The sequence below is a fragment of the Perca fluviatilis genome, chromosome 5 (assembly GCF_010015445.1).
Source record: "Perca fluviatilis chromosome 5, GENO_Pfluv_1.0, whole genome shotgun sequence".
In the NCBI taxonomy this organism is placed as follows: Eukaryota; Metazoa; Chordata; class Actinopteri; order Perciformes; family Percidae; genus Perca; species Perca fluviatilis.
The window spans coordinates 11,486,212-11,769,703 of record NC_053116.1 but is presented as its reverse complement, the minus strand read 5'-3'; the positions used below and the strand labels follow the sequence as shown (position 1 = coordinate 11,769,703).

At 40.2% G+C, this 283,492-nt stretch overlaps 20 protein-coding genes, 1 long non-coding RNA gene and 1 pseudogene across 36 annotated transcripts in view; 8 read left to right on the top strand and 14 right to left on the bottom strand.

The window, feature by feature from the left end:
* The window catches only part of pan2 (poly(A) specific ribonuclease subunit PAN2), a 17,012-nt gene extending 8,132 nt beyond the window's left edge, over positions 1 to 8,880 (bottom strand). For both annotated transcript variants that reach the window (XM_039801589.1, XM_039801590.1), the window contains exons 1-16: positions 8,766 to 8,880; positions 8,007 to 8,312; positions 7,735 to 7,904; positions 7,460 to 7,580; positions 7,232 to 7,309; positions 6,874 to 7,144; positions 5,951 to 6,296; positions 4,320 to 4,416; positions 2,883 to 3,002; positions 2,661 to 2,780; positions 2,433 to 2,561; positions 2,108 to 2,307; positions 1,462 to 1,610; positions 1,223 to 1,329; positions 1,014 to 1,112; positions 176 to 264 (exon numbers count right to left, since the gene is read on the bottom strand). In XM_039801589.1, coding sequence (XP_039657523.1) covers positions 176 to 264; positions 1,014 to 1,112; positions 1,223 to 1,329; positions 1,462 to 1,610; positions 2,108 to 2,307; positions 2,433 to 2,561; positions 2,661 to 2,780; positions 2,883 to 3,002; positions 4,320 to 4,416; positions 5,951 to 6,296; positions 6,874 to 7,144; positions 7,232 to 7,309; positions 7,460 to 7,580; positions 7,735 to 7,904; positions 8,007 to 8,294 — 2,384 coding nt within the window. In that variant the 5' untranslated portion in view covers positions 8,295 to 8,312; positions 8,766 to 8,880. The remainder of the gene's footprint in view (positions 1 to 175; positions 265 to 1,013; positions 1,113 to 1,222; positions 1,330 to 1,461; positions 1,611 to 2,107; positions 2,308 to 2,432; positions 2,562 to 2,660; positions 2,781 to 2,882; positions 3,003 to 4,319; positions 4,417 to 5,950; positions 6,297 to 6,873; positions 7,145 to 7,231; positions 7,310 to 7,459; positions 7,581 to 7,734; positions 7,905 to 8,006; positions 8,313 to 8,765) is intronic.
* A 10,214-nt stretch (positions 8,881 to 19,094) lies between these two features.
* On the top strand, positions 19,095 to 23,397 carry ormdl2 (ORMDL sphingolipid biosynthesis regulator 2). Of its 3 annotated transcripts, none has more exons than XM_039801332.1 (4): positions 19,095 to 19,160; positions 20,465 to 20,638; positions 21,837 to 21,988; positions 22,609 to 23,397. In XM_039801332.1, the coding sequence occupies exons 2-4, from the start codon at positions 20,465 to 20,467 to the stop codon at positions 22,742 to 22,744; spliced, it is 462 nt and encodes a 153-aa protein (XP_039657266.1). In that variant the 5' UTR covers positions 19,095 to 19,160; the 3' UTR covers positions 22,745 to 23,397. The 3 variants fall into 3 exon arrangements, with proteins under 3 accessions (XP_039657266.1, XP_039657265.1, XP_039657264.1); XM_039801331.1 differs by lacking the exon at positions 22,609 to 23,397 and adding an exon at positions 20,019 to 20,085 and having other exon boundaries at positions 19,145 to 19,160; positions 21,837 to 21,992; XM_039801330.1 differs by lacking the exon at positions 19,095 to 19,160 and adding an exon at positions 20,019 to 20,085.
* A 564-nt stretch (positions 23,398 to 23,961) lies between these two features.
* On the bottom strand, positions 23,962 to 32,418 carry nemp1 (nuclear envelope integral membrane protein 1). Of its 2 annotated transcripts, XM_039801329.1 has the most exons (10): positions 32,214 to 32,368; positions 31,091 to 31,212; positions 30,585 to 30,801; positions 30,427 to 30,499; positions 30,251 to 30,344; positions 30,034 to 30,148; positions 29,439 to 29,664; positions 28,209 to 28,385; positions 26,376 to 26,426; positions 26,066 to 26,195 (listed from the first exon to the last, which is right to left on the bottom strand). In XM_039801329.1, exons 1-9 carry the CDS (start codon positions 32,323 to 32,325, stop codon positions 26,420 to 26,422), a joined length of 1,143 nt encoding a protein of 380 aa, XP_039657263.1. In that variant the 5' UTR covers positions 32,326 to 32,368; the 3' UTR covers positions 26,066 to 26,195; positions 26,376 to 26,419. The 2 variants fall into 2 exon arrangements, with proteins under 2 accessions (XP_039657262.1, XP_039657263.1); XM_039801328.1 differs by lacking the exon at positions 26,376 to 26,426 and having other exon boundaries at positions 23,962 to 26,195; positions 32,214 to 32,418.
* A 6,204-nt stretch (positions 32,419 to 38,622) lies between these two features.
* Positions 38,623 to 53,085, top strand: cd63 (CD63 molecule). The gene is made up of 8 exons (XM_039801218.1): positions 38,623 to 38,827; positions 40,240 to 40,326; positions 47,612 to 47,800; positions 49,211 to 49,285; positions 49,378 to 49,476; positions 49,687 to 49,830; positions 50,728 to 50,811; positions 52,690 to 53,085. Exons 2-8 carry the CDS (start codon positions 40,261 to 40,263, stop codon positions 52,753 to 52,755), a joined length of 723 nt encoding a protein of 240 aa, XP_039657152.1. The 5' UTR covers positions 38,623 to 38,827; positions 40,240 to 40,260; the 3' UTR covers positions 52,756 to 53,085.
* A 42-nt stretch (positions 53,086 to 53,127) lies between these two features.
* On the bottom strand, positions 53,128 to 56,900 carry LOC120559500. Its single transcript, XR_005639299.1, has 2 exons — positions 56,861 to 56,900; positions 53,128 to 54,508 (listed from the first exon to the last, which is right to left on the bottom strand). It is a non-coding gene; the product is annotated as an uncharacterized LOC120559500 (long non-coding RNA).
* Positions 56,901 to 57,016: 116 nt separating this feature from the next.
* Positions 57,017 to 63,461, bottom strand: letmd1 (LETM1 domain containing 1). The gene is made up of 7 exons (XM_039800419.1): positions 63,263 to 63,461; positions 61,569 to 61,723; positions 60,691 to 60,806; positions 59,860 to 59,942; positions 59,441 to 59,627; positions 57,713 to 57,814; positions 57,017 to 57,268 (listed from the first exon to the last, which is right to left on the bottom strand). The coding sequence occupies exons 1-7, from the start codon at positions 63,376 to 63,378 to the stop codon at positions 57,017 to 57,019; spliced, it is 1,011 nt and encodes a 336-aa protein (XP_039656353.1). The 5' UTR covers positions 63,379 to 63,461.
* Positions 63,462 to 69,751: 6,290 nt separating this feature from the next.
* zgc:56699 (uncharacterized protein LOC405758 homolog) lies at positions 69,752 to 72,748 on the top strand. 5 transcript variants are annotated; one of them, XM_039799388.1, is made up of 8 exons: positions 69,770 to 69,863; positions 70,154 to 70,200; positions 70,556 to 70,677; positions 70,784 to 70,890; positions 71,064 to 71,190; positions 71,280 to 71,363; positions 72,180 to 72,237; positions 72,324 to 72,748. In XM_039799388.1, exons 1-8 carry the CDS (start codon positions 69,789 to 69,791, stop codon positions 72,403 to 72,405), a joined length of 702 nt encoding a protein of 233 aa, XP_039655322.1. In that variant the 5' UTR covers positions 69,770 to 69,788; the 3' UTR covers positions 72,406 to 72,748. The 5 variants fall into 5 exon arrangements, with proteins under 5 accessions (XP_039655327.1, XP_039655322.1, XP_039655323.1 ...); XM_039799389.1 differs by lacking the exon at positions 70,154 to 70,200 and adding an exon at positions 70,263 to 70,299 and having other exon boundaries at positions 69,777 to 69,863; XM_039799390.1 differs by lacking the exon at positions 69,770 to 69,863 and adding an exon at positions 69,940 to 69,958.
* A 5,682-nt stretch (positions 72,749 to 78,430) lies between these two features.
* On the bottom strand, positions 78,431 to 83,417 carry nr4a1 (nuclear receptor subfamily 4, group A, member 1). Its single transcript, XM_039801852.1, has 7 exons — positions 83,293 to 83,417; positions 81,139 to 81,937; positions 80,885 to 81,014; positions 80,631 to 80,794; positions 80,317 to 80,519; positions 80,013 to 80,191; positions 78,431 to 79,143 (listed from the first exon to the last, which is right to left on the bottom strand). Exons 2-7 carry the CDS (start codon positions 81,925 to 81,927, stop codon positions 78,887 to 78,889), a joined length of 1,722 nt encoding a protein of 573 aa, XP_039657786.1. The 5' UTR covers positions 81,928 to 81,937; positions 83,293 to 83,417; the 3' UTR covers positions 78,431 to 78,886.
* Positions 83,418 to 89,193: 5,776 nt separating this feature from the next.
* LOC120558790 lies at positions 89,194 to 90,091 on the bottom strand (annotated as a pseudogene).
* An 18,934-nt stretch (positions 90,092 to 109,025) lies between these two features.
* On the bottom strand, positions 109,026 to 121,117 carry tamalin (trafficking regulator and scaffold protein tamalin). Its single transcript, XM_039800326.1, has 8 exons — positions 120,750 to 121,117; positions 118,298 to 118,350; positions 117,125 to 117,179; positions 115,071 to 115,173; positions 113,613 to 113,706; positions 111,311 to 111,377; positions 110,247 to 110,313; positions 109,026 to 109,985 (listed from the first exon to the last, which is right to left on the bottom strand). The coding sequence occupies exons 1-8, from the start codon at positions 120,945 to 120,947 to the stop codon at positions 109,492 to 109,494; spliced, it is 1,131 nt and encodes a 376-aa protein (XP_039656260.1). The 5' UTR covers positions 120,948 to 121,117; the 3' UTR covers positions 109,026 to 109,491.
* A 1,305-nt stretch (positions 121,118 to 122,422) lies between these two features.
* On the bottom strand, positions 122,423 to 144,812 carry dgkaa (diacylglycerol kinase, alpha a). Of its 2 annotated transcripts, XM_039800324.1 has the most exons (24): positions 144,606 to 144,806; positions 136,240 to 136,343; positions 135,221 to 135,297; positions 133,954 to 134,083; positions 133,695 to 133,769; positions 133,553 to 133,602; positions 133,190 to 133,264; positions 132,743 to 132,859; positions 130,964 to 131,081; positions 130,709 to 130,797; positions 130,473 to 130,592; positions 128,725 to 128,823; positions 128,422 to 128,508; positions 128,244 to 128,317; positions 128,089 to 128,163; positions 127,868 to 127,953; positions 127,627 to 127,716; positions 126,888 to 127,048; positions 126,736 to 126,800; positions 126,241 to 126,331; positions 125,895 to 126,081; positions 123,794 to 123,911; positions 123,525 to 123,585; positions 122,423 to 123,383 (listed from the first exon to the last, which is right to left on the bottom strand). In XM_039800324.1, exons 2-24 carry the CDS (start codon positions 136,313 to 136,315, stop codon positions 123,303 to 123,305), a joined length of 2,202 nt encoding a protein of 733 aa, XP_039656258.1. In that variant the 5' UTR covers positions 136,316 to 136,343; positions 144,606 to 144,806; the 3' UTR covers positions 122,423 to 123,302. The 2 variants fall into 2 exon arrangements, with proteins under 2 accessions (XP_039656258.1, XP_039656259.1); XM_039800325.1 differs by lacking the exons at positions 122,423 to 123,383; positions 123,525 to 123,585; positions 123,794 to 123,911 and adding an exon at positions 124,469 to 125,328 and having other exon boundaries at positions 144,606 to 144,812.
* A 2,050-nt stretch (positions 144,813 to 146,862) lies between these two features.
* rnf41 (ring finger protein 41) lies at positions 146,863 to 152,829 on the bottom strand. 3 transcript variants are annotated; one of them, XM_039801765.1, is made up of 7 exons: positions 152,697 to 152,829; positions 151,677 to 151,766; positions 151,458 to 151,573; positions 151,096 to 151,367; positions 150,408 to 150,543; positions 148,563 to 148,666; positions 146,863 to 148,446 (listed from the first exon to the last, which is right to left on the bottom strand). In XM_039801765.1, exons 3-7 carry the CDS (start codon positions 151,545 to 151,547, stop codon positions 148,092 to 148,094), a joined length of 957 nt encoding a protein of 318 aa, XP_039657699.1. In that variant the 5' UTR covers positions 151,548 to 151,573; positions 151,677 to 151,766; positions 152,697 to 152,829; the 3' UTR covers positions 146,863 to 148,091. The 3 variants fall into 3 exon arrangements, with proteins under 3 accessions (XP_039657699.1, XP_039657702.1, XP_039657700.1); XM_039801768.1 differs by having other exon boundaries at positions 151,686 to 151,766; XM_039801766.1 differs by lacking the exon at positions 152,697 to 152,829 and adding an exon at positions 151,902 to 151,920.
* Positions 152,830 to 160,616: 7,787 nt separating this feature from the next.
* ankrd52a (ankyrin repeat domain 52a) lies at positions 160,617 to 182,826 on the bottom strand. The gene is made up of 28 exons (XM_039800165.1): positions 182,653 to 182,826; positions 182,017 to 182,103; positions 181,797 to 181,875; positions 181,521 to 181,591; positions 181,102 to 181,302; positions 180,878 to 180,965; positions 180,435 to 180,577; positions 179,994 to 180,206; positions 179,487 to 179,565; positions 179,275 to 179,389; positions 178,979 to 179,061; positions 178,779 to 178,896; positions 178,591 to 178,659; positions 178,315 to 178,455; positions 176,995 to 177,057; positions 176,704 to 176,815; positions 172,093 to 172,164; positions 171,785 to 171,986; positions 171,526 to 171,613; positions 171,309 to 171,426; positions 169,193 to 169,412; positions 169,005 to 169,092; positions 168,799 to 168,882; positions 167,856 to 168,001; positions 167,183 to 167,265; positions 166,964 to 167,046; positions 166,634 to 166,725; positions 160,617 to 163,971 (listed from the first exon to the last, which is right to left on the bottom strand). The coding sequence occupies exons 1-28, from the start codon at positions 182,677 to 182,679 to the stop codon at positions 163,700 to 163,702; spliced, it is 3,237 nt and encodes a 1,078-aa protein (XP_039656099.1). The 5' UTR covers positions 182,680 to 182,826; the 3' UTR covers positions 160,617 to 163,699.
* Positions 182,827 to 183,733: 907 nt separating this feature from the next.
* Positions 183,734 to 189,411, top strand: si:dkey-190g6.2 (coenzyme Q-binding protein COQ10 homolog A, mitochondrial). The gene is made up of 5 exons (XM_039799512.1): positions 183,734 to 184,392; positions 185,949 to 186,098; positions 186,195 to 186,387; positions 186,651 to 186,752; positions 187,023 to 189,411. The coding sequence occupies exons 1-5, from the start codon at positions 184,256 to 184,258 to the stop codon at positions 187,188 to 187,190; spliced, it is 750 nt and encodes a 249-aa protein (XP_039655446.1). The 5' UTR covers positions 183,734 to 184,255; the 3' UTR covers positions 187,191 to 189,411.
* A 1,288-nt stretch (positions 189,412 to 190,699) lies between these two features.
* Positions 190,700 to 205,589, bottom strand: cs (citrate synthase). Its single transcript, XM_039799511.1, has 11 exons — positions 205,416 to 205,589; positions 200,224 to 200,274; positions 199,628 to 199,735; positions 198,557 to 198,622; positions 198,127 to 198,258; positions 197,121 to 197,309; positions 196,780 to 196,979; positions 195,854 to 195,983; positions 194,696 to 194,797; positions 192,872 to 193,081; positions 190,700 to 192,779 (listed from the first exon to the last, which is right to left on the bottom strand). The coding sequence occupies exons 1-11, from the start codon at positions 205,464 to 205,466 to the stop codon at positions 192,609 to 192,611; spliced, it is 1,410 nt and encodes a 469-aa protein (XP_039655445.1). The 5' UTR covers positions 205,467 to 205,589; the 3' UTR covers positions 190,700 to 192,608.
* Positions 205,590 to 206,388: 799 nt separating this feature from the next.
* LOC120558490 (inactive dipeptidyl peptidase 10) lies at positions 206,389 to 237,505 on the bottom strand. The gene is made up of 25 exons (XM_039799510.1): positions 237,352 to 237,505; positions 231,151 to 231,265; positions 230,110 to 230,205; positions 229,842 to 229,936; positions 228,377 to 228,448; positions 222,162 to 222,214; positions 221,472 to 221,553; positions 220,876 to 220,996; positions 220,598 to 220,752; positions 218,343 to 218,440; positions 218,049 to 218,172; positions 217,625 to 217,666; positions 217,431 to 217,535; positions 216,782 to 216,796; positions 215,795 to 215,916; positions 212,326 to 212,444; positions 212,177 to 212,224; positions 211,797 to 211,895; positions 211,293 to 211,359; positions 208,770 to 208,964; positions 208,616 to 208,670; positions 208,404 to 208,503; positions 208,236 to 208,294; positions 207,958 to 208,030; positions 206,389 to 207,869 (listed from the first exon to the last, which is right to left on the bottom strand). The coding sequence occupies exons 1-25, from the start codon at positions 237,388 to 237,390 to the stop codon at positions 207,652 to 207,654; spliced, it is 2,367 nt and encodes a 788-aa protein (XP_039655444.1). The 5' UTR covers positions 237,391 to 237,505; the 3' UTR covers positions 206,389 to 207,651.
* A 1,120-nt stretch (positions 237,506 to 238,625) lies between these two features.
* On the top strand, positions 238,626 to 248,383 carry racgap1 (Rac GTPase activating protein 1). The gene is made up of 17 exons (XM_039801982.1): positions 238,626 to 238,791; positions 239,028 to 239,133; positions 239,250 to 239,452; positions 240,251 to 240,393; positions 240,772 to 240,841; positions 240,951 to 241,004; positions 241,102 to 241,179; positions 241,373 to 241,490; positions 242,098 to 242,240; positions 242,525 to 242,689; positions 242,815 to 242,910; positions 243,442 to 243,640; positions 244,061 to 244,166; positions 244,542 to 244,674; positions 246,502 to 246,628; positions 246,737 to 246,836; positions 247,118 to 248,383. The coding sequence occupies exons 2-17, from the start codon at positions 239,049 to 239,051 to the stop codon at positions 247,191 to 247,193; spliced, it is 1,896 nt and encodes a 631-aa protein (XP_039657916.1). The 5' UTR covers positions 238,626 to 238,791; positions 239,028 to 239,048; the 3' UTR covers positions 247,194 to 248,383.
* A 1,189-nt stretch (positions 248,384 to 249,572) lies between these two features.
* On the bottom strand, positions 249,573 to 253,060 carry si:ch211-210c8.6. Its single transcript, XM_039801862.1, has 5 exons — positions 252,788 to 253,060; positions 251,064 to 251,169; positions 250,520 to 250,626; positions 250,105 to 250,277; positions 249,573 to 250,010 (listed from the first exon to the last, which is right to left on the bottom strand). The coding sequence occupies exons 1-5, from the start codon at positions 252,891 to 252,893 to the stop codon at positions 249,732 to 249,734; spliced, it is 771 nt and encodes a 256-aa protein (XP_039657796.1). The 5' UTR covers positions 252,894 to 253,060; the 3' UTR covers positions 249,573 to 249,731.
* On the top strand, positions 251,216 to 258,971 carry bin2a (bridging integrator 2a). Its single transcript, XM_039801861.1, has 12 exons — positions 251,216 to 251,442; positions 253,519 to 253,626; positions 253,710 to 253,790; positions 254,061 to 254,115; positions 254,205 to 254,299; positions 255,309 to 255,404; positions 256,119 to 256,226; positions 256,805 to 256,890; positions 256,984 to 257,059; positions 257,142 to 257,224; positions 258,210 to 258,810; positions 258,917 to 258,971. Exons 2-12 carry the CDS (start codon positions 253,543 to 253,545, stop codon positions 258,968 to 258,970), a joined length of 1,419 nt encoding a protein of 472 aa, XP_039657795.1. The 5' UTR covers positions 251,216 to 251,442; positions 253,519 to 253,542; the 3' UTR covers position 258,971.
* Positions 258,972 to 261,366: 2,395 nt separating this feature from the next.
* On the top strand, positions 261,367 to 265,336 carry LOC120558961 (cell adhesion molecule 2-like). The gene is made up of 5 exons (XM_039800359.1): positions 261,367 to 261,571; positions 263,300 to 263,359; positions 263,503 to 263,562; positions 263,767 to 263,814; positions 264,419 to 265,336. Exons 2-5 carry the CDS (start codon positions 263,308 to 263,310, stop codon positions 264,589 to 264,591), a joined length of 333 nt encoding a protein of 110 aa, XP_039656293.1. The 5' UTR covers positions 261,367 to 261,571; positions 263,300 to 263,307; the 3' UTR covers positions 264,592 to 265,336.
* An 813-nt stretch (positions 265,337 to 266,149) lies between these two features.
* Positions 266,150 to 270,832, bottom strand: dazap2 (DAZ associated protein 2). The gene is made up of 4 exons (XM_039800358.1): positions 270,671 to 270,832; positions 269,444 to 269,562; positions 269,119 to 269,364; positions 266,150 to 268,994 (listed from the first exon to the last, which is right to left on the bottom strand). Exons 1-4 carry the CDS (start codon positions 270,681 to 270,683, stop codon positions 268,866 to 268,868), a joined length of 507 nt encoding a protein of 168 aa, XP_039656292.1. The 5' UTR covers positions 270,684 to 270,832; the 3' UTR covers positions 266,150 to 268,865.
* An 807-nt stretch (positions 270,833 to 271,639) lies between these two features.
* On the top strand, positions 271,640 to 282,639 carry pou6f1 (POU class 6 homeobox 1). 5 transcript variants are annotated; one of them, XM_039801530.1, is made up of 12 exons: positions 271,640 to 272,022; positions 272,734 to 273,394; positions 273,798 to 273,978; positions 274,127 to 274,263; positions 274,729 to 274,954; positions 276,292 to 276,536; positions 276,642 to 276,770; positions 278,085 to 278,381; positions 278,850 to 278,985; positions 279,069 to 279,237; positions 279,629 to 279,642; positions 280,188 to 280,368. In XM_039801530.1, exons 2-12 carry the CDS (start codon positions 273,287 to 273,289, stop codon positions 280,229 to 280,231), a joined length of 1,686 nt encoding a protein of 561 aa, XP_039657464.1. In that variant the 5' UTR covers positions 271,640 to 272,022; positions 272,734 to 273,286; the 3' UTR covers positions 280,232 to 280,368. The 5 variants fall into 5 exon arrangements, with proteins under 5 accessions (XP_039657464.1, XP_039657462.1, XP_039657461.1 ...); XM_039801528.1 differs by lacking the exon at positions 279,629 to 279,642 and having other exon boundaries at positions 272,734 to 272,826; positions 280,188 to 282,639; XM_039801527.1 differs by lacking the exon at positions 279,629 to 279,642 and having other exon boundaries at positions 280,188 to 282,639.
* The last annotated feature ends 853 nt before the right edge of the window (positions 282,640 to 283,492 follow it).

Genomic DNA, 283,492 nt, shown 5'->3' with positions numbered 1-283,492 from the left:
CTCTTGTTTGGACCAAACAAGATATTCAAAGGGAAATTACAATGGGGCTTTTCTTTACCGTTTTCGGATGTTTTATTGACTGAACAAATCATTGATTAATCAAAAACCTTAATCCACAATAGAAATGACCAATGATGCAACCCTATTTATTTGATATTATAAAAAGGGATCTTACTCCAAGCACCACTCGGTGGGCATGGGTGGGGGCTCTTTGGGTTTTGCAGGTTCCTGCGCCTCTTTCTGCATGGCCTTATTGAAGGCGTACTGTGGAGAAAGAAGAAAAAAACAATCACATAATTAATTTAACTAACGGCAGGAAAGTCATTAATTAATCTTAAAATAGCATTTGAAACTTGCAAGGGTGGAAATGAAATAGAGATGCACCGATAGACCGGCCGGTGACCGTAATTGGCCGGTTTTCACGTGCTCGGCCATGACCGGCATTGTGACATATGCCACAATGCTACAATTAACTGACAACATAAGTTATACGAGTTACAGTTCTCAAGGACGGACGCACGCACGGATGCGACAGCACGTCTCTTTTTCCTTTCTCTCAACTTTTCCGCCGTGTGTTGGAAATTCTTCAGCGTGTGTGCAGAAGATAACAAGTTTGCAATATGCAACACCTGCAAGGAAAAAGTAGGGCATGGAGGGATGACACCAAAAACCAAAATCTAATTTTTTTAGTTGGATATTTGATGTGAAAAGGAAATGGTTCTAACATTGCACTTGTGTGTGAATTTACCACACCAGGAATAATTTATATAGTTCTATTTTATAGTGATCCATTATCTGTTCAAAAAATTTTCTATGTTCTGTGCAAAATGTTCTATTAAAGAAAAGATAGAAAATAAATATTTGCGTGTGCTGTAAAGTGGTTAGAAAAAATGAAATCGGAATCGGCTAGAATAGGTATCAGCTGGCCTAACTCAATGAAAATCGGAATCGGCCTAGAAAGTTGTAATTGGTGCATCTCTAAAATGAAACCAAAATGACATTTATTCATTTACCTCCGCCTGAACCTTCCAGAATTCAGCCTCTTTAGCACTGTTCACCTCGCAGTTGATGACCAGCACATCTGGAAGACATCGGATGTTGCGTGTCTGCACCTACAGTAGCACACAGAAGCATGATGCAGAACAGGGTGGAAATCAGACTGTCAGATGTACGGTCTGTTAATATGAGCTGCTGATGGGTCCGAGTGGGAGCTGTAACTCACTGTGGGTTGATACTTCTCACAGTTTTCACACCATGCCTGAGTGCTCTGCTCCAGACAGATGCTTTTCTTCAAGATCTCAGCAAAGTCGTATTCCTTTACGGTTTTCTCTGAAAAGTCAAAGAGAAATGAATATATTGTCTTTTATCTGCCCCAGGTTCCCTATACACTGGTGTCTCAGGGCAAGACAGCTACACAAGACTATCCTTGCCCAGCAGTGTGAAAGAGTACTTTAAACGCACCTTGAGAGTTCTGTTCAGGGTAATGCATGGTGAAGAGCAGCGTGAGAGAGGAGCGGACCGTCTCCTTGCCACAGCGACACAGGCTGCTGTTCTCAACTTCACATCCAAACAGTTTCCCGATGGCGGACTCCCCAGAGGAACCCAGAGAACTGTATAAATGGACCATCGACACAACACAAACAAATTACATCTGCCCTTAACTTGTTTTTGCAAAAGCTCTGTGCCTAGTATCCTGGTATCGTTCAAAAATATTCAATACCAATACCGTGACCTCGATACCATACTTTTTTACAATATCAATTTTATAAAACAAAAAGAATTTACAACATTACACGTTCCGGCACAACTCTTTTTATTTATTTACTACGTGAGCCCTGTCTCTGTGTGCAACGTAGAGTTTTTCCTGCGTGTCTCTACGACGTGTAACGCTAAACAGCCAATCTCAGACATTATTAGATCTTGGTAAAAGCATGTTCCTTAGGTATTGAAACTGGGTATTGAATGATGAGGCATTTTTAGATACTCAATACTTTAGAGGCAGTTCGGTCGGTGCCTAAAATGTATTGAATTCGGTACCCAGCCCTAGTAGAATACTTTCAGTCTCTGTCCTGGACGTGTCAGAAGCTTTTAATTTGACTGCTCTGACCTGCTGCTGGCTCCCCTGTAGGCCTGTGGGCCCTCCTGTTCCTGTGTCTCCTGGTGGAGCTGGGTGAGGATGAAGCGGTTCCAGCTCTGGATTAAGCGGCCGAGTCTGGCCTTCCCCGTTTGCTCATCCGAGTCAGCGAGGATCAGACCCAGCGCTGAGGCTTCTGGGATGGTACGAAACGCTCGGAGGAAGTTACTGGCCTTGAGAGGAAGAGATAGAAGAGGTTGGATTGGGAAATCTACATGGGAGACAATGTGCAGTTGCAACACAATGTGGATTAGGAATCGAACTTCTGTTATTCAGAGAAACAATAACAAATATGTACCTGACATGGATCTCCTCGTGACAAATCCAACATGTGGAAGAGGAAGCCGAGCTCACAGGCCAAGCAAAACTCCTTCTGGCACAAATGATTCTGCACTAGACACCGGATTGGCTCCAGGAAATATAATACCTAACGTGCCAACACAGAAACAGGAGAAAAACAACTCTGCATGGGTCACAAAACAACAATCTTTATTTAATATCACTAAAACTCTTCCTTGTTTCTTACCTGGATCATGCAGTTGCAGTAGGCGTTGGGGATGTGAGGCTCCAGGCCAGCAAACAAGGTTCTGTTGTAATGTTTGAAGTCAAAGTCCTCCAGTCCAAGTTTGGAGTATTTAATTGTGACCTGAATGACAATATTTTTCATTTTTATACAAAGCAACAGTAAAAAATAAAAAATGATTTTAAGATAAAAATCAGCTAAAAACCATAATGAAATGCATCCAACCTTTCTGTATTTTTTGGGCACCATGTAGAGGTGTGGCTCTTCATCACGCCCAATTGGTGATTCAGGGACTTGGTTGTAATTATCATAATCGAGCTCCACATCTTTAACTTTGTAAGGAACCTGAAACCAACACAGAAAATAGATACTAGATTGAAATTAGGACTGTGCAATTAATCGAAATTTAATCGTGATTATGATTTCGGCTCCCAATGATCACAAAAACAGAATAATCGAGAAAAACAATTATTTAGCTCATTATGTTTTGCAAGTAAACTCTTATTTTCTCTCGTGTTCTGAATGAAAAAATAAAGTTTAAATAGGAAAAGTATTAAAGCGCCCATATTATGCTCATTTTCAAGTTCATAACTGTATTTTAAGGTTGTACCAGAATAGGTTTACATGGTTTAATTTTCAAAAAACACCATATTTTTGTTGTACTGCACAGCTCTCTCTCACTGCTGCAGATCCTCTTTTCACCTGGTTTCTGTTTTAGCTACAGAGTGAGACCTCTTTTCATCTTCTTCTTCTGTACTATCTTTGATTGCACTCGCACATGCTCAGTAGTTCAGATGTAGATCATGTCAGCTAGCTAACTCTAGAGACAGTAAAAGAAAGCCTGTTTCTCCAACTTTGGTCAGTTACAAGGCAGGATTAGCTGGGAGACTTCTAAATGAGGGCGCACATGTAAGTAGTTCTTATGTGGATTATGGTGAACTTGTGTGTGTTGTAGCAGTGCTTTGCTATTGAGAACAACGTAGCATGCTAGCGTTAGCATTAGCGTTAGCATTAGCGTTAGCATGCTAATGCTAACGGTTAGCATGCTAACGAGCTAACGGTTGTGGTTAGCCAGCTCATTTCGGACTGTGACGTCACAGTCCGAGCCGATTTTGAACAGCTCACTAGGAGACTGAAAGCAGGACACATTCAGAAACCGTATCTCACTCAAAACAGCATGGATGGATTTTTTTCAAAGTTTGTATGTGTGTTGAAGCACCAGAGACACAAAAGAACACCCCAAATCCCAGAAAAAGTGATTTTTTCATAATATGGGCACTTTAAGGCAAATTTCACAGTTGTATAAGTTTTTTTTTACTGTTGATTTATTTAACTTTTTCCAGTTTTTTAAGTTCAATAATTGCAATATCTTTCCAGAAGTCAACGAGTAATTGTGTTAAATTATCGTGATTTCAATATTGACCGAAATATTTTTTTCCAGAATCGAGCAGCCCTAAATTGAAATCCATGTACAAACGTGACATTGCTAATTAGTTTGTTTAATTAGTTTGTTTTCCAAATCTGAATGTAGTGGAAATGAAACAACACTAAGGGTATTAACAAAATATGTGTTTTGTTGTTTATGTTTTTAACCATTTCATGTTTTTTGACGGCTTCCACAACATGTAAAGTAAAGATCTACATTGTATGTTTTCGACATGCCTGGTTCCGCGGGCGGGTACGAGGATTTGCTGCGTAACCAATGAAGCCAACAGTTTTCATTGTGCGCAGGATTTCTGGGTCCACAGGGGGAGCTCGTCTGTTGAAAAGAATAGTATTTTTAGAGGAAAACCTTTAATAAAATGGGAGAAGTTAAAAAAATAAACAAACAGGGAGCGCTCACCACTAGCCAAATGCTGTAAGTGATACACTCAAGATGCCAATTTATTAGGTACACCTAGCTTTAACTTATGCAGTCTAAACAACAGCTACATGTACATCAATAAGGGTAGACTCATATATATTAGAAAAACCTTGAAGGTAAGATTTATTACAGGATTGTGGTACCTAATAAACTGGCAACTGAGTGGGGCTACCTTTGAAGGCTCTCAAAAATGAATAAGCATCATCTGATTGTGCTGTTACATATGAACTAATCTCCCTGGCATGGGAAAGTGTTTGTTCTTCAGTGTTTCGCCTGAGCAATGAGAACCATTTTTTAGACTGAAAATGTGTCATGTTTTATTCAAAATTGGGCCACATTTGCTAAATCACTTTTATGAAATCTGGACTGAATTTTTTTTTTTTAATACAGATTTTATACCAATTAAAACTGGTTATATACAAATGTAATGTGGCCCTCAAATTGTTCCATTTGGGACTCACAACATGACCAACACTGTCCAACACTGACATAACTTCAAGAGAATTATTTGGTCATAACTGCAGAAAAGAGAAATGAATAAGTTCCACACTGTGACTAAATATTTTCATGGTATGTGCAGGGAGATCATACATCCCAGTGTGATGCTGGCATGTAAAATTTCACCACAAGTTAAAAGAAAAGGCTGTCAAGGTTCTTTATTACTGCTGTTGTCGGCAAATCCCACGAAGAGACTTAAACCAACAATGCTTTTGTCTGTCTCTCAATACTTTCCAACTTCCCTATCTTGTCTATTGCACTCAGTCCCAAGCCCAAAAATATAGTTTCACGTTTAATAAAGGCCCAAACTTATTTGACATATATGAAGCGTTGTAAATTTAATGGCTAAGAAATAAGAACTACGTATGGTGACTGAGAGCTGGAAACCAAGTGGATGTGTGGGTGTGTGTGTGTGTGTGTGTGTGGGCGCGGGTGGGTGGATGTGGGTGGATTTGTGTAAAAATGGGTGTGTTTGGGTTTGTGTGTCAAAAATGTGGAGTAGAAGAATACTGATACTGGTATGAAATGTATCCTGTTTGGAGTGTGAAATTACACAGTATGCTGATATATGTATTGCTTCTTGATGGAAATAATAAAAATAATTATAAAAAAAAAGGTGTGGCTGCAGATTTGGTGCACTGGTGATTATTTCCAGCAGCAGGATGGTGTATTTGAGGTTGACTTGAGATTAACTATAGTGCCCATTAATTACATATTAAAAGGGACATTTCAACTAGTGCACAGTGTGGCTTGCTGGTGTTTTTAAAAGTGTGTGGACAATTATGGAGCTCTAAGATGCAGAGGAATAACTTACATAATCTCTGGATACACCGAGAATACATATTAGTGTCGTTGCTTTCATTTAGCGTTTCTAATTACCAGTCATAAACAAACAGCTGAGGTAAAGACATATACAGTAGTATACTCCTACCTGGGGCTGGGTGTAGCCACTGCAGTGGACCATTCCGACAGCAGCTGCTCTGTGCTGGTCAGTGGCATGGGGATAAGCGAAAGGGGCAGCAGGTCATGGTTCCAGTCCAGCTGAGGTAGCGTGTCCACAAGGCAAGGCAGAGCAAACTCTGTCTCCCGGGAGTAGTCATTAAATGAAACCTCTGGAGCATCCGACCACAGGTGCACACATCCCCCGGAGTCCCCGAAGGCCAAGGCTTGTTTGCTGGACGATACATCAAAACTCATGAGCACCTGGCCCACAGTGTTGACGTGAAAAATGTCTGCCACATTGGCGAGTCCAGTGGGCTCACAGAACTGGCACTGACCTGGAAGAATAAACAGGAGGTGGAACATTACTTCCAAGCTACATTCAAGATTCCTTTTATTGTCATTCAGCAAAAAATGTAAAGCATGAACGAAATTACGAGTATCGCTCCTTTTAAAAACACAGATAAAAACAGCGTAATCAATAGCGCTCTATGTATATAAAAAATAGAATAAATAATTTCCAGAAGAATATTTGTCCCTACGACTATGTGATGTATTGCACTTGTAAATTAATAAATAGTATTGCATTTTGCATAGTAAAACACAGTTTAGTGGTGTTATGTGACAGTATTCAGGAAACATTTTCACTCAATGACCTGAGTTACTAAGGTGGTAACTGTAACTAAATACTGGTACATGTAGCCTGGACAATCATTTGCAAGTACCACTACTCAGGAAACACTTCCACTGTAGTTACTTAGGTATTAGAGTGTGATGCTAAAATACTAAAATGATGTTATTATAATGTAAAGCATGTGTCACATGTATTGACCATACTCTCCAAGAGAAATAAGTCTACAAAGACACTGACTACAGAACTTGCATGAAGGTAACCCAACTTTGCCTGACTGATACCTGTCTGGGAGATGATCGCCAGGCGTGACGTGTAGGTCGGAATGAAGCGCAAGAAGACGGGGTCCACATGCACCTGAAGGGGCGTTACAGCTCGCATCATACGGAGGTCGTACACCATGAGGAATCGGTCGCACGCCAGCCCATTCATCCCTCGGCTGGAGAACCCGCACGCAGCCAGAAGGTTTCCATGAACGTCGAAGTCTGAGAGGCTGCCAGAGAACGCATCAAACTCATGCTCCGTCTTGAAGCTACGCAAGTCCCGAAGGGTTATCTGTTTTTAAAAGACAGGGTGAATGTGAGTGCTCTGTAAACCAGAAAAAATATCGTTCCCAAACTGATTTGATTAAGTCGTCCTTACCTTGCCAGAGGTGTGTCCACAGAAAAAGAAACGGCCGGTTTGACGCATTATTGCCACTCCAGGTACCTCAACAGTGAACTGTCAAGTGCACATGACAAGACAGTAAACAGTCAATGACTTGCTTTTAAGTATGTTATTCTTACATTAAATGGCAAATTATGTCATGTTGCCTTGTGATGCATGCATAGATGGTTGTGGATGTTGATAAACATTATCCCAATCTCTCACCTTTTGAGTTTCTTGAACGGTATTCAAGTCGAATTCAACCGCATAGTTTTGTAATCCACCTATGAGCATGGTGTTGTTATCGGTCATGAGAAGACTGTGCATATCGGCTCCTTCCTCCATCCTGGAATGCACGCATACATTAGCAATAATCATAAACTTGAATCAATGAATTCTGTGAGAGAATACATAAGTTTAAGGCTGCAGTTTGTCTAAAATAAATCTCAATCAAAGAACAAGGACATTTTTTTTTCCAGTCAATAGTTTGTGACACTTACGGGTAATCAAACATAACAAGGCCCCCACGAGTGTGGCATTTAAGGTTACACTTGGAAAGGAACAGGACGCCTGTTTCCAAACTCTGAATGTGTCTGATGTCATCTGCTGCATGTGCTTGAAAAGAGGAGTGGCGGCCCATTGTAGGGCCAAAGAACGAGGTCACATGACCCTAAAGAGAATAATTGAAGGAATAAGTATTTGTGCATCTTAATTTAGCAGCCGGCATGTTTTAGAAAGTCTATATTCCATCATAATAAAATCATGATCTTACTCTGTGGTTTCCCATCCAGAGCATTTCCTCCTGGAGATCAAAATGTGTTGCAGTGACTGGGATGCCAACTTCTGAAACTGCACTGTGTAGCTCTGAGAACATCCCCTCCATGAGGTGCACAGGCTCGGGGCCTGTCACGGCAAGCCCCTCTGGGTCAAGCTCCACACCCTGCAGTAAACTGGGGTTAAGGTGGGGGTCCATGGAGGGCTCCATCCCCGTGTCCAGAGTCCCGTGAAGGCTGGGTGGGTACTCACCCATCCCAGCGTCAAGACCGTCAAAGTTCATCATGGGTACAGCTAAATCAATCTGCAGAGGAAAGACACCTTCTGTAAACAATAATACCACCCCTCACTAATAAACTTTTTTTTTTCTTGATTGTTTTTAATAAACCAAACTCAAGTATCGACCCATAAGGTTATCTTTAAGCTAACTTTAATGTTAGCTTTGGCTTGGCTAACAGTAGCCTCAGAAGCTAACGATGTAGTGAACTTCTAGAAAAAGCCTTCAAAGCCAATTCATTACTGGAATGTGTAAAAAAAAAAGCTAAGCTAATGTTTCATCACTTAGCTACAACAGTTGTGGCTCATTATTGGTCAGCTAGCTGCCGTTAACGGTTAGCTTATTTAGCAAACGTTAGCGTGAGCCAGACACACAGCAGTTGTTGGATAGCTAGCAGTTGCTAGTACTATACCCACATTACTGGAGAGTGTTTCAAAAATAATGAACGATTTGAAATATCAATATAAAGTTTACACCGACCTCCTATTGTGATACGATTTACCGTAGAGGAACCCATGCTCACTTCATTCACAACAATAACATGCATACACAAAAAAAATAAAAATGTAAACACTTCCGGAGCAGACAGGGTGCGTTCAAGACCCGCAGTGTCCCCGCAATAATATTACTCCTCGCATTTATCTGACAGCTATAGTAACTGGTTAATTTTTAGTTCAAGATTTATACATAAAACAACAGTTTATAGAATATAAATTGTGATAGATTAACTACCCAACAGTAGGCTATACCAGGTTGTTAAAATCAACTCAACTCTACATAAATATATCAACTCTACATGTATATTCCAATATCTGTGTATGATGAATATAACTCTGAACGGGATTGTTTTTTACATGAGTACTTTTGAGATTCAAGTAGCCTACATTTTTGCTGTCACTACTTATTTAGGCATACATAAGAATTTGAATGGAGTATTTTTACTTACTTACGTACTTTGATACTGTGGTATTTCTATTTTCACTCAGGTAAAATATCTGAGTACTTCTTACACCACTGGCTAGTCGTTTGAGATAATTTAATGAATTGCAAATTTGCAGAGCTATGAATCCATAGAATCGACCAGTAACTACTTTAATAATTGATAAATCATTGAAGTCATTTTTCATACAAAAATGCCAAACAATCTCTTGGTTCAACTTTCTAAAAATGAGAGAACATTTTTCTGTTTTATATCATATTATACTAAATATCTTTTGGGGTTTGGACTGTTGGTTGGACAAAACAAGACATTTGATAAGTTAAGCTACCATTAGTTGCAGCCCTACAAATTTGTTTTGAGAGTTTGCACCATAGAAGCACTAAAAAAACTGAAATGATAAAGGCTTTATGTCGGGTCCCTGTGTCAAATTCTTGTTTTAAAAGAGTGGGACTGGGATGACAAGGTGGTTAAAATGGGCCCACGGCATAAGTTTGCCCCAGGACCCCTTACTGAATGATTCCATCCCTGGTCTAAACAGTACAAATATATTACCTTTAGTATAAACACTGTCCATGTAGTAAAAGTCAACAAATTGAGCAGCAAATATATTGTTTTCTGTACATTTAAATTGGTAGTAGTCTATCAGTACTCTTTCCACATTTCCTAATGTTTGAAATGAATGAATAAATAAATCAATGACAAAAAAGTCTGCTTTGTTTGATCATTGTTTGGTGCGCTAAGTGAGTCAGTTGCAGGCATATCTATTATTATCTATTACCCATGGATATAACTACTACCATAGACCATAAATGGGAAAGATTAGGGAAGCACAAAAATATTGCATGCCTTCCCTTATCATTTCCTTTTCTTTAAAAAAAAAAATTCAGTTGAAAGGCAAAGGTTTTTCTCTGGTAGAGCAGAGGGGCAGATCACAGACACAGATGGAAAGTTTATCCAATCGGTGAGGAGAATTCATTCATTCTCACACTGTAATGTAAAGGTTAATCTCACTTCCTCGACACAACCATAGATGTGAAACTTGATTAGGACACACTTAGGTTAATTGGTGTGTCACACTTACCAGTATTGTCTATCACACACACAAAGTTGTATTATATTATAAGTGTAAATCATTTCAGATAATAATATTGAGTATTTGGCATTAACCCATATTGATGACTGGAGATCTGGAAATACATTAAATATGAAAAATAGAGGGATATTTAATTTAATATTAGAATTGAAAAAAAAAACCTTGTTCATACTTGCCCAGGGTAAGTTTACCTTGCCTTTTTCAGTGGTGGAAAGTAACTAAGTACATCTACTCAAGTACTGTACTTAAGTACAGTTTTGACATACCTGTACTTGTCTTGAGTATTTCCATTTTATGCTACTTTATAGTCTACTTCTACTCTACTACTACGACACTTAGGCCTATAGTAGTTTTTTACATATAAAAACATGATACACTTACATGCAGTACTACTAATCTTCCCAGTAGTATACGAAGCATCTCAAATTATTAAAATGTTCTTATTCATTAGTGATAAAAAACAACAACGGAACTTTTACTACCCGTTTCTGATAATACAGGACTTTCACCTGTAATAAAGTAATTTTTGTAGTATTCCCTTCTCTTATTTCTTATTTATTTTACTAAGTAAATCTGAGTCTACTTCTTCCACCACTCGTCTTTATCTTCCCTTTTTGTGTGAATGACAATTACATAATATGGTGTAATTATTCTGACCTCATATTGCTCATTTGTCCTGACTGTGCGTTACGTCATTATTGATTTGCACTCAACATTAACTTACCTGAGGGATGGGGGAAAGCCCTGTGAAGTCATAGTGTGCCACTTAAAAGTAGCGGCGGCTCAACACAACACTCACATAACTCACGGCAGGAGACACTGACCGAACACAGCTCACTAAGAAAAAAGAGAGACGAGAAGAAAAAAAAAAAGCACAATGGATTCTTGTTTCGCGACTCTTGCTGCTCTTCTCTCGCTTCTCGCGGCTGCGTCCTGCGCTCCGGCCGTGCACTCTCTGCAGGATGCATGTGCGGATGTGCGGAGCAGCTCTCTGGAACTCAATCACATTGCCCAAAATGTATCAATAGAGGTAAGTGCTTTTATTTTATTATTAATGCAAAATACACTCAAAATATTGGAAATAACATTTCCATACAGCCTCCGGAAAAATTTTTGTTTCACTCAAATTATGTTATGTATGTTTTTTTTTTTGTTTTTTTTCACTAATATATTTTCATGTGGAAGTATGTCTTTTATCTAACTAAGTGTCTGTTACCAGCAATATGAGCGATTAGCGATTAGCGATTTTATTGTCAATTTTTAAATGAAGAAGTGCTGACTGGGCAGATTTTTCTCACTTGAATCTATCATTAGTGTTAAATTGGCTCCACTTATTTAGGTATATTGACTTTAAATTAGCAGAATATACCAGCATTCATTGCTTGATAACTCTATTTTTTTTTTTTTTTATATAATGCAACATTGTTACTGAGCATGTTTGTCTCAAATCTATCTGTAAAGGCAAGAAATGGATCCAAGCATGAGACAAATTTCGACACTGATCTTGTTTGGATGGAGGCCAAAGACATGTGTGACCCCGAGAGCCTCAAACAGAAGTCTACGGTAAGCAACAAAATCACATGAATGTCAGTATATGCAATCATATCAGTGACAGCAAGCAAAAAAACAACAATGAATTACTGATTGTGATGTGACGTCTTTCTCTTCTTCAGACATGTCTTGGGAAGATACTCGACGTCCTGATGAGATACAACTCTGCAGTGGAGAGGGTTGCTGGATTTCAAAGCTGCTCAGAGTTTGTCAGCAAAGTGAAGCCGGCGATACACAAATTGCACAAAGACATGAGAAATTGTGTGATGTCAAAGGCAGGGATGGATGACCAGAAGGTAAGCTCGGTCGCCTGAAATTAAATGTAAAAAAAGACAGGTTTATCAGAAGTCTGTGCAGCATTTATCAGATCAAAATTGGTAATAAAGTTTTTTTTTCTGGTTATACAGGAGTCCCACATCAGTAAAGGAGATGCTCAGCCCATTGGTCTCTGGCAGGAGGCTCTGCTGTGCCACTACACCATGGACAGGCTCTTCTCCTTCTCCATCCTCACCGCTCGAGTCTTTGCTGTTGGTGATCCGGCTCATCACAGAGGCTCCGCTCATAAGTGCATGTAGAGCATTTAATGTTTGCTGACATGCAGCTGTGAATTGTACAAGCATCCCTTCTGTGATCACATTGATCAAAGTTTCCAGTACAGCCTTCAGTCGCTGATAATAGTGTTTCCACTCTTGTTTCTCCCATGTATACATGGCATGTATTTCCAATGGAATTATTATCTAACATATTTATTCTAATCATATTTATTGCATTTATTTATTGATATTTGTTGAAACCAGTTCTGTCCTATTTATGCAAAATAAAGACAATATTCATAACCAACAATATGACTTTCATCATCATGTGTGTTATGGTTCATAAATGATGTCATTATGCTGATTATTCCTGGCATTTAAAGCATCATGAGAAGCAATTCCTCACTCAGGTGAGTTAGGAAGTTACCTGCACTTTTCTGTGAATGAATTTACAAAACAACACTCAGACAAATATGCTGAGACAAGGAGGAAGCTGTGCTTTCCTTAAACACTCCTGCAGCGCTTTTGAGAGCTACAACTTCCTGCATACTTCCTCCCAGTCAGTGTCTCTATTATAATGCTCACTTCTTTTCACTCACACACTCGATGATGCAATTATTAGTGTGTTGGTAGTACATTTCAATACAAAAAAGGAAGGTGTGACGTTGGGGAAGAGGAAGTAGCAGTGAGCTAAAGGTACCGGATTGCTCAACACGGAAGTTTGTTCTCTGAGTGACTTAATATCCAGAATTTATTCAACCTCTCATCCTGTTTTTGAGGGTAGAAACTCCCAACGTTGCTGTTTACATGGTGGAGTGTCTGCATATCTGCCATATCCCAAATGATTTATTTAGCACCTGTCTAAAAAGAGACTTTCCAAAGTGCTTCCCGAGAAAGGTGAGCTCATCATGATATGGTCAAATAAGGTGCGCAAACAAAAGGAAATAAATGCATGCATAAAATAACACAACAATAATAAAGTAAGCATATAACAAGACGCACTAGCGCTTCTGTGGAGCTGCAGTGCTCATTATAAAGAAAAGCCAACTGTTGAGGTCCTCCATTTGTTTTTGATGAAGTAAATGTAGTGTAGTAATGGACCAGAGGGTATTGTCAGAATTAAGATCTTTGGCAACCTATGTGAAAAGGGTTTATTATGCTGTGCGCATGAAAAGTGCTGTGCAGGGCTGTAACTGTACATAGCTTTTGATTGTGTGAGGATGATGCATGCAGGAAGCTCAAGTGTTACAGTAAGTCAGTGTCAAGAAAAATAATCGCGAACACTTTGGAATTTGGAAATAGCATGTGAAACCCTTCACAAATGGCCTCTGTAAAAGCTACAAGTCAGGTTTTTCCCTTCAATGAACTGTTCATTGAAGGGAAAAACCTGACTTGTAGCAGTTCAACTGCAATATTGTGCTTACAGTATTAGTTACTGACACTCATCTCTTCAAGCCGAAAGCAATCATGATAAAGAATTCCTCTCTCAGAAGAGTTACCTGTACTTTTCTGTGAATTAATTTACAAAACAACATCCAGACTAGGGCTGGGCAATATATCAATAATATATAGATATTGTGATATTAGACTAGATATCGTCTTAGATTTTGGATATCGTAATATGGCATAATTGTTGTCTTTTCCTGGTTTTAAAGGCTGCATTACAGTAAAGTGATGTACTTTTCTGAACTTACCAGACTGCTCTGGCTGCCACCTTGTTATTAAATCCACATTACTGATGACTATTTATCTAAAATCTCATTGTGAAAATATTTTGTCAAAGCACCAATTGTCAACCCTACAATATCTTCAAAATATCCTATTTGAGGTACTCTGTCAAGAATATTGTGATATTTGATTTTCTCCATATGGCCCAGCCCTAATCCAGACAAATATGCTTAAACACTCCTGCAGCTCTTCCTGCATACTTTCTCCTTTTTTTCACATGTGCTTTTAGAGTACTTCAGATGAAGTAAGATGGCAAAGAAAGGTATAAAAAGGTGGAGGAGAACAATTGGGTTACAGTTAAGGACCTGTCGAAATATCTAAAAGTCACTGAGGTAGTGATTTATGTTGCAGCAATAAGAAAAATATAGGACGACGAAAGCATGGTTCTCCCTTAAAATAAAATTGATGACATTGTCTGAAATTGGCAACCTGAATGTTCTATTATGTTACTGGGACGATGTTCTGTGAAAACCTGAGACAAAAGACAAATAGACTACCATAGTATCATCCTTAAAGTGAAGCATTGAGTAGGGATCACCATGATTTGTAGTCGTTTTGCTGCCTCTGAGCCTTAACAAACATTACTCATTGAGAAAACAATGCACTGAAGCGTATGGAAATCATTTTTACATGTTTAAGTTTCAGGGCAGCTGTCAGTTATCTGATGCTTAATAGAAGTTTGGGAGATGTAACACAGTAATGACCCTAAATATAGTGAAAAATGAAAAACAAAATGGCTTAGACATAGAAGAAGAAAAGTAATGTTTCAGAATCATTAAGGTCTATCCTGGCCTCAAATCAATTGAGATTATGTGACATGAAGAAAGCCATTCATGAAAGACATTCCTGAAATATCAATATAATTAACAGTTTTGTATGGGGAACTGGTCTAAAATTCCTCGTGGCCAATGTGGAGATGTGATTAACACAATGCAGGACAGGTCGCTACTGTAAAATTTCACTAGTTACTAAAATCAAGGGTTCACTTTTTTATTCCAACCTGACTTTTTACATGTTTAAGCAAATAGTTTTTAAAAAAATACACCAAAACATGCAATTGTTAAGTTACTATTTTAGGCAGATGCATATCCATTATTGTGACTTTGAGGAATATCAGACCACAATTTATGACTAAATTATGCAAAAATGCAAGGAAATCCACTTACTATTTCTTGACACTTTATTTCTCATAATCACTTTGACTTGAATTTATTACAATATGAAAATATACTGGTTGTAAGTTGTGTACAGTTTAGACATCATCAATGTTTTTATAAATGTATGCATACAAATATAAAATGCCCATGTAAAATGTGTTTCAATAAATTACTTGACTCAGCAACCATAAGTTCCTCAGGACGTCCCGCACATGTATGTGTCATTTGTGATGTCACTTCCTTATATAATTTCTCTACACACCGCTTATGCTACTGGGAAGCAATCCGATGAGTAACAGCTGGTAACAGACTGTGTGTTTTTGTTGTGAGCTCCACAACAATGACGTAATTGAGCAAGATATTGCTGCATGCTCTTTCTCTATATTGACTACGAACTATGACGTTCACTGGTGCACAAACATAACATTTAACCTAAGGGGTGGGGTGTTAATAGTATACTGTAAACGTTGGGTTACTGGTTTAACAGGCTTGGTTTATCAACTTGATCTTGATTTGTCAGGTACTTATTTCGCTAGATAAGCCAACAACAACGAACATTCCCATCTGGTTACTTCCTCAATTAAGTTCTCAAGAAAAAGAGATACATCATGATATTAATATCCATATGAAATGAAATTATTATACAGATTTGATCCATATCGCCCACCCCTAGTTCAGTCAAGTAATTTAATATATTAAAATAAAAGTGAAATTTGAGCATCACTGTACAAATTAATGTCACATTTCCTTACTAGTCCTTTTGCATGGACAGTTATCCTGATGATATTTATGTGTAAAAAAAAACATGGTATCAATCATTATAGGCTGTGAGATCACAACCAGTAGTGGAAGTATTCAAATAGACTTAAGTAAACATAAAAATGCCAAGTCTTGCATTTAAAATTGCACTTATGTAAAGGTGCAGAAGTAATATCAGCTAAATGTATTAAACTCAAAAGTAAAAGTACTCATTGTGCAGAATGCATCTAATTTTATATAATTATACACTGTATGTTATATTATTAGATGATTTTTTACTGATTATTACTGTATTAATGTGTAAGCACAACCTTTACATGTTGTAGGCAGTTGATGGGGGGCTCATTTTAATTACTACTGTATCTGAATATGCAAAGGAGTATCTATGCAGTAGAGGAGAGGGATGGCCAGTATAAGCTATTCACACACATGCTCAGTACCTATACATGCACTAATGGAGAGATGTCAGAGTGAGGGAGCTGCCCATGGAAAGGCGCTCCGAGCAATTGGGGGTTCGGTGCCTTGCTCAAGGGCACCTTGGCAGTGCCCTGAATGTGAACTGGCACCTCTCCAGCAACCAGTCCACCACCATACTTTGATCCGATGGGGACTTGAACCTGTGACCCTCCGGTTCCCAACCCAACTCCCTACAGACTGAGCTCCTGCCACCCCACTGCCACTAGCAAGTGATTCGCTGAAAATGGCAAGTTTTGAAGAAAATTTGGATCGTGCAACAAGACAGGCCTGCTTGGTTCTTTCGGGGAATGATTGTAAAGATTTACAAAGAATATGTTTACCGCGTTTACTCTCTAACTGGGACTTTTCTGGGACCGATTGGTGGGATTGCTGTTAACAAAGTACACACGGCAATACACTGGTAAGAGCTAATGAGGTTTAACCATGTATCTAATTTAAATAGCTCACGTTACTGTATTGTGTGAACAGTTAACTTAATTTAATATTGTATGTGGCGTTTTCTTTTGTGGGATGCAAATGTTCCACCAAAACAAGTTCCTTCCCGAAAACCAATTTGCAGATACATCGCCGAAGCTTAGTGTCGCCCAAGACGATTGTGATTGGTTTAAAGAAATGCAAACAACCCAGAGCTTTTTTTCCTCCTATCCAGGAGTGTATGTGTGGAGGGGCCCAACCTTACACCGCAGCGCTGTGGAGGGAGGTCTGGCAATGAGACTAAGTCCAGTGCAACCAGTCCTCCTATGGAAAGATTCTTAATTTGTGGTAGTTTGTGGTAGTTTCATTGGACAAAACTAGATTTTGACACAGGTAACTAAGCTAGCAAAGTGAGCCAATGGTGCAAGATTCTCCTTAGCTTATATCATATTTTAGTGGTGCAAAAATAATGTATTAAGTGGCATAAAATGGAAATACTCAAGTAAAACATGAGTACCTTAAAACCAGCCATTCAGTCGCAAACGATTCCTACTGACGACGTAAGTCTTTAAAAAGGGATCACGTATATTATTTAGTTTCCTTTTTAAGAAGAGTGCTCAGTAATTTCCTAAAACACTTGGGCACTGTTTAGCAAAGGCTCTAAAGCTGGAGTAAAATGACCGAGACTATTTTCACATGTGGATTTGGTGCTTTTTTTCTGCCCATTTTGAGATAACATGTCATCCAGTGTAGTCTCGCATTGCCAGATCTGGCGAGTCCATACAGCATTCCTGGATGGGAGAAAAGCGTGCTCTGGTTTATTGGCATTTCTTTAAACCAATCACAATCGTCTTGGGCGGCGCTAACTCCATACGGAGCAATGGTGCCTCTGCAAAATAGCCTCGGGAAGGAACTTGTTTTGGTGGAACGTGTGTACGTTCAAAAGTTGTTTTTGTCATGCAACAGAAAACTCAGATTGGACAGATAGTCTAGCTAGCTGTCTGGATTTACCCTGCAGAGATCTGAGGAGCAGTTAACCATAGTCCTCAGAAATCAACCGGAATTTCCGGCGGCACCTGAACAATCCCGGAAATGAAATGTTGTCGATGTAGACTAAATCCAGTGCAACATGACAACAGTTGAGCTCTGTGGCACAGAGGGAAGCTATATCAGGCTTTGACAATGCTTGTTATTAGGATATATGAAAATAAAAACTACAGAATGTCACCAGATGTGTCCTTTAAGTACTTTCCACCACTGGTGTCAAACCACTTTTGTACCAACTACTATATGCAATTCAGTTTACTGACCTCTGGGTTTTTTTCTGGTACTTTTAAAAAAATATATTAAATGGTGTCATTTATAAAGGTTTAAAGTTCCATTTCAGAAAATTTGTAAAACATAATTTTGTTGTTTTTTGTCTTTTTAGGTTTTGTTTATTTTAACTGTACATGAGAAGCAACTAAAACCAGTGGAGGAAGAAGTATTCACACCATTTACTTAAGTAAAATGCACCTAAAATATCAAAATTGTGCAGAAAATTGGTCTCTGTCAGTGTTTAACTATCATGATTTTTTGATTAATATTACTGCTGCATTCATGTGTATGTTGCATTTATTCTGTCCATGTTTAAGTACAAATTTTAACTCCTTTATAGACTGGTGGGTAGTTTAATCTATAGCAATGCATCATATCTTAAATAGCTTTTGCTGTCCTGTGAGAACCACATATCTCTAAAAACTTATTTAGCTTAAGAAGTATAGGAGAAATCTCTCCTACCATAAAGGAACACTTCATCCTTCAGTTTATCAGAAAAATTCAAAATCACCAAATTTGGAGATACGTGGTTTTCACTAGACAGGAAAGGTTTTAAAATTGATAATCTGAAAAATAATTCATCCCTATATGTATCCTGCTGTTGTGCTGACATCAAGCCTAGTTACATGGGGAAGTAACCGCGCAATAAAACTATTGCTCACATTTTCTGGGAGATCCAGGGAATTTCTTGGAGGTCAATTACTCTTTGCTAAAACGTATGCAGTCGCCCCCCCCGATGCTGCGTGCAGGGCACCGGCTGGAGTTTTGACAGATGTCGGCTGCTGCAGAAAAACCTCTTAATACATCCATGAGAAAAACCAGCCCAAAACTAACGAAGGCGGGGTTAAAGAAAAAAAAAAAAAAAAAAAAAAGGAATTTCCTGGTGAGCTACGACAACACAGGAAGGTAAAGTTGGCTCCGTTGAAATGTAAAGTTTAAAACCTAGAATTGCCCCGTGGGCGAGGCCAGTGTATCACTGTTTAACATGATATTTGACCCTTTCGGTATTGACTTGCAGTCCGCAGCCGTTACATCCTGAATAACGTAACTTTTGAACTAACGTTAGCATGTCGACCTGTAGATAGCAGCTCAACTGGTAACGTTAGCTAGCATGCGAACGTTATGTCATTTTAGCTACGTCAACTGTTAAGCTGAAAGTTAAACAATCTGGGCTTTGTGTGAACGGCTTACTGTTATGTTCTCGTGTCATATTTAAGAATTAAACGTTGTTGCTGCTTCATTGTCGTTTTCAGCGCTGGTTAACGTTAGTGTCTGGATGTTATGGCTAGATGTAGCTGAGTGATGTAGACGTGGGGGGGGGGGGCATGTTTATACACTGAGAACAATTCAGTCAGGCGGAGTCTTTTCCCAGAGTTAATATAACGCCAAAGATGCGATATTTTTTTCTTCCGATTAATCGTTTAACGTTACACCATTAAACAGTGAAACATGTATCATACAAGGTCCCAAACACCAGAATATTAAATGTACAGTGATATACCAGTACCAGTAAGCACATTTTCACATTTGAAAAGCTGAACAAGTAAATGTTTGACCAATTAAATGAATTTAGAAATTGTTCAGTTTTCTGTTGATCGACTTATGGATCGACTGAAATTCATATAGATAATAATCGGTGGATAATTCGATGATAATTAGTTGCAGCATTGTCTGGTTTCCCCTTCTCCAACGTGATAAATTGCTGCTTTTCCTTCTTTTATGTCATTGTAAAAATTGAACATCTTTGACTGTTGTTTGGACTAGCTACTGCTTGGAAAAAGCAAGAACTTTAAAGAAGAACAATCATCACATCAATCAAATCAAAATAAGTGTAAGTTGCAGCTCTTGTTGGTTCCTTTTGATGGATGTGACCGTTAGCTTTTAAGGAGTTAGTGCATAGACTTTACTTCTAAACACTGAAAAGCACAAACATGAAATTAAGTTGCAGTGTGATGATTGTGTGCTTGCTTATCAAGTTTGAGAAGCTGGATATTAGGAGCAGGGGCATACCACAAAAGTGTGGACCCTTAACATAAGCATTCTGTATGGGCCTCTCCTCACATCCACGGCTACATGGCTATTTATTCTAGTATTTTTGTGGGCCCTTCTCACACTAACGATACCCAGCCCTATCTGTGGGTGCCTCTTGAAACAACCGACTCTTGTTTTCAGCCTCCTGAACTCTTGCATTTTGTCTCTCTGTATTGAAGATGAATGTGGGCGTAGCTCACAGTGAGGTGAACCCCAACACGAGGGTGATGAACAGCAGAGGAATATGGCTCACCTACCTGCTGCTGACCGTCGTGTTGCACATCGTCCTGCTCAGCATTCCTTTCTTCACTGTGCCGCTCGTCTGGACTCTTACAAACGTCCTCCACAACCTGGTCAGTTAAAGATAGAGCTATATAGCAACGATACAGCATTCATGACATATCTAAAGTATATTTATTTTTAGGGATGGGCAATATGATATTTACCATGCCACGATCCCACAGATATTTTGCCATACAGTTTATATCATGTTATTTATCCTATATAGCAGGGGTCTTTTTTTAGGCCAAGGACCCCTAAGCTAAAAGAGAGACCAACTAGGGACCCCCTACTAGTTTGTACATATATTGTATACAATTGAGTTGCATATTAAACTGGGCCAGATGGATGTACATGAATAGATATGGATTATGTAAACATTATGTTTTATTGTTAAATATACATGTGGAAGGCACAGTGAATCCCTAAGCTGGACTGTATGGCTACCATAGTGGCCAATTTAACTTTGCTATCAACATGTTGGATTCATATTGATTTATATTTTCAGACATTTTCATTTTGGAAAAAGGAAACTTTCAAAAAAATATTTTTTAAACATAATTTGGCAAGTTAATTAACGTGTGATATATCTCATTTGTTTAATCTGCACAAAAACTAAAATATTTAAAAACGATTGTTGTTTTAAATATGGGCGGTTATGTGCCGGATTATTTCTTGGCCGGGAGCTGTAACTTCCTGGAGTACTTGGCTAAAGAGGTGCTGGTACACAGATTTTGTTATTATACCTCTGGACAGAGCGATGCTAAGCTAACCAAACCAAACCAAGTCCAGCTTAATTTTTAATGAACAGTTATGGGAGTGGATATTGATCCTCTCAACTTCTCAAATTGATCTTCTCAGCAAAAAAGCGTAGTTCCCAAAATGTCAAACTATTTCTTAAATGTTAGATTTTTACGTGATTTATGCATCAATGTAATTTGTCAATTCATTGGATTTGCCAAAAAACAAACAGACATTGATGTCTTGTTTGATTCTCCAGAAAATCTTCTATATAAAAGCATCCAAAGAGCAGCATGTCATGGGACCTTTAAAATAATTGGAATTGCAACATCTATAAATTATTAAATATGTGGCAAGCCTGCATGTATATGAGGCATCTTTTCAGTTGCTGAAAATGAGAGTTTGGGTGAATATCCTCCTCGAGACAGCTAACGTTTCAGTTGTACTCCTGAACTTCGGAGCATTACAGTACTTGGAGGCAAAGCCATCTGTCTTTGTGGCTGATAGTAGTTTTGCGTCTTGTCTCTGCAGGTGATGTACCTGTTTCTACACACAGTGAAGGGCACTCCCTTTGAGACACCAGACCAAGGCAAAGCTCGTCTGCTCACACACTGGGAACAGATGGACTACGGTGTCCAGTTCACATCTTCACGCAAATTCCTCACTATCTCACCAATTGTTCTGTAAGTATGTTTGAAAAGTCTATTACAGAGCTGGACATTTGGTTTGCACTTTCTCTTTCAATATGATGGCTAAATCAGCATGTAGTTAAATATGTTTTTGACTAAGCTCTTCAGGCTTCTGGGCCCTCTTCTGGCCCATCGTTTTTGGCCCATCCGGGAACAATTGTAGGGTCATTTACCTGTCAAGCTTTCCATTCTCACGCGACTCATTTATTATGATAACGATTAATTAAGCTATTGACTATTTAATGCTTCCAGCTGACTCATTTTAAAACAAGAATCAAAGGGGTCTTAAACATGCATTTGATGGTAGGGCTGCATGATAGGAAACGGCTTTTCACGCTGCACTTAGCCCCAGGGGGGTTATCCCATAGTGCCGAAATCTACAGTCTAAATGTTCATTTCCCACACCGGTTCTAGCAGACATTTAACACACGGCTAGTGGAAGTGCAGTGTTAATCATATAGCCCTGGGCTTACTTCATCATGCAGGCCAAAAGCACTGCAGAATAAAATATCAACCTGTGAGGTGTCGTGGAGTGTATTTCTTTTACTTTTTGATTACGGATTTGAAACTCATCGTTTGTCATGTACATTGACACTATTCTTCTCTCTCTTCAGGTATATTCTTGCCAGTTTCTACACAAAATACGATCCCACACATTTCCTAATCAACACGAGCTCCCTCCTTAGTGTCCTCCTCCCAAAGTTGCCTCAATTTCACGGAGTACGGATATTTGGGATCAACAAATACTGATAGAACTGACTGAACTTTGGATTTTAACCACCAAACACTGGACTTCTAGTTTTCCGTTTCTGCTGAACTATTTTATGACTAGAGGTTGAGGAGAAGAGAACCACTTGGATTTGTCTTAACTGTACAGACTGTGTGGAGTAATATATGAAAGTTGCAGTTTGTGCTGCCTCTTGCAGCATGCATGAAAAAATAGTAAATGCACTGCTGCTGTTTTATGACAGTCATTTTTTTTCTTTGCTGACATTCCTTTGGTAAGTTTGTCAAAAGGCCAGACACTTTGGCTTCAAGAAAGAGCAAATTTTGAACTGAATTTGACGTTTATTCATTACTTGTCTGTCTCAGATGATTTCTGTCGTCTGTCTCAGATGATTTCTGTCGCAAACTGCACTGGCTGCACGTCTGTAAAACTGTCTCGGCTGTTGCCATAAATGTGAATGAATTCATTGCGACAGTGTGGTTCCTGTTCCGAATGAAGCTTGCAAGTTTCCTTCATGCTTTTTTTTTCTTGATTCACTATGAAGGATTTACCTGCATCATGCATTTACACGCCTACAATAAACACTGCCGTCTTGCTGTCAGACACATAATCGTGTAATTTACTGTTTTCTTAAAAATCTGTGTTTTCCCACTTATAAAATGAGCAGTGAGAGCTACACGGTGTGCACACGTGGTCGTCTTATCTCTATTCCACATGGTCGAGTAGAAAAACTGCTAATTCCTTTAGTGTGTAGGTTTGTAAGTATCAGTTGATCGACTGTGAGCCAGTTTGTAAGCTGTGGGGAAGTACAGACACTTTACATGAAGCCACCATGTCTGCAATATGCTCATATATCAAAGGGATCCCCCCCCCCTCCCCTTCCGCAATTTGTATTGCACTGAGGTTTCTCTGTTGATGATGCGTTGTTTTGGGGAAGTAAGCCATAGGAAATGCAACGCCATGTGAATTTGATTACTGTTATATGCCTACCTGATCCTGGGAAACACATGCAAATAATGCCCGCTGTGTCAGCTGTCATACGTTTAATAATTTGCAACAGTAGATGGGGTGTTTCCTGCCTTCAAATGCTGTGAGGACATTCAGAGAAGCCAGTAGTGGAATGCAGAGGGCAGTAGGGCTAAATTGCATCCGATATGGCTCACTGAAATTGTTGAGTGAGAGAGGATGAATACAAAGTTTTTTCCTGCAACATAGACAAAAAAAAACCCACCTATTTCAGTTAAAGAGCTAATTATGGTGATCTACTGCAGATCTGCTGTTTATTGTACATGTAGTTCAAGTGTATGCCAGTAATCACTTTGCTTGATTTTAACATTTTTGAAACAGTTACATGGAAACATATGCCAAAGGAGATTTCAGAGGTAAAGTGCAGATATAAGAAAGGTCAGAAATTTCTACTTGGCTACAGATGAACTTCTTAGAAAATAGTGTTAAAAGTTAAATGCAGTTTCATTTGGGAATCTAGATAAGTGAAAGGCAAACAACAGATGTCATTCATATGGCTGGATTTGAATGATTCATTTTTCAAACCCACAGATTCAAACTGTTTGGTGTGTCACTTCTAATCAAATGCAGCATCTGCAAGTGCAGTGTTTAATACAGGACAGCCTTCTGTTTGTAAAATGGAAATTCCAAAGATGCATTTCTATCTTCCTCCCACTGGTCATTAAATTAATAAGCTGTCTGTAAGTGTATCTACTATCTAGACTAGTTGATCAGATGATAGGACATTGATCCAAGACAATATTGACCATTGATGAAGTCAATTAAACAAATGAGCCCCAGCTTCTAAAATGCAAGGATGATCTGTTTTATACCATTGTACATTAAATATCCAATGTCCTGTTTTTTTGACATTGTTTGGACAAAAACTATTTGAAGACAGCTTCTGGTGGGCATTTTGTTTAACACTTTGACAGTTTATAGACTGAATGATTAATAGAAAATTCAGTTTGAGTTGCAGCCATAGATGCAAAGAGTAACACAGTAAAACTCCAAAATCCATATGGAAAATCCATTAAAAAATGTTATAGTGGAAAAGTAATATTCAGATCTTTTACTAAATTAAATATAGCAGAGTACCTCAAGGTAAAATTACAGAAGTACTAGCAGGAAATGTACTTAAATTATCAAAAGTAAAAGCAGTCATTATGTAGCGGAATGGTCCTCGTCAGTGGGACTTTTTGGATCAATATAGAGCAGATTTATCACTGTGTAGAATTTTATGTTGTAGCTGATTGAAGAAAAGCTACTTTAAGCACTGTTGGGTAGTTTAAAAAAAATGCATCATTTTATAAATTGATCGTATATTTTGTACGTAAAACCTTAATCTGCAAAGTAACTACAGCTGTCAAATGTAATGGAGTAAAAAGTACAATATTTCCCTCTAAAGTAGAGTAGAAGTAGAAAATGAAGCATAAAATGGAAATACTCAAGTAAAGAACTTAAAGTTACTTTCCACCACTGAAGAAATTGTATATGCACCCACTATGAAAAATAAAACCTCAGCTTTTTAGTTTCAAATGCATTACATCATTAACCAAAGTCATAACATCTTGCCACCTTTTAGTCCTAAGAATATTTTACAATGATCAGAGCTCAAATGTTTTTTTATTCAAAATACTTTGGGGACACTTCCTCTGATGCATGTCCATTAAAATGAAAACACATTGACATACAAACTTGACCAAACGTTTCCTCCCTCAGCAGAAAGATAGAATAATAATGACTGCCTCATCATGCTGCGGTTCAGAGAAGTGAGAACGTTAACACGTGGTGTAGGATACATGCCATCTGGATGGCCTCGTTACAGTTTGCTGGAGTGAGCCCATTTAGAGGCTAACAGCGCGAACACTAGGTTTTGAAAACTAAAATGTAAAAACCTTTTTTCTAAGCTTAAGACAACACAAACTACCATCACACAGTAAAAAGTTCAATTGCTTTGACCTCCCAAAAAAAAAAAAAGGTCCCAATCACAGAGTATCACCGTATTTGTAACCTCAATTTTAACAGAAGCCTTTGTTCCCTTTAAAAAAAGAAGAAAAAAAAAAGTTCTGGCTTTAGTGCACATTCGTGGAAACTACATTACTTTGCCGCATTGTTCTGCCTGTTGACTGTCAGTGATTTTTTTTTTTTTGTGTGTGGTGCCTCTTGTGACTGAAATCCCAATCCAGTAATCACTCAGAAGTCAGTCGGGACGTTTGCACACAAGCCACGGAGAGCCGTTCTCCGGCCACTTTTCTGAAAGGCAATAATATAATCGTCTCTATTTTCAAACGTCTTAACACAGCGGCGTCTCACTCGGGTCTCATCATAGGCTTAATGTCGTCTTCCTCGTCGTCTGTGTCAAAAAAATCATCCTCAAAAAAAGATCCCCCGAAGCCGTATTCCTGCGCGTGGACAGACACCTCATTTGACATCAAGTGAGGAGACCCTTCAATGAAATCAGCAAACCTGTGGGTTAAAGTGACAACATCAGCAACAATATCAGTGTTACACAGTATATAAACCATGTACTGGTATTTAAATACCTATATACTAACACATACACTTATATTTACAACTTAAAAGGCGACATTTGGCCACACTTCAGTGAAAGACAACGTTATTTTGGATAGATTCATATTCATATACCTCAAATCTTAAATGTGCAGACACCGCTTGCAAGAGATAGTTAATCAATCACTGTTAAAAAATAAAAACACCAAATATTACCTCTTTATTAACTCAAAAAAGGTAAAATCCCCATATCAAATCAGTATCAATACAAATTCTGCATTCAGACTTTCATGATTAAGCCATTCTTAACCAATGCATCATATCATTAGTTTTCAGTAACAGATTAAAACTTAAAAAGGTAACTACAGTAAACTAGTCTACAAGCATACTGATGTTACCAGAAATTTAAATGTGGGATCAACAGGATGATATTGGGATAATTATTAGAAATTATTCCTATAATAATAATAATAATAATTCGTAATGTACAAACGTGCAAAATTACAAGAGTAATAACACATTCACAGCACTGATGCTCTTTATAAAACGGCAAAGTAATATAAAAGCATGATAAAAAAAGATTGTGACATCTGAATGGACTTATATAAAGTATATACACTCACCTAAAGGATTATTAGGAACACCATACTAATACCGTGTTTGACCCTATCCTATCAATATGGGCCAACATTTCTAAAGAATGCTTCCAGCACCTTGTTGAATCAATGACACAAAGAATTAAGGCAGTTCTGAAGGCGAAAGGGATCCCCCCACACCATTACAACCCCACCACCACCACCAGCCTGCCCAGTGGTAACAAGGCATGACGGATCCATGTTCTTATTCTGTTTACGCCAAATTCTGACTCTACCATCTGAATGTCAGGACAGGAGAGCAAAGCAATAACCTGTGTCTGTGTTGTCGTGTAGAGAGCTACATTGTGGCTTCACAAATGCTTTGCTGCATACCTCGGTTGTAACGAGTGGTTATTTGAGTCAAAGTTGATCTTCTATCAGCTGGAATCAGTCGGCCCATTCTCCTCTGACCTCTAGCATCAACGAGGCATTTTCGCCCCCCCCCCCAGGACTGCAGCATACTGGAAGTTTTTCCCTTTTTCAGACCATTCTTTGTAAACCCCAGGAATGGTTGTGCGTGATAATCCCAGTAACTGAGCAGATTGTGAAATACTCAGACCAGCCCGTCTGGCACCAACAACCATGCCACGCTCAAAGTTGCTTAGATCACCTTTCTTCCCCATTCTGACATTCAGTTTGGAGTTCAGGAGATTGTCTTGACCAGGACCACATCCCCCCCCCCATGTATTGAAGCAGCTGCCATGTGATTGGTTGATTAGATAATTGCATTAACGAGACATTTAACAGGTGTTCCTAACAATCCTTTAGGTGAGTGACACACACAAAATAAAGTGAATTATAAAAAGTATGCAACCCCCTTGGAAGTTTTCATGTTTTACTGATATGATTTTTACAACATTTAGATTTGAGATGTAAACAGATTGCTACAAAGTGATTTAAATGAATCACAAATAGAAATTACACACCTAAATCATCACTTGTGCAGTCCTTCAGAAGTCACATTCAATGGAGATAGGGGGGGATTGGGATTTCAATTGATTGTAGCATAAATACACCTGTACTGTTTTCAGAAGGTCCAACATCTGGTGAATCAGTATTTTGGCATAATCTACACCATCTCATCTCTTTCTCAGTTGATAATTGTAAAAAACAACATGAAATATACTTTGACTCCATTTCGTAAGATGATACAACATTAAAACTTCCAAGGTAAAACATTATTAGCTAAGCCTAAATGTAAGTTAACATGTATATCAAGAGTCTCTTTTGTTTTTGTTAAACCAAGGCCGTTACTGAGCTTTAATCATACCTTAAAAGACGTCATGTGTTTTAACAGATGATATGCTAAGGAACAGAATATCACGATAGGCACCTTTTCGGGGACTGAAGCCTGGACACCGTCTTCCATGGCCTGAACTCTGGGCTGTTGCAGTGCTTCCTCAGCTCCTCCAGAGCACGCAAAGTCTCTTCCTCTCCCTGCTTCTGAAACTCCTCCTCAGTCAACAGGCGACGTGGCTCCGGCTTCCAGTGAATGTACCTTCTGATTTTCCTGCACAACACAGCAAAATCCAAAATTCTAAAAATGCAATATACCATAGGCTATTATCACTGCTTTAAGCTTCAGTAGTTCAAGCAACTTACTCACTGTTATATACTGTGTTACATTGCTACACTATACTATACACGTTATATTGTTGTACTATACTATATTAGGGCTGCACAATATATTGTTTTTTTTTAAATCGTCATCGCAATATCAACTGGTCAAACACACATATCGCAAAAGGCTACAACATTTCGCAAACAGATTTTTTTTGTTAGTTGAAAGAAACTATCAGCAGAAACTGGACTTTAAAAACGGTCCCTTTTTTAGTGATGTCTTTTATATTTAATTCAATGTTAAATTTGTTCAATAAAAATGTTAGCAATGATTTCCTTTTATTTGTTTTAAATTCAACAAGCAATTTGTTGAGTACAGAACTGAGTACATTTAAATATGTGTTCATTTATCGCAAGTAATATCGTTATCGCAATATTCAACATTATCGCATATTTTCCTCATATCGTGCAGCCCTACTATAGATTGTTATTCTATATTATTACACTACTGCACCTTATACTTATTTCTCTATTTCATTATGTACCATATTTTACTATATGATGTCAACGTTAGATTTCCCTTTGCAATATATTTTATTATATTAAGACTCTGCTGCTATTAATCAAACCACTGTTACTTTATCAGCACCACTCACTTTATTATGTCATCTGTCTCAAAATGCTCTGTATAGTTTATATTTTTTAATCTATCAATAAAAGGTGTATCTTTTCTTATCTTGGATTTAAAAAGGCAGAAATAAGCAGACATAATGCAAAACTTTCCAAAGACAAATGACTCTTAAAATATAGTAGAGATCATCAAATCAAAAACTCCTGTGTGCTCTTGGTAATAAATGTGTGACACTATTGTTTACTACCACAGAGCTGCATTACACTGCATGACATAACAGGAACCCCATATGAGCTGTTTTGAAAGTGGATTTTCTGTTTAATATATTACTGTACTTTTGCGCCACCTTCTGTCAGCTTTGTGAACACCCACCTCCATGCAGCAACTGTCAGAGAGACTGGGTACTCCAGATGTTTGGAGAACACAGCTGCCACGATGATGGAGAAGGCAACTTGCTGGATTTGAATCCCGAAATAAATCAGGAGCAGACCAAATAGCTGCAGCGTCCACGACAAGATGTTAATGCTCTTCTCATCCACCAGAGGACCGTAACGGTAACACACAGCAAAAGTGATGAATCCCACCACTGCTACATAACCTGACAAAAACATAAAAACATACATATTGACCTAGAGTGTTTTATTTACAGTGTACATTATTTACATTTCAATTTTACAAGGTTTTTTTTTGGCCTAGAGCTTATCATACATATTGTATTTTGGCCCCTGGTGATTTGAATCACAAGGCTTGAAGTGCGGCAGATGGCAGGAGACTAATCTGTGTTGGGAACTTTAACAGACGCCCGTTCATTTAAAAAGGTGATGCTCAAGTTATCAAATATAGGGGATGCTTAACTTAACTCAACTCACTGGTCTGAAAAAATAGTCATTTAAAATGCTATATTAGGATTATTGCTTTGGTCTGATGTGTCAAACACCAGAAGTTTTTGTTGACCAAGGGTATGTACCTAATGCGACGTTCCAGTGTTCTCGCAGAATTACGCCAAGGTTCCTGCAGACAAATTGGATGGCGTACACAGAAAACGACCAGCCACCAACAATCAAGACATAAAAAGGGCTTTTCTGTGGTAACAGCAAACACAAAAGGGTACAATAATTAGGCATGAGGCCAAATTGATTTAACCTATAAAAGCATGGATATTTAAGAGTAATGAAATTCCTTACCTTTGGCAATAAGCGTGCCAAAATAAAAAAGAGGATGATGAGAGAGGCAATCATGCCTGTGCTCATACCAGCAGAGTAGAAGAAAGCTTGACTCCTTCATTAAAGGGAGGAAAAATTAGTTAATAGCATATAATCCTATTGAATCCTAAGAATGTAACATGAGCAAGAAAAATGACCTGCTGAGTGATCCTGCAAAGACGAACAACAATGCTCCGGCGAGGAATACCAAAAACAGATAGATATCAAACTCTGCAAGGGAAAAGAACATGTGTTGACCATGTAATATCTGTCAAAAACCAGAACAATGAATTGTGCTAATTTGTTTTCCACTTACTACGAAGGGGGTGGACAGTGAACTTTGTCTTGTCAGCAGGATCGATCTTGAAGCACGTCTTCTTGCTGAACAGATTGATGTTAATAGTGGTCTCATTGTGCCGCTCACGTAACAAGCTCTGAAACCAGCTCCAGACACTGAATCGTTCCAGCTCCTGCAACTCCTCCTCCCCCTCCACAGTTTCCACCTTAAACACGTTTGAACTCCACACTTTGACCTGTCAGAAATCTTCAGTTATTATGGACCCAATCAACTTTCGCCATAAGGAATTGTTCAAATAAAGTGCTGTAACATTTAACCCTTGTTAACAATAATTGTTGACACTATATCCCTGACAAATTTAACACAGAGGCTTCTACTTTTTCTTGATGTTACGGATCATATCTATGCTTTAAACCAAATTTTGCAGATTTGGTCAAGATACCCAGACTTTATGATTGAGAAAGTGCATTCAATGTAAACTTAAACAGTTCTGGATTTGGCTGAGTGCCATTCGTGTAACTTACCTGAATTCTTGTCCATGTTTGCCTCCAAGTTGGCACCACAGAGTTTTTGTAACAGAACCTGTTGGACCCTGACATGACGTACTCCTCTCCATCCTTGAGATCAGTTACTGGATGTTTGTTACCTGCGTTTGAAAAGCAGAGACATGCATGTAATACTAAGATTGCATCACATTACTTGTTTACTTTAATGTACTCTTTACTGTAACAGAAACCTGTGACATGAACAACTAATTTAAAAGGTCTGTTGTCTTAAGATAAGTAATTAAAGAAGAACACTGGCATTAGTGTATGTTTTTAAGACCTCACAGCAAAACAGCTGTGCACTGTAGTTTTTAGCAAACATTACTCAACCATGAGTTAATAATGCTTTTGTTGGGGACTATTTTCAGCTGCAAATGAATACACGACATATGGTGCGTTAGAGAGTAATTACACAAACATTGTCTTATTGTTTTGTATTGTTTTATATTTCCTTGCATCATATTCCATATTATTTTACATCTCTATATTACAGACGAACACTAGTTAGGCTACCATTACTTAATCATATCATCAGTTTGGTGAACACTGTTAACATAGACTCTGCTATTAATTACACTACTGTCACTTTAACTTGTCAATTTACATTGTAGTTTTTGTCTCCATATGCTCTTGTGTAGTTTCTATTTTGTATTGTATTCTTATTTTAGTTGTATACCTATTGTTATGTATGTATCTGTACTATTACTGTCCGTGTGTTGCTGCAATAAACGGATTTTTATTTCGTTTGTGCATTTAGTGACGCACAGGTTTTATAATAGCATGATTAGAATAACCTGAGGGCGGGGCGGGCTTGTAAGCTCGAGCAAAGTTTCACAGATTTGTTCTCAGCAAATCTATAATAGCTAAATAAATACTTAAAATAAATGTCTCCCCTCCCCTATACAGAGACAGAATAGGAGAACAGCCAGCAGTGACCGGACTAAAAGAAAGGCTTAGCATAACTTCTTCAACGTTACAGTTTCACTTCATCAAAAAAAAGCCCAACACAAGCTAACATGAGTTAGCCCGGGCAAAGACTTGTTTAAAATACGTATCATACTAATTAAGGTATCGGTTATTGCTGCCTAATACTGCTTCTTACCCGTATCCTGGTATCCTGAGGTGTGAGGTAAACATATAAGCAGCACCGTGAAAACCATTAATGTAGCACTTATAGAGGTGTAATTGTTTATCATTTTCATGCATCCCGCCATGATGATAGCACCATTTCCCTCCCTCCTCTTATCTTTTGCCCGCCCCTTCCGCCTTCTTCTTCTTCTTCTTTTGGGTTTTACGGCAGTTGGCATCCCATACGTCGCATTACTGCCTCCTACTGTTATTACTCGTCATCCATTATTTCATTCCGTTACAATTTTCTAATTAGTCCGGTGCTTTTCAAATATGTAAATATATGTTTCCTCCCATTTACGGTGACCCCACTTTCAAGGACATCTTTGATAACTTATGTAGCCCTGCAAACATGAAATCAGGACTCCGCCGTCTCCTTTTCCTCACACAGACAGTTTTCCTATTATAAAAAGTGTACGTTTCAATCTGCTATGACGAATTCTTAATTTATTATGTAAGTGTCTCCCTTTTCTGCACTATCCCAATAATGTTGCCATTGTTTTTGATATTTCCCTCCATGCTATGATTTTCCCTTCTGATTTTGACAGTTTAATATTCAGTTCTACATTTCCTTTCTTGAGCGCCTTCCGCCAATCACAGAGTCACACTGGATGTCGTCATTCTCGGTGTGCGTTCAACGCATTGATGTATTATAGGCTAGACATAAAGCTTATTTTACAGTCTAATGTTATAAGGTATAATACAATCGGTCTTCTCTTATTCTTATTGGCAGTTACCAACTAGCGTTTAAGGTGCATTACCGCCATTTATTACACTAGAGTGTTAACCAGAGTTACCTATCCCAAACAAAACAAAACAAAACTGTCAAAGTAGGAAAGGCTTTTAAAAACATTTAAATGTAGTTTTGTGATTTCTTAATTGCATATGGTTGGGGTTGTCACAGTCCCGGTCTGTGACCTCTGGACTTCCCCTGTGTTTCCTGTTTGTTTCCCTGTCTTTCCCTGTGTCTCCTCCCCTGTGTGTGTGTGTGTGTGTGTGTGTGTGTGTGTGTGTGTGTGTGTGTGTGTGTGTGTGTGTGTGTGTGTGTGTGTGTGTGTGTGTGTGTGTGTGTGTGTGTGTGCTCATCAGCAGGGGCGTGGCTCTACAATCGTTACCAGGCACACCTGACTTCCATTAACCATCTAGCTCAGTATAAGAAACCCGGCTCTCCACTCACTTGTTGCCAGGTTGTTTCCGCTCTCTATGTGGTAACTCTCCAGGCCTTAAACTCCAGTGAAGAAACTCATTTTGACCTCTTGTTGTGACTCTGCTGAAAATAACCTCATCTGTGTCTCTTCCATCTCCAGCACCTGCCTAAGCTGAGAGCCTTCCCCTGCTGATCCTCTGCCACTGCCTGCCATAAATTCCCCCACCACCAGTTACCATCTGCTTCCACCACATCGTTTCACTCACTTCATTTGCAAGTACTTTGACAAAATAAAACTATATACTCCAATCCATTGTGCCTGAGTCTGAATCTGCTTTTGGGGTCCAAACTCAGTGTGAACTGTAACAGGGGTGGCATTTCTACAATCGTGATTACAGCCCTGTGATATAGTATGAAAATGTGTATTGTTTACCTAAACCACAAATAAAACATATTAGTAAAGCTTTACAGACACATAACTGAAACATTGTCCACCCCTAACGGAGGTAGAACTAAACCCAACAATGTTTTTCCTCATCTCTAAGGTCTCCCATATATGAAATGGATTCTTGGCTAAAAATATTTTACTGCTAAGATTGTTAAATTAACAGATATTGTTATACACCCCAAAACCAAAAAAAAGGGCTAAAATATAGCCTGTCCGTATGGAAGTTAAGGCATAGAAACTAATGCAGATCAATCACACAAGCTCTGAGAGCTTTGAAACTTGGCATGTTTGTAGTCAGGAAGTTGCTTTACCTACTAGAAAAGACTAGATGTAAATATCTTGATGTATGGAATAAATAGAGACCTATAAACACATACCTAAAATAGGCGAACATGCAAAAAAAATGAATATCTATGCAGAATGTTTTAATTTACTTTGTGGTTATTTTGCCAGGGATTATCATAGAAACACATATGATGGCTTGTTGGAAAGGTGGGGTTGTGCTGAATCCAGCAATATCAAATGTGTAAATATAGCATGACAAATCAGGGTGTTCTTTCACTCAATGTATAAGGTGTCCAAAATGAAAGAAAATGGAACACTGACATAATTTTGTCTCAATTCCAAAGCCCATTATCAGTGGTGAGAAGAATGTTGAGAAATTCAAATATAAGATACATTTAATAATGATACATTTCATATGGCACCTTGTACTATACAGTCCATATGGAAACAAAGATTGAAATCGAAAGATAACACCTTACCATAGCAAAAACAGGAGACCAGGAGTCAGGATTGCAGTTTGACCTTAATGAGCCTTTTAATAAAACTATAACTTAACACAATATAAATTAAATGACTAAATGTCTTAAATCAAACAAATGGCAATCTAACAAAACAAACACTGTGAGGGGGAATGAGCCCACTCCTCACTGAATCTCCAGCTCTTCTCAGGCTGTTTTCTTCTAGTAGCAACCATTTGGAACATGAACATGGTCAAAAACAAAAAAAAAACTAAAATAATTTAGTGTTACTGTAATTAGTTTATGTGAGGGCCCAGGTAGAAACTCTTTTACCAACTGGTGTACCTTTAGTATAAACAAGAACACCTGTTTGACATTGGTGGAGTAAGTAAATACAAGTAGAAATATGGAGGCTGCTTAAGGATAAGCTTATGAAGGTTTACGATTGGAGTAGTCCTATACACACAAACACTGATGACTGTAAGCATGCTGTGACTAATAGGCGGAATAGAATAGGCTGTCTGCACATTGCAACATCCAAACCACATACAGCAACGGTGGATTGACAAGGCATTTTGTACATACATTGGTCTCCAGAGGATGAATTCCGCTGACTTTTGTGACGCTGGCACGCTTAACTAAGATAGTGAAAATGTTGGTCATAATAACTGCTTAACATCAATATTTTGAGCATGTACCACTGTGCCTACTGTAAGTACAGCCTCACAGAGCTTCTAGCATGACTGTACACTCTCATTCTAAACTTTACCGTGGTGTACAAATGGCTTAACTACATGATGCTGCATGTTAGTTGCCTTATCATTGTGGTCCCGCAGTTCACAGGGAGGTTTAAACTGAACCCTTCTGCTTTATACAGTACTGTGCAAAAGTCTTAGGCAGGTGTGAAAAAAATGCTGTTAACTAAGAATGCTCTCAAAAACATAAATAATGATTGTTTATTTTTATCAATTTACAAAATGCAAAGTGAGCGACCAAAAAAACATCTAAATCACATCAATATTTGGTGTTACTACCCTTTGCCTTCAAACCAGCATCAATTCTTATAGGTGCACTTGCAAAAAGTCAGGGAACGTTGAGGATCGTAGACGCTTATTTCCCTTCCAACTCGGAAGATGTCCAGCAGTGCCATCAGCTCAGAACTGGCAGAAACCAGTGGGACCCAGGTACACCCATCTACTGTCCAGAGAAGTCTGGCCAGAAGTGGTCTTCATGGAAGAGTTGCAGCCTAAAAGCCATACCTCCGACATAGAAACAAGGCCAAGCAACTCAACTATACACGAAAACATAGGAACTGGGGTGCAGAAAAATGGCAGCAGGTGCTCTGGACTGATGAGTCAAAATATTGAAATATTTGGCTGTAGCATAAGGCAGGTTGTTCGCCAAAGGGCTCTAGAGCGGTACAATAATGAGTTCCTGCAGGAAACAGTGAAGCATGGTGGAGGTTCCTTGCAAGTTTAGGGCTGCATTTCTGCAAATGGAGTTGAAGATTGGGTCAGGATTAATGGTGCCCTCAATGCAGAGAAATAATACATCATGCAATACCATCAGGGAGGCATATGATTGGCCCCAAATTTATTCTGCTGCAGGACAACGACCCCAAACACACAGCCAAGGTCTTTAAGAACTATCTTCAGTGTAAAGAAGAACAAGAAGTCCTGGAAGTGATGGCATGGCCCCCACAGAGCCCTGATCTCAGCATCATCGTGTCTGTCTGGGATACCATGAAGAGACAGAAGGATTTGAGGAAGCCTACATCCACAGAAGATCTGTGGTTAGTTCTCCAAGATGTTTGGAATAACCTACCTGCTGAGTTCCTTCAAAAACCTTGTGCAAGTGTACCTAGAAGAATTGATGCTGTCTTGAAGGCAAAGGGTGGTCACACCAAATATTGATTTGATTTACATTTATCTTCTGTTCATTCACTGCATTTTGTTAATTGATGAAAATAAACTATTAACACTTCCAATTTTGAAAGCATTCTTAGTTTACAGCATTTTTTCATACCTGCCTAAAACTTTTGCACAGTACTGTATATGTCAATGTAACCAACCACAACACTCATACGTGTTCCAGTCAAATGAAAATGTTATTGTAAATTCAGTTCCTGAGCATGAGTTAAAGTTTAAGCTGATATTATAGGCCCATTATTTGCTCAGAGATGTAGGTCACTCAGTTGTTTGATTTTTGATAAGCTTATGGCCAGTAAGTGGATAGGTAGCTATAGTGAGACCAAATTGTTTACCTCCATTGGTCTCATTCATCTTATCAGCATTAATGTGAGAATAAATGCAGCATGATTCAGAGGTCCCCACTTAGCATAATCAAGAGTTAGAAGGGAAACACTGCTAAAAAAAAAGAAATCCCATCTTAATGAATTGGTTGAAAATGGAAGAGTTAGCACAACAAAAATGTGAGATTTAAATACTGAATTCATAGTATTCACAAAGACTTAAGACTTTCACCACATGGCCATAAATTTGAGCAACATGTTCACTTTGTTCACTCTTCTTAACATAACATGGTTATGAGAGTAATGATGGTTAAATGATTTCTGGTTTGAAAGTTGGTTCCTGCATTTTGACAAAAAGTTGAGTGTCATTTGAATTCTTCAAACATATTGCTCAAGAAGGCAGTTATTGAGCAGCCTGAGGATGTTACTCAGTCAATGTGTGAAAGAGGAAATGCTGGGGGTATTTTTTTATTATTATTATTTTTTATTTTGCACAATAAAATCAAGACAACAATAACACAAAAAGTTAAATAATGAAAAATAAAGATTGTGCAGGTGATATTAAGAAAACTCCTAGGGGCTTATAGAAGGAGTCTCACCTAAGGAAGAGAAGGATTACAGCTATATAGATAATGAACAATTACAATTACAAGTGTTCTAAACAAAAACAACAAATTGAACACAAGTAAGCACTGAATAAAAAAAATAAAAAAGCATAAGGTTGGCTACATAAACATCAAAGGCATGAAATAAATTACAATAATATAGATAAAATAAATACATGATTTACAGTGTTTCATTTCAATTTGAATCACCCTTAATAATGTCTCTGTTTTAGGAGATGAGAGACTTGGAATATGTGGGGATAACAATCTGATTCATATATTTCACACTGCCTTTCTTCCTTTGTGTATTTCACTATTATGAGCAGCATGTGGCTTTAAGATTTATTTATTTAATGTATTTATTATTTTATTTATAAGGACAATGCACAACATTACTGTAAATGTGCCAGTGTTAGCCAGCTGGCTAATCTTCAGCTGTTGTGCTTTGGTGAGGTGTTTTGAGACCAGAGCAACACGAAAGAAAGTTAAGAAAGGTGTGTTAGCCATTTTTCATTTTTAGCCATTAATAGGAACAACTGCTTTTGACTGATTGGACCATATGGCCACGTACTTCTGGAAAAATGCTGCAGGGGGCGTCTGAACCATAACCTATTTATTAATAACTTTTTAAGCATCTATTAATGATTAACAGCATTACCCTTATTATTCAGATTATTAAAGAATATGATGGTGTATTATTAAGCTGCCCAGTAGTATATAAAGTATTTGGAATTAGCCCCACCTTTACCAGCTGCAACATTAAAGGGATGTATACATGAATACATCAATAGTTATATACACTAATAGGCCTATAATGTAGTCTACTTTTTTGTAAAATGGACCATTCTGCTTAATGAGTACTTTTACTTCTGGTAGTCCTAGTTATTATACTGCTGGGTTATTTAATCTATAATACATCATATTTACAAACACCCATTTGTAAATTGTTTTGATAATCTGAATCTGCAAAGAAACTAGTAACTAAAGATTAGAACTAGGCTAGATGTAGGCCTAGTGGAGAAAAATGTAGCACAATGACAGAACATGGAATTACTCAAAGTAACGATCCACCACTGTTGCTACTTTTACTTATGTAAAATATCTGAATACTTCTTCTACCATTTTTTTTTCTTAATTTTACCAGCGAGAAGACCCAGTGGCTACGTGTTTTAATGGAGTTGTGTGTTAAACGAGAAGACTCTGAATGCAGCAAGTAGCTAAGTAAGTTATGGTCAATAAATGGAGAAGTCTGAAGGAGGAGTTGTAAACTAAAGAAGCCGAGTGAGGAAGGAGGAGGGACGGGACGGGACTATAAACAGAAGTTAGACTAAAATTTCAACACATCGTCGTCTGTGCCTCTCATCGTAGGATTGTTAAGACTTCTTCACACAAAGGTAACGTTAGACCTCAAAAGACTACCGAAATAACGGACTTTTATTCGTTATGCTAGCTAACCATTTTTCCGTTAACAATTTTGGAACGGTTAAGGATCTTCCCCAAAAAAAGGAGTTATCGTTAGTTAGCTAGTTAAAAAGAGGAAGTAAAGTCGTGGAGGAAAAGTGTCTAGCTGTTTGTGTTTATGTAAGACTAACTTAGTTGTCTAAACTTAACAAATTCAATAATAGAAAGTGGTTGATGTAATTATTTGGCCTGTGGCAAAGCTGGTATTGTTGCTAACCTAGCGGCGATTTACGGTCAGAGGGAGGACGGGCTCTGCTTCTTCTTCAAAATGGAACTTTTGATGTTATCAGGGGCCCAGACAATGTGTTGTTGGGCCTGAACATTATTTAATATATTTAAAGTACAGACCTGTCTCCTTTTTTATTTACTGTTTACACAAAGTAGCGTTGGCTCTAAACTTTGATTTGTCTTTTTAATTTAATTAACGTTATGGATAGCTAATACGTTTAGGTTATTTAATACAGCACCTTTTACAGAACAAAGTAGGCCTACATAAGACCAAAAAAAACAGTAAAAAAAACAAGCCACCACAATAAAACTTAAAAATAAACTAAATTACAAACATGAGACAAAGGCCAGGTGAGTCTTGAGCTGCTTTTTTAAATCGTCAACAGAGACCACAGAACGTAAGACAATATGAAGGGCGTTTCACGGTGTCGCAGCTACTATTTAACTCAGTATTATTTTTGGGGGATATTTAGGCCTTTATTTGATAGGACACCTTAGACATAAAATGGGGAGAGAGAGGGGGGAATGACATGCATAAAGGGCCACAGGTCGGAGTCGAACCCGCTCTACCAGATGAGCTACACAGGCGCCCCGCAGCCCCTATTAAGGCATGGTCCACGGAGAGCTCGAGGGACACCCAGTAAGCCCTGGTCATCTGATGGTGATCTAAGGATGGAACAGATTAGAGATGTACACCCATAGTGTACACCGCTACCTGGCCATGCTGGGCTCTATATGTCAGAACAAGAACTTTAGAATGAGTATTGAACTTGATAGGAAGACAATTTGAGGAGGATAAAAATGGGAGTCATGTTGCTGCTGGACCTGTTCAACAGCCTTGCAGCAGCCTTACATGCTGAGGCAGTTGAAAATTGGTTGTAATTAAATTCAGTCCAACAATCAGGCCATGTGTGGTCCACTGACCTACGTATGTAATGGAAACTAAAATGTGCGGTTTGTCATAGCTGTTCAGTTAATGTTGAAGGCCTTTTTACTCAAATATCAATCAGAAATCAAATGACTCATGTCTTCCATGCGGCTGCCTGTATTACAGCTGAGGTAATGTTCATATAATTCTGCCATGAAAAAGTGTGTTTTTATTTTTTTCTTCTTCCAGGAAACCATATCCTCGTCAGCCATGGGTGTAGTGGGGGGAATGAAATGTGTCAAGTTCCTGCTCTTCTTTTTCAACTTCCTTTTCTGGGTGAGTAACTGCTTACTTTCTCTTTAAATGTTAACGATCAAAAGGCAGCAGAGTGGATGCAGATGGCCCCCAAACATAATACATAATAATAATGTTACCGCAAAGTTGATGGAGCTTGTGGTTGCCAAAATGAAAGCAACAAAAGAGCTAACGGGAAATAATGCCTTGTGATGTTCTCCAATGTGATTTATGTTATCAAAATACATCAGTGTATCTTTTTGGCAGGCTGAAATACGGACTAGTTAATGTAACCTTTCTGTTTTTTACCTGCCCCCTGACTTGAAGCAGGAATCTGGTCTTGTTTTGCTATTTTTACACATGTAATTTATCTGTAAAATCAGCTGATGGGCAAGCAACCTTTGACCATCCCCTTTTGACTTATTTTTTATTCCTGAACACTTACTCCCTGGGTCACATGTTTGTTTATTACCAATTTTTTATGAAAGCATGACAGGAACATGAACACGAGGACATTCGTCTCAAATATCCTGGATTAAGCTGAGCATTTCCTGGATGTAACCTGCCCGTTCATTGTGTGTTTGAGCAAGAGGTGGTGATGATGGAATGTGAATCTTATGACTAGATTTTTGTCACAGCATCATGTGATTCATACAGATTCCAGATCAACACTTTTTTTTTGTCCCCTCCTTTACTGACACAATGCCACTGAAAGCTTCACACGGTGATTTGAACTCTGTTGCACTGAGTGAAACTCTCATAATCATCTCACACAGGACAGGAGGAAGTAGAGAATGACAAAGGTTTATTTATTCCATCTACTCAGTGCACATTTAGGACTGTAACTAACAATTATTTGATTTGTATTATATTATTGATGGTAACCACATTTAATATTTTTGTTCTGTTGTAATAAACGGAATATCAAACATGACATTTGAAGACATCACTCTGGCATTTTTTACTTTCCAACATTTTATAAACTAATGTAATTGAGAGAATAACCGGAAAATGAATCTGGTGGCTGGTGTGTAAACAGATAATAAATAATTTGGTCCAGCTGAATAATTTTCAGGGCTGAGTATCGTTCAAAAATGTTGATACTGCTACCAATACCGTGACTTTGATAAGAGTTCCTGAGCGATACTTTTTTCGATACCAATTTATAAAATCCATTTAAACAAAAATATTATAAAAAAATAATAATATAACACACAAATCTTTTCATTTATTTGTCAGCTCCTGCTACATGCGTTTTTCCAGCATTCCTCTACGACGTGTAATGTTAGACAGCCAATTGGCAGCATTATTAGATCTAGGTAGAAGCATGCTGCGTGCTTATTGGCTCGCTGACGCTGATGAGATTTACTCCTTAGGTATTGAAATCTGGTATTGAATGACGAGGCATTTTTTCGATACTGGATACTAAGGAGGCAATTCGGTCGTTACCTAAAAAAATATTGAATTCTGTTCCCAGCCCTAATTATATAATAAAACACGGTTGTAATAATGCAAAAAAAAATATTTCATGGTGGGCGCTGTGGCTCAGGTGGTGGAGCAGTCGTCTACCAATTGGTTCAAAGGTTCAATCCCTGACTCTGCAGTCCCATGTCGAAGTGTCCTTGGGCAAGACACTGAATGCCACTGCACCATCGGTATGTCAATGTTTATCTGATGAGCAGCTTGTATGGCAGCCTCTGCCACCAGTGTATGAACTGGTGTGAATGGGGCCTGCACTATGTAAAAGCCCTTTGAGTCGTCGTTAAGACTAGAAAAGCACTATATAAATGCATCCATTTACATGAGAACGTATAATTGTTAGCAAATACTGTACAGTGTTTCCTTTCAGATTTATTTTTTGGAAGTGGGGGCAGGTCTGTCCTCCCCCCCCCCCCCGCATCCCGCTGCCAAATGTTTTGGATTGAAGTGTATTTTTTGAGGAACTATAGGGCACTTAACATCTACAACAGGTCTACACTTAGAACGCACCCACCGCAGTGACGTTTGTGGCGGAGCTGTTCGTCGACTAGGAAGAAAGCGAACGTTTTGACAGTAAACTACATCAACACAGCAGTATGTGGAGTTAAACTGGACGAGCCCATAACCTCTGAGTAGTTCTACTTGTTGTTAAATTGCAATGTGAGCAGCAGGATAATTTAAAAGGCAACCGCGACTACATTTTTTGTACAGCCCTATTTCTGATACCGTGGTGGCAGAAATATGCTGTACATAAATAAACATTATAGTGTGTTATAAACATTTATTAAATGATTATATTCTGCTTATAAATGCTAAATAGGAGGGGCTAAAGCATCATGGAAAACAGTAAGAAATTCCAGAGGGATATCTTCAAATGTTTTGCTTTGTCCAACAGTCCACTTTAATACAATATAACAAAAAAAACAGCAGTTTATAGTAATCAAATACAAGTTTGTAACACACTATAATGTAGTTGTATAAACAGATAATGAATAATAATATAGCAGAACACAATTGTAATGATAAAAAGACTGAATAGGAGAAGTTATAATTGCTGACTAATACTGTACATTAATGCTAAATGGGATGGGTTAAAGCAACATATTACCTTATCAATTCATTCATTTTCTCAATGATATAAGTTAGTAAAATGTTGGAAAACAGTAAAAAAAAGGGACTTCTTCAAATGTCTTGTTTTGTTCAAACAACAGTCCAAATGTTACTCAGTGCGTCCAATAAAACAAAAATAATTTTAGCATTGCTTGACTAAAACAGTTAATTGAGTATCAGAATGGTTGCTGATTAATAATTAACTAAACTAAGGTTTCATATTTTCATCAAGAAAATAAGCTCAAGCTAAAGCAAAAAAACATAACCTGGCTAAACCCGTATTTGTTTTGATTTATTTCATTACTATTGTATTCTCTTTTATTCTATTCTATTGTGGGACTGATGTGACCGTCTTTGCCCTGTTTGCCTTTTCTGTTCACTCCATTAGGTTTTCCTACGTCAACCATTAGCCACCTTTTTGACTGAAGCTCAAATATTTACATTGGTGTAGCCAACAAAGTGGCAGCAAGGGCAAACATGGATAATACACAACATTAAGGCTAGAGACTTCCAGTGTACATATGTATGCTTTTTATTCTGACAGACATAGGCATTTCTGTTAATCTTACGTGAGAGCAGTAGTAAGAGGCCTGTACTATGAATCAAGACCAACATGCCCTGGATTTCTTTCAGTTCCCTGGCTTCACCTAACCTAACAACCGCGGTCCAGCATTAACTGTGTCACGATGGTGGTTAACAACTAATTCAATCACCCAATCCAGCGACGCGCGCGTTCACATAAAAGAGGCGGTGTTTGCACAGCGCGACCATGTCGCAATCATCTACCAGAGGTGCCTATTTTACATAAGAAGAGCAAACTATAATCCTACGTAAATATGAAGAACACAGACACGGTTTTACAGGCAAAACGCAATACAGTCGCTGCTTCCTAAAACAGGAAGGAAAGCTAGCAAAAAAAAATAGCCGATGCTTTAAATGTGTAAATCACAACGCATATCAATATCACTTCCCCATCAGGCACAATATCTTGACCATAATTACACTTGTGCTTTCCATAAACTGTCGTTGCTTTAGCCTATTATGTTATCAGTTGCACTTGCAACCCTGGCAGTGGTAAGTGATCGTGAGAGCAAATAAAAAATGTAATTCAAACCGATGTGTGGCATTAGCAACACACGGCTCAACAAGCTGATAAATATATATGTAAATAAATGCCTATATGTAATTCACTCCGCTGAAAATCTATATATGTCATAAAAATACCCATCAGGGAATGTAACGGGGTTGTCGGTCTCTAAATGTTTTAACTTTTATGAGCGCACCCCTCTCTCTCTCTCTCTCTCTCTCTCTCTCTCTCTCTCTCTCTCTCTCCGCGCACCAAGCTCCGCCTGATCTTCTAACCAGGGATTTCCACTAGATGCGTAATGGCTGCGGACCGGCTCCGCTGCGTGCCGGCTGCGTGCCGGCTGCGTGCTCCGCCGTCCGTCAATACCCACAGGGATTTGTTGCGGAACGGCTGCGGCCATGACTGACAGCTGTAGTTGCGAATTCAGGTAGAATAGAACCACAAAACCACCACCAGTTAGTTTCCATCCAGAGGAGATGAGGGGAGACAACTATGTGCTGTGCTTTCAAGGTGTAGTGCAGGGAAATATGATCCGCCGTGAGCACGGTGTATTTTATTTTGAAAATTAACCGGATATTTATTTTGTTTCTGTGCTCGACTTCCTGTCCCGCACTATCTGCCGTGTGCTGAATTGCTGCGGAGCTCTCCGTCGTCCGTCAAAAATAGAATCTCTGCGTATCTGCTGCGGACTGACTGAACTGGGACGGAGTAGGGACGCAGACGTTCCGCAGTCTGTGGAAATGCACACACTGACTTTAATGGAAACCTAATGACTCCGTCGACGTTCCGGAGACGTTCCGCATCCAGTGGAAATTGCCGGTTACAATGGTGACGCCGTTATCAATCGAGTATTGATTGGTCAGTAGGCGGTGCTTTTACACCGGTTGATCTCTAATCTCCAACTTAACCTGCTCCCGACCAGGTTAGGTGTTCAGCATAAGTTACCATGGCGATTTAACCCGGTAACAAGTGATCCACCGTCGTGATACAGAAAACCCTGGGTTGAACCTGAAGTTACCTCGTTAACGCCAAATCTTGCTTTGTAGTTTGGCTGGGAGTTGTTGATCTTGGGGCTTCTGTTAATTTGTTGACGGTGACTTGGCTATACTGAATAACATTTTTTTTATTTTTTATTTTTTTTTTTATAAAAACAGCTTGAGAGAATTGACTTAAATTAAATACAGAAAGAAAGAGTTATATAACAACCCTATAGGCCAAATGGATGTCTCTTTCCTGTTCTAGCTACTTCCTGCCAGGATGTGTTTGTTTTTGCCTGATGACGTATGTAACGGTAGTAAGACTGATCAAGAGGTCAATAAATTAGCAGGCTGAGCAAAGCACGTTTACCCACTCTTCCTTGGGAACCTTGAGGCGTTCCCCAGACCAGACACAATATTTTAAATGATTTCTTTATACCGGAAAGGCCCAAATATCACAGTTTCCATCTACTCAAATGTGAATATTTGCAGTCTGTCTTCATTTCCTTTTTTGGATTTTGGACTGTTGGTTTAGAAAAAAAAAAAAAATAAGCAAGTTGAAGAAGTCCACTTGGGCTCAAATTGTAAAGGGTATTTTTTTTGACCATTTTCCAACATTTTGTAGACTAAACGATTCATTGAGTAATAAAGAAAATAACAATAAAATAACTTTAAGCTCTAGTTATCAGTATGTTATACTCATTGCAACATTAGGATGTCGTCGTCACAAACAATGAGACACATCCAAAGTCAGAGTCATTTAATTTTCCAAACCGGTTAATATGTCGACAGTACTTCACGCCTTGCGGGCAGTTTTTTCCACTCCTTATTCTGTCCTCATGTATCACTTGACCAGTGACGTCCTTACTCAAACATCCTCATTGATGTGTCATTACATAAGATGCAATTTAAGACATAGCCTGTCAGCATTTATGTACAAAATATGGCAGTAATAAGTCTTTTTGCTCTTTTTTACAGTTCTGCCTGCAAAGGAGTTTTTAAACTCTTAAGTTTGTGGTTTAGTTTTTCTGCTACAGTTAGAGTTAGTACTTGAAGGTCTGTTTAATGTCCAATAAAAATAAATGAAGACGCGGTAGAGTTGAGTGGCTGCACCTGATGATTATTTTCCTTATCGATTAATCTGCTATTATTGTCTTGGCACATATAAATATATTTAATACATACGTTTTTAATACATATTTTTCTGCTGCTGGACTAATCTTTCATCTGACTATTCTCAGCTCGTGGTTAAATCCCTTCCTGTTCCCTAATTGAATTCCACCCACCACTGTTGTATCCACCCTGAGGGGACAGGCAGCCTGCTGTCAAAGTGAAGAACATGCCGTTCAGTGTGATGTTTGCTTTAGAGCCAGTTGATACCATCTGATTATGGTCAAACAGTCCGACCACACACAATGTTTGTAGAAGATCTAATGGTCTGCTCTCAGTACCCCACCCAAAGCAGTGACACATGTATATCACATTCTATCACCTGATCATTTCACATCTGCATACGGGAACTGAAGACCGTTGCAACTTCCTTCCATCTATTTAGCATTAGTGCTTAATAGAGCTGGAGAAAATTAAATATCCCAATATTTTTAACCAAATACCTCTATCGATATTGTGGCGATATTGTAGGGTTGACAATTGGTGCTTTCACAAAATATGCACACAATGAGATTTTTGATAAATAATCATCAGTTATTATGTTGATATAATAACTAAGTGGGTAAATGCAGATAATAGAACAGCTACAACAGTCTGGTGTGTTCAGAAAATTACATCACTCTACTGTAATGCAGTCTTTAAAACCACAAAAAGACAACACTCGTGTCACATCAGGATATTACGATATCCAAAATTGAAGACGATATCTAGCCTCATATATCGATATAATATCGATGTATTGCCCAGCCCTAGTGCTTAATCATTTAGTTTGAGTGAGTTGTTCATATGGAAGCAAGTTGAAGTTAAATATGGAACATATGGAAGTTTGAATCTTATAAGCAAGTGGAAATCTAACAGTAGTTAATACTTTGAGAATCATCCACTGTATGTATGTGGTTTTATTTCCCACCGGTAAAATCTCCACTAGGTATTTTAAGCAGCTTGGCTCTGTGGATGGCAATGGCGATCATTGGTTCCCCGCACTTTGGTCCAGACTGAAATATCTCAACAACCTTCGGACGGATTGTCGTGAAATTATGTACAGACATTCATGGTTCCCTTTTTTATTTAGCGCCACCATCGGGTCCAAATGCCAATTTATTCAAAACTTTGTTTTTGCAAAGCTAATGACATTCCGTCAGCCTACTTCAGTTTCAATTAGCAAATGTTAGCTTGCTAATTTAAGATGGTAAACCATTTATGGTGGCTAAAATTACCGTCTGGAAATTTTAAAGAGAATTCAAACCACATGAATTCAGATCAATGGTTGTCAGACACAATATTTAATTGTGATAAATAAAATGTATTTAGTAGTGGTTAAATAAAAAAATTAGGCATTCAGTTCCGTTATAAAATGATTACAGCCTTTCTTTACCTCCATTGTGTTATCAAATAATCTGTTGTCTCAAACCAAAGAAACATGCTTGTATTACATGAAAATGAGCAGACGTTGTCCAACGAATTCCACCTTAAACTAACCCCCCCCCCTCTCTCTTTCCTGCAGTTATGTGGTTTAGCACTGGTTGTGGTGGGAGTCCTGGTTCAATTGGGTCTGCACAAAACCTTGATGATGAAGGATGCCACAGCCTCAGGAGCCCCGATTGTTCTGATTGCCGTCGGCGTGGTGATTTTCTTCATCGCCTTCTTCGGCTGCTGTGGTGCCTGGAAAGAGAACCACTGCATGGTCGCCACGGTAATTCACATAGTTAAACCACACAACAACAACAAAGGTTGAATTCTATGGGGTTAGATTTAACGCTACATTTACATTGCTATGTGTTTTTTTTTAAGATTATTTTTTGTAGACTGGGTAAACCCAGCCCAATCTGCCGGCGATTTGATTTTGCCCTACAGCTCAGGCTGGAAACCTGTACGTTTATCTATCCTGCTTCCGTTACAAATTTGCGGGGACCAATCACAAACTGGCTTATCTACCTGGCGCGCTATTGGCTATATGACGACAGAGAAGCAAAGGCAAGCAGCTTTTTGTTTACATTCAACATGATGGCCACCTGATGGCCATGGAAACTTGCCCTGGAACAATTCCTACAAAAGAAGGATGTGTTTGCCTTACTACCGACTGGCTTTTTAAAAATAATTTTTACTACAATCGTGGTGCCTCGCTCTGCAAAGTACGTCACCCGGATTGTTGGTCTGATTTGTTGAAGGACTATCCAATTGCGTACAGAGTCATTTGAACTATGCCCGTTGATCACGCATAGTAATACATAATACAGAGCAGACCCCCCCCAGACTAATTGAGAGATTGAAAGATTGAGCTTAGTCTGGTGATAGCCAGACTATATTTTTGGGACATTTCTGGGCCTTTATTCGACAGGACAGCTGAAGACATGAAAGGGGAGAGAGAGAGGGGGGAATGACATGCAGCAAAGGGCCGCAGGTCAGAGTCTAACCCGGGCCCGCTGCGTCGAGGAGTAAACCTCTATATATGGGCGCCCGCTCTACCAACTGAGCTATCCGGGCGCCCGCGTTTTGGTTTTTAAGGGGAGTTTTGAGCCAAAAGCAAAATCCGTGCACACAAATGTTTTAGCTCCAGTAAAAGAACTCTCTCCGTTTAAACTAACATGGCCAAACCGCGTATCTCATGAACATTCTCATATACTGGACACGCGTCTGCCGAGGTAAACAGGAGGCCGCATGTATACTCGGCCCGTTGTTGGTAGTTGCCATGGTAACGTTCGTAGCTTAGTAGTCTCAGAGAACGAGACATCATCACCCAATCAGGCGACGAAACATTGGCGTCACTGTCTGTGTTGCCAAAGGTCTCGTTTGCGAGGCTGCAACACAAACCCCCCCCTGAGATTCCAAACCAAAACGGGCTCAGAAGCGTTTTTAAATTTCTCTCAGGTTTAGGGGCTCTGAAACGCCAGAGCAGTGTGAACACGAGGTGTAAACGTAGTAAAAGATATTTGTTTTCATACCAAAACGTAGCAATGTAAATGTAGCCTAAATATGTTTAAAAAGAATTTAATTTTGCAGTAGGATGAATGAATGTGTGGAAAACATGTGTCATGTAGCTTAGAATAGTAATTGCGTTCATGTAAGTCACTTAACTATCTTTTATTTCTTTTTTTTCCGCCAGTTTGCTGTCCTCCTCGTTCTGGTCATTCTTGTTGAGATTGCAGCAGTAATTGCCGGATACATCTTCAGAAACAAAGTAAGTTTAGAACTACACTGTTTTTATGTGTTGCAGTACATAATACCCTGCAGAAGGTGTGGTTTGACTTCCATGTCGTGTCTCCCATGTAGCTCTCAGATGTCGTCCAGGATAGCCTTGAAGACATGATTTCTGATTACAAGAACGGCACAGCTGAATTCAAAAAGTCTTTGGATAAGCTGCAGAAGGATGTGAGTTCAGTGTAAATTCTCCTACTCATTGTTTACTCAGTCTGCCAACACCTTCACATAACACCGCTGCATCCTGTTGGTCTGCGCTGCATGACTTGACATTGTTTTTCTTTGCACCTACATCTGTTGACACAAGGTCTAATTTATTTTATTTTTTTTTACGGTACATTGCTGGCATGTCTGTCCATATTAAATGTTTTTCATTTGCAGTTGAAATGCTGTGGCGTGAATGGTTCTTCTGACTGGACAGACTTTGGACCTGACAAGAACTCTGTGCCTGACTCATGCTGTGTGAAAGTCACTCCCAGGTGTGGAGTCAATGCCATGAAAGACGCTGCCAAAGTTCACCAGGAGGTAAACTGTGATGGCTTCACAGCTGAACAACTTAAATGTGAAGCAACAGTAGGGGGAAATGTAGTGTTTGCATTAGCAGTAACTTTATACAGCTGTCATTCGGCTGAAGGAGCGTGAACAGGAACAGGAACTCTGGATTGTTTACCGTTGGCTATTCAATAAAGGCAATTAAAGTAATTACTGTGTGAAGTGGAGCCCAGTAGATATCGATATGTGAGTTTTAAAAAATGAGCATCTCTTACATAAATGCAACAATTATGACCCAACTACACAGATAGTTTTTGCTTTTTATCCTGATTTAGCTCAACACTGTCTCCAGCAGCAGCAAAAACATCTCGGTGGTATAACTGACCCCAAACTATGTTGGATGACTTTTTGGCAAACAAAATAAAAAATATTTGTTTATGCATAGCCTATGTAACAAATAAAAGATCAAATATGGCCTTATTTGGTGTAATAACAATGCCTGTATTACATGAAAATGAGCAGAAATGATCCCACAAATTCCACCTTAAACTACCCCCCCCCCTCTCTTTCCTGCAGTTATGTGGCATAGCATTGATTGTCATGGGAATCCTGGTTCAAGTTGGTTTGCACAACACCTCCATTATCTGTGGTGCATATATCAAATGTGCAAGCACAGTTTGTGGCTAATTGAAGGGTTACCACTTCAATACATTCTACATACTGAGTTTTATGAGGTCAAAAGAAATTGTATTTTATACATACAGCATTGGGGTGTGTGGGACTTGATGAGGAAGTCAAGCCAAAGTTAATAAAACACAACCGTTATAAAAAGAAGTCAAAGTTTTACCACAAAACAACTGGTCTCTCCAATAAGTAAAGTAGTTCAAATGTCCATGTTGAATCTAAAAGTACTTTTTTCTTTTGTTGTAGGGTTGTCATGATGCTGTGGTGACTTTTCTGAAGAAAAATCTCCTGTGGGTGATAATTGCAGCTATTGTTATTGCCGTCCTGCAGGTACGTAACATCAATGAAAAAAAAAAGACAAGACAGTACTTAGTAACTACTACATTTTACTTACCACAACAATTTCATTTGAAAGAGATTTTTTTTTATTTATTCATTTCAATTCATTACTTTTTAAAGGGGAACTATGCAGTTTTTTTTTTAGCTTATTTTACCTTAACTGAACAGCTTCGGAGTCATTGGACTGGTTATATGACTTTTTTTTCGAGTTGAAAGGTTGTCTTCTCGCTCCCCGCTAGCGCCTGTGAGCGGAAAAACCACCCTTGCAACTTTTGGCCGGCGAGCTGTCGGGAAGTATCACGCGATATCAGGTCTCGCGATGTAACAAATTGCTTCACGGCACTGAACACATACACGGCCCCATCCAGGAACGGCTAACGGTAGCGATGGAGTTTTTCACACTATCGTCATGGCTGAGCCGGCAAAAAAGAAGCAGAAAGCTAGGAAAGCTTTGTCGGAGGAACAGAGAAAGAGGAAACGGCAGACTGACCGAGCAAGTTTTTACCATAGACAGTATATAAGAATGGACCAACAGATCCCGTTGGTCTGGACGGAGACCAGTGAAGGATATTAGAAGCATTTTTCCCGGTGAGCGCTGAGCGTTACTGAGCAGCCTCCAACTGAGAGAGACGACGTAGATGTGACGTGAGCAACCTGTCTGAAAGTTGGAAGTCTTCTGGTAGCTGTGCCAAGAGAAATCTCAATCATTCCCAATCTTGCAGAGACGGAGGGCATAGGTATATGTAAGGAGATAACATAGGCACAGGCTAATTATTAGAGATGGTCCGATACCACTTTTTTGCTTCCCGATACCGATTCCGATACCTGAACTTATCGGCCGATCATACCTCCTACCAGTTTTATTTTAGTTTTAACATTGTAACTACTACTGTATGGATGTAATATGTTATTTTTTGTTGTCGGTCTGGCTCAGGTTAAACTCTTTGTGAAACATAACAAACGCAAACAAGGAATGCCCCAGAACTTTCTTTTATAGTTTTAATGAAAAAACATAAATAAACTACTTTACTAGATTTTCTTTAGGGTTCTTACGTGGTATCGGATGGTGCATAAACTCCAGTATTCCGATACCGATACAGCGTTTTAGGATATGACGATACATACGTATCGTATAACATCACTAGCTAACTAAAATGCTAGTTAACATTAGTAATTAAACCTAAACAGCTCATGTAAGTCTAAACTGCCTGCGAGCTTCTCCTGTACTATACGGTAATTCCTCTACTATGCGACAGTAAGTCACTTGGTTATGACACAATCGTTAGCCTATTTTTACAAAAGCGTCTGCTACGGAGCCATAACGTGAGATACAAGGTAATGGAGCCTTTTATACATTGGCGTGTTTCTTTAGAAATAAACAATGGATAAATAGTCTTTAAACGCTTCAGATGTAAAGTTATTCGCTGTCAAAGTGACGTCAAAATGAATGGCAGTCAATGGAATGCTAACGGGAGGTGATCGTTTTGTAGCATCAAAATGGCGCTATAGGAGGTTCAAGTTCTGAAGCAAAGCTTACCCCCTTGGTTCTTACACAGTGCTGCCAAATATCTATTCCGACGCTGTAGGGGAGCTCTATAGAGAAACCTGCGAGCAAAAAGCGAGAAAAGAAGAGAAAAAGAAGAAATTGCCAAACCTGCATAGCGCCCCTTTAAGTTTGTCTTATTGCATTTGTATTGTCACGTCTGGTAGTTTTGTCCTGCTTTTCAAAGTGCTACAGGATATAAACAAATATTGTGATTTACAAGTCTGTCAAACTAAATCTAATTAAAAAAAATAAAAAATAAACATATCTGTTAATAGCATATGTCAATGTCCTCTCTGTCTTGTATGTAATTGTTTTCCTTCCAGATAATGGGCATCGTGTTCGCCTGCTTGTTGATGAGAGGAATCCGCAGCGGCTACGAAGTCATGTAGTAGGACTTGTCTGTTCAGAACGCGCTTATTGGGAGCTGTGGTAAACTTTAATATGTTCGTACTTAAGATATAATGCACAGCACAATATATTTTCTCTTGTATTGAGTTTGGATTATATTTACATAGAATAACCATATCTCTGCTTTGATACTGTATGTGCATGTATGTGTATGAAATAGAAATGTTCACTTCGTCAGCATGTGTTCTTGTTGCTTGTGAGGAATTTTAACTTTAGAGTCACATTACTTGTTCTGTTTAGAGAGTTAAGATCTTGTTTTATATGTTCTGCTGGTTCCCAGTTTGTTTTTATTAAAGACTCTTTAAATTACATCTGAATTTGCTTTAAGTGTAAATACAAACAGGGAAAATAAATGCACCCAAAAGGTATTTATTTCAGACACAGTTCCATTACAGTACCATGTATATAATATTGACTCGGCAACATAACATTCAAAACCTGTTGAGTAAATAATATATATTTAAAAAATTAAAAAACTTGAACAGAAAAGAACTTTTGCAACTCATATTTCAGAGGAATTGCGCCACTTCTTGCAAAATAGCACAGGAAGGAGATGACCTGTCATTTTTCACACTTTACAACAGCGCAGGGGATGTGCAGTTCCACTTTGTACTGCCTCCCTGAAATAGTAAAAAAAACAAAAAAAAAACTCTGTGCACAAGTGTGGTAAGTAAAGTGCCATCACATCTCTTTTCAGACCGCTTGTAAATGCAGGCTTGAATGTCTTTGCAATTGCAAATATAACAATTGGGCTTTTTTTTCAATCTCTATATAGGATCCTTAAACTTAGTCTTTGCTTGTAGAAGGTGCCTTGTGTAATTTACTGATTTTTCATATCGACCATTTCTTCCATATTTGTCGTTTCTCCCCTCAAGACAGTTGCAACAAAATTCCCCTTTGGCCAGCTTTATTCATTGTAAAGAAGTACGAACAGAGCATAAAGTGAGGTAAATGTATGAGAAGCTACAGCACGTGTTTGATGTGTACATGTAAAAACATTTAACACGCCCACATAAAAGCGATTATATTTTTATAAGTGGAATGAGTCCAAACTATTTTACCATTCCACAAGTAAAATATGAACAGCACACAAAGTGCTGCTGAACTTTTACTTAATAATATCCTCTTTGTTTCCCTGCTTGTCTTTATAGGTGTGTAATGGTGCATTAGCTCAGAAGTAAACAAATGCTCAGGCTTGCCTGAGCTTAACAGTGGTAACAAGCTTAAAATACAGCAACAGGTATTCATATTACATCAACATCACTAGATATACAGCATCAAAATCAATTTAAGTCCCTCTTTAGGGTCTGAATTACATGAGAACTTCACTAAGCAAGACTTTTTAGTCTTACTGTGCATTCATTAAGAGGAATCCCATACCACTCCCCAGATAAAGACACTAGATTCATCCTATTTTTCCCCCAAAAAATCCTGTTACCTTGGTGTGTACTTGGAAAACAGAACAGTTCCAAAGGTGTATATAATTAACAGCTTCTTTTTCTTAACTGCAAACCAGCTCAAAATCATGCCAAGAACAGTTTAAAATGTTTTCATTTGCGGGGGGGGAAGGGAGATGTTGACAACTCTTAGGAAGTTGTGCTGCCCAGTGCGGCGAAGAAGAGCATAATCGCAAAAGCAGATGGCTTCAGGCTTCCTGTCAGTGTCGGCTGGCACCTTTCGGGTAGTTGGCAGAGAGAAATACAATGCTGTGCAAAAGCAGTGACACCTCTGAGTCTGCAGAAAATTAAACAAAAGAAGCATACAAATAGCATTACATTTCCAACTAGAAAAGACATGTTTATAGGAAGGGTTAAAGGAATAGTTCAACAAGAGAGTTAAATAAGAAGACTAATACCACTTTACTATTTGTGCATTAAAGAAGAACTGTTGCATATGTGAAAAAAAAACTGTATAAAGCTATTGTGGCTCCAAAGAGAGCTGCACAGTCTGATAAATTGACACAGAGTTGGATGGGTCTGCAGGGCATTGTGGGTAATGTAGGTGCAAAGTTTTGACAAGGAAAAAAGAATGCATGGAATAAAAAACACAATATCTCTATATATATTTTGTCCATCTCCTTGGCGGACTTTACACACACACACTACTGTGCAAAAGTTTTAGACAGGCATTAAAAAATGCTGTAAACTAAGAATGCTTTCAAAAATGGAAGTGTTAATAGTTTATTTTCAGCGATTAACAAAATGCAGTGAATGAACAGAAGAGAAATGTAAATCAAATCAATATTTGGTGTGACCACCCTTTGCCTTCAAGACAGCATCAATTCTTCTAGGTACACTTGCCCAAGGTTTTTGAAGGAACTCAGCAGGTAGGTTATTCCAAACATCTTGGAGAACTAACCACAGATCTTTTGTGGATGTAGGCTTCCTCAAATCCTTCTGTCTCTTCATGGTATCCCAGACAGACACGATGATGCTGAGATCAGGGCTCTGTGGGGGCCATGCCATCACTTCCAGGACTTCTTGTTCTTCTTTACACTGAAGACAGTTCTTAAAGACCTTGTCTGTATGTTTGGGGTCGTTGTCCTGCTGCAGAATAAATTTGGGGCCAATCATACGCCTCCCTGATGGTATTGCATGATGTATTAGTATCTGCCTGTATTTCTCTGCATTGAGGGCACCATTAGTCCTGACCAACTCCATTTGCAGAAATGCAGCCCTAAACTTGCAAGGAACCTCCACCATGCTTCACTGTTGCCTGCAGGAACTCATTATTGTACCGCTCTAGAGCCCTTTGGCGAACAACCTGCCTTATGCTACAGCCAAATATTTCAATATTTTGACTCATCAGTCCAGAGCACCTGCTGCCATTTTTCTGCACCCCAGTTCCTATGTTTTCATGTATAGTTGAGTTGCTTGGCCTTGTTTCTATGTCGGAGGTATGGCTTTTAGGCTGCAACTCTTCCATGAAGACCACTTCTGGCCAGACGTCTCTGGACAGTAGATGGGTGTACCTGGGTCCCACTGGTTTCTGCCAGTTCTGAGCTGATGGCACTGCTGGACATCTTCCGATTTGGAAGGGAAATAAGCTTGATTTGTTTTTCATCGGCTGCACTAAGTTTCCTTGGCCGACCACTGCGTCTATGATCCTCAACGTTCCCTGACTTTTTGCAAGTGTACCTATAAGAATTGATGCTGGTTTGGAGGCAAAGGGTAGTAACACCAAATATTGATGTGATTTAGATGTTTTTTTTGGTCGCTCACTTTGCATTTTGTAAATTGATAAAAATAAACAATCATTATTTATATTTTTGAAAGCATTCTTAATTTACAGCATTTTGTCCACACATATATACACCTATATATACATACAGACGTGTGTGTGTGTGTGTGTGTGTGTGTGTGTGTGTGTGTGTGTGTGTGTGTGTGTGTGTGTGTGTGTATATATATATATATATATATATATATATATATATATATATAGAGATAGAGATATAGATAGATAGAAGTGTAATATTTAGGAACAATTCCACTCCTCCATCAACACGTGATTCCTCCCTTCCTCGATGCGCCATTGCAGTCACATAACCTTGCGGTAATACCTTTTTTTCAGGCTTCTGATTGGCCAACATTGTGTGACTGGCTTACATGGCTTTAGGGTTAAGGTTAAATTAGAGAGACATTTTTTTTCAAAACATTGTTTGTGTGGACAGGATTGTTTTTTGAGAACGAAGGAGGAAAACCCAAGTTTTCAAAAATACCTGTGTACGTGTGAAAAGGCCTTAGCTTAGCTTAGCTAGCAGATTAAACACATAAGATGTAAAGTGCTAATTAGTGAGCTTTAGGCTGCGTCTCATTTCTCTGTCTTACCCCTTAGGTGCTGTTGGCTGAATTTGTTACCTATGGACAGAACCAGGCCAGCGGTTATCTGGTTCCTTTATGCTAAGCTAACCAGACGCTTCATATTTACAGTACAGCCATGAGTGGTATCAATCTTCTCATCTAACTCTTTGAAAGAAAGCAAATCATTTTATACCATTTATTTATATATTAGACAAAACAGACATGTCAACAGGATAATGCTGAAGTACAAACATTATAAGAATACTGCACATCCAAATGAAAATACCTTTCAGTGAGGAGGACACCTGAAGCCACTGGGATAAATCTCAACGGTACTGATTATTGACAAGGCTTTTTGAGTGGCGTCATTTAGATATGGAGGCCCCTCTACAACAAGCCTGCAAGGAGGAAAAAAGTATGTATTTATATACGCGTACTTACGTTACTGCCGGATGCACATCCGTAAACCATGTTCATCATGTAAACCATTTTGGTTTGGCCAGTGAATATGAACTATGTGAAGTCGTGTAGAGTGACTGACCTTTCGGAGTTCAGAGTCACTCAGCTGGTGAGGGCCCAGCCTGCTGAGGGCCCGGTCCAGCTGGAGCAGCACCAGGCCATGGTTGTTCAGCCGGCGGCCAATCAGGAAACCCGGGAGGTAAGGCGTCAGGAAGAGCAGGGGGCTGACAAGTCTCTGATTGGCCATGAAGACAGACAGGAGAGATATTCTTGTGGTGTTCAGGTTCACCGAGCCGTTTGCATTTCATGTAAACTGAATGAGTGTTTGTTGGTGATACCAGTGCTAAAACGATCCTTTTAAAAACGGTGCCTGAACCGATACTTGAAATATAAAAAAAAGAGCACGAAACCGCAGTCAAGGACATGAAAGAACGGCTTGTTTAGTGCTAAGACCATTTAGCTTTAAGCATTTTAACCGTGTTTAGGCCAGCTAGTAGCTAACGGTAGGCTAATGTTACCTGCTGCCAAGTGTAGTGTTAACTAGCATTACGTGCAGTGATGCTTCTGTTGCCTGTAACGTCTGTTTCGAAGCACCAGAGGAACAGGCTTCTAAGTGCAAGCACCAAAATGAGGCCATATTGGCATCAGGTTTCAGTTCCCAACCCTAGGTGTTACTAACCATTTGATCCACGCTCATCCTCTTTATACCCAGAGGAGGTCCAGAAAACAGGCTTCGGACGGCAAGGATTTCAGACACTTTAGGGATTGCTCCACTTTGCACCTGAAAATGCACAGAAAATCAGTTTATCCCACTCTATCAGATTACCTAACCAACGATATTTGGCCATTGAGTCTTTTGTAATTTCATTTTTGTACTTGATGATAGTCTATACCTAAACTGAACTACATTTCATAGGCAAATATTGTACTATTTTACTCCACTATAGTTAACAGACAGCTGTAGTTCTTAGTTACTTTTCAGATAAGGATTTTAACATAGAAAAACATATGATGAGTTTATAAAAAAGTGTCTGGTTGTTCTCCTTGTCTTGTTTCTGATGTCTATGAGTTGGTAGCAGTTCCAACAAAGACAAATTTATCCTATAAACTTTACAGTTGGTTTTATCTTAGTAACTGTGAGGCCAAAATAGGTCAAAATAATATCTTTTTTTTGTTTTAATTTTTTAATTTATTCAATATTACAAAAACAAAAGCAAATATTAGAGAAATGTGAGAAATGGAACTTAGTTTTTTCTTTGTTGCTCTCCCATCAGTCATTTCACAACGACCTCAGATTTAAGTTGTGGTCCTCTGGATGGGCAGACCCCTACCATGGGAACCACTCTATTTACCTGCCTCACTGTATATAAAGTAGTTGAAACTACCTCAACCAGCTACAACAGTTAAATGCTAAAAATGTCAATTATAAGTTATTATATTGTCTTGAATGTTATCTTATTATGTCATCTTTTCTTAACCCTTGTGTTGTCTTCCCATCGACCATGAACTTAATGTCCTCCTGTGTCAAAGTGGAGGAAAAAGATTAGAAAACTTTTTTTTTTGTTGCTTTTTCCCCCTGACGTTTGGGTCTCTTTTTGAGAAGCTTTTAACACTTGTTTAAAAATGTTTTTGTCACTTTTTTCAACGCTTTTTTAAATTCATAATAGTTAAGATCAGAGTGGATCACAGACAGGTTTATGTCAAAGTTAAGTCAGGAGACTGTTTTGAAACCATTTAAACCTTTTTCAAATGCTATGAAATTGAATAAAACACCCAAAATTCAATAAAAGTAATCATTGATTTTACCTGCGAAGATCTTTCATCCATGCATCCATGTTATTTTTGGGTAATTTGGTGAAATAAACCTATATTTCTGCTATCAAAAGCTTTGAAAACGGTTCAAATTTGACCCGAGGACAACACAAGGGTTCGTTTTTGTCTAAGTGAGTGGTGAAGGCGAGGGGGGGGGGGGAGAAAGAATATGTTCATGTTGTAAAGTGTATGTTTGTTTTTTTAAACAAATAAAAATGGTAAATTGTAAAATAACAAATCAAATAATGTAATATATAATAATATAATATTTTACTTATGTAGGGTTTGAATGCTTGTAATTACTTGTAAGGAGTGTGTGCGTTGTTTAAGCACTAGACAGTTCATATCCACAGTTGATAAATAAGCCCCTGGTGTTTGTCAGGTAGTTCTTACATTTTAGTTATTTTTAGCTGCTCAGTCACTTTATGGACAGCGAATGCGTCAATGTATGCTCTAAAATTATGCTTGTGCATATTTTCAACAGCTATACGCTGGTGGTACTAGAACAGATGGTTGGTAAAGGTTTGATCTATTCTGCATCTATTCTTCTGTACCCTGTCATCATAACGCTGTATTTCTACCACCAAACACTTACTGTGGCACACAGGTCTTTAAGGCGTCTCTGTAGCTGGCCGTCTTTGACCTGTTGGCTCGTGCTCTCGAGCCCTTTGAGCACTGGCCAGTGGTGCTGGGCCCTCAGGGAATGGTACAATCCCTGAAACTCTTCCTTCTGCTGAGGAGTCCAGAAATGTGGGATCAGGAGCTGGCGGGGGAAAAAGTACCTGGCAGTGAACAGGAGAGGATGGTAGCAGAGAGAGGAGGGACACATGGAGGGATGGTAAAATATATATATATATACACATCAACAGGGACAAGATAGCAAGGAGGATCCAACACTGATATTAAGAGGGACATAAAGGAACATTACTATCAATCATTTCAGAATGCTCTGCTGAATATGAATCAAAAGGGTGCCGACTGGAAAGAAAAGATGGTTATTTTAAAGTAGCTCACATCAAGACAAAAACCAGGTAGTTGGCGAAGGGAGGGATCGATATCACCACCAGCGGCACGGCCTTGACCACGTCTCTGCGAAACTGCAAAACAAATGTAAAGTAAGTAAAGCTGCTGTGAGATAATGCACTTTACAGAGCTGAAATTATACAATAAAGTCAAAGCGTTAAATGAAAGTACTGCTCACTTATAACGAAATAACTTACAGAATATAATTCTTGAATTCTGAAATCTGCTGCTGAACTTCAGACATCTGACTTAATCTGATTATTTTGCTTTGTCATTTCAATATCCAACTCCTTTCTTCTGTCTCATTTTTCTTTCTAATATTTCATTATAGCCTGCTAGAATGGGTCAACAAATTTGGCGCCCCTTAATATACCCGGGCAGCCTGCCCAGGTAAAGTCTATATGTGGGAAACACTGGTATAGGTCTTTTACTGGAATCTCTATCTTCCACTATAAAAAAAACTTTTATTAAACCTTTTTTTCTCCTAGGTCTGTAATACAACACAGCACTAAAATCTTCTTTTATTTTTTAGGACAGTTTCAGGTTTATTCAAGTCCATCTTACTCACTATTAACATTAACTGCAGTGCACACAATAGAAGATACTGCCGGCCTCCTTTGAAGTAATGTTGTTTGATCATTTTATTGTATCTTCTACTTAGTGTTTGGGAAACGTGTAAAAACATGATCAATAATCTACAGCATTTCTAACCAGCCAATCATCTCACGGTGTCTTAAAAAATAGCAAATATAAAAGAAAATTAACTATAAATTAAATGTGACAGTGTTTTGGATATGACTAATGGTGGTGGAGAGGACCCACCTGTCTGAGCTTCTCCATCTCCCTGTAGGGCAAATCCTTGAACTGCACTCCATCAGAGAACATCTTAGCTTTTATCCTCTGCACATCTTTGGCATCTTGGAACAGCAGCTTGAATCCTGGAATAATAAAAATCACGTTGATGAGAATACAAATATGGATGAAAGTGATGGCGGCGTAGCTGCCATTCTAGGTGCTGGCCTTGCCATCGGGGGAGCAAATGGGGTTCAGTGTCTTGCTCAAAGACACTGGTGTCATGTGAACAGGAGGAGGTGGGCATTGAACTACCAACCCCCTCTTAAACCACAGCCGCCCTGTACTGTGGCTCTGCAGTCCCATTAAAAGATTTGGACATGTGCGGTGCCACAAATACAGTTTTACATTAAACAATTCCTGCCATTACCATTACTTGCCATAAAAAAAAACGTATTTTGTCTTTGAAACTTGGACTCTGATCTCTATATATGAGATAAGATAGACTTTATTGTCATCCCTCTGCACAGTGTGGTACATCCAGCAAAAAAAAAATTGTATTTCTCCTGTTCCCCGGCGCAAAACAAAAAGAAAGAATGATGCAACATTCAGACTAAATACAAGGTGCAAATAAAACACGGTACAATGCATGGGACAAATATACAACAGTTGTAAAAATAGAAAAGTATAAACATAAGAAGCATGCATAAGAAAGTGAACTTCAAATTTGGGATGACATGGTACTCATGTTTTTAAACTTAAATTAATTATACTGCTACTTGTAGATTGAATGCTGCTACTGATACCATTTGTTTTTTTCCACTTTTGAACTTTAATCTTAAAAAATTGCAATTATACAACCATACAGTACTAAAGATGCCAGAGAAGTGAGTTACAGGCTATCTTACCTTCCGTAAAAGTGTGATAGAGTTGATAAAAGCGGGGAAATCGCCTTTTAAGGAAACCTTCATATTTGGTATTTACCCTCTGGAGGCTGGAGGCCACATAGCGACCAATACCTCGTCTAACTTTGGAAGATGAGTAGTGTCGGCACAGGGGCAACCTGTAGAGTAGAAGAGGTAAACACAAATAAGTTAACGCCTACTAAAAATTTATAAATATTTAATAATTAAAATGCAAGTGTTTTTTTTCTCGATATGTGCTCCCTATCGAGGTGTGCTTCGGTTCTCCATGTGTAGGAGCATTATTTAAGAAGGTCTCATGGCATGAAAATTTCACTTTGAGGTTTTTTAACATTAATATGCGTTCCAGGAACAAGGTTACCTCCCCTTTCTCTGCTTTGCCCACCCAGAGAATTTGGCCCACCCATGAGAGAGAGACATCATGGCTTTCAAACAAGCAAAGTGGCAGTTGGTCAAGGCCACACACCCCACCCCCCACCCTCCACCCTCCACCCTCCACCTTGCCCCCCGCACTTTCCTCCTCAATAGCTACAGACACAGAAATGGCACATATTAAGGAAAGCTCATTGTCGGACTGGCTCTAGTGGCTGTAATTCTGCACCAAAGCTAAATTTCGGGAAAGAGACTTCAGATTCAGTATTTGGGGACCACTAAGGTCTATATAAAAGCATCCAAAGAGCACCATGTCATGGGACCTTTGATGCCGCCTGCTAAGCTTTGACTGGTCAATTGTTTCTCCAACCAGGGGATTAAAGTCATCATTGAAGTACAACACCAGACCCATCTGAATTACTGTAAACAAAAACTAAAATGTGGAGAGCATTTCAAAAGGACTGGAACTAGACATACAGCATGTCATGGGACCTTTAATAGGGAATTTTAAAATCTTAAATAAATACATTAATGCAGTATCATAATATGCTCCCCATATTCTTCCTAGAACTTCAACAATTAGTCGACTAATCGATTAGCAGATCATCAGAAAAATAAATCGGCAACTATTTTTTAAGTAAATCTTCATGCAAAAATGTGTTTTTTTGTTTATTAAAGACATCACCTTGGACTTTGAAAAACTGGGATTAACATTTTTCCCTATTAATTATTACTAATCTGCAGATGAATCGATAATGAAAATAATTGTTAGTTGCAGCCCTAATTCTTACACTATACATAGAGTCAGTAGTGGTGTAATCTAACACAATTAGCTATGTAGTGGGAGCAATATTTGTTAAGGGATTGGGTCTATCGAAATACGCTAGTACACACAGTACACTAACACCTGTTTTGTAATCAAAAACACAAATGAGGTGTCATAATATTGACGGAAATACACAAACACACATAAGGTAGCTAGCATTTTCAACAAGGCAGCATAAATCGTCAGAACACCAGAAATCATCTCTAACGTTACACCTCCATGCTCAGTGGTTTGGACAAAAATCAAAGGTGGTTGTATGCTGGTCGTGTTCAATGACACAGCAAAGTAGCATGATTTAAATATAAAATTGACAACGGATGTTACATTTTAACATATCTTTATATCAAACACAAACGGTTGAGCATGTAGCCTAACGTTACTGATTTGCAGCTAGCTTAATTTAGCAAGGGTTCAAGGGAGATCCTAGTAAAACAAAGAGACAAATCTTGAACGAATGAAGCATAAAGATGTTTAAACATACCTGGACTGACAGGACACATAAGGAAAGTATAGGCCATTTGATATCCTGTTTGTCCTGAGACCACACAGACGGGTCAAAGACAAATGGCTACACAGGTTGGAGCAGGACAGCGCCATGTTTCATACATGTATACAGTAAAGTTCCGCGTACGTTACCGTAATGACGCTCATGTACGACAAAGCCAAAAGCCGTTCAGTTACCGTAAAGTCTGCCATGTACACGGATTCAACGATGTATTATTGGCAATAACCATGTCCATGGCAATAACACACACACACACACACACAGTCTGGCTTTCCTCTACCTAATACTTTCAGCTAGAAACTTCATTCAAACCTTATAATGTTCCACACCTTTCATACATTATTGTTATTATTCAAGTTTTAAGGTCAGCAATTTAGTTTAGCGACAGCTTTTTAAAAAAAATGTTCCACAACTTTATTGGTATTATTCAACTTTTAATCGCAATCATACAAATAACCTATTCCCAACCTATTTCCAACTATTCCTACATTCCTGCATAGCCTACTTACACATTTAAAGCCACATTTTGCCTATAAGACAGATTCAGACATTAGGGAAAATCATTCTATACTATGGTTTTACTCTACATCGGTTTACCTAGATCTGCTCAAAAAGCTTCCGACAAACCAGTACCTGTAAAACAAGACAAGACATTCAGAAAACACAGCCTATCTAATACAATCCCCATGACTGAAATGGAAAGTTCCCAGACAGAGGAGATATCGAAGATCAGAGTGGAAGATGTTCGTCCAGTGGTTGAGTCCTTTTTCAAAAGGATGACATTGGAACAGCAGAGATTATTGAAGCAAGGTCCACCTGATGATGCCACATCAACATTGATGGCAGAGATGATTTTGGACCTAATATCACTAGTGTCTAAATCCATTTTGGCAACTCTGCAGAATAAATGCAGCCAAATAATCTCTGAGGAGCGTGTTTGGTCCAGTCTGGGCGACACACTTCCTCTGACTTTTGCTGAGGTTCTGCAAGTAAAGGAACCTGTCCACTGTGACAGCTCAAATATATTAAACAACATGTTTGTTATAGAGGTTGCACAAAGCATTTACTCTGCTATCAGCAATAGTGCGGACACTTTGGAACCTGTATTTAATGAGCGTGTGACTCCCCCTCACAGACTTAATGTGATGGTACGACATGCCTTTAATATGTTGAAAGCATTTATGGGCAAGATGAAAGACGTTTTGTGCTCATGTCGACCACGTAAACCACGAACAAGACAGGACATCTCCATACAGAAGGCTGCTGATGGACAACAAGAAATGGAAGATCAAGAGGAGGCAGATACTGATTGCTGCCAGTCAGCAGCCAGATCTGTGGAATCAAAAACCCCAGACAAGTTCTCCAGAGCATCAGAGCACTTTGTGAGTGCAACAACCACAGCTGTGAAGGACATAATTACAAATGAGGTCAGTGGACTCACAGAACCTCTACTGCAAGAAATTACAGACTCCGAGTATGATCAGCTGCACCTACGTATACGCCCAAACCTACACCTACGCATTCGCCTACACCCAAGTCTACACCTACTTCCAAACCTACACCTACAGTGGCAGTATCTGAGGAGGCAGCTGCCAGACCTGTGCAGAATTCAACAGCACAGGCAGAGAAAAACAAAATTTCCGTCAGGTTACTTGTGCAGAAGTTGGTTTTGCGGACCTTTAACAAAGCGAAGGTGAACACAACAATAGGAAATTCAAAAACCATCATTGAGCGCCTGTTCAAAGAGATATGGGCTGAAGTCGAGGGAGAAGATTTTCAAATCACCAATGACACTTATAAACACCTCAGCAAGGCCATTTTAAAGGACATGTGCAAGAAGTGGGGCTGTGCACAGGACGTGCTGGTTTCAATGAATCTAGACGAACCAGCAGTTGACAAATGTATTGTCTCCTTCTTCAAAGAACACCTGATGAAACCAAGGAAGCAAAGTGCCATCAAAAGAGTCTTCTCCTCCATTCCAAAGTTTGGCCAGAGACTCTTTAAAAACTCTTGTTTAAAAACAAGAGGTGATCGTGCATTTTCGGTGGTGGCCCCAGGGCTCTGGAACTCTCTCCCTTTAGCCTTGAGAGCTTTGGATTCTCTGGAAACCTTTAAAAAACACCTGAAGACTCATCTTTTTAGACAAGCATTTTATTAGCCATATAGCTTTGTATGTGTTGTCTTTGCTCTGTTTTTGTTTTACTGTAAAGCACTTTGTGACCCCTTTTGTCTGTGAAAGGTGCTATATAAATAAAGTTTACTTACTTACTTACTTACTTACTTTATTGTTTGGACTATGGCAGTGATTGGCCTCTGTTGTGAGGATTGCCTTTGTAGAACAGAGGACCAGTGAATGACCTTTGTAGGACAGAGGACCAGTGAATGGCCTCTGTAGGATGGAGACCAGTGAATGGCCTTTGTAGGACAGAGGACCAGTGAATGGCCTCTGTAGGACAGCGGACCAGTGAATGGCCTCTGTTGGACAGAGACCAGTGAATGGCCTCTGTAGGATGGAGACCAGTGAATGGCCTTTGTAGGACAGAGGACCAGTGAATGGCCTCTGTAGGACAGAGACCAGTGAATGGCCTTTGTAGGACAGAGGACCAGTGAATGGCCTCTGTAGTATGGAGACCAGTGAATGGCCTTTGTAGGACAGAGGACCAGTGAATGGCCTCTGTAGGACAGCGGACCAGTGAATGGCCTCTGTAGGACAGAGACCAGTGAATGGCCTCTGTAGGATGGAGACCAGTGAATGGCCTCTGTAGGACAGAGACCAGTGAATGGCCTCTGTAGGATGGAGACCAGTGAATGGCCTTTGTAGGACAGAGGACCAGTGAATGGCCTCTGTAGGACAGAGACCAGTGAATAGCCTCTGTAGGACGGAGACCAGTGAATGGCCTCTGTAGGATGGAGACCAGTGAATGGCCTCTGTAGGACAGAGACCAGTGAATAGCCTCTGTAGGATGGAAACCAGTGATTGGCCTCTGTAGGATGGAGACCAGTGAATGGCCTCTGTAGGACGGAGACCAGTGATTGGCCTCTGTAGAACGGAGACCAGTGATTGGCCTACGTGGGTTTTACTCCGGGTGCTCCGGTTTCTTCCCACTTTCCTTTAAACCATGCAGCAATTGGGCATTTTTAATATCTCCCTACAGCTTGGTTTCATGTTTAACAATAAACAACACAATTTAAAAATAAATAAAAATCTGCTTATCTCTCTTATCATTTGCTGTAAATCTTCAACTTGTGTAGAAGTTCTGCCGATTGAGTTTCACCCAGGTCAAATGTTTGTGAAGAAAATACAAAAAAAAACAACGTGGTCTTTTGCAACAGTGTTTTTTTCATGTGAAAACCAACTGTTCTGGCATCAAAGTTATGGTCATGACCAAAAATAGTTAGTAGATAGAATAGGGTTAGGGCTGTTAAGATAAGATATGATTACAATACTCAGCTGCATTACTAAATTCATTTTAACCTATCCAATTTACCATCTAGAGCTCCCTTTCTCCAATATTATGATTTTGTTGTGAGAAAGTGACTTTGACAATAACATTCAAACAAAAATTCTGTATATATTTGACAGTTTTATACACCAGTTTCAAAATATAACATTCTATAAAATCTTTGCAGTGTCAGTGTTCACCAAGGTTCCCTACTGTATGTGCACCCTACTAAATCAAAGCTGTTATAGCATTATACAATATATATGGGACCATTTTGTATAGTGACTACTTTTAATTTGATACTTAATTTTTTTCTGATAATACTAAACATTTTCTTAAGTTTGAATCAAGGACTTTATCAATTGGGGTATTACCAAATTTACTAACACTGTTATCCATTATGGTATAAGGAACCCGTATGGCAGCTTTACAAAATGAATGAATGAATAAACGTGCTATGCTGTACAATAATAATATCTAAGTTGTGGCACGGCTGCAACCATGACTAGACTTTCCTGCAGATTTTTTCAAATGACTTTTACCTGATAAATGATAAATTCTCAAATATTACTGACATTTAGATGAACTAAATTACGTCCACCAACAAAAACCTACACAGATTATATATGATATGCTGATATCAATGTGTATGTCAATGTAGTATCCTGCATCAAGGGATGTCGGTCCTAAACAGGATTACAAAACAGACTATCCATTTCCATTAGGTGTGAGACCAAATACATAAATTATAGGAAAACATGAAGTATATTCTGTATGCCTAACTTGTATGCATCAAATTAGATGATCTCATATGCATGTTATTATTTAATCCTGTTTGCTTAATTTTTCAAACTTTAAAAATGAAACTATAGCCCATAGACTACTTCTCATTTTCATCAACACAAAATAATTCAGGATTTTTGTTCTGCACTCAGCACGGGCTGAGATGGTCACTGCTACATCCTGCAAATGGCGCCCATCCAGATAAAATTCCCAGTTTTTAGGGAGTCCTATTTCTGCTGCTGCATCTATTTTGAAACTTTCTTTTTGTAACCTTTTCGTCGTGATTCTGACACAGACGATTTGATGCATTTTAGAGGCATAAAGTCAGCCCAATTGTATGAGGATATTTGATACAATCTTGGTGTTGAGTGTAAATGTGAATTGTCCATATCCAGATGTTATCTGGGTGCAAGAGCCATTGTAATGTAAGGTGTAAAGAGGACACTATGTTTGTCAGTTTAGTTGGTTATTATTCTTCATCTGAATCATTTATAATATATACTCTTTATCATGCTCCTCTTATGAATTTATTTTACCAGGCAGTTGCATAATTAAAGCCTCAAATTTCAACTAGCACACATATTATGGTAATGAAAGGGTTTGGTAAAATAAGTCTTAATTGGTGAATTGGTGTTTTGAAAATTCAGAAAACCAACTTGTATGACAGTTTGTCATTTGGCCAGCCATTCTACAATGTCCAGGCCCTTTATAATTAGAGCGATCCAGCAATAATAGTGTTAGTAGCCAGAGGTGTCAAGTAACTTAAGTAGAAATGTTGGGTAGCTATACTTTACTGGAGTAATTATTTTACAGCAGACTTTTTACTACTCCTTACATTTTAAAAATAACCTTGTTACTCCTATTTCAGTTCGGCTTGTTTTCAGAGAGCAATGTTGGTCATGTTGTCCTGATATCCAAACCAAGAGTAAATAAAATGTTATTTAAAAAGTTAAAATAACTGTCCCATTTTTGAGCGGATTTGTCACTAGTTTACACGAGAAACAGATTGGACATACATTAGATTACATACATACACATATTTATAGGACATAGCCTACATTAGATTACATAGGCTACATACACACATTAATAGGACATTGCATTACATACATACACACACACATTTATCATGGATCAAGACATATACAAAGGTATTCTCCGATACTTATTAAGTGGTGAGTATACTCCAGGAACAAAAAAACTAATTTTCGTCGGAAAGCCAACACTTTTGATGTGCAAGGTAAGAAGACATCGCACGCATTTATTAATTTATAGATAGATAAGTTTACAGGGTTCATACGTTTTGAAAAATTCCAGGCCTGGAAAGGTTGTGGAAAAAAAATTCCAACCAATAACAGACAAGAAGGAGCTGGTTGAGCCATCACTGCAGCAGCATTAGCACGTAGGCTACTTCCACAATGCGTATTCATGACTCAACCAGCTCCTTCTTGTCGGTTATTGGCTGGAACACTGTTTGTTATGGTTCGTGGGGCAGGTTGGCACAGTTTGTTTTTGTTGCCGTTTGTGGAGCCTGAGCTGTCTACAGAGACCGCATTTTTTTTACAGTGTGTTCAGGGGACAGGCAGCTAGCAGTGAGGAGATGTTTGCTGTATGTGACAAAAAATGTTGTAGCCTAAAAAATGTGTCACATCACTTAGAACACCTTTAATTAACAGACGCCTGCCGAAATACGACTGCACCCTACAGGCACAGTCACCATATTGTAATGTTAGTTATAGTGCACCAATATCACATAGATTATTGTGATTTTACGGTACAGTTTCATATTTTGTAAGGGCAACTTTAAAATCCTGAGTTATGGGGGTGCAGTCCTTTTTTGGCAGGAGTATATGAGACCTGCCGAAAAGTGACTGTCCCCCCCCTAACTCAGGACAGCAAAGTCTGACAGTCACCCAATTTGCTATACTTGCATGGTATGAGGTCTACTAAAAGTCCTGAAAAGTTTTCAAGCAGGGGTGGGAGTGGAAGCAGGGATGGATGTGGAGTCAGAGGTGGAGGTTGAAAAATCATGCCACAATTTCTTCAGATATTGCGTTCTCAACAATTGTGTTTATTAATTTTTCAGAAAACAATCACACTACAACAAATAATACAGGTGCAAATCAGAACTGTCACAGTAAGGCGATATACCTTCAGATATTTTTAAAAAGTATATTTTTTAAGAAATGTTTTATCAAAAGTAACGACTCTTGGGTTAATGGATGCAGATGATTTTAGGAATGAAGTCATGTGACTTCGAGATGTTCGCTAGCTAAATGGGGGCGGAGCGACGAAATTTTCAAAAGCTTTCGCCGGTCGCAAGCACGCCGACAAGAAAAGAAAAAGAAAAGGTCCATAAAATGTTATTTTCCGTGGCAATACTCTCAATTTTGTAACCGACTGTATTTCAAACACTTGTTAAAAAACTTAGTAAACGTTCTTTCAGGTAATATGAATTATACTCTTTATTGGCCATTTACAATTAAAGTTGGGCGACTTGCCAAGTTTTTTGCTAGCAAACATGGCCACTGACATTAGCCAACATTTTACGGTTGCGCGGTTTAAGGGCAATGTTTGATAATTAATAAGCTAATTATAGTTCAACGACTGCTTCTAGATAATGCGTCTTATTACCATCCAGGTGAAACTTAACTGCACTAAACGGCTGGTTGGAAACTGCAAACCTGGGTACGTTTTGACCGTGTAAACATAATATAAAATCTGGTGCTAATGCGTTCTCTTTCCCCCAGGCGACTGCTTCACTCAAGTGTAGATAGCACAGACACTGTAAGTAACGCCAGGACGTGGTATATTATTCCAAACAACTCTACACCTCGAATCAGGTGGTAGATAATTCGGCACACCTGTAGCTTAGCTACACTACACAGAATTCTGCATATTAACGATGCCATTGTCATGGTTCTGCCACTTTTGAATGCTGCATGTGCATCTAGAAACCTGTCATTATTTGTTTTGACATTTTTATATCTTTGTTTTTATTTGTATTCAATGTTAACTTGAATAGTATCTATGACCCTACCAGTTTGCCAGTTGGTGTCTTCAGTAAATCCCAGCTAGCGATGGCGGCCACCATCACATTTGGAACCACCTGCGCTCCATGCAAAACTGCTGCTGAGCAGAGTGCACAGTTGGAAGAAGAAACCGGTAAAACTAAAAATATTTCCTCACATTTTAACATCTTAAGTTGTCTTCGGTTTTAATAAATATTAAAGGGTTAAACGTATGAATTTGTTCTTCTCTGACTTTAAAGATGAAAAAGGAAACTGTGACCCGGAAAAACTTCTGCAGTGCCCTTTTGATAAGAACCACCAAATCCGAGCTTGCCGCTTCCCTTACCATCTGATAAAGTGCAGGAAGGTGAGTCAAACTCATTATAGCAAGTAACACCAGCAGACATGGCAAAATATTGTAGATTTACATGGACGTAGAGTTCAGGGCCATGTGTATTATGTATATTTGAACCAGAAATGTCCTTTCCTTCATAGATATACAATCTATGCTTTCCTTTGCCTCGTTTCTCATTTATGTAGAATCATCCGAAACTGGCCATGGAGCTAAAAACCTGCCCTTTCAATGCTCGCCACCTGGTCCCCAAGCATGAGCTGACATACCACACTGAAACCTGTGAAGACCGAATATCTGTGGACACTGAAGATGGTGAGTCATCACTTTTTGGCTCTTTTTTTTTACTTTGCAGAGTTAACATGCTCTCGCAGTGTTTGAGTTGAATTATGCTCTGTTTACAGGTGGAAGTACAAATGGACTTAGTAAATGGCAGGTCCCAGTCAGCACTTGGGTAAACCAGAACATGACTGAGGATTGGGACAAAGGTATTGCTAATAACCACAACTTGTTTTTAACACTTCGATTTTTGTGTCATTGATAGGGATGTAACGATACACTCAACTCACGATTCGATACGATTCACGATTTTAAGTTCACGATACCATTTTCTTATGATTTTTTTTTAACAGAATGAACTGCAGACAAATGACTCAGAAATATTACTTCATATAAACTGTGCAAAACAACACGTGTCCTTATCAAAGGTTAAACTAAAATTGTATTTTATCTTAAATAAAAAATATTAAATTAAAAGAAATGGATTTTTAAGTGGCCGGGTCGGTTCAGTGGGTAGAGCAGGCGCACATAAACACACACACACACATACATACATACATATATATATATATATATATAGATAGATAGATAGATAGATAGATAGATAGATAGATAGATAGATAGATAGATAGATAGATAGATAATAGATAGATCGATCGATCTCTATATATCACATCAAAATAACTCGAGGAATAAATTAAAATCTCTTCAAATAAATAAAGTAAGAAGACGTAGTAATGTCTGAAGTCAAAGTAGATTACACCCTAGGTCGTTTCAAAATTGCATCGCAATTCATTTTTGATCTCAACCGGTGGTAATCTTTACACATTTAGATCGATTTTTAACCAATTCACGATGCATCCTTACATCCCTAGTCATTGAACATTGAAGCTGGTGCTTGAGTTTGAAATATTCAGTGCATAGTTTCTAAAGCAATATTCTTTTTCTCCCCTTCCATGCTCGGAACCAGACTTTGAAAACACAGATTTTTGTCTGTAAAAGTAACTGAGCATTTTGTCTTGCAGAGGCTGATGATGATGCTGCTCCGTTTGTGTGGGGTGTAAACACAGTCCTGAATCAGAAGTAAGTGTTACGCTTCATCCAGTCTGCTTCAGATCTTAGCAAGTGCATGTTTTATGACCTTACTGTTTTGTCTTGTTTCTCTGCAGGCAGCTGCAGGAAACGATGCCCACCAACAACCTTGGTCCAAGTTTTAGAACGCCCAATACCCTTCCCTGGACCCCGATATAAAGTATAATGCATGCTTAACTTATTTTATATTTGATATACTGTAGGTTCAAGTTGCAGCAGTCTCATTTTAGTCACCTGATGTGGTACCGTAACTGCAGAAAAGCCTCCTTTGTTTTAGTTTTTTCTGTATTTATGTGCGTTCCCAACTGTTAACAGTTACAAATTGCAGTGGTTGAATATTGTGGGCTTGTTATATTAAAGGTGTTTTTATTTCAAATAATTGTGTGAAGTTAGCATGGTAGGTGTTCTATTTCAAATTTTTGTGGTGACTTTTGAAAATGTTTACTAAACCGAATCGCATGTTGTAATGTGCATGGATTTCAAATACAGTTTGGCAATGGGATGGGTGTGTTTTCCTATTTTGTTTTTCTATTTTGGAAAGCCTCAGTGGCAGTATTACAAAATGAAAGAGAAAATAAATTAGAAAAAACATTAAACGGTTACAGAAAATGCACATATGGACAACGTATATACACACAGGCCTATTTCACAATATCAATTGGGTCGTAAACTCACTATTGTATTTTATAATAACTATAGTCAATCGTTGAGGTACTCTTCCCAAGCAAAGGAAGCAGCTGTTCAGACTTTGTGTCACTTCATGGCCACAGGATGGCAGTACTCATCAACCCAAGCACTGACATCACTATCTGCCTGCTTCCCAGTCTATTTAATACTTTATCTACATACTAGAATACATTCCCTTGATTTGATTATCCCCTTTTTGTTTCAAGTAGCTCCTCTGGTAAGCAAACATGTTTACTAAAGGCACTTTTCGTGCATAAAGTACATCATTGGTCGTTGCAGTGGTGGAGGGATTATTTAGGTAATTTATACAAGTAAAAGTCCTATGTTAATGTTCAGTAAAAATATGTAAGTATAATCAGGAAAATTACTTGATGCAGAAAAATGGCTCCTGTGACTGTTAAACTATTATACATTAAATTATCAGACTTTGTAATCAAGCATAAATGTAAAAGCAGGAATTTACTGTTTTGGTTAATTGGGGTGGCACTAATTTTGAACTATTTTGTATAAAACTGCAACTAATGATTTTTTTCATTATGGATTAATCTGACAATTATTTTCTCCATCAATCAATTGATTGTTTGGTTTGTAAAAAGAAAAAAAGGGGGGGGATAAATTATGTCACAATTACCCACGACCCAAAGTGACACCTTCCCAATGTTTGTTTCACTGTAGTGACTTCAGTGTGATGAGTCTCAAAATAATCCCAGCGTGAGACCGGCCAGCCTGAGCACTCTGTCATATCTAAGTGGCATTATTGATTTCATGTGATGACTGTCTATTTTAGTTGTGGCTATTAATAGAAGTGTTCAGACGGGCCTCTGTGCTGCCCTGTCACCATCTGTAAGGATGATATGAGGAGATATGACTCTTCAGAGAAAAGTACATGCACGTCTTGTGCTCTGCACCGGCCCCTATGTCTATCGAGGAACCGCTGCCTCCTCTTAAACGTAAAGTTGTTACTACCTGCACACTGAGTGATATGAAGAAGCTCATGTTAGTTCTGAACTCTTCAACTTGTCATTGACGAGGCTTAAATGTCATGTTGTCCCCTCTGATCCCAAGTCAGTGATGTTAATTTGAGCTCAGCAGAGCCCACCGCACCACATTGCGAGCCGTATACCTTCAAGAAACTGCCAGCAGGAACTGATTCAGTGCCAATTAAAAATGATTTACAAAAAACAAAACTGCACTTAGCAAGATATATAAATAGTTCTTAAGATGTTCTCCAATTTATAAATACTGTGGATATTTATCGCTATTATTTCCTATAAAAATTATTAGCAATCTAAATGAATGTCCTCGTGGCTATTGATCAGTAATAAATTATCGATTAAAACCATTTCCCCTTTTTGGCTAGAAATCTAATGCCAAATCCATGTTTAAACTCCTGCTGAGCAGCAGCATAAAATGAAACTAAATAGCCTGGGTACATCCTGTTCCAAACAGAGTGCCCAGTACAAGACACTGGCAGTGGGGAGAAGCAGTGTAAGTCTACTGGAGAAAAGACAAACTGTATGGTTGCCAGTCGCAAGAGAGACTTCCTCCCCCTCCTTCCTGCTGTTTCAATGGCTTGATTAAAGTGCATTTCTAAACATGGCATTATTAGGGTGGCATCAACCTTTAAGACAGCAACATATTTTGTCTACTTGTTCTGAGTTTCTCTGCTCCTTCAGAGTATTTTTCAAGGTCGGTGCACAACTTTGATCCAAACAGAAACATCTCGACAACTATCCGATCAATTGCCATGACATTTTCTACAGACCTTCATGGTCCCCAGAGGATGAATCCTACTGGTTTTCGTTATCCCCTGACTTTTTCTTCTCTTCGGCCCCATGAGGTTTACATTTGTGGTTTTGAGTAAAATGTCTCGACGGATAGCCACAAAATTTGGTTCAGCCATTCACTAATCACTTTGTTGATCCCTTAACTTTTCATCTAGCACCATAACAAGGTCAACATTTATTTATGAACTTATTGTCCAGTAGTTTGGTTTATGACTAAATGACATGTCCAGCAGCCTCAGCTGCACTTTGTGTTTAGTGCTATGAACACGCAAAACTGAGATGGTAAACATAGTAAACATACCTGCTAAACATCAGCATGTTAGCGTTGCCACTGTGAGCATGTTAGCATGTTGATGTTAGCATTTGGCTCAAAGCACCTCTGTGCCCTTAGCTTAGTAAGCCTACAGCCTCACAGAGCTGTAAACCCTTAGTCTTGTTCAAATTAATACAACCAAAATACCAGATACACATCACAATAATTATAATAATGACATACGATAAATAAAAAGAAATAATAGATAGGTAAATCAGAAAGCTACAGGTATGCTGACACTTTTTTTTCTGTTTTCTAAGAACGTATGCAATGTGATAATTCCAACATTCAACCTCTGTATGTACAATATCCCTAAAAATCTAATTAAAGTAATGATTTTTTTTTATAAAGTGACATCTTTGGGGACACATTTGACCCCAGCTAGTCATCTGAGGGTTTAAGAGAAGTAAAAGCCACTGAGCATGCTGCTTTACTTTTTAACTATAAAATTCAACCTGCTGCTTGTTTGGCTATATTTCACAGTACACTCTTCCGGTCCACACTGAGCTATGACCCTTATGAGACTCATCACACTCACCCGGCAGCTGGACACTCTGCTAACAAGTTTCAGGCATGCAGTGAAACCCAAGCCTCTTTGTTGATCTTATTTTATAAATGTGACATTCTCATATTCTCACAGACATTAAGAGTCCTGCACAATGTGGAGTGGACACTTTAGTCTCTGGAACTGGCCTCTAATCCTGTAACTCTGTCTGAAGCTTGTGATCCTCTATTATCACTGGTATTTCATACTCAACTCAAACAAGCTGCAGTCAAGTTGCTCTCCCTTTTCCCAGTTTCCACTAAGGCATGATGGGTAGATCATAAGAGAGCTACCCTACCCCCCTTTAACGCTATCAGTGTACCATTACCCACATACGATCCGTAATAGGAGTGATCTATCCTACTTCTCTTGATGCATAAGTCCAACATTTGCAATGTTATCAAGTCCTCCAACTTATATTAAGTTACGTAACAACACCAGACGGAGAATTTTAAAAGCTGTAACTCAAGAGAAGCAGGAGACCAGCTGGTTGCTACTTCAGATAATTTAGCTGTAGGTTACCTCTGTAACCATGAACAAGGTCTATTCTCAGTGTTTGATATGACATTGGACCAAGTGCAATAAATCTACAGGAATTCATCTCAGTGACACTGAAGCATATTGATAGACCCACATGCCCTGTCAACCTACACCCCAGTGTGACTGCAGCTAAACATGGATGTGCACTGAGCAACTCATGATGGTTCGGTGTGCTGTTAAATAAACACCAGAGAACATAATTAGCACAATGCACTGAATACTGGATGTCTTCTTTGTAGGAACTTTCTTATTGAGCTGTCATCTGGTTCCAGTCCTTTTGACATTTTTTTTACAGTTATTCAGATGGGTCTGGTGTTGTGCTTCAATGACGACTTTAATCCCCTGGTTGGAGAAACAATTGACCAATCAGAGCTTAGCAGGCGGCATTAAGAATTGAGACGTCATCTTCCTGCATAGATAGCTAGATACCTAGCTACATTAATGTAAAATACCAAGAGAAAAACGTTGAGAACCACGTCACTCACTACTGACTGTCAACAAAACTAACAAAGAATAGTCTAACATTAAAGGGGTGATAGAATGCAAATACGATTTTACCTTGTCATAGTTGAATAACGACAGTTTGGTGGGTAAATTGGACATACATAGAACCTCAAAATCCCATTGACACCTCTTTCCTCTGCAAATCTCACAATTTGAAACTGCTGCTGAAAACGGGCGAATCTCAACAAAGCTAAAAGTTGATGTCAACTCCTCAACTCCTACCTTATTTGGCTCTAGTCTCTACCTTTGTCACGCCCTAACATTTACATAGGTTACACCACTGATCTGAGACACTGAGCTCCTGAAGTCCGACATGTCTTACCAAATTTGCAATTAGCCATACATTTTCCTAAAAAGGCCCATATTTGAGCTTTATATAGTTGATTTCTCGCATAAAAATGTCTCAGAAGTATAAAGAATTTTAATAACGAAATTGCAGACAAACAATGTATAACGTCCAGTGTCTGAAATATGAGATCTGCTGTCTCGTCTCCAATGTATGTGTATGTGGTTCGCTCAACCAATCAGCGTGCAGCTCATCTAAATATTCATGAGCATACTATATTTGGAAGAAAAGCTCTTGTTCCAAATAGGTGATACTTGCGTCTTGCATATCGGTGATTGCCACGCAAAACTTTCAGCACGCTTTGGCAGGTACTTTGGTGATCTTCTGACTATTACTTCATGATCCTGAGCCTCTGTAATCATGCTGACTTTGCATGTTTTGGACCATTATGGTGGATCATAGAGGCCCATGGGCTGTCAACAGGTGCACCAGAGTAATCTATAAATAATATTGTTTTATTGGCTGGCTTGCAGCACTTCTTCCATAACATTTACTTCAAGCAGTACAAGGTGTTCATTTATGTTTTGACACACACACACACACGCGTGAGAATGTGACATTATACAATGATGAAGTAGTCTGAGTCACTTGAGACCGGACTGGGAATTCCACTGGTTTCTAAAAAAAGACCAGCACATAACTGGGAGGGAGATGGATTCTTATCTGTTGCCAAAAGAAGAGGTTACACTTGACTCAGGCTTAGAGGCTGCTGGCATAGCAACATACAATGGCTAAGCACAATGGAAGAATAAACTGTATACTAATTTACTTAACAAAGTAAGACTTATTGTTAAATCAATATGTATAATGTTTGCAATTCACAAGCACAAGTAGGGCAACTTTAAATAAAAAGATTTTTTTTACAATAACTCAACCTCAACTACAAGTACAACCTAACTCAATATACTTCTCTAAATATGTAAAGAAGACAAAAAGCAGTTGGAATATGCTGTTTTAAATTTTTATTTCATGTTTAGCTGCAGTAAAATATAACTTCTTAGTATGTAAAAATAACCCAAAACAAAATTACATTTCCCCCCCAAACAAGACATTGATGTCGCAACAACACCAGCAGGTTTAAAACTCATTCAAAAAAATCTACATACAAGGCCAGTGTATAAGACTGAACTGGATGATACACAGTATATTAGCTGCTCAATGTATATTCATGATACATGAATGATACCACTGAATGATTCTGTAGGTTTAACCTACTTTATTACCACCAAATACATATGGTGGCATTAGATATAACACAAACTGGAGCTCTGAGGGACTCATGCTTTGGATATTGTTGTGTGTGGACTCACCAAACATCAGTTTGGGGGCTGGAAAGTGTATTCAAGTGGTTCTGTGAAATCATTTGCTTGTTTTGAAAACATCCTGGTGCACCTGAAGTATTTAAACTAAACAGAAATATAATGCCCATTTTAATTTCTTGAGCCTGAATCATCATCATGTATCATAATAATGCTTTGTAGGATACTTTATGTGCAATTTACAGTCCAAAGCAAAAAAAAAAGCTAAATGATTGTGCTTATTATATTCTTCAAATGATGGGGGCTGATATTGTTTGTATTTAATTTGTAACTGTTTGGAAAGTGCAATAATCTTCCCTCCATCAAAAATGTTTCCATTCATGGCACCTAGTTGTATGTAAACAGTCACCTTTTGGTCCATGAGCTGGCCCGTCTGCAGAGTACACAATTTCCTGGAAAAAACAACCAGGAAGAGCATTTTGTGCAGCTCATACATGTTGCTTCTGCAAGTGTTATAAATCATTCACTTTATAATTCAGAAGTAGCCCTTTTCCTCTGGAGCTGCAAAATCTTCTACCTGAAGTATGAGTCAGTCTGTTTGTTTTTTTGGCTCTCATATACACTCCAGATTTTATATATCACAGATCTTCCATCTCACACTCAAAACGGAAGCGTATCCATGAAGATTTTGTCCACAATCGGTGGTGGAGGAACAAGATCTTCTAATTTAAGGTAAAAGATACGCTGGAGGCCTTGAGTGCACAGAGTCCTGAGGTCAGGCAGCTTCCCAAGAAGTTTGGACAAATAATTGGGCCGCAGCGAGTCGGAGCCGCAGCCAGAGATGTGATCTTTGAGGCAGGTGATGAGCTGGTTCTGCAAGTCCTCCACACGTCTTGGCTCCTTAAGACCATGTCGGTCTGCAGCAGAAAATAAGATACATGTTTGAGTTGGTGTCAGTGTGAGCTTTATGCTCACAAATATCAAACACTGATAGAAAAGACTGTAAACTTTGAAAGCATGACGTGACAAATCTGATCAAGTTTTGGTTACACTTTACTTGAAGGTATCTACATAAGAGTGACATGACACTGACACGTGTTATAAACAAGTCATAGACGTTTATGACATAACGCTTCTTTTAGTAAGTGTCATTCAGTTTTTGTCAAGTTATGGTTATGGTTAGGGTTCATGTGTCATGACAGTGTAATGTTTTCATGACAGTGTCATGTCACTCTTATGTAGATACCTTCAAGTAAAGTGTTACCCAAGTTTTTAATCAAATAATTTCCTCTTTTCTCATTTGATTTTACTCAACTTTAAAAAGACCACAACTCTGAGTTGAATTTGGAAAGTCTTTATACAAACCATTAACTAACTTTAAGTGGGATAATGCACTGCTAAAGTGGACACACGCTGGTGCAGAAACGTTAATGCTGCTACAATTCCTTGGCTTTAAATGTATCAGAATCCTTTATTGATCCCATCACGGAAATGAACCCTGCATTGTGGTTATATTCAGTCTGCTGTGATATCTTAGATCTTCTCTGTGCTATACGTGAGGTTGTGTTACATTCTGTCCAACACCTGTTATGCCAATCATGTGTTGTGTAACTGCCTAGTATTGTTCGCACCAATGAAACCAGATTCCTTGTGCAAACAGTTGTCCTTGCTTAATAAAAATAACTCATATTTAAATTGGGGGGACAGTGGGTTAAAGCCTGATACCTCTACTTGTAAACGTTGATGTGTTAAATAGTGTTAAAGGATGAAAAGCTGCAGCTCTTACCAGCGATTATTACCAGGGCTGTGAGACAGGAGAAGGAGGAAACATCTAGCCTCATGCGATGGAGGCTTTGAGAAAACTCCAAGATGGAGTCGATCCAGTCCCCAAAGCCTCGGACGCACTGCGCTTTGTGAAGCACGGCCCCGTTGCAGAAGATCAGCTTGTCCACATCAGGATTGGAACTTCAAAAGAAAAGAAAAAAAAAAAACAAGATAGTGTGATGATTTTATTCAAGGCATCAGCAATATTACATGTAAGCTTTATGATAAGCGTGCTGAAAGTTTTGCGTGCGCCGCGCCGCACTCACCGATATGCAAGACGCAAGATGAAGAGTTCGACAAAGGCAGATTCCAGCAGCAGTTCCTGGTCTTCTGAGCAGAACTCAGAGAAACCTGGGATGCTCTTCGCCCACTTCCTGATGACCTCCATGGAGGATGTGAGCAACTCGTAAAACTGTTTGATATCGCTAGCGTCCTCTTTCTGGTTTGGACTGACTTTTGTCTCGTCATACTGAAATTGCAAACAGCAGAGAAGTTCAAACAGATGCATGAGTGGGTAATTAAATATTAAGGGGAAAAAAAATTGGGATTTTGCATGTTATTTGTTTTGTTTTGCTTTTACCTTGGAGTAATCCAGTTTCCCAATGCTGGGGTTTGAGTCGATGTGGGCTCTCACAAGTGAAGCGATCATACTCACTGGAGACACGGTGGCTGTCACGTTTTGGGCCACTTTAGGCTTTGAAGGCAGGCGGCCTCTTCGTCCTTTCAGGCTGTCTGTTCTCACAACTGGAAAAATTGGTGACCTCAAATGTTACTTTCACTTCAGCATTACCGTCCTAATTCTAAACCAATCATTTGGATATGTACTGAACTCACCTTCCCTCACCATGCCTACAACAAGACACTTCTGGTAACGGCAGAACTGGCATCGATTCCGCCTCCTCTTGTCCACAGGACAGTCTTTGTTGGCAAGGCAAACATACTTGGAATTCTTTTGTACTGTACGCTGTGAAATAAAAAGAAGAATTGCTCCAAACCTGTCTCAAACATTCATTCAACATTCAAACAGTCATCTTTGCATGGAAATACAGTAGATGAATGGGATGCATAGACAAGTCAGATCCTATTACCTTGAAAAACCCTTTGCATCCCTCACAGGTGCGAACCCCATAGTGCTGACAGGAGGCGTTGTCCCCACACACGGCACAGCAGCCCTCATTTCCACCGGGACTTTTTAACTTGGGTGATAAGCTCCCATCCAGCTGTTCAGTGCCATCCAGGCTACACGCTTGCTCCATAACCAAGGTGGGGAAGCTCAGTGCAGAGGGGTTAGGGTGGATCGAAGTGAAAGGATTCTGCTCTCGTAAGTGTGGTTGACCCAAATGGGACATATCCTCCACAGAACCAAAGGTGAAGAAAGAGGGCTCTTGTGGCACTGAGTTGTCCTCTGCTGCCCAGTACCCTGGACTGGGTGAGTATGGCCCAAAGGCTGAATCCCAGTTGGAATTGGACGCATGCTGACTCTGGAACCGGGGGGTTGAAGGAGACGAGGTGGATGCGGAGCTGCCAAAATAGTCGGACCCACCAGGGGACACTGCCTCGTCAGGGTAACTCAGCGTGAACGCTCCAGGGTAGCAGCCGTAAACCTGTAGGTCATCCAGCTTGAAGGGGGTCTCCTGGCCCGGCGACGGAGTGATGTGGGCAGGGGCTGCAGTGAACTGACATGAATAAGCGTCAAAGTCACCCACGCGAGTGTCCACCAGGGAGCTGATGCTTGGCAGCGATGGAGCAGAGAGCTGGTCCCCTGGGCTGCTCATATCCACAGTTAGCCTGGAGAGAGAGTCTGTGCTCTGAAGCTCCGAGCTGCCAAGGCTGTTCTCGTAGAGCTGAGATCCATGCTGAGGGTGTATGCAAGTCATGGTTGCAAGACTGAAAAAGACATAATCGACAATATATATACATATATATATATTTTTTTATTTTTATTTATTTATATATTTTTGGCATTTTATTTGTATAGGACAGCTTAGACTTGAAAGGGGAGAGAGAGGGGGAATGACATGCAGCAAAGGGCTTCAGATCGGAGTTGAACCCGCGGCTATAATCGACAATATTAAAGCCAAACTGATTTTTAAGTTTATTTGGAACACTTAAGCCATGGCCAGTTAACCTGTTAGGGGTCCCTGGGGCAGGAATGAGCGTCTGGGCCCTCTTTTACTACCTGTGCACTATATTCATGTGCTGGAATTTACATTTTTACATTTTAAAAGTTATATAAAATGTTATATAACCTAAGTTAGGTTTCCCTACAATTGCCAAAAGGTGAACTATAGACTTCGGGGGTCCCCTGGCGTTGTGGGGGCCCTGGTGCAGTTGCCTACTTGGTAATCTAGCCTTGCCTTAAGAAAGACATACTGCATATACTTCATGAGAAAACCTAGAAGGTGCTCTGCTCTGCATAGCAACAGTCGTAAACCATTGTATCATGTATTACTATGTAGTAAATATGGTCAGCTGCTCATGCCGGAAAGTACAGTATGTGGGCATTGACTTTCAGACAGGGGCTCAATGACAACACATGAGGCACATGTTAACACTAACAATATATTTTGCGTATTGATATCACACTATTCATACTGTTCATACTGTTTACATCTTGACACATTCATACCTTCTACTTTATTGTATTCTATTTTCATTCTAGATATCACGATTTATTCTGTATATTACTTTGCACTTTACTGCTTTTGACATTTCTGGTTAGATGCTAATACTGCATTTCGTTGTCTCTGTCCTTGTACTGTGTGTAATGACAGTTGACTCCAATTAGCTCAGGAATAGAATCAGAAAAAGGTTTTCACATACAAGGAATTTGCCTTGGTGTTTTGATGCATAACAATAGGCTATACACAGTAAGTGAAAATAAAAATATAAAGCAAGTCCTACAAACGTCAACACACATAAATATAGAACAGAAAGTTTTACTATAAAAATGTGAAAAAAAATACAATATATTTGTTTTAAAATGAAACAACTGTACAGTTTTGTGCAAGAATGAGTAAAATATTGAGTAGGCTTATATAGTCACCTACATAGACACCTGTAGCGTTAATACAACTTCACTTTGCTTTCTGCTTATAAATGGGAACGGGGCGGCTGCTTTCTCTTCCATTTAAACTCATTTTAAAGCCCATGTGTCGGTTGTGACATTTAAAAAAAAATCGAGTTTCCGTATTCAAGTGTAGGCCTACTATATCACAAAAATAAAAATAAATATTTCTTACCTGTTGGGCCCGTTTACAAGTGTTTTGAACTGTCTGTATTCCACAAACAACCGTCAGTCATCTTCAGTGTTTCCCAGCTGAGAAGCAAGTCCCTGCGCGTTTACATCTCTGCAACACTTTTATACTATCCGAGTTATAGTACCCATGACGCCAGAGAAAGAGTTCCATACATGGGCGGTGGGCGGGGAGATTTCCAGCCTTCGGCCAATCACAGCGCGCGTTCGAGAGAATAGACGTTCGATGACGCACTCCAGGATTCCGTTGACGCGCGAATGGTGAAGAACCGCAGCATTGTCCTCCCCACACGTTCTCTTTATGCATCCACGCCCCACACACACACACACACACACACACACACACACACACACGCGCGCACACACACACACACACACACGCGCGCACACACACACACACACACACACACACACACACACACACACACACACACACACAGAGCTAAATACAACTCAATAAAGCGGAATATAATATTATATTTTTGAACAGACTGACACACCGCCAATACGTTTTGCTGATAAACTGGAAAATGATTTTATGATTTATAAACAGGAAGTCACAGTAGCTTAGACGTTTTTAGATTTATAGGTGAGAAAACTATTTTTAATTCATGTTGTGTTGTAAAAGTGATGATAAAAGAGGCTAAAAACTGCATTTACAGTAAAAAATCTTATCTGGTGGGTGTGCGTTGTATAGAAAAAGTGTAGACCACATATTGCACAGAGAGTGTGAAGAACAATAGGTTAATGGGGCAGGAACTACTACTACTACTACTACTAATAATAATAATAATAATAATAATAATAATAATAATAATAATAATAATATTTCTAAAACTTGTACTATTAAATTATTTTAGACAGTCAGACGTCCTAATTGAAGGTCTTTCTAAAGGTAATAGTTGTGGTGTATTGCAGCATTGTATGCTAAGATAGATAAGTATTTTATTGTCATTATATACTACTGCTGTGCAAGACAAACAATGCAACAAAACTTGAGTAGGCACTCCCTAATATTAAAAGAAATATAAAAGAAAATCAAAATAAGAGCAGTAGCCTACTTATTGTGCAAATAAACAACAAACAAACAATAAACAATAGCAGCGTAAAAGTGTGAGAAAGGAACATAAAAAGTATGGCATAAGGACATATTCCACAAGTGTCAGTGTTGGCTGATACTTGTGGTGTTCCTATTATTTTGTCTACCTCCTAAATGTTCCTAAGTAGAGGAGGGCCTCTTTGCAGGCCTGCTGAAGATCCTCAGACTGTTACTTCTCCTTCTACCTGGAGTTTTTTTTTCTTCTTTTTTTTCTCAAATTACAGAGGCTTACTAATGATCACTGCTCCAGAATGTCAATTATAACAGAAAGAGCTTCTCACAATCTGGTGCAACAGAGAAAGCAGGCCACAAACACATCAAGCTGAAATTGTGATGGCAAAAATGCTAAATATTATAATAAAGGGACTCAGCTGTTTGTTTGCATTGTGATCCTTGTTGTTGCTGTCTGTTCAAGGTCATTCTTGCAAGAAAATTAAGAGTTGTGCGTCTGCCATCAGCTTCGAGACAAAATTCTTGGATGGTACACATTTTTGGCTCGTGGTTGCAGACTCCAGTGGAAACTAATCACCCTCCCATTGAAGACTTTTTTTTTCTTCTTCCTGTGAATGACTGGGCATCTGTGATGTCATGCCAGCATTGACTGTGCCTCCCTGCTACACAGAAACTGATTTCACTGGTTATCTGATCTGGGTTAGCAGACACAGGGCACATTTTGTGACATCAACAACATCCTTTGAGCGCAGATTCGAGAACTACTTCCAAGTTATTTGCTGGAAGGAGAAAGTTGTACATGTTTTGTTGTTGGGCAGTTGTAATGTAGATTTTACTGTGTATCTGTGTGTGTGTGTGTGTGTGTGTGTGTGTGTGTGTGTGTGTGTGTGTGTGTGTGTGTGTGTGTGTGTGTGTGTGTGTGTGTGTGTGTGTGTGTGTGTGTGTGTGTGTAAAGGCTGATGTGAGGGTTTTGACATTATGTGTTGTGCAAGAAATGTGGCCTTATGTGCAACTGTTCTCTCTCTCTCTCACACACACACACACACACACACACACACACAACCACACTGTACTTATTATGTATTATCACATGTACATAGCCAGAGCTCCACCCACCACCTGTTGCTCCTCCAGAGTGCTTTTTCTGAGTTGAGAAGATGTTTGTCATAGTGGAGAAATCCTCTAGTTCTTCAGTACAATCTTGTCTGTCACGTCTGTGTTTGTTTCTGGTGAGATTTCACCAGCTTAACATCACATTCAAGCGACCAGGACCAGGGATCCATGAGGAAGAACAGCATTGTAATGGCACTGATAAAATAGACTGACTGAAGCTCCAACTGTTACGGCCGGAAAAAAGCTACAGCTGTTGAAGTCAGTTGTGCATTAGATCCCAGGTAGTTTGCATACAGATGTAAATAAGGCACATATGACGCTATCAGTGGTGCTTTGCATCTTTTTCCAAACTTTAGAGGATTCCTCTGCTTGTGCACAGTTAGGAAGTTATGTAGATTAAGGTTTGTTTGCGTCTACATAAAGTGGTATCAGTCATTCCTTACCAGTTGTACACAGCAGATCAGTGTTTGAATTGGCATATCTCCTGTTATATTCAGATTGTATAATAATAAGTGTCATCACATAAACTCTGACAATCATGCCATTTAATATGCAGATATACCTGATATAAGACAATCTGTCAGTGGACCAGTCTGAAGAAAAGAGATTTGTGAAATGGTACAATGACAATGACCTTATCTTGAATGTAAAAAGGATAAAAACAAACCTGTGGTTAACCAAACACGTCCATTACTCTGCTTTCTTTTCACACGTTCCTCAGCTTTACACTGACTGAAAGCACACGGTGTGAACATGACGTATGAACACCTGCATCTTCACTCCATCTGTGTGTGTTTAGGACTTGCAGATACAATTTGCATCTGACACAGCTCATATTCTGCACCAAAAATAGTTGGCCCATTTAATTGCTCTCGAGACATTTCACTAAAGCCCAAAAGTGGCAACCTCATGGTGGCGCCGGTCATTGGCGCGATGAAAACTCAGGGGCTCACCAAAGTCCTCCACAAGGCTTATATCACCACTGTCCTTATCAAGTTCCACTTTCCAGTCTCAAATGAAAAGAGGATGAGACATCACGCATAAGAGATATCTCATATTTAACATACAGATCCCATAAATTATGACCTCCTCGACCACTTATTCTCTCATCCTCTGTGGACAACAAATACAACAAGTACAACATTTCATGCCACTTTTTGTTTTAATGTTGGTTGTGGAGAGAATAGCGCTGTCTAACACATCACTCCACAATCTCCCATAGGTTTTCAATTGGGTTGAGGTCTGGTGATTGTCTATAATTACAGCATTTTTATATTTTTCATGGCCACTTGTGCCCTGTGTGGAAGCATCTGCATTCTTTATATTTCTCCAATGATAAATTCATGTTTTTCCTTTTAATTTGTCACTGGTTTATATTTCCCCATTGGAGTCAATTAACTATATTATATCTGTGACATTATTACTGATGTATCTTGGACAGTTTGATACATGGTTTGATGTGGTCTAAATGCAGGAATAACAAGGTGTTTTCACATTATGGTGGCACCAAATGGAAAGTCTACAAGACAGACACTACATCATAAAACACAATTAAATCCACCCATTAGTTTCTTCTGTAAAACAGACATGTGAAAAAGAACGTTTGCTAGAACTGTCAGGGATAATCCATACGCCTCATTCAATACCACAATATGGAAAATGTTTTACAGACGGATATAGAGACCATGAAATTCACATATTTGGAGAAGCTGCTGCACACATGACGAAAACATGAGTAGGCCTCCTTGTGACTCTTCCTCTTTTTTTGACCAAACACGTGAGGAAGTTTTCTATAGCACTCACATTCCTCCATGAGGCTTATATCACCACTGTCCTTATCGAGTTCCACTTTCCAAGATGAGACATCACACATAAGAGATATCTTATATTTTACATACAGATCACATTCATTATGACCTCCTCTTCCACTTCTCTCCACAGCTTTGAATGTGCTTTTGGTTAACTCTTTTCTGTCAGTAATATTGTACTTTCTATGTTTGAATTAGATATGACAACTTACATAAGTGTGTACTGGGAGACAATTTATTATCAGGCACTCCAGGAGCAAGTGACATCTTAAACTATCTGTTGGCACAGTTCTCAACAAGCTGACATTTGCACTAACGGGAGGATGATTTTACATGGTGTTCATGCTCTATCTGGTGGTGCCACGTGGGAGCATGAAATTCAAGTCTCTCGAAAGGTTAATGTAGTTTTTGGTCTTGACTGCAAACATGATGCAAAAATGTAAGCTGATTTAACAAGAAATCCCACTTGGAATAAGTGAAAGTTAGACCAGAGAGAGAGAAAGATAGAGAGAGAGAGAGAGAGAGAGAGAGAGAGAGAGAGAGAGAATTTTTGTTGTTGATATATTGGAGCTCAATCATACAATCGAAAGCTCCAGAACAACTACTAATCGACTTTGTGGAAAGACTATTTTCTTTCAAGTGCACTGTAAACCCGAATTAGTTGACTTTACTCGCAAATCGCGTGGAAACCCGTTGCCCTATCCCACTTTAGTTTTTACACAAGCTAAAACTAAACATGTTGAGTTGTATTAACATGGAACCTTAAGTTTTTACACAAGCAAAAACTAAATATGTCGAGTTGTATTAACATGGAATGTTAAGTTTTTACCCAAGCTGAAACTAAACATGTCGAGTTGTATTAACATGGAACCTTAAGTTTAGTATTTATATTTATTAGTAGTGTGTACTCAAACACTGTAATAAATGTCATGTTAGTTTAACTTGGAAATGCAAGTTCCCCTGCTGCCTTGAAAATCGAAGTTCACTCAACTTGAAGACTGCCTTTGTTTCAACTTAGAAATTAAAGTTAATGATGTGGATGTAACTACAGTGTTCTAGTTTTGTTAAAGTTGTTCTTTTAATTGATTTAACTTTGTATTACTTGGTTTAACTTCATACTTTAAGTTAAAACAAATCATTTAATTCAATTCAATTCAATTCAATTTTATTTATAGTATCAAATCATAACATAAGTTATCTCGAGACACTTTACAGATAGAGTAGGTCTAGACCACACTCTATAATTTACAAAGCCCCAACAATTCCAACAATTCCAGTAATTCCCTCAAGAGCAAGCAGTGCGACAGTGGCGAGGAAAAACTCCCTCTTGGGAAGAAACCTCGGACAGACCCAGGCTCTTGGTAGGCGGTGTCTGACGAGCCGGTTGGGGGTGTGATGAACAGTGGCGATAGTAGTCACATTAATAATGGAACAGTGACTGGATGTAGCGGGAAGCTGCAGGGTTCAGCAGGACGCAGCATGACATTGCAGGGCATCGCTGAGCTCAGCAGTTCTCCAAGGAAATACGCTGGGGGAAAAAAGCATAAGGACTCCGGGGAGTAAACTCCCCAGAAGCTAGGATTAGTAACAAGCATTTCTGGGACGGGCTGCACACAAATAGTGATAGTAATAGTAATAGTAATAGTAACAGTAATAGAAAGGGAGAGGAGAGAGCAGCTCAGTGTGTCAAAGGAAGGAAGTCCCCGGCAGTCTAGGACTATAACAGCGTAACTATAACAGGTAACTAAGAGAGACAGGTCATAAGGAGAGGTAGCTTTTTCGGGCTTAGGAACTCTTCCCCTGCCGGATCTGGCTTGGCTGGCCTGCCTCCCTCTACTTTGTTATGTATTATTAATCTAACAATTATGAAGAGAAGCAGTTGGGCCAGTTAGGTGAACACTGCAACTCCTCCTCCCTAACTATAAGCTTTATCAAATAGGAGAGTTTTAAGTTCATTCTTGAATGAGGTGACAGTTTCTGCCCCCAAACCCAGATCGGGAGCTGGTTCCATAGGAGAGGAGCCTGATAACTGAAGGCTCTAGCTCCCATTCTACTTTTAGAGACTCTAGGTACCACCAGTAACTCTGCATTCTGGGAGCGCGAGTGCTCTAGTAGGACAATAGGGTATTAGGAGCTCTTCTAGATATGATGGTGCTAGACCATTTAGAGCTTTGTAGGTCAAGAGAAGGACTTTAAACTCAATCCTGGATTCAACAGGAAGCCAATGCAGAGAAGCTAATACAGGAGAAATATGATCTCTTTTCTTAGTTCTTGTGAGAACACGCGCTGCAGCATTCTGGATCAGCTGGAGAGTCTTAAGAGACTTATTTGAGCAACCTGACAGTAGGGAATTACAATAGTCCAGCCTGGAAGTAACAAATGCATGGACTAGTTTTTTCAGCGTCGTTTTGAGACACGATATTCCTAATTTTGGCAATGTTACGAAGATGAAAAAAGGCTGTTCTTGAGGTTTGTTTTAGATTGGCATTAAAGGATATATCCTGATCAAAGATAACTCCTAAATTTCTAACAGTGGTGCTGGAGGCCAGGGCAACACCATCCAGAGTAGCTATATCTCTAGATAATGAAGTTCGGAGGTGTTTAGGGCCCAGCACAATAACTTCAGTTTTGTTAGGGTTTAACATCAGAAAATTATAGGTCATCCAGGATTTTATATCCTTAATGCACTCTTGAAATTTTGCTGGCTGACTGGTTTCGTCTGGTTTGATTGACAAGTATAATTGGGTGTCATCCGCATAACAGTGAAAGTTAATTGAGTGTTTTCTAATAATATTGCCTAGAGGAAGCATATATAAGGAGAATAGAATTGGTCCAAGCACTGAGCCTTGAGGAACGCCATGGCTAACTTTAGCGTACTTGGAGGATTTATCATTAACATTCACAAATTGAGATCGATCAGAGAAATAGGACCTAAACCAACTCAGAGCAATTCCTTTAATGCCAACCAAGTGTTCCAATCTCTGTAACAGGATTGAATGGTCAATTGTGTCAAATGCAGCACTAAGATCTAGTAAAACAAGAATGGAGACAAGACCTTTGTCTGCAGCAGTTAAAAGGTTGTTAGTAATTTTCACCAGTGCCGTCTCTGTGCTATGATTCTTTCTAAATCCTGATTGAAAGTCATCAAATAAACTGTTGCTATGTAGAAAATCACATAACTGATTAGCAACCACCTTCTCAAGGATCTTGGATAGAAAAGGAAGGTTAGATATAGGTCTATAGTTTGCTAAGACCTCAGGATCCAGGGTGGGTTTTTTCAGAAGAGGTTCTATCACAGCTACTTTAAATGACTGTGGTACATAACCTGTTAATAGAGACATATTGATCATATCTAGTAATGAGGTGTTAACCACAGGTAATGCTTCTTTGAGTAGTCTCGTTGGGATGGGGTCCAAGAGACAGGTAGATGGCTTAGCTGAGGATATCTTTAACAATAATTGTTGAAGATCTATAGGATAAAAGCAGTCTAAGTATATGTCGAGACTAGTCTTTATTTCTAACGCACTCTGCGTTTAAAGGTGAACCGTTAGAAGTTGAGTGTAAAAGGTGATGAATTTTATCTCTAATTGTTGTAATTTTATCATTGAAGAAGCTCATGAAGTCATCACTACTCAGAGCTAGAGGAATAGATGGCTCAGTAGAGCTGTGGCTATCTGTCAGCCTGGCGACAGTGCTGAAAAGAAAAACCTTGGGTTGTTCTTGTTTTCTTCTAGTGATGAGTAATAGTCTGATCTGGCCTTTCTTAGGGCCTTCCTATAGGTTTTGAGACTTTCTTGCCAATCCAAACGAGATTCTTCCACCTTGGTGGAACGCCACTTAATTCGGAGGTTTCGCGAGATTTGTTTTAATTTGCGAGTTTGGGAGTTATACCAAGGTGCTAGTTTCCTTTGCTTCATCATCTTCTTTTTCAGGGGGGCCGGAGTCTAAGGTCGTCCGTAGGCATGTCGTAACACCGTCTACAAATGCATCAATTTGAGAGGGACTGAGGTTAACATACAGGTCCTCTGTTATGTTAAGGCATGACATAGAGTCGAATGCTGTTGGAATATCTTCTTTAAATTTAGCTATAGCACTGTCAGATAAGCATCTGGTGTAGGAGCTTTTATCTAATTTAATATAATCAGGTAGTAAGAATTCGAAAGTGATTAAAGAATGATCTGATAATACCGAATTCTGCGAAAATATTATTAAATCCTCAATTTCAATACCATATGCCAGCACAAGGTCGAGGGTGTGGTTAAAACAGTGCGTCGCCTTGTGCACACTCTGACTGAAACCGATTGAATCCAGTAATGAGTTGAAAGCAGTACTAAGGCTGTCATTGTCAACGTCCACATGGATATTAAAATCACCTACAAGAAGTACTTGGTCTGATTTAAGGACTAAACATGATAAAAACTCTGAGAATTCAGATAAAAATTCAGAATAATGGACCGGAGCCCTGTAAATAACAACGAATATAATTGGCTGTAATGTTTTCCATTTTGGATGTTGAAGATTAAGAACAAGACTTTCAAATGAGTTATAATGTAATTTAGGTTTAGGAGTAATTAGCAGGCTTGCATCAAAGATGGCTGCAACTCCCCCTCCTCGGCCTGAGCCTCTAGGAATTTGAGTATTAATATGGCTGGGAGGAGTGGCTTCATTAAGACTAACATAGTCTTCATGGCCCAGCCAGGTTTCAATAAGACAAAATAAATCAATTTTATTGTCTGATATCAACTCGTTTACCAGTACTGCTTTAGAAGACAGAGATCTAATATTTAATAGTCCACATCTAATTTTCCTATTTTGTTCTATTGCAGTAGTTTTAATTCCAATTAGGTTGTTAAGTATAGCGCATCTTTTGTTTACCTTTGATTTAACTGATCTGAGCCGGGGGACAGACACCGTGCTTATTAGACTATGAGTGGGCGACTGCTCCAACGGAAGCACAGAGGGGCGCGTAGCACTGCACCTCTGATTACTAATATCAAACTTGGGTTGTCATGGTTTATGTCTGATAAACTCGTTCAGATTTTTTGATATGAGAGCGGCACCGTCCCAGGTGGGATGAATGCCGTCTCTCTCAATCAGACCAGGCTTTCCCCAGAACGCCCTCCAGTTATTCACATAGCCCACATCATTAGCTGGGCACCACCCCGACAACCAGCGGTGGAAGGATGACGTACGGCTGTACATTTCATCATTTATTTCCTTTAATAATGCAAGAAACCTTCCTTGCCTAGTATAACAGACATACATTTCTGCTTTATTTCAACTCACAGTTTCAAGTTGAAACAGCATAACCACATTTATAGCGAATAGCATGGGTGCTTGGGTGGGGACGCCCCAGGGCCCCGTGCAAAACATGGCCCTCTCTGCTGATCTTGCGTCACTAAACTTAAAATGGCCACTAGTGAAGTGACATGCCACAGATTGACAGCTGAAGGAATCCTATTACTGCTCAAAGTATAATGCTGTAAGACTCCAGCTCTTCTTATCAAACGTAAGAGTCACTTAACTCATGGTTACAAATGTAAACCAGCACAACAATGACAATTACCAGGCAACAAAACACTACATTCTAAACACACATTTAATAAACGGAATTCATAAAGTTACATTTGTATTTCGAAAAAACTGCAAACTTTTCAGCAAATTTTCACACAACTCTATTTACCGCTTTGCATCATGGGAATTGGCCAGCCAATGAACCAATTGCACCTGACTGCAGTACGCAGATCTGGGTTGGGCTAAATGTGGGCGGAGCTAAACGTTTGACTTTTGAAAAGAACTTTCCATTTTAATTTGAGAAGAGTGAAATTCACAAGTTGTTGACAGGTAGGCTACTCCCTCTGCCGGGCACCAGTGCTTTCTTGTTTGCCACAACACGTGTTATATTTTAGTAGAAATTTGAATAGGCTACATCACTTATCGGCGGTGTATAATTAATTTATTGTGGCCATGCTTTAACTTTGCTGTGGAAGAAGACAGGTTATTTTAAACTCGAAAGGCAACTCTTTTTTGTTGCAACACACACACATGCTTTTTTTTCAACTGATAACTTAACTTACAACATACCCAAGTTCAATCAACACATACATGTTTTTAAATAGTCAACCCAATGAATAAATTCAAGTTTAACTTTCAAAAACTCATAAAGTTGAGTTCAAAATCCACAACTTGCATAAGCTCGTTCAATTAAAAATAAGAAATAAGTGGACATAACTAAATGGGTCTGTAATATTTTACAGTGAATCATTAGATAAAACTAGCTATTATGACTTGTTATTGCTACTCATCATTTATTACAATTACTATATTTTCCTCTAATTTAATTTAATTAAATATCGTATAAAACATTGTTTCAAATAAATTGGAAGGAAAAAAAGAAACACCTCTAAATGCTCCAATGCATTTTATTTTTAAGAAAAATGGCAAAACAGGTCAACATCAACACGTCTAACCTAAAATGATTAATCTCAAAAAAGACATTTCAAATCATTGAAACAATTATGTGTGTGGGTGTTGTGTGTGTCTTGTCCGTGTCTGTGTTGTACGTGTGTGGTGTGTCCGTGTGTGTTGTGTGTGTGGGTGTTGTCTGTGTCTGTGTTGTACGTGTGTCGTGTGTCCGTGTGGGTGTTGTCCGTGTGTGTCCGTGTGGGTGTTGTCCGTGTGTGTTGTGTGTGGGTGTTGTCTGTGTGTGTATTGTCCGTGGGTATTGTCCGTGTGTGTTGTTTGTGTGTGGGTGTTGTCCGTGTATGTTGTTTGTGTGTGGGTGTTGTCCTTGTGTTGTGTGCGTGTGGGTGTTGTACGTGTGTCCAGGTGTTGTCCATGTCTGTGTTGTTTGTGGGTGTTGCATGTGTTTGTGTGTGTTGTGTGTGTGTGTGTGTGTGTGTGTGTGTGTGTGTGTGTGTGTGTGTGTGTGTGTGTGTGTGTGTGTGTGTGTGTGTGTGTGTTGTCCGTGTCTGTGTTGTTCTTGTGTGGGTGTTGAATGTATCACAAATTTACAAGAAAAAAACATGGATGTCCCCTGAGATTAAAGTGGTAAATCCATATACAAAACAAAATTAACAAGAAACCCCCACTCAAATGTACATTGCGAGCTGGTTTTTCAAAGTCTGTAGCTTCGGATTTAGGTCAGTGTGGCCTAACAAGAGCAATACCTGTTGGATGACCTGAAATGTGAGCTTCATAGTCTTGGGGTTGTTAAGATGGAGTGCATATGTGAGTCCAAACAGAATGCACATTGCTTTTGGCAGATCTTGAATGTTGTCCATCACGACTTCTCCCTCAATGATGATTTTCAACGAGGCTGGACTGAGATGCTGGGAAGATGTGAGCCCAGCACCTTCACGCTCAATGAGAATTATCCCAACGTCAAGGTCACGAAAAGAACCATCATCATCCGATTCCTAAATATAGAATAACAGAAGAGCACAATCATTACATTAGATTTCTCATTTGAAAAACAACTTTAATCAATATGAGAGTGTCATGGTGAAAAATAAATAACGGTGAAAATTATAAGAAAGCAAGTGCTTACTTACAAAGCGTGCTTTTATTTGAAGAAGTTTGTGGGGTTGTCCCCCACGGACGATAGGAAGCCCTCTGAGCACTGGTGTCCAGATCACAGTTGGCTCTGTAGTCTTTTGGGAATTAAACATAGTACTACAAGTTAGATAGCTAAAATGAAAAACAAATAATGATCTATAAGAAAGCTTAAACAAACCAAGCAATATTTGGATTGAATTATACAACTAGAGTGGCATTGTGATATGATGTTTTTACAAAACCTGTTAAAAACAATGCCAAGTACATACTGTGTATGGACCTACATTGGTCTGTTGTGAAATATGTGTCAACAACTGTCCAACATTACCTCTCTTGGATCGAAATAACTCAAGGAGACGAGGACTGTGCTGATCGATACTCTTATAGAATTCCTGCTTGAGGTTCTTGCCCACAATCCTGCTGAACTCCATGAACACCTGAAAAATACAGAGAACAAAAAACAAAGTGAACTTAGATCAAATGAACTATTTATGAGCATAAAAAAATGCAATCCAAAACGCAAAGAAAGTCTGTTTCTAGATTCTCAAATGTGAGGATTTTTCTGCATTGGGTACTTTTACTTTTAAGACTTTCAGTACATCGACATGATCACTTACATACTTTTACTTGTTCTAAACCCTAAGAGTCATGCACCCTCCAACGGGTCACAAGATAAATCTGAGGGGTCGTGGGTTGTTAAAGAAGAAAACTAATGTTCTGATTCACATATTTGGATTTTGGTCATCAAACAAATCCAAGAGAGGGGCATGATAGGTCAAAACACCGGAAAAGGCAACAAAAATAGCAGGAAATGAGTGGGAAATGGCCAGTTATATACAAGGGGGTAAGCTTCGCTTCAGAACTCGAAACTCGTATGGCGCCATTTTGATGCTACAAAACGATCACCTCCCGTTAGCATTCCATTGACTGCCATTCATTTTGACGTCACTTTAACAGTGAATAACTTTACATCTGAAGCGTTTAAAGACTATTTATCCATTGTTTATTTCTAAAGAAACACGCCAATGTATAAAAGGCTCCATTACCTTGTATCTCACGTTATGGCTCCGTACCAGACGTTTTTGTAAAAATAGGCTAACGATTGTGTCATAACCAAGTGACTTACTGTCGCATAGTAGAGGAATTACCGTATAGTACAGGAGAAGCTCGCAGGCAGTTTCGACTTCCATGAGCTGTTTAGGTTTAATTACTAATGTTAACTAGCATTTTAGTTAGCAATAATTAGCCGGTGCCTATGTTATCTCCTTACATATACCTATGCCCTCCGTACGAAAGAGGATTAGGGCCACTGGTGAAAAATGTATTTGAGTTCAGAATTCTGACTTTATTCTCAGAATTCTGACTTTAAACTCAGAATTCTGACTTTAAACTCAGAATTCTGAGAATAAAGTCAGAATTCTGAGAATAAAGTCAGAATTCTGAGAATAAAGTCAGAATTCTGAGTTTAAAGTCAGAATTCTGAGATTAAAGTCAGAATTCTAAAGTCAGAATTCTGAGAATAAAAGTCAGAATTCTGAGATTAAAGTCAGAATTCTAAGTTTAAAGTCAGAATTCTAAGTTTAAAGTCAGAATTCTGAGAATAAAGTCAGAATTCTGAGTTTAAAGTCAGAATTCTGAGAATAAAGTCAGAATTCTGAGAATAAAGTCAGAATTCTGAGATTAAAGTCAGAATTCTAAGTTTAAAGTCAGAATTCTGAGTTTAAAGTCAGAATTCTGAGTTTAAAGTCAGAATTCTGAGAATAAAGTCAGAACTCAAATACATTTTTCAACAGTGGCCCTAATCCTCTTCCGTACCTCCGTCTCTGCAAGATTCGGAATGATTGAGATTTCTCTTGGCACAGCTACCAGAAGACTTACAACTTTCAGACAGGTTGCTCACATCACATTTACGTTGTCTCTCTCAGTTGGAGGCTGCTCAGTAACGCTCAGCGCTCACCAGAAAAGTGCTTCTGTTGGTCCAGTTTATATACTGTCTATGGTTATATACTGCAAGGCCAATGTGGGAAAGTGGAAACAGGTGAGCAGGTGAATGAGAGAGCATGACTGGGACAGGGGGGTCTGATGGCATCTGGTGGATGGAAGAGGAAATGCAGGGGGCTGGGGAAGTGACAATGTGGCTGAAGGGAGGGACAGGACTGAGGCCGACTGAGTGATATCTCTGAAGTGTGGAAATGAAAAGTAGCATGCAATAAAAATACTCAAATAGAGTACTAGTACCTCAAAATTGTTCTTGAGTAGGCCTGCTTAAACTTTCAATTTTATGTTGTCCCTGGAGGGCAATTGGTTTTACATCAAGGCATTTTACAATACACTAAAGAGCACAGACGTCAGCAATAACATCTAAAAAAAATGTCAAGGCAGAATATAATATAACCATACAAATACAAATAAACAGGAGGAGTATAGTGACCAGACATGTTGTATACATGATCAACATCTCTGCTGTCATAACACAATCGTCATCAGCTCTAACAGAGGGTGTTCAAACACTGAGCACAATGACGTACTTCTTATCTATACAGATGGTAGGTTTCTCAGAATAAACTTATTATTATTATTAACTTATTAAAAAAATTAGTCACTTTCATTTTGTAATTCTGGCTTGTTGCTCTGATACCGAAGTCACACCAGTAAAGAGCCACTATAACCTTTCTCTGTCGTTTTGGATAGCATGCTCATTAACTAGCTCGACTTGTGTTGACTCTCAGGTTAGGGTTGAAATTCAGCTCAAGGGCCGTGAGGATCTGTTGAAGGTCATTTACATGTTACTGAATCACTGGGGTCAATGCTGCTGGCCAAAGGTCTTCTCTGACAGTTCACAGCTTTATGTTTGTTCGAGCTGTATAAAAGTGGGGCGCCTGGTTGAGCGTGCGTCCCATGTACAGAGGTTTAGTGCTTGTCACAGCGGCCGCGGGTTTGGTTCCGACCTGCTGCATGTCATTCCCCCTTTCCTTTCCACTTTCCTGTCTTAATCTATAAGCCTAGCAATAAAAGCCCCAAAAATGATCTTAAACTGTATAAAAGTGAGCTTGAAAATGTATTGGATTTTAAAATAGAGACGTTACAAGGAGGCAGACCTGACTAATAACCCTTTTATCATGAAGATATTTTGACTTGTCAAAACAAAAGAAAAGCACAGGTGTAAATAATCAAACTGATTAATAAATTCCATTTAGCTGCTCCAGCGTCCTGGTATTGTGCATGCTGACTGAGTCACTCACACTGGAACACACCTATATTTTGCTTGTATCTTAAAATACATAACTGTTAAGCTGATCCTTCAAAGAAAGAACAATAGTTTATTATTGTTCGAGAAATGTACCGAGTGGAAAAATGACCTGCGTCTTAAGAGTCACAGAAAGTTTCTTTGACAGAAATTAGGAAAACCATTTAGGACAATTTACACAAATCAAGATGCTAAATATTGATTGCAGATCTGTAAATAAGAAAAGTCTAGGGTGTTTCATGAAATTTTGCATAGAAACCATTGTACTGGGCACTGATTTACCACTGGAGGGCAGCATCCTGACGTGACTGAGCAACCTCATCTCAGTAAATTCCATATTTACTGTACTTAAATGTCCGTGCTGCTCTATCTAGTTGTTTAATGAGGGAAAATAGTAAATGGTTGTCAACACATGTCAAACATCAGCAATTGTAACAGTATTTTAAGCAATACTACTTTTGGTTAGTTATCGGTTTACCTATTTGCACCGATAAGACAACACAAACAGAACAATACATTAAAAGAAGGAGATGTGGGCTTATAAAGACATAACAAAAAATGAAAAATAAAGTGTCAGATAAGATTAGGATTAATGAATGAAAAGGGGAAAAAAACTATAAAATAACACAACACAGCACAAAATACAGAAGATTATAATGATATATATATTTGCCAACAATAAAAAAATAACCTACATGTATGTATATTGCTGCTAATAGGCCAAGTACAGAGAGAGAGAGAGAGAGAGAGAGAGAGAGAGAGAGAGAGAGAGAGAGAGAGATGGCCATAATCTACAAAATTAGTTTATGTGACAGGATGAATACATTTCAGTATGGTATTTATTCCACAGATGAGAATTGAAAGACAGTTGTTTAAAATATAAGAAAATGTAAATGATTTACACATCTGATGTTATTTATGTGGATGTTATTACTTTAAATCTATTAATCGTTACAGGTAGGCTACACACCATACAGATACTTATGTGAGAGACTCTAGTCAATGGGCCTACATGGGCCGTGGCAGTTGTCAGTGTTGAACAATAACTTTCCATCCAGATTTCATTAAGTGAAAATGACGCAAGGGCCGCTGTGCTGTCAACAGAGACATTTCATCACAGCACGGTTTGAATAATGAGCTCTGTCTTCATGCGTGTCTTTGTCACCCGGGAGGACAAAATCTTTTCTGTCATCTGTTTGTAGGTCACAAGAATGTCCCCCTTTGAGCCTTCCCACTCTCACATTCCTCCCTCATCGACTGCCCACATACACTGGGCCACACACTCTGGGCTGGACCGTACAGCACTGGGTTAATTTTCAGGGATAGCCCTGAGGATGTCACTGGGGCAGTCCTTGACAGTCTCAGGGCACATTATATTGTTGTACTGTAGGCTAGGTGTTGATTATTGAGCTACAGTTGATCGCATAGGAAAACAGTGGTGAAAGAAGTACTCACATGCAACAAAAAAAACACTAACCTGACACGTCAGATGGTTTGTTAACACAGAACCATCTGAGAAGCCGTCATTGGAAACTCTTTGGAAAAGGGCAGGCATATTCAAAAAATACCTAGCAGATGATTGGATGAACCATTTATCTATATGACATTTGCCATTGTTGTTTTAAACAAACAGTCGCAGCCGCCACACACACCTAAACCACGCCTGTAGCTGCCAGAAGTTCAGCTTGATTGGTTCGATCAACTGCTGTTCGGACACATAGGCAATAGTTGAAGGCTGACAATATGGATGTTCGTGTGATATACAGTATTGCATGTGATTTATGCTCATCATATTCTTCTCGCGGGATGTCATGATATCCCAAAAATCTAGCTGCTGTGCAAGGTTAAAACAATTTGAAAATACAGCCCTGCAGCCTCTCTTTTTTTCTTAGGCCCTCCCACCAGACGAGCAACGGCATATGCACATGCTTCGTACAGTAGCCTGATCAACGGAGGTACATTTTAAAGATAATTGCCTGATTTCCTGCACATGGCTCACGCGCCGGATGTCCCTCACTTTCTGCTCTGTGTGTGTTGCCGTTCTCAAACTCACAAACTTCAAGCAACACGGTGAAAATAGCAATTTTTGAACAAAATTTGGATCATACAATTAGACAGGCCTGCTTGGTTCTTTCGGTGAATGATTGTAAAGATTTACAAAGAATATGTTTACGGCATTTACTCTCTGACTGGGACGTTTTAGGACCGATTGGTGCGATTGCTGTGGACAAAATACACACGGCGATACACTGGTAAGAACAAATTAGGTTTAACCATGTATCCAGCTAAATTAAATAGCTCACATTACTGTATTGTATAGGTTTAGCGAGGAAAGATCTCTAAATGGATCTGCTTAATTCATAGACATCTGAAACCAAGTATGGACCAAACACTTGTCCAAGTACTGCTTTCATTAATGGAGCCACAAGTCAAATACTTTTGGAATCACTGGTCTTATCTTTACCAATAGTCTATTTTATAAGCTTATTATATACTTTTTTTTGAGAAGTATCTAGTAACTATAGCTGTAGGGGAGTAAAAAGTAAAATATTTACCAATAAAATAGCACATTTGAACTACTAAAGTATTTAAAATTATACGCCTAAGTACAGTATTTGAATGCACCACTGTAAAAAACACGTTTGAAATACTACACATTTAAGAAAACAACAAGTTCACAGGAAGCTCCTCTGCTTTTATTCACACCTCGGCTTTGTGGCATTTTCCTTTTGGTTTTTCAGGTTGTCGTCATGGTCATTGCTGCTGTCTCTGAGCAAGAGGTGTGGACGAGGGTTGGGAATGTTTTCTTCGCTTCCTAGGAAAACCCTCAGGAAGCATTACACGAGGCCCCAAAACACTTGGTCAAGCCAGAAAGTCCGGAGGCAGCGCTGAACACCCCCTGGAAGTCCCTATCTCCTCACAGGCCTGCACGGCCGCTGCGCTGGGCTGCTGGTGCTTTTGTTTTGATTCCTTTCCAGGCCTGGGACAGTCGCCATCACTGACTCACACATATTGGCTCACTTTGGCCCCTTTTCATTTTTTCTTCAATGAGTTTCCTCTTGTTTTTTTCCAGATACAGTACAGTCCATGGATGAAATAGCAGTGTTATTGTCTCAAAGTTTCCTGGACCTGTTCAAGGCCAGGAGGCTGTTGTTTAAGAGTAAGCAGGGGGACTTTATAAAGAGTTTGTGTGTGTGCGCACAAGGGGTTGATTGCACTGATGCAAGTGGAATCCCCCAAACAATACAAAGTCTAGCTTGTCAGTATAAGACAGGGATTGAAGAAGCTTGTGTAGGGTGGAAGAGAAATGTCAGCTGTTACAACCACAGCTGCCATTCAGATGGAAATGGATAATAGCTTTGCCCCAACATGCTTATGTTTGGTCTCTTTTCAAATCACAGTGAATTCCCCAGTCTCATCAGCATGCTGAATACGGTCGCTGAATTCAGCCAAACAAACTGCTCTCACACTAAACCAGAGAGACCAAATGATAAGACAGTGAGTCCTGTGAAATATACAGGTATATGGGTGTTAAAGATTAAGCACAAAAGAGATTGTTTTGGATGTAATACGGAAATGACCTCTGCTCTAAAATGATGGGAAAAACTAAGAAATGTGCTGTGAGATGTAATCTAGTAATCTAAAACCAAATGGAAAAAAAGATAGAAGAAGCAGCGGCTGACAAACCACATACTGACTAGACAGATGGGTAAACTTCCCCCTTTCCCAATATGTAAAAAAAGAAAGAAAAAAAAGTGATCAGTTAGCGTAGTTTTAGCAACATGATATCACAAGCAGAGTGTCTCCTTTCATGATCGTCATTTGTGTGTCAAATCACCTAAAATACAAATCTTTCAATATGAAGTGTGTGTGTGTGGGTCATCATCACCGCAGATGAGTCAGTTCTACCTTCTTGGATTGAGAATGAAGGCCTTTGAGGGGGAGTGTGTGTGGGCCAAAAGTGAGAATGTGTTGAACTGCGTCAGATAAAAGCAACTCTGTATACTATGTACCCACACACTATATGAATATGGTGTATTACTGAGCTTTATTAGGACTCAAAGTCATTTCAGACCACACCCTGTATCAGTATTAGGTGGTTTTATTGACAGAAGTGGGGCTGTTTCGGTAGGTCATCGTCAAACAAAAAGCACAGTGTGATCTTCCTAAGAACGGAGAATTTCAGCTGTTTTCTGGGAACATGGTACAGTATCTCTGGGCTCCATCCTTTCTGTATTCCTGGAGCTGGCTTTTGAAAAAAACCCGGTGAGTCAACATCCTCTCTCCTCTTGGACAAACACCACAGCTTACAGCATTCCTGAAGCTCCTGCTCTGCAGCCTGAGCTTTCAGGCGGGCATGCTGATTTCATTTGTCCTGACGTGTTGGGAGATGAGGACAATATGCTGTCCTCTCTTGTCGGCTGTACTGTTCAGTCAGTACGGATGTGGTGGTTGTATTTTTTTTAGCATCCCTTAGAGAGAAAAAAAAAGACGTTCAGAACAGGGTGATCCCCACCACTTCCTGTCTTTGGAGACAGGAAGAAGTTACTGTCGCTGTTCTCTTTCTTTCGACCCACGTGAGGACGTCTAGACCAGTAGACAGCCTCACGTGGGCATGTTGCTCTAGACACTCGTGCTTACACACATACTATAGCTTCAGGGCTTTGGCAAATAATCTAACTAAAATATTTAGCTGTTACAATTTCAGGCAAAAGCTTTCAAAATGAGGCTAAAGCTATAACCCCATGACACTTCCTGCCATTGTATTGAGGACTTTCTCCTTCTCCCTCACACTCACGGCTGTCAGAGGTTTTATGTAAATGCATTTCAGTCCTACATGCATGGGTCAGAAAGGACCCAGCAGCATTTCATATTCCTGTTATTCCTCAAAAATTGTGTTTTTGATTTCCCCCATTCATTTTTTTAGGCTATTATTATTATCTCAACTTTTCATATGTGGGTCAAAACATATCTATATGCATTTCCTATAGAAATTAATAGGAAATCATTATCAGTTATCTTCATTTTCAGTTATGGTGAGGGTGTGGGTCAGGGTTAAGGTTATGCATTCAGTTGTGATGGTTAGGGTAAGGGGCTAGGGAATGCATTATGTCAATGACGGGTCCCCACAAAGATAGTGCCACAAACCTGTGTGTGTGTGTGTGTGTGTGTGTGTGTGTGTGTGTGTGTGTGTGTGTGTGTGTGTGTGTGTGTGTGTGTGTGTTTTTTGTGTGTGTGTGTGTGTGTGTGTGTGTGTGTGTGTGTGTGTGTGTGTGTGTGTGTGTGTGTGTGTGTGGATCAGAGAGTGAAATAGACTGAACATTGGCAGGTGGTTCTTTATCCGACTTTGTATTCTCAAACATCATAAAACAATCATGAAAAAGAGGAACCTGTTATAATTAAACGTTCTAAATGGGGCCTATCGTACACCATCTGTACACCCACTGTGCACCCACTGTGAAGGCTACATGTTTCACATCCTGAGAAAAACCACCCCTTCAAATCCAAGAAAATAACCAGCAAATGATTAGGTTTAATCCCGATTACTGATGCTTTTGTAAGCAGGACATAAAAGACAGAGCGATGCAGCGTTTAAGTCCAACACAATCTCATATATATTGTATTGTATTATTTGGGCCTATGACTATGACTACTAATATACAAATGATTCATTAATTAATTCACCCATGCAGCTGTTGTGTTTCCTGTGTTAGCATTAAAGCTAAATGGTCATGACTGTCTGACATATGAGCAGCAAAGGGAAATAAAAGCACATGTAATAACACCAGACATTCACACCTGTTGCTCCCCTAAACAGGAAATAGTATACAAGTGTGTGTGTGTGTGTGTGTGTGTGTGTGTGTGTGTGTGTGTGTGTGCGTGCGTGCGTGCGTGCGTGCATGCGTGTGTGTGTGGGTGGGTGGGTGTGTGGGTGGGTGGGTGGGTGGGTGTACGGGTGGGAAGTGGGAGTCATTTAAGGTCTACTTTCTGACTGGAGATGCTATATTATTATGAAGAGAAACAATGAACAGAAAGTGCTGCTAACTAAACACATTTATTTTTATGGACAGTTGTCTTTGCAGAAAGCTTCATGTTATCTTCATACTCATACACCAACTTTGTCAACCCTTGAGATGTTGGAGTGCAATCTACCAGATGCTGTAGTGATTTTCCTTTGCCCCTAAAACAATTAAAAGCAGCTCTGAAAGATCTATTTAGTAAAACACAATTTGAATTGATTTTCCCAAGTAATCCTTTAAAGAGGCTATAGCTGATTGCAGCTACTTAGCATTGAACTTTCATCAGGTTGTGGGACTCACAAAAGACAGAAAAGAAGAAATAGCTGAAATTGGTCCTAATTTTAGTCCAAAATACTATCCTACAATTCCTATAATGCAACTCATTATGCAGCGTCTGTCATTAGACCCTTCCCTGTCTGGTAAACGTCCACGTTTTCAAACTCCACCCTGAAGTTTGTAACGTCAGCTTTCTGTTAAATATGTGCAGCAGAGTAGGGATTTCGGGCACAAAGAACAATTTTATCGTGAGGCCTTCTTCATGGTCACCATACAACACTATTGAGTTGTTGCTGGAGTTTTGACCACTGTTAAAAATGGATAACCATGACGACATCATGGGTTATTTTCTCAGACTTTAAAATGCAGCCTCCAGAGCCACAAAAAAAACAATACACAACTGTTTTAACAAGCGGAGTAGTAGCCTACTATTCATGACGAGTAAGGTGTTCCTAATGTGTAAAATTAGTGGAGTGTACCCTTTTAACTGGTCCAAAAATCTGTTGATTTCTTCCTAGAGCTAAATAAAAAATAATAGTTGAAAATCAAAGGCTGGTGTAACTCTACCTCTAGTTACAGGAGTAGCATTGTGGTATTGTGTTTGAATGACAGCCTTAATGTTCCTCAGCTGCAAGAAATAGAAAAACAAACATTTTCCAATTAAAGTCCAAACGATCAAATAACATATTGCAATTGGTTTTAATTTTGCAAATTGGTGCATGTTACAAGTTAACATTGAATTTGACTGACTAAATAAGCAACTATGGAAGTTTTAGTTTGGGAGAAAAAAATAAACCTCAGCTAATCTGCTTCATCAGGACTGTGGAGGTGTTTGTTTGATCAGATTTCGTCGGTAGAGCCTGGCAACATTTGAAAAACAAACCACAGAACTGCAATCAGATTTTAGTTTTGAAGGTTGCTAAACCTTTAACCGTGCATGGAAATATGTTAATATTTCCAACTTGGCTCTTCCTACTTCAAATCAGCAAAACAAAAAGAAAGAAATCTTTCATTTGCACCTTGTACTGGTATTTATTTGTCCTTGCACTGTTACTGTTACGGTTGTGTTCCAGTTGGACTGTGTGTAGAACTTGTGTGTATTTATGTGTCTTGCATGTGTTTATACTTGCTGCACACCTAATCGCCATTCGGGGACACAAATAAAGTTGAAGTTGAAGTTGATTTACTGTAAAATAATCAATTAGCTTTGGCAGAAACATTTTCATGTCGGACCCCATATCTCATAATAAGAAGCTGATTATCAAAATATGTTTTCACAGCCTTCGAGATAATCTTTCATGTGTAAGCTGCTATTTTTTATACCACTTTTATTAGCACTAATGCATGTTGTGTGTATTTGGACCTATAGACTCACGCAGCTACTGGAATTTGATGGACTGTATCTAGGGGGGGGTTGATAGAATACATAGCTGTCCAGCTTTTAAATAAGAGGTTTTGCCTGTATAACTGATCTGTCCATTAACAAGCTGCTGGGTGGAAATTATGAGCAGCAGCTTCAGGAAAGAGGTAGTTAAAGCCACAAAGAGACAATTCAACCTGTAAGGTATCAGCTCACTGCTGCTGCTGGGAAACCAAATGCACAATCGTTATCTCAGATGCAGATTATGAAGACTTTTCTTCAATTTGCATTTATTAAAAAATACTGTAGAGGGGGGCGGCTAAAGCGGATTCATCCAAGTCATGCTGGACAGTTTTGTTTACTCTTGTTGGTGCTGGACTCGCTCTTTTATGGACAATTTTAAAAGTAAAGGATATTGTTTATATGTAACTTTTGACCCTGAACGTGTCTTTAGTCCAGACCTGTTGTCTCTTGAAGCAGGTGTCCAGTCTGGCGTTGTGCTTTCTTGTTTTACTGCACGTTACCTGTCCTCTCTGTTTGTTAAACACACACACAGTGATAGACAAACATGGAGATAATCACATGCATATGATGCTGTCTTTTTTAACCGTTCTCTTATCTTTACAGTGGTTTTCCGGCACATTTGTCACCCAACATCCTGTGCCTTGACAGCCCACTCCAGCTCTTATCCCTCTATCAAACGGGTATATTTTATCTTTTGCGTGAGAATAGCATTTATGGTTTTGTCTGGTGTCTTTTCTGTGCACGTGTGTTTAAAAATGTAATCCGCTTCCTTATTTTTAACCAATAAGAACATCTGCATCCATAATCCTAATTTGACCAGAGAGGCACTAACGGCCATTAGAAGCTGTGACGCACACCACGCTTGAGAAAGAGCACTCTGGTCTGAGCGATTTCACCACAGACACTCAACTGTGTCCTGCAGGCCCTTCTGCTTCCTCTTCTCAAAGCTTCTCATTTCACATCGCTGACCGGCGCTAACAGGCCCAGACCAGTAAGAACAGTTATTATAGAGATCAAAACTTCCCATTGAAAGCATTGTTTGCAGAGCATTGAATACATGTGCAGACATAAATAGATAAAACGGTTTCGGTTGCGTCGGCTTGTTCATTGAGGTACACTTTTGACTCTATAACCAGTACCCAGCCAAAACAAAAACGAGGGAGACCCCAGGTTGGTACCAGGTGTTTGTCAAAACAAAAATGTGAGGAAAAAAAAAGAGTAAGAGATGCAGTTAGAATTGCCCCCTGGGCCTGCAGTTGCACAGGCGCAGGGGGCAATTGTAACTGCATCTCTTAATCTTTTTTTTTTCCTCACAGAGGTGGTCAAGGGGCTCTACAGTGCCAAACTCACGATTGGACAGTTTACAAAAAAGGATGAAAATCAAGATATGGTCTTTTATATTTCACACATTATTGATCCTCATCAAAAACGAGGAAGAATATTTTCGATTTTGTTCATCTCCACTAGATGTCCAATGATTAATAAATCAATTAGTGAATGAATCAAGCAAAGGTTTTGATTGTTGTAAGTTCTTGGTCTTACCTTATTGTAAATTGCATATTTGGAGTCTTTGGACGAGACATTTGATATATTTTAGATTTTCTAATGTTTTATAGACAGAATTATCGATCAATTAGTCTAGAAAATAATCTGCAGATTAATCCATAAAAAAGTGACTATCTGCAGCCCTGATCTCCATCTCCACTAAATAAAAGGTGCTCTCATGCTGTCATGTTTGTGAGTTTTTTTTGTTTCAGAATATTTTGTTTTTAGATACTAGTACAGTATGCTACTGTGTTGATTCTATGAAGAGTTTTAAGAACACAATACCAAAAACTGTAATCCAGCCTTCCTCAACATGACAATTTCTAATACATTCTGGTCACAATGTAGAGTTACAGTAGACATGTAGAGTCTGTGAAACAACAGTGGTGTTTTAGCAGTAGGGCGACGTCCAAACATTTGCAACAGTGTTATTGACTAGCCACCCCCCTATACTAACCGCCCGCTAGGTTAATTGCTGAGCACCCTGGTTGTTTGGGCCCTCTGTCTCCGCTAAATGGCCCTTTCACACATTCTTTTTAGTGTACCATCATCTTGAATAATTATCCCCTCGTTATGCATCCAGCCCATTTGCTCTAATCCCACGTTTCAAGCACCGGCAAGCTTGCATAACAATCCCTTAAGTCACCCCCCTCCTGCTTCTCCTTAATGTGCCCACAACAGTCAGAGGGCTCAGCTCAAAACACATGGCCACATACCATCGCTCACCATCATCAACACTCCCGACGCATCTGTGAAAGAGCGGCAGAGGACAAAAGGGATCAACGCTGAAGAGAGAGTGACCACCATGACCTCATGGGTCAGCTGGGAGCCAGGAATGAAAAGACTCCAAGCAACCCCCCCAACACACACACACACACACACACACACACACACACACACACACACACACACACACACACACACACACACACACACACACACACACACACACACACACACACACACACACACACACACACACACACACACACACACACACAGAGTGCGTCTCAGTATCTTTGTGGAGACCCATCATTGACATAATGCATTCCCTTGCCCCCCTTACCCTAGCCTTAACCATCACAACTAAATGCCTAACCTTAACCCTTACCCTCACCCTAACCATAACCTAATTCTAACCCTAATCCTAAAACCAAGTCTTAACCCACAAAGCTGTCCGGACCCCACAAGTATACTGTATTCCCGGTTTTTGGACCCCACGGATGTAGTTAAACGTTGGACAACTGAAGCCGCCATGAGAATATGGGAGCGTGGAAGAGGAGGAATCAGCATTCGTCTGCAGGAGCTGAAAGAAAGCATTTGTGTTTGGAATTTTGGGTCATGCCTTTCTCCGCACATTCCTCACTATCCTCGCAACAATAAACTGTGTCATAGCCGATACAACAGCCTCCATTCTGGATACCTCACACCACAAAAAGCCTCAAACCATCCGAAAACCAGACATTAACCTCGAGAACTCGAGTGATAACATTCTTAAAAACGGAGGAAGAGTTGTGGAACTATGAAGGCTTGCTATATTTAAAAGTATCACATGGAGTAGGACCCATCTCCACTGGGGAAATTACAAACAGATTGTGTGTATACTTGAGGTCTGAGCGCTAATTTAAGTTTGGCAGCTACGATTCCCACAAACAGTTGTGGCTTGTGGAACAAAATAGCTTTTCTTGCAAGTTCTGCACAAAATAATGAGCGTGAAATTTGAAAATGACACATATTTTATTTTTAGGAACAGTCACTTAGGTGGAAGGAAAAAAAATAAATCAGCATCAATCTGACTCATTTAAAGTAGATATCAAACGTGTCTCTTACAAAAGGTCGTGTTGAACAATCACAAATTTACTCAGCTGTCAAAATAAAAGTCGGTGCATGCAGTAAAAACGGAAAAATCCTTCATTCTGTACATTCTGTACACAAAAGCAGACATGTTAAAATAAATAAATAACTTAAAAGAACAAAAAAGGAAACAAAAGTTATGTACAGCTGTGAAACACTGACGGCTACAGAGGTGCAACTGTCGAGCGATCACACTTTGGTCTCAGTCTCTTCGCTTTTTGGGGCTGCTTTTACTTTTTTTTTCCTTTGGCGGTTCGGTTTGACAGTCAGTGGTGCTTTAAAGTCTTTGGACCTGTGAAGTTTAGGCAAACAGCTCGGTTACTTTGCTGCTCACAGTTTGCTCTCCTCCTCCTCCAGCGGTCGGTTCAAGCCCGGGATGAATTTGAGGAGGCGCCTGCGGAAGCTTTTCTGTTTGGGCTTCCTCTGCAGCGAGTTGAATCCTCCCTGCTTCTCCCCCGAGGTGGCCGAGGATGACGAAGATCCCCTCATGTAGCTGCGTGTGCTGGCGCTGCGGCTCAGCTGCTTCTTGGCCGTCGGGAAGAGCTCGCTGGTTGGTCGGAGGCGCTGCTGCCTCTGCGCCGGCTGTTGCTCTCTCTTTTTGTCTGCGCTGGTGTTGTCCGAGTCCACGCTGCCGTCCGCCTGGTACAGGCAGGTCTGGTACAGAGGGTCGTCCTCGGTGGCCGTGCTGAGGAAGCTGGCGCTGCTGCTGGTGCTGCCGCTGCAGTGGAGGGCTCTCTGAGCGGCGGGGCTGGGAGTGCCGAGGCTGCCGTACACGCCTGCTGACTCCAGGGACTCGTACACCGCAGCATCACTCAGCACTATGCCTACCAGGAGAGAAGGGCAGAGTTAGGGATTTCATTTAGGATTGAACTAAGTATCCCTAAACATGCATGGCATGCATGAAGGAAGCTATTGAAACTGGAGCATTTTTTAGTATGAAAACGTGGATTTAAAATAAAAAAAATAGTTTGTCATATTTCCTCAACCGTTTGTATTTTGTACTTTTCTTGTTTTTTTATGTATGTACATGCACTGAGTGGATTATCCTGGTGAAATAAAGTTACATTACAAACAATACGACCTACCATGAACAAGCCTCTGCTCCTGCACCATCAACGACCGATATTCATCCCATTTCTCATGAAGAGTTTGCTACAAAAAGGAAGACAGAGATATGTTAAATGACTGTGACAAGAAAACCACAACACAGGCTGTAAAAACAACTCACAACTCAAATGACTTAATAATACTGAAATAACTTGTACAATGTGTACAATTAAAAGCAATGCTACAAGGTAGGACATATTAATTTAAACCGGAATGGGTTAACAGTTGCCAGCTCATGTATAACAGACTTTTCAAAGCAACAAAAGGACTAAAAAGCCAAATTATCTGTGTCTAAACTGTAGGTGCAAAAGTTGCCAAAGTTAGTTATTGTGTCAAGGGGACAGTATGTGTGAAACAGAAAAACTGCATTGACAAATAACAGGAGTTACAGGCTAAAACTTACAGAGGATTACACATAAGGGGGCATTTCCCGAATACCACTAACTGACACGCAAATTAGTATGAATATGATTGTAGCAGTTTTTGTTGTTAAGCTTTAGGTAGTACTTCATTCAGTCAGTGTTTTTGTTTTTACTCTATAGCAACATAAATAAGTTGACAATGATGTCGCATTTAGTGAGAAATCAACATGTATCAACATTGCACACATGCAGTGTGTTGAGCAGCAGGTTAATCTTTAAAACGTTGGATTAGGATCTCAGAAAGCGGCTGTGTTGCAGCTCTCACACTCGTGGATTAGAGCGGGACAGCTGCTGTAATCTTTGGGGGGGGGGGGAAGCTGGCAGCTTTTTAACGGCCACGAGTTTGAGAATGTCTGCAGCGATCAGTGGACTGCTGATGCAACAGGTGGTGCTGTGCTGGGGAGACAGGTGTGGAGGGAGGGGGGAACTGGTGTCTATATCAGGCACATAACATAATGTGTGTGTGTGTGTGTGTGTGTGTGTGTGTGTGTGTGTGTGTTGTGTGGCTGGTGGACACACACAGACACAAACAGGCGGACTCACTGCTGACAAACCGTGAAAATCTGCTGTAGCAACAGTAAAAAAATAAAATTTAAAAAAAAAAAAAGGAAAAAACTCACCTTCAGATACTGCAGCCGGGCCTCCAGCTCTGCTTTTCGGATTGAGTCACTGTAAACCGTCTCCAGCCTTTAAGCGTAAAACCAGAAGGCGATACAGTTAATAAGCGTAACAGGAAGCTAACACTTATAATAAAAACTACAAGGGCAGAAAACAGCGATTTAAAAAAAAATATATGAAAGGCTCTTTTAATAAGACGGTGGTGGGAATGAGTCCGGTGGCAAACAGTTTACAAGAGAGGTGGAAGGATAAGGAACATCAACAACTTCCACTCACTTCAGTGTGGCAATAACTTTGAATTACAAGAGTGGGTGACTCAAAGAGCTCGTTTTCACTTTAACTGTTTATACAGACTCCAGTTGTAAGTATAATTTGATGATGTCAGTCCATAAAATCTGTGCCACTCTGATGCGGTTCACCTCACGTTTTTAGCAGCAGCTCTCCAAGCGTACAGGCGAGGACCTCGCTAATTGTCCTTTTAATCTTTTACAAGTAGAGGAGGAGGAGGAGGAGGAGGAGGAAGAGAGTGTGGTTCAGATTAAACCCCCACATATTAAATCCTAACGGCAATGTTTGAGATACTCAAGCTTTGGTTGACAAATCTATTTTAACTCAATAAATTAAGTAAAAAATGTAAATGTATTCCCTCGATTATTTTTAAACTTCTAAGCTGCCGGTATGCTTCATCAGAACTGCGTGACCTATGGTTGAACATCTTCTGAAACCACACCTTCCCCCCCCCCATTCTTGACATAATTATTTCTGGCACTTTTTATGTGAACAACAGTATGAATGTCTTTCACGAGAGACAGTCTGAAAATATGCGCCATATTTTAAACAATATAGTGTCTCACCCCTCTCTGTGATGAATGGCTTTGTCAACACGCCTGTGGCCGTTAAATACTTTTGCCTTCCTTGTTTCCAAGCATATGAAATGTCAACTTCTCACAGCCTGAGCTGTTCTCACAGCCTGTCCTACCAACAGCCCAAAACACAAACATATGCAATTGACAGATATAAAAGCAAGTCCTCACATTACAAAAGCTGGAGCCAGAAAATGTTTGCGGTTTTATTGTTTTTAAGTTATTAACTTAAGCCAGTGGTTTTTCAAACTCTTTCATTTTTCCCCCCCCCTTTGGAGGTCGAAAGAATCCACGCTGTCCCATGTAAACTGAATTTTCACTGACCATTAAAGCTTTAGTGCGTAACTTTTTATATTAATGGATGTCCGTTAATTAAGACTATCAGCTCCCACACAACTCTCTCTGGATTTCTCAGTATGGCTCAGAAAACTGTGTCGTCCGGCGCCTTTCCCGCGCAGAAACTCGAGTGAAGATAATTCCCTTTTCTGAAGAGACCATCATGTTTTTTTAATCCTCCTTGGCTAAAAGCAACTGCGGGGGAGGGGTGGGGGAGGGGCAGGGGTGGTGCGCAATCACGGAAGGCTTGTATCATGTAGATGCGCCGACAGTTTTGTTGTCATTACTTAGAATTCCTCACAGGGGCGGCAGAGAGTATGCACTATAGCTTAAATAGATTTTGGGAAACGTGTAACAAACTAAAATTTGATTGAATTAACAATGTCTAGAACATTAAATTCGTTTTACATGTGAGTTACTGTTGATGAAAAATGCAAGGTAAAACCTGCCCAAACTGCCAGACACAATAAGACTCATTACATTAAATGTCATTTAGCTGACGCTTTTTATCCAAAGCGACTTACAATTGCTATATATGTCAGAGGCCTCACACCTCTGGAGAAACTAGGGGTTAAGTGTCTTGGTCAGGGACACATTGGTTGATGCATCGCAGTGGGAATTGAACCCGGATCTCCCACACCAATGGAACGCGTCATATCCACTGCGTCATCACCACTCTCGATTTAGAATTTGAGTGATGTGTTTGCACAATGAGCGTAACCTTTTTTCTTCTCTTTCCTGTTAAGAAATTTCCCTCTTGTAATCCACATGGTAATGTTTCACTCTGATGAAATATTTTTACCTTGAGTTCTGACAGCCTGGTTAGCAACAAAAAGCTCATTTGGTTTTTGCTTCTACACGAATCAGATTATTTCAACTGTCAGATAAACCATTATCACAATAGCCTCCAACTTTCTAACTTTCTGTCAAATCGACTCATCGTTTCAGCACTATAATAACTGGAATATGTTTATTACCTAAAAAAAAAAATATATATATATATATATATATATATACACTGAGAAGCATTACTAAAAAGATTTTGATTGAAATGATACTTTTCTAAACATCCACGGTGTTTGTCGTTTTCTGGGAGTCTGTGTACCTGATTGTGTTGCCACAGGCCCTGATGAGCTGAACGATCTCCTTGTGCCGAAATCCCTCCACGGTGGCCTCGTTCACACTTGCGATGGTGTCCCCTGCACACACACACACACACACACACACACACACACACACACACACACACACACACACACACACACACACACACACACACACACACACACACACACACACACACACACACACACACACACACACACACACACACACACACACACACACACACACACACACAAACACACACACACACACACACACACACACACACACACACACACACACAATGTGTGTTAACCAGCAGCCATCAGGTCAGGATGCACTTCAATCCACTGTGGCTTCAATTACTTCAAGCTGCAGCCCACTAAAGCTTGTTTGATTTCTAAATAAAACCTCAACACACGTGCAACACAAATGTGGAAGACGTGTGCAGTCGTGGCATACGGCTCGTTAATGAACTGCAGTCACCGCCCCATTGGAAAGAGGCTTATTTAAAACGTGTTAAAGCCATATTTGTTTATTTATCTATGAGAGTCATGTAGTTCCACTTCAGACTTATTAGATGTGGTGTGAACTCTCATGCGTGACAGAGGCCTTTGTGAGCTTTCAGAACAAAGCCTATTTTTCCTCTTTTTTAAAAACCGCCGCCCGATCGGCTTCATGCGATGAAGTCACTGTGTTCGCAGCGAGACACGGGGAACAATAGAGCCAGCATGCCAGGAATGTAGGAAGTGAAACTGAAGTGACATACGCAGGTCAGATGAAGGAAGGAGGCGGAGAATCACCTCCCTTCTTTTTTGACACAATGACGAGGACATTAACGCCGAGAGCGGCCAGCTTGTGACTGAGCGGTCACAAGTTTGAAAACCAGAGACAATTTATTAAAAGCAAAGCGAACGACCGCTGCAGCACTTTTTAGCACCTTATTGAGAACCCGCATCCTCTTCTCATCTCACTTTGACAAATATTTCCTCTTTCAAAATCCCTGTCACAGTTTCTATCTTAGAGGATTTCTGTTTGTTTTTTTAAAGAGAGATCCAAAAGGAAACAAGTCATGTTTGCCAAATAAAAACACTTCCTTCAAAACTGGCATTTGAGAGGTTGTCTTTGCTTTACTCCCATCTGGCACATTGGTGAGAGGAGCTGGCAAATACGTGTTGGCTGAAATAGCCGCTCACTAAGTTGTTTGTTGACTGAAAAATGAGTAGGCAAACGGTCATATTTGTACTTCCCTAAACAGCCGGCCCGAAACACACTAGTGCTTTTGTTGACGTATGGTACACGAAGTGTCAGCTGGCAAACCCAAAAAGAGGACGAGCTGAACAAAAAAAAAAATATATGCTCACTTCCCATGCTGACTTCCTCTCATGTCTATTACCAGTTTTTTCCAGGTTATTTTTAAGCTTCGATGCATGAAAGAGAAATACAAACACAAACTCACCAACTTTAAGTCCTGCTTGCTGGGCCGGGCTGTCATCGTGCACTTTACACACAAACGTGCACATCTCCACAGAGTTTTGGTCTTGATGGTGCAGGCCGTAAGTCTGAAAGAGACAGAACAGTCACGGTGAAAAAAAAAGAAGCTGTGGAGTAAATACTTCCTTCTTCTCTATGTATAGGAATTGGCTTACACAATGTGATTGATGTCAGCAGTTTTGAAATATTGTGGCAATACACAATGCAACACCGATACACTGATACTGAATGACAAGCTGAGGAAGCCGTGACGGGCAATGCAGGAAAGCAGATCATATCACTCGACATGCAGAGACGTGGCACAAACATACAAAGTAAGGTTTGTTTCTCTTGCCTGACTGAACAGAAAGCGACGGTAAGCTTTTTCAACTTTAAAAAGGACAGGTTCACGTTTTGAAAACAGTACTGACATGCCCACATGTGCATTACAAAAAGCTGCTGTAATTGTTCGGTCCATAAATGCAATCCGAAAGCAGTTTTATTGTAGGAGATGGGGGACAAACTCTCTCTATTATGTGCAAACAATATGATCCAAAGTTGCATAAACTACACCTAAAGTTCAGCTGAAAATTATTTTGAGGCTTCAGCACACTGAAGACACACTGTCTCCCTCTTTGTGTTACTATCCCTCCAAGAAAACACTCTCCATGAAAGCACAAAGAGGGAATCAATCAACAAAGTGTACCTTTGGATCTCTTTGCGGCCAGTACGGACAGGAGGACAAATTACAGCGGCCAATATCTCCTTCAGTGGACATACTCTATAGGCATGTCAGTATTTTTTTAAGAAAATGTGATCTTATCCTGAAACTGACGCTGAAATCAGCCAACTTTTTAAACCTGCTGCTCCCATAAAACTCATTAAGACAGTTCAGCATATTAAACACAGAACATTGTTGTAAGCTGACAAGATATCCCCTCCTTATTATGTATCTAATATTTAGTTGTCTTGGAAACAGTTCCACATTGTATTTGCGTGCTCTTCCTTGTTTCAGTCACCGCAGACTCTCTGCAGAAGGTCAGAGCAGCGCAGGCATCAGATAGACTTCCCCTTGTCACACAACTATCAGTCAGCTGAAACTGTCAGGGCCTTTCCCTCAACAAACAGGTCCACAGACTCACAAAACTATGAGAGTGTCCCGTCAAATAACATGCGAGTTATCAAGCTGTTCATCTGCTACAGTCAATTGTTCCTATTAAAACATGGATCCAACTTGGACGAGTGTCTCTTATGGAAATTTTGCAATGATTCAGATCTGCCGGGCTCACTTCCTCATCAGCCGCCTGAAAGATTAACATATAACCACGCAAATACTGTTGAAACGCAAATATCCCATTTGCATGCTGGATCCTCGACTCCACATCCATCCGTATTAACATAACAGGCACTTAGGGAGGATAACCACAAGAGTCCAAAGTCATCTCTCTCCCTGCTGAACGTCAAACTGGCCCTTCTCACTTCCTTCTGGCCACAGGCGGACAGGAAGGGCGGGCAGCCTCCATCCAAACCATAAATAGAACAATATGGCTTTTCCTCGATGCAGTGCTCCGTTTACAGAAACTTTAACACATTTCAGAAAACTATTTTAAGAGCGGGGTCTGCATTACAGAGGCGACATTGTGAGGTTGCCATAGCGCTTCGGGGCGAGAGGAAGAGAGATCAGGGAGATAATGAGGTTGAATGTGTGAAGCGTCTGCCTGCTGAGAGGGTGAGCGTGAAGCCGGTTTTACACGGCAAGCGTGTGAGCAAACCACACAGCTTAAAACGCTGGGAAAAGAAAAACACATCCTCTTCTCTCGAGTCATGGGACTAACACTCAACTAGTTATTTGACTGATGCGTGACCTTTGACCCCCCCCGCTAGAGCAGGCAAATGCACGGATTAAGAGATTTACAGGATGAGATGTCCACGCTTCAGTCACTCAAGTTTCATGATCTGGCGACAGGGATGTGGCCGATCAGGGAAATCCCGTTAAATGGCACTCGAGAGGCTCTAAACTATCGTTGTTAATCCTCTCACCTGGATCTCAAAACCAAACGTCTCCTCTTCATTTTTCTCCAGGACCACCACCTTTCTGGAAAAGAAGAAAGAGATTTGGTCATTTTTATTTAAACTGACTCACAAGTTATTTTTATATCCTCAAATATCCCAGAGTCTTTTTTTAATATGAAAGGGAGCTGTGTGATTAAGTGGGCAATAAGCATCTCTTTAATTCATTTTTCAAGCAAAGATGCCGAACTTTTGATGGTTGCAGCTTGCAGGTTCTCAACTGTGTTAAATTGCTGCTTTCCCTGGTCTTACAATTAAAAGTAGTGGTTTAAATTGTAGAAATGAAGTGGGGCGTCTTGACCTTGTGATACAAAAGTAGAAAAAAAAGGCATGTCATGCAACATTAATCAAAAATGTATCAGGACAATTAATTAGTAATTTTAGCCCTTTTTTAAGCAAAATGCCACATATTGACAGGTGTCAACTTCGCAAATGTGAGTGTTTTCTGCTTTTCTCTGTTTTATATCATTGTAACCTGAATATTTGGGGGTTTTGGACTGCTGGTCGCACACAAAAAAAAGACATTTGAAGATGTTGTCTTGGGCTCTAGGATATTGTGATGGCCATTTTTCTTTACTGTAGAGTTCTCTTTTGAATCAAATAAATATGGGATTTCATAGTCGGTCAGCTTTTTGGCTCACGGTAATGATTATATAAAGACGACTCATTTATAAAACAGCATTTTGTAGGCCTACATATAAACTCCAAAACACAAGAGCAGGAGGAGAGGAGGTCAACAAGATGTTTATGTCCAACTCTGGATTTCTCTCTTTATCCTTATCTAAATTGCATAACAAGATATCTCTGCTGGCTGTACAGGACTTCTTCTGTGTCCGGCAGCCTCTGGACGTCACAGTTAGCCGTGACGTCCAGAGGCTGTACAGTACAAGGGGTCTGTTGGACTGACAGACGTCAACACAGCATCTCTCATGCAGTCGCAGCAAAACACATGAAAATTCATGACAGCCCATCAAAGAATATCATGCATAACATTTGGCTGCCATCATCGTGGCTGACTGTTTGAATGAGGGCCTTTCACTCTGGGATGATGCTGCTCACTTGTAATCATTCTTCGGAGGAAGAGAAGAGGAAAGAGAAAAAGTACAAAGGGTAAATGTCAGTGAGGGATGAAGGAGATTGTACCTTTGTGGTTCTGGTGTCACTGTTAAGGGTTTCCATTTCTGCAAACCACCACCCTGCCAGGAGAAAACGAAACAAGTCATGAAGCGTGTCAGACACCTGCGGGAAATTAACGCAACATCACTCATGGGGGGCGGGGGGGGGGGGTTTCCAGGACACACCTACTGTACGCAGCAGTGCATCAACTGGTCCATCTAGTCTTGAAGCTGCACATGTGCGCTGTGGGTTTGTGTTTTGTAGCCACTTTGCCATTGTGCCGGTATAGAAACATCAAAAGGTAAAACCAGAAATACGTGTCTGGCTGCTCTTTGTTTACTTCACAGTTACAACACCAGAAAGCACATAAACGTAGCTTTAATTAACACAAAATCAGCTGCCCTCAGGCACTCAAAATGTTGACCTATCTGAAACGTTAGATCTTGTCTGAGAGCAGTTTGTACAAATTCCAGCCTATTAAAGAAAACAAATAAGACACACGTGGCGAGAATAACTGCCACAATAACTGCATTGAGTGAAAAGCCAAGTCAACAGTAGGTCAGGACTCTGCCCTACCGGAGTGTGTAAATAAGAAAAGGTATCTGTCCAGAAGGCTCCACTAAATCATTACAATCAATCCTCGACTGTTCCAACTCAATCATTTTCAAATGCTGCTCCTATGAAAGGCTGCTTTGTGCTACAGTCTCTCTGGGTAGTAAAATGTTGCTTTCTTTATGTCCCAACACTTACAGAATTGTCCCGCTCCCATCTCAATGAGTGCATTTATTCCCAAATACCCTCAGAGACTGACGGGGGTGGCTGGAGCAGGATCTCTGTGCCTGTGTGTGCACAATGCACTTTTGTAGCCCTTCACTCCAGCCACTGCACACATGTATGCATGTAGCTTGGTGGATAGCTGTGCCTCTCTTTACTGTACACGGTTACACTTGTCCGTTTTAAAACTGCTTTCCAACTAGGATGCCAGAAACACCAAAGGAAGTTACAGAATTGAATCCAGCTTTATGAGAGAAACAATAGCCAGGAGAATGTGCCAATTTACACAGTAGCCATGCAAACCTTTTGCCTGTATTATGCAACACCGGCTGAAGTTGGTGTCATTCTGGAGCATCAGAGAAGGGGGATATCAGTCCTGGGCTTCGTTCTTTAATTTTGGCTTCACTACTGCAGGCTACCATGGTGTTATCAGGTTAAAACGTTTGATTGGTTTCTCTTAGATGAAGGAATCTTCGGTGTGCTCCTATTTTGAAATAGAGGCAACACGTAGGGAGTCAGAACAATAATTTATGAAGCAGAATAAATAATACTCCATGAGTCAGTAGTCAATCTGATTTATACAACTCAATTTGAAAATGACTTAGTTGTTTCAATCCCATATAGTCTGTACTTATGATGGAAGTACATTTCATTAATACATTTTGGACAATCTTAAGGTCAAACATCAAAGTTAAATGACTTTAAGATGGGAATGTTGGTCTTTTGGCACCAATCGTCTTTTAACAACAAAATAACTTTTTTTTCTTTTTTTAATCTTTGCATATTATATTGTTGTATATTTAAGCATGTATTGGTACCACTTCATTGTGACGCTAAATGACAATAATTAGAGCAAAAGGCTTGTAATTGGTGCTACATGTAAATCATTCCAAAAGTCATACTAATGTCAATATATTTCAGCATCCCTCAAAAGAAAAAGGAGTCATTTGTATGTAAAAAAAAAAAAAAAAAAAAAAGAAAGAAAAGAAAGTATTGGTCAAACTGTAAACAAACCTGAACTGTTGCAGGTTTTTACTTTAAGTTTTGTTGCTTGTGTCAAATCATCACCATCATTTTAATTTGGATGAAGTCCTCGTTTGAAGCACCAGACCCTGGCGAACCTGACACATCATAAATCAGATTCAGTGTTTGGGTGGTCCACACTTGCCCCTGGATGGGCCACTGGTGGCCTTTTTAGTGAAGATGCTCTCTGTAGATAGACACACCATGAACCAGCATAGGTGCCCAAACCATTTTCAGACCAAGAACCACCAGATAGACCGACAACACTGCACATCTGAGTAGATTACATCCAGAACCACAGTTTTTTACTTTCAGATCAAGTCATGCAAAGTCCATCTTGTCTATACATCTTTGCAAGGGATATTCTCGTCCTTGTGGCAGGTGAAATAATCACTCAATTCAACAACAAAAAGTGATAAACAAATGTCCAAAAAAATGGTGTGATGCTAAAAAGGTAAAAAAAGAAAGAAAAGTAAACTATTCTGCCTCTAGAGTGTAAACATTTCACATAAAGGAAGTATAAATGTCTTGTATGAACAACTGCAGCTATAACAGTTAATAGAATAACTTTTAGAGTGAAGTTAATAACTAATACTAACTATATTGATAACTTCAGACTACAACACCCCATGAATGAGGACACAGTGGAGAAATAATAAAAAGGTATGAATGGACTTCTTACCTTTTTGAAGTTCCTGGGCAGCGTCCCTCCAGAGTAAGCTAGAGTCTTGTAGTTGTAAACCTCCGAGGAGCGGTTCGGTAAGTCCCCAGTCCGGCAGCTGTCTGACTTTGACGAGGGGAAATAAATGTCGTTGTCTGGAGGTGCGGGTCCACTCTCTGGCCCGCTGGAGTTCACCTTCTTCAGCCTCCTGAACGTCATGTTGAGCTCATAAAAGAGAGGTGGAAAGTTGTTGAGAATAAAAAATGAAAAGTAATGATAAAGTGTGTTGTTGTCCTCAGAGTCGAGGAAGATGCTGACCGAGTCGCGAGCTTCAACGTGGAGGCAACTATAATATGACTTCAGAGTGATTCTTCTGAAAAGGCTTGGGGGCGGGGACTTTTATTGTGAAGGACACGAATGAGTGCCAATAGGGATGTTGACGTGCATCCTTTTTTTGCTGACTTCCCGTGCACCTCGGACATTCCTGCTTCGCAGTTCGGCAGCTGCAAGTGTTTTGGTTTTTGGGGGGTTGTAAATGCAGCCAAAGAAAGTAGTGGTTTTATTTTAGCTGTAGAATCAAGAGGAGAAAATAAAAGCACACAAGGCATGTAATCGATGCAGAAGAATTAGTTTATTAATCGATTAGTCATTATTTGGATAATTGATTAGTCATTTTAATCGTTTTAGTCATTTTTCAAGCAACAATGCCAAATATTCCCCGGCGTCAGCTTCTCAAATGTGAGGAATTCTTCATTTACCCTGTTTTATATAATTGTAACCTGAATTTTTATTTATTTATTCATTTGTATTTTACTTTTGGTCAGACAAAACAAGACATTTGAAGACGTAACTTTTAATATTTAAGAAATTGTGCTGGACATGTTTCACTATTTTCTGACATTTCTAATAATTGATCATGAAAATAATCACTAGTTGCATACTTAAATCAATGTTAATATCAAAACAGAAAGGCAACAATGAACTTGCTCTAATTTAGTGACTATTACTAATTTCTTACTGTACTGCTGTCTACTGATTTTACTGAGTTGTTGCACCCAAATTTGAAACTTCCTGGACACAGACACTGTAAATACTTTTCAGGTAATTAGGAGAAATGTTGTACATGTCCTTTCTTAGAATGTGTAAGTAGTGTATTGAAGTTTTTTGTTGAAAATCCAAAAAGAGAAATTAATATTCAAAGCAGAGTATTTTATATTTCTTAAAACATGTCTTTAAAAAGTTAGCATATTCCCACCAGCTAAGAATAGGTGTTGTTACTTTGTAAGGCACATATGTGATACAATTCTTTAATTTGGTGGCTTATTTTAAGTGCAAACAGTTGTGTAAACCACTCTCAGCTGTTGGAAAAGTTTCCAAACACACAGTATGGTAGTCATGCTTTGTCCAACAGCATTTGAAGGCAGCATTAGTTGCTGGCAGACCAACCTCTCATTAAAAGTTAGGGGTAATATTACTCAGGAAAAACTAGTATTTATTCTCAGCACAGATTCTTGCTTTGACAACAAAGATATTAAGTTATACAATGAGGAGATAAGATAAGTCTTAAAGAGGCAGAGAAAACTATTATTTTGAGTTAGTGGAGCAGATGATGCTGCAAAGACTAAAAAGTGGGTGACGCCCCCTTGTGGTAGAATAAATATTATACCACATAATAAATTAAGTATACCAAACACTGAAGTCCAGATGATTTATTAAAATCTTTACACAGTGTATTATCTCAGGCATATTACATAAACATCTTCTAGATATTTTGAAATGATATGAATGATTAAGCATTTAAATTATTTACATAATATATTTAAACCAGTCTGAACCAATAATTTCACATCCAACACAATTTATAAGTTAGAAGTGAATACATCTCAGCTTTCTGCCCACACACACACACACACACACACACACACACACACACACACAGTAGAGTAAGGAACAGTAGAGTAGGCTGACTGCTGCAGCGGATCAACATGCAGCCTTTTTGGCAACGATTGTTCTTTTACTGTTCCCCAAAACACTTTCAAGTATCTTCTAAAAATTTATGAAAAAAGTGGTTGGTTCCAAATTGACAAGAACATACAATACATCTGGCTTTTACAGCATCTTTACAGCCACAACGAAAAAAAGTAATACTACATGGATTATGTCCAAAGTGCACGTCTACACAGAGCTCTGTAAGTCTTCTACCAAAGCCATAACCATAGAGAACAGATTGTAAAGGCACATTAAACTGAATATACTTCTTTTAGCGGGACATTCACTTTACTTGAAATATTACTTTAAGTTCCTACAGAGCAGCATTTCCACTAACTGTGAAGCACTGAGACAGAGGCGGGCGAGAGAGTTGAGTTTGGTGTATATCATTTTGCCACGATGCAATCATATCCTACCATACAGTTGTATTCATACAGTGCCATGCTTCGGTTATGTGTTAGACAGATGCAGTTATCATAAGTTATTATTCTACAACACAAACATTCAAACTGATTTTATATTTAAAAAAAAGTGTCGGTCCTCTAATTACAACAAACGAGTGCATGTGGCTGCTTCTGAGCAGTTTCATTTGTAGGTGAAAAAGCCAGATGATTTGGCCTGAGGAGCCATCAACATCCTGGCTTGGTTCTTGTGTGTGATGTGAATCTGAAAAGGAAATACAAAAAGCAAAATGCATATTAAATTACAATATAATACAATCCAAAAACATACAAATAGTATTGCTAATGGTGACATGTGCTTCCATTCATGCCATTTAAGAAGAAATTGTGTCTGTGTCTAATTTACCGTGCATGGAGGCTGCATCCACGGCTCTCCGTCTATCTGCATCGGTAAAGCTTTCTTTGTCCTGAGGGAAAAGTAGAGAGGGATCAAGTTGCAAAATCAATTACCCTAATGTGTAATTAACAGGAAAGCCGGCATACGTAATTACTGGTATGTAAAGAACCAGAGGATCATCCTCAGCCGGTGATCAAAGTTACCTACAAGCCATTGTCGAGACATGGAGCCCGAAAGCCTGATAAGTTTGAACATGTCTGTGTGAGGCAGTTTCTCACCTGATGGTGATCTGGGATGTTTTCGCGAGCCTCACAGCACTCTTAAGACCCGTGTATATCTGTCCCATCTCCATGGCTCCTTCCAGGCCGACCACCTCTAATCGACGGTCACTGAGATCTGACAAGAACACATGGACATACTGAACATCCAGTGCACAGACAAACCCACATGTCAGTCATCATATTTAGTCCGCATCAGGACACAGTGTGGGAATCAATTAAAGTAACAAAATCATGCATAAACTGGATCCATTACATACATACATACATTATTGGATACATTTATGCCAATACTAAAACTACAGCTGTAATACATTTAAAGTGCAAATATTTTAGCTTTTTTTATGATCAATATTTTCATATTACTGTAACAATGGGTCACGTAAAGGCAGCTGTTTTCAGAAAAAAAAAAGGCTCTGATAAACTGACTGTACACTACCTGCTCGGGTCAACAGTAGACAATAGGGCTGCACAATGTACATCATTTTTTTATCATCGCGATATCAACTGGCGCGATAAACACATCGTGAAAGGCTGCGACATATGACGAAGACACTCAGAGATTTCTTGTGTTAGTTGAAAGAAAATATCGGTAGAAAACTGCACTTCATAATGTAACTGTCATCCTTTTTTTTTTTTAGTGCTGCCTTTTTATATTCAATTCAATGTTCAATGTGTTCAATAAAAGAAGGTTTGAAATGATTTCCTTTCATTTGTTTTAAATTCAACAAGCAGTTGGTTGTATTTGAGCAGAATACTGAGAGCAGCCGAACTGAGTACACTTTAATATCTGTTTATTTATGGCAAGTAATATCGTTATCGCTAATTTCAACAATGTGGCATATTTTCCTCATATGGTGCAGCCCTAGCAGACAGACACAGTTAGCAACTAGCTCATGAACATAGTGGAGCATTTAGCAGCTAAAAGAGACACGTATTTGCCTCCGTAGTTTGTAGACACCAAAATCAGAACTAAAAGGAGAGTGAATATTGCACGGGTGGACACAAACATGACCCCAAATGAATGATTTTGCTCTGTGTGAGCTGGACTAACTGTTTGCCATATAAGCCTGAAAGGTCAGTGATGTGTTTACAACTTGTTTCTGCTGCCCTCAAGTGGCCAGAAAAATCAGTTAATGCAGGTTTAAATACCACAACAGCATTACAATACATCAAGTCAGACCGATGCTTTCATCACATGGGAGCCACATGGGTTTCATTTACTTCATTTAATGATTGGTGCTAATGGCCCTTTTAAAGCTACATTAATTGATTTTTTTGACCACTTTGGGCACAACAAATAAAGCAGAAAACACAACGTCTGACATATCCCCTTGAGCGAAGCCTCGTTGTTAGGGAAGCTTTTTAGCAAACAGTTGCTTATTTACACATCCAGCAGCCACAAAGCGACATGATCATTTATTTAAGGTCCTGTTTGTGTCCATCTGACAAATGTTAGTTCAAACAACACTCGCCTTTTAGCTCTGCTTTGGTGCTGGGCAGGTAACAGATACAGTGGGTTTATCGGGAACTTTCTGCTTAAAAAAAACAGGGATAATGAGAGTGAGGTTTGTGTGCTGTAAAACCAAAACAATGAGCAGAAAGAAGTTAAAAGGTTTGATGTTTTTAAGGGGCAACTGTAGATGAAAAATGTTTGGGCAGATTTAAAGGTGCAGTAGGTAAGATTTATAAAACTAACTTTCTGTCATATTTGTCTGAAACTGACCCTATGTTCCAGTAGAACTACATGAAGCAGGTCATAAAAATAAAAAAAATCCGGCTCCTCTGGCACCACCTACAGCCTGTAGTGCAATTTGCAAAAATCCACTGCTCCCGGTTCAGATGCACCAATCAGGGCCAGGGGTCTAACTGCGTGTCAATCACTGTTCATGCACACGCATTCATTCTCCCTTGTGGGGGGAGGGGCTTAGGAGACCGTTTTGGGCTTTAGTGGAAAGGTGGGGGAGGGACTGAGAAGTTGTCGATGTTCAAATTTCAAAGTCCTGGATCTTCACAATCCTACCTACAGCACCTTTAAATCAGATTTCTGATGATCTCACACAGTAGGCACCCTGGTCTAACTTTACCAAAGAGAAAATACCTTGGGAGGACACTTTCAAGATTTCTGGGTCGATGATCACCTCGGGCTCCTCCTGATTTGTCAGTCCCTTAGTGTCCCCTTTTTTGGTCTCACCCCATAAATTGGAGCCACCGTGCATGCTGGGAATGTTGAGGACAGCAACCCCTTCTAGAGACAGGCCACTGAGATCCAGTGGAATACCAGAGCACTGAAGAAGAAACAGCATCAGGCCACAGAGACAAAGTAAGGCATCAGTACTCTGGTTGTGGGAACACATCTTTTTTTTTTTCACCCAACACAAAAACAGTTGGTTACAAAGACAAAACACAAACTTGCAAAGCTGATAAAGCTGATGCTGCGATCTCACCTCGATGGTTAGACTTTCATTCAGTTTCTTGCAGGACGCAGAGATGGTTTCTGAAGTGGCAAATTCAAAATACCACAGCTTGTTCTTCATTCTGCAGTCATAGAAAAAGTGTGCATTTTCAGGTTTAAGTGATATTACATTTTCAAAAGACATTTTTTCCTTTTATCACACGCAGCTCTTTAGAGGCAGGAGGAGTCAAGTTGCAACGCTTGCTGCTTCAGACATCTGCAGTCGCCACCTGCATTCAGTTTTTTTTTTTCAGCTTTAAAAAACCTGTTACTTCAAACAGGAAAAATGAAAGTAAAAATGAGAACAAAAGAAAAGGAAATTGTTCCTCGGGTCTGCTCTGTTGTTGAACAGCACATCTGTTAGACGTATGATTTTAAAACTGTGTTGTGTGCTCTTACTATGAGTGGGATGTTGTTGTCTGTTTGCTGTCCCTGAAGATGTTGCCCTAAAAACTGAATGTGTTTACCCAAAGAGTTGAATGCGTACCTGCTGTTAAATTTCTGGGGATGTTTCTCCCTCATTGTGTGAAAGCGGTGGGCAATGGAGGCATCCTGTCAACACAACACACCACTGAAATGATCCAAACACAAAACTGAAAAATAACACTCTTTTGTGTGATGTATTTCTGAGAAACTCACAACTCCGATAGAGAAGTAGTTGTTGATGATTTCATAGGGCACGGGGTCGCCCTTCTCCTGACTCTCATCTGTGATGACCTGCACACTCCAGCGGTCCATCATCACCTGAGAGCTCCCCTCGATGTCTTTAAGAATACGACTCAGATCCTCACCATCGTATCCTTCAGAAAGGCAACACACACACACACACACACACCACGTATGACTAATACAGACAAATATAGAATAAAGTAGGGCTGCACAATATATATCGTTTTTTTTTATCGTTATCGCGCTATCAACTGCAGCACAAAACACATTGTGGAAGGCTGCAACACATTGCAAAAAAGCACTTAGAGATTCTTTGTGTTAGTTGAAAGAAAATATCGGTTGAAAACAGCACTTTAAAATGTAACTATCATTCTTTTTTTTAGTGGTGCCTTTTTATATTCAATGCTCTGTTTAATGTGTTCAATAAAACAATGTTAGAAATGATTCTCTTTCATTTGTTTTCAATTCAACAAGCAATTTGCTGTATTTGAGCAGAATACTGAAAGCAGCAGAAATGCAGAACTGAGTACGCTTCAATATTTGTTTATTTATCGCAAGTAATTCAATGATGGTTACCGCATATGGCATATTTTCCTCATATCGTGCAGCCCTAGAATAAAGCATTCTTATTTCATGAATCACATTCAAACAAACACACAAATAGTAACATATGCAGCAAACTCTTTCATTATTTTCATTTATTTCTGACCTCCTCCCCATCGCAGACACCGTGCTAGGTCATTTCCTGTGCCCAGAGGAAGCACAGCGACAGGGGGCCGTACCACCAGATTGGCTTTATCTGAAAGCAGGAATAATAATAAGGGAAGGAAATAGAATGTGCGTCAGAATGATTCTCAACAGAAGCTCATGGTGTGGAGGCTTACGCATCTTCTTTTTTTTTCTTCTTTTTTCTAATAGTGCTTCCTTTTATAGTGATCCATCAATCTCACCTATTGCGTCTAGAATCCAGCCAACTGTGCCGTCACCCCCGCACACTAAGATCCTGTAATCCTGCAGATATCTGAAGAAACTCAGTCTGAAAGAATATCGAGTATTCAGGACAATGTGGTCTGTTATGTAATATTTGGCTCTGTGTATTTAAAAATAAAATCTATTTCCATTCACCTATTTTTCCTCTCATTTCATGCTGACCATAATGTGTTTTACTCACCCTGGTCCAGGGCCGCCGTTCGAAAGGTTGTTTACCTGCCGTGGATTCAGTAAATACTGAAATTTATGCAGGACTCTGTAATACATAAAACCAGGCTAAACAATGTGCATGTATTAGACATCTATTTCTTCATGAATGTATTTCTTTTAACTCACCTTTCTCCCTGCTTGCCACCACTTTTAGGGTTGACAAACACTAGAAGAGGATGGGTGTTTGGCACGGGGCTGATCTGTTGAATGACAGAAAACAAATGTAATAGTTGGATTTGACCATACAAAACCTGGTTGTAAATATTTAGCACTGATAAAGAGCTTTGCTGGGGGAGAATAATACCTGAAGCACTTGTCCATCAGGAGTAGTATTGAGCTCGCTGTCATCTGTTGAGCCTGAGCAGCCATTCTTTACATTGTTTGGTCTCTCCTTTAGGGACCAAAACAAAGCAAAGATTGAATAAAACCAGAGGAAATGTAATAGATGTTCTTGCCCTTTAAAGAGAAAGAAAAATCTTTACACACTGTACCTGTCGAAATGCCACACAGGTGAGAAAGAAACTACAACAAACAGCCCTGGGCTGATGTTATGTTCTGCGTTGGTGTTTGCTCCGTACAGTACATGTGCCCGAGGATAATGCTGTACCTTTATAACAGGATAGATTGCCCACGGAGGCAGGATATGGTCTCTGAGGGGCCCACAGGTACACGCTGTTGGCTCCTGGCCTGCACATTCATCATGACGCTGTAAAACACAAACAATGGCACATTACGTAAACTCCCAGCACAATAGTGATGACAACTCAGGATCCAAATTTATCTTTTAAAAAAAGATAAATATATTTTTTTTTTTTGCATTTCTGTTTCACTGGCTGCTTACAGTGAAAAGAGACAAGAAAGTTAGGAGAAATAAGTGGTGGGAACTTGGGCTGGATATGGCCTATGACCACACAATACGATACGTTTCACGATATAGAGGCCATGATACGATACATATCGTTCATTTTGAATAATGGCCATGTCCTACACAGACTTTACCCTAACTGCTGTTCTTTATTATTCTGTATAAAAGCGATCGCACAACTTAAAACACTGGAGACAGAGAATTTAAAGGCAGGGTTGGTAATGTAGGAAAGCTAGCAAGATTCTTCAGAGCAGAGCGGAGAAAGGACCGACGTTTGACTTCATGTCTCATTCACCGGTAAGCAAACAGCTAATATTATCGTACCGAATGTTTAGAACAAACATGACTACTGTTAGAAATGCGGCGACGACGCACATTGAGCTCAGACTCGTACACGGGAGGGGTAGAGTAAGCGCAGCGTGGGCGAGGAGGCATTTCATTGGTTCTTTCCAAGCGGACCGCAAGGCAGTGATTGGTGGGCGTTTTTACAGGATCAGAGCAGCTACAGATGATGGATCTTTTTCACTCCTTTTTCAGAGCCCATAAGTTATTTATTGCTGTCGGGGTTTAAAGACCATTTCAAACATGATATATATAAAAAAAGGTTATATTGGAAATAGTTACCAACCCTGCCTTTAAAGCTAAACTAAAATATTCCGTTACTAAATCCCAGAGTTAGTAATAAATGCAAATACAATATTCTTACCTTTTTTAACCTTTACATTGAATGAATGTTTGTTTTGAATTGACACGTGCGCTGTTTTTGTAATGTGGATTGGCCTTGACTGCCATCTGTTGGCTTCATTGAACACTGCACCATGGGTGGGGTTTCTTTCCCAAAATTGCCGTCACAGCATTTGCTGCTGTGTCGATACTCGATACCGATGTCCATAGTAGCATCTGCATCGGTACGCGAGGAGTACGTCACGATATATCGCTGTATCGATGTTTTGAGCGCAGCCCTCGTTGAAACTAGCCTCTCCAGACTGAATTTGAACCCAAAGCATCATGGGTACAATGAGACCATTTGAGCCAAAATGCACAGTTTTTGTAGAATGGACTTGACAAAACGATCAAACAAATAAATATAATTCAATTCAAATGTTTTTACAACAGATATCATTAAAAAGTACAGAAGTGAGGAAGGAGAATGTAAATCTCACTGATGTTAATGGTGGTTGTTTTTTTTCTTCTTTTTTTCCTTAATAGCTTGATAGACTATGACGTAAATTGGAGTAGTATTTTTGTATTATTTAAAATTGTCTGTTTAGTATATCTAATTGGAGTGTGCACTTAGATGGGCGTAGGACTTGACAAGCCTAGGCTGCTTCTTATCCCTTTTCAAACGGGTCTAGTGTCTGTCATGCTGAATTCTTTTGGTTGTTTTTTAACAACATAGCATTTTTATTGAATTGTTGGAAATAAAGATTTCATTTCATTTCACACTATTTGTTCCTAAAAATCAGTCACAGACTGAGATGCGTCCTCACCATCGTGTGGCACCAGACACAGTGTTTGCCCGTTAAGCCTTGATAGCTCTTGATCTTCTTCTGGCATTTTTCACACCTCCTAGAGTCACAGTTCCCACTCACCCAGTCGTGTGCTGGAACCTGAAATGTGAGATGAATGTTTAAATTCCCACATAAGATCACTCAGACTCAGGATAGCGTCCTATGTAGACACTGTAAGTGCCACTGTAAATGTTTTCATGGAGACACTGGCATACCCCTGTTTCTTTCTTTGACTTCACATACGTCCGGGTGCAGGGGGCCGGGTTCCTGTTTGCACAGCGTCCGTGGACTGTGTATTTGCAGCCTGCACAACAGGACACATCAGCTGTCATATGATGTTTACATTCATATAAATTTAAAGCTGAATATTAATCTAAAACGGATCCTGCAATTCCCAAATTTTCACATTCCAGTTTTAGTGACAAATGTCCCTGCAGTGTTGCCCTCTTCTGGTGACTTTAGGTACTCACAAGTGCAGCACAGTCCTTGTTTCCTCAGACCCAGCAGCATGCTCTGGCACACGTTGCAGTAAACAGGCTTGTTGAAATGTTTCATCCTCCAAAGGTGCTGTCCGTCCTTCTGGGTCATCTGGTTGTTGAAGGAGCAATCATTGAAGACGACAATGCAAGAAAGACAGGAACATCGTGGTTTAAAGTGCTCATATTATGCTCATTTTCAGGTTCATAATTGTATTTAGAGGTTATATCAGAATAGGTTTACATGGTTTAATATTAAAAAAAAAAATACACCATATTTTTGTTGTACTGCACATTGCTGCAGCTCCTCTTTTCACCCTGTGTGTTGAGCTCTCTGTTTTAGCTACAGAGTGAGGCATCACACTTCTGTTTTGTCGTACATGCGCAGTAGCTATGTAAGGACTACTAGCCAGTCAGAAGCAGACTGTGAGGGTGTGCCATGCTAGCAGCTAGGCGAGCATTATAACGTGTGTTACAAAGTGACGCACATTCGTCTCTGAAGTAAAGGCTGGACTACAGTAGAGCTGTTTGGAGCAGTTGGTGAACAGTGTTTTCTGTTGGAGATGGTAAGTCCCTTTGGGGGGGGACTTTGGGCTTTGTCACTTTGTCACTTTGTAAACCTATAACGTGCACAAAAAAGATATATAACAATAAAGGAAAGGGAAAAAGCCAAAAAGCATAATATTAGCACTTTAAGATCTTTGTGACTGTGCTTGCTCATTTGCATTTGGATATAGAAATTCATCATACATACTGCTCATATTTGTTTCCGTTGTTACATTTTTGATCAAATTACACAAACCCTTTCATAAAAACACTGGGGGCAAGGCCTGCATTTCACAGTTGTTTTTCCCACCCACTCATGACTAACCTTGCTCTAATGAGTTCGCTGATATGCAGTATGTAGTGGCTTGACATATCATGACATGCAACAAGCACCATGGATATTCAAATCAACACTGACTATAATCTCAAATTCTCAACACAAGATTATAAGGTTGCTTTGAATCTGTTTACAAAGCGAGCAGGGCTTTTATCCGGATTACACACTGAAATGCTTTTTCCCTGACATAATGCATCAGCCTATCACTTACTGCATGAGGCATAGCAGGAAGGCTGCGAAAAAACACACAGCAACTGTGAGGGGGCTCAATTCATGCACCCCATGCTTCAAATCTCTATTGGTGGCTAGAAATAGCCGGAGGGGAAGTCCCTGGCATGGTTGTAGAGGCCAAACCCGGTGGCAGAGTCCAGTCCATGGTTTTAGACCGCCACAGTGAGTAGGCAGACACGCAGTCTAACAGTAAGTGGCTTTTACATTCTTGGCAACACATTAAACAAAACCCATACCACAAAACTGATCTGCCCTTGATTTAAGACAACCATTTTTACGTACACACCCGATATTAAATTGATTTATTTCTTTAGTCAAATATAGTGCCCACTGCCTAAAGATTGCTATTTTATGCAAGTCCTTTGTTGAATGTGGGCACAGAATGTGCAGAGTAAATGGAAAAGCACTCTGATGGTGCAGAGCTTGCATGAGAGAGGAGATGACATTACCACACCCTGTAACACTGAGTCGGCAAAAAGGCCCTTATGGACAGGGAGGAGGCGCAAGACAGAGGAGAGGCACGCAAAGCCAAGGTTTCACAAGAGCAGTAAAAAAAAAAAAACGTGGGTTTTACCACCTGCTGTAAAAATGAAATATATCTGAGTTATGGTTTCAAGGTCAACACTTAATGAAAAATAAACATGCTGCTTTTAAAGTACCTTCAGACCCAACAAGACCAGCAAGGGAACGTTGTTCATGCCTCCCTCCACCCACTCCTCCAGAGACACCGTGCCGCTGCTGTCAGCATCAATTGCGGTCATCATGTCCTTCAGAACCTGATGAAATGATATTAGATTGTTATTATCCAATCAGCACATAATCCTCTATTGCTTAAAGAAGACCATATGTTTTCTGAAACTAGTCCTGGGTGGGAATTTGTTGATTTTATAGGTGGAGAGAAGCTTATCTTTTTACCCAACCCTAGCAAATGAGTAGCAAGTACTGCCATACACCGTATGCAATGCTGTAAAAGGCATCTTGTACGAATAAATGTGTCTATCTTTATGAACATTTACTATATTCTCATGGCTGACAGAGCAGTCTGCACAGGCATTTCATGTGTTTGAGGGCGTTTACATTTCCGAGTAGAGCACTCTGGGACTCACCGGCCTCAGCTCTGACACATCCCATCCGAGGTATTCTGCAGCATGCATCATCTGAGCAATAATCCTATCCACTTCCTGTTTAAAAAAAAAACAACAAAAGACATGTTTTAGCAATGTGACTGGTATGATACAGTACTTTAAAATAAATGGCAATATGCACCACTTGACATTACCTGACACGTATTGTGGAATTTGTTTTGTATGTCTGTATGATTAATGGGGCTAAAAAAATAATAAAAAAATTGATCCCAAAAAAAAATCAAATAAATTGCAATTCCACCTTTTTGTCGGATCCACAACTAAGCCAGAATGTTTGTATTTGATCTTGACAATCACACCTAAAAGTTCTTCTCAACAACTTACAGAGCTGTCAAGGACTCCGTTGCCGTCTCTGTCGTACAGCTTGAAAGCAACTAAAAAGAGAGGGGAAATGAAAGTAGATGTGCTGTTGGACCAAGTCATCACTCAAATGATCTCAGGGCAGGAACTAAGACAAAGTACTCACACTCCAGCTTGTCCCTTGGCTGGCCATCCTCCAGCAGAGAGAAGTAACATGAAACATCCTTCAGAAAGACCTCCTCTACAGGAGAGACGGAGGAGACAGAAGGTTGGTTGTGAATACTCTGGTTACAATATCTGCACAAACAGCACCGCACAGCCATGTGGTGATAAATGAGTGCATGCCAAACAGGCCATGGCGTAAAGTGATAAGGGCATGCAGCAAAGTAGCGTGGAGGCAGTGAGTTGTGTTAATATAATCTCACTGGCACTGTCTGCCTGGGTGGATTCAGAGTTTTGGAAGGAGCGGAAGAGTCGCTGGCAGAGATCCACAGGGAAGTCCTCCACTTCTAAATACGTCTTCAGGAACAGACGAAAGCCTTCTTCATTGATGCACTGGGGGGGGGGGGAATGAATGGGAGAGCCATATTAAGTTTACAGTGCTTTTGTGAAATGTTTTAACCGTCAGTGTGTGTGTATATGTGTTAACTTCTGCATTTTTCAAATTCATCTCTCTTCTGAAATAAGGGAAGATGACATTCCGCGTTTGAAAACGTGTCGCTTTCTCTGAAAAAAACCCTTGGTTTGAGCTTGAGAGTCGTGCATTTCAGTCCATCTGTCTGGCCTGGTAGCTGTCTTTCTCACATGATAATATGCTGCGGGGCTAATAAGCAATAATAGTCCCTCGATAACGGTGAACCACAAACCCAATTCTTGTTGACATTATTCCATTTCCCTCGTTGATACCCTGCAGAGCTGACCCAGTAATAAATAATGTCACAGCCAGATCACAATAACAAAAGAAGAAAAAAAGGCGAACAACAGTGAGACCACAGAAACTGCATAATTATTCCACACACACACACACACACACACACACACACACACACACACACACACACACACACACACACACACACACACACACACACACACACACACACACACACACACACACACACCAGCATTTCCAAATAATGTAATTGTTCTGTATGTTTTTAAAGCCATTAACTAGTACTTTATGGCAGTATTTATGTTTTCTCCCATTAAAAAAAAACATTTCCTTCCAATTATCTAATTAAACTGTATGCAGCCAAATTACCCATCCGAAATTACTGCATTTGCTTCCTGCACAAATTAGTTGGCAGTGTCACCCACTGACACTAACGTATTGGAAAGATCTTATTCACTCACATTTCAGCTTACACTGCATGAGGGCAGCCAGCATGCTGTACAGCACAGCCGTGCTGCGTGGGCAAAAATAAGGAGGTAATTTACATTTGGAACCTCGCTTGAACGCGCTGAAGATATTTCTCTCGGACAGCTTAGTCATCATGATCGATGGGTTTGTACCTAATTAATCAGCGCAGGACAATTACTAACCGCTCAATATACAGTAAATCAAATGCTCATTTCTCATTACACTGCTACACTGACAACTATAACTCAGTTTAGTAATGTGTCATGTAGCTGATATCACTTCCAGTGAGTTTTGGACCTGATGGTGAACAGCAGGACACGGCGTCCCCTCACCTCTCCATGTCTGTGCCGGGCCAGACGGCCATCTGCATCAAATTCCCTGAGCACGTCTTTCACCTTCAGGCTGCAGTCTGAAAGCAAAGACACACAGGTCACACAGGGATGCACATATACTTCTGTACATGGGGTAGCTCTCAAATTTACATTTTTCACATGCTACTCTTAGAGGTGTCGAAATTAATCAAATTAATCGATAATCGACCGGGCCATAATCGATTATTTCAGTGTCAAGTGCCATGTGCTCAGTGCTGTATAGTTTTATGTATCCAATTTATTTAGTATTAGAGCACTGCAGAATGTTTTGTTTTTGAAGCTATGAAAAGCTATGAATTAAATATCCTATGTGGTTTTAATAGAAAAATGTATTTGACGCATCGTGATGCATCGAGATATCGAATCGAATTGAATCGCTGACATGATAATCGTAATCGAATCGAATCGGGAGATCAGTGAAGATTCACACCTCTAGCTACTCTGCTGTATTTAGGGCTGGGCAATATATCGATATTATATCGATATAGATATCCTCTAAGATTTTGTATATCGTTATATCGCAATGTGACACAAGTGTTGTCTTTTCCTGGTTTTAAAGGCTGCATTACAGTTAAGTGATGTCATTTTCTGTAAAGGTTTCTCACTGTGTAAAATATATTGTGAAATATCGCCGCAAAATTGATATTTAGGTGTTTGGTCAAAACTATCGTAATATCTTCCTCTTTCTTTCTTTCTTTCTCCATATCGCCCAGCTGTTATGTCACCATTTTGAATCCACGTTTCTGTAATATCATGTACACATATAATTACACAATGAATATACATTTATCTGGGGGGGTGGTGGGGGGGAGACAACTAAATATGGGCTAAAAAGAATGTGGCAGGCTGCAACCTCTTCTAGATATGAGAAACCATGAGCGAGTGTAAATGAGTGTATGTGTGGGTGGAAGTGGAAGTGGAGGGGGGGTGTTAAGCGCTGAGAAAGCTGCCTGCCCGCCAGCCCGCCTGTCTGTACTCACATTCAATGTACTGCTGTAGCTGGATAAAGTCGACAGGGTTCAGCTCCTTCACCTCTGGGTTTGTGGGGGTGGACATGGTGCCTGCTTCTGCACTAACTGCCTGCCTGTGCACAAGCGAGAGAAACAGTGAGACATAGACGGAGAGAAAAGAGAAGGTGGGTGCACAGTAGCCTACCTCTTTGTAAAAACATAAAAGCATGGCTGCAAGCAAAAGATAGCATCTCCCATCTCGCTCTGTGAAAATCCATGAGAATAGAGAGGGAGAATCACGATCAACAGCCAATTTTTAAGTGAAGAAGAAGCAAAGGACGTCACTGCCAGACAATATGCCTTTTGGTGAACACAATGAATAATTCTAATAGGTTTGTATGCCTAACCACCATATCACTGTGGTCCGTGTTCATAAACCCACAGTCTTTCCTCGACGTGCATGTGTGGATAAAACTATTTTCTCGTATGCTGTGAAATGCGGCTTCACTGCCAAGCATGAACAATTTTGAGTTCTCATGTATATACACTGTATTTATTTTAAATCTCTCGCCACCAGTAACATGTAACTAGCGACGAAAAACTGGGCCTGGTAGAAATGATGTCAGGCTAAAGTTAAGGTACCCATGATACTTCGACTCTAGGGATTCTCTGCACCCAAAATCTCTTTCCATATACTCACTGGCCCATTTTTGATTTATATAATACTGGATATAGAGAGTGTTTGGTAAAGTTTAGCACCAAAGAGAGTGCAATGAAGTGTTGAAATGCGGAAATAAACAATAACATCTTGCAGAGAGGTCAAAAAAACCAAACTTGGCTTATCAGGGGATGTCCCCTCCGAACAAAGGGAAGAGACTTAAATGTCATACAAGACTGAAAGCGAGCATGAAATTTGAATCTGACACAGAAAAGGAGCTTGTAATCGCAATAAAAGTTGGCCTTGCATGTCGTTCTGAAGTCAGAAACATTAAGTCTGGATGAACATTTGGTGGGTTCATTATGAACGCTTTCATCACAAGCAAACATGCAGTTGAAACATAATGGAAGGAGACTCCCTAATGACAGGAAAAACAACAGACAAATGTATATCCATGAATCATTTAAGAAAGAGGAGTAACAAGCTAATGGAGGGGAAAAAGCTGACATCCTTGTTGCTGTTGTAGATGCATGCATAAAAGGTTGCGCAAAGAAATACAGGGACAGATCGATACAAAAAGTATAGAATGCCTAATGCAGCTTACTGTATATTCAATATGTAAAGCAATTATGATAGCCAGGACATGTGATCTTTCCAAGCAGGTCTGTCCTAAAAAGCACCAAGACACAGCACATATGCTCTCCTGATTCACTGATGCATTCTTTGTCTTGGTATTTTGGTATTAGGTTATGTTTGTGTTAAAGCAAGACCATGTAATATTCTTATAGAGAAAATAACACTCTGCCTTTTGCAAACAAAATGTTTAGTTAATCTGCGATAAAATGCGCCCTTGCTCTATTTTATAATCTCAGAGGTTTGTTGTTTGGCTTGGTCTGGTATGACCAGTAGCTCATGGTGGCTAATGTAAGCACACTTTAGATATATACAGTATAACTGACATCACTGAGTCAATTTATTGACTGTCTGACTCTGACTTTTCTGACTGCTTGTTACACCTCCAGCTTTTACACTATGTTTTTTTTACCATTATCAAGTTATCACCACTTGTTAAGCAAAAGTTACATTACATAGTCTCGCTTTAAAAGAACCACAACAGTAATTTTGCATGATTTAGCCCTTAAATACTTTACATAACTGCAGAATATCTTGCAATCTATGCTTAAAAGTTCTCTGAATTGCGTAATACATCACAGCATTAAGCTTTGCCTAATTTACATTACCATTATGAGGTAATGAAGCGGGGGCTTTATAAATGTATCTGCACTTCACCTTCTTTACCATGCAACGATAATGGACCTTTGAAAATAATAAATGTGTCTTATTATAATTGACATTGTAATGTTGCACTGTATATTGCATCTTCTCTAAAACAATAAAGGTACTTGTAAAAAAATTCAAATAATAATAATAATAAATGTAGTTTTTTTTACCATACTCTCTTGGAGTGCTCAAGTCAAGAATGTTTGAATCGTCTGCTGAGCTTGCACCTAAAGTCTTTTATCGATTCCCCAAATGATGCTTTTTTATTATGTTTTTATGAAGCTTAGCGTAAGTTCATTCAGGAAGACTTCTATGCTTCACATTTCTCTCTCTCTCTCCCAACCTAATCAGCTGCATTGTCATCAGCTGAATGTGGGCGTTCACTCGTTCAGTTAAACCAACCAGATGTCGCCACGATCTCCGTGAGCTAAACTTTAAATCTTTTCTCCTCTGTGCTGCTGTCAATTTTCATTTCAGGCAAAATCGATGCGTCCCTCATCCACCCCGTTCACCTCCAGTCCTCATGACTCCCAGCACCCAGGGTTCCTCCATCATCAGAGGCCACACTTTACATAAATATCCATCCAGATCTTCCATCCAGTTCTGGAGTCTAATCACCAAAGACTCAAATAAAGGTTTCATTCATTGATTTCAATACTGTATGGAAATGAAAAGCCACTGAAGGCTGGAAAGGCAAATTTGAGAAACTTTACAGCATGCTTTGGAAAATGGTCGGTAGAAATAATGTGTCCTTAAAGAAAGTAAAACCAAACTATTTGTTATTATCTTTAAAGAGCAGCCTGCTGGCCTAAAAGCATGTATTCAGTAGCAATTCTGGCAATTCCATGTTTAAAAATGTGATTGTTACTATAGGAATTACGAGGGGAAAGAGTTTCAAATATAATAGGATAAATACATTATAAATATATGATATATACTGAACCTGGCGTAACAGTTTTAAAGAGGTCAATACACACATACTGTAGATCACTGTAAATCATGTCTGAGTGAGATCTAAGACTATTCTATCGTCAATTACACAAACGAAAGCTTATTTTAGACTGTTTGGTGGTTTCCAGTCCAGCGTGATGAAAAGGGCCGCGCTGTAAATGTGCTGTTCACACTGTTGTCCGCATGTGTTATCACACATTAAAGTGCAGCCAGCGCACGTATCAGTGATGGCTGCCTGAACTTAACAGAAGAACAGAGTACTGGAAGGACAAAGAACGTACTGAGAAAAAGAGAATGAAATCATCTGAAATAACACCCACTCTTTACATGTAATATGTATCCATTTGCGGTCTTTGGACTCTGAAAGGTTCACACTGTCCTCACTTAATTCCCTCAAAAGGTCAGCAGCGTTGCCTAGCACTTCTGTTTATGCAGCCGATCAGGTGGGCCAGGTCTGTACCAACGGCAGAGTGACACATGAAGGAATCATGAAAAACCTTCTGCTACTGATCACCTGATTTACAGTCTGAAAAATCTTTATCCTAAAAATACACTCCTGACTCCGTCTTCAAACACTGTCATACAAATAAACTAAAAATAGTCCTAAAACACACCTTTTATTTGAGATAACTCTTGGGTGTTTTTTCTCCTTTCCGGTTTTTCTGCTTTCCAGAAGAGCGTGATGTCATGAGCATCATCATCATAATAGTCTGGTTCAGCAAGATCTCAAGCCTATCAGAGTAATCAGATTCCTCACTTCCTGATTAGATAATGCTTTGCATGCACAATGCAGAGTGGGAATCAGGACCAGTCAGAACATGGAGCACAGGATGAGCCATTCCCTGCACTTAGATATAGAATAATGTAATATATGCCGGGGCAGTATCCTCCACTCTCAAAAATAGGATGGAGTTTTGACAAACAGTGGCACCATCTAAATGGGCTTACTGGAACAAGTATAAAGATGGCACGTGATTTTGAGGAATGTCTGAAGCTTGTTAAGACTTAATACAGACCGTGTGACTAACTGCTTTGGGGGCCAGCTCTCAATAAGGTCACACTGCTGGGCTTCAGTTAAATGGTGCGAGGGAACTGTTTATGTTGCTTAATAGAAACATTTATGCGGGAGAGACTCTGTTGTGTAGATATGAGAACGATTAAAATGTGGGCTAACAGGAGTCACCCAGCCATCCTTCAGTGTTATTTACTTTGATTCGATCTATTGACAGACAAGCTTGAGGTAGAATTCTGTTTGAACAAAATGTCGCACCGTATAATCAGTGCAGAATAAATGGTGCAGCACACGTTCTGAGCAGCAATCCACACGAGTTACAGCCTCCTGGATCTATGCCATACTGTGACTGAAATAGCAGTAAAGAACAATTTAAATGTTAAAGTGGTTCTTCAAGCAGTCTATAGCAACAGCTTGTTGACTTGAAAGTAACATCCACTCCCCCATAAACCTCTGAAAATCTGTTTTAGAGCCTGACATTCACTTTTACTTCTGACCACTCAACTGAAAAAATACCAAACGCGACTTCTTTATGAACAGTGAAATAATTGGAGACTTAAAGTAAACAGTTCAGTTGACATTTTCCTTTACACATGCCACGAACCCTAAAGCATTCTCTTAACAAGAACCATTTCAAGGTACACTTGGGGATGACCTCTTTCCATGCAGGCTAATATTTGTGAAAGCTGTCATAACGCCCACGCCTTGTGTCAAGGAAATCTGCTGTTTTGCAACACTTGCAGGGTGCGAGCCATGTACTCCGTCATTCTGTGGTTGGAAAAGACTGCGTGGGTTCTTTGAATCTGAAGTGAAGTCTACGTCTAATGTTGGGCATTGTGTTTCTCTTGAAACTACAACAGTCCTATCACTGAAGTGTGTACAGATTTACAGATTGCTTTAGGTCGACAGAAGGGGGGAGGAAGGACATGCTTGGTTGCTATGGAAAGTGTTTCCCTCCATCAGCTGCTTTCCGTCAGAGCACTGCCACGGGTGACTTACCAGGTACTGTAGGAGGAGGAGGAGGAGGAGGCCCAGGCTGAGAGGCTCAGGGACGAGGGAGCCCTGTCAGTATATGAGTCTTCCCCCTGCAGCTTTGCCTCCTCCCACGCTATGAGCCACGTTTGGCCTTCAAAACCAGAGGCCACGCTCGAAATTGCATTCTACATGCAGATGCTACTGTGACTCATCGCATGAACACGGGAAAACTCCCTTACTTATAAATGGGCTGTTTGCTCAAGGGGTCACTGCAGGCCGAGCCAGAAGTAACCAGCAGCAATATTTGACTCACTTAGTGGAACTATACGAGATAAAAAAAAAATAAATCCACTTCTTCATAAACCTAATCTTTCTTTACTTTTACTGAACTTTTTATTTCTTGCGCTTTAGCTATGTCACTTTATACACTTATTGACTAGTTTGTTCTTACTCTTATTTTGAGTTAAATTTGACTGTGAGCAACTGCAACTTAAACATTTCCCGGAGGGGATCAATACAGTATTCTGATTCTGATGATTCACATTTGTTTATCCCCAGAGCAGGGGTGTCAAACATACAGCCCTAGGGCCAGAACCGGCCAACGGGTCCAATCCGCCCCACTGGATGACTTTGCACACTGTGAAAGTCATTAATTCCAAGTTTTCAATATTCCTATTTGTCCATTGGGGGGTGGACTGTCCTAAAAAGAGTAGCAGGCCCTATGCTGGATTTGCTATTGTAGATCCCACATGCTTACTTACAGGCTTCACACTGTCAAGCGTAGGCTACTGTTCATGCACTAGCTGCCGGTGAAAAATGTCTTTGCCATAAAGAAGACAAGTGGACACGCTTCTTCACAGATGTAAATGGGAAGCCAATGTGCTTGGTGTTTTCAAAGCTCCGTTCAGTGCTCTAGGAAAATATTTGGCGCCACTATCAGACTCATTTCCTTTTCCATCCTGACCAGAATACAGTTGAAAAATTAAACTTGAAATTGCACTTTTTTCCCCCCCAAAATATCTCAGGCTGTTCATCATATGTTTTGTAGATAGATTGTCCATTCTGTACTTGTACCCCTTTAAACTAAAAGAAAGGGACACGTGTTGTAAGAAAGGGACTTGTGTTGTTATTTATCTCAGTTATTATGCAATGGTTTTACTGGTTCGGCCCACTTGAGAACAAACTGGGCTGTATTGGGCTCATGAAGTAAAATGAGTTGGACACCCCTGCCCTAGAGCAGTAACCACGACTTCCCCTGGTTGTTTTGTCTTCACTTTGGCACAGTGTAGTACATATCGCTGTACTGTGTAATGGAAAATGTGTTGTTGAAAGCACCCAGGCTGAGATATTCTGTAGCTTATATATTTCTTGCACGCACGGTCCTGGGTAGAAATATGGATCTAGCTGGTGTAAGATTTATCAATCGAATAATGTAAAAAGGAGGGTCAAAAGTAATGAGCATGCTCGGTTAACGCAGAGCAAAACAGGGCTTCCCTTTGTCTACCACTGTATGATGATATCTGAAGAACTGAGTGGTATGCACACTACAGCAAGCTCCAGTTAGTGCAAACACAATAAACATGGTATTGTAAATTAGACAAAAACACACAAGGGGAAATTCACCACAGCATGAATCACAGATCTTGGTAAATGTAGGCGAGGCTCACTCCCCGGCTTCAAAGTGAGGACTGCCCATCACTCTGAGTTCAGACTTGAATGTGACTTATATAATCATTTTTTGTGGAGGCAGCCTTGTGGAACATCACGCTGCGTTCAGAGGAAGAAAACCTCAAACCTGCCCAGACTTGTGAGAGTGCATGCTGTCATACAGCAGCCACATTGCTTTAATGGTGTAAGTGTTTGCACGTATCGGGAGTCTCGTCTGGTTCGCGTTAAATGTCACATCACGTAGTATTTTCCACTATAATGCTAGCAACTCCGAGATCTGGGGTCTGCAGATAGGACTGACATGTTATCTTTGCTCGTGAATTTTTTTTTATTTTTTTAATATAAATGGATGAGCCTAGAGAACATAGTGATGTTATAAGTTACAGCATTTGAGACTTGAGCTGCACTGAGGCAAATCCCAATCACTTCTATGACTTGACAATAAAGTCTTGACTTATGAAACCGCAAAGGGTTAAACTCAGAGTCATTAATACAGGATTCAGGCAGACTCTAGGGAATGATATAATGAAGGAAGTGAAGGGTAGCCTACATGGAAGAGACAATCAATGTATTTAGAGAAGTGAAAACAAAAGGTTATCGTGCCATTTCTCTGATCACCCTAGCTAAGCCGTAGCAAACAACTAACATTAAACTAAACCACAGATCACAAAATGTGCTAAATTCTAGCTGATTTACAGCCTCTAGCCTCTGATGTAAACATTAACAATGGGACAAAAGTACCTGAGTACAGTATTGGCTGTCTGTGCCTGAAAACTCTCTTGCAGCTAGATAACAGATACGTACCACTGAGACTCCCCAGCTTTGAAATAACCTGCTTGTAGTGGACACACACACACACACACACACACACACACACAGATTGACCAGGAAAGTGTCATCTGGAAATAAAGTGGCCTTAAAACTGAGAGAGTTCAGGAAAAACGGGGAAAAAACACAAAGTACACAAACACAAAGGCAAATAAAAACCAAGACTTTCCAGATTTGTTTTGTTTTATCAGTTAGCATGAGGGCTGAAAGTCACATTCACGGTCAAGTGACAGTAAAAGGGCAGCTTTGAGTAAAAAAAAAAAAAAAACGACCACACAGCAGTGACAGTGTCCACCATCGCCCACCATCATCCAACCTACTTCACACTGTGGAGGATGTTGTTGTGACAGAAACACAGTGAAAACCCTCTGAGGTTTCACTGTCCCTGCTGGAATATATAGCACCACATCCTGCACCACCATCATCTCGGATGGGTGTCCCTCAGATAAGCCTGGGGCAATAACACTATAAACCTGCTTTCTCAATGCACTAGTGATATATTAAGCTGTAGCATGGATTTGTCCCGAATACTTCAGATACTGCTCAGACACTACAGATAATGCTCGCCAGTCTCTCTAATCTGACAGGTATGATTGCTCAATTCTCTAAATAGCTTGAGAGAAGGGTAATGTAAGCTGGCTGGCATTTCCAGTCATGACACACTGCAAAAGGAACTGAAACGGCGAGATGTGAGTTTAAAAAAGAAGGCAGAGGACCGTGCATTAAGATGGAATAGCTCTGCCCGCTGGCTTGTTGTTCGCCTGAGTGCATGACTCTGTTATTAAAACACGACTATCTCTCTTACGACATGCACAGAGCTGAAACCCTTCAATTACCAGATGCACCCTCTTGGATATGACATTAAATTCTTGACAAAAAAAACCCCCAAAACAACAGGCTACAATGACCCGCTCGTATTTTATCTGCAGCTGAAAGCCGTTCAGGGCTGCACACAAACTTCAATCGATAGCCTACGCCGAGTCCGGACCTCTGTTTTGCTGTTTGTTTTCGAGAGTCGTTTACCTTTCTGTCGCCACTTCGTTGATAGCCTTAAATGCGATCGTCGCGCTGCCGTTTTACAGTCATACAAAAAAAAAACCCTGCTTTCATAAAGTGTCCGTTAACTTTAAATGGAGGCAGCAGGTCGGCGGGGTGGCAGCAGTGAACTAATGCAGAGCAGAGACTGAGCGGAGGGAGCGGATCCCTCCTGTCAAGCACCGCCTCAGCTGCTCTGCGCCCTCTTTTCTAACCAATACACACTCACTCGCTACAGCGGCGTGCAGTGCAGTGCATGCATCCATCTGCAAAGTTGCAAAATAACGCTTAGGAAGAAAAAAAATTGTGCAGCTTTAACCTGTAAAAGTGCTTCATTCTACTAGAGGAAATCAATGCAACATATTGGTATGTCCTGCGTTATGCTTTTAACAAATGAATAATTAAAGTAGCTCCATTAACATTGTACATGGAGTCTAAAATGTATGCAAGTGGTGCAATACATAACCTTTGTGGCTAGTGTTCTAACGTTATACTAGGCGTAGGCTATGCTGCCGACATTATGACTTAATTTATGATAACATGCCACAAAAAATATATATATGAACGCTGTGCAATATTGGAAATAATCTTACAACAGCCTATTATTGCTCGCTTTTAACAAGCAATACATAATAAGCCTTCATCATTTTCTCAGATCTGGACATCTTTGTGTAGCTATATTTGTGTTTATAGTTAGCCTGTCATACTTACCAAAAGAAATACACTGTGATAATAGGTGATTTTCCTGTTAGCAACGTTTGTTTGTTAATTTACCTAATTAATGGCTTGGCTGTTTTACACTAGAGTCAAACAGTAACCTTCTATTAGTATTCTACGGTTACTTTTTAACGTGCAGCATTGCGCATTGATTTAGAAGGTGATTATACTGTTGATTGGACGAGTTTAACGGTCACCTGCAGCCAATCAGAAACGAGTATTTTAAAGTCTGAAGGTCAACTTCTCCCATCACCATGTGCTTATCTTGTGGAATGTCATGTGGAATGTTATAAAGTACAGTTAGTAAAATACTGCAAGGTACTTGTACTTTCATTGAGTATTTCCATTTCATGCCACTTTATATTTTTTACTTCACTACCTTTATTTGGCAGCTATAGCTAGGCCTACTACAGGCCCGCCATTAGGAATTATAGATAGGGGGACACGTTTTTTTTTCTTCAAAATTGGGGCCCTCATCCAAACCCACTCCAGTACCATAGACCTTTGCATGGGGCCCACAGAGCTACAAGTTACTTCACTAATTAGGATTTTACATGCAAAACATATGATGGGTTTATAAAATATGATGCATTTTATAGGTTAAAGGACCCAAGAACATTATTATTAATTTTGTCACATATACTTCAGCTCACTTGTGCTTGCAGCGTCTACCACAAATATATATTACTTAATATTGAATGTTGTATTTTATCCCAATATGTTAACTTCTGCACTATTTTATGTCTTAGATTCTCATTAAGATTTTCATTGCCAACGACTGCTTCTCTGTAAATATGCATATGACAATAACTTGAAAGTAATGGAGTTTTTTTTAACAGTGTGATTTTGCTACTTGTACTTCCTCCACTAGGCATACAGGCCTCAAATATTTGTGCTGTACATTTTATATGAATGTGTTGCGTGTAGAAATGTTTTAAGGCCATCACAACATATTCCCTAACATACTGTATTAGCATATGCTTAGTACGTGGACTGGCTGCTGTACCCTTTGCAGCAACCAACCACATCACATAATAAAGTGTGTTGACAATAACTAGAGCTGCAGTATTTGGTAAAGCACAGGATTTCACATTCCAGTGACCACAATGGTGAGGGATTAGGTTCCACAATGAGGACGAGGCTGGGAGAGATGATAATAGACATGGGAAACATGTGGGTGTCTGGGTCAGACAGAGAAAGGAGAGTGAGTCAGGTCAGAGCAGTCAGACCTTCCTCCTTTGGAGTTTTGTGGTTTAACTTTCCTCTTCATTTTCTTGAACTGGATTGAGAGCCTTTGACATCCCACATCTCTTTCCTCACTGCCCTGATTTCTTAAAAGCAGCAATCATTTTCTCTAGACTCAGGTTTTATTTACATAATGTATTCAGCTGATGTGCCCTTAAGAAATGCACCTCCCTACAGATCTTTGATGACATGGTGTGGTAAAATAAGGAACTGCATTTTTCCTAATTAAAAAGCTAAATATAAAACCGTATTATCCCAGTGAGAAAATGCATTTTTTTGGGGATGAAGTTTGACATTTTTTATTACTTTCTTGTCTGTACAACACGTTACATAACAGACACAAAACAAACAAAACACTGAGAGGGAAAATAATAAAGGGCACAATCCAAAGGTATTTGTTTACTGCACTTCTGTGGGCTTTTATACCGGTCGTTTGAAGTCTTGTTCATCTTACTACAGCAATAAGTGACTGATGGTGAAACATTTTACATCTCAAAAGCCATAAGAGTGACGTTACAACTATTTGTTTTTACAATCTCCAAGCTATGGTATGTAGTGACATGTCAGTGAACAGATGTTTGCTAACTGTGAAGAATAAGAAAATCAGTCTATATTTCAATCATCAGAAAAAGACGTAATGATCACCTAAAATATCAAGCGAACCATTAGGATTTGTCAAATAAAACTCATTACACATAGTTAAATCCAAAATGTTAATCTTCAAATATAACACTTCAACTGGACCCAACATACAGACTATATTTACATCGGAGGCAACAAATAAAACACACAATCAATTTTCTTTCTGCAATGAACTTCAAATGCACCGAAAAAGGCAGATTTCCATACATCAAATGGTAACATCTTCAAGCATGTTTGTGTAAAAGGCAACACAATAAATAAAACAAATGGCACAGAAGGTTTAGACAATCTAAACTCAGAAGCACAATGTCTTGTGAAATGCTCACAGGAAACTAAATACTAAAGCAAGCACGCTAAAAATCTTCAGAGTCAATGTCCCTGCAGACAGTAAGACAAGCTGACTAAACAGAACTGAGAAACAAAAGTCACAATGTAATTACAGTGAGAGGAATAAGAGAATGACATTTATAATTCAATATAGTATTTGTATTTACAAGCATTTATACAACTGAGGGCATTAAACGGGGGTTCAAGCTTATTACTATATTAGGACATGGAGCAGAACAATCAGATCATATAATGCACCAAATATAAACCTTGTAAACATCACATCTCACCTTTTATCTCAGATATCAGATTATGTTTCTATTAGCCAGGTTCATAATATATGTGTCCTTACTTTAAGGCATAGGTATCAAGCTTAGGAGTGAGCCTCTTATAAGATTTTATTTTAAATAAGCCAGGTTCAATAAGAAGGTTTCACTCCAACGAGGAAAACTCTACTCATCACAGCAAACTGTCCCCCACCTCCCCCCCCCAGGCAAAACGTCCCCACGTGTCCCTGGATCAGCTGAGTTAGCCGTTATAAAGTTATAAGATCTCCTCCACTCCATGAGCAAAGATCATGACCAGGCCGGGCTCCAGGATCATATCCTCCCCCATATGCTGATTCTCACAGGCCATCACCACCACGGCCTGCTTGCCAGGGATACGCTTGGCAACGTAGTTCTCATAGTAGCGCCTGTTCATCTGCCGTGTCTCCAGCGTGGCCAGTCCCTGCGGCCAGTTACGCTCGTGGGCGTTCTCGATCAGGTCGTTCACAATGGAGAGCGGACAGCCGCTGTCGATGAGGGAGCGCTTGATGACTGCTTGGAGCACAGCATCAGGTGTGGAGATCATGCCACCCCAGCGTGTCACTCTGGCTGGCTGCATGGAGTTCACCCACCTGGAGATATAAGATAAAGTAAAAAAAAAACAACAAGAAAATAAGGGACTGAGCTGCAGCTCTCTGACAAAGTTATATCAGAATACAAGCAGAAGAGAGGATGAAATTTCACATACTCCAAGATCTCATTGTACTCGATGCTCTCCTCGAGGTTTTGCAGATTAGGGTTAGCACTGCGGATTGCTCTCATGTAGGCTTTTAGCAGCTGAATGTCCCGTTTCTGGAAATTAAAAGCATCATCTTCAGTGACTGATTTCACAAAATCTCCTAAAGCTAAACAGGAATTTATAAATGGCCAATTAACTAGTCTGGTGGCTGCCTCAAAAAGCTGCACGTTGTGGCCAGGTTGGCTCAGTGGGTAGAGCAGGCGCACATAAACAGAGAGGTTTATGCCTCGACGCAGAGCTTCAGGGTTCGAATCGGACCTGTGACGATTTCCTGAATGTCTTCCCTCTCTCTCTTCCCTTTCTCACCTAGCTGTCCTATCAAATGAAAGGCGGAAAAGCCCAAAAAATAATCTTAAAAAAAGAAATAAAAAAGCTGCACGTATAAGGCAGAGTTATTATAATTGTTATTTTGTTTTTCATTTTACTTTTTCAATTAAGTTTAGTTTCAGTACGTTTTCAGAGTGGTCTCTAAATTTCAGTTTGGTTTTTTTCTTGCTTAAAATAATTTTTTACATGTTTGTTTTTAAAATTTTTGTACAACTTTCAGTATTGAATTTAGATTTTTTTTTTCTTCTTTATATTATCTTATATTATATTATAATATGGAGGGGTATTTGCCAGGGGCCAGATTTAGGAAGTTCAGAATAAGTGTTCAGATGTTCCCCGTTAGGACACTCTCAATGATGCAGGAGTAGAAATTGCTCTGCATTTGAGAAGATACTTGGAATGTCCTCAGGCATCCGAAGTAAAACAGTCTCTGGCTGGCCTTTGTCGCCACCGAATCAGTCTGCAGAACCCAGGTCAGACCCTGAGGCTGATGTGGACACCATGCTACTTGAAGCAGTCCACCCTCTCCACTGAGGACCCGTTGATATTCATGGCAATTGACTCATGTCATGTAGACATCCCAGTCTCAATAAACACATGCACCAATGCCTCCTCATGCTTGTTGTGTGACCAAATTGACAGAGACTAAAACTAAAGACATTTCCTGTATTTGTTTTTATTTTAGTTAGTTTTGTAAGTACAAAATATCATTTCAGTTAGTTTTCTAGTCTAGTTCTTTTTTTCAGATACCTAAAATGTTTTTTTTTCACAACTATTTGTTATTTAGTTAACTATAATAGCCGGATGTAACATATTTCTATCAGGGTTTTTTTTGTATCCAGTATTCTGCCCTTAAATTGCTTTTATTGGATACCGATACTGATCCACAATGATTTTAACTTTGTCAAATTCCAACCTAGCTATTAAGAATGTACTGTATATTGTAATAGCACTGCCTTGTATGTGATAATTGTATATAGTCTTCTTCTCCTTTATATAACTGTATCATGACAAAACTCTCAGGTCTCCTGTCCGAATGACAACACACATTAGACCTTAAAAACTTGATTACGGTCAACTAAAGGTGCTAAATGCCGATATACACAGTACCAAACACAAACAATTCAAATGTAACATCGACAGAAACATGCTTCCATACCACCCTGTACCACAATCACACTTAAAATTGTTTATAGGCAAGCATTCTACAAAACAATAATCATAATCTGTACCAAATGATTGAGCCCTTTACAAACCCAGATCTCAAAAAGCATTTTAGTAACTGAATTAGAGTGAATCATTATAGCTACTCAGTAGAAAACTGTCAATCTAAAGTAGCTGTTATGGAAAAGAAATATGCTCTTGGCTAATTCAAAACTTGTTCCACAGACAAAAACACTTTTCAGGACTAGGCTCAAAGTATTTTTTGGTTAATGAACACATAAATGAGCAGGCAAATGTTCTTACTTGTTCCCCCAATTGGTGTTTATGCTCCGCAACATTTTTCTCCAGCTCTGAAATCTTTGTCTGTTGCTGCTGGACGACGCTCCGCAAGTGTTTGATGCAGTTATGGTTGGGCACCTCATCTTTGGGCATCTCAAGTCTGCAAGAGGGGGGGGAATTTAATACCATACAATACAGAGGACAGGTCATTTTTTTTTTTTTGCAAATCATATATCCATAATATTTGACAGGACAAACATTTAATGGTGATAGCTATCATAATTACGTTTGGTTGAGCAGAACCAATGAACCTAGGTACTGGTTCCAAAGGGGGAGGAGAATATCAATGCACCCAACAGTTACAATGCAGTTAGTCTATATCCACGACGTTCCACTTCCGGGATTGAGCCGGTGCCGACCGAAATTCCGCAGGATGTCACTCTTTTCGGCCGGATGTCCGGATTACCTTCCACTTTCTTTGTGTTGTAATTTTAAACCACGGTCAATTTAGGCTTTTTTGCAGCACCGGCCAAGACGAGTTTGATTGGTTTAAAGACATACCAATAAACCAGAGCAGGTTTTTTTTCTCCCATCCCGGAATGCTGTGTGGACTTGCCAGACCTTCCTCCGCAGCGCTGCAGAGGAGGAGGAAGGTCTGGCAATGCGAGACAACAATGCAGTGTACATTTCCTGCCAAATGGAAGCCACTTACCCACATCCCTCCTCACAGCTGACAGGCCTTTTGGGGTTGTGCTCACAGTCCTTGAGGTGGGACTGTAGCTGGTCCAGCCGCAGTGTGGCTGTACAGCCAAAACCTGCATTGTCACAGCTGATCTGAAGTTTGGACAGCATGTTACGCATGATGCGGGGCACAGGCCGGAGGTGAGCTAGCGTCACCACCGTGCGGTCAACAGGACATATCTGCTGCTGGGCAAACCACTGTGTTATGCAGGCATTGCAGAAGGCATGCTCACAGTGTGGAGCCTGAAAAGAAGAACACAGAGCTCAAAACATTTAAAATTTCAAAAACACTGATACAATTAAGGGTGGGTAATCTTTCAGACAGGGACTTGCCTGCACCGGTTCTTCAAGCACTCCACTGCATATAGGGCACAGCAGGTCTTCATCCACCTCCCCTTGGAACCTCGTAATGTCGTACCCCATGGTACATCACTGGGATCCACAACCTCCTGAGCAGCACACAACCAAGCGTTAGATTTACCGACAACTTAACGGCATCAATGTGTGCCTGTAGATATTCCACAAATATATATACAAACAATTTGAGCCTACCTCACTCACAAAAGGCCTCAAATGCTCCCATTCAGCTCTTGATGTAAAGCCGATACGTCACATCTGGCAGAAATATGACACACGCACACACTGCAAAAAAAAGAAGACAATATTTACATTGATTATTTAGTTTTCAAAAGACTATTGGATAGCTGATGGTTAGAGCAGAGTTATGCTATATAATCTAAACCCACGTGATGCATACAATATAGCTCGTTTACAGACATTTAAATGGCCGGGAGTTCAGTGATTTTCAAGCTTTGTCATCCTATCCAGACGCAAACTATACTCTTTACCAGGACGACTCCATGAAAAGGTAAAAACGAGAATAACATTGCCATTTAACACACACGTATATTGTGTTATTATTAAACCAAGAAACGCTGTAAATATACAATGACTCAAGATATCCGAGGCGAGCACACAGCCATATTTAAAACACATCCGAGAGCCAACAAGCGCCGTCCTAGATCTGAAACGAAGAGTGGTTTTGTAACGTTATCCTCAACATGTCAAACTGCACCAGCCGAGCTCCAACATCTGAGCAGAGCATCCTGTTGTCCCAGCTGACTGGTGACTGACCTAATTTCAGTGAAAAAAAAGCCCACACCGGTCTGGAGGCGATTTACAGATCCTCCCATCACACTCAGCATGCCCTGCAAACAAGCTAACCCTCCATGCTCACGTTAGCGACGTGTATGACGTTCATTTGTTATTACACAATACACTAAATCGCAATGCCTTTAGGGTTATAATGAGCTAAACTTGTGTCATTTTAAATGAACACCCCAGTGCTTGAGTTCGTATGTCAGTATAGCTTGCTCGCCATTAATTAAATGTGGCTAACGCTTGCTAACTAGCTAGATAGCACTGGTAGCGCCAACGGTACCGTTGGTTTCCTCTGGATATTAACCATCGAGCTAACCAGACAGTCCTCAGTCTGGGCAAACTACACCGAAAAATGGCCAATTACAATCAGACACATTCGAAGAAAACATTGTAACGGACTAATATACTTACTTCAACATGTAGTAAAACAGATCCTAATAACGATGTTTATGTATTTTCGGACGTCCTACTATAAGTAGTAGCTCGCTAGCCACGTCCTGTACTACATCCTACACCTCTGTGTCGTCGATACGTTGGCGGGTGGTACGTCATGACGTAAAAGATGGAGCTTCTGATTCTATCTTACTCAAAAAATATGCAAAAACAATTATTAAAGGCACACATAATAAACTAATTACCTAAAACTGACAGAAATAACCAGTACAATACCAGTTCGTTGTGTTCATAACATAAAAAAAAAATGTTGAATATAAAAGATTATTTCATTTCAAAATGATAAATGATGTTACACTTACTGACATGTATCAGCAAAAGAATACTAGTATAACTCCTTCATGACATGTGGGTATCTGAATGAAATGGGGGAATTAATGTAATAAATTCATATATTTCTCAATTTCTGAAAGAGTGCGTTTTTTTTTAATTCCTTTAATAATTTCCAACACATCAGTTGCAATTCCTTTTATGTGGCAGAAGGTAAACAGGAAGGAAATGAACAGCAGCCAGTATGAGTGTGAGTATAACAGAAAGAACAGCACATTGAAAACCTGAGTCATCAGTCACTACCATTGTAGTTGCATGTTCCAACACCAATGTCATCACAATGCATGAGGTTGAGTTAAAATTAAAATGAAGCCCCAGGCAGCGTTAACGTCCAACTGGTTACTGCAATATTTACATTTCTGTCTTTTTGGTCACGTTTTCTGATGCCTCAGTACGTAAAGGTTTTGAAATCCTTTATGGGCTTCACACCTGTTTGGTGTATGGCACTTGAATAAAAGTATTCATTCATTGTAGCAATTATTTCAGGTCCATGAGCATGGTTCAGTATTGTATTCTCGTCTTAGTACTGTTAGACGTATTACAAGGAACATCGGAGACAAAGGTGTGGACTGTTTTGAAAGTTGATAAACTTTCAAAAGGTATGATCCTGCTGATTAAAACATGAGTGATTCTCTGAAACGTGCTCTGCCGCACCACTACATGACAGTGGCAGCACTTTACTCTGGCAAATCCAATCAAGCTCTTTACCTTGCTTCATCAGCCTTATCAGCTCATCATTTGAGTCAAGATAAACAACTCAAAAACCTCTGAGTCGGCATTTTCACATTGAAAGGATTTGATTCAGTCTTTTTCAGATAAAGAAGTGGAAGCTTTCTTTTCTACTGTACTCAGCTTCATGTAGCTCCTAGCTATTCCAGTGAATTCAACAGAATAGCTAGTTCAGGATTAATCATGTAAATATGAGACCTACGTGACCTGAAAACATTCATTGTCAAGAAATAATCCCAGACTCAGAAAATATTTAGCAATAGCACTTTATTGAACACAAACAACCCTAAGCCACAATACTGAATGACAAGACCAATTGGCTGCAGCAAACATTTTATAAAATAGATTCAGGTTTAATGTCACTAAATTTTTTTTCTTTTCTGTTAACGTCAGAAAGACAGATGCAGGTTTTTCCAAAACAGTGAATGATCTTTTACATATTTAACATTTTTGTAACAAATTATCATTCACATGTTCACACAAAGGAATAACAAGGCAAAGTGCTTTCAGGATTGCATTGTTGAAAAATCCAAAACAAATCAAATGAATGGCTTGAGGTTTAGGTAAGATAGAGGGTGGGTGGCGGGGGAGTGGGGCTGGTCCTGTCCTGGATTAGGCGTGGGTGGGTGTGGGCGGTGGGGTGGATGGGTTAGTGGGGGGGCCCTGGTCAGAAAACCTCAAACCTTTCACCTTGTCCTGTACCCCTTGTAGTCAAACTGAAAGTAAAATGTCAGGGCAGTGTGGAGACAGACACCTATGTAGCAGAATTTGGTTCGGAGTGGACAAATGGATTCCAAGGCATACGGCTCGGGGGGCTCAAACTCGCCCCCATACAGAATTACAAATCCACCTTACTATCTCCTTTGTGACAACCTGTGGTATCATTACAACTGCAGGGCAATCAATGGCTGACCAAGAATGAAGCTGTAAACGTTGAAATAATGCTAGGGCTGGACAGGGAAGTATACGCACAAGAGGGAACCAAAGAAATAGATGGTGTTTAAAAAAGCCAATGCATGGTTACTTGTTTTCAAAAAAGATGAATCCTCGGACCATTCGCAACTGAATGTTAAAGGGGATAGACTATCATCATAATCTGCATCATAACATTGTCTGGCTTCACATTCCAGTGGTATTTTGTTGTATAAATGCTTCTCATAAATATTTTTTTTTTTCAACGTCAAATAGACATATACACATACAGCACAACCAAGCACACTTTTTATGTATAACTACCATTGCTTATGATAAATCTGTATTCCCGTACTGTGAATAGACTTTTTTTTGTCAGAACAGATGGAAAGAAACAATACTCAAGGCTGCAAAACAAGGAGGTAGGAGAAATGCTACTGAAAAACAGCAAGTGATGCTAACATAATCGTTCACTTAAATAATCGCGAGATACGCCAGGCTTTCGGCTCGACTTCTCGAACCACGCTAGTGCCAACAGTTGCTATTCCAGTCAGCGTTTAAGGAGCGGCGTAACAACTGTAATGTTTTTTTCACCTTTATTTTGTAAAATAATGTGCAATGTTGATTTGACAGCTAAATTAAGACACAAAAATTGCCCCTTTCATGATAGCTCCAGATGCAGACTGGTGTAGCAGCTGTGGTGATTTACCAACCGAAGAAATCTTAGAGGCCCATTCTGCCTTACAAAAAATTTTAATCTGAGTCTTCACCCTTTATTTTCAGACTGGTCATATTCTAAATTGGCTAATTTCATTGGTCCTGTTGTCATCACAGGTGTGGAGACCACGCTGCTGGTGATGGCATTGACTCCTTTACACACAGTAGAATAGTATATTTGCAGATTTGTAAATGAGGTAATCAGCGTTAGGCTAAATAGGGAACCCTGTCATTGAAACACATGCCCACTTCATTCACCAGAAAAAGCAAAAAAGATTTCCTCAATCAGCGGGACAGGATTGTGGAAAATTAAATCAACTTTGGAATGTTGGGTGGACGAGCCAACTTTATTTTTTTTTAAGTTTTCTTTTTGTGTGAAGGTGCACTGTGAAACTATTTGATTGTAACTCATCACATGCCCTGATTCAGAGTCCTTCGCCTCACGATAAGGGCTCCTTTGTATTTCCCCAGATAAGCCACTCAAAGTAAATCAGGCAACCCATTATCTATTTTTTTTTTTTTTAAATATGCTATGAATTAAGGCTGCCTCAGCAGCAGATCAATGCCTGCTTTAAGTCCAGTTGTGAGAGGATTGTTAATAGCTTGTGAGTTGCAATGAGGTGGCAACATCTACAGTGAAGCGGACTAAACATAAAAACATGAAAGGGACTACCCACTACTAAAATGTCACAGAACATGCAGTATTACATCCTTTCCTACAATAGGCTATTCCTAATAGCACATTCAAAAGGGGGCTCCTAATGGGCAAATTCTCTGATATGGCTCTGCTTTAGAGTAATCAAGCTTGGTGTAAGACTATTTCCATTGTGCGCTCACGGAAGGAGCAAGTCTATAAGGTGCTCCATCAGAAAATTGCTGCCTTATTTCACCTGCAAACATACTTTGTGTCACTCAGTTCAACAGGTTCAATCTTAAAACACTGGAAAGTGTTCAGAACATTTGTTTTCCTTTGTGTAAATTCACCCCCCAGCCCAAAAGACACATCCTCTGCTGGTGAAAACAAACGGCACTTTCAGAGGGGAATGTTTCTCTAAAACCACAATCACAGGACCTCCAATAACAAATTCTGAAAACACATAGGCTATACAGTAGATATAAATCTCATGAGTTTCTTAACTGTACAAGCTTTAGGCTACACACTGAAAAGGGAGGGACACATAAGAAACCTTAATGCTTAACATTGAAAACAAATATAAGGCATTTCATATTTCCTTTTATCCGCATACGTCACTGACAGCAGGTCTAAATATTTTTGAGAAAACATTTCATTCAAGGAGGAAGAGGATGCATATACACATCTACACATGCAAATGAACATGTCTACCGGCTATAAACCAGAAGTCCAAACTACAATACCATCAAAGTCCTTCCTTAAGGATTAAAAAAAAAAAAAAAAAAAAAAAAATCCACCTACTCAAATCTATCAGTCAACTTGTGCACAGTCCTTTCTCTGAGCAGGCAGCTTTAAAAGTTGGATATTGATCACAGTTTTAAGAATGAAATATCAAACACTCACACTATCAAATGCCAACTCTGAATACAAACAAAAGGACGACTTGAAATCCCTAATTTGCTACAGATAAGTGACTTTTGGTGTTAACAAAAAGGGCATATTAAATATTTTTTTCCAACTGAGGAAGCAATGATAAACAAAAGGTTATTGCACTTTTTATCTTTTGTCTATTTCAAACGAGGTCAGCTTGAGAGAAGATGAGTCATGCCTTAATGTCGTGGTAAGACAACAAATGTTACTTCACTTCTATAGAATGATCACACGGTTATTAACACTGCACACAGCTACTACTGCAACCCTATTTGTAGTCCGTCTACCCTAAAGAACACAAAACAATCTCTACAATCAATTTGCAACGCAGTCACAACAGTTTGCCTAAACTTGATCTTGAATGCAGGTACCGCATTACTTCACAATTTGGTCTGTGAAGTTATTAATCGTCGATGAATACCAAAGAGTTGAGAAGAACAATCAGAACAAAGCTCTGAAATTCAAGACAATGGTCTTTCTACAGTTAGCGTGTTACTGACAATCAGACCTCATGTTCTCTGCACTCAGGAGACCGATGTTTTTCCTCTCATCTTTTGCCTAAATTTGGTCTATAGGCTCCTTCACTCCTTCACCACAGCCCCGAGGTGCCTTCTTTGGATTTGTGCTTTCGTACTATTGATTCCCATCCAATCAATGTTTGATGTGCCCTAAATCGCATCAGTAAATGTGCAATTTATTCTGCCACCCAAAGGGAGCACTCAGTCACTGGAAATGCATGACGAAATCCAGACAATTACAGGAGGAGTTATTTAGGCTTTTTTTTTTTTATCCCTCTCAGATCACAGAGGGAAAATGAGCCGATCTACTGTAGTCGTGTACCTTCAGTGTAATTTCTTTTGTTCCCATTATAAGGCTTCTGGGAAAAACAAATGGAAGACCGTACCTTTCGGTAGTAACAAATAAAAGGCACCATGCCACCACTGTGCTCGATATTATACCGGTCATATTGGTGGAGGGGGGGGGATTAATAACCAAGTATTCAGGCAGGGAAGGCGGTCAAACTAGCATTAGTCATACAGTTAAATTGTATTGTTTTGACTTACAGAGGTAAAAGATTTATAGCTACCGTTATTTCCCACCTTAAATTAGACTACCCTTCACCCTTAAAAGACTCATCTGATGGTTATAATAAAGAGAAACATGTTGAAACAGGGTAACTATGCTTTTTTGTTGAAAAATGTTTTCGTTCGTACACACACACACACACACACACACACACACGAGAAACAAGAAGAAATCACAGATAACTGTCAGCGTCGTCACACAAAAGATCATTGATGAGGTAAAACTGCAGGTCCAATACAAAGTTACAAGGGGCAGTTGGCTGCACCTTTGCAAAGATAGGAAACATGAGACATCGGCCGACACTAATCTAACACTTCCGCATAGATACATCTCAGATTTAGGCTGGTTTAAGCAGAATTACACTACCCACGACAAGATGGACCACATGATTTAACTCTTTGTTAGCATAGCTGTACAAGCATATTTCACAAGAACTTCCTTTCCATCAGACTATTTTTTTTGAGGTACACCACTTTTATCCTCAGTGTCTTTTGGCTCTGGATGACGGAGAAGCCAAAGTTGATTGTTTACGAGTGAATTCTGAATTCATTCATTCACAGTGGCAAAAATGGCAATATCCTAACCTCTTATGACAATCTCTGCACCATGGCAACCTTAAGCTATGTGCTACCTCAATTGATTTGTGTGCTTCTCAACACCCAAAGATGTCTGTAAGAACAAAATTAGCCAAGAATATTTTCATTTTTTGCAATCCAACCAAGTAGCATAACTCTACAGGTGATGCAACTTATCAGGTACTGCCAGGTATCATCTCCTTTTTCAGCTTTTAAGGCAAAAGGCTCAACAGTGGATCAGAGAGTTGAATTGAAATTTGCCATTTACTTCAAGTAAGAACCGAGACATCCATTGAGGCAAATCAATTCTATATATAACATGCTTTTTTTCCGACATCAAAAACATTTTTTTTTTCTTCTTCCTGGTAACTAACACACACACACACACACACACACACACACACACACCTTGTTAAACTAACACACAACCAAGGGATTGCTTTGCCAATATCAAAAGGGACTAACTATATTCTTCAAAATTGTCCAATTATACAATATACTTCTACCAACACCAAATGTTAACAGAATACTTGCATTAAAGTACTAATATTCCATGCAAAAGTTGATATAGTATCTCTTTGACTAATATAATTGGTGAAGACATGCAGCTCCAAAACACAAAACTGTAATAATCCTGCCTACTTCTGAATAAGTTACTGACCAAGTATGAATATGTCTAAAGGCAAATAAAGGTTTCTATGGCACTAAATGGGTGTAGCGTAGGTGCATTTTTGTCAAATATAGGCTATATACGAGTATGTGTGATCATATCTACTGTAGACCTTTTTGTCCCTCTTGTGTTACTGTACTGTAAGGCAATCTCAATGGAATGGATGAACATGAATGTTAAATTCATCTGAACTCTTCTCCTGTTTACCTTGTAGACTACACTCCACACATACGAGAGAGAGAAAAAAAAAAAAAAAAAAAAAAAAAAAAAAAAAAGAGAGAGAGAGAGAGAGAGAGAGAGAGAGATTACACAACAGCAGGCCTATACTCCCACAATAATGCCAAAAAAAAACAACTATCCAGACCCTCAATGCAGGAAGACTACTACACATACTGTATAATATGTAGAGAATTAGGTTATTACATGCTACCTGTATAATCATATCTACGCAAGACAAATGAAGAGCAACAGTTTAAAGTCGGGAGAAAGCAAATTGCCCTGCTCTAAACTGACCCTACATTCATTTCAGTCAGAAAATTCATGGCTCAGATTTGATGGTGAGACTGTAAACTGCTTGAACATATGCATAAATCCATTGCTGCTTTACTGAGGGGTTTTCCCTCTCGACACATTTTGGCAAACAGGCCTTATTTGTGACCAAAGATTATAACATCCAACCCGCATTTAAATCTTCCATTGGCATTTATGCTATGGTTTACTGAATTGGCCTAAATGGATGGCAGTGCAATATTTGTGCTGCAAACTATTACACACACTCTCTATTGCTACAATTGGACCTTTCATTGCTTTCCGTTTCTGACACCAGATATATTGTATATGCTCCACTTGCTCAATCGTTACTGTATCAAAATTGTGATGTAGCTCCATGCACAATCACTCGGTTATCACTGGTACACACAAATAAAAAAGCATGTATAAGAATACTGTGATAAAACAAAAATGATTCAGTTACAACTTGTATAGATACAGGGGCAATGGCTCCATATACTGGTCAGATAAGGACATCTCAAGAGAAAAAAAAAAATCCCTGCCCGAAAAGACCGGTCTGACAGCACCTACAGATGGCAGAGAGTATGTTGAGTATTTTGAGGAGCCTGCCTGAGGTGTCTGTTGAATCACTGGACTGACTTTAAGTGACTTAGGCCACAGTCTGTATTATTAACAGTAGGCTGGGTAATGTAACCATGTCACTTTTTTGGGCCGGTTGCCCAGAAATAGAGAACACAAAAAAAGTCAGTGGGCAGTGGACAATGTCCCAAAGTATTTAGAGACACTTTTTTTTTTTTTTTAAATAATGCATTGTTAGAGTACAATTTTTGTTGCAGCCTTTGCTTGTCTTTTGCAACTCTACCTTCCTGTATTCAGCAGCAACACACATGCATGTAAACATAAGTACATACATTACATCTGCTCTATTTCAACCACTTAGAACCTGACTGTACTAAAGTGCATGCTTGACTATCTAATTAAGTGCTGTGGGATTAGGGTTAAAAATGAATTAAATCATGGATCATCCCATCACAATAATGTAGACATAATCATCCTGCTGAGATCTGATTGGATTAATAAATTCTGCCTGCTGCTTCAGCACAGATCCTGAGATAAACAAATTTTGTACCTATCCCTAAAGTTAGTAATATAAGCGGTTCTCACGGAAAGTATTAATTGATCAAGAGAACAAAAGGCTGGGCGATCACCAATTACAGTAGTTCCATTTCATTTCAGTCAGTTATGGAGGTCAATTAGAAATACCAACTACGAATCTACGACACTGACTGAGAAATCACTGCTCTGAAATGTTTTAGAAATTTTAGGAAATCAAGTAAAAGACAATAACGTGAAAAGACTTTTGTAGGGGTATCTAAACGGCATTGCCTAGTCTAGGTCCTCATCTCTCATCCAGTCAACTAATGTGTGCAATTGTGCCACTTCATTACCAGTGGATATGAAGTTATCACACCAATGAAAACAATCTGACTCAGTGTAATTTAACCACCAGCAGATGGTTCTCAAAAAAAAAAAAAAAAAAAAAAAAAATAGCATAGATAGAACATCTAAAAGTCACAAACAGCTCTAGTGGTCCGATACAATCATCGTTAGTACCAGAAATGGGATGAGTAGACAACAAAATGAACACCAAAAAGCACATATTTGGATTTCTGCTATTCCTGAAATCTAAACAGGTATTGGCCTAAGCAAAGATCCCTCTCCTTTTCCCTCTTAGCCCTATAAAGCCTCTATAAAAAGGTTATCAACTTCCTGGTCATTGATAATGCCGAAACATATAATGATATGTCGGGCAATTTTTTTCTCCCCTACTAGATAGTATGGGTGCAACTGTGGTTCAATGCTGTTGCAATCAAATGGGTGGAAAGATAAATTGGTCTCAGGGCTCATCATACTCTGCCATTACGCAATCCAACTGAAATGATGTGTTACGGAAGGCATGGGTCAAAAGGCATTTCATGAGATGCCATAAAGGCAATCCAGTGCATTTGTGTTGACACTGACAATAAAATGCCCGGCACACACAGAGCCATTCGTTTAGTCTTTAGGTAATTTTTCATGAAATAATAATAATAATAATAAAAAAAAAAAAAAAATCAAAACACATTCCAGGGAAACAAAAGCCCTTGTGACAGTGATTGTCTATTCAATAACGTTAAACTTAAAAAAAACAAGACCAAAAAAAACAAAAAAAGAAGAAATTATTGCTTGAAAACTGCCCAATGAAAACAGCAGTCATTACTCTTTATCTGTTCAAATTGACCAGAGTTGACCACTGAGAAGTTGAGATAGAAGCCATTAGATGTTTGAGACTAGTTCACCAGCTCCGAGAAATACTCCTTTAGTGCGAGTTTGTTAAAACCACAAAGCCGATGGCCGGTTCAACTTCAGAAACACAAAAGAACAAAAAAAAACGTCACGAGTGCCTACAAACCAAAACTGATTGCTCTCTTTCGATAACTAGGCCATTCGAAATCTGAAAGAAAAAAAAGAAAGAAAGAAAAACACTGTTTAAAGAGATGGGAAATAAATTGAAATGGCTTGTTCATTTATGTGCTCAGAAATATGATGCTTTGATGAGGTGTTGTTGGCAGATATTACTAGTAAAGCCTTCATCTAGAAATAATAAACAAGGCCTCAGGTCAGTCACTATCCTACAGTAGTTCTCTAGTCCTACAAAAAGAGAACATTAGGCCTACGGACCCTGGGTGAAGATGAAGCAGCTGCTAAACGAGTTGACGAGGTATATCGAGATCTATTGTCTTTCTCTATACAGTACAGTTCATCTCAAATAAATAATTTATAGCCATAATAGTGTTGATCAACTTTGGTCATAAGTTATATGCTTAGAAACATTCTATCTTAACAAACACTTATTTAGCATCTTTAAAACATGACGTCAGCATTAAGAACAAATCCGCGTCGCAGCGCTGACCCGCACGTGGCTCTCCTTTGGAAGGAGACATGCTAACGTATTCAGCAGCATTACCAAATTATCATAAAATGCCAAACGATTCTAGGCCGTACATTTAAAGTACACTATGGAATCAACATCTTTGTGACCCTTTTTCCAAATTCCGGATTGTACTGTAGTACACTAGCATTGCACTCTTAAGCAAAATTTTGATTTTTCCCTTGTGTGTCTCCTTCATAAAAATCTAGGCTAACGGACAATTAAAACCAAAAAAAAAATAAAGTGAAAAAAAAAAAAACCCCAACAAAAAAAAAAAACACCCCAACAAAAAAAAAAAAAAAAGAGAATCAAAAAAACAAACAAAGAAACTCTTTGATCGTTCTTTTGGGAAGGCTGTATGTTCCTCTACAAGGTCACCACAACTGATTAAACACGATATGACTTTTGTATTGAGTGATATGAAGAGAAAGACAGTCAAGGATACAGAGGTTTCCATGCTCTTATATGTCGGTTATTTAACTATGTCGACATGGGTTTTAAAGGGTTAAATGATTTAGAGATGGCCAGATTGCTAGTGTTTGTTTTTGGATGCCACGCTTCATCTGAGTGACCCTGTAGAGCAATCGGCCTCTATTCCATCCGTCCTATTAAGCACTACTAGGAGATGGAGGAATGGGATCTAATTGCATATTAGGTTTGACTGCACCTCAAGAGAAGACCAGACACTCACGCACACACACACACACACACATACACACACACACACACACACACACACACACACACACACACACACACACACACACACACACACACACACACAGAGAACAGACATGTGGGTGGGTGCTCTCCTGGTCCTCTGGGCCATGTTAAAGGGAGTCCCCCCCCCTGGTGGTGATGATGGTGATAGCAGCTGACTGAGGGGGGCACGTGACCTCACTCAGACAGACACCCGTCCAGGCCAACCGGCGCACCGTGGCGGTCTTTGACGTAGCCGTTGTGGAGGCCGTTGCTGGGCAGGGGGGCGCAGGCGGCGGTGATGCCGCAGTGCTTCAGCAAGTTGAGACCCGGGGAGGGGGAGACGGTGGGAGAGGAGCAGGAGCAGGAGGAAGGGTCCCGCTGGGGGAAAGGCTTCATGGTAGAGAGGATTAGAGCCAGGCAGTCTGCCACGTCCTTGTTGGGAGCACAGGCCAGGGCTGGGGTGTGGCCTGATTGACAGACAACAAATTCACATGAGTGCTCACATACAACTTGAACATCACATGTGAATTACATTTGGCAAACGTCTTGGGAAAAAAGGGTGTTGCGAGTAATGATGAACCCACAGAGAATCCTCACCCTGCAGCTTCCGTCAGTTTCATGCAGCTTTTAAGCACCTTTCTACTCAACGTTTTGTTTTTACGCCGTGCAACTTTAAATTTTTGGTTCAATGTCACTGGTCTCATCAGTGTCAGCAGTCCCAACTGCTGACACTGATGAGACCAGTGACAGCTCTAAAAACCCACTGTACACTACCTGGAAGGAGTCTCATGTTTTACCTGCAAAACCCCAGGTTTTAATGCCTTTGTTTATCATCTGTCATTTTGTGATATGTGGCTGTAAAATCCTAGCACACCGCAGAGCGCCTCTCCTGCCAAGGATGCTGACAGCGCTGTCAGCTGAGCACTTAGTCACAAGGGATGGCAGTAAAGGAGGAGGTATTATCGTCTGGTTCAGACGTTGTTTAGCCGACCTCATTGCAGTAAACACCGGAGGGCCAACAGACGCGAGTCGCGTTGCCCTGCCTTTTTATTACCATTCTGTACTTCTATCACAGTTAGTTTTTTTGGGTGGGTCATTTTCAGACAAGACTCAGTTTCTAAATTTACAGCCTGCCATGCAATGGCTCCTGCATTGCACAGACTACGATGAGCCCCCCCAAAAAAAATAAGAAGCTGCGATTCGACTGACTGATGTGAGTCGACTCAAGGTCTTCTCGACTGAGGGCTTCAATCGCTGACTTTTAGTTGGCAGCCCTGGGGTGTAGGGCTGTCCCTTGACTAAAGAAATTCGTAGTCAACCGACACAATATTGATTAGTTGATTTCATCGACAGATCTTTGATTCTCCACAAAAATCTTGTGTTTACCGGAGATGTGCTCTTAGGTTTCTTGAAAATAAGTCATTCAGCATAAAAAAAGCATAAAAAAAATGACTAATTGTCTAAAGAAATCTTAGTCGACCAAGACCAAAACCAAAACAAATAGATTAGTCAACAAATCGTCTAAGAGGGGGCAGCCCAAGTGTGTTCATCATACACCTTTAGAAATAGTCAGCAGAATACTGCCCTGCAAAGGCAAAAGACCTTAACTCGCTAGAGTGTGAAACTGAGAAAAATGACTTTAAAGTTTCTGTTTTGTCCAGACAAAAGTATTATAGGTAGAACTCCCAAAATTTGACAACTAGTTATAATGAAGAAATGTTTGTAAGCAAAAAATCTTGAGTTCAAAATTGACCTTTGACCCTTGTTTGGCAGTTACTGTACTCGGCCTTTGTATCATGTGCCAAAAACAAGGAGTCATGCAAAGGCAAAAGGCAGTAACTGACATATAATCAATATTTGCTTGCTGTTCACCATACTTACATTATACACCATTATAAGAACACCTAACCAAGGTCTAGTCATCATGGTATTTGTTTTAAATTATATAGAAGACATTTGGTTGTTCCTATTTACTGCTATAATGATCAGGATAGTGTGGCAATACTAACACAGTAGAACAGTATGACAGATAAGTTGCTTTGCAGTACAGTATACAGTATGAATAAATACAAGAAATATTTTCTCAATAAAAGATAATTTAAATATAATTGAATACAAAAGGTATATTTATTGTTTAACAATAAATATATAATGTTTAACACTTTTGCAAGGCACTGTATCCTTGTCATATTCTCATTAGGGGCTGAGCCCCCCTAAAGGTCTGATCCTAGAATCGCCCCTGGTTAAGGGCCACCAAACTGCTCAAGATGCACAGTCAACGAACTCGACTTGGATTACTACTTTTTAATTCTGAGATAACATTTAGGTTAGCATACTTTGTACGGACGTTAGCAATAACTAGCTTAGTGCTATTATGGATTTGTGTAAGATTTGACATGAACACCTGCAAGAAGGAAATATCGCTCAAACACGTATGGATTTTTGTGGATACAGCCGATGACGTGTTTTGCTATGGATTATATCTTCCATGGATTATATCGGATTGCATGGAAAGGTAGGATGCCTATGTATTTAATAATTGGTTTTCGGCGTCTGATGTGAGGCTCTGCCAAGTGAGGAGGTGTGTCAGCATCACCGTTAGCGCTACGTGATAAAGTTAGCTAGCTACGGGCTGTCACGGACACTGACATACCATCGTCACTTTATTTGAAAGATATGTTGTGTGTATGTTACGTGGTTTGGTGACAATTAAAAGCGGCAAACTTTGACAGTATGATGAGGCCAGAGTACAGTAACATCACGGCGGCACAGTAACATCTCTCTTGATGCCTGGCTAAACAAAGGCAGAACACCTTAACTCAACTTCAGCGTGTCGGAACAAAGGCGAAGAGCCGTAACAGCTGTTACAGCGTTCTGCTGTGGTTTCTCGTATGGTTTTGGATGTTACGGTTGTCATAGCCCTTTATTTTCTCGTTAAAACTATCAAATTGACCCACGATATTTATTCACATGATAAAGGAGGTCTCAAATACCCCAAAAGTGACTAACTAATTTTTGCCCAAACATGATGTTACGGCATATATATATAGTCTTACTTAAATGTAACACAGCACTTACTGCACATACTGCATGAGCTGAACTGGCTTACAAAGCATGAAAAGGCCTCACCTTCCTCATCCACAGCCAGCACAGTGGCTCCTCTACTCAGCAGTGCCTGCACCACCGTAGCCAGGCCATTACGTGCTGCAAGATGGAGGGGCCTGGAGGAGAACAGGGGAGGGTTTGAGAGACAGCTGGCAGACATACTATTGTAACTTCCAGTGGTGGCCAGGTGTAAAACAGAGGAATCAATAAAACACAGCATTTCAAGGCTATTGACCTAAAAGTGCTTTTGTAGAAATGTAGGCTCACAATTATTTACAGAAAATCCCAATAAACTCCATGTTCTTTGCCCCCCCTTTTTTTATTAATAGCTTAAATATGTTATTAGCTTCTCACATTTGCAGAGCGCTGTTGGTGGCATTTATAAGTGTGGGACTGTGGATCTCTCCCAGAATCAGCAGGGCACACATCTCATGAGCCTGAGGGACAAAACAAAAAGACTAGTGGAAAAAACGTGTGGGCTTCTGTCTATAGAGTTGTTTTGCACGCAAAGATAGGGTACAACATTACACTCAGGTGTTAATGCTCAGAACACCACAGTGGAGCTTTGTGTACCTTGCTGCAGGCCAGGTGCAGGGCGGTGTTCTTGTTCTCATCCAGCAGTGTCAGGTCAGCCTTGGCCCGGTGAAGGAGGATGGCTGGGTGACAACAAAGACATTTGCTGCAACTACAGATGTCCTGATCTGACAATTGTGGTCAGAGGCAATGCAAAACAAGCTATGTATTCTTAAAGGTCCCATGACATTGTGTTCTTTGGATGCTTTTATATATACACACACCTTAGTGGTCCCATAATACTGTATCTGAAGTCTCTTTCCTGAAATTAAGCCTTGGTGCAGAATTACAGCCACTAGAGGGTGGGGGGTGTGGTCTTGACCAACTGCCACTTTGCTCATTTGAAAGCCATTATGTCTCTCTCTCATGGGTGGGCCAAATTCTCTGGGCGGGCAAAGCAGAGAAAGGAGAGGTAACCTTGCTCCTTATGACCTCATAAGGAGCAAGATTCCAGATCGGCCCATCTGAGCTTTCATTTTCTCAAAGGCAGAGCAGGATACCCAGGGCTCGGTTTACACCTATCACCATTTCTAGCCACTGGGGGACCATAGGCAGGCTGGGGGAACTCATATTAATTAAAACAACAAAAAGTGAAATGTTCATGCCATGGGACCTTTAAAAGGAAACAACTAGCTCTTCAGAATCCTACAAGTACAACGAGTCAAAGACTTACCCACGGTGCCACTGTGTCCCTTGTCAGCAGCTACCATCAGAGCAGAGCATCCACTATTGTCCACGGCGTTGATCTCTGTCCCATGGCGAAGCACCAGCTGAAGTCCCGCGACATCCTCAGCAAATGCAGCGGCATGCAGTGGGGTCCTATAGGCGCAGACAATCCAAACAATTACGAAAATGATCAGTGTTAGAGCTTCAGGGGCAGGCTTCAAAGTGCTCATATTATGCTTTTTCCCTTTCCTTTATTGTGTTATATATCTTTTTTGTGCACGTTATAGGTTTACAGTGACAAAGCCCACCCCAAAGGCACTTACCATCTCCAACAGAAAACACTGTTCACAAACCGCTCCAAACAGCTCTATTGTAGTCCAGCCTTTATTTCCGTGACGAACGTGCGACACTTTGCAACACACGTTATAATGCTCGCCTAGCTGCTAGCGTGGCACGCCCTCACAGTCTGCTTCTGACTGGCTAGTAGTCCTTACCTAGCTACTGCACATGTGCGACTCCCAACAAAGATGGAACAGAAGTGAGATGCCTCACTCTTTAGCTAAAACGGAGAGCTCAAAACACAGAGTGAAAAGAGGAGCTGCAGCAATGTGCAGTACAACAAAAATATGGTGTTTTTTAAAAATTAAACCATGTAAACCTATTTTGGTACAACCTCTAAATACAATTATGAACCTGAAAATAAGCATAATATGAGCACTTTAAGTACAATGCACGAGGCCTTAATGACCGATTACTTGAATAGACAGACGAAGGAAGAGGTTTCGGTAACACTGCTTACTCTATAATGATGACAAATACATTCAATATCAGCTTTAAAAAAAAAATAAAAAATAACTAAAAATAAAAGACACTTCATTAGGCTCTACTTTCTTTCTGAACTCCAGATGTACCCAAGTACATGAATTACATCTTTTGTTCTGCAGTCTCACCTTCCTTTGGCATCTCTGGTGTTGATCATGTGGACCCCAGCAGACTCCAGCAGCCTCTCTGCTGCCCCGCTGTGGCCATTCATCCTGCAAACAAGACGGCCGAGTTAATGAAATGATGACTTCATCTAAACCTAAAAATTGTGTGTTTATTTGTTAGTTTTGACACAGTAAGACAAGACAAAAGCATATGCCAAGTTAATACTTACAGAGCACAGTGCAGGGGGGTGAACGGGTTTCCCTCTTCATGGATAAATGTTTTGAATTCAAGTAAAACCTCCAAACAGTCTTCATGCCCTGACAACAAACACATTCAGCATTATAGACAACAGTTGCTACGGTGATTAATTGCAACATTTAGAGATTGGCCATTTCCAGTCGATCAAACTAAGCAAACCTTTGTAAGCAGCCCAGTGAAATGGGGTATATTGTTTGTTGTCCAGCAGTTTATCGTGTGGGTCTGTTGCCATGGCGGCCTGGACCAGACTGGCCAGGATGTCCGTGTGGCCTCTGGATGCAGCATAGTGCAGCGGTGTCCTACCCTGGATGTCCCGACACAGTGCAGAAGCTTTGTGCTCCAGCAGGGCTGTCACGCAGTCATCATGGCCCAACACCGCCTGAACAAACACCAGCGAGGGGTGATTAGACAACTTCATCATCAGGCAGGTACCCATTTAACTGGATTATCTTAACTAGGGGTGGGAATCACAGGGTACCTCACGGTTACAATACAATTCTGCGATAATCAATATATTGCTAGACAATCCTATGATGATACATCACGACATCGGTCTAACTATGAATACAAAATGCTTGTGAAAAGGTTAAGTGCAGGTTTTCTCTCTTTATTTACCGCAAGTCCAAACTGTTAGAAAACGGCACAATTCTGCAGCACAAATTTTTCAGTCTGTAAATTAAAATTACAGGACTCAAACTGCTGTCCCCCATCCAGTTTAAAAACCTCTCCCTAGGCTACTTAACTTATGTTCAAGTTTCCCTGATTCCAGCGCCTTTTATATAGAGAGTGTGGCCAACTAGGGAATTGAATGTTCTGAGCTATCCCGTTATGTGATTGGTTCCGAGGTGGTCATGTGTTTCGTGGACTCCATGTTTGATACCAACATTCATCTGATTCCCATTGACAGAGCGCAGGGAATAGTGGAAAAATTTAATAAATTATTGGGAAAAAAATGACATAAAATCACTGAAAAAATGCCCAACTGTTGGGCATTGGGCTGCAATGAAAGACAGGGAAGCAGCAAAAGATTTCACAAGTCCCCCGTGAACCAAAAAGTATGGGAGCTTTTCATTATTGTGTGAGGTAAATGTCAATTTCTCTCTTTGATATGATAACAAATTACATAGGACAAATATAGTAATACCATCGTTAATGTGTACCATGCTGTCAAAAAAGTTCTAACACTGCTTTAGAAATGAATGAAGTTTGAAGTTAGCCTTATGCTAGCATTAGCTTTTTCGCTAGCACTCCATGTACCTAAATGCTTGTGATCTTGCCACAGTCATAGCTATGGCTTTTGGTCTCAACTGAGTCCAGGTGCCTTTATTATCTTCAAAATAATATTGGAGGGAAAGTGAAACACAGCTTGGACGGGGATGTTGTTCGGCTTTTCACAAGTTTAGACAGCTAGCTAACTCTACGCCGACGTTTGTTAGCGTAACAGCGTTAGCCTAGCCTGCTAGGTAAATATTTCAACTGCCTTCGGAGTTTCCTACATCTGCGTCCACGTTGTCAACATAAGACCTGTGGCGTTAGTGCTCCTTTTGTACCATAAGTTTACTGAATGAAATATTGAGCTTCACTCCTCTGAGATGGGTGGGTTTTTGTTATGTTGCACACAAAGCTAGCTATAGTTAGCCTGTATGCTAGCGGACATTAGAAAGGTAAACACTGCTCAGAGACTTATTAGGCGACGTGGTCACTCACTACATGGGCTTTTTTTTTTTAGGTCCATTGACGATATAGAAGGTAAATATACACTGTAATATTTCCATAAGGGCCTTTTACATATTGACAAACGTTGATAATGGTGAAAATAAGCGATTTATTTCAAGATAGCATATTCGCACCATAGGGTTACACTGTAGAGTCATCTGACGTTGGTATCCAATAAGGCACCCATGATTTGAGTTGGCCACACTCTCCATATAAAGGGCGCTACCTCATTCACGTGTTGAGCGCCACCTCAAGGAGCCATGAAGTAGCGAAACTGGGAGCAGGGAAATCTAACGTCTAACTTTGTTAACCAAAATTTTTGGTGCCAGTGTATCAATTCTCATATCGCACAAAGATATACTGCCGTGTCGATATTTTGTCGCACCCCTAATCTTAACTACTATAGTTGGTAATGAGAATGTAGGTGAAACACTTTACACTGTCAATGTTGTCTTCTGTTGTAGTTGACCAACACTAGCACTTTAACCACCAGTTAGTCTTGTATGAGCTTTGTGGTGCAGCTGATGCTGAACGCTATGGTGCAGCGTTTTTGACCTACCCCTCTGTGCAAAGCCGTGCTGCTCCTCTTGTCCTTGGCATCTGGCAAGGCACCCTTCTCCAACAGGAAGTGGACGCAGTCAGTGTGACCTGCCAGAACAGCTAGCATCAAAGGAGTCCTGAAGGGGACAGAAGTGACAATAACTATATGTGCTTTTTCACTGTATGCTCATTGGTCAAATTATCTAAACCATGCTTTTCAAAAGAAAACAACTCACTGGCCAAATTTGTCTGCAACGTTGGTGAGATCCCCCTCCTCCCCATATTCAATCATCATGCGCAGGCAGTCAGAGTGACCATTGGAAGCTGGCATGAAACAAAGTACAGGAGAGAGAGAATAATTATATATATATATACACACACACATACACACACAGTATATGTGTATTCTCTGTAACATAAAATTGACACTATTCAGGGTGGTAGCAATCTGAAACAATGCTGTGCCATGAAATCTTCCAGCAGAGAGCACTATACCCGCAACATGAATTGGGGTCCACATGAGGCGGTTGTCATTGAGGAGACAGGAGGCCCCCTGAGCCAACAGCACCTCCACACAGCGGGCGTAGCCTTTCTGGGCAGCCAAGTAGAGCACAGAACGGCCTGCAGCATCCTGCATGTCCACATAGGCCGCAGTCTCCGTCAGCACACGCAGCGCCTGCCAGTGGCCCTTATCAGCCTGAGGAGCAGAGGAGGGCATTCACAACTCTGCATGTAGTCCACATTAAGGAGGTTGATTACAACCCGTTTTGACCCAGGGGGTTGGTTAAATGTGAAACACTTACAGCGAGATGCAGAGGACTGACTGGAATACTGCTCTCTATGTCTCCTAGTGCATTAAAAGACATCTCCAGGAGCTGGAAAATAAACCACAACAGAGGATTTAATTAAATTTAGAGAGGAAAGAAGTAAAACACAACATGCTACACATATTAATTATATACCTGAACATTTTTCATCATGCACATCCAGCAAAAATGATCCCATTAACTATTCCTTTTGGCTTACACTTCTATGAAACATATTTCACTCAGCTAGAGCACAGAATAAATCAAGTCAATGTGTTGACCTAAGAAAGTCTTAAGGCTCTTATAAGCTAGACGCAGCCCAGCTGGTGCGTGCAAATGTGACGTCATGGGATCGCCGTGACTATTTATACCTGCGCTGGTGCTCGCGACACTAGTTGCAATCAACAGTGGTGGCGCTAATAAGCAAATGCTACCGACGTTGCTCTTTCTACGGACTAGAAGAAGAAGAAAAAAGGTAAACAACGGCAGAACTGGCAGCAGCATTGCTGTCAATGCTTCGATTTGATTCAATGACCTACTTGGTCGGATCAAGCCTTTCATTCAGCATAAAAAAAAAATAATCTTAACCCAGTAAGTTTACCAGAGAGACTTGCAGTCACTCTGAGAGTCCTGGCATCCAGTCGCGCGCCGCTGAGAAGAAAAAAGAATTTGCCGTGTGCGACCTCTGCTCACGCGCTATAAAACGGGCGCGCCGGCAGGATATCCCGTCATTTTGACGTCACGATGACGCGCACCACCTTGGATGAGTCTAGTAGAGATGGCCAGATACCATTTTTGCTTCCCAATACAGATTCTGATACCTGAACTTGCGTATTGGCCGATACGAGTACTGATCCGATACCAGTGTGTCATATATTTTATCATGTTTTAACAACTGTATACTTTGATCCTTGTATGGATGTGATATAGATATAGATATATATAGATAGATAGAGATACTTTTTTTATTATCCAGTTTGACAGTCAGTTATAACGGGAAAAAGAACAAAAATAAACTACTTTAACGTAGATTTTCTTTAGGGCTTTATGGTGCATAAACTCCAGTACTTCCCGATACCAGCGTTTTAGGCAGTATCGGAGCCGATACCGATACTGGTATTGGAACATCTCTATTGTCTAGTATATAAGAGCGTTTACGTCTCCCATGGACCAGATCTGTGACATCTCTTTTTAGATTTTAGAGGGCTTAGGTGCAAATGACGTCACACGCTCATTCGCACATTAGTGGCGTCATCACGCAAATATTTGCATAAAGTTTAGTGGTTGTCGGTCGCAGCAGGGAGGAGGAAGAGCAGCTTCTCACTTAAAATGAGGAATAGCTGTGGCCGGGTTGGGTCAGTGAGTAGAGCAGTGGCGATTTCTTTAAGACCGCAAGGGAAGCTCAGCTTCCCCTAAAATGTAATTGTCAAATACGTACAATTGTGTTAACATTTTATTGACTAAAATGCGTTAGAATACGTTCATCTCAAAGACGAGTTGGTTCAGAATTAGCTGACTCGATTTTCTTCTCATTCATTGCCCTAGCGTATCAGTGCATTTCTCTGTTGAAGCCTAGCGTCCGTTGACTTCAACGGGACTGCTTTGAACAGTTTTTTTCACTGCTTCGAAACTAGACGGTCATTGGATAAATGCTGCGATTATATCCAACCCACAGACGCTCAGCGTCTCTGGGGGGTCAATGGAGCAGTGGGCTGGCCTGGATGCTGGGCTTCTGCGTGATGATTGGAGGATCTGTCGAAGGACTCTATCTCCTTTTGATTGTCAGTGATTTTGTACTATAAAAAGTCGCCGAAGCTGTTCAACTTCAAGCACAGCTCAGCTCAGTCCCATCGCGGATTTTGCAAGTCTAGCTAGTTGAAAGACGAACTGCTGCAACCTATTTCTTGGTATTTGCTTGGCAAAATTGCTAGCCAATTTTCATCATACATTTCATACAATTATACACCACATTTGTTTCAGTTTAACCTAATTCCCACATTTCCTCCTTCGAGTTTAATATCGTTTTGTTAGATCGTTTGTTCACTCATTCATTCATTCATACAGTAGGCTAGGCTAGTGTTGTAGGGGTGAACTAACCAGCTAGCAAACTGCACACGATGGCAGACAATGCTAATATTGTCGACCTGATTTTGGCAAAGCCATTTGAAAGTCTTCCTTACGAGGAGAAACTTAGAGTTAAACAGCAGGGTTAGATCAACACTTAAGATTGATTTAGTGTAAAAGACAGGGCAAAGTACCAGGTCTGTTCAGCTCTCTTGGTATGACAAAGTTAGCTGGCTGACTGGAAGTGCTGTGACGAAAATGTACTGCTGGCCATGCCACGCCTCTTGATGAAACCTTCTCACGGATATTATAAATTATTATTATAATAATTATATTATTATTGTATTATTATTATTATTATTATTATTATTATATATATTATTATAATATTAATATAAATAAAATGGACAATTTTTATGATGTAGGCCAAAAATGAGCTGCCCCTCTTTGAATTACCAGCAGCCGCCACTGGAGTAGAGCAGGTGCGCATATACTGAGAGGTTTATGCCTCGACGCAGAGATCCAGGGTTCGAATCCGACCTGTGACGATTTCCTGCATGTCTTCCCCCTCTCTCTCCCCTTTCTCACCTAGCTGTCCTGTCAAATTAAAGGCGGAAAAGCCCCAAAAATAATCTTAAAAAAATAAAATGAGGAATAGCTGGTCCACCTTAAAGCCAGCCCACCTTAAGTTAATGAGTCTGTGCTGAGGTTGTCGCTAGCTCCGTGGCTAAACTCTTCACTTTCTTTAACCAGCAAGTAAGACAAGAACCTGATTTGGGTCTTGAGGAGTTATAGCATTTTTTTCACCGACGATAGGCCTGTCGCGATAGTCAATAAATCGAGTTATCGCACGATAAAAAAAATGAGCTCGATAATTTTTCCGGCCGCGATAATTTCCATTTGCATGCTTGTTTGTTTTCCTCGTCTCTCTCTACCAAAGAGACTGGAGGACCACTCTCGGTTCCTTAGCGTAACGAGGAGTGAACCCTCTTGTCAGTCGCATGGTCTTTGTGGGGGCGGGACTGCGGACAGAGAGACAGAGACAGACAAACGCTAGTTAAGAGTTGGAGCAGGGTTTCCCGCAGCACTTTGCAGTTAAGGCGCCGTCAAAAAGAAAGTAGGCCTATATGAGCGATATCCACCGTGTTATTTGGCGTCTCGTTTCTCCCTTTCAATCCAAACCACACAGCTGACAACCTGCAGGTGGAGACTGTGGAGCCGGGCTCGGACATACACGCCGCTGGTCAGTCTCGCAAGCGGTTTCAGGAAAGTGGCTGCATGTTTCCGACAATGCACAGAATATTAACGGTACAAGCCTACAGCTGTCCGCGGACACGGAGTGTGGAAAGTATGTCAGAGTTGCACCTGTGTGTGTGTGTAATTTCTGGGACAATTTATCGTCCAGCAAAATTTGTTATCGTGACAGGCCTAACCGACGAATAAACTGTACACAGACTACGCTGCTATGTTCACAGCTATAACTTTACTGCTACTTCATACTTGACACACACACCTCGCTCTCCCCCCTCTCTCTCCACCGCACACCCGCTGCTGTGTGTGCAGCATGCATTGTTTGTGTTTCTGTGTATGTGTGAGTGACAATGTTTGTAACACCTACACATTGGCCGGTATGAGATTCTGACAGTATGATAACCAACAAAAATATCAAGGTTTCACAGTATTGCAATTACAGCTTAAAAATGTATTATTTTGAAATGTCTGGGTAAACAACTATTTATTTTCTCCTTTGAAAACAATGTATTTTACTTTTAAAACACACTGCACACAGGCAGGGAGAGGGATTTCTAAACTGCACTTCCTGTCAGTGACGACTCATAGCAAACAGCTCAAGGGTATGACAGAAAATTTGAGTGGTTTTGAAACCATGACTTTTTTTCAAAACGCAGTATACTTTGAAACCGGTAACCGGCCCATGCCTCGTTCCACCGTGTGACCCAACTATAATGCAGCAGGTGTGCCGAAAACAACGAGTAGATGCTTGTTCCGTGCATCAGCTCTATTGGTGTGTAATAATTAGGGCTGTGCTCGATTGAAGAAATTCTTAGTCGACTAACACTCATTTCAATTGTATTGACTAATCGATTAGTTGATTTAATCGACAGATCTGTAAATCTGAGTTTCTCTGCAAAGAGTCATGCAAAACACCACCTAAATTCTTGTGTTTACCAGAGATATGCTCGTACTTTTCTTGGAAATAAGTCATTCAGCATGAAAAAAAGCATAAAACATGACTAATCGACTAAAGAAATCTAAGTTGCCTAAGACCAAAACGACCGATTAGTCGACTAATCAACTAAGAGGGAGCAGCCCTAGTAATAATAACGGTTGGCTCGTTGTCCAGATACTCATCACATTGTTTTTACATTCATACGCTTAGGCGGTGCTCAAAAATTCTTAGGCGCTGCGCCTAAGACGTAGAACGGCAGGACAAACCCTCAAGTGTATGAGAGTGTGTAACATATGACTGATTAATGCATGTGCCAAGTTAAGTTGTGATTTCAGATTAAAACAGGAAGAACTCACCAGCTCCAGGTTCTGTTTGTTGCCATGGTAAGCTGCATAGTGAACAGCACTGTAACCCTTTGAGTTGACCATCGATGGATCGGCACCATTGTCCAAAAGATGCTCCAAGCAGCTGTTATTAGAAGACACGATTAAAATGTAGAGAGGGGATAAAGACTAGAGGCATTTCATTCAGGGGCCTCTATGCACAAATGTTTTCCACAGTCTTGGTCAGTTTGTTGAATGTGAAGCAGTGATCACATTAGTCATGGTTCAATGCATAGACAAGGAAAAAAAGGAAAAAAAACTCACAAGTACGACTCCTTTGCCTCATCTTCATCATTCTGATGGTTCCCAGTAAAATGACGATCAACTCTGAAGAAAAAAACAAAACAAGAAATGCTTTGATTCAATAAACTTTGAGACGTCAATTCAAGAGTGGGCTTGTGATTTGGCTAGGGTGGCTTATGGTGTTGTCATTTATACATACGTTTATTTGGTTTATAGTTCATGGTCTATTTTGTTATTTTGTTGAATGGTCTTGAATATTGGTCTTGAATATTGTAGTTACTGGGTCAAATTGTATGTTGTGTGTGGTGTGTTAAAGGAACACGCCGACTTATTGGGACTTTAGCTTATTCACTGTAATCCCCAGAGTTAGACAAGTCGATACATATCCTTCTCATCTTCGTGCGTGCTGTAACGCCCCCAGCATTAGCTTAGCCTAGCACAGATCCTGGAGGTACCTGGTTCCAACTAGCCTACTGTTCCCAATAACTGACAAAATAACGCCAACATGTTCCTATTTACATGTTGTGATTTGTATGGTCACAGCGTGTACAAATAACAAGGTCACATGAGACACAGCCATCTCCTAACCGTATATAAACTGGGAACTATATTCTCAGAAAGACAAAACACTGCTACTTGGGCGGAGTGATATGCTTGCGGCACCTGAGAAGCCCTGAGCAGCTTCGCCTTTCTGAGACTATAGTTCCCAGTATGTATACTATTAGAAGATGTCTGTGTCTCATGTGACCTTGTTATTTGTACACGCTGTGACCATACAAATCACAACATGTAAATAGGAACACATTGGTGTTATTTTGTCAGTTATTGGGAGCAGTAGGCTAGTTGGAACCAGTTACCTCCAGGATCTGTGCTAGGCTAAGCTAATGCTGGGGGCGTCAGGCAGCATTACAGCACGCACGGAGATGAGAAGGATATGTACCGACTTGCCTTACTCTGGGTATTACAGTGAATAAGCTTAAGTCCCAATAAGTCGGCGTGTTCCTTTAAAAGTTAAATAAAAAAAACACGAAGTCAGTATACCATACACATCGTTGCAAACCAACATTTCCTTGGTGTGTTGTTCAGATAGTTACGATTATCTAAGAAAGCTTGATGTTGCTCATGCAATTTGATCATGAAACCAAATATTCAGTGAACTGCTTGAACTGAACAAGTAATGAGTTTTTTTTGTTTCGTTCACCAAATAATCCACCTGTCAATACGACAGTTTCACCAGGCAATCATTGTTGACTTTCTGCCGAACTTGAACACAATTTGGTACTTTGTTTTTCTTCTGGTAGGTCAGTGAGAACACAGAAGGAGAGAGACAAGCTTTCCTACCTGCTGAAGGCTTGGGAGGCGGCAGAGTAGTGCAGGGGAGTACAGCCTGTCTGGTCAGGCTCGTTGACCTCAGCGCCAGCGCCCACCAGGGTCACAGTGCACTGGTACCTCCCATTAGCAGCCGCATAGTGCAACGGTGTCCTGCAGGGACAATGCAAGGAGAGAGAATGACAGTGACTAAGGAATAGTTACATGTATTAGGTGACACTTCAAAAAAAAGTCACGATTACAGCGGCAGCAAATTAAAACATCTTACACAGATGAGGGGAAACTCACCTTCCCATTACGTCCCTCTTATTCAAGTCGGTACCACTACTTAAGAGCAAGTTCAGACATTCAACATTTCTGTAAAGGAAGGCGTCCATGGGGGGGGAAAAATAAATATATGTTACAGATCACGTGTAATCCCAAAACAATTTGGGTCAGTTTATTATCCCAGTGACAAAACAGATTCTGCATCTTACCCTCCAGAGGCAGCAGCGTGTAGACAGGTCCTCCCAAAGTTGTCAGGGGTGTTTATGTCAAACCCAGCCGAAAGTACATGCTCCTTACTCATGGATGAAACTATGCTATACAGCTGACCTGTAGAGTAATGAAGAAACATCGATGACGGAAGATTTCTATGTTAAATCGGAGTGCAAACTTTTATGGAACAAAGACAAACCTGAGGAGAGTAACTTGCGACAACAGTCTGAAAACCCGTACAGCACAGCTAAGTGCAAGGGGAACATTCCATTGATCCCACGTCTAGAAATGCCAAAAACATACAAACAGAATGTTAGAAATGAAAATAGTCAATGTTAAAAATGTAACCCCATTTAAACCCAACTCATGTACCCTCATGTCTCATATACAGTACATGAATGCTTCCTTGTATTAAGGGCTGTGCTTCATTGTGTTTTTACAACCTGATGGCACGTTTATACACATCAGTAATACCACTTAAGGTTTTTCCGATACCTGGCCGTGTCTGCTCCGTTGGTCATCAGAGTACTGATCAGCAGTTCATGGCCGTACTTAGCAGCAACGTGGAGAGGAGTATTGCCATACTTATCAACACAATCAATTTCCCCACCTGGTGGAAAGTAAAGAAAGAGGGAGTGAATGAAAGACCCATTAGGAAGAGAGAAAGGCCAGGACCAACATTTTCTCACGGATCGGTCATCAGTTACCGTTTTGGATGAGGATCTGAGAGCGTGTGAAGCGTCCATGAATGGCTGCCATGTGCAGGGGGCTCTTCCCTTCTTTGCTCTAAAAAAAGAACCAAAACTCATTATTTCATCCTGAGGGTAGTTCAGAGACCCAATAGTCACAATAGAACCACAGTTCACTGATCATTAGTGAGCAAGCTTCAGAAAGCTGCTACAGGGCCAGTTTGACAACTGAGAATTTCCAACTTTCAATTAAGGCAAAAATTATGCATGTTTTTACATGTTCTATGCAGTGCTTCTGAACTAACTGTCTGCTATTAATTTAAAGTAATACAATTACTTCTACTGAATCCAGTTTCACTAAAAAGACTATGCCTCATATTCTGAGACAACGTAATTGAAATTGGGCAACAGCATAATGTATAAGGTCTTGTAGGTCACCAAATTACATGATTACTAATAACAGGAACAAACAAATAACAGTAAGGAAAGTATTTTCCATCTGAGACTCTTCAGCGCATTTCATACCTGCTGGTTGACATCTGCCCCATTGTTGACCAGCAACTCCAGACAGAGTGCACCGTTGGTGGAGACGGCAGCCAGGTGCAGAGGGGTGTAGCCGCACTTGTTGGGCTGGTTAACATTAGCTCCATGGTTCACCAGCTCGGTAGCCACAGCCTCCTGCCCCATGTAGCAAGCCACATGGAGTGCAGTGTTTCCAAAGCCATTAGGCTCATCAATCTGAGAAAAAACACAAACGTGACACAAGATTAGACTGTGCCTAGAGCCTGAAAGGAAGGATTCCTGGAAACCTTCAATTATGTGTCAGATTTCAGCAGATGATAGAAGACAATTGGTGAAACGCAGCCTGGGACATTTAATGAAACAGACAATGTGGCTGCTTAATTGGGCTGGTTTAAAAAATCAATATTAGAAATGGAAAAAAAAAAAGAAAGTAAAATCACCCACCTCTGTCCCCATCCTCAGTAGGTACTTTACAATTTCGAGGTGACCACTTGCCGCAGCAGCATGGAGAGGTGTGTAACCCTGCTTATCCTTGCAGCTCTTGTCTGCACTGCGGGACACCAGCAACTTAACAACCTCTGAATGTCCTATGGGAATGACAAAAAAAAAGGGAGCAAACATTTCAGTATTACCTCCAACACAAATTGTATTTTAAATTTGACAGATTCAAAGTAATAGTGGCCAAGAGCGGTTTAAGTAAAAGAGACAACAATTGGTTCATTCAGTGATTGTAGTGTCTTTTACCCCCAGATTATGACGCAAGGACTTGGCAATGTTACTGCTCTTCATTTGAGTGAAACTTGTCATGAACAATAGGAGCTTTTACTGCTATTTGACAATGAATGTGTGTGCTGTGCAGCATTGGCAAGAAAGTGAAACTTGCTTACCCAAGTAAGCAGCACAATGGATAGGCTGTCTTTCCTTCTTATCGATGGCACTCAGGTTGGCCCCTTTGTTCAGCAGCAGCTTCACCATCTGTGAAACAAACAAACAAACAAACAAACAAACAAACAAACAAATAAATAAATACATAAATAGTATAAAAACCCACTTATAGGTTCTCATGATTTAAGAAAATCTCAAAGAGGGAAGCCAATAACTCAAGTTTCACCTCCTGGAACCCGCTCTGAGCTGCGTGGTGCAGGGCAGTTCTGCCGGTGCGATCTGCCATGTTCAGGTTGCTCAGCTGGGTCAGCAGGGCCTCAGCGCAGCGTGTGGCACGGTTGGCAGTAGCCACATGCAGCGGTGTCTGCCAGAACTTGTCTCGTGCGTTTGCCTCTGCTCCGCGCCTCAGCAGCAGACCCACTGCCCTCTGGGGAGAAGAAAGAAATCACAAAGAGCTTAAAGCATATATCATATCTGCAAGCTTGCGGCATTTCCTTCAGTCAGCACAATATGTTTGTGCATATATCTAAATGAGCTCTATAGTCACTGTGGGTAAATGCATAATGAAATTAGAGAATGAAGTCATCTGACTCCGAGATAATTAGGCTCCTCGAAATGGCAAAGGGATATGAGTTTATTGCTTACTTCATTCCTGGAAGCAGCTGCCCTGTGCAACGGGGTCAACCATACATGGTCTTTAGCATTTACAGTGGCACCTGGAAGACAAAAACAACAACATTTTAAGGGTTATCACGGGTGTGTGTGTGTGTGTGGGGGCAACACTTGCACAGTGAACTGACAATGAGGGGGGTGTTTGTTGGAGTGGTGACAAAGGATAAAGTATGCACCACATTTCACTAACACAGAGGACTCCAAATTCTAAACACACAGCCAAGTATTAGTAGCATACAGCTCGCTCACCTGATTCAATGAGGAGGTCCATTATATGGACGTCACCCACACAGGCAGCAGCATGAAGTGGCGTACGGCGCTCTTGGTCCTATGGGATAAACGTATAATCAATTAAGGGGGCCATGACGTTTAAGCTCCATGTTTAACGGATATAGATCACGGGGCCCAAGTCCTTCGTGATACGAACCCCGTTTGCATTGTAACTGAAAGTACCCAACATAATACATACCAGTGCATTGACATCCTCCTCCTGTTTGTGCAATAATAGTTGAACTTCTTCAGCGTTACGATTGAAGATGGCCTGGACCAGTGGAGGCTGCAACACAGAAATACCTGCTAAGTTACGTTGCATACAATTACGTTAACCCGGAGCGACGATTCGGATATATCCATCACACTACGATTTCTCTGAGCAGGTCACATTTTGTTTATAGCATTTAACTACTCAGTGAAATGGTTAAATATGCTATCCTGGTGATACATGGTGAATTTAGTGCGTTTACTGTAGCGTTAAGTAGCAGAGTGCAATTCTGGTTTCCTTCCAGCAAATACACTGAGCCCTGGCTGAGGCCTGCGGGCCCTTGTCTCAGCTAATTCTGCTACAGAGCTGGCCCTGACCCAGAGCAGGGCCTAGACGAGAGCTGCAACAACGTATGTGATAACCTTGCCAAGCATTGCTAATCACAGGGGATTACATCATTATGTGTCCAATACCAACGTAAATAAACATGCAGCACCAATTAGCTAAAAATTAAACAACTTGCTCAACGAATAAGACGTTGTATGTTGCGCACAAGAGCAGGGCTTTCCCAGCAACTAGACTGCGCCACAGCACAAACACGGAGCGCTTTTTCTCTCGGCGTACCTGGTCTGCAATATTTAGTACTCCCATCTCCCAAACTCAGCCAGGACGGAGCTCCTTCATGAGGATAAAACTTCGAGGTATATTGCGGTGCGCTACTGTTTCCACTTGTCAGACTACACCCATAGCTGGTTGCATACAGAAATGCGGTCTTGATCTGACTGTCACTGTTGTTGTCTGTATCCAATGTCTCGTCTGACGATACAGGCTACGACTGTACTGGTCCGCCTACAGGCGGGGCGGTCTGTTTTCGCCTCATCGGTGAAATGGCGCCATCGTGTGGAAGAAAACGGTATAATCATTTAAGATGAGGCGACAACATGGATTGCACCATGGATGTATTTAGAGCACTCATTAAGTGCCTGCGAGGTCAAGGGAAATGTTTAGATTTAGGGGCACCAGAACTATTAAATTAAGTTTTATAACACATTTGTTATTGAGCAGAGTTTGTTGTAGCTTGGGAAAATACTTAAAAGCTGTGTTTGGCCACAAACCGTGAACCAATTTTTTCCCCCCATTGACATATATAAAAGGTTTTTCCTAGGATGGTAGGATGGTAGGATGGCGGAAGCATGGGGAAGGCATTACCTGTCCTACTTTACCTCTGATTGGCTAGTACTCATTGCCTGCTCTGGTTGGGTTGGTTAGATTTAGGCAAGAGGAGTGGGACTGGTTAGAGTCAAGATAAGAATCTAGGTAAGCCAATCAGAGTAGGACGGGACATGCCTTCGCCATCCTGGGAAATACCATTGACATATATGGAAATACTCGCAAACCGTGAGATACAGTTGGAACTTCCATTTCAGATTATATTTGCTCTGTTGTCTAATTACTAATAATAATCATATTAATAATTATATATATATATATATATATATATATATATATATATATATATATATATATATATATATATATATATATATCTCTATAAAGAAAAAAAGAAAAAATTCAATGTCCTGTTTGTGGTAGACTCTACCACAAACAGGACATTGAATATTTTTTTCTTTTAAAAAGAAAAAAATACTGATCTTGATATCGCGAGAATCCAGTTGTGCATGGTAACTCCAACACAGTGGGAGGCAGCATTTCATTGCAGGGCCGTTTGGCTACAGCCGCATAGAAGAAAGGAACAGTTTGTCCCACCGGCGTTTTATTTAGCCGCAGAAGGTCGTTCGCAGCTGGACGGTATTTCACAATACTTAAAACCCAAACTAATTTAAATTCATAGCAAGTTTGTGGCTCGAAACTTGGGGTAATGTGAGTATTGCTTAAAACAAATAGAGGAACGCGGCTGTAAGTCGCGTTTGGTCCATGGATGTTATGAAACCTTGCTAGCTATTGCTACGCTAGCAGCTGACAGCTCTAGCTAAAGGCGACAGGAGACGCTGTTGAATTGACGGTAGTCAACTAGCCAGCGAATGCTAGCTACTCTGAGCAGTTAGAGTTAGCTACTAACGCTACGTGTGAATTATTATTATTATTATACCCGTACTAAAGTAGGGTGTTTGGTCTGGAACATTGAAGCCCGGTCTAGTTGGACCAGACCCCGGGCTCAGCTTTTCCGACCCAGGATCTCCCTTCCTTGAACTGAGTGGCTGGTTTGATGGCAGCCACGGCCGGTGCCCGGCGGTTACCCATGGGTGTGCGGACGTTTAGTGACTTTCTCCAGATTGCCACTGTGGGCACCCCTCGCTCGTGTCGTGCAGCGGTGCCCAGAGGATGCCTGCGACAAAACATCAGGTCAGTCTGTCATGGAAACAGTGGAGTCTATTATTATTATAATGACCGACACAAAGCGAGTCCTCCAATACAGAGTCACTGCCACTGTGTCTCCTTTGGATCGAATGCTAAAGGGTGGGAAGGTGACAAGCTGTACATCAGAGTAGTTTGTTTTTATCTCTAAAGTGTGACGTTTCTCAATAACGTTGATCCCCTGGTAGCTAGTGTCACAGTCTAGATTTGATTGACAATGAATACGTATTCAAGTGGCAGACACCTGCACCTCAGGGATGGACCAATATGCTACTAAATCCAGCTAGCAATATCCAGAATTTTCTCCCCAATATTGAAGTACAGATGCTTCTCGGACATGGTTATCACAAAAAGGTTTATTGTTTTCCCTAAATAAACAGACCACAACAGCTTCATTCATTTTAATTTGACAAATGCAATACTGACATGTAAGTTTCTACTAAAATCAAAAAAATTTCAAAATCAGCCTGTCATAAGGAAAGGAATAACTAATTAATGTTGGATAAATCCAGTATTGCTTGTTAAAACCTATATCAGCTAATATAGATAGCATACGGCTGTATTGAGTGCATCCCCAGTCAGGGGTGTGCTATATCATATCATTCATGATCATATTATTAGTATAGTTATTGATGAGATGACAGCCAGCGCACACACTCTGTACATACAGCAGCAACAACCATTGCTGAAAGGCTCCAAAAGGGTTATGTGCAAGGGGTTTGGATATCAAAAAGTGAGGTAACCATGACAACATGTAAGCATTGTAAATAGATGATGAGAGCTAAAGAGGGTAACACAACACAAACCATGTCCATATTACCAAGCTATATTTCACAGATTATAAAGGGAGCCAGAAATCGAGTGAGGAGGACAGCTTATTTGGAGCCTAAACAGACTTTATCTAAAGCAGCAATTAATAATAAAGTATTTTTCATGATTTTATCACATCATCATATTGATAAATATTGTTATTGCAACACTACCCTGCATTATCAGCCATCCCTATCTCCAGTAAGTAATTATAGATTTTTCAAAACACGTGTTAGCGATTAGTCATAACACAGATTCTACAGGTTACCTACTGGAAAACACACTGTTATGTTGTTCGACAGTTCTGAGTAGGGTAGACATGGGCCAGTTACCGTTTTCAAGGTATACCATGGTTTGAAAAAGTCACGGTTTCAAAACCACCAACGTTTTCTGTCACACCGTCCCTAAGGTATGAGCTGTTTTTTATGAGTGGACATAAGGACAGAACGTGCAGTCTAGAAATCCCTCTCCCTACCAGTGTGCAGTGTGTTTCAAAATAAAATACATTGTGTTCAATGGGGGGGGAAAAACGTTTAACTCAAGAAAATACCAGCACAGTCACACAATACAACACAACACAACACAGAGACCTTCCAATACCTCCTGGGCTAGTGTATTATGTGTACTCATTGACTTTACTATCTGGAAACTGGAATGTTGTGGACTGTGACTGTGGCAGGTTGCACTCTTTCCAGAATGTGGCTTACAGGCTTACATTTCCTCTTACCTTTTAGACACTTGTCGTCATGTGGCATTTTGATGACAAGAACTCCCAGAGTGCTTTGCCTTCAAGACTGGGACACAATGACAGCTGTTCCCCAAAGCAGAAACTTCATCAGTTTCACCAACAAAAGGAAGGAGTACTCCGAGCGTAGGATACTTGGGTAATTTTCCATTATGAACTAATAATAACTTATTTTTAAGTGTTTTTTTTAATTTTAATTATTATTATTTTAACCTTTCACTGCTTTTTGTCATAGCTTTTCGATGCAGGAAATGTATGATGTGGTGGCCAATGTTGACGACTACAAGCACTTTGTGCCCTGGTGTAAGAAGTCGCAGACCATCGTGAAAAGAGCAGGCCATTCCAAAGCCCAACTTGAAGTGGGATTCCCTCCAGTGGTCGAGAGATACACATCTATGATCTCTAGTGTTCGGCCTCATCTAGTCAAAGTAAGTGCCAGTAGCTTCACTGAGTCTGTCGGTTCTGTGAATGACGATACATCTGACGTTTAACGTAGAATCTATGGATGGCAGGTGTATGTTGATATTGCTGCAATGGGAATAACCTGAAAGTTTAGCATACTGAAACACCCGACACAATTTTTAGTTGCAGCGAATAATGTTTGTCATGTCAACAAGCACCCATTGCTCAAAATTTGTGATTTCTGATCACGGAGTTTTTCATTTGGGTTTGTTTTTGTTTGTGTTTGTAGGCAGTGTGTACGGATGGAAAGCTGTTCAATCACCTGGAGACAATATGGCGCTTTAGTCCTGGCATTCCTGGTTACCCTCGCACCTGCACGGTAGACTTTTCTGTAAGTAGCCTGTCGCTTACTTCTTCTTGTGGTGAAAACTGAAATAGTTAAAGACAAAACCTTGTCACTTTTGGACCGAGCCAGGCTAGCTGTCTCTTTTTGATTCTGATCTTCTCATCTAACCCGTAACAAGAAAGCAAATAAGCATATCATAGTTAAACTATTGCTATTGAAACTATTGAATTCCCCTTCTATTGTTGCCGTATTTTATGACTCGTCTACTCTCTATGGTATATACTAAAGAGATCATTATCTTTGTATCTTTAACAGATATCCTTTGAGTTCCGCTCTTTGCTGCACTCCCAGTTAGCCACCATGTTCTTCGATGAGGTTGTAAAGCAGAATGTCGCTGCGTTTGAGCGGCGAGCCAGTAAGCTCTACGGCCCAGAGACTCGTATCCCACGAGAGCTGATGTTTCACGAGGTGCATCAGACGTGATCTCGGTAGCTGTACGTTCTCATCTGGCCTTAAACCATAACAACCTTTTATTCCCTTTATCCACGCCAACCTGCATGATGCTGCTCAGTCGCCCATCACTTTGAGTCTCCACATAGATATCATGGCTCCTGTAGACGTTAGACATCCAACTCTTGGACTTCTTGCCTCAACAAATTCTTGCTTATCTCCTCCTTGTGTAAAGTCTGTCCACTTTCTGTCTACCTCCACTTACGGGATCCTCGTTTAGCAAAAGGAACCCACCATTGCTCTCGTTCCATGGCAGTTACGAGCTGTATTTATGTAAACCAAACAGTAAATCCTTGCAACATCATGTTACTAATGGCAGAGAGTTGACTATTATTTTAAACAAACACCACTGTGACACTGACCAAAACATTTATTTATTTTTTTTTTTTTTAGAAAAAGGCACAGACTTTCTTTCAACAGGGATCAAGTCTTACAGTTCACTGTGAACTCAAGGTTATGTGCCGCACTGACACGTTATCAAGTCAAAGTGTGTCTAGTTTTAAATTAACTGAAGCACCTGGATAAGCTGCTTTTACTTTATTAGGAAAGCATACTCTTTGCCTTTTACCTTTTACATTTATATCAAATTTAAGTTTTAATTATATTGTTTATAGTAGGTAACCTGGTGCAAAATGATAATTAGTTTAATCCTTTTTGATGTATTCATCAGTGGCCATTTGCAAATTTCTACTGTTTTATTTGGGTTCACATTAAATGTGCCATGTTTGGGACGTGGAGTGTTTTCACTATATGTTGTGACAATAGCATAGAAGTGCAACATTTTGCATAAGGGAAAAAAAAAGGTCATTTCTTCATTAGTTAGCTGTGCCCTCAATTCACCTTTGAGGTTTGGGAACTTTGGTTTGAATTTGTTGTGCTGTGAGAATTGAGTTTTTGGACATTGAGAATTTTAATATGACCTTATTTTAAAGCCCAGCACTAATATCAGTCAAGTGATTAACAGAGGTGATCTTAACTTTGCACAAACAAAGAGCACCTGACAGGCTAGAGAGTACTGTGAAATACCGTACATGGGATTAACAAAAATGTCACTGATCATATAGGAGAACTACAACTTTATATTTGATAAATATCTAGTTTTCAGACGATCACTGAATGATCTGCTTTAAATCATGGAATCACAGTTATAGAATCCGCTTGATTACTGCAGTGATAACAAGAACTTTGTAGTACATGCTGTAAAAGTTCCCCATCTCTACTTTTTGTATTTTACAGTCCATCTTCTAATGGTCATCAGGAGGATGTTACTTCTCTGTCATGTACAGTGGTGGTATAAAATATACTGGTGGGCTGTAGAATAAAATATTATCAATCATTAATCATTGTCTATGGGTTTAATGCTTACTTTTTTAGGAAGGTGTAGCTTGTACTTGTATTGGTCATGATGCATGGATGTAACTAACGGAGGCAAAATAGTGTTTACGTGTTGCGTTGTTTGTGCATGACTACATTTAGATGGGATTTATGTTTCATATATCAGTAGCCCGTGACATTATTCCATGACAAAGGGCTCATAAAGTTCATTGATTGTATTTGCCATATAGAGCTGACGGTGTTGAAGTTGTGAAAGGTCAAGTATCAAGAATGTGTGTGACCGTCCTAATAGGCACTTCATTATATCCACATGCTCCAAGCTGGATTTTGGCTTCAAAGTTAATGTGGTTCATTTTCTCTGTTGGTTAGGTGTAGGGGTGCACCGATCCGATATTAAGATCGGACATCGGTCCCGATGTTGACAGAATAGCTGGATTGGGACTTTTTTTTTTTCCCTGTCGCACGCGAGTCGCATGCTGGAAGAGTTGAGTGTACAAATAAATAAGAATTCAATACATTACATCTACGTTGTTTTGTCTTAGTTAGGAAAGTAATGTTTAGTTAGGAAAGTCTGGTGCCTTTAGTCTCTTCCACATGGTGGAAGGAAGGTATACAGTGTATTATTAATTCAACAACGATATCAGATCGGTATCGGGTATCGACAGACAAAGCCCAGGCATCGGTATCGGGACTGAAAAAGTCGGATCGGTGCATCCCTAGTTAGGTGATTAGAAATGAAGGGTTAGTTAATCATCACTGCATGAAAACTGTTTGTTAAATCGAAAACGGTCTGCGGTTCACGATTGTAAAATGCAATGTATGGAGTTATTTCTTAAATGATTAATAAACAGTAGATCAAGTCTACTTTTAGACTATATTGGAATTGGATTTAGGCGTTCACATTGTCACAATATTGCATCATAAGAATGAATCTTTACCACCAATGTTTATTTTTTGCTAGAGATGTTTTATTTTCACTTTGTTGCATACACATTTAATTTGAAGTTGTATTATTGTAGGTGCCAATACTCAAAGATTAAATCCAAAACATAGAAAAATTATTTTGGAATTAGAAATATATAGAGTATTATGTGATCAATTCAGCCCTCTATCATCCCCACAGTATGTTTCAACATGAACTGTCAAACTGCAGGTGTGTGAACAGTGGTATCCCAGTGTGTACTGACTAAAAGGATGGAGACTTGTTACCATCACTGGCTGAAGAGTTGCTACAATACATTGCCAACATTTTGCAGTCCTTTCATGTTTTCTGTTGCAAGCTAAAATGTATCTTTGTAAATAATGTGTGTATTTCAGAGCTTTATTTAAATAAATAAAAAAGTAGGGTGTAATTTGTTTCTTAGTGTGCAGTTTTTATTAAGTCATTTGCAAATTGGTCAGAGGAATGGGATTCCTTTCTGTACATGATCAGTTATTTGATTGCAACACTAACCTTTAAGCTTATAGTCAAATACACTTAGATGGAGCTTTAGCAGCTTGTTAGGACTGAGGTTTCTTAGCACGGCTTCACTTTGACGCCACAGACAGTATACAGTCAGGAGGACACGGGTCTCGGAAAGGCAGCTGACCGGCACGAGAAACCAGAGCAGGGTGACGGTATGTGGGCCAGTTATTAATAACAGCACATAGAAGAGGTGGGTATTTGGACCTATCTTCTTTCTTGATCATGGCAATTGTATTTATTACACAAAACTCAGGCCTCACCAAATGTATCTCATCCCAGAGGATGATACAGAACTGAATGTATGACAGGGGTTATGGTATTGCCAGAAATACTGATTTTGTCTCTGGATATTGCATTTAAAGGTTTACCAAAAATAAATTGTCTGATGCTACATGTCTCAACAAGAGACTCAGGTGTTTACACAGCAAGAATTTGCTCATTAATAGAGCAACTTTTGGTTTTTTTTCAGTGTAATGTCATCCTTATAGACATGACAGGAACTTCCATAAAAACCCGGAAGAAATCCATCAATCACGAGGACACGGCCCTGACCTCGCTCTTCAGTGGTTGTGAATGCAGCTCATTTAGAAATAAATACATCATTGGAATGTCCTTACTGTAAGAGCAAATGACCTTCATTTTACAGGCCCATTTCCATACCATGAAGAAAATGAGACCAAACAAGTGTTAATAAAACCCTTTATTTTGTTATCTTGCCCTTTTGACCCATCCAGTCCCCTCCCAAAAGTGTTTCTCTGAATCCAACAGCAATGAATTCTCCCAGTTATCACGTACAACCTTTATGCTCCTCTATGATCAAAATATATATCTCTTGAACAACCCACCACAAGGCGGTACGCTACAATAAAACACACACACGCGCACCTGAAAAAGCCAGAAGAAAGATGGTAGCAGAGAGATTTAAACATCTGAGTGACCTACTGGCTAACACGGCAAGAGCACACGAAAAGAAAGATGCGAGAACTTAAAACTACACACAATTGGAGTGTCGACAAACCCAGAACTTAAGAGCAAGCTTGAAACATTCAAGTGAAACACCTGAAAAAGCACCTGCCCACAGAGCTAGGCAAGAGATCGTGTATATACAAGATAGCTGCGGTTTTTCTTTTTGTTCGTTGTCAGAATTTCAGTTCCACGGCCGTGACCAATGAGACTGAACATTACAGTGAGACTGGACACTACTACATTGTTGGTAAACTATTGTCATCATTGTGGTTATTACAAGCAAGTGATCGCTTATACATTCAAGCTATACATATATATACCTATGTACACAAAGTATAAATAAAAACCACAAAATGATAACACAATGATTATACTTTTATACATATTCAACACCCAAAAAAACAACAACAACTAAATACTAAAAAAGGGACACAATCAACCTGGGGGTGGGATTTTTACTACTACAAGTTAGGAAATCCAATCAAGCAAGTGCTCCTTTTGGAGTAGTTGTTTAAAGCGCTCTCCTGTGGGGATAAAGTAACAAACATACACTCAAAAAGACAGGACTTTAACAAATACAAAGCCCCCCCATCCCCACTTTTTATTCAAGCTTGCTCTTAAGGATTTACTACAGGCCAATTACAACACCCTTTGCTCGAAATCTTTATGCTATCGTTACCGTTACTGTACATTCGTCTTGATTCTCTATCATTCAGAAGACCCTTTGAGCAGAGAGACCCATTAAAAACAGGAAAGCATGTTAACGAAGAAAAATTTCTTTCTATATAGACAAGACAGTTATTTTGATCATAGAGGCTATACAGGTCATCACTAAAAAGAAGAAGAAAAAAAACTACAAGTTGGGGAAAAAATAAGGAGAGACCAAAGATTTAAAGGGGCAGTATCTTTTAACCGATTTTCATGTTTTTGAGTGTATATCTTGAACAGCTTAGTTAATTTTAGTGGTAAGGGCCTTTATTCTAAACTGGAGTGTTCATAAATGGGAGTGAAACCCGTGGCTAGACTGGGTGGGGTGACATCTGGGGACATTGCATAGAAGAAACTAAGTGCAGTCTGAATTGGGAGGGGGGAAAAAAAGATGTTTTGCTTGGGGGATATCCTCTAAAACAAATCTCCACATTAGCCAAAAGTAGCAACGGTTGACTCAGGTATTTCACTTAAGATCTTCAAACGAATACAAAGAAAATTCACTCCCACAAGTCCCTTTGAATGCCACTGCCTATTCATAGTTCAGACCCAGTGCCCAATGACAAACAAGCAGGCACTGCACATAGGGAAATTCTTAGCAATGCTAGCAGACTTAGAATGGTAGAATAGTTTGAGCCTACTATTGGTTACGTGTATATGTGTCGGACGTTTTCACCTCTCATGTTCCTGATGGGGAAAACTTAACTAAACGCACTCAATACGCTAACGGTGTGACGATTTAAAAAGGCCCTTCTTTTGTGAAATGACATTAAAAGCGTACTGTCTCTTTGAATCCCATTGAATCCCTGGGGTTGGAAATGACTGGGGAGGGGGGGGGGGCAACCTATGTCTGCTTTTTGATGTTTCCACCTCCTCCCACCCTTCACACTAACCCCCAGCTCTTTTCAGGTGCTTCTTCAGCCTGACTTGGCTCCCACCAGTGTCATCAGTCCATCTGTGCTCATGGACTTGGGGCGCTCCAAGGGGAAGCCCAGGGCTCTACTCCACACCAGCTGAGCCAGCACGCCGAGGGCTCGGGACACACCGAACAGCACAGTGTAGTAATTCATCTCAGTCATTCCATAGTACTGCACGGAAAGAGGGACAGAGAGGTCAGGCATGTCGGGATCGGTAGTTGGGATGACCGATGCACGATCAAAAGCCATAGCACGCGTCTTACCTGCAGCAGCACTCCGCTGTGGGCGTCCACATTGGGCCAGGGGTTCTTGGCCTTGCCCTGCTCCAGGAGCACGTTGGGCACAATCTTGTAAAGCTGGGCGACCATCTTGAACATGGGGTCGTTGGGCAGGTGCTTCAGGGCAAACTCACGCTGGCAGGTGTAACGTGGGTCAGTCTTCCTCAGGACAGCATGGCCATAGCCTGGCACGACCTACGAAGAAAGACGGCAACATTTACCTCAACTACTCCTTTTACTACTTGTAATCTTTGCATAGCATTTTTTAGAATAGTTAAGTGTTAATAATAAAAAAAAAGTATTAATATTCTACCATAATATACAAGAGTTTGGTTTAATTTCAGAAAAAGCAACATTTTGATTGCCTACATTGCTTAAAATATCATCTCTCAAAAAACAATGCATTTAAAAAAGGTACTCTAAGCGATGTCGCACGTTTTTTAGTCTACAACATTTTTTGTCACATACAGCAAACATCTCCTCACAGGAGGGGACGGGATGAGGGAGGAGGGAGGAGCGAGCTAGTCTTCGTTTTGTTTGAAAATACTTTGAACGTCAACAAGAAGTAACGTCACCCAACATCGCTTAGAGCACCTTTAAGTGACAGATTACATTGTTTAAAAAAAAATAAAAAACTCAAACTAAGGCATACATTAAACATTACCTTAAGTTGACAAACTTAACTTTCAGAACTACAAGTTTCAACCAGAGACTGATCTGTATATAGGCCTATAAGTATATACACAAGTTATGCTTAACCTATTTTCATTTATATATTGGATTTCATGCTATACAACATTGGTAACACTGATTAAACAAAGCTTCGAGGCAAATCATTTTGCGTCGAGGTTTTTTAGTAATCAAATTATTCGAGTTACTCGAGGAATCGTTTCAGCCCTAAAAAAAAAAAAAAAAAAAAAGAAAAAAAAAAAAAAGGCAAAGAGCCCTTATGACTAATGCCCAATCTCCTTTGGTTTTGGGAAATGTTTTTTAAACGAAGGGTCAACGAATACATTTATTGGTGTCTACCTGGATAGTGAATTAAACTGGGAATAAACACTGATGTATTCAACAAGGCCCAGTCAAGACTATTCTTCTTTGATATCAGCAAGAAGCTTCTTCATGTTGGTTTGTTTTTTATTATCAGGGAATTAGCTAGTGTCCTCTTTTATGCTGTGCTCTGCTGGGTGGGAAGCATCAATGCAAATGGTAAAAACAGGATCATCAATGATCAGAAAGGCTGGCTCAGTAAACGACCTTACTCCAGACTCCCTTCACTTGTCACTGCAAGGCCAAATTAAAATCAGTTCTGTATTTTGAAGGCAATCCATACTCCTGTGTTTTTAACGGACTCAGAAGCTCATTCAGTGAGCGACTAAAGATGCCTCAGTTCTCTACTGAATGACACAGAGGGCAGCAGCGGTCCGATTTTTAAGGAACACTTTTAGATGTGGTCTTGAGATGGAGCACGTTTCTCAGCTATTAATCATGCAATTATGTCTCAAATGGCTCTTCATCTTGTTATTCATTTGATGTACTGTGTATTTTTTGTGTACTGTGAATGGAACATATATAATGTTCGTTGTCTGCCTGAGTTGATTTGGTGGCAAATGAGTTTCTACGTTGGGGATTAATACATCTTTGTAATCTTATCTAATTGAGCAAGTCATCCTTAAAAAACTATGGCAGTATGGCAGATATGACCCATGACATCCTTACGAGGGTTATGCTGAAATTACTAAATGTGAGGGCAAAAAAATGTGTTTATAATAATGACCAGAATTGGTTGAGGAATGTGTGTGTCTTTACCCTTCCAGACTTCAGTGTGTTCCAGATGTAATCTCTCATCTTCTCATCAGACACCTCTCCGCCCAACTCCTGCTGCAGGGCGGTCAGCCACACTAGCACCTCCTGTGACATGCAGAAATATACACATTGATGAGTCATAACTGAATTTAATTAAAAACTGTGAGTCATAACTGAATTTAATTAAAAACTGTGAGTATGGTCATTACACACAAATAACATTAATTCTAAAAGCACACAAAGTACACAATTATGAAACTTTTTCATAATACTTGCAGCTTGTGCTGCTTTTCAGTAAAAAAATAATCCCAGAGCAGGGGAGTGTAGCGGAAACTAGTCAACTATTGCACACACACTCACTCTCCTCTGTATGAGTTCTGGGAATTTTAAATGTCAGCATCATGTTTGAAAGAAGCCCCAAGTCATTCTACAATAAAATTCTGGCAATTTGTCAAAATCATCAGTATGTGAGCAAACTAGGAATTGAGCCAAAACTGTCATCTTGAGCGCTTATTAACAGGAGCTACTTGGGCGCTGTCAGACAGTGTAGAAGAGGCAGCTGAATCATACAATTGCGACTAATCAGCTAATAAGAAAATGTATGGCAAGGTTTATTGAAGGTGGTACAAGGAATTTGACAATTTATGGGCTTAATGAGGCAGGGATGACACTCCCCAAACGACTGGCAAACAAGCCGAGGAGTCAATTAGGGCAAGTAAGCTTCACAATTCAACTGTGTGACAACTGAAAACTCGTCTTCCTTTGGGTCCTTATTTTAGTCCCCAGTGCTGTTCACCTGCTGCGTTTCACCGCAGTGAGGAGAAAATAAACCTCTCCATCTTCAACTGTCATGCCACGTGGAAAAGAGCCGATATGAAATTCTCCCAATAGGCTTTTTTCACAGCAGACATTTTGACTGAAAAGCACAGGTGTAACTAATAACATTAAAGATCTGTTCAAGTGTCCCAGTGTGACAGTGAGCCAGCATGCACAACACCAGGACCATGACACCAAGGCAGCAAAAAGGAATTCAGCCATCGATCATTTACACCTACTGTGACAAGGGTTGGGTACCAAACTAAATACTGCCCTACACTGACTTCTGAAGCCAGCAAAATTGGATCTTCCTAAGGTGAAAATAAGGATTTTCTTGGTACAAACCTGATTGGCCAGGCCATGCAGAGGACCAGCCAGACCATTCATGGCAGCACTGAAGGACAGGTAGGGATCAGACAGGGCACTACCCACCAAGTGGCTGGTGTGGGCACTGACATTGCCCCCTTCGTGGTCACTGTAACATTAAAAAAAATAAATTTAAAAAAAATGTCTAAACATGTTAACTCCACAATTTTCAAAACAAAAAGCAAAAATTCTAAAGCAGCCTGAAATTAAAATGATTATACTGGACTAGTACTATTTCAACACTGATCCAAATGTGAAGAGTGGCCATTTACCTCCCTATGTGTGAACAGTACGTTTGTCCACTCCATGTGCAGTTTGAATGCGAGGACCTCAAGCACTCTAGTGCCTTTACTCTGACATTGTGTCAGTTTGACTGCATATGTTCGGCTTAGTTCACAAGTTTGATGTTTAATCAAACTTATAGGTTGTGTAAAATATCATCCAGTATTTAGGCGATTAATTGTACCTCTTTGAACTCAAAGTGGGAAGCAGCCAATTCAGGATTGCAGGACTGTTGTAAGAACAGCAGAGGTTGCACCACACAAACTTTGTCTAACATGACCATACATGGCATGGTTAAACAATCAAGACCAATGTTCCTTCATGCAAGGTGCCTTATCTCACATTACATGTTTAATATTCTAAATCCAAATGTTTTTTTTATGTTTTGCTTTAGACTCTTTTGAACATGTTAAAATGAATAAAGAATCTTAGTCCTTGGGCACAGAAAAAGATCACTGTTTGAACTAGTGTCCGGTTCTTCAAATTGCTTCAAGCTCGACATTTTACATTAAAAGAGCAGAACTTTGATGCAAGACTAGAAAGAGAAAGTGAGGATAAATTCTCAGAAAATGGTGAGATCCCATTTTGAAAATCAAAGCGCGTTTGTAATCCAATAGTTGCACCTGTGGATGGTGAGGTAGAGCCTCATCAGCTCAGTGAACTGGGCATCGCTGTAGCCCAGCATGTTGCTGAAGTTGTGGGACCAGTCCAGGTTCGAGTCGATGGCTCCGATGCTGCTGCCTTCGCGGTACAGGTTGCGGTAGATCTTGGCAGCAATGCAGGGCAGCTTGGCAATCAGGTCCATGGAGTCTTCATAGACAAACTAAGAGAACCCCCACAAAAGGATGTACCACATTCAATGAAAAATGCATCTAGTAGTCAAGATATCCCTCTTTGGACAAACATTTTCACCCTAGTCCCAAGCCCACCAGCCTAATTTAACATGAGCTCAATGTGAACTCACCTCCCAGTACTTGGACTTGTGGACACCCTCAGAGTAGGCCCGTGCAAAGCTGCTCTCGCTGTTCAGAGCCGTGATGGCAGCACTGAACTGAGACATGGGGTGAAGGTTTGTGGGGAAATTATCCAACATGGTGACAACGTGAGAGGGAAGTGCTGCTCTCTTTGCCCACTCTTTGGACACCCAGTTCACCTGGAGGAACAGGAGCACACAATGGAAGTGGGTGACCGGAAATATTCACTTTCCTGCTCATTCTACATCCGGGTTTACAAGTTGACAACGTGTGCTACAGACACACACATACGCAGATCAAGTCGTAACTTCACAGCAACCACAGTGCCAAAGAAGGGCCTTAGCGGTTTATTATTTTACATGTAAAATTGTTTGGTAGGGAGAAAAAAGGATAGATCCGACTCATTCTCCTTCACTGACTTCTTTGAGTCAATAGCAGAGGCATTACAATTCAGAATATCAAATTACAAAAAGGTTATAGGAGGTGAAAGCTATTCTTTCGGTAAAGAAATTGAGTCAGCTAAAAGGAGAGGGTTTATCAGTCAGCTTATCCTCTTATCACTCTTCAAGGAGATAGCTGGCAGCAATAAAATGCTTATTTAAAAAAAAAAAAGAAAAAAAGGGTACAGACATTTTTATTGTTCTCCAGTTATAAAACAATATATAGTTTATAGGTTGGCTTTCTGGAGTCATACAAAACTGATTGTAAGTAATAACCAATACTTCTGCTGACAGACGTCTTGTGACCTTCCACCTTCCCATGATTATAACAAGGCAACAGTAATCATGTTTTTCATCTACATTTATCATACTGCAGGAATGTTGAATTTAGAAAAATGCTGAAACAGTGTGGGGAGATTCTGTCAAAATATGACAAGCAGCGCCTGCGATACCAGCACTGACAGATGGATGGAGAAAATGGACAGCTGCACAGCCCTCCCTCACTATAACACTACTGCACAATTATCTTTGACGCTTCAGCTCCTCCACCGCTCACCTGCTCCTCGGTGGGCACCTGTCCCGTGACCAGCAGCCAGAAGAGGCCCTCGGGCAGCGGCTCCTCACCTCCGGGAGCTGCAGGCAGCAACTTCTGACACTCTGGAATGCTGTAGCCCCGGAAACGGATGCCCTGTGTATCAATGGAGAGAGAGGGGAAAATACATATTCAAGTTATCCTGAAATGCACCATCAAGAATGTGTTGGCAAGCTGCCAGCGTGAGCTCTGGCTCTACCAGGATCTCTTTACACGTGGTGGCCTGTTAACAAGATATATGACCACAATGCTGCTCTGCCACTGGAAGCTCGCTGCTTTAATAAAAAAGCAATCCAGATAAGTGCCTACAAAGCAGGCTTATCTGCAAGGGGCAGAGGGCGTTCAAATTATGAAACCACTGTAACACTTTGTGCCACTTTGGAGGCATACTGACCTCATCAGGGTCCAACACAGAGGTCTCATACACCAGACCCTTCATCCCCCTCATACCTCCATAGACCTGTGAATGAAGACACAAGCAAATAGATACATTACATATTGAAAGCTGCTAACACTATATGCAGTTGTGCGTTTGCAATTAAGAACGGTAATGAAACATTGGACAATTTTGATTAACAATGCAAAGTCTTTCACAAAGACAGGAAGAAATAACCTCAATCCTATTTAACTTTAGGTGTTTAAAACTATGCCCTGGAATAAGGAAATGCACTTGGATATTTAAGCCTCTGAACACCCACACAAGGTGATTCCAATTATTCTGGCTGGTTAGACCTGTGCTCAGGGGCGGAGCTTTGGTGGGAATTTATTAGGTCGCAAGTTTCATCTACCAATAAGAATGATAAATGTGTTATTTGTCCTGCCCTAACAGGTGCAACAAAGCTAACCGGAGGCTGAGGAAGATGTCAATCACTCAGCCTATGCAGACCCACACAGTTCCGGGAAGAGGTCCAATCGGCCAGAATAACTGAAAACACCTGTGTGGGTGTTCAGGGCCTTTTATTTATATAATAGTAAATAGATTAGCATAACATGGATGGGCCACAGCTGAAGGCTTACTTCTTGTTGGTGAAAGTAAAACTAATCCAAGTCAGGACTCAAGTAAATCTTCTAAAAACGCCATGGCAACTAGCCAGAGGTCAGAGGTGTAGTGAGTGATTAACCTGGAGAGGATGACGCGGTTATTGCACTGGTGTGTGTGTGTGTGTGTATACATATATGGGAGCAATGCGAGTCGGCAGTGTACAGTAGAGATTTCAGTGACTCAGCTAAAATGTCTGCGTTGGCAGGAAGCTTCATATTGTGACCTCTGATGGAGGTGATCAAACAGACACAGTAAATAAGGCGGGGCGGGCCTAGACAGATTAGGTGAAGCAAATATGCCACGTCTAATCCACATCATGGTCGATGGCCTACATGCTCCTTCCTAAATGAAATGCATTCTGATCCCTTGACACATGTAACCCCCCTCCTGTTTATTGTGTCCAACATCTCAGGAGTCACTCACCATGTCAACATTAATCTGTCCTATGTTGGTTTTGCCATACTGTTGTTTAAAGTTCTTGATCCTGGTCTGTTCTTTAGGGATGAGGTCTGCCAGAACATCCTTCAGATTCTGTAAAAACACAACGTTTAATTAGTCAAGGTCCGTCTGGTTTTATTTTCTAAAAAAAAGACTGTAAAACATCAACCCAACCATTTTTTTTTTTTCAGGAAAAACTGGTCTATTAGAATATTTCTCTATTTGTTTAGAATAATAGAAGTCAAACAGTGAAAAAATAAACATTGTAGCTTATACAGTGGCCAAAATATCTACATTTAAAAAAAAAAAATATATATATTTATTGATATCACACACACAGCAATGCTACACCAGCATTTGTGTTGTCTAAAAACAGTATTAAGCACATTCCACCAGGTGAACTGGGGTTAATTCAACAGACTGTAAACATATGTAGCGCCACAAAAGGTCAACATGTACTATTAATACAGAGTGACAATCAGTGCCTTTTCCAAATGCCACTTACACTTCAGAATAATAACCAGGTTCAAATTCAAGATTTAAAAAGTAAGCAATCTTTGGAGTTAACGGAGTGTACTTACTATTGTTGTTGCGCTGGCATTTCTGGCAGCCACAAGGAAGTAGGTGGCATTCTGTTGAACACACAAAAGAAATAATAGGATTTTGAGTATTAATAGCACAACCACAAACCCTAATAACAAATGTAAAGGCCATGTGTGGCCACGTTGGGCTCAGTGGGTAGAGCAGGCGCACATATACTGAGATATTTATGCCTCGACGCAGAGGCACAGGGTTCGAATCCGACCTGTGACAATTTCCTGCGTGTCTCCCCCCTTTCACACCTAGCTGTCCTGTCAAGAATTAAATTTGGGAAGAAAAGCCCAAAAAATAATCTTAAAAAAGAAAGAGGCCAAAGCAACATTTTTAGGCAACTAAAGCTCCTTACATTAGGAACTGAGACAACATTGTGGCACTTAAAAATATTTTGGACAATAACTAACTTCCTATTAGCTTGCAAGTGATAACTGATCAATCAAAAACACGCGGTTTCAGACCACATCATACATAGAAAACTGCAGTTATTTTTAATTTGATGGTTAACAACATCTATGAACTGAATAAACCAGGCCACACTTTAAATCAAATCATCCTTAAGTAGTAGTAAGAAACATCTACAGACCAAAATATTTTATAGCTCTTCAAATTATAATTGCAGGTTGTTTCTGACCATTTTAAGCTGAGCTGGGACTGGGACCATTTACCCTGCAGTAGAGGCATGGCGTAAACACTACCTATTAATCAAGGGTCTAAATTATTACTCCTTCCTCCTTATATTGACAAGCACTTAATTTCTCCCCTCTGCATAGTCTCAATTACTCTGGGCACCCTCTCTAAAAACACATCCACTGTTTAACTTGTCTCTTGTCTCCATTCATATTCCTTTTGTACAGATTTTGCTTGTGGGTACTTTCTCCTCCAATTTCATCAAATACAAGCCGTGTGCGGGAGTGCTGAACTCTTAGCCTGGGAAAACCCTGACGAACTTCCGGCAAATTTGAGATTTGCTCTGCAAGTCAGTCTGGCCAAGAGCCCATTTCCAAATTTTCCAAATCGAGGCACCGATCACAACCGTTGCTTTACAAGATGACAATAGCGCAGCTATTACTTCAATCAAACAGCAATGTGTGTGGCATGAAAAAATAAACACACACATGCCACACAATCCCCAGTCTACAACGTCAATATGTACGATTGATTCACGTGCTAATGTGGGTTCCTCGATTTCTGCAATTCATGCTAATTTGTTGCAGGTGTCAAACAATCACTAAACAAAAAAAAAAAAAAAAAAAAAAGAGATGTTTCTTTGTATTTGTATTGTAATTGGAGGGGCTTTTAATGGAGCAGCACACCTAGTAATGACATACTGTAACATGACTAACAAAAAGGAGACCAAGGTCCATAGATCATTTTCATAATCTCATTTTAGCATGACTAAGATAAGTCTGGAAATATACAGATGAGTTTCAATATTTCCTACCTAACTTAGCATTCATTAAAGACCTCATATTATGCTCAGTGAGTACGTTTACATGCACACCAATATTCCACTATTATTCCGAATATGATAATATTTCAAATTTGATACAGGTCATGTAAACAGCATATTCCGATTGGATATTCCGAAAAAGGGCTTTTTCCGAATATAGCATTTTCCGATTAAGACGTGGGATATTCCGGTATTATTCGGGATTTAGGGGCATTCTTCTGACATGTATACAGCGCATTCGGAATATGCGTCTCAGTTGGGTTTTTTACCGCAGTTTACGGCCTCTCGCCTGTTTACGGCTTACTGTGCGTTGATATGGTTGCTGTAAACAAAACCAACCAGCCAACAGTTTGCAGGGCTGCAGACCCGATAAGGAGAAACACGGCTACTTTTAAATATTATCAAAGATAGGATATCAACAGGTTTTTGGATATCCGCACACATCGCTACACCGACCTTTCCAAGAAGCTGGTTAAAGGAATGAAAGAGGGAGGCTGTGCTCGCAAGTCACAAGTCCGCCGCCACTGGTAAATCTTGTTTTGCACGGCTACATGTAAACAGGAATATTAGTGGAATATTCACTTTCTTTGACCATGTAAACAGCTCAGTTGGAATATCGTCTTTTCCGGAATAAGGGCAAAAACCGGAATATTATGTGCATGTAAACGTAGTCATTCTCAGGTTCATAATTGTATTTAGAGGTTGTACCAGAATAGGTTTATGTGGTCTAATTTTCAGAAAACACCATATAATTGTTGTACTGCACATTGCTGCAGCTCCTCTTTTCACCCTGTGTGTTGAGCTCTCCGTTTTAGCTACAGAGTGAGGCATCTCACTTCTGTTCCATCTTTGTTGGGAGTTACACATGCGCAGTAGCTAGGTAAGGACTACTAACCAGTCAGAAGCAGAGTATGAGGGTGTGCTACGCTAGCAGCTAGGCGAGCATTATAACGTGTGTTACGAAGTAACGCAAAATGACGCATGTTCGTCACGGAAGTAAAGGCTGGACTACAATAGAGCTTTTTGGAGCAGTTTGTGAACAGAGTTTTCTGTTGGAGATGGTAAGTCCCTTTGGGGTGGGCTTTGGGCTTTTTCACTTTGTAAACCTATTATATGCACACAAAAAAAGATTTATATAACAATAAAGGAAAGGGAAAAAGCCAAAATGCATAATATAAGCACTTTAAAAAGGGTTGTAAGTATTGCCAAGATGAGCGTGATGTGATGGAAAAGAAAAAGATCCCTCATTGCACTGAGAGACCAAACATTTCTCTAGAACTAATAGTGCTTGGGTTCTTAAGCCTTGGACTGTTGCTGGAACAAGACTAGGGGATGTACAACAGATTAAAAAAAAACACCGGCCCCGGGTATGAAAGTGTTTGGAGGCTGGTAATCTTGTTGGAAGCTCAGTGGTGAAACAGGACTCCTCTGTCACCTTGTCAAAATTATCAATGGGAGAGGGAGGAGTCTGGGGGGGGAGGGGAGGACAGCTGGCTCTGCTCCCAATGGGATCCCCTCCCCATAAACACAACCGGTGAGCATACAAAGGACCGACAAGGCTCACCGAAAAACAAAAAGGATCTTCCGTCACCACCAGCTGAGAGAGAGAGAGAGAGATTATGTAACAGCTCAGGGTCTTAAATATAGAGCGGCAGTTTCACTCAGTCACTCGCAGTGTCCTGCCTGCTAGAAAGGTTAGAGCAAACTACACTGCACAGAAGGGTATAGAAGCCAAAGCAGAGGATGTAACTCAGATCTAAACATACTTTTGTTTACCTAACATCCAATTTGGAGGAAGAAACTGTGTTGATAGCAGACACATCGTATACATATTGTGTTGGTTAGTGACTCTTTACCTGCTATATGTAAGAAACTCTTTATTCATTCTAAAAAAACAAAAACAACAACCAATTGTTACAACCTTTGAGAAATGCTGTATTGCGCATTTGTTAAATAATTTCCACTCTGCATATTTAAGAAACAAGTTTTGGCACCTCAAGTTCTTATCACAAAACTAGAAATACATTAAAGTAAACTTTCCCTTTCTGAAAAACTGGATCATCTGAAACCAGAAATTACTTAGAGACCACCACGTGTATACTGCAAATCACCTGATTTTCAGTCATAGTTCAGAGACAAAACATTTTTTGATCAAAGAATGGCATGCAACTACAAAAACAGTTCACTAATAAAACTCCTGAGGAAAGATTACAAGTGATAAGAGAGAAAGGGTGAGTGCGACAGGTTATATTTTTAGAAGGCACAGACCTCTCCATTCGCCTCTCCGTCAGCGGCGCAAAATTTATGTTGAATTGTCTAATTAGTTAATTAATGAATTAAATAATATTAGTTGTGCTTGCCGTTGGACAGCAATATAAACAGAGTAAACCCAGAGGAAAAGGGGGAGAAGAAGAGCTCAAGCTAGCAGGACCATCTCTGCAGCCATCTGATGACTAAGAGTCACTCATCAGGATAGGGAAATGCTGACTCTGCTAGCCTGGCCAGTCAAAGTTTTCAAATATGAATATCAGAGTAAACACAGAGGAAAAGGTGCAGATGGCTATTAGCTATAACCTATGGCTACGGTCCCGACTACGTGGACAAGCAAGGCCATCTCTACATAAGAGGGGGCACCGAGGCAAGCGTGGAGGAATTGAACACCGACTGCGACTTCTCTGCTGGGCATCCTGCTAGCCAGTGTGCAGGCGTCAGACGTGAGCTGGGTGGCCTCAGGTGGCTTTGGTGTCCTTCCGCCGAGACTTGGCTGGATCCAGAGTGTGCCAATCTATTGGCCACATTCTGTTTTATGATGAATCATGCGCAAGTTGAAGGAGCTGATGTGATATGTGCCAAAATAAAAGCGACTGATATGAGGGTCATTCAGTGTCAACAGTCTAGGCGGAGAGGTCAGTGGAGTAAAACACTGGATTACAGTCACTGGAGGTTACAGTCATCAGAATGGAAGTCAATTACTTTATCCTTGATTGCAAGTGTTTAAGCATATTAGGCATCCAGGTGATATAATCATGACATAGTTAACTATTAAAGCATTTTTATTTTTTAAATCACATGCTAAATGGTAAAATCGGCCAATTGAGATTAGATACTTTAGGTGTCTGAATTCACTTTTTTTCTACAGGGTTATGTAGCTAAATGTTGGATAACACACAACATATTTTGAGGCACTAATCAAATGACAGGATGCTAGATCATTGGCTGAAATCTTATCTTGAAGGTCAACGGGTGTGGTGAAGAAACACAAAGTTGAAGCTGAGTTTAAAAGCGATGTTTGTCTGTACCTGATCAATAAAACTTATTTACTAATAACAAAGAAACGGGACAGGCGAAGTTAACACGGTCTAGTCACTAACGTTAACGTTGCTGGTTAAAGAAACATGTACAGGCGGTGACAGGCCAGCACAGAGAGCAATGAAGACACAAGTTCACAAACAGTAACGTTAAAACACAAACGTTATCGGTGTAGCATCCCTATATAAAACATCAAGAAACGAAGGCTACTCTTAAAAGCCGTTACACGGTTTTAGAAATGATTAGCCACGCTTTTGGTCAACAGCATTTCACAATGTGGTTGTCAGGGCTAAGCTAGCTAATGTTACGTAGCTTGCCATTACGTTGTTAGCCCGCTAACCTAACGTTAGCCTCAGTAAATAGCATCCACAACTTTGACTGCTAAACTGGCATCGAGGCCGGCTCAAGTCATCTTACCTTTGAATTGAGTAGCTTAGGAGCTAACCTGCTCACAGTCAGAAACGACATTGTGTCTGTGTAAAAGTGTTATTTCCACTTATTCTTTACAACTAAAGAAGCCGCTGCCGGTGCACCACGGAGATGGTTGAAGGTGCCCCTCCAGAAAGCAGAAGGTTGAAGAGGGATTCAGGCCCGCAAGTAGCAGCAATGTTGATTGGACGATGGGTTGGATAGGCACGATAGCGTATAGGGATTTGATTGGCTAGAGAGCTATTGTGGAATATAGGCCCACCCAGAGTGATGGCTCTGGGCCCACCCTCTGGCTGTGACGACAGCTACAGATCAGGGTTGGTTCAAGAACGAGCTTCATAAAGTCTTTCAACCTTCCTATTCAGTTGAAGCGAAACTACTGTAATACTGATTGCAGCTGATAAAGCACCCGTTCTAACCCTAATCTTTATTTATTAGGTTTAAGTAACAGGATTCCTTTTGCACAGGTGCAGTTATATGGCATCTTGTCTGTGGCTCCAATACAACAGACTCTGAACTTTACCCCTGAAAATGTGGTATCAAGATAAATGAGCAACATTAAAATGTAGCTAGCTAGATAGATAGTCTTTATTATCCACTGGGGAAATTTGTTTTCACAGTCTGTATGATAAGGTCAACTTAGTTATAGCTTTATCTCTAAAGGAAAAAAAAATATGATGTCTATTTTTTCCTAGGTTGCATCTTTATTTATATCTGTATTGTATATTTTTGGCATTCTCACAATCCATCCATTTATAGAATCTGCCAACACTGATTGAACCTAATATCAGTGGCCATGATCTAATAGCTGAGAATGCTGCTTTACGTTTGCAGAGATCAAAGTCAGTATTTACCAAGTGTTAGCACATTATAGGAATTTGCTTTTTCATAATCATAATTATCCCTTAAAATGGGTATGTTAGACAGCCAAGATGATAAGTGAAGGAAACAAACTAGATTGTTGCTGTAAAACAAGAAGTTCAAACTTTATTGTCAAGGACTGTTGGCAAAAAGGAGTAGCCGGTTGTGTAGAGTCAAGGGCATTCAGTTTCAAACCAACTGCATGCAGTTTACCAGTACGGTTTGGTTGATAGTTTGATGCTCAAGCCCACTGTCCACTAACTGTGTGGACTGTAAGGTAAGGCTCAACAGTTTGTCCAAACATAATACACAAGAAATGTTCAAAATGCCAAGATGTACCAAAACAGAAACATACTGTACTTACACAAACAGTAAATAGACAGACCTACATGGACGTTCTTGCAATCACCCTAGAATCAGAGCTTGTGGTGTAAAGTTGCATACTCATTCGTAATCATATAATGCAAGTAATGCAAATAAAACCACTGGATAAAGTCATCTAAATGTATGTGGCACATTTAGAATGATCCATATGCTTCATTTAACTTTATTTTAGCCGGGAACACACTGTGTAAAAAGACCAAAAAATGATTCTGATTTTACAATGACATCTTAAAGATCTTGGAGTCTGCCCACGTCAGTCAGCAGACTTATTTATCTTTAGTTATTTTAGAGTTTAGGATTAAAATCTAATGTTTTAGAACCGTCCATATTGTTTAATTTTGTATAACTGGAATCTGCATAAATCTGAATCACAATCAGAATCAGAAAAGCTTTATTGCCAAGTATGTTTACACACACACAAGGGATGTGTCTTGGTATCGTATGTGCAAGTCACATTAAAGCAACATGCACAAACACACCGAGTCGCCATATGCGGCGCCATCTCAACTCTGGGATCCTGTAGTCCTGTGATAAGGATTTTTTTAAGTCTTCCAATGTGTACCCAGCCGTTGGAAGATTTCACACTTTTAACGTTGATGGGTGGGATTTAGGTCTGCGTAACACAGAAACTACAATGTAAACTAATCCACATCATGCAGCCATTACGACATGCACGTTTTAAAATCTTTGTAAACTTTTGGCAAACTCAGTATGCCTTCTAGTCCACAACATCTCGAGTGACTTTTGTAAAAAAAAAAAAAAAAGCAGGGCCTCAAAACATACAGTATAACAGCAGAAATAATTGTGTGCAACATGGTTTACAGTACATCAATTTTTCCAGAATTTGTAGGAGGTGATCTGATGTGTTTGGTCCCCACTCCTGTGCTCTTGTGCCTAGTAATCCGACCCAAGTTAATGCATAAAATGGCACACAGTCCAAAGATGGTCCTTCCACAAGGATGGAAAAGGGGGTCTTGGCTCAATCATCTTCTTCCTCGGGATCCTCTTCAGGATCTAGGAGGTTGCTGTGCTTCAAGCAGCCTTGGAGGTAGTTCACCACTGTCCGCTGGAAGTGCTGGATGCTGCGTGGCTCTCTCAGAATGTGGCCCTCGTCTGGGTACAGCTGCAGTGAGTAGTTGGCTTCCACCCTCACCAGTCGGCTCAGGAGCTCAGCGGTGTGGTGGAAGTGTACCCTCGCTTTGGCCAAACACATACAAATCAGAGATGTAGAAATAAACGCAAACATTAACCCTTAAACTCAGTATGAAATTGAACAAAATCTTACCATCTGCAGTTCCGTGTAGAATAAGGAAATTCTCATCTTTCAGCTTGTTAACCTCCTCCAGCAAAGAGGTAGTCTGAAAAGATATACCATCACAATATGAGTGTTTTATTACGTACACTTAGCTAATTTAACTTAGCTAACTAATGCAGTCTAACACAACAGCCTTGCAATAAATCCCACCTTCAGGAAAGTTTACATGTTCAGTTTTTGTTGAAACTGTTAAACTGCATTAGCTTTGGGCAATAAAACTGTAACTAAGTGTATATCCACAGCCTCACAGAGTAAGCGTGCTCCTCCTTTGCTGGAAGGCCTAGATACCTCTCTGAGAATGCAGCACCTGACAAAAGTGGAATAACAATTACTCAAATACATGAACTGTGTCGCTGTTCCATCACAATTTCTACAAGCTTAATGTTTGAATGGTTGATGACATGATTTAAACTCACTATAAAGCCTGAAGTCAGTTACCGGTGCCATAGTGGCTGCGCATTGAAAGAGTTTATCTGTTGCAGCTAACATCTTGAGAGTTAAATAACCTCCAAATGCCTGGAAGGAGAAACAGAAAAGTGCTACAATTAACGCAAAGCATGCAATAGCTTTATTGACTTCTATAGGAGTATTGAGTTTCTAAATCTGGAAAAAAAAAAAATGCTGTAACCTTGCCATAGAGGACCATCCGACGATCGTCAATATAAGGCAGTTGCATCAACAACCTGCGGAAATATCATGAAATCCTGTCAGTTAACCAATTCAGAGGCATCATTTTTACATGTCAATCATAAAGCTCTATGTTGTTGCATAACGGCACTGACTCGACAACTCCCAGATAATCTCTGACTCTAACTGAGCCAAGCTTGCGTGGATCCACAGTGGTGGTCTTCTGTCCACGGCCAACCCCACTCCTGCCGTCCACCCATGCCAAAGCCACATTGTGTGTGCCCGAGAGGACCTGAGGCCAGTCGAGAGCAAATTCCTCTGTCACCGACTGACAGCCAGGAACACCATCCCTGAGCGACAGACAGACAGGGTCAGCAAGGTGTCAGTTGGTGGGTGTGGAAGAGTGGAAAAAAAGGCTAGGGGGGTCATAGGTTGCGCAACAGGTGACTCTTAAAGTGATGGTTCGGAGTAATTTCACCCTAGGGTCCTTTGCACCATGACCTCGAGCCAAACACCCCCCCAGAAGCTTTTTTCACCTGGGTCTAACATTGGGAGAGTTAGCGTAGAGTAGTGTTATCAGCTGAATAGCTTAGCGCAGAGGCTAATGGATCCGAAGTGTCTCTTAACATTACCCCACTAATAATGCCCGAAATGATACCAAAGGTCTACACTAGTATATATAGGTTATGCTCTCATAAAACGATGGATTGTAAAGTTTGTAAGTACACCAGAAGGTTATGTAAATAACACTTGCCTGCTGGCTTCTGCTCTCTGCTGTTGTTGTTGCTGCTGTAAGACGAGTGCTTAGGGACATCTACAAATTACAACACCGAAAAGAGATGCAACAAAAATATTTTTTAATTTAACTTATTTTTTAAAGTAAGTACTGTAGTATAACTAGCAGGAGACAAATAATAATTGAGGTAAGTTTGGAGACATTACCTTATTTAATCATTAAATAAATAAATATTTTTGTTGCATCTCTTTTCGGTGTTGTAATTTGTAGATGTCCCTAAGCACTCTTACTGCCCGGTAGTAACAGCAGCAGCAGCAGCAGCAGAGAGCAGAAGCCAGCAGGCAAGTGTTATTTACCTAAACTTCTGGTGTACTTACAAATTTTACAATCCATCGTTTTATGAGTGCATAACCTATTTGTACTACTGTAGACGTTTGGTATCATTTCGGGCATTATTAGTGGGGTGTTTGGCTCGAGATCATGGTGCAAAGGACCCTAGGGTGAAATTACTCCGAACCATCACTTTAAGACACAAAAAGCTAACTGTACTGTATAGAAGGGTTCATTTAAATTAAAATAGTTCCATAACATGGATTCCATAAGTAATAGTACAAAATTGCTCAGGTTTTTAAGAGTGGGCCTGTTTTGTTTTGTGGTACCTTTAAAGCCCAAGTAGTCTTTAAACAAAGTGCTTTTTGGATCATCTGAAACCCCCTTTTTTCACTGTAAAATTCGGGGGTTTGCATCTGACATTTTAATAATTTTCCAAAAAGACAATATAACAACTGCAGCCCGTTATGCTGCAATATGCCTAGGTGTGGGGAGGTGAAATAGTAAGCAGTTTTTTTCTCCCTCAGGCTGTTTTTTCCCATTCTTTACACAAACATGCGTTCTTTTCTTGTACGTGCAAACAAAATCCCTCTTCAACCATAAATGCCTTCAAGGTGCTCTTTTGCTTTGCGTGTTTGTTTTGTATTTTTGTCCGATGCATGTTTTTGTTCTTTTGCTGCTGCTTTTTTGCTTCGCTTGTTAGTCTCACTGCTTGTGTTTGCTACGCTTGCTTTGTTGTTGTATTGCCCGATGCTTGTGTGCTAGACTGTATGTCATTTATGTCATGTTTCTTGTCACATGTAATCTTTGTCATGATTGTATGTAAGTATGCATGAATGTGTTAGAAATGTTTGGATGTGTGCTGCTGTCTTTTTAACTTTTGACATTTCTCTTATATTATAGCCCCCCCGAAGAGGCTTTGCCTTTTGCCATTGTAAATAAGAATTTGTTCTTAATGACTTGCCTGTTTTTATTTATTTTTTAAATATATTTTTGGGCATTTTTAGGCCTTTATTTGACAGGACAGCTGAAGACATAAAAGGGGAGAGAAAGGGGGAATGACCTGCAGCAAAGGGCCGCAGGTCGGAGTTGAACCCCGGCCCGCTGCGTCGAGGAGTGAACCTCTATATATGGGCGCCCGCTCTACCGACTGAGCTATCCTGGCGCCCATGACTTGCCTGGTTAAACAAAAATAAATAAAAAAAGAGGATAGACTATTAAAAATTGTGCACCATTTTTATGATTTTGGGAGTGTAATGCAGCCAGAAGGAAGCTATGACAGCAGGCTTCTCTATGGGGCCATTATTGTAGCAAAACTATTTGCAAATGTGTGGAGAGTTGTGCAACTATATCTCAATCCGTGCGTAATCAGATTTGTAAACGTGTAAAAGAATCTCCAAATGCGTACTGAGATTTGTGAAATTGTACAGGAATCTGCAAATGTGCATTAAGAATCGGTGTGCGCCAAATCAAATTTGGTAATGTTTATTCAGATTTGAAAGTGTATTGAGAATTGTAAATATGTAGACAAATGTGTAGACAAATGTGTAAATGCGTACATAAATTGAGCCCTTGGTGTTAAAGGAGTATTAGCTTCTTCAGAGACACTTACACAATGATGAGGAGAGGGTGCAGGTTGGCCTCGTAACCCTGCGGTAGAGATAGCTTCAGGTGTACATCTAAAGAAAGCAAACGGGTTGAACAAGGTAAACTGGCAATAGGCATGTTAGGATTGCTGCTACATTTAGAGCCTCTACCTGAAATACATCTGAACCTCTGAAGCACATACTAATGATCTATAAAAAAAAACGATGTATTCCTTAATTTGAACAAAACATGAACAAACATGCATATCCACACTCTGAAAGAATAATTGGCTGGTCCCTCAGGACAGGCATGACTCACACTAATTACCTCATCACCAAATAGAGAAATTGGTTGGTACTTAACTATATTTGTCCCTTCGAGACTGAAATTCTTGCAGCCGGTGCTTCTTAATATAGTCTGACTACTTGAGGAAGGCTCTCAAGGTGATCTGTGAATGCTTGTATTTGTGTGGCCAATTTCCTAAATGTCAAACAATGTCAAATATAGCCAATGGTTTTGTTTGTTGTACCATGGTTGTCTGCTGGGAGTGTCCTAAACAGAGTCTCAGGGAGCCTCTTGTCCTCCAGAGCTTTAGACAGAGGGCTGTTATCCTCCAAGACGACGTATCCTACAGGAGATAAAACACCACCGTGTCAGATTATTAATCCTAAACATCAAAACAGACACAATAGGCCATCTGATTGCCAAATCCTTATCATCTCCATGTTAACAGCTCTAACCGAGAGCCACAGACAGAGGGCAGTGTGGTTATACATTCTGGTGTGCTTTAATGTACTGCCCTCTGCAGGACATTGCGTGGAAACTGAAAAGAAGCCTGTGTGTGTGCCTGTGCATGAGTGTGATTATACAGTACCATTAGTCAAACATGTATGCACATGTAACACTCACTGTAGGGGTCCTTTGTACTGTGAACTGTCACTTTAGGGATTCCTGGGCCTGGGGGATTTTTCAAAAGGAAATATTTTTAAACCAACTGACTGCAGCGTGAAGCTCGAAAGCATATTCCCTGCCCGTGTGTGTATTCATATGTCATTTACCTAGACAGTAGAGGGTGAAGTGGGTTTTATTGGGGCTAAATTGAGCTTTAAAGAAGCGACATCCATCTATGAGGTTACAGGAGATGCACTGGCGCTGAAACACTCCATCCAGGTCCACACTTGGAAAAAAGAGAAAAGGGTTATTGACCACACATTAGAAGAATAAGACAGTCTAAAGCTGTTTGATTTGCTCCAGGAGAGGTTCAATTAATTGCTAAGGTATTAAGGCAAAGTGTCAGTGTCTTCAGACAAACTGTTCCAGCAGTTGACTTTTAAGAAACAAATGGAGTTCAATAAGGCTAGAGATAAAAGCCATTATACAGATTGCTCTGTTAGGCGGTGTCAAGTCTCTAAATGACCCTCTCCACTCCGTTGCTTACAAATTTCATACAGGATGAATCACAGACCAAGTTTAAACAAGCCCCTGTCCCTCCTGCGTGATATTGTGCTATCTCCTGGAGCCCAAAGCTATGTAAGCTAATAAAAAGATATGAAACCTAGGAGGTTGATGAGGGAACAGACAAGTGTGTTCATCACAGAGGGGACCATAAGTCTCAGCGCAGAGGATCCCCGTTCCCTGAGAAGGTTTTTGTGTTTTTTTCTGTTATAAATGTGTCATAATGGCCTCGAGCATCTACAGCACACAAGAATAAAGATTCACATGTCAACACATTAGTGTACTCTTCCTCTTCTGAATTTTCTTGTTTAGCCATGCTGGCAGTGTGGCTCCAGGGATGGACACGTTGGTTAGTCCGCCACTTTGGTCCAATTTAAAGGTCCCATGACATGGTGCTCTTTGGATGCTTTTATATAGACCTTAGTGGCCCCTAATACTGTATCTGAAGTCTCTTTCCTGAAATTCAGCCTTAGTGCAGAATTACAGCCACTAGAGCCAGTTCCACAATGAGCTTTCCTTAGTATGAGCCATTTCTGTGTCTGTGGCTATAGAGCTCAACAGTCCGGCCCCTCCTCTGAGAGACCTTGGGTTCCGGAAGTAAATTTCCCATTCATTTCTCCCATTGACGTCTGGACACATCTGTATATAAAGAGTTTTAGACCATGCCTTAGGCTAACCAGACGGTACGTGACTCATAAGCATACAACGTATGATTTTGAGTAAAAAAACAAACAAACAGAAAATCCCCAAAAAGTCAAAGGTACAAGACTGTGTACATATCGTCATTTCAGAGCGAAGGAACTACTCATCCCATAAACCACTGCGCACCACTGAATAAAGGAAGCTACGTTAGATTAGCTAACAGCTAATTCGGCTAACCACTAGCTGAGACAGCATGTAATAACTTTAAAAGACCCTCAAAATAAAACCTGAATATAACCGTTAAAATATATAACGGCTGTTACGTCAGCTGTAGTCTGCTTTCCCAGTGTGAAGTTTGAGTTTATGTTAATTTTAGACTGAAACAAGCTGTCAGCTAGCAGTTAGCCAAATTAGCTGTTAGCTAAACTAACGTTAGCTTCCCGGCAGAGGCTAACGGCAGAAGCGTGGAACAGATAGTGATTCGTGCAGTGTAAATCCTCGTGACAGATCGTAGCAGGCAGCTCCCCCTCCTCACCAGCATGAGTTCCACCAATCAGAGGCATCAATGTGGGATTGTGGGATTGTTCAGGATTGTGGGTAATGAAGTACTTATACAAGACATGGCGAATAAAAGACGTTTATCTCAAAACAAGGTTGGTGCCCCATGATTTTTGGCATCTATATGGGCATATACAATCGCGTAGTCACGTCGGCATGCTGGTTTTAAGTCTATCATCGACGGTTACGATTTTATGGCTTATACTCCAATTTGTCAATGGAGAAATTGCAATGTATTTTTACTTCCGGAACCCACTGTGGGCGGGACTGTTGAGCTTTATTGAGGAGGAGAGAGGGGGGGCTCAAGGTGGAGAGTGGGGGTGTGGCCTTAACCAACTGCCACTTTGCTTGTTTGAAAGCCATGATGTCTCTCTCATGGGTGGGCCAAATTCTTTGGGTGGGCAAAGCAGAGAAAGAGGAGGTAACCTTGCTCCTTATGACCTCATAAGGAGAAGATTCCAGATCGACCCATCTGAGCTTTCATTTTCTCAAAGGCAGAGCAGGATACCCACCTATCACCATTTCTAGCCACTAGGGGAACCATAGGCAGGCTGGGGGAACTCATATTAATATTAAAAAACCTCATAAAGTGAAATTTTCATGCCATGGGACCTTTAAATATCTCAACAACTAATTGATGGATTGACATGGAATTTGGTACAGATATCCATCGTTCCCAGAGGATGAACCCTGACGACTAATCCACGGAAGTATCTCAATAGATAGATTGGCACACATTTTCTACGAACATGGTTACCAGACAATGAATCTTAATGACTTTTGTGAAGCCCCTTGTGGTTTTGAGTGAAATGTCTTGACAACTACTGGATATATTGCCATAAATGGTTTTGGTTCAGACATTAATTTCCCCATCAGGATGAACTGTAATAACTTTCTCTGTCATTTCATTTTCATCTAGCGCCACCATCGGGTCATTTATTTTCAATTTGTTGATTACTTTGTGGTGACCTTGAGCAAATACCTGTGAAACTAATGGCATTCCCATCAGCCTCAGCTGTACTTTGTGTTTAGTGCTAATTATCAAATGTTAGCATGCTAACACGCTAAACTAACTTTGTTCAAGGTTGTATATTATACCTGCTACATACAAAAAGAAAACTGCTACATATCAGAATATTAGCATTGTCATTGTGAGCATGTTGGTGCATGCTGATGTTAGCATTTAGCTCAAAGCACCACAGAAACCTGGCTACTTGCTAGTGATAGATTGGATATTTCAGCCTACATGTTTCAAATGTATTTTATATCTTGTATGTAGGGTACTACACAAGAAGGTTAGTCTGGGGACAACCTTCACACACAAGAATGTGTAGAATCTATTATGAGTTTGGGTACAACTTTCACACAGAGGAATCGGAGCCAGGAATGTGGGAATCTATTAGGAGCATCGGCCATAAAAGGTGTAGTTTAAGAGTAAAACTTGTGTGCTGAAATAGATGTCTCATGCTGTGTAAGCACAAAAAGAGTTTAAAAGGTATTCACTATGATGTACATGTGGTTCATCCTTGGGCAGACGTGTCTGTATGCTCATGGTTGTCCCAGTGTCATGAAAGTTTGTTCACTGTTTAAATAAAGCTGCACTTGATTTGTACTCTTCGGACTGGTCGTCATCTCTGAGGTCTCCCTACATCATTTCTGAGTCATCACCCGATATCAGCTAGCCATAACACAGATATTATACATATTTAGAATAAAGTTGGACTGCATGAAAAAGCAGCTCTCAAAAATTACATAACAAATAAGAAAATCAGAAGTGACCAGTCCACAGGGCATTTTATCTTCAGGATAATGTCAATATTGTGTCTTACAGCTTTGTACAGAATCTGTCCTTTCACAGGGAAGCGTGTTTACCTGTAAAGGTGTCTGCTTTGTCTGGATTCTTCTGCACTCAGGAAATAGCTGATGATGAGAAAAACACACAGCAAGTTACTCAACACTACTGAAGAACTGCAGATCACCTTTGGGTATTTTAACTTCATCATAATTATTCTAGATTTTTATTATTCATGACAAGAATACACAGATTTACATACTTCAGCATGTTAATAAAATTCCATTTAATTTGTAAAGCACCATTAGTGATGGAATTAAATCAATTGTGAAGCTGATGTGCATTAAAGCATCATTTCTATCTATATGAATGTGAGTACTGTAAGACAGAATGACTTGTGTGGAGGCAACGAGCAGTATCAACCCATGGGCTTTGGTTCTGCAAACAACTTCATCTACAATTGACTTTCCTTGATTCGCTGTGATGCTCACACCTCAGTCAATCGGTTCATGAGGAGTTTCTGCCCCCAGCAGGATGAAGACAGATTTAAGTGATAATCTTCTCTGTTCAAGTGTAAGTAATACTTTAGCCTCTTCAGTGGCAAAGCATTGCCACAAGCAAAGTCAGGGTTAAAGCCGTTTCCTTTGGCCTTTTAACCAAAATAATTTGCTACATTTAAAATTGGCCCTTTTAGTTATTTTTAGATAGACAATTGTATGTGTACCATTCACCCGAAGTCTGACCTAACAAAGGGATTTGCTCTTTAGTAGCCGACACGTCAGCTTACAACAAGAGATGATCATTTTATTTTATTTTTTTTTTTGCTTTATTTATTTTAGTTTTCAGCGAGCGCTTCAAGGTTTGATTCAAATGTTGGATCTCACATATTCCGCCTGTTTAGTTGTAGCTTCCAGCTCCCATATACCTGAGAAATGTAGGAAGGGAGGCAGAGATAGCAGGTTGTTGTTACAAAAAAAAAAAAAAAAGAAAAACAATTAAAACCAACATAAAAATAGATGTTTCAGAGGAAGGGGGGATTCAAAATAGGTTCATAAAGTTAAACCAACTGAAGGCACTGGTGGCTACAGAGAGAGTTCAAGAACAGCTCTTTTTAATTATTGGTTATTGTGACAGTGGGACTAATGTTAGCAAGACACAGAAGGAACAATTATGGATTTGATCCAAAGCCACTAATGGTTTGCTTGAGCCCAAAGGTGTAAGACTTCACTACCCAACAATTATTAAACATAATGCCCTTTTTAATGTCAAATTCACTTAAAAAAGAAACACAATGTCATTCCAGTTTGTACATGTATATGTTTCTTTAACAAAAAAAAAAGCATCATTAAACATTTTTAATTGCCCCGCTGGGGATGAATAAATTGCTAAATTGAAAAGAACTGAACTGTTTTCCTTCCATATTATAAAGGGCAAAAGGAAATGAGATTATTAATGAATGAAATGACTAGATAAAGTGAGTGTTTGAGTAATTAGGGGGAAAACAAATGCAAACAAATTGCTTCAACAATAAGAGAGGAGGAGGAGGACAAGGAGGAGATTGAATGCCAACCAGACTTTAAAGGTCTGTGCTGCTGAGATCTGCAATCACACTGTTTTACAGTATGTGACCCCTGTTGAAATGGTAACGACCAATTTTGTCAGAAAGTATTCAAGGATGACTTGAGGGAGTAAAAGTTAACTGCCCTCAAAACTGACCTGGGCTGAAAGACCGGCGATGTGGTGAAACTCTCCACGAGCGCCCTGTTTTGCTGGCAGAATTGTATAAAACACGGAGCCGTCTGCTGAAAACAATGGCACGTCCTGATGAAGAAAAATACTGAGTCAAATACAAAGACAGTAGTGATATAAACAGGTGTAATAGAACTTTATGAAACATGAACAATACATACCTGCCGTTGGTTTTGCATTATGTCCATGGCCATTTTGTGTTTCTGTTGGTTAAGAATCACACAATATGGAGAAGTGTATTAGTTACACCATTTACAATGCTAATAGTGTTGTCTAAATAAAGCTTATTATGTTTATTAATTATTAAATATAGAAATCCTACAACATTGGCAATGTGTAACTGACATCCGTGAGGATTTACAAAGAGGGAACAAGCCAAAAAATACTGTAGTACATCACTGGGAATTCTTCTCATGCAGCAAATGACCTTAAATTTTAATCCAGCCAGTCAACGTTTGAGAGCTTATGTAAATCAATCCTAACTCCCAACACAGCATAAAAGAAGCAAAAATTCTATTAAAGCAGTATATTGCAGCGGAGGCCGTTTGTGGATTACTAAAGTCTAACTACTGATGACTGACCTACCTCTGAGCACGCCCCTGTGGTAGCCTCGCACACGCACAGCACTGATTGGTTCTGGGCACGGTTCAGCCAACGAACTGCGAGGCGGGTGCTGCTGATCCAAGTCACCATGGAGATGTAGCTGTCTCTGAAGAGGCGATGCAGAAAATGATACACGGGGAAAGCGATGGAAAGTGGTGCAAAGAGATAGAATAAAGAAGAATCAGCGGAAGGGAGAGGAATTTGGACATGAGTAATAATATCTGACAGGTGGTGTCTAAAGTCTTTTTTTCTTTTTTTACATTCACAAAGATGTACCTGGCCCTGAGGGAGTCAGGAGGCATCATCTCCAGAGTGTGAGCTGGACCGTACAGATTCACCACAAACAGACTGACTGATGGGATACTTGAGCCAGCCTGTGACACAACAAAAAGACAAACATGATCAAATAAACTAAAGTGTATGTTTTGGCAAATCTTTTTAGGCACGCAGCAGGCAATGCCAGTCTGTCGGTCCACCGTTTTGGTTTAGACTGTAAAGTCTCGACAACTGTTTGATGATTTGCCATGAAATTTGGTGTAGATATCCATAGCACCTTGAAAATGAATTCTATTAACTTTGGTGATCTCCTGAACTTTACCCCTAGCTCCACCAGCATGTCAAAGTTTTTGAGTTTTTGAGTTAAATAACTCGTAGCACCGCCGGATGTTCAACTGGATGTTCCTCTCCTTGCAAAACTGTTCATTTTGGGAAACAACAACCTTCAAGCTAGCAAGCTACATGTAAAAAATGGCAAGTTTTGAAGAAAAGTTTTGGATCGTGCTAACAAGGCAGACATGTTTGGTTCTTTCGGGGAATGGTTATAAAGATTTACAAAGAATACGTTTAGAGCAATTTACTCTCTAACTGCAACATTTTGGGACCAATTGGTGAGGATTCCCTACGGACAAAATACACACGGCGATCCACTGGTAAGAGCAAATTACATGTAACCATGTATCCAGCTATATTTGTATAGGATCAGAGCCTAGCGCTGCCCAAGACGATTGTGGTTGGTTTAAAGAAATACAAACCACCCAGAGCAATTTTTCTCCTATCCAGGAGTGTATGTGTGGAGGGGCCAGACCTTACCCACAGCGCGGTGGAGTAAGGTCTGGCAATGCGAGACTAAATATCTCATCATCTACTGGATGGACTGGCACAAGATGCCCAGAGGATGAATCCTATTGACGTTGATGATCGCCTAGTCCAGGGGTGTCAAACTCATTTTCCCAGAGGGCCACACTGGAAAAAGAGAATCACACCAAACGCCGGACATGTAGAGTTTATTGACGTGCTTTTATTACTGCATGTCACTTTTTTTAACATTTTGATAGCTTTTTTCCTAATTTGTGTTGTTTTTGCCGACGTTTTTGTGGCTCTGTCAGACATTTGCCACCTTTTGGTAAATTTGTTGCTTTTACCAACATTTTTGTACGCTTTTTGTCGCATTTTTGTTGACATGAAACCCTACAAAAGTCATCAAAAGAGTTCCTTCTGGGGGAATTTCTGAGTCTTAGAGTGGGCAAATCTGCCATATTCTGCTTTGAATGTCAGGTAATTGCAGTTTAAAAAACACTTTCCTGTGTTCTTGGTTTGGCGCACAACTAGGAGGGCCCAAATCTATTGTGAACCCAAATTGATATACGGGCCAGATCTAAATCTGCAAGGGGCCAGATTTGGCCCGCGGGCCTTGAGTTTGACACATGTGCCCTAGTCTATATCCTCCACTTTTCACTTCTGGGACTGCTACGTTGCCGATGGAAATTCCGCCGGATTTCACTCATTTAGGCCAGATATCCGTTGCCTGGTGCTTTCTTTGTGTTGGCATTTTAAACTCTGGTGGATTTCTGAGGACTATGGTTAACTGCTCCTCAGATCTCTGCAGTGTAAATCCAGACAGCTAGCTAGACTATCTGTCCAATCTGAGTTTTCTGTTGCACGACTACAATGTACACGTTTCACCAAAACAAGTTCCTTCACGAGGCTATTTTGCAGAGGCGCCGTTGCTCCGTATGGTGCTTAGCTCTGTCCAAGACGATTGAGATTGGTTTAAAGAAATGCGAATTTACTCCCATCCCAGAATGCTGTGTGGACTCGCCAGACCATCCTCCGCAGCGCCTCGGTGGAGGAAGGTCTGGCAAAGCGGGTCCCCTGACTTTTCCACAATGAGGTTGACTTGTAGGTTTAAGTGAAATGTCTCTACCACTATTGGATGTAATGCCATGACATTTGGCACCTACATTCATGTTCCCCTCAGGATGAATTATAAGAACTTTGGTGATCCCTTCGTTTTTCATCCTGTGCCATCATCAGGTCAGAATTCAAATTTCTACCTGCAAATACCTGCAAAACTACAAACGACATTCCCATTATGTTTAGTGTTACTTAGCAAATTTGGGATGTTAACATGCTAAACTAATAAAGTCACCATAGAAAACATTACACATTCTAAACAGCAGAATGTAAACTACAGTCTCACAGAGCCGTACAGTGTGGCTGTAGACTTTAGTCTTGTTTCAATCCATTTTTACCTTTGGGTAGGGGAAGAGCACATTGGAGGGGTAGAGACCCCCTAAGAAGTGAGGTATTTCCATCACAGGTGTGGCAGAGTTGTTTATGGTGAGGTACGCCAGCCGGGCCCCGTCCATAGACCACCAGTGGGCAACATATGTCAAGAGCACTTCCTCTGTTTTAAAAGACAGTGTGCGTTGTTATATCAAACTCAAAGCATAAACCTGCTGTTCACGATTATTGTGGTCAGCTTGCAGATTTTCCACTCTATGGTCTAAAGAGCTGGAATACGTCCTACCTTCATAAGTCCAGTCAGACAGCCCGTTCACCACATTCTGCTCCAGGTTGGTGGTTGTGAGACGCAGGGCTTTGCTGGTCACACTCGACTTGTAGTAGATATCTCCTTCAAACATATAGGCCTGACAGGCACACAGTGCCAGTCCATTATCAAAGACTGTACGGTTGGAAGCTTCATCGCTGGCTGCCTAAAATGAGCCCCGATGCCGTCCAAGAGTGAATAAATCATCGGCCAGCACACACGCACACACAATTGAGAGCCAATGCATATTTACTTGCCAGTTAATATGCTGCAGACGAGCGCCGACATTGCAGCGAAAGCCAATTACATTACAGTGAAGGTAAACAAATTATATTATGAGGGTGAAACAACGCCATTACAGCAACACAGTCTCTGCAATAACCTCTAAGATGGAGTTCATCTCATAATGACAAAGACATGATACCATTGATGTTATCATTATGAAAATGATGTCAAATGTTTTTTTTTTTATTATGGATTGTAAAGGTTGAGGAAAATGTCCTTATTGTATTGACGGGTGTGGCTGATTCAGTAGACACAGCAACCTATTGATCAAGATAATGAGTCTGGCTTACCAGCTGGCTCCCCTGAGGCCCCCAGGAAGCATATTGTAGCGCTGCTTTCTCTCTCTCCGGAGGGTTAAGCTCCAGCAGGTCCCTGGAACACACACAAATACTCAGACATAAGCCTCTCCATTCAGGGATGAGTGGCCTGTTTAGAGCCCTCTGGGGTCCCTCCATGCCCTGGCCTTGAGCTTTGCTTGAGAGAGACACTGTACTGTGAGGACAAAAAAGAGCAAGATGCAGAGAGGGGGGAAACAAAACAGAGAATGGAGTTGGGTCATGCAAGAGTGCAACATTTCTTTATCCATATTCCTAGCTGCACTTATTTTCTTCCTAAGGACAGGCACACATTTTCCTCCAAGGCATACTCAGGCAATGATCAATTCTGCAGGTCCTCCTGAAATCCTTTTCAGATCCATTCCTCAGAAGCTCCAGGGATCCTCCGCAGAGTCCCCCCCACTAATATACAGTAATGCTGAATATGAATCTCAGGCAGTGAAATCTGAAGTACAGAATACACCTTACGTTGGGATATGGAACCTGGAAAGAACACTGATGAATGAATGCATGTCTGACAGAAACATGAGGCTCAGATTCGATGAGACACACTCTGGGGGACGTTTTTCAATCCGCGGGTCTGCTTGCATTGGTGACGCTCATGCCCAGTGCAGCCCATGCATTAGCATTCATGATTCCACCTACCCATTAGCCACATTGTAGAAAGCATAGGAGGCTGTGAAGGACTGAGAGAACACCTGAAAGAGGTAGAGGATATCATGCACACAGGTGTGCTGCATTTAGATGAAAACACACACATATTTCAGTGCTCACACATGCTCGTTCACATGTATAAAGAAACGCAAATGAAACAAAGGTTACGAAGGACACTGCTGAGGCCAACCTTACAATTAAGCGGTAAGAAACAGGAAGCTGTGGTAACATTCTCTAATTTCCCCAAAGCACCGCATCAAGTAGATTAGAGCAGCATTATGCTACATAAATTGATAATGAAATGTTCAATGAAATTATGTTTATTAATAATAGTTTATTAACTATTCCATGTTACCATTTTACCTAAAAAAAGAAGTAGTAGCAAAGTATGTGTATGTGTGGTCATTTTCAAGGCAGTATTTTAACATTGCTTTGATTGTTACTGAGCTGATCACAGCTTTTACACTTAATGTATTTGAGTCATTAAACCGCTGGCAGCCATTTCATGCATATTACATCATTATTGCGATCACATCTAAATAACAGAAATTTGGATCACGGGGGAGCCTTAAGACTGACTTAAAGAGACAACGTTAAAGACATGACATGTGAAGGGAAAGCGCAGAAACTAAGACAGACTTTCTTATTAAATAGCATCATTACAGCTAATATCCTTCCCACTGAGATTCTATTGTGGCTGGCAACTCTGTCGCAACCCTGACACAAGCATCAGCAGCTCGATGAATAATTAAATGAACATGCTGAAGAAGACTAAGCGACCAGAATCAATGAATGTGTGCATGTGTGCGTGTTAACTGCAATTGATCACAGCATTACCTGATGAATTCTCAGTAATATATTGATTTGTATTCTTTCCCTTTTTTCTCATGCAAGGGGCTGCAAGCAGGCTGTTTGCTCACTGGCCTCTGAAAGCCTGGACCCTAATGGATAAACACTCCCTAAAGAAATGAAATGTCACATTCTCTATACAGCACATTTAGCGGGGGAATTGGATTTCTCCTCCACATTGTATGTGTTGTTAGAAAATGCATGGACGAAGTGACGCAGGAGTAAAGCTGCAGGGATAAAGGAGGGGAAATAAATTCGAATGCTATCTCAATGAAATTGAAATCTGATTGCGGTGTAAAGTCTGAACATGAGGGGGCAACGGCGTGTACAGGAAAACAGCTGTTACAGTTTCAACAGAAAATAACTGCAAGGACAGGAAGAGGAAGGGGTGAGTTGGTCCAACTCTACAGGAAAAGGTGAGGGGGGAGATAGAGAGAAAGAAACAAAGACAGGAAGGGAGGAAAGGATGCAAAGAGGCCCGAGGCGCAGCCAGAGTTGACAGGTATTTGACACGCAATCGGGACCGATCTTGATTAACACTCTTCGAGACCGAGGGGGGCAGCATCGCTGTGAGCACCACGTTCAATCAGCTGTTTATGATTTGTTAAGGAACCCAGAGATTCTGCTCTTGATTGAACATGGTGGAGCGTGTGGCAGAGACTGTACGTTATTGTGTGTGTGTGTGTGTGTGATAAACAGACAGAGAGAGTGAGAGCATCTGTCTTGGAGAGGCAGAGTGAATTCTAATGTGGCTGCCAGTAACATATCGTAAATCCTCCAGATTGCTCTGCTCCTCACCCCCCCTTTACTACCCACACCCTGCCCAATCCATGATGCCAAAACAGGTGTGGGGGGCATTAAACACAGATTAAACATTTAGAAGATAGTGTTGGATAACATGACAAAGGGAATGTATAAAGATTACAACACCCTTTTGCATGAGCACAGATATTGGGATATACTGCAAGACACACAATACAGAGATAATAGCATCCTTCCTTCTCAACACTGTTCCTGCCTCACAAGCATTTCTTAGCAGCCCCACAATGCGCTGCCTTTGATACCAGCACCCATCAGCGAATGCTGCAGAGTGCAGACACGACTCCGATGGCATCTTATTTGTCCCCAAACTGCACTGTCTTGGCAGGTACTGGTCCGTTTGCCTCCGCTCATCAATCCCAGAAAACTCCATATCCTCTAAACTATCTTGCCATCACTCTTTAAAGGGGTGATAGAATGCAAAACCGATTTTACCCTGTCATAGTTGAATAACGACAGTTCGGTGGGTAAATAGGACATACATAGAAGCTCAAAATCCCATTGACACCCCTTTACTATGAAAATCTCATATTTTGAAACTGCCGCTGAAAACGGGCGAATCCCAACAAAGCTGGAAGTTGACGTCAACCTCCCAAAACCGGAACCTTTGTCAGCCCATGCCGTGTGTATTAAGAGAACGGTCACGCCTAACATTTACATAGGCTACACAACTGACCTGAGATCAGGTAGTTGTGAATCTAGCTACGCCACACGCAGATCTCTGCTATTCCATTACCAAAATTCACTTAACTGAAATTTTTTGCGCGAGAAATCAACCATATAAAGCTCAAATATGGGCGGCTTAACGAAAATGGATGGCTATTTGCAAATTTTCTCCGACTGTGTGTCGGAGTTTAGTGCCGGTGTTAGTGCTGCCTGGGTTGCTACATAGCCGCCCTGACCGCGTGAGTGGCCGAGCTTGTTACGCCCGAATCTTTTACCGCCAGCCCGCAGGTTCCAGTTAATCTTATAATGGGTATGTGTGTTGAGTTATTTAAACAAACAATCGGGAAATAAACGCCTTGTCCGCGAAGTCTCATTGATAGAGCCCGCAGTGGGGATGGAGTCCATCAATGAGAGCTAGCTAGCCTCCTCCTAACTCTGACATTCACAAAAATACATTCAATTGAAATCCGAAATCGGACAAGTGTTAGCTAAGCTTTGTAAGACCTTGAGGAACCTGTAATATTCATGCCGTGACGAAATTCAAACTGTAAATATACTTTAGTTATGCGAAAGTGAGCAAGCTGCGATATTTCCCCATTGTAATGAATGGGACATATAGCTAGCAGCTGCTCGTCCTACAAAGGACATGCGCGTTCATAAAAATGCCTTAAAATCAAATCCGACACCACGGTTAGCTTTATAAGACATTGGGGAATGATGTTGTATAAGTGACGGGCGAAATTCAAACTGTAAATATAATTTAGTTATGGCAAAAGTGTAGCTAGCTAGCTGCGGTATTTCCCCATTGTAATGAATGGGACATATAGCAAGCAGCTGCTCGTCCTACAAAGACCACGTTCATAAAATGCCTTAAAATCAAATCGGACACAACGGTTAGCTTTATAATACATTGGGGAATGATGTTATATAATTGGGGGAACAAAATTCAAACTGTAAATATAATTTAGTTATGGCAACAGTGTAGCTAGCTAGCTGCGGTATTTCCCCATTGTAATGAATGGGACATATAGCAAGCAGCTGCTCGTCCTACAAAGACGCCACGCGCACAATAAAAATGCCTTAAAATCAAATCGGACACAACGGTTAGCTTTATAAGACATTGGGGAATGATGTTATATAATTGCGATCTAAATTCAAACTGTAAATATAATTTAGTTATGGCAACAGTGTAGCTAGCTAGCTGCGGTATTTCCCCATTGTAATGAATGGGACATATAGCAAGCAGCTGCTGGTCCTACAAAGACGCCTCGCGTCCGTAAAAATGCCTTAAAATCAAATCGGACACAACGGTTAGCTTTATAAGACATTGGGGAATGATGTTATATAAGTGGCATGACGAAATTCAAACTGTAAATATATCATAGTTATGCCGGCAGCTGGCCGCGGAGCCCCGTAGTGCAGTATCCACAAAGGGTGACTTTGCGCTGGGTATGGAGCCCAGCATGCTGCCGCTTTCTCGTCAGACTGTGTGGAGCTCCTAAAGTCCGACACGTCTTACCAAATATGCAATTAGCCATCAATTTTTGTAAAACGGCCCATATTTCAGCTTTATATAGTTGATTTCTCGCTTAAAAAAGTCTCAGAAGTGAATTTGGTAATGAAACATTGCAGTGTCTGGAATATGAGATTCTGTCGCTTCTCTAATGTATGTGTATTGGGGATTCGCTCAACCAATCAGCGCGCAGCTCATCTAAATATTCATGACCATACCATATTTGGAAGAAAAGCTCTTGTTACAAATAGGGCCAAAACACAGGGATGCATAAGGGCCAGTAAAATATCAACCAGGCCATTTTCAGCCCAACCAATGTTACATACCCCATTAGGAGACCATAAGGAACAGTGTGAAATACCCTATATAATCATTCTATCACCCCTTTAAACAAACGTGTAGGTCTCCGCTTTCCTCTTTCTCGTGTTCTTCTCTTACACACAAACCGGTTTAATTCAAACAGGCTTTGAGGAAAGACATTTTCCTGTAGGAAATCTACTTTCTCTTGTTCCTATGTGGCCAAATCCCCAACTCACTTCTATGTATACCCTCTTATCAAAATCCATTTATTTTCACCCACCAGGCACAAAACCCTCCCTAAAGCCTCCAGAGCTAATACAAAATCCAGAGAAGCCTTTTAACTTTACCCACATGCTGCTCATCCAGTTCTCTTCACTGTAGCTTTCTTACTGCATCTCTGTCATACTTTGATAACCATTCTGATTGATTTCAACTGGGCAGTGTATCTATAGGCAAATGGTGCATATCCCATTTTTCTCAGCACCTCCCTCCATCACAAGTGGCTTCCCCCGCTGCTCTCTCTGTTTTTCTCACTCGTTCTCCGCCACTCTGCCGCTTCACTTTTCGAACAGCAAAGCTGGTGCCTGGCGCAAACTGCTTCAGTCAGCACAAATCCCCACAGGGATAGACAGAAGAAAGTGAGTGAGAGTGAGGAAGATGGAGCGCGAGAGAGAAGGAGGGCGCTAGAAAGACAGGGAGAATGGAGGAATAGCCCCAATGCGTGCAAAATGCCAACCATACTCACACAAACATACAAACAATATCCATTTCTAAATATACAAATGATTCCAGGTGGCGTGCCCAGCTGCAGAGTGTGAATACACACTGAGCTTACAGATGAGAGTACACAATTCCTGCTGACATCAAAGGCAATATGCTAATGGTATAACTCAACCCACAGATTGGACGAAGATCTGAGCCCTTACTCTACAGAGACATCTTAAAAAAAATGATTAAACGGATGTTAACCACTCAATAATGCAGTTAGGATGGATGCACTGTGTTTGTGACCAATGCTGTAACACAGCAACAGGCTCATTCCCACATTCTTCCCCCATTTCCACCCCCACAAACGTAGATCTCTACAGAGAACCCAGGGAAAAAGAAGAGACTGAATGAATGAGAGTGCGAGAGAGCAGCAAAATCTGTTTTCAGGTTTTTAATGAAAACGTGGGGAAAATGTGCTGAGGGCTTTCATTCCCTCCTAATTCTGTTTTCTTCCATTGCTGATTACTTGCACATTACACAACTTGCCTGCCCTTTGAGGAAAGACTCAGCTATTTATTTACGGTGTGTGGGTATTTACAGAGTCGGACCGCTTGAGGACCTGAGCTATGTGGTGTTAAAGTAAAGGGAGCAGGAGATCTGTTTTGTGTGTGTGTCGTCCCCCTCCCACCCCACCCCAGCGCTTATCTGAAACCACCACCTGCCATTGTGATTCTTGTCAGCTTCTCATTAAAATTCTCCACCGAACTAGCAGGGCGATTTCATTACTGCAGCTCCAACTTCACTCCTCCATCTCCTTGATCTCCCCTTCCCCCCGATCTGATCACTCTGATCACTCAGTCTAACCCCCTGCACCTTCCCCCATCAGCCAGTATAAATATTCAACTCCCCATATGTTATCCCAGTCATATGATGGGCAGCGTTTTGGAGCTAAAGTATGCTGCAGTAGCAGAATCAGCACACACACACACACGCACGCACGCACGCACACACACACACACACACACACACACACACACACACACACACACACACACACACACACACACACACACACACACACACACACACACACACACACACACACACACACACACATCACACACACAAGTCCTCAACCTCCTCCTTCATGTTCTCGCTCCTTGTCTCCTTGTTGTTTCTTCGGGGCTGATTAGAATGCATGTCACTGCTGTTTTGCTGGTGTGTGAGTGGTAACAGCGTGTCTTTGATATTAGTGGATTAGTTATGACCCTGAATGTCTTCTGAAGGGAAAAAGCTTGACGGTGCTTTGTGGAATAACTCTGAGTCAACTTGGCATTCAGAGAAAACTTACCGGTCGAATGTTATACGCCAAGAGGACAAACATCTTGTCTGCAGACACTTGGAATTTAGTAGTGGTCAGGTCCTGTAGGAAAAAGGAAAGAAAAATTAGACGCATCCTCAAGAAAGTAAAGAAAGTGTGTTTAGGTATAGCACTTGTCACATGTCTTCTTCATAATTTAAAATTTTACATCAGCACTTAGGCCTCCTGGCATAACACAAAGTTGGCTGAACCTTGAGAAACAGCTTAGGTCTGTTCTATAGTCCTGTTATTTTCAATTAAGAAACAAACTACACCCCTACTTATCTTTCCACCAGCTGGAACAAATCATCCATTCTTTAGTGTCATCACTTCTTTTACTACAGTAGTGCACAAATTCTGCTGCATTTTTACAAACTAAAACTTTGCAGCTTTCTCATATCACCCCGACGCTGGCTTCACAACACTGGCTTCCTCTTAAATTTAGGACTGAATTCAAAATCCTTCTTATTACAATAGGGCGTTACACAATTTGGCTTATGGCTTAACCATATATCAGTGAGCTGATCCCATATAGGTCCATGCGGCCTCTCAGGCTCCCGGTTCTGCTCAAAGTCTCCCTCTGGCGTCACATCAGCAATAGGTGTGACTATTAGCGTCTGAACTTGACAAGTTCAGGTTAATGGAAGCTCCAGGTTACGCTTTAGTGTTTTAGAGATATTTTGCTGATTTAAATCCAGCTCTGTGTCATGGTAGTGTGAGCAGTGTGTGCAGATGATCGGTGTTTGGCTTCCCTCTGTGGCGCCATTCTCAGCAGACCTGCATTGCTCCCCTCCTCAGTGCACTGGCGTCACGAAGGGAAGCCACATACCGCTCATTTACACACATTGCCCACACAAAGATGACACAGAGCTGGTTTAAAATCTGCTGGTTTTGAAAAGTGCTCCCTAAAAATGTTTTACTCACTATGAACTCTAATGTCAAAGATTGATACTATATGTAGCTACAAATTAAAATTTTCTCAGCCATTCATTTATTTAGGGAACCCCCATGTGCGACTTGGTATTCATACAGCAATGTATATCTTTTTTCTGGAATTGGCAACAGCAGCAGAGATAACAAAGCATATCACAACCCAGAAGAGAGACTTGTGCTCAACCTGACAACACAACCCTACTTTAAGCTCTTCAGTGATGACCCATATAAGGTTGTCAGTGTGGTGCGCCGAGGCGGTGCTCAAAATGATGCCCTTACTTGGAAAATTCTCTTTGAAGGCACATGTTGAGGGCTGACAGAGCAGCCAGATTTGGGGGGAAATGAGCTGATACTGTCACTCTGCCAAATCTTTTTTTGTCTCAAGTGTGGGATGTGGAACAGTGGGACTCTACAGCTTCTCTCTCTCTCTCAATCCAGAAGCTGTATTGGCAATTTGTCCAGCTGTCTGTGGATATGAGCCAATCAATACTAAAATCTGTCCTCTTGTGTCGCTGTAACTCACCAGAGAGCTGTTGTCCACCAGAGTCGAGGTGAGGTTGCTGTTGAGGCTGAAGGACAGGACGTGTCCTTCTCTGGTGCGGAGAGCCACTTCGTTTTCTGACAGGGTTAAGACAGTTAAGGGACAAGGGTCCTGTATTATTAAAGTGAATTTAAATCCATAGAGACAGAGACTGCTGCTCGGTCTACAACCCAGTGGCTCACTTTCAGGTGTGATCATTAAAGTGTTTTTTAACTGACATGAGCAGTAAGAACAGAACAGTGATCCTTACCGTTCAACCATGCCACACAGGGGTCATGAACTTTGAACTCTTCACTCTCCAGATCCTCCATAGTGAGATGGGAACGGAGTAACAATTTAGATACATCTTCAGAGGCAAAGAGACAAGAGTTAATTAGTTCATCAAAAGGTAATTCACGTTTACAGTAAAGCCAAGTCTGAGCATGTTGGAGCCTGGCCTATATTTCTGCTTTGGATGCATTCTTTTGCATTTTAATGTCCCTTTTAATATCTTTACCAATGCCTTCCTTTAAAGTGAAAATTCGACATTTTGGGAAATGCGCTTATTCGCTTTCTGGCGGAGAGTTAGATAACCTTTTCATACTGATTCTGTATACATTGAATATAAGGCTATATAGCCAGCAACTGGTCAGCTTAGCTTAGCATAAATACTGGAAGCAGAGGGAAACAGCTAGCATGGCTCTGTGCAAAGATAACAAAATCTGCCTTTTAGCACCACAAAAGCTCAATATACGACACATTATATCTTGTTTGGTTAATCATGAGGGATTATATTCCCCCATAATATTATGAATTGTCGTTTTTTACCCTTTGATTTGTGTACGAACAAAACAAACAAGATATAACATGTTCATTTGAAAGTGTAGGATGTAAAGATGTAACTAACCGGCTGCTGGCTATAGCTTCATATACTCTCTGATGTAAAAGTGGTATCGATCTTATCATCTAACTCAGGGGTTTTCCCGCATAGAGAATTCTTTGGCGCCCCCCAAAGAGGTTTCTTCCAGCAGTCAACTTGAAGCTAGCACTAAGGGATCTCAGTTTTACTGTCCTTTTTTTCCCCTTCACATAAATAAAGACATTTCCACCATAAATTGGTGCATAAAATATATCAGAATGCAGGAAATTGAGTGTTTGATGCTTGCTCAAAAAGACTCCCCGCCTAATTCTGAGCCAGGAAAAAGCAAGCACCAGAAAGTAATTTTCTCTAAATATGAAACTATTCACATTTCCCCACATTACAACTCCTCTCTGCTTTGCTGCTTTTACTCCTCCAGACAGCTCTTCTTACCAGGCGTGAGGAGGATGACAGAGAGGATGACCAGAGACATAACAGCCAGGATCACCACCATGGCAATTCCTATGCCCTTCCAGTTCCGCGGGGGACCATCTGAACTGCCCAGGTCCTGATATGAAAAGAACACACAAACACAGTGATAAATGCGAGCACAGCAGAGGAGGAGGACATTAGTGCTGCTTCATTTCCACGCTCCCACAGAAATCTCTCCCCGACAAGCGCATCAGTACAGCGAGCCTCAGGGGGGACTGAGACCAGTCTTCAGCATCACAGAGACCTCGCTGAATTACTCTCATTTTCCATATGAGAACTGCATGAAATTGTTGCATATATGAAAAAACAGACCTTAATTACAGCAGCAAATTTCCCATAATTTGTCTTTAGCATTGCCTCATTTCACCTGTTACAAGACTGATGGACCTGATGGTTGCAGAGGGGGATGGGTGAAGAAGTTATAATGAAATGTGTGGTGCCTGAAATTACACAGTGCTTTTTATAGAATTTCATCTGCTTTGGTGGATCAGGATTTATTTAACAGCACTGAATGAAGTTGTTAACGAGGCAATAAAAATAAGGAGAAGTAGATGGGACTGTATGACTATACAATACATTATAAACAAAGCTTCAGTACACCAAGAGAGCAAAACTTTAAGTTATTTCAAGTCCTTGTATATCCTCTGTATGAGATCAGGGGGAACTGATGGAAAGAGCCGGCATCAGTATCAATTACAATTAAACACAATTGCATGCTGTTCCCAAGCTGCACTCCACTCCCTCATAATGAGTGGCTGGCACTGCTGGAGCCACATGGCCGCTGGAGTGTGAGAGTTCAATCACAGAGCAGCTATAAAATTCAGCCTTCCTTATGGCTTGAACCCTTACAGCCTCGCCTATCCTGATCACCTTCTTCCAGACCTTAGGGAGGCGGGTGGCGGAAGGAGGACAACAGATTGCTGCTCCTCCGCGCTCCCTGGGTGACACCAGCTGTCCCTGAATCTGCATTGGCCACACCACACCTAACACTTCCTCTCCACAGACATAGCTACACTTCTTTGCCTTCCTTGAACATCTAATGTAAAGGTGCTGCACATAGTGTATTATTAAAGTAAAAACTGAGAATGCCCTTATATAACTGGAGTCAACATGTCTTCAAAACACATTTCAGATAAATGGTGAATTGTGCAGGAACTGAAGAGTAAAAGGTCAATGCAGTTGAACTGGAAGCAGAGAAGTTTCTCCATTTTCTTAAAAGCCTCTGTGTGCCATTTATATAAGATTCAAAATCCTCCATACACTTTTTAAAAGAATTTGTCTCAGATGTTTTCACCTCTTGTTGTAAAGACGAAGGTTTACTTTATACCCAAGATGAATGGAAGACACACAAGGTCTGCTCTATCTGCCAAGGTCTCATCTTTAATAGATCTCCTTGACTGCAGTATAATAGCCAGTTCAAATTAAAACCACCACAACTTGCACCTGCAGGGATACCTTTAAGTGAACTCTCAGTGCAGGCGAGAGAGCGCGGTGATTGATGTCTAAGGCTGTGTATCTACTGGCCTTTCTAACACTCTGTTTTGTCTCATTCCCCTGCACTCTCGGCACACAATCTCTCAGTGAACCACCGTTATCCTTCCATCAGATAAAGAAACCTACAGCAGTCTGAAGGCTTTTGGGAGCATACACTCAATACTGAATCATTGTGCATCGTCACTCAGCACTTTTGGTTTGACTTAACTGTTTTGAAATTTGAAAAAGAATTAAGAAGAACTGAATCTCTCTCAACAAAACAAATATACTGTATGTTGCATACAATTGTAATCCATGAAAAGCAATGGTTAAGTCTCATAGTTATATCATAAAACATATAAATAATTACACAGTGATTCCAGGATCTCATAGTAGATAGGGACATTTGAAATTAAATTCCTCCACTTGACTGATTCCATCACACAGTGTTTTCATTTCCAAGTCCTCCGTCTAATTACAGTGTGCAACGTGAGAGCTTCCTATTATATGTAATGTGATGCACAGCTCCTATCAGTCCCCTGAGCCCAGACATTAGACCATGCTTCCAATTAAGGTTTCATCGTTGTTGCGACAGTCCGGGAGAATCCCATATTTTTGTCACACTGGCAAATGAGGTGCGCTGAGACGAATCCCCAGAGTGAACATTGGCCAAGCTGCTAGTGGCGACTGGTCGCTGATTACAATGCACGAGGGAATCTAATGCAGCACAAACTGCAGGCACAGGTGAACAGATGAAGAGCTGGGCTGTGTGACGGACGGGCCGGGCTTATGTCACTTAGCAGCACCCTGATGGACAATCACATATGTCTCAGTTTTTCTGCTGAGCCAGATCAAAAATGTATTACATTTCTAAGTGAACTATCTATTTCATTCAGACTGTGAGATCCCACAGGAGTGCTTCTAGATGCATCTACGTGTCAGTCAAACACCAAAGGGTGCGAGACTGCAAACCAAAGGTTGTTATGCGTACGGATAACTCTCCTGAAGGAATCCCCTTGAGAGGATTTTTTTTGGCAAACCATGCAGAACTGCATTAGAGAAGAGAGAGCTCTTCTGTTTGCCAGCGGAGCAAAGGGATTTCACTCAACCAAATGAGAGAATCAATAAGGTGTACAGTTGTACAAGGTCCAGAGGGAAACAATTAATAGCGGGAATACAGCTATAAAGGAGATTTTCAGGAAGATCTGTTTTTTTTGTGCAAAGTAAACTGACACCTTCAGGTAGAACACTGAGGCCTATTCTGTCCTTTCTATCATTTCAACTTAAGAATCACACTTATCAAACAGGAAGCGTTTAATAAATGGCACACATACTGGTTTCTTTTTCTCAGAGCAATGCACACAGAATCAAACAATTCCAACTGTATTGATTGAGTTTGCACACTAAAAAAGCAAGCCACACTTAAACACAATTACTCAATATGCACAGCGTGCAACACAACTAGGTTGTGCAGAATCCAGGCGGTGGGGAGAATTCCTAAATTAGGCTCTGGAGACCTCCTTAACTCCATCCTCTGTGTCTTTGAGGCATGGAGAATCCCTCAATAAATAACATGCAGAGGAATGAGGGAAGTGCAGGCTTCTGTATTTGCATATTTGTATATCTCTAAAGCCCCCTTTAACATCGGGCAAAGATGTTTAGTATTTACATGACATTGGCAGACGCATCAATAAAATAACCACCACCATAAAAAAGGGGGAGATGTATTGGCAGACACATACAGCCCTCAGTATAACATATGCTCCTTATTTTAATGATATGCTGTAATTGCTCACAAGGGACAGCTGTAGATGAGCAAGTAACACACTTATGCATTACCTTGTCAATGTCTCCCACTGCCACATTTAAAATGAAGGTCATCATTAAGGCAGGCTGTAACTTTAGAATGGTTGGAAGAAATGGTAACCAATGTGCTGTAGTAGTGAGATATACAGTACTTCATGTCTTGGGCTATCTTTCCTCACATCCAGAGTAATTTATGTGCGCCACCGTTTCTCCCTTTGTGGTTATTTAAAAAAAGAAAAAACAGTAGATATAGACAACATATGGGACTAACTGGGCAGATTTCTTTGCCCTAAAGGCAATGCAGCACAAGCTTTTGCGAAATGAAAGACCTGCCGCTTTAGCCTCTAGTGCTGCATGGCTGCCCTACTGTATTATTCTTTTCATGCTCCCCATCACGCATAAGAAAATGACTGAACAAAAGGCTTCGCTATGAAGGTGCTTTTCCTCAGCATGTCCAGCTACTCACAGTGACCGAGTTCCTGCCTTTAGGAAAGAAGCAGCACCAGTAAAACACATGTGGGAGAGCTGCGGGTGGGTGACATGATGTAGTGTTACAGTGAAATATGAGAAAGTGAATGTGATTTTTCACTAGGATGAGACTATACAGACATACTCTATCAGCAAATAATATGCCTATAATATGCTCACTATACACTATAAGAATTCACTGTGTCATAATGTCACATCATCAGTGTTGAGGGTGAACGCTAAAACAATATCGCCTAATTAAAAACTAATTAAAATCACTGTTATTTTCTTCCTTATTGCTAGGAATTAACTAAACCAAAACCAAAGCATTACAATTTTTTCCTTGCATGGAATCGTGCTGTGATTCTCTAATTTGACAGAGAGTGGTGTCACAAATCAATTAACGTTGACTCTGCAATGCTCTTTGCTCCTACTGTATCATGGCACGTCTAATATTATGGCATGCAAACATATGACACAAATGGCAACCCACATTATTCCCTAAATCCTTCAAACTTGTAACCAACGGAGACTGACATGACAAGCTGTAACCCAGGTTTGCCTCATTAACTGCTTTACAGTATAAAGCACTGACTGTGGCATGAAATGTTGCGACATTTGCAGATAATGGATTATCTATAAGCCCCCCCCCCACACACACACACACAGCCTTGTATGGCGCTCTCAAGGAGACAATAATACTGCAGCATTATTACACAGACGCTTCACAAAGATTTTATCACAACATGTGAGTAAGAATAAACTAAAGGTTTAGTGTGTCACTTCATGTCACTATGCTCTACTACATCTCGCAAAAGATTATATAACATTCTTACTTTTGCTGCGAGAAAAAATATATTGACACAGTGGATTAATGATAAGGGCCCTTCTGTTAAGGGTTTAAGGTCATATTGGAATTGAATATTTGACTAATATTATACATCACAAAGCGTACCAGTTCTACAAAGTCTGGCAGCCCTATTTGAACTTATCCTTGACTATTCTTTTTTTATGTATATGATATCTATGGACTTAGGCTTTGTTACCTGTGCATGTAACTTCCTTTAATGTGGACTGTTTCCTGTGCCTCAATATATATCTTTCTGGTTGGACATGGGCTTTACTTTGTTTTTCATTTTGGATTGCCTTATTTATTCTTATACTATAATCTGTGTGGTAAATAAGTAAATGAAAAAAAAAATATATATATATATATATATATATATATATTTAAAAAAACAAAAAAAAAACATCACTGTGCTCATATTGCATACCAATTAGACATTGGTTAACTGCTCTAGTTTCTCAAACACTTTCTCCCCCCAGGGCAGCTGTGTAGCCTACTCATCATCTCATGATTGAAACCCTTTCCCAACAAGGATGACCGTTTGATGAGATCTGTGAATAAATTGATTTGGACAGGTTTTCAATTGTTTCACAGCACTGCAGAGACCAACTGATGCAGCATTATAAAGTTTGATTCAAAGGAGGAAGTACTGCATATGACATAGTTATGCATATACAGTATATACGTCATGTAAATCCAAATGAAATCAAAGTGTGATTTTTCATCTAATGCAAGCATTTATCACCATATTACATTAAACCATTAATGAGTAGACTAAGTTGCACAAGTTGCGTGGGAAATATAAACATAGGTGAACTGTCTATCAAATAAACCAGGGTAAGTCACATTGGAGCGGACGTGCATGTTACACATGAATGGGAGAGCTGAGTTAACTAACATTTACATTGAGGATATTTCACTAAATGCATTATGCATCATCATTAGCATGCTAATGGGTATTAATAGTGTGACCAAAAACAGAGGATGTTGGTTCATAGCATTTGTGCATTGACAATACACCTACACAGCAGAGGGATAATCAATCATACAATGAAGGCTATAGGTTTGATCCTCCTTTATCACTGTGAGGGGACATTTGTCTGCTGGGATAAATTCGTATATCTGAATATTAGACTTCAAAAAATGAGCATTGTTATTGATGCAGATATTAAGCTATAAAAGTCTGCATGGGACAGAAGGACAATAAGAGTGGACGTCGAGTTACCACACCATGCCTGCACCGCAGTGTAGGCTACAGAGTCCAGGCTGTCCAGGAGATGAATATTGACGGAAAAGTCTGAATGGATAAAATGGCTAAAGGACTAATCGATACTCGTCTTATTGGGGGCATACATGAGGAATTCCCCACTGCACATCAAAGACATAGGCTAGATCACACACACACACACACACACACACACACACACACACACACACACACACACACACACACACAACAAACACACACACAATCTTTTTTTCTCACACACACACTCTGCTCTGAATCTAAAAAAAAAAAAAAAAAACTAAGTGGGGATAGAACAATAAATTAAAAAACACACACATACCAGCTCCGTGGTCATGTTTTGTTGAGTTGTGGCAATCATTGTAATCCGCAACAAGCTCTGCTGCCTCTGTAGCTTCAAAACCCGCCGAGCTGCTGCACTGTTGTCTTGCGGAGCTTTTTCTGCATGCTCTGCTTCTTGCAAGTTTGTCCTCACTGGGCTCTCTCTCTCTCTCTCTCTCTCTCTCTCTCTCTCTCTCTCTCTCTCTCTCAGCACGGGTGACTCTCGTTCACTCATTCGCCTTTATCCAATCTGCCTTGGTTTAGAAATTAGTCATGACAGGACAGGAGGTTGAGTGATAAAATTGAGGAATTATAAATAAACATAATATTTAGTGAAAGATACCAGCCAATTTTATCCTAGTAGGCATGTATATTTTGGTGCTGGTTGGATACAGGCTACAGTATATTAAATCCATTAGTATAATAATTATAAACCCATCATAGTGTGTTAATAATACAATAATATAGCCTACTTCAGTATCATTATGAATGCCTTTAGTGCCTTAATAAGAACCTCCAGGTCACACGTTATGCACATGTCCAAATATAGGTGTGAAGACCCAATAATCCTCTTTTGAACAATTGATTTCAAAGTTTGAACATAATATACAGTATATTATCCCACGGAAGAACACAGTGGTGTGCAATTATGGAATACATTGTTCAAAAAAGGATACCAGTAGTCATGTCTTGGTCAAATCAAAAACACTTTGTAAAGTCAGGTCTTAGCCAGGGATGGATTGACCAAATATCCTAGGCCTGCGTGGTGTTAAACAAAGTTTTTTTATGCTCCTTCAGAGGCTACAGATGTAGGGCATTACCTCCCAGCCACAGCATACCAATATGTCAACTAAACTCTATGTAGTGGCCTACAGGCTCTCCATAGTCGTTATTTTTCCACTTACATATTTCAAGAAACAACCGTTTCTTCGCCACTTAGGTAGTATGGAATCTATTTTGAAAGTTGTGACCGGAAGTCAGACGTTTTTCTTTTCATTGATTCCTGCTTTTTGATTCTCTACTAGTTTGTTTCTTTGATTGTTAGCTAATTGATAACATTATATTTTAAACTGGCATTTAACATTAATAGTTTTTGGTACTCGTTTCTTTCTGTTTGTGCCTTTTTTGTGATACTGATGCGAGCTATTTGTTGTGTGTTGTTGGTTGCGAGGAGCGACCGTTACGGTGGATTTATTTTGAAAAATGCGCACTCGGAAGTCTGCCTTGACATCAGCGCAGTGGTCTTTTCTCATTGGCCAGCGGCGAAATTTGAAATGAAACGCGCTCATTGTAGCTTCAGCTGCGGAAGGATGTGGATAAAGATACAACAAGGTGGTCGCTAAAAAAATAAATAGAAGAAAAAGGCAAAAAGCAGTGCGTTCACTGCGTTGAACACTACCAAAGGGGGTTTGCTGTCCAACATTTATCCAGTACTGAAACGGTAGGTAACTGTTGCTAGTTAATATTTGCTAACATAGGAGATATAGCTAGCTAGTTAAACAAAAGTTAACGCTAGCAGCTAGCTAGCTAGCTAACCGTTTGATGATAATTCCTATTTTCTCACATTTGCTACATGTCTTAATTTAGTTGCATTGAAAAGCAGCCATACCCAACCTATATTGAACTATAACCTTTGTTATCCTATGAATTAAATGTACTTAATATATCTCTTTTAAGGGTCTTCAGTTACAGCCCATCATGCAGAGTGCTGTGTTAAGCCTCCAGAGCTTATATGAAAAGCTGAGGACGCAAGCTGACCTTCTCAGCGAGAACATTGAACCCAGTGAGTAGTTTATGGTTCTTGTCTTTATCTTTACTATCTAACGTTATCATTTTAAGATATGCCTTAGGTTAACATACAGATCCATACCACATAACTATGTGCATCCTCTTTCCCAGACTTTATCCAGCTAGCACAAAACTTTGATGACTGCCGTCGCAAATGGCTGAGTGCAGAGCAGGATCTGGGCTCTTGCAAAGAGGTGCTCACCAAAGCAGAGACCGAGAGGGCAGCCTTGGAGGTCAAACTGAAACATGCTCGCAACCAAGTAGATGTGGAGATCCGGCGCAGACAGAAGGCTGAGTCTGACTGTGAGAAGTTGGTATGTTCGATCAAATGCAGACCCTTGTTTATTGATTTACACTACCGGTCAAAAGTTTGTGGTCACTTAGAAATTTCCATTACAGACAGAATAGCTGAGATCCGTTGCATTGTTTTTTTTAATCAGGGCAGCAGTTTTCAGATTACATTGTGTGCTTACATAATTGCAAAAGGGTTCTCGACTGTTGTAGAAAGAAGTGGCTCATCTCATACAATCTCTACGTTGCCCATTATCAGCAACCATTCATCCAAAGTTCCAAAGGCACATTCTGTTTACTAATCTGATATCATTTTAAAGGGCTAAGTGAGAAAACATTGGGGAAACCTTTTGAAATTATGTATGCACATAATATAATCTGAAAACTGCTGCCATGATTAAAAAAGCAAAACAATGCAACTGATCTCAGCTGGTATTCTGTGAAATGGACATTTCGAAGTGACCCCAAACTTTTGACCGGTAGTGTATATTGATTTTAGTCCACTCTGGGGTGGGTGTGGCTGTTGCTCATAAGTAGAGTGGCTGCCCCTCTACCACAAAATTGTCGGTTTAATCCCAGGCTCCTCTGGCCACATGTCAAGTGTCCGTCCATGAGCAAGACACTGAATCCTAAATTGCTCCCCGGATGCTGTATGTATAGCTGTCCACTGCTCCTAATCCTTAGGATGGGTTAAATGCAGTAATTGAATCTCACTACATTGTGCGGTGTGTATGTGACGAATAAGAATACAAATAAAAAGTTTGTTAATTTACTTGTTTCAATAGTGTCATTTGTGCTCTGCTTGCATTTCTATAATACAGGACCGTCAAATTCAGTTGATCCGGGACCTCCTCACCAGTGAGGGATCCTCCAACAGCATCCAGCTGAGTGCAGAGCAGCGCTCAGCTCTAGCCTTTCTGAACGCAAACTGCCAGGCAGCAGCCAGTCAGAATACCAGCCGGAGGTAATAAACTGTTACCTGTTTCTTGAGCCCTATGGTAAAACATGGAGTACAGTGTTCCTGGTGATTTACCCTGTGGGGGGTTTCATTTGCATGTGGGAACATCTGCCACTTGAGACTCGGTCGGATTTTATGCAGAATTGTATTCACAAGTTAACTTACAACTGGGGAACTAATTCCCCCCATCTATTCCCATCTGCCATCTCCATCTATTTACCACATGAATGCACCATTCCGCAACACTTTCAAACCACTCTGAACTTTGAAATACATTCCCATTTAGATTTTTTTTAAAGATGAAATGGCAAATGTAAACAAACTCTGCATGTGGGAAATTCTGCTGGCTTGCTTGACACATATATTTTCTGTTCCTCCTGATAGACTAATGACGATAGATGAGTCAGCCTCCATCTTGTCAGATATCAGCTACGACAAAACGGATGACTCTCTTGTAAGCACTCCGCATTTCAGTATCCTCTTATAAACATCATATGCTATACAGTAAAAAGTGATCTCCTTTAATTTTGCAATCTGATTCTGATGTGCTCGATCTGTGACAGGATTGGGACTCCTCCAATGTGAGGACAGTGCGACTCAAGAAAAGAGAAAAGAGGGTATGTTAAGTACATGTGCCCCTTTGAACACTTGTTTGGAAGAATGGCTTAATGTCTACTGGAGGTACGGATGTCATGTCTGCTGTCTTGATTTCAGCGCTCCTCAAGAAATCATGTCGATGGTCCTCCTCTTGCCTCCAAACGGTCTCGGTCAACAGGCAGAACTTCAGAGAGGGTGCGTTTTTGCTTTTTCATTACTGAAATATGTGCTGTATTACACATAACTACACTCACTCCAAATATAAAGAATTGAAAAGCAGATGTTTTGTTGCAAGCCTGTAACCAGCTCTTAGAACATATGGTTGGGCTCTGACAGAATTTGGTTATATGTGGTTGTTGTGACCATTATTTTTATTAATTTGTGACAGGGAAATGAGACCCTCGTGACAAAGACCACAGTGACGGTCCCTGCAAATGGAGGACCTGTTGAGGCTGTTTCAACCATCGAGTCTGTTCCTTACTGGACTCGCAGCAGGAGAAAGACTGGTAAGGTTTTTCTTATTTAGCAGTATGTAACCTTGGGCTGTACTGGGCCCTGTTCGACATATCCAGGCTAGTATTATGTCAGCTGGTTTAATTAAGCTTGTGAATTCTCTCTTCTCTTGTGAACTTATTATTTAAACTCAAGTTAAAATTCATTTAGGGCCGAGTGATTAGTTTATTTCAAAATTGCAATTTTAAAATGTTGTCATCACACTGCCTGAAATAATAATAATTATTATTATTATTATTATTATTATTATTATTATTATTATTAAAAACATGATACAATTTTAAGCCATTTTAAAATAACTGACAAATCTAGGCTAATATCATCATCCACCAAACCAATCTACTGAAACTCTGTTTTTAAGATACAAACAGGGCCCTGTTGTGATGCCGCCAAAACATAATTTAATTAATAGACCGTGCTCATCCACCTATTATTTGTAATGTTCTTATTCGGTTTATGGATGTCTTGAGTCTAAATATGCAGTGATCAGAATCAGTGAATCGACATTATCTTCTTATAACCTCAGTGGTCATGGCGTGTAACACATTGGTATTTATTTATTTATTTATTTATTTATTTATTAATTTATCTCCTGTTCAGCTGCCATGGAGTGGGACTCTGAATCTGTCAAGTCTGACGATGTCTTCAAGCAGCCTGGCAACCCCGAGGGAGAGCGAAAAGCAGCGCCCAGCACTCCGCAGAGCCACGGGGCTGTCCGTCTTCACGAGTTTGTCTCCAAAACTGTACGACGCCATTTAATCTGACTAGAAAAGCATATGCTAGCACTTTTTAGATTAAGGGGAGTTACTAGTTTTGCCATCAAGCTAATGAACTAGATCAAACTCAAAGTTTATTAATTTGTTATCATCTACTCCTAATAGAATTTGGCGTCTGTAAAGAAACTTATTCATGCAGTGCGTTTACTTGAGTTTATTTGAAGAAACAAAGTGTAATTTCTTAGCTCCATGTAGCTGCTGACCCACAGTCTTTACCGGCCTCCAAAATCATGTCTAATGTCTTTTTATAGGTCATTAAGCCTGAATCGTGCGTACCCTGTGGAAAGAGGATCAAGTTTGGCAAGATTTCACTGAAGTGCCGTGACTGCAGGGTGGTCTCGCACCCCGAGTGTCGCGAGCGTTGCCCTCTGCCATGCATCCCCAACATGGGTGCCACACCGGTCAAAATCGGAGAGGTGTGTGAGAACATTTTCATAACCTTTTTTGGCTTTATGATGTGCAGGTAAAAGCAGAAGTTTATTCCCACTCTGAAACGTTGTCATAGTGCTGACAGTTTACCCCATTTCTCGAATGTCTCCAGGGTGTGCTCGCAGACTACGTCCATAACACATCCCCCATGATTCCTCCTCTCGTAGTCCACTGTATTAGTGAGATCGAGCAGAGGGGCCTGCATGAGGTGAGTGGTGTTCATCTGTCCTTAAAACATGTGGAAATGTGTGAGCTAGTAAGGCCTCACATCCCATTAATTATCTCCGATGTCTTTCCCCTAAGCTGTGACAGAAAGCTGTAACTAAGATTTGACTATCTGTTCCTGAGAGATTAAATTAGTAATTTGGCTGTGGCTGTTTGTCTCTTGATTGCTTTATGACTTTGCTGCTGTGTCTTCTTTCTGTTTAATGTTTTGCTCACTTTCCCAAGATTGATACCAATCTCATCTCTGTGTGCTAAGTTCAAAGCTAGAGCCAGGAGATTTTTGTCTTGGTTTAATTAACTTAGCTTAGCATTAAGACTGGAAGCAGGGGGAACCTGCTAGCTGGCTCTGTCCAAATTTATGCCTACCAGCACCATCTAATTTGTTTGATTTGTACACAAAAACAACAAGTTGGTGTTTAATGGGTGAGTTGCATGCTGGAACAATTTTTCTTTTACACAGTAACTGAACAAAATGAAACAATAAATAATGAATAATTGTATTTCTTCGTCTCAGGCGGGACTGTACCGTCTGTCCGGTGCTGATCGCACAGTGAAGGACCTGAAGGAAAAGTTTCTCCGCAGCAAAACGGTTCCCGTGCTCAGCAAGGTGGATGATATCCATGCCATAACTGGCCTCCTCAAGGACTTTCTGAGGAACCTCAAGGAGCCTCTTCTCACCTTCCGCCTCAACCGTACATTCATGGAGGCAGCCGGTATGTGTGTGAGACTGGCGTTAGAAAAGATTGCTTATGTTGGTAGCTGTTTGGGCTGTGGTAGGGCTCCATAGGAAAAAAAAAAAAAAAATAATTGCACACATTAAATAAAAACAATTAAGACTTTGAAATAACTTCAACTTTGTGTAACTTCTTAATGGATGGCAGGAGTGTACCCAACAGACGTATTAAATGCAGGTTTAATAAGCACTTCTACTTTGCTTTTGCAATTTGTTTTGAGCAGTTACGGAAACCTCAGGCGGGAAGTTGCCTGGAACAAACAAGAGATTGATCTTTCAGCTTGTTAGCTTTTTATTTTATTTTTTTTGTTACATTTGCCTTCAAGTTGTTAATAAATCCACACAACCTCCCATTTCTTGGTATCTGCTGACAAAATAGTTTTCTTTGTTTCCCCCTCAGAGGTTTCAGATGACGACAACAGCGTAGCTCTGATGTACCAAACCATCAGTGACCTGCCGCAGGCCAACAGAGACACACTGGCTTTCTTAGTCCTCCACCTTCAGAGGTTAGCAGCTTCTCTCCACTAAATAAAATACTAATGTTACAGCTATGCATATCCCAGCGCAGCTGATTAAGATGCATTAACTCTGCTTTGATGCCTTACAAATTCCTGCTACAAACTGAGTTTTGGGATTGGCTGATGTCTCTCTGTAACTGACCGTTTTTATTTTGCTGTCTCCTCTAACTTTAAGTGGGTTGAATTGCTTGAGGGAAAGATGTGCTAAGAATTTAATAAACTCCTTGATCTCATCTTATTTTTTTAATTTTTTTTTTAGAAAGGGCAATTCTGTTCATTTAACCTAAAATACACTTTAAATGGTGTATATTCTATTTCGTAAACACCAAAGAGACATAATTAAATCTTAATAAAATCTTTCAGAGTTGCTGACAGTTTGGACACAAAGATGGACATCAGTAACTTGGCTCGAGTGTTTGGGCCAACTATTTTGGGTCATGCCGTTCCCAACCCTGACCCAATGACAATCCTACAGGATACCAAACGACAACCTAAGGTAGGCCTGAACGGCTCATCACACCTATTGTATATCATGTTTTTTCAGTGTTTTAGTTATAGAATTCCCTAGAAAACTTTAAAGTAAACAGCCATTAAGCAGCTACTTTGTTAGAAATACAACAGAGGAGCAACTGGAAGGGCTGGCCAATATGGAGAAAATCAAACCCTACAATATTTTTGACCAAATACCTCTATCAATACTGCAACAATATTGTAGTGTTGACTATTAGCGCTTTCACAAAATATTTACACAATGAGATTTTTGATAAATAATCATCAGTAATGTGGATATAATGACTAAGTGGGTAAAGGCAAATAATAGAACAGTTACAACAGTCTGGTAAGTTCAGAAAATGACATAACTTTAATGTAATGCATGAAAAGACAACCCAAAATCTAAGATAATATCTAGTCTCATATCACGATATCGATATATTGCCCAGCTGAGGCAACTGGTGCATCTGTTTACAGTGAAGCCTGTCGAACTTGTGTTGTTTTGATAAAGAGGACGGCGTACACCTGGCCTTTTTCCATCAGGTCAGGCGCAACAGCTGGTGAGCATGGTAAAAGGAGTTAGCCTGCAGCTCTTCATCTAACGGCTCACTGTGGCTGTGGTTGTCTCTTTCCATTGCACTGTGCAAAATTTGTATAATTGATCCGCTGTCTAAAAAATGCAGAAAAGGACCATGTCTTGTTTGCTTGTAGACACTTGTAGTAGTTTATTGCAATGTGTAATGTATCGTCTTCCAAAAAATTGTTCACTTTAAATCTATTGCACATTTGTATACGTTTTTAAACCTGTTAAAGTAACATAACTAAGAGATATAAAATGCAACCAAACTTAAAAGCAATTCAAAACCTAACACACACAAAAAAGAGTGAGGTATGGTGTAGGAGAAGGGGGTATTGGGAATGAGGGAGGAGAACCTGTTCATTGCAAATCTAATGGCGCTTACCCACTGCTAGTACCGGCTCGGCTGCGGTGCACCGTCCTCCGTTTTCCATTGCAGATTAAGTACCGCCTCATGCGTGAGGCAGGCGTGGGTGGTTGTAATAGTGACGCCGCAGGAAACTGCGACACACACACAGATTTAATAAAATATATATATATATATTTTTTTATACAGTTTCCATGTTATTTTCACCTGCTTCATGAATCATGGCCGTCGCACGTAATATAGAGATGCAGTCCATTTAGTCTTTCCTAGTCAAATAGATGCTTGTTTTTGCTGTCAGCTTTAACCTTGGTCACAAATACATTGCGTCTCCTGTGACTGCTTCACAATACAATCCACCCCGTGTTTTGCCAGTTGAATGCTTTTAATGTGAACTAACTAACTCATGTAAGCAGTGAGGCGGATATTAATGAGATAACATTATAACCAGTGACGCTGAATATATCACATCAAGTGCCAACCACAAATACCATCGTTGACTTCATGAAAAGCTTCTACTTTCTCTCAATCAAAATGTTTACAGAGGCAAAACTCAAGTCTCAAAGTCTAGATGAGATTATCATTTTTAATTTTAAGTATCAAAGGATCGTTTTTACACATTTGAAACTATTTAAAGTGATTGAGCATCATTATCACACTAATTAGCAGAAACATGATTTTAACCCAGCTTAATGGGAGTCTGACCATACACAACATACAGATGCCACCAAAAAGCTTTTTACTATATACCCCACTTTTCTTTTTTCTGTATTTCCCCCCTGTCTTGCCCAGGGCTATCTACAGAACCAGTTCAGCACTGTTGGAAGAGGATGAGGCAACACACTGAAACAACCCTGATCTTTTGCATTCTTGCTAATCTTTCTGTTCAGGTTGTGGAGCGTCTGTTGGCGCTGCCGCCAGATTACTGGGGCCAGTTTGTGATGTTAGAAAGCGAGCCGCCCAACTTGGACCACCTGATAATCGAGAACGCAAACTGCTATGCCACCCCCGAGAGAAGTAAGGGCTCACTACACGTCGCTTTTCTGCAGCGCTTCGTATGGGTCTGGGCACAGTTTGTGGTTGTGTGCTGGTTGGTATTTCATTGTAATGTTTGTGCTGTTGCAGTGAGCATGCTGGGGCCTCTGACTACTCCGGAGCACCAGCTCAATAAAACCCCCTCCTCCAGCTCCTTGTCTCAGCGCATGAAGTCCACTCTGACACCCAGGTAAACGCACAAGCACATTTCCCCTCCTGCCCGGTTTCAACAGTGTGTATAATCAATGATGTCATGATTAATTGCCTCCAGAATGAATGGTGTGTGTGTGTGCTGCTGATTCAAATGTTTTAGGAAAGCTATAAAGAACTTCAGATTTAGAGAAAAGGGCTGACTCATTTGAACATCTTTCATAGAAGTTAATCTACTGTACAATATCTCACTATCCTTCACTGACTCCGTTTAATTGGCTTTGACTCCTAATGCCATTATGTGCGCTCCTTTTGTTGCAGATTTGGGAGCAAGAGTAAATCAGCAGTCGGATTCTCTCGCCAAGGAAAATTCTTTGCATCTCCACTCCTTAAATAATCCAAAGTAGCTACACTAAACCCTTGATGGATACTGCAATAACAACCATTACTACTTATTTTACTGCATAACGCATAACATGGTACTGCTTTGATAATTGCTATAAATATCTCCATCTTAGCCTTTTTTATAATCTTTTTAATATTTCACAATCGTAAGAGTTGTATTTTGATGATTTTATGTGTTTGTATAAGGATACTTTTAGATTTTCCTATCTATGCACACTTGTGTGTCTTTAGAGCTGATGCTTTTGCCAAATGTTTAACAAGACATTCTCATTTCACCTCTTAACACATGTAACGTACTGTATATTACTCCTTTTGAGAAATGTGCGCATAGGTGAAAATATGTACAGATTGATTGTGACCTAATTTTCTCTCGCCAGTTTTTCAACTCATGTGTCACTCAGAAGTTGAAGAACTGATTCTAAGGCATTTCATTCTAGTTTGTAATTGAATGTGTGACTGCTAGTAACAGTGTCTTTTACTTTTTTTTTAAAAATTTTTTTGTGATGTTTGTATTTCAATTCTATTAAGTTTTGATTGTTTTCATCCTCCAGCGAATTGTGCTGTAACTGTTTACAAACTCACATGCCCTTTCCTTTTCATACTGGAACTACAAACAGTAGTTGTAAGACCTCGAGGCAGATCTTCTATCATATGTAAGCTTGACTGGGTTATTGGTAATTGGCATTGATCTCTTTAAAAAAAAAAACGAGGGGGGGGGGCGGTTGTTGAGGGCAAAAATGTATCTTCGCTGCCATTGTGTTTGCACTGCCAGTGATCGTCGTCAGGAACATTTTTCGCTGGTTTATGGCCCATGCTTTAATCTCTACCAGTTAATTTTGCTCCTCCTTTGCAATATTTATTGCTCTGTGTAATGTTTGTACAGTACAGCATGCTTAGGAGCAATCCCATACAGAAGGCAATTACTTTTGTAAGATTAGCCAGTTAAGTTGCCGTGGCATTATTTGATTACCTATTAGCATAAGTTTTGTACACAAGTAATTTCTCTAAAATTCATGTAACTTATAAAATACATTTCTAACCTTTACAAAAATCTCATGTGATTTCTGTTAAATGCTCTGTGAGGTTTCCTATCTTTATGAATCCAATAATTGGAGGATGGGAGGATGATTCTGTGTTCCAGGTTAGCACATACGGTACATAAATGTCTTGTGGTAGGCTCTACTTAGGCCTCTGTATTGCATTCATTTGTAATGTATCACCTAAAGATCAACTCATTTAAATTCTAGAATACACTTGGGTTGAGTTCCAATACCCATGCTACCATACTATATAAAATGCCAGAAAAAGATTATGTCCCCATACGTAGTATGTCCAATGCAGTATGCCTAAAATACCAGGATGTTGTACTGCATCTGGTCACATAATGCAGATAACGCCACATCGACTGAGCCGCAGTGAGAGCACAGACAGATGATAGCTCATTAACTACAGACTGCAATGGTAATCTGGGCAAGAGGGTCAAAGTTCAAGGCACAATGTTAGAAGTTGTATGTGCCATACATATATATAATATGCATACTGCATGCAACATGTACTGAAAGGAAACTATTGATTTGGAACGTAGCAATATTTTAAATTCACCTTTCATCCAAAAGGCTTCAGTTGAGTTGGAGAGTCCTAGGTATTAACCTCTGTAAGTTAGTTCACACTTTGAGAGGGGTTAAGGTAACGTGAGATTTGTCACTAGTTCAGGTTTGAATGGGTCTTAAAGTGCTTGGGAAGGTTTGTTAGGACAGCACTGTAAAGGTAGGGTTCTGCATACGTTTTGCCTGAGCACATTTGAAAGCAAGAAGGAAGGGTTAATAGTTGTTCTGAATGGTCTGCACTCAGAGGGAGAAACCATATTGTTTAAATACAGTGATAACCACGCATCTCCTCGAAGGAGTTCATAGAGTTGCACTTGTACACATGAAAAGTGACGTGGTCATGTATTCAAATTTAAAGTGCTTGAAAGAAAAGTACAAACCCTAGCTTCTGTCTCCTTTCCACATGGCTGGACAATCACTGGGGGAAGTGGGAGTGAACGTCTGTTTCAGAAAGTCTCAAAATTAAGTGTCGGGACACCAGTTCAGATGACGCACACAGGCAGCTTTAGTGGTGTCCCCTCAGTTGTGTGCCGGTTGTTCCAATTTGACAAAGATGGCCTCCTTCACTCTTTCGAACCACCATTCACACCTTGACTTGTAATTCTGAACAACTCCCATGATTGAGAATCTTAGACGTCTTTATTGTAGAGATGCTCAACCTGTGAATTTAGAGACTAAAAAGGTAGCTTTATAGTCTTGACCACAATGCACTTATTTAGCTCTGAATCACCACACGCCACAAAGAGATCTTGCACAGAAAGCTATCATTTGAAGACTGTGTGATAAACTGGAATTTATTTGACAGAATAACAGAAAATGTCAGAAATTCTGGGTTTTGCTCAGGACACTGATAAATGTGTAAACGTTCTTTGCCTGAGGCAAATGTTGGTACAGCAGTTGAGAAAATGTTCATCAATGTAACATTAAAATTTAGGCCATGGCCAGAGAAGAGGAGTGTTCTTGATGTAGTCCTGGAAGCCTGGAACCGATCCCCACTTCTTCACGGCCTGCTTCTCCAGGATGGGGATGCCGCTGACGTAACGCAGCAGGAACCAGACGAAGAGAGGCGACGCCACGCTCAGGTACTGGGGACCCTGCATCACTGATGAGGCCGAGAGCCAGAGACCCGACCACTGCAGGATCTCTCCAAAATAGTTCGGGTGTCTGCTGTAAGCCCATAGGCCACTCTGGATGAACTTCCCCTGGAGGAATACAAATAAATTGGACGATACATTAACGTTTACAATCAGTGAATGATGCATTAATGGTTGCACAGCATGACATCTGTTAACTTACAGCATTATCTGGGTCCCGCTTGAAAAGCCATTTCTGCTGATCAGCAATAGCTTCAGCAGCGAAGCCCAGGCCCCATATAGTCCAGCCGAGGTAGTCCCTCGTTCCCAGAGGCACATCTCGCTTCTCGCTATTCAGCATGAGGGTGGGCAGGAGGGTCATAAATACCCACAGTGCTAAAAAAAAAAAACACAACAGGAAAACAATGTATCATCTTCACCCAGCCTTGCATTAATACCACCATGAACTAAATGAATTCGGCTAACAGTAACCAACAGCTCCTAAGTAGAATATATACATAACTAAGAGCTAGAAACCAGACAGTGATTTATACAAGGCAACGCTCGCTTCAGTTGGGTGCTGAGTTGGTCAAGGACTGTGGCAATGAGAGGAAGGCATTAGCATCACTTCCAAGTACCTTGAACAGTCCAATACACAAAGAAAGTCCCTGGGCTGTCTCTGACATTGTTGAACCTGCGATCGTGACCGTCCTTCAAGATCCGCATGAAGAGGAATGTCCCCAGCCTGCAGAGAGAACACGGTTAACTTCCATTCACATTAACCAAAAGGCATTATTCATTAACCTGACTTGAAGGTTTCACATTCATTAGTTTCCTCCTCTGACCTGGCCAAGGACCCCGTGCTAACTTACACAAAACTCCGCCAGTTTGAATGAAGCAGGCCATAATCAGCATTCCTCTGTTAGGGTTGCATTTAACTGTGCCGGGGGTGTCACTTGGTGTTTAATAATGGGGGAGGGGGGGGGGTCAGGCGCTGGTTAGCTCACCTGGTAGAGCGCGCGCCCATATACAGAGGCTTAGTCTTTGACGCAGCGGCCACGGGTTCGGTCCCGACCTTTGCTGCATGTCATTCCCCCTCTCACACCCCTTTCACGTCTAAGCTGTCGTGTCACAAATAAAGGCCTAAAATGCAGGGAGGGGGGGGGTGCGGTCCTTCCTTACCTGAGTCCCCATGCTGTCACCAACCCAGTCTGCACCTTCTGGCGGACATGACTGGCTCCTCCCCAGATACGACTCAGGTGGGCAAGTAGTATAAATGTGCCAGATCCTGGAAGAAGGAAAAAAAAAAAGAGAGAGAGAGAGAGACAGCTGCAGACTCAGGGCGGTTGGGACATGGGCATGGCGGATCGCTCTACTCTAGTAAGGCGTGTTCAATAAATCTTTTACCCAGGATACTGCAGACAATTGGTTCCAAAGTTCAAGGGTAAAATATCCAGGAGCACAGCGCACGGGGGAGAACCAGAAGAGGGCGAGTCAAAGGAAAGTGTCAACGTGATCCATTTGGGAAAATTATAAAGAAATCAGTCATTGGTGTCGACAGGTAAGATGCACCGCTCCGCATGTAACACATGACTTTAGAATGATCTGGATTCAAGCCTCACGGCACCTCTGACTTCATCATTGCTCGTGTACTTCACTTTTTAAGCTCAGAACTTGTCACCTCATTAAAACTCACAGTCTAATTAGATACTTGGGGCTGCAATTTAAGATTATGTTAATGGTTTGTTTTTTGTTATTGATTTGTTTGTCAGTTGTTTGGTCTATAAGATGTCAGAGAATGGTGAAAAATGTTGATCACAATTTCCAGGGTGACACCTTCCCATTGCTCGTGTTGTCCAACCAGCAGTTTCAAAATCCAAAGATATTCAGTTTATTATTATATGAGCAAAAAAAGTTGAAAATCCTCACCACTGCTGGAACTGGATAATTTTAGCCAATTTCTACAGAAATAAAAGATACTCAGTAAAGCCATTTGCGAATACATTTTCTAATCAATTAATCAACTTATTGTTTCAGCTCTAGAGGACGCTATTATATATTAAAAAAAAATTGAATCAGAACATACAGTAATTCTTATTTGATTATTATTGTGCTGTTCAGTCAGTTTGAACTGGAGATGAAATTATTTCTTACAAATGCAAAAGTGAGACCAGGTAGCAGTAATCCCTAGTGTCTCACATGTCAGACCTACCTCCACAGCGCTGTGTCAGCGCTGGAGTATGGTCTGGCTACAACGCCCATCTATTCTGGGATACAGGAAATAAACGCTGTGGCCCATTTGGATTTCTTTAAACTAATCACAATCGTCCAGGGCAGCGCTCGGGGAAAGCGAGAGGGGAGGGACAGGCTTTATCCCAGCAATGTGCATCTATTAAGACTACTAGTGGGGAGACAGGCTCTGTCAATTCCATAATTGGGCCGCACAAAAAAAGAAGGAAAAAAAAAAAGGGGGAGGGGGGGGGCTTTTTAGTTCATGAAGAGGGCCCCAGGATCCCTCTGTACGCCCCTGCTGACACAGGGCCATTCAGCTGAGCTGATCGGGTCTGCATGCAGCTTCTTAAGAGGAAGGAGGAGCTCCCAGGCTGTTTCACAACAAAGCTGCTTTAGATAACACAGGGTTTTATAATGGTGACAGTTCAATACTTACATGCTGAGCAAAAACGCATTTTTACAAATTACAAAATGACATTACAACTCACACAGCTGAATTATGTTTAAGTAACCTACATTTAGGCTGTTTTTTTTTTTTTTTTTTCACTTTTCTGTCTAGTTGACTTTACACGAAAGAAACTGTCCTGAATAAAGAGTCAGGCTGCAAAAGCAGTCAGCAACATGGCCGCAAACCAACGTTTACATAGGCTATGGAAATATTCGCCAGTTTTTACCTGCCAAATCATAAAACTTCTCGGTTCTGAAAGCTGCAGCCAGAGCCCAGCCGGCCCACTGGATGCCCAGGTCGGTGGCGGCACACCTGGCCAGAGTGCTGCCCATGATCACGTCCTGCAGGTCGGCGAGCAGCGAAGCGATGTGACCATTTATCAAAGGGCCACTCCTCCCACACCAACAGAAATATTTATTAAACACTCCGGGTAAAGTTCACCGCTGCCATTCTACTAGCCTACTGGGAGTGGCTTGGCCGCAGGGAACTCTGGGTAATGTAGTTTTCAGAGGAGGTTCTTGGTGTGGTTTTCCCATGGGTGCAGGGGCGTATCTCAACATTCTGGGCCCTGTAGAAAGGCATTTTCTATATGGGCCCCTCCCCTCGTCCACAGCTATTCATTCTAGCATCTTTTTGGGCCCTCCTCACATGAGGGCCCTGGGTACTCAGTCCCCTTTTTACCCCCAGTCCGACACCCCTGCACGGGTGTATTAAAAGGGTTTTCCAAACTGAGGTGCAGGGAGCCTCCATGGATGGCAGAGGTTTTTTTCCTTACTATTTTATACTTATATTCAGTAGTGAAGGAAGTATTGAGTAATCCTTTAATGGAGTAAAACTACTAAATAGCCTACCAAACTGTAAAAATACTCCAGTACAAATAAAAGTCCTGCATTTAAAATATTACTAAAATATTATCCAAATGTGGATTCTTTCTTCTCTGTTTTCCTTCATCATCAGCAATAAACACAGGCAAGACACAATATGGCAGAGAGTACGAGTCCAAAAGGCAACTCTGGTGACTTTGCTAAAAAAGTCCAGAGACAGCTAAGCAGAAGCAAGGAAAAGGTAATGGTCTGCAAGTTGTATTCCCCAAATAACAAGAGGTTAGTAGTAGCTGTTACTTTGAGGTATATGCTTTTTTTCTGCAGGTTCTGCAAAGGCTGGGGAAGACAGTGGAGAGCAGAGATGACCAATTTGAACAGTGTCTCCAACAGTTTAATGACCAGCAGGTAATAAAACCCCTGCTTAGTGAGAAAATAAGAAGTACAGGGTTACTGTTTGTGTTTATTTGGACAGTAAAATAGATTTATATGTTTGAACAATTAGAAAACACAAGTCTTTTAGTTAAAAACAAATGCATTTCCGCTGCTGTCTCAACATGTTTTACTGTGTATGTGTGAACAATGGATGATTTATTGACCATAGCTTACTAATCAAACATCATAAAAAAAGTCATACATCTAAAGACTGACAATCATGCACCTAATGTCTATTTGCAGACTGATGGGAACCGGATGTACAAGGATCTGAGGAACTACATTAATGCAGTTAGAGGTGACATGTTTTTTTTGCTTGTTGATGCTGCAGAACTGTAGATTTGTGTCCTTCTGCAGGTCTCATATGGACGATTCTGCTTTTCACAGACATGCGTGAAGCTTCAAGACGCCTTTCCCAGTCTCTGTTTGACGCTTATGAGACCGACTGGGCTGGAGAGGAAGATCTAGGAGCCATCGTAGAGGTCGGTGTTAGTGATCATTTTGTTCTTTGATGGATTTCTATTTCCTGAACTTTTGCACATCCCTCAACATTTTTTTACAGCCTCTCTTTTTCTTATTGTTGAAAAGTTATATGTATGTGCCATTTGTTTATTTCATTTCATATTAATGTTTAATATGTTTATGTATGTACCAACAACCAAGGCAAATTCCTTGTAAGTGCTTCTTACTTGGCAATAACTCCTTTTCTGATTCTGATTCTGGATCGATTGATTTGTCTATGTTTGTCTTTTATCTTTGTTTTTATTTGATTTATATATATTATATATATTATAATTATATTACATACACATATACTACTGGTCAAAAGTCTGGGTTCACTTACAAATTTCCATTCCACTCCATTATAGACAGAATACCAGCTGAGATCAGTTGTTTTTTTAAGCAGCAGTTTTCAGATTACATTATGTGCTTACATAATTGCAAAAGGGATCTCCAATGTTTTCTCAGTTAGCCTTTTGAAATGATATCAGATTAGAGCCTATGTGCCTTTGGAACATTGGATGAATGGATGCTGATAATGGGCAATGTAGAGATTGCATTAAAGATCAGCCACTTCTTTCTACAACAGTCGAGAACCCTTTTGCAATTATGTAAGCACACAATGTAATCTGAAAACTGCTGCCCTGATTAAAAAAACAATGGAACTGATCTCAGCTGGTATTCTGTATGTAATGGTGTGGAATGGAAATTTCTAAGAGACCCCAAACTTTTGACCTGAATTGTATGTATATATATATATATATATATATATATATATATATATATATATATATATATATATATATATATATATATATATATACATAATAAAATACTATAAAACTCAGCAGTTACAGTACAGTTGCACATTTGTGTTTTACCAGTATGAAGGCAGCAGGACTCACACATTGTCTGGGGACCAAACCCCTGTCTTTCTCCCCCTCTTCATACATAATGAATGCAATATTTATGCTGCACCTTTTAATAAAGGGGGAAGACCTCCTGTGGAATGACTTTGAGGTGAAGCTATTAGACCAGGCCGTACGCACCATGGAGTCCTACGTGAGCCAATTCCCAGATGTCAGGGTAAGACAAGAGGAAGCCAGTATGCGAGCAAACAGGAGCGGATACACGCAGACACAATGCCTGAGAGCAAACACACAAAACCACAAAGACACACAAGTACTGTAGTTCCAGTGGTGGAAGGAGTATTCAGATCCTTAATTTAAGTAAAAGTACTAATACCACACTGTAAAAAAAAATACTCTGTTACAAGTAAAAGTCCTGCATTGAAAATATACTTAAAGTATTAAAAGTAAGTACTCAATGCAGAAAAAATCCTCACATTTTTGAAACTGGAAACGATCCAAACAGTTCTGTCAATCAACTTTTATGGATAGGCCTTTATATTGTTGGGTAGTTTAATTTATAATAATACATCATATTTTAAAAAGTACATGTGTTTTATGTGTAAACATCTTAATTTGTAAACTATCTAGTAACTAAAGCTGTCAGATGAATGTAGTGGAGTAAAAAGTACAATATTTCTCTCTGAGATCTAGCGGAGTAGAAGTAGAAAGTGGCATGAAAAGAAAAGACTCACAAATTTGTACTTTAGTATAGTACTTGAGTAAATGTACATTCCACCACTGTGTAGTTCACATATGCGTGCACACACACACACACACACACACACACACACACACACACACACACACACACACACACACACACACACACACACACACACACACACACACAAAATACATATCTGGGTCTTCTGTCTTTTTCCATCTGTAGGAGAAAGTAGCCAAGAGGGGGAGAAAACTGGTGGACTACGACTCTTCCCTCCACCACCTGGAGGCACTGCAGACTGCTAAGAAGAGGGACGATGTCAAGATTAACAAGGTTATTAATAATGGCATGCATTTCTCTTTTTTTTGGCTGTGTATTTCAACCTATATTTGTTCAAAGATTACAGTGGTGTAGTCTATTGTATTGTAGTGGGTATACTGTACTGCATATGTGTGGGCCTATATATATATACATATATATATATATACATATATATATATATATATATATATATATATATATATATATATATATATATATATATATATATATATATGGGCCAGAATGTGGGGGGGGGGAATGCATATAGTGGTTGGTCCGGGTGTCCTCCCCAAGGGAAATTTTGAGCGTCAAATACTTCATTGCCTGCATTCTGACACACTTTTATGCACCAATTTTACGGTGGAAATACCTTTATTTAGCCTATGTGAAGAAGAAAAACACATGACATTTCAAAATATATCAAAATTATAATTGAAAGTATGTTGTTACGTGCCATTGCGCATTTCTAAGTGGGTATATGGAAATCGTGGCTCTTTCTTAGTGGGTATACTTGCGTATACCTGCGTATCACATAGACTACGCTACTGCAAAGATATTCTTTGAAATGAAGTCAACTTTTCACTCTGCAGGCAGAAGAAGAGATGAATGCTGCCAAAAGTGTCTATGAAGGCATCAACACTGAGTTAAAAGAAGAGCTGCCTGTGCTCTTTGATAGGTCTGCTGGCATATTTTCTATTATCATATGAGATGTGAGGGACGGTGTGCACATTTGTTCTTATATTATGTTTTGACATTTTGTCTTTCTTAGCCGCGTTGGATGCTTCGTGACAGTCTTCTCAGCTGTATCAAATTTACGAGACATATTCTATAAGGAAATGAGCACGGTATGTTTTTCTAAAGTTGCTTGGCACATAATGGTAATTGTTATATAAAAGTTGTTTTCAAACCAATCCTCTGCTCTTTCAGCTCAACCTCGATCTACATAATGTGATAAAGGAGCTGCAGGCTCAGCATCCGGACAAAATGTTTGCCTTGAAGGGAATGCAACGGTAAGTTTTTCTTATGCGCTTAGAATTTTGAAGACATTTTCAATGACAATAGTTCCACAAAATGATATCACCTACTCATGACAGCTGAATCTCTGCTAATCTCAGATCACAAAACACTGTGAATGTAAAGCCTCTTCTCATCCTAATCCTACTGATGCAACTTGATGCTAGCAGGGCTGTTTTTTTGCAGCTCCAAAAAGCATTTAAAGGTCCTATGACATGCAGCTTTTTGGATGTTTTTATATAGGCCTTAGTGGTCCCCTAATGCTGTATCTGAAGTCTCTTTCCCAAAATTCAGCTTTGGTGCAGAATTACAGCCACTAGAGCCAGTCCCACAATGAGCTTTCCTTAGGATGTGCCATTTATGTGTCTGTAGCTTTAAATGTTATTGAGGAGAGGGGGCAAGGTGGAGGGGGTGTGGCCTTGACCAACTGCCACTTTGCTCGTTTGAAAGCCATGATGTCTGTCTCTCATGGGTGGGCCAAATTCTCTGGGCGGGCAAAGCAGAGAAAGGGGAGGTAACCTTGCTCCTTATGACCTCATAAGGAGAAGATTCCAGATCGGCCCATCTGAGCTTTCATTTTCTCAAAGGCAGAGCAGGATACCCAGGGCTCGGTTTACACCTATCACCATTTCTAGCCACTGGGGGACCATAGGCAGGCTGGGGGAACGCATATTAATGTTAAAAAACCTCATAAAGGGACATTTTCATGCCAGGGGACCTTTAATGTCAATATATTCCATGCCAAATAGTTGCACTGTGGGTCCAAAGCTGCAATATTTACTATATCATTAGTTATATTTTCCAGACTTGCAATGCCTTGGATGCTGTACACCCCACAGACAAAATGCTTGCCCATGAACTTTTATTTTGGGACGAATCATTTGAATAAGTTGATGTTTCTAATTTGGGGATAGAAGCAAAATATTCAAACCAATTCCTTGTTGGCTGATATTACCCTTGCAAAAAAAAAAAATATTTCAGATATGGCTCCCTGAAGAGACGAAGTCTAATGTCCCCTAAGGCCTGGAAAGCCAGCTTCTCTGAGTTTCACAAGAGCTATAGCCCTAAACCTGCCCAGAGGTTTAGTTTCAAGTCCCCGGACAAGCCTCGCCACAGCACTCTGTCCAGAGAGAGCAGCACCCTCGCAGTCTCCCCGCCATCACCTCTTCTGGAGACCCCCGAGTCCAGGGACCTGGACGCGGGATCCAGCCACAGTGAGACCCACGGTTCTCCTGAACAAGGAGACGCTGCGGCTGGAAACCAGCTGAAGTCGCTGGAAGACAGCAGTCAGGTGGAAGAGGAGAAGGGCCTGAAAGATGAGGAGCCTACGCCTCCTGCAGGATCTGATAATAAGGGAGACGGTGAGAAAGCTCCGCCGAGCGAGAGCAGCTCTGAACTCAACAACTCCTGTGATTCACTGAGCTTGGAGCTCCAGCTGTCTGCAGCAGACGACAGCCCGCTGCACATCGAGGAGAGAGAAGACACTTCTCTAGTGCTCAACACTCCCAGACCAAATGGACTGGAGAACGGAGAGGTTTCTGGGTTAAACTCTGAGACTAAGGACCTGAGCATTCCTCACAAGGTTTGTCATTTGATTAGCTTAAACACACCTCCTCTATCTATTCACTATTGTTTTCTTCTGTCATGACTCCCCTAATTTACAGCCCTTTTCTTTGTGTCCCATCTAGAATGCTCCTGCAGAAAAACAGGCATCTCCGGATTCAAAAAGCACAGACGTTTAAAGTATTCAGACTTTATGTTTAGCATGTTTTTCATGCACACATTTTTATCACATTTTATCAATCTTCTTATTCCCTTTTCTATCTTGTTTCTAATATTTGACGGAGCTTTTCTTAAACCTGCGTCCGCCCTGTGTTGATTTAAACAGAAAAGCACAGAAGAGATTGAAGTCAACAGCTGCACAAGAGAGGAGAATGTGGAGACAGCAGCACTGAAGGGTCCAACCGTGGTGTCAGGAATGATGGATGGTGCATTTGCTGGTGTTCGTTTTCTTATTTATCTTTTATTGAAATCACTTGTACATACAGGACAGAGTATGGGTAAAGTCATATATTTTTTTTTGTAACAGCCATGTTTCATCTGAAGTACCCTTTCAAAAGTACAGATACATTACTGCAGGACCGGACTTTATCCCCACAGCGTCCATTATATTCTGCACCAAACAGATACATTTTAAAGTCAGAGTAGTTATGTTATGTGTCTAATGTTAGCAAACATTAATGCACCAATAGGTTTACATTGTTAGAAAACTTTCTTACTGACTACAGTATGGTCGGCGCTGGCAGACGTACTGTGCTGTGAACTTCAATTCCCATTTTTAGTTTGAATTAGATGTTTGACCTTTATCACAAAACTGGAATCTGTTGATTAGGTGTGCACTGTAAAGATAAAATCATTATGTAATTCTGAACAATGATCTTTTTTTGTATTAGGTTTAAACTAAACATTTTTTGAATATGAATATGTAAAGCTTATAGAAATTATGTGTATGAGATGTGTACACAATAAATCCTATCTTTAATTTAATATAAAATAAGGGTCAACAGCTGTGGTTGCTTCTCTGCCAATGGAGGTTTTAAAATGATAGGGACAAAAACAACGAGCTCTCACTCCGCTCACATTTCTCAGCTGACTTAATCGCAGTCGTGCATTGCCAGACCTTCCTCCACAGCGCTGCGGAGGGGGGTCTGGCTAGTCCACAAAGCATTCTGGGATGGGAGAAAAATGTGCTCTGGTATATTGGCATTTCTTTAAACCAATCGCGATCGTCTGGGCGGCGCTAAGTGTCGAGCGGAGCCACGGTGCCTCTGCAAAACAGCCTCGGGAAGGAACTTGTTTTGGTGGAACGTGTGTACGTTCAAAGGTTGTTTTAGTCGTGCAACAGAAAACTCAGATTGGACAGATAGTCTAGCTAGCTGTCTGGATTTACCCTGCAGAGATCTGAGGAGCAGCTTACCATAGTCCTCATGAATCCACCTAACTTAATCATGACCTCCAGTATAACTTGCATTGATGGAAAAGCTAAGAGATATGGCTTCATGCTGTAAGAGTCATAAATGTAAAACCTTCAAAAAGTTTATTTGGACCAGATGTCTACAAAAAGGAACCGTTGCATTCCAGAGCTAAAATGTTGACCTTAGTTCGATGATAGGAAAATGTGTGTTTTTGCTTTATTCATTATAAGAAAAAGACATCAGATGTGAGCTTGCTGAAATATGTTGTGGTCAACTGAACGTCTTGAATTGTGACCACTAGGATTTCCATCATGGTAGACACAATCAGGACAAAGCAACCACTTACTGTGTGAATGTGTCAATGTGTGGAGTTATCTATCTAAGCTTTGAGAAGTGCTTTTAAAAACGTGGTTGTTTACCATGCAGGAAGGATGTCGGGTGGGCCCCCCCAAATCAGACCGGCACAGTACTGGTTTGGGCCAGTCTGGCATGGAAAACAAAACACCACATGCACAAACAGCACTGTTAACAATAGAGTCGAATATACACATATTTCACCTGGCTTGATGTGGCTGAATCCATAATTAGAAAAGCTGCTGCACTGGCTCTGATAACACTTAAAGGCTGAGGCGATATGAAATCTGGCACCGCCAAATGGAGTGCAGCAAATTAAAGATGCTACCAAGTTGCCTCATGGAACTTGTATGCTTGACCCACGGCAGGAACTGAGAGTCAGCATACCTCGCTTGGCCTCTGCTGCACAGATTCATCAAATGAATCTGCAACTATTTTGATAAGCCATTAATAATCGATAATCGGAAATTAGGTAAGCATTTTCCTTATTATAATTAATTATTTTTTAATTATATTTTATGAGATAGAAAAAAAACATTACTGTAACTGAAACATGAATGAGCAAGTTAATTGATAATGTAAATAATTCATTTGTATCCTCACTGTAGAATGGAAAGTCAAAATAAATGAAAAAAAATATACATAAAATGCAAAGAAAAAAGAAAGATCTGCCTAAAAATAAGATTTCTAGCTAGCACATCCTCTACTCTCTTCGACATTTTTACCTCATAAGTGATACATTTTACTAATACACGATCTATGACACGAAGAGGGAGGGGGGCGGGGGTGAGGAAAGGGAGGGGCGGAAATCGAGAGCGTGTGCTCAGCTGCATGACTCACTCATGAGTGCTGCTGGGAGAAAAAGTATAGCGACTAACTCTATTTCACAGACGCAGTTTCAACAGCCACGCACGCAGCTTACATTTCAAATTGAAGTCCGCAAGTTTGCGTTACTTTTCTCCACCTTGACGTCAGCGAACCAGTTTGGTGTGTGACCCGCTCCGCTGCGCCCAGGTAAGCCCACCCAACAGCTGGGATGAACAATGTCTGGCTGTTTGGCGTTGAGAACCATGAAGGCTTCGCCTGGAAGCGTACAGTAGTTTAAACGTTACGTTGGTCTTATTCTCTGGGCGGCTTTGGGTTAAGTATGCTAACTTAATGAGGACTACGAAGAAGTTTACTTTCCCTTTTTAAGGTTTAGGCGTAGTCGACAAAGAAAGTCAGTATGTCGGTAACAATGGTGAGAAAGGTGTTGACCGGTTAATTGTCATATAATGTCAAGTCAACGTGTTTATTGGTTTGTTTGTGTGTGATTCTTTTAGGTAGCCAGTGAGTTCACTAGCACGAACCATGAATAGTAATTCCACCTTTTTAAGAAAGTGCTTATTTCTTGCATTGGAAATGTCTTTCTTCTTATTTTGTTAGTGCTATGACACAATTGATTCTTGTAGTTTAATTTATTTATATATATTTTTTATAAAATAGGCTAATAATAAACGTGCTACAGCTTGTTTAATAGAGTGCAATTTACTATATACAAAAAGTTGTACTTTAGCAAAGTAGTTTTCTTGTAATGCTGCTTAATGCATCCACTAGACTAGTCGATTAATTTATTAGTTGATCAGAATAAAATGAATCGGCAATTCATAAAGGACCTGCTGCAGCCCTGGACTAAATCTGGAAGATATATATAGTTACATTGCAGATTCAGCTAAACAAAATCACCTTATAACATATGATATGTTGACTTGTCATATTAACCTATCCAACAGTTTGTAGTTAAACTTGCTCCACTTCCACCAGATACAACAATAATTGTGTCAGTAATAATGTTACCACTCTGACTGGGGCCATTCTCCTGCCCTAATGACTACTTTTACTATCCATTAAGTACATTTTGCAGATCACGGCTGCAAATAAAGATTTTTTTTTTAAATTATTATTGATTAATAGGGATGCACCGATCCAACTTTTTCAGTCCCGATGCCTGGGCTTTGCGTATCTGTCGATACCGATATCGATCTGATACCGTTGTTGAATTAATAATACACTGTTATACCTTCCTTCCACTACGTGGAAGAGACTAAAGGCACCAGGCACCACTAACTAAACATTATTTGCCTAGCTAAGACAAAATAACAGATGGAATGTATTGAATTCTTATTTATTTGTACACTCAACTCTTCCAGCATGCGACTCACGTGCGACAGTGGTAAAAAAAACTAACAAAACTGCCTCGGTGCACCCTTATTGATCAATCTGCAGATAATTTTCTTGGTTAATCATTAGGTCTATGAAACCTAAGAAAACCCCATTGGAATGTCCTCTAGACCCAAGGTGATGTCATCAGATGTCTTGTTTTGTTCAACCAACTGTCCAAAACCCCCAAATATTCAATTTAGAGTAATTTAGGACCAAGAAGAGCAGGAAATGCTCCCATTATAAAGAGCCTGTTGGCATTATTGCTAAAAGAAAATGACTCAAAATAGTAACCGATTTAATGTTCTAAGTACTTCTACCACCGGTGTGTTCTGATATCACAAGGGATTTGGAAATAAATAAGAGGTGTGACAGGTTTGTTTCAGTCCCAGCCCTTCATAAACAGATTAGTGTGGCCCAACACTTGGGCCTAATATTCCCTCCTCAGCCAGCAGCTATGCGGTTACACAACTCGCTCCTAGCCGACTGTGAGCTGAAGATAGAGCCCTGTGACATTTTTAACGCACTTTTTCTATCTTCCAGATTCCGATATGGTGCCCTCGCCAACACTCTCCACACATATGAACACAAATGTGACAGAGGGTGAGTACACGGTTGATTTAGTTTTGATGTTTTAGGTACGTTATGAATGTAATCCCACTAGTCTCAGCCAACAAGTATCCTGATATCATAACCTTTTATGTTTGTGTTGCCTTATCAACGTGTCATGCTTGTGTTTTGTTCAGCATCAGATATGGGGCCTTTAACATCCCTTCCTACACAAGCAGACACCACCATGATTCAGGGTAACTCCTACACTTATTTGGTCTGTTCATGTTTTCTCTAACTGGCACACTAACCAGTCCCCTCCTGGACCCACACAGTAGTGATACATGGTACAATGTACTTCCTCTTCTCTACAGTAGAACAATTGGATTGCCTTTTCACGTGTTCTGTAACGTCACCAGTGGTTTGAAACTCAATCTCTTTGCTTTAATTTCCCCCCTCAGCGGTAACAACAGCAGCCCCTGCCAGTCCAGACTCGGCAGTTGTAGCAGGTAACCGTTTGCACTTTATCGTTAACTTTTTCTTGTCATAATGTCTCAAAACGGCATTTAACCCTATTACTTCAAACCTCTAATATTGACTGTTGATTTATGTCTCTCCTACGGTCTACTTTAGTCCCTTTATAATGCCCATATTTAATGCTGTCTTTTTTAAAACTTTATCCTTGCACTGCTATATAGTTTTTATATTACTATGTTTACATTATTCTCTTATATCGTCCATATTTAATGCTGGTCTCTAGACTTTATCCTTGCACTATTGGACTTATTTGCACTACCACCATGACACACACTCTCATAGAGCACCTTACCATAGAGCACCTTACCTGCCCTGTCACTGCAAGCGTCTCATGCTTATACATCCCTTAGTACGTTCATGTGGATTTTTTTATTTAGTATATTTTCTTTTATGGTCCATATTATTCATGTGGATTTGTTTTTGCTATTTATTTGTTATTTTATCATCCTATTTCTGTATGTGTATGTTGTGTGTGATGTCTTTAAGCTACTGGGACCTTGAATTTCCCCTTGGGGATTAATAAAGTATGTATCTCTAGCTTAAAAAACTAAAAAAAATGTTGCCTTCTTTTTCCAGTGGTTATTGTTCTCATCCTGCTGACGGTAGCTGCTTTGGGCTTCCTGCTTTACCGGTATCTCTGCCACAACAAAGGAGACTACAGGACGACAGGGGAGGCGGCTCCGGGGGACGACCCCGATGACGAGTACAATAACCAAGCTGCGAGCGAAAAAAAGGAATACTTCATATGAACCTGGTGAAGACTTACAGAGAGTGAGTGGAGAAAGACAAAATGCTCTGTAAAAGACTAAAAAGGACATAGGACGGTTTTTTTTTTTATGCATCTGTTTTGAGGGGAGGAACGCGACTTTCTGCACACAGCTGTTTTATATTTTGTTGTGAAAAAAACCGCAGAGGCGCACAAGCAATACCAAAGATAAGATTGTTACAGTAAGAGTGAGTATTATTGATGAATGAGGAGCGGGTGACCGACAACAGGTGTGGGTTGAGATTAGCAGAGCTAGGCATGAAACAGGTGGTGGGATTTTAGTGTGCCACAGTTACAGGATCAGTTAATACTCAGCAGTAAAATGTAAGACGTTTGTCTGCTACACTATTTATCAGCCAAGTTTTAGGCCTCTAGTATTTGCAATACGCCGTTTTATTCAGACAGTTTTTCCTTTTTATTTTTTTTTTTTTTACACCAAACAAAACCTTGTGCAAGACGTGTTGTGAAGCCATTGGGGGAAGTTACTTTTATATTGATATGTCTTTTACAGTTATAGTTTTCCTATGCAATTATTTTATAAGCAAGTTAAAAAAACAAAACAATGTCCTCCTTTTGAATTCAGGACAGCCTAAACATTATTTGTTGTATGTGATTGTTGTTGTACCTGGTTTTGTATTATTTCTTGCCAGACATAGTAACGGATGACTTCCCTATTTGAGACAAATATGGAAGGCAATAAAACTTGATTTTGGACTAGTGCCATTGTACAGTGTGACAGCTTACAGTGGTGTTAGATGCATTTCGAAATAGGCAATGTCAGAAGCCCACAATCTGACTTTGAATGGATGATCAATGCACAAAGAGTTGAAATGTTTTAGAGAACATACAGCACATTGCACTGAGTTTGTTGGACACGACTAGCTCCATCCAATATAATCCCATACAACACAGAATCCCACTATAATGAAGCTTATGTTCAGTATTTGTTGACTTTTAAGAGTCGACTGACAACATATTAAGACACCCCTTCGATACATGACAAACCACAGCTTCAAATGATAACAGAATGTGAATTGCAAATCTGACGGCATCCACAAGAACTGAATTTAATAAACTTCATCAAAGGTGCGATTTATTGTGGGTTGTTGGATTAAAATGCAGTGGCTGCGATAAACTGGCGACTCGGTGTAATGCTAGGTGATTGTGACAAAAATACAGATCCATATTTGACTCAATACCTTTTTTATATCAAAGTGACAATATTTTGGTTATTGATTCTTTCATACAGTATGTATACTAAACTAAGGTGGGTGATAATTAGTTATGACAAAAAATCTTTAGTGATATAGGTATGAAGGCCAAGCAAGTAGAAGCATCCACTCAAACAATCAAGTTGGTGAAACGATCAATTACCTGTGATGCAGTCCGGCCAGGGAAAGACAACATTTAAGCTATAATCACAACAGAACAATAACCGAAAATCCCAGATGTTATCTCAGGTCACAGTCTTGAAATAATAATAAAAAAAAAATAATTCTAATACATTGTATATGTAAATCAAATTAAACAAACATGCAGCATTTCAAATTTCCAAAATAACCTTTATTCTAAACTTACATTTTAAATTTTAAGTTTAGTATAAAAAAGTTAAGTGCACCTAAGATCTTTTTTTTTCTCAAAGTACTCCACCTTTGACACTCATCTCCTTTAGTAATCTTAAAAGATCGAACGTGTACCAAAGTCTATCACATCACTTTAGTACATACATCTATTTTACAAAATATTGTAAAGAGAATCCCTGAACTATATATGTCCATAATCCTTCAACAAAGAGTAATCCATTTGCTGGCTGTGGTTGGCATAGCATCTACTGGTCAGCTGCAGTTTACAGTACTTCATATTGCTGGGACAGAGCCACCATTATGCTGCTTTACAAACCGTTGGAGCAGAGATGGAATAAAAAGAGAAAAACATTGGATTGAACTCCTTTTTTTTTTTTTTAAGTTTTGATAGCTGTGGCCTCTCCCCCAGCAGAACTGTATGAAACGACAGCACGAGTGAGAATAAATGAACAATTGAGCCAATTTAAAAACACTGGAGTGTCACGTCTGGAGTAGCTTGGCGTAGGAGCTGCTATGAGGAGTTCATCAGATGAACGAAGCACGTTTCCAGACAGCTGGTCTCTCCCACTTAACACTGAAATCACCGAATGTTGAGTCGACAGCAACAGCGTTTTGTTTTCTGGTGGCCACAGCTGTTAAAACTTGATACGGTGTGTCGGATACCCAGTGACACATTGACGCTACCGGACACCAAAATGGAAGAAAAATCTACAAATATACGTTTGTGGTATCCATGCTGACTTACCTAGTTTCTGTTTCAGATACCTGTTTGTTGTTTTTTTTTGTTTTTTAACTTGTAAGTTTGCAAGATAACTTATTGTGTAAAGATTCTAAAGTTTAATTAGCAGCACAAAAATGTCTTGGAAATGAACAATTACGCTGACAGTGATATAGCCTCTTTGCAAGTTTGCACACACACTTTCAGGCTACTACTACACGACACACCTAGACATTATTTGCAATGGACTAAACTAGATGCATTTTCTAAATTTAAAAAAAAATTCTAAATTCTAAATTCTCACAACTTTCTTTAAAGTCATGAAAACAGAATATAAAAAAAAGTAGCCCCTTGTCCGCAACCTCTCCGATTTGCTTTGCAGTGCATGTCAGATAAAAAGTGTAATCAAATTTTTTTACATAGCAAAAAGGTGCAAAAGTATGCAACAACTTAAAGATGTGATTGATTCACATAAAGTGACATTAACACATTAACTAACAATTGCAGTCATGTCAGACTGAAGGTCTTGGTACCAACAGTCTCACACCTGCTTATTCGATGATATGTTTTCTTTTTTTAAATTGTGACATTTCAAATTTCAAGTCACGACCAAACAGAAGTGCATTGTAGACCAAATCTTTGGTACAACCAGCTCATTGGTTCTACTAACAAATGTATTAGCCTAACTAGTTATGTAAATGTGGAAAAGTAAAGTAATGAAGGAAAAAAAAAAAAGAAACACTGAAATATTTATTAAAAGTCTCCTCAACCTTTGAAAACGTTGACAAGAAACTAATGCTATCACAAAGGTGACATTTTTCTACGGTGAATAAATACTTTAGAAATTGGTTTAATGATACCAAATAATACGGTGTGAAAAGACAAAAGACAGTGGAGGATAGTTCTTGAAGTCTGTACAATAAAACATTTTAGTGTATAAACTCTGGGTATCCGACTGAAATAAAAACAGGAGACTGCTAAATGCTAAAATGTTACACCAACCACGCTTCCCATTCAACTTACTATTTGGATTTTCTTTAAATTTCTTTCCTTTAAGTTTACTGAAGTTAATTTGCTTTAAATTCGGGCTATCCCCAGTGCTCTTTGGCACTTGACTATATTCATCTACAAATTGCCCAACAAGGTACAGTAAACCACTTTGGATATTGCATGAAATATTTTCTTTAATTATTTGCTTCAGTTTAATTTATCTAAATTTACAAGTGATTTAAATGTAACAATCTGTTAAGACTGTACAACAAATTTGCTGTAATATTTTGGATATTGTGCAAAGGACAAGACAATTCTAGCTAAAAGCATCCAAGATGCTACTTCTTTTCTTTTTTGTATAGTTGAGATGTAATTTCTCATGGTCATACTGGTATTTACATGAAACTATTACACATCTACTAATTTAACTACACTAAAAGTTTTTCAAAAAAGACAAATGGATTTTTTTTTTTGCGCTTTAACTGCAACTTTAACTGTATTTCACTTTCACCATAAAGCAGCTAAACTATATAATGCGGGTCTGATATTTCAATATTTCATTTACGTAGCTTTTACAGGTATACAAGAACATCTCAAGGTAATTTGCGATCCATTCGATCAAATGAGACCAGGTCTCTTGAACAACTACAGATGCCTGAGAGGTCCAATCTGGAATGACCAAAGAGGTTAGACCCAATGGAGGATTATGGAATGAATTCTACGACATTAAAAAGTTGCATTTGTCCTCTTCAGGCAGTAGCATTCGTCATTTGATCTCTAGGTCAGAAGTGGAGTACTGTACCTTTCACAAGGGCTCTAAAATATTACATTCCGTTAGGTGATATCAGTATTGTGGCATGACCAAGCAGCCTGAAGAGGGAGGCGTATGGGGATGGGGGAAGAACTGGGGCATCATTTGGGACGGGGACACGGTTTGGGCATGAAGGAGGAGTTGAAGAGTTGCTGTTACCAGATGGTATAACCTCCACTGGATCCACCCAGGAAGAAGTTGTTCTTGCGCTGTGCCATTACAACATTGGCACCCTGCATGGCAGCCAGCTGAGCTGCATTGGGGGGATGTCCAGGAGGTGGAGGCTAGAAAATGGGAGAAACGGGCACAAACATTGTTAAAGAGAGCTGATCAACTTTGGATTTGATACAATACTGCAATGAATTCTGGCTCCTTTTTTATAAATTGGCAAACTAGGTGGATACTCACTGGAATGGAAACGCCGCTGCCTGCTGTGAAGCGAGCACCAGCATCATAGCTGCTATCCACCATCACTGTTGAACCATGGGGGTACATGGCTCCCATGGGGTAGTAAGCCATGGGGACATTCTGGCCCATTTGCCCAACAGGCATATGTTGCATGGGCATAAACATCTGAGCACCAGGGTAGTGAGAGGACATCTGCGCCACCTGACCGGGCACCTGATGTGGAAGCACATATCTGGGCTGGTATATCTGCAGACAACAGAGATGAAAAGTCAGAACTGATCACTGAGAGTATTGTGTTAGCATATGACATAAATGTAATAGTTACCTCAGAATATGCAGGTGGTGTGTCTGTGTAAGGAGGGGCCTGAGGAGACATTTGCATAGCAGGAGGGTATACAGGTGCAGAGCTCTGCTGAGGGTACACAGCCTGCTGTTGATATGAACCTGCAAAACAACATTTTACTTTAAGCAAATGGTTGTCTTTTAGTCTGGGCAGTGACTGACCCAGAAATCCCAGGTTGAGTGAGTGGTGATGTTTTTTTTGGCAATGTGTTGTTGAATTATGACAACACTAAACAAGAATTTTAGAGGTCAAATGTTTATCAGAATCAGTCGCTGTCAAAAAAAAAGTGCATGTTTACTATGTGGTTAAACAAAGAATACCACATTTTCAACAGTAATAGGAAATATCTTATTAAAAAAAAAAATGAACAAAGAACTTTAGTACAGCCCATAAGTACATTTATTTTTTTATACAAAAAGATAAAAAGGGGCCATGGATTTTTTTTTTCCCCTTTCAAGGGTTTCCAAAAATCCTATAATGACATAACAAAACTATGAACTAAGTATGAAAAATACAGTTTAAATGATTGTTATTTCAGGAACACACGTCTTGCAAAAACATAAATGCATCAAGACAAACGTATAACACATCTACACAGAGTTGAGGAAATAATCGGTAGATTAATAGATAATAAAAATAATCGTTAGTCGCAGGCCTACTTGGGCGCTTCAAACCCTGAAAGCAACAAAAGATCTGAGTATGTTCAAATGAGGTGCATTTAGCGGAGAAAAAAAAGATTACACAAGGCATGTAACGTGACATATAGATATACTTACACGCATACTATATTGTGCAAAGTAACAATAAAAAATTGGACTATTATTAAAATTGTGAATACAGATTTAGATTTCCATGCATGTACCGTTTAACCAAAACAGTTAAAACCTGCCTGTATTGAGGGATGCTAGCTAACCGAAAATATGTGACCTGGCCACTAGCTAATGCTGTGGTGATATAAGGTGACAGTAAATTTAGGCGTTCATTATTTACATCTAAAGTAACTTATAATAAACTAGATGCCCAAAATCAACGTGTGTGCTACACGGTTAGCCAGAAAACGTCAGTTTATTGTCATGTAACAGTTACGTAGCTAGCTAAACGTGAAGTCCGCTTCAGATATAACGCTAACGACAGCTCTTCATCTCTAGCTATATCAGCGCCGTAAAACGGACAGCTGACTTATTACCTAACCGGGGTCTGGATAAATACCTTTGTTGTTCATTTTTCTGGATTGATCCGGAGGCTGAGGAATATCTGATTAAACGGAGCTCTGCGTATCTTGTCACGGCCTTATAACAGGTTACGGCTTCACAATCATTCACTTCCTTGTTTTTCAGCTTCTTGTTGTTGTGGAAGTGGTGACGTCAGCCGTTCTCGATCTGTGGTTCGACGCACTCGGTGTTTTAAATGCGCGCGCCCCCTACCGTTAGAAACAGAGGAGTTCAGTCAGTGAACGGAGGCGAACTGTTGACTTCTTATGTTGAGGTTCTGGGTGGATCATATTTTCCATCCAGCCAGAAATACATTTATTTCCACTTAACGCACTTCAGAACAGCAGGTGGGACACTACTACAAAGTCATAGCCAAATTGTTAGGCAGATGGAAGTCCTTGAATACGGCTACTCTATTTAAAGAAAAAAATAGCAGGCCATCAAAAAGCAAAGGATGCCTTAGTAGGCCTACACACAAACATAGTTCTGCAAAGACAATGAGCAGTACTAATTCATAGAAATAAATACGGCTGGGCAATATTATATATTATATCAATATATGAGACTATATATCATCTTACATTTTGGATATGGTAATATCGCAATATGACACTTGTTGTTTTTTCCTGGTTTTAAAGGCTGCATTAAGTGATGTCATTTTCTGACCTTACCAGCCTGTTCTAGCTGTATTCTATTATTTGCCTTTAGTCATTATATACATATTACTGATGATTATTTATCAAAAATCTCATTGGGTAAATATTTTGTGAATTTGTTTTTCTCCATGTCGCCCGGCTCTAGAAGTAAGTATAGTAAGCAGCTTGTTTGTCATTCTAAACGCTTTAAGTTAAATGAAGAGCAGTAATTGGGCAACTGTTCGTGTAGCAGCACAATGTTTTAGGCTATCTATTATTTCACTGTCAATGCTTCTAACTCGGCTTTTATTTGTGCTACTTCCCCTTTAAGAGAACCATGGCACCTCGCAAGTCGAAGCAGACATTTTTCAATGCAAGATTTTTTCCTTGCATAAATTATGTTCATGACGTAGTGCAAAAAGCCAATTTTCTGGCAATTTTGTCCGACTTTACAGCTCAGATAGGATTTTGTGAGAGCCCCGATGGATTTTTTTACTATCTGAACTGTTGCAGAAAGGGCATCGTCATTAAATATTAAGAGAGAGGAGATCCTAACATTGCAACCCTCCTTATCAATGCAAATACCTCTTTTGTGTGCAGTCACAGCGCCTGTCTGGGAGCTGAGATGAATTTTTAATTAGGTGTGACTGAAACAAACTGTGACAAGGACCTTTATAAAAGCGGGGGATTACAGAAAATAAGCTGCATTTACGCGGTAAGTTGAATATAACAACCGGAGTCCAGTCGAGCCTGCTGCTCGCGCATAGCAGCGAAATGGCGAGAGGAAATGGGTTTTGGTTAATATGCAATGTTCGTAATTAGCATAATTTATATATTTATGATAAAGAGAGGGAAATACATAATAGTCGCTCCCTAGCCACGGGTAGAGATGATTGCTGTCGCATGTACTTGGTGGTTAGTGCTCGTCTTGAAAAGTGGCCGACGCGGCGAGACTTTTATTGGCCAGGATGGGGGTGGGGAGCTCATCAACACCCGCCGAAGTTTTGACAGATCCTCGTTGCTAACAGGGCATTGCAGCGGGATATGCACCATCTTGAATCTTTTTTTTTGATCTGCGATAAAAAATGTAACCACTTCATGGCCACAATCAGCGTGTTTCATCACGTTGTCTGCAGCAGAAGTGCAACACAGCATGGCCTGTTTATAGGCCCCTCCAAATAGTCTGGTCCTGCAATGACAGAAATAGCCATGAATAAAAAAAGAAATTAAAAAAAAAGCAGCCCTCTGCATGTGGTTCTGTTTTAACTAGCATTTGCCCCTATAGTGGACATACTGTGGGCTAACAGGGGTCACCATCCTGAAACCTCATATTTAGTTTTACATTAGGTGTGGATTAAGTGGTCAGACCCTAAATCCAGAAGAGACCTTTTTCAGAGTTTGTTATAATGAATGTTTGTTTATCCAGAATGTCAGGAAGACAGTGGCTGTGGTGGTGCAGTGAGCCATGAACTCCAAGGATCCCCCTGCCAAAGATGCCCCACTTACTGTCAATGAGCAGGTAACCCTCCTCTGTCTGTTAAAGCACGATCAGCGGCCTTCTCTTCCCGCTATAACCACTCTGAGCTTAGCCAAACCCTGAAAACCTATGTTGTCCTCACGTTCTCTGCTGCTGTTTGCTCCTGTCACCCTCCATGTGTCAACATACCATACCACAATGGAATGATTAACCTCCACAGAAGTCCATTGAAAACAGGACCCACTTTGGGGTTAGCAGTCTTCAAACTGCCATGCTTATTAATAACTTGTGTTTTTTCCTCTGTCTAGTAACATTCTGTGTGGACATAGTCAGCAAACACAAGAAACGCTGCAGAGGGGAGCTTTGAAGAAAGCATTGCTTGAGCTGCTTGTTGGCTAATGCTCTTGTCATTTTTTTTTTTTTGTGTGTGTACTCATGCCATGCGCTTTTCATTCGTGTCTCTTTTTGTTGTTTGGTTTGTTTTGGGTCATTGTGTCCTAACATGTGCTCGGCTTCTCTGTTCTCCATAGCCATTCACTGTCTGACTGCAGAAGTCTTTTTTCAGCCATTTAAATCCCGCACTTTGAAATTCCCTGCCAAAGACAGCCAGGTATGCATCCTCCTCTCTCTTCCTGCGTTGTCTCTCTGCACCTCCAGCCCAGGTTGTCTTGCTGCCTCTCCTTTAGGTCTTTCATGTTTGCATGCCATGCATCATCCTATAAGTCAAAATCTTTGATTTACTATATGTGGTTCAAGGGGGAGTTGATGAAGTAGAGAAATACTAAATTCAGTTATTGACTATTTTTGTGACCCTTCAGGTGCTAGATCAAGTGAGACTTTTAACATATTCCATTTTTTTTATTTACGTAGGTGTTTCACAAATTAATAACACAATTATAGCTAATTTATCTATTATAATTTTTTAGAACCCTGAATACAAAATAGAATAGTGTAGTGCAGTTTTTTTTTCTAATATGAGTCATTTCAGCTTTTACTCCTTAATTGCTGCGCAGGTCATTGTGATGTCTGGCCATGAGACGATTCGTGTGCTAGAGGTAGAAGTCGACGCGTCCCTGCCATCGTCAGTACCTGATGTGAAGAGTGAAGCCAAAGCTGAGGAGGGAGTGGCTCGGCCTGCAGAGCAACCTGAGGCTGGCAGCACGCAGGACGTGCCCCAGAGCACTGGGGTAGTAGGTAAATCATGTTCATGCTAGATAATGAGAAATAGCAGATGACTTCTCATTCATACGTATACGTGACACAGTTGAACTGAAATGTTAACGACAGCTGTGAAAACCACTTAAAATGTCAGTAAGTCCCAACCGTGGCTGTGCTCCTGCAGTGCTGGGCGAGCAGCATGTGGTGTCTGTAGAGGCTCCTGCCCCTGCTGTCCAAACGCTGACTCCTGCTGTTCCCGTCAGTTTGTCCCTGTCGCAGCCACAGGCCGCCATGCCCATCACTGTACAAGGCTGTCCACAGGTATGGCTGGGAACTCACACACGGACTACATATTCATCTTAAGTCATCAGAGAAAGAATGTTGTAGTCGATAGTTTGTTTGTCTCATTTGTTGGTCTTGAAACCAGGGACAGAGAAGAACAAGAGCTCGAGGGTGAATATCATCCCAAACACCTGAATACACAGCCTCAGGCTGAGAATTTCTTTTTCCAGCAGCGGGAGAAAAATCAAACCATACCGCTGCAACAACAAAACATCAAATACCCACTATGTTTTAAAAAAAACTCAAACTCAATAGTGGAGTGGAGAAAGATAGTGTATTTGAGTGCAATGCAATGAAAATTGTACTATGGTTAATATCAGTAAAAATTGCCCCTGTAAAAACACCAGAATGCAAGTAAAAAGAGACAAATAAGGTAAAAATATCGCCTGAAAAAAACAATACTGTGTTAATCCCAGTCACAAATCTTTTAATATACTACATTAGGTGCTGACCCAGGAAAGTTTGGCCACTCTGATGACTGGTATGATGGCCCAGACAGGATCCCTGGGGCAGCCCTTGCTCATCCCCCTCAGTATGGCAGGCTCCATTGGTGGCCAGGGTGGTCTGGCTGTTCTCACCTTGCCTACCACCAATGTAGCCACTATCCCCGGGTTCACAGCAGCTAACACGGCCGGAAATCTCCTCAAGCTGCCCTTTGCTGGCCTCCAAGGTAAAACACAAACTCTCTGTGTACGTGTGCTCCCCATTTAGCCTCTCATATTGAGATTTCGAAATACAATACCAACATTTTTAATTGGTCACGCGAGTGGCCAATAGCGTCAGCAGCCGTAATCCTGTACACACCATGCGTACATTTGTTTTTTGATGATGATGATCATACAGTTGGGAGTTCTGGATTAGCAGAGCCAGTCTGTAATCTCCCTGCCAGTCACGGGTATGCATGGCAGATGCATGGTCAGTGTGCATGCTGGTGTTTGGTGGAGCAGAGGGGGGCAGATCTGGTCATCTTGTAACGTAATCTCTGCTGTTGCTGCTCTGTTTCTGTGAGACATTGCGACACATCTTTAAGTTTTCTCGGCACTCTTTTGAGTGCTCTAGGAAAACAGTAAATGCGAGAACTGTACTCTTGTCTCCGACTTGTAATTAGAGCAGTACAGTGAGCATGTGTAGCCTATATGTAACTGTGAATAAATAGATTGCCAAATCCAAAATTATACAGCGCACTAGACATTGGTTTATTTGTAGCCCAGAAACTGCACCCAAAACAAGCCCTTTTTGTTGAAAGTCACTACAGATACATTATTTTGTGGTGTATTTGTATTTTTATATCTGCACGACTCTTCTGCGAAAAGCTACTGTATGAAAGCTGCCATGATGATTGTGTTAACGTGTTTCATGTGCGTACTATAAACTAAAATCCTGCTGGCGCGGCTCTATGAATAGCAAGGTCAGTCGGTTGGTCAGTCCACCACTTTGGTCCACACTGAAATATCAATGGGTGGATTGCGATTACATTTTGTTCAGATTTGCCCTGGACTTTTCGTCTAGCACCAACAGGAGGTTGACATTACACTATTAGATGGATTGTCATGAGATTTGGTTTAGGCATTTAAGTTCTCCTCAGGATGAATTGTAATTCCTTTGGTGATCTGTTAACTTTTTAGTTAGTGTCATCATCAGGTCAAAATTAAATACTTTTGGTTTATAACAGAATACCTGCAAAACTAATGACATTCCCATCTGCCTCAGCTGTAGTTTTTGTTTAGTGTTAATTAGCAAATGTTAGCATGCTAACACGCTAAACTTACATGGTGAACTTGGTAAACATTACACCTGCTAAACATCAGCATGTTAGCGATGTCACTGTGAGCTGGTTAGCATGCTGACGGTAGCATTTAGCTCAAAGCACCGCTGTGCCTAAGTACAGCTTCACAGAGACGCTAGCGTGGCTGTAGCCTCTGAGTCTTGTGAAAATGTTTAGAGTCTATATCGTGACACTGAACTACAGAAAAATAACAGGTTACAAACTCTTGAATCTTTACTCAGCTGCGACAGTCCTGAACTCTGTCCAGCCCCAACTGCAGACAAATGCCCAGACGATGTTCCAGCCGCAAGCAGCTTCCATACAGCAGGTGCAGGCCACGTCTCAGCCAACACAGGTGACCAATGCCCAGGTCACCGCTGCTCAGGTGGCGGCAGCACAGGCCACCTCGGCCGCCACTACTGTCTCTCAGTCCAACATATCCTTAGCGGCACTCCAGACCGCAGGACTCTCCATCAATCCTGCCATTGTAAGAACGCTGCCTGTTCATACTTTCTGTACTGTTTATATTGTGTGAGTCGTGCAATTTATTTTTCTCTGCTATTGACATATGTTGTGTTTTTTTTCTGCTCAGATCAATGCTTCTTCTTTGGGAGCTCAGCCCCAGTTTCTCAGTTCTCTCACCTCAACTCCCATCATCACCAGTGCCATGTCCAACATGGCTGGCATCACCAGCCAGATCATCACAAATGCCCAGGGACAGGTGGGTGTCATAAAATAATGCCACTCAGTTTCTATTATGTTGTGTGATGTTATATTTGTGAGTTTGGATTGGAACTATGATGTCCGTCTTATGCACCTCCTCCCAACCGCCCTCACGCTCTCTACTTTGTACTTCATGCTAAAGGAAAGATGCTTTAAATATGAGGATCTGTTAGAAAGAAAATAACATCATCTCTTCCTTGGTAGTGTATCATTCAAAAGGGTTGTACTCATTAATCATAGGTGTGTGTGGTATCTTGAATAGAGAAAAGTTGTACTAAATACACTACATGTGTTTTGGGCGTAACATGCAATAAACCAATCCGAGTGCCATCTCCCATTCCCTTTAAAAGCCAGGCGCGTTTGAACCTTGGCGCCTTTTATGATGGCGGATTTGCTGAGCAGGAAAGAGAGCTGATCTGATCGTGCGTGAAGTGAAAGTGTGCAAGCAGATCATATTAAATACTATTTCACATTGTAATATTTTTATTTTTAATTTTTTGCATGTTTGTGTGTGTGTGTAACAAGCATAGTGTGTGCGCACTGTGCACGAGCCTAGGCCCATTTTACTAATGCACTGTTAAATAACAATGAAATGCTGCGTTATTGACTTTAGACCAGGTTTTTGTTGGTCAATGGCGCGATCACTTTCCGCTGCCTCAAGATAGCAATACACCAAGAATTCACCTGAACACGCCTCCCTGTAAGACCAGCACGCCCATGGGCGCAAAGATGGGCGCAGGTGCATTTGATATTTAAACGACGTGGGCGCCGGACGGGAAATTGACACCTGTGTCGGTCTTAAACTAGCAAAGACACTTGTGTCGGGTTTTGCGCTGCACCGGGTGCCCTTAGACTTTAATTGACTGAACACATCTCACATGCTCTCCTCACATAGTGCCATTTTGGACATGATCTCATTGATGCATATTGTTTGATAATCACAACCTCTCCAAGGACAATGAAAATACTTGTGTGTCTGTTGGGAGGAATACTGTAAAAACCCCATCCTCTAGTTAACATCAATCAGCAGGGCTATTTCAAGTCAGTGGAGCATAAGACAATTTCTGTGAAAACGGATTTGTCCTCTCAAACGGTTCCATTACTCAGTCCGACCATTATTGCAGCTCATTGGAGTTTGTGGTGCAGTGTTTACTTTAAAAAGACATGATTTGAATCCAAAAGAAGTGCTAATAGGACGTACTTGACAGGTTGTTGAATTTTTTGAGAGTGGGTTTTGTAAGCAAAAACTATCACAGAGATTCACATTCAATTAATCGTTTGTATTTCTTTTAAATTCAAACAATGTTTACAGGTCATAGGAACCCTCCCGCTGTTGTTTAACCCAGCCTCTCTGGCTGGAGGGGCAGCGACACACACCCTTCCCCTCCAGGGGCTCCAGGGGCTCCAGGGGCTCCAGGGCCTCCAGGGTCTTCAGGGGCTCCAGGGTCTCCAGGGTCTCCAGGTCCAGACTGTCACCCCACAGCTGCTTTTCAACGCCCAGGGCCAGATCATTGCCACACTAGGGAATGGGTCTGCAGTTGCAACCTCTGCTGCTGCAGTTCTGCCCAAACCTGCTGCTCCTCCAACACTTACCAAAGCTGTCACACAGGTAAACAACAAAAACCTGTCTGCATTTACACTTGAAAGAGGAATCACTGTTGCCTCTCAGCAAAAAGGCACTGCGGAGTACTGGGTTCCATACCCCGTCTGGGCAGGCGCCTTTCTCTGTGGTTGCATGGTGTCCGCGTGGGTTTCCTCTGGGTGCTCTGGTTTCCTGACACCACCAAAAACATGTGTGTTAGGTTAGTGCTCCTGTCAGTGGCAAAAAAAAAATTGGAGTTGGTCCCTGGGCGCTACGCTGTGGCTGCCCACACATTGCGTTTCAAAGTATGTAAGGGCTGAGAAATGACAATAAAGGAATCTTCTATTATCTAAAAGCTGAAACAGACCAAACTGCTAAATCTTTGAATAGACACCGCTAATTGGCAGATCTTTTGACTATTCCTGAAGGTATTTAAATATGATAAAACTTTGCCATTTTGCCATATAAGAATATCATTTCTTTGTTCCCACGCAGACTTCGGTAACAACTGTCAGCCAGTCACCAATTGTCATCGCCCCGCAGCCGTCTGTGCTGAAGACTGCCACCACGCTCTCCTCCATAGCACCCATCACCTGTGGAGACATTGCAAAAGTGGGCCAGCTCGTCAGCAGTATGTACACCTGCTTCTCATATCCAAACATAGATCCATTTTAAGTAGGTAGTCATTTTTAACCACACTCTTCGCAATTGTAGAACCCCAGCAGGTAGTCAGCAGCGAGGAAGGCATTAATCTGGAAGAGATTCGAGAGTTTGCCAAGAATTTCAAGATCCGCCGGCTGTCCTTGGGGCTTACTCAGACACAAGTAGGGCAGGCTCTGACTGCAACGGAGGGTCCGGCCTACAGCCAGTCTGCCATTTGCAGGTAAATTACTTCCCTGTTCATGTTGTCTTGCATATGGAAGCTTTCCTCAGTAATGTAATGTATATTCTACACTATTCTCTCTTTCTAAAAGCGTGTATACAGTGCATTTGATATGTCCGTAGACTGACCCAATTTGCACGCACCCAAATAACCATTGTAACACTTTTAGAAGTGGAATGTAGTTAAGGCCCCCATGCAAACATTTACTCATCTACTCTCATTATGTCAGTGCAGTCATGCGGAGTGGAGTGAGTGTATCACAGCGACATATATATGACATTTATATGTAAAAGACTGTAGTATTACATCCTTAAATGAATGTGTTGATGTGAATGTGTTCAGGTAACTTAATTCAAACACATCTTCATTGCTTTGGCTACATTCTTCATAGAATTAAGGAGCTCTGTGAGTATAAATTGTATTGTTTTGTGACATATTTTTTATATTGTGTATTTCCTATGAATCAAAATGGTTTAACAAAATCCACAGTAGGTGGAATCATACAGAGCCCAAGCTAGCTGTTGCCCGCTGTTTCCACTGCTTATCCTATGTTAAGCTAAGCTAACCGGTTATTGGAAGAAAGCCAATAAGCAGGTTTCCCAAAATGTGGAACTATTCCTTTTAAATTAACATTTTCATAGGCTACTCCCATACATAAACAAAGAAAGACATCTGGGAGAATACAGCTTAAGATTTTTATTTAAAACATTTTTATCTTAAAGTGGCTTTTAATATGAACAGCAATGGGGAATGGGCAATGTTTAGAGGTAAGTAAGTAAATTAAGTAAAATAATGAGACATTTGTCAATAGGTTGGTTAAAGCTTGGCGAGCTAGTACCCAAAACAATCTAAAGGTCTTTTCGGCAATGTGAATTCATAGGGAGGAACTTGAGATACAGTTAATACAGTGTGTTCTCATGAAATAGTTCAGACTTTCTTTCGTACCGCAGGTTTGAAAAGCTGGATATCACGCCCAAGAGTGCTCAGAAGCTAAAGCCGGTGCTGGAGAAGTGGCTGGCCGAGGCCGAGCACTGGAACCAGAAAGGCCAGCAGAATCTGATGGAGTTTGTCGGCGGTGAACCATCCAAAAAACGCAAGCGGCGTACTAGTTTCACACCGCAGGCAATAGAAGTTCTTAACTCCTACTTTGAGAAGAATGCATTGCCAACAGGCCAAGAGATTACAGAAATTGCAAGAGAGCTAAACTATGACCGAGAGGTCGTGCGAGTATGGTTCTGCAACCGGCGACAGACGCTGAAAAACACAAGCAAAATCAACGTCTTCCAGGTTCAGTAGCGACCTTGTTCTGGGAGGCTTCGCCGCTGATCTTTTGTCGTTTTTTTTGGAAGATGAACATTTAATACAGCAACACAGTTGTGAATTGTGTTATAAATACAAGCCAGACTCTATTAAAGAATATGAACTTTTTCAGAAAAGGAAGGAAATTACATAAAAGTGTGTAATTTGATAATAATAATAATAGTGTTATGAAAGAGTAGTAAAGATGAGTTGTGATTGTATTTTGAGGCGGTATATGTGTACACAACTCCTGTGTGGTGGGTACTAAGTCAAACTGCATGGTCTTTTTATCATATACAGTGATGATAATACACGTGTCATATTTAAAACATTTGAATAACTTTTATACAAGTGGTTTTATAGGCTATCCCTCTGAATCGTATCGAGTGACATTGTGCATTGAGTCACATTGATTTTAGTCACATAATTGTCACTTTGTCACAAACCCTGACATTACGCTGATATTTGAATAACATGTTTTTGCCACCATGGATGTTTTCAAAATGCTTGCTGCTCATGTATTTCATATTTACGTAGTATTTGTACTGCGTGAGCAGCTTTGCAAACAAATAACGATTCTGACAGGCATAAGATTTTGTAGACTAAAATAGATTATCACCTTATTTTCATCAGAATTAGTTGTCCAATTAATGCCAAACTTTGCTATCTATGGACTCCTGACTTTGCAGCAGTATTTTAGGACAATCATCATTCTGATATTTCTTCATAATTACAAAGATGAGCTTAAAATCCGTAGTAATTTCCTCTTGTGTGGCTTTGATATTTTTATTCAGCAGCGTGAAAGGTGTCACACTGGAGTGGCTGTCAATAGAGAGGATCATTTCTGATGGATCAAAAAATAATATCAAAATAAAGTTGTAGCCTCGGCTATTGCCTATGATGCCACAACTGTAAACTGATTTTAGTATTTTTTTTTTTCTTCATTTGTAAGTTACTGGTCATGCAAATATGCATACTGTATGTGTGTGTGAATTCACCACAGTCTGTCCTGTTTTGACATTTTCTGTTTACTGTGCTTATAATACTCTGAGAGTATTTTGTGATTTCCTCTTGATTCACTGTTGTCACTCTTCCCCTGGCTTGACAATGTTTCTGCTTAATTTTTTGAATCTTAAGTTAGATAAAGTATTTAGGAGGAGCTTAATTGGCCAATTATGAAGTCAATTTGAAATAGTCTTACGTTGCCTAGACACATACTGTAACAACATATTTTTTAGCTAATCTTACTAAGCCTAATATCAATCAAATTACTGAATTAAAAAAAATGTAATCAACTGTTCAGCCAAGGAAGGGGTTTTGTGGTTTAATGTGTTATGACTTTCAATCTGAATGAGTTTGAAGAGTGTTTGCATGTGCGGTCTGAAGCTATTTTCTAGGAACAATACTATGGTGTTTTTCTTTGTATTTGCCAATTCTTCAAGAATTCTTCGCACTTTAGTGACAGCAGGGAAAGTACAGTAAAAGGGTTACGAATGGTTTATGTACAGTGCAAGGTTTCAGTTATGTATGTGGGAGAATTTAATGTCTGCATTTCAATGTTTATTGAACAGCAAGAATCTTTTGATTTGCAAAATGTAGCAGTACTGGCAAAATTGCAATCATCAACTTAACAAGCAACATCTATCTCTAAGATTAACTTACTTTTTATGCAGATGAAATGTAAAATACTGCAGATTAAATATAAAACCTAATATGCATTAATCACATTCTTTGATTTTGTGAATTACATGGTGCATTTGATGGTCCAGCTCATATTTTCCTTTTGAATAATTTTGAATAAATAGGCCTATATTGCAGTGGACATACGTACAGTATATGCCTAACCATACAAAATAATTGATATTGCAGAGGTTATGCTTTAATGTGGTTTCCTTCATGTTCAATATGGGATGACAATATTTAATATTGTTTAATAAAGTTATCAATAGAGAAAAGAAGAGCTAAACTTTAATAAGATAAGATATCAGCTTTAAGTCATTTGATTTTTGCAAAGCACATAAAATGTGAGAAAAGGGAAAAAGAAGTTGAATGCTATCTGTCTTTCTGTCCGAAAAATCAAATAAACCCTGTTTTTACTAACGACTCCTTATTGTTGTGTTTGATATATTTTCAATGAGAACACGACTGATGAGGACAATCTGACATACCGGACACTCCAGAAGATGGCAGTAGTGCAACATTAGGGATGCAAGCCGGCGTTAAAAACCAAGAAGAAGAATGTCAAGTCTGGCTGGGTGTGAGTGGGGGGGCTGATAGGGAGACGATGCTGCTAATTTTTCAGGCCATGATCAGGTCTGCTCTTGATTATGGGTCTTCTTCTAAAACCGTTTTGGCTAGGTTAGATGTGGTGCTGGCAAAGGCTTTGAGGCTTTGCCGTGGGGCCTTCAGAACTTCCCCAGCCCCTGCCCTGCTTATTGAAATGTGAGAAAAGCCCTTAAGGGCATTAAGTCAGGGTTACAGTACTGGGTCAAACTGAGTGGGTTTAATCATACCTTCCCAGCAAGGTGCCTGTTAATAAGAGTTTGTCAATGTACAGTAATATCAGTGGGCTAGAAAGCTGGGCATGGAACATGTCATAAAGCATCTCATTCTGGGACATCATGTTCTGCTCCAGAAGCAGATCAATGTTGGAGTTAGAAACCTACACTCACTGAGAACTTAAGTTGACCAACAGTTGACTCACATTTTACCTACTGAAAGATTTGCAACAATGTTCAACTGTCAACCAAAGGTTTGTTTCACAGATGTACAAAGTTTGTGTAGTGTTTTAGACCTTGTTCATCTAAATCTTTGAGTATCTCTGTCTTTACTGACAAGAGTAGTGTAGTTGTCTGTGATGCTTGTTCATGTCAGCAAAGAAGACGCATTATTTATATATATATATATACACACGTTTTCCTTTATTCCTTGACAGAAAAATCAAATTGCTCCTGAA

Bases quoted from the DNA above. Each gene is read 5' to 3' on its own strand.
- racgap1 (XM_039801982.1), top strand. From the start codon at position 239,049: ATGCAGAGTGCTGTGTTAAGCCTCCAGAGCTTATATGAAAAGCTGAGG. The intron at 240,842-240,950 runs GTAAGCACTCCG...GATCTGTGACAG, and splicing joins ACAAAACGGATGACTCTCTT to GATTGGGACTCCTCCAATGT. The intron at 241,005-241,101 runs GTATGTTAAGTA...TCTTGATTTCAG, and splicing joins TCAAGAAAAGAGAAAAGAGG to CGCTCCTCAAGAAATCATGT.
- zgc:56699 (XM_039799388.1), top strand. From the start codon at position 69,789: ATGGGGGCGGAGCGACGAAATTTTCAAAAGCTTTCGCCGGTCGCAAGC. The intron at 69,864-70,153 runs GTCCATAAAATG...ATTACCATCCAG, and splicing joins CAAGAAAAGAAAAAGAAAAG to GTGAAACTTAACTGCACTAA. The intron at 70,891-71,063 runs GTGAGTCAAACT...TCATTTATGTAG, and splicing joins ATCTGATAAAGTGCAGGAAG to AATCATCCGAAACTGGCCAT.
- dazap2 (XM_039800358.1), bottom strand. The intron at 269,365-269,443 runs GTAACTATTACA...TGTTGTCTGCAG, and splicing joins CACCACCTGCATATTCTGAG to ATATACCAGCCCAGATATGT. The intron at 268,995-269,118 runs GTGAGTATCCAC...CCCATTTTCTAG, and splicing joins GCAGCGGCGTTTCCATTCCA to CCTCCACCTCCTGGACATCC.
- ormdl2 (XM_039801332.1), top strand. From the start codon at position 20,465: ATGAATGTGGGCGTAGCTCACAGTGAGGTGAACCCCAACACGAGGGTG. The intron at 20,639-21,836 runs GTCAGTTAAAGA...TTGTCTCTGCAG, and splicing joins CAAACGTCCTCCACAACCTG to GTGATGTACCTGTTTCTACA. The intron at 21,989-22,608 runs GTAAGTATGTTT...CTCTCTCTTCAG, and splicing joins ACTATCTCACCAATTGTTCT to GTATATTCTTGCCAGTTTCT.
- bin2a (XM_039801861.1), top strand. From the start codon at position 253,543: ATGGCAGAGAGTACGAGTCCAAAAGGCAACTCTGGTGACTTTGCTAAA. The intron at 253,791-254,060 runs GTAATAAAACCC...GTCTATTTGCAG, and splicing joins AACAGTTTAATGACCAGCAG to ACTGATGGGAACCGGATGTA. The intron at 254,116-254,204 runs GTGACATGTTTT...TGCTTTTCACAG, and splicing joins CTACATTAATGCAGTTAGAG to ACATGCGTGAAGCTTCAAGA.
- dgkaa (XM_039800324.1), bottom strand. From the start codon at position 136,315: ATGTCCACCCCCACAAACCCAGAGGTGAAGGAGCTGAACCCTGTCGAC. The intron at 133,770-133,953 runs GTGAGATTATAT...TCTCTCCTGTAG, and splicing joins CACCCAGGCAGACAGTGCCA to AGGAGGTCTTTCTGAAGGAT. The intron at 133,265-133,552 runs GTAAGTTGTTGA...TTTTTTAAACAG, and splicing joins ACGGAGTCCTTGACAGCTCT to GAAGTGGATAGGATTATTGC.
- ankrd52a (XM_039800165.1), bottom strand. From the start codon at position 182,679: ATGGGAGTACTAAATATTGCAGACCAG. The intron at 181,592-181,796 runs GTGAGCGAGCTG...TTTGTCTTCCAG, and splicing joins GGACCTCCTCATTGAATCAG to GTGCCACTGTAAATGCTAAA. The intron at 168,002-168,798 runs GTGAGACTGCAG...CTGCGCCTATAG, and splicing joins ACCAGAGATGCCAAAGGAAG to GACCCCACTGCATGCCGCTG.
- cs (XM_039799511.1), bottom strand. From the start codon at position 205,466: ATGTCGTTTCTGACTGTGAGCAGGTTAGCTCCTAAGCTACTCAATTCA. The intron at 198,259-198,556 runs GTCAGTATGCCT...ATTGATACACAG, and splicing joins CTGTGTTGGACCCTGATGAG to GGCATCCGTTTCCGGGGCTA. The intron at 197,310-198,126 runs GTGAGCGGTGGA...CTGTTCCTCCAG, and splicing joins AGGTGCCCACCGAGGAGCAG to GTGAACTGGGTGTCCAAAGA.
- nemp1 (XM_039801328.1), bottom strand. From the start codon at position 32,418: ATGCCAACTGCCGTAAAACCCAAAAGAAGAAGAAGAAGAAGGCGGAAG. The intron at 29,665-30,033 runs GTACATACCCTT...TGTTTTTGTCAG, and splicing joins ACACTGGAACGTCGCATTAG to GTTATGTAGCAGTGGTGGGA. The intron at 28,386-29,438 runs GTGGGTGTTCAC...TGTGTTGTGCAG, and splicing joins CTGACAGTTGCTGCATGGAG to GAAAATCAGAAGGTACATTC.
- LOC120558490 (XM_039799510.1), bottom strand. From the start codon at position 237,390: ATGATTGCCACAACTCAACAAAACATGACCACGGAGCTG. The intron at 228,449-229,841 runs GTGAGTTACAGC...TTTTTCCTACAG, and splicing joins TGGTGGACAACAGCTCTCTG to GACCTGACCACTACTAAATT. The intron at 207,870-207,957 runs GTAAGATTTTGT...GTTTGGCCAAAG, and splicing joins TCTACACGGAACTGCAGATG to CGAGGGTACACTTCCACCAC.
- cd63 (XM_039801218.1), top strand. From the start codon at position 40,261: ATGGGTGTAGTGGGGGGAATGAAATGTGTCAAGTTCCTGCTCTTCTTT. The intron at 40,327-47,611 runs GTGAGTAACTGC...TCTTTCCTGCAG, and splicing joins TTTTCAACTTCCTTTTCTGG to TTATGTGGTTTAGCACTGGT. The intron at 47,801-49,210 runs GTAATTCACATA...TTTTTCCGCCAG, and splicing joins ACCACTGCATGGTCGCCACG to TTTGCTGTCCTCCTCGTTCT.
- nr4a1 (XM_039801852.1), bottom strand. From the start codon at position 81,927: ATGACTTGCATACACCCTCAGCATGGATCTCAGCTCTACGAGAACAGC. The intron at 81,015-81,138 runs GTAATAGGATCT...TTTATTTCACAG, and splicing joins GATGCAAAGGGTTTTTCAAG to CGTACAGTACAAAAGAATTC. The intron at 79,144-80,012 runs GTAAGAGCTGCA...TTTCTGCTGCAG, and splicing joins AGCCCTGGTAATAATCGCTG to ACCGACATGGTCTTAAGGAG.
- rnf41 (XM_039801765.1), bottom strand. From the start codon at position 151,547: ATGGGGTACGACATTACGAGGTTCCAAGGGGAGGTGGATGAAGACCTG. The intron at 151,368-151,457 runs GCAAGTCCCTGT...TCTTCTTTTCAG, and splicing joins TGCTTGAAGAACCGGTGCAG to GCTCCACACTGTGAGCATGC. The intron at 148,667-150,407 runs GTAAGAACATTT...TTTAATTTCCAG, and splicing joins AACACCAATTGGGGGAACAA to AAACGGGACATTCAGCTGCT.
- si:dkey-190g6.2 (XM_039799512.1), top strand. From the start codon at position 184,256: ATGGCAGCCACGGCCGGTGCCCGGCGGTTACCCATGGGTGTGCGGACG. The intron at 184,393-185,948 runs GTCAGTCTGTCA...CTTACCTTTTAG, and splicing joins TGCCTGCGACAAAACATCAG to ACACTTGTCGTCATGTGGCA. The intron at 186,753-187,022 runs GTAAGTAGCCTG...TATCTTTAACAG, and splicing joins CCTGCACGGTAGACTTTTCT to ATATCCTTTGAGTTCCGCTC.
- si:ch211-210c8.6 (XM_039801862.1), bottom strand. From the start codon at position 252,893: ATGGGCAGCACTCTGGCCAGGTGTGCCGCCACCGACCTGGGCATCCAG. The intron at 251,170-252,787 runs GTAAAAACTGGC...TCCTTCTTCCAG, and splicing joins GAAGTTTTATGATTTGGCAG to GATCTGGCACATTTATACTA. The intron at 250,627-251,063 runs GTAAGGAAGGAC...TTCTCTCTGCAG, and splicing joins GTGACAGCATGGGGACTCAG to GCTGGGGACATTCCTCTTCA.
- letmd1 (XM_039800419.1), bottom strand. From the start codon at position 63,378: ATGGCGCTGTCCTGCTCCAACCTGTGTAGCCATTTGTCTTTGACCCGT. The intron at 59,628-59,859 runs GTGAGCTACTTT...GTTCACTGCCAG, and splicing joins TACCTGGTTTTTGTCTTGAT to GTACTTTTTCCCCCGCCAGC. The intron at 57,815-59,440 runs GTAAGTGTTTGG...GTGCATTTTCAG, and splicing joins TTAAAGACCTGTGTGCCACA to GTGCAAAGTGGAGCAATCCC.
- LOC120558961 (XM_039800359.1), top strand. From the start codon at position 263,308: ATGGTGCCCTCGCCAACACTCTCCACACATATGAACACAAATGTGACA. The intron at 263,360-263,502 runs GTGAGTACACGG...TGTTTTGTTCAG, and splicing joins GAACACAAATGTGACAGAGG to CATCAGATATGGGGCCTTTA. The intron at 263,815-264,418 runs GTAACCGTTTGC...TTCTTTTTCCAG, and splicing joins AGACTCGGCAGTTGTAGCAG to TGGTTATTGTTCTCATCCTG.
- tamalin (XM_039800326.1), bottom strand. From the start codon at position 120,947: ATGACGTTCAGGAGGCTGAAGAAGGTGAACTCCAGCGGGCCAGAGAGT. The intron at 111,378-113,612 runs GTACACAGACTC...TTACGCTTAAAG, and splicing joins GCCTGTGGCAACACAATCAG to GCTGGAGACGGTTTACAGTG. The intron at 109,986-110,246 runs GTAGGTCGTATT...CTCTCCTGGTAG, and splicing joins GGAGCAGAGGCTTGTTCATG to GCATAGTGCTGAGTGATGCT.
- pou6f1 (XM_039801527.1), top strand. From the start codon at position 273,287: ATGTGCTCGGCTTCTCTGTTCTCCATAGCCATTCACTGTCTGACTGCA. The intron at 274,264-274,728 runs GTATGGCTGGGA...ATACTACATTAG, and splicing joins CTGTACAAGGCTGTCCACAG to GTGCTGACCCAGGAAAGTTT. The intron at 276,537-276,641 runs GTAAGAACGCTG...TTTTCTGCTCAG, and splicing joins TCTCCATCAATCCTGCCATT to ATCAATGCTTCTTCTTTGGG.